This window comes from Ammospiza nelsoni, chromosome 20 (assembly GCF_027579445.1).
Source record: "Ammospiza nelsoni isolate bAmmNel1 chromosome 20, bAmmNel1.pri, whole genome shotgun sequence".
NCBI lineage: Eukaryota > Metazoa > Chordata > Aves > Passeriformes > Passerellidae > Ammospiza > Ammospiza nelsoni.
Genome location: NC_080652.1, coordinates 9452120 through 9730247, shown reverse-complemented (window position 1 = coordinate 9730247; position 278128 = coordinate 9452120). Strand labels below are relative to the sequence as shown.

General features: G+C 50.1%; 12 protein-coding genes across 17 annotated transcripts in view; 2 read left to right on the top strand and 10 right to left on the bottom strand.

Moving 5' to 3' along the window:
• The window catches only part of LHX3 (LIM homeobox 3), a 7120-nt gene extending 387 nt beyond the window's left edge, over positions 1-6733 (bottom strand). The window contains exons 1-6 of the mRNA XM_059486487.1: positions 6629-6733; positions 3950-4121; positions 3573-3775; positions 3283-3434; positions 3022-3193; positions 1-1153 (exon numbers count right to left, since the gene is read on the bottom strand). The exon at positions 1-1153 is cut by the window's left edge and continues 387 nt beyond it. Coding sequence (XP_059342470.1) covers positions 735-1153; positions 3022-3193; positions 3283-3434; positions 3573-3775; positions 3950-4121; positions 6629-6698 — 1188 coding nt within the window. The 5' untranslated portion in view covers positions 6699-6733 and the 3' untranslated portion in view covers positions 1-734. The remainder of the gene's footprint in view (positions 1154-3021; positions 3194-3282; positions 3435-3572; positions 3776-3949; positions 4122-6628) is intronic.
• A 2527-nt stretch (positions 6734-9260) lies between these two features.
• QSOX2 (quiescin sulfhydryl oxidase 2) lies at positions 9261-32628 on the bottom strand. The gene is made up of 12 exons (XM_059486476.1): positions 32295-32628; positions 27787-27887; positions 26570-26618; positions 25399-25507; positions 25121-25211; positions 23665-23810; positions 22988-23131; positions 21100-21229; positions 19123-19245; positions 17940-18090; positions 14335-14523; positions 9261-12268 (listed from the first exon to the last, which is right to left on the bottom strand). Exons 1-12 carry the CDS (start codon positions 32626-32628, stop codon positions 11718-11720), a joined length of 2118 nt encoding a protein of 705 aa, XP_059342459.1. The 3' UTR covers positions 9261-11717.
• Positions 32629-34971: 2343 nt separating this feature from the next.
• On the bottom strand, positions 34972-77938 carry CCDC187 (coiled-coil domain containing 187). Its single transcript, XM_059486677.1, has 18 exons — positions 77556-77938; positions 58908-59036; positions 55641-55858; positions 46781-46878; positions 46323-46433; positions 45934-46046; positions 45317-45450; positions 44729-44844; positions 44422-44609; positions 43599-43686; positions 42624-42838; positions 41299-41479; positions 40961-41123; positions 37905-40240; positions 37201-37542; positions 36721-36861; positions 36183-36308; positions 34972-35905 (listed from the first exon to the last, which is right to left on the bottom strand). The coding sequence occupies exons 1-18, from the start codon at positions 77936-77938 to the stop codon at positions 35720-35722; spliced, it is 5268 nt and encodes a 1755-aa protein (XP_059342660.1). The 3' UTR covers positions 34972-35719.
• GPSM1 (G protein signaling modulator 1) lies at positions 77885-143186 on the top strand. 4 transcript variants are annotated; one of them, XM_059486613.1, is made up of 14 exons: positions 77885-77995; positions 98168-98389; positions 98822-98957; positions 99507-99649; positions 100682-100805; positions 102261-102376; positions 102959-103114; positions 105231-105339; positions 107668-107794; positions 118949-119019; positions 121479-121649; positions 138672-138831; positions 140923-141131; positions 141221-143186. In XM_059486613.1, the coding sequence occupies exons 1-14, from the start codon at positions 77937-77939 to the stop codon at positions 141407-141409; spliced, it is 1992 nt and encodes a 663-aa protein (XP_059342596.1). In that variant the 5' UTR covers positions 77885-77936; the 3' UTR covers positions 141410-143186. The 4 variants fall into 4 exon arrangements, with proteins under 4 accessions (XP_059342596.1, XP_059342599.1, XP_059342598.1 ...); XM_059486616.1 differs by lacking the exons at positions 77885-77995; positions 98168-98389; positions 98822-98957; ... (6 more) ...; positions 118949-119019; positions 121479-121649 and adding an exon at positions 133316-133481; XM_059486615.1 differs by lacking the exons at positions 77885-77995; positions 98168-98389; positions 98822-98957; ... (6 more) ...; positions 118949-119019; positions 121479-121649 and adding an exon at positions 134235-134393.
• A 3059-nt stretch (positions 143187-146245) lies between these two features.
• Positions 146246-147756, bottom strand: DNLZ (DNL-type zinc finger). The gene is given in 4 exon segments (XM_059486553.1): positions 146246-146274; positions 146277-146410; positions 146994-147133; positions 147520-147756. Coding segments are annotated over 4 exon segments (540 nt in total).
• Positions 147757-147879: 123 nt separating this feature from the next.
• On the bottom strand, positions 147880-154223 carry CARD9 (caspase recruitment domain family member 9). Its single transcript, XM_059486489.1, has 13 exons — positions 154091-154223; positions 153592-153814; positions 153120-153257; positions 152457-152782; positions 151891-152070; positions 151574-151723; positions 151175-151300; positions 150897-151088; positions 150340-150381; positions 149738-149783; positions 149056-149126; positions 148469-148557; positions 147880-148220 (listed from the first exon to the last, which is right to left on the bottom strand). Exons 2-13 carry the CDS (start codon positions 153773-153775, stop codon positions 148124-148126), a joined length of 1641 nt encoding a protein of 546 aa, XP_059342472.1. The 5' UTR covers positions 153776-153814; positions 154091-154223; the 3' UTR covers positions 147880-148123.
• Positions 154224-155965: 1742 nt separating this feature from the next.
• Positions 155966-169876, bottom strand: SNAPC4 (small nuclear RNA activating complex polypeptide 4). Its single transcript, XM_059486621.1, has 23 exons — positions 169689-169876; positions 168713-168759; positions 168289-168450; positions 167346-167471; positions 166597-166675; positions 166009-166090; positions 165375-165479; positions 164833-164905; positions 164405-164569; positions 164041-164188; positions 163671-163777; positions 163323-163417; positions 163096-163190; positions 162752-162837; positions 161910-162302; positions 161438-161527; positions 160988-161210; positions 160828-160898; positions 160392-160490; positions 160137-160164; positions 157641-159709; positions 157057-157187; positions 155966-156423 (listed from the first exon to the last, which is right to left on the bottom strand). Exons 1-22 carry the CDS (start codon positions 169852-169854, stop codon positions 157068-157070), a joined length of 4629 nt encoding a protein of 1542 aa, XP_059342604.1. The 5' UTR covers positions 169855-169876; the 3' UTR covers positions 155966-156423; positions 157057-157067.
• A 756-nt stretch (positions 169877-170632) lies between these two features.
• Positions 170633-173482, bottom strand: ENTR1 (endosome associated trafficking regulator 1). The gene is made up of 7 exons (XM_059486527.1): positions 173337-173482; positions 173075-173260; positions 172567-172640; positions 172336-172447; positions 171773-171835; positions 171067-171194; positions 170633-170795 (listed from the first exon to the last, which is right to left on the bottom strand). Exons 1-7 carry the CDS (start codon positions 173463-173465, stop codon positions 170702-170704), a joined length of 786 nt encoding a protein of 261 aa, XP_059342510.1. The 5' UTR covers positions 173466-173482; the 3' UTR covers positions 170633-170701.
• A 119-nt stretch (positions 173483-173601) lies between these two features.
• On the top strand, positions 173602-179485 carry PMPCA (peptidase, mitochondrial processing subunit alpha). The gene is made up of 13 exons (XM_059486268.1): positions 173602-173655; positions 173841-174043; positions 174155-174234; positions 174502-174584; positions 174878-174972; positions 175118-175218; positions 175563-175826; positions 176032-176124; positions 176389-176507; positions 176940-177030; positions 177148-177210; positions 177583-177727; positions 178008-179485. Exons 1-13 carry the CDS (start codon positions 173603-173605, stop codon positions 178175-178177), a joined length of 1560 nt encoding a protein of 519 aa, XP_059342251.1. The 5' UTR covers position 173602; the 3' UTR covers positions 178178-179485.
• A 191-nt stretch (positions 179486-179676) lies between these two features.
• INPP5E (inositol polyphosphate-5-phosphatase E) lies at positions 179677-189366 on the bottom strand. Its single transcript, XM_059486267.1, has 11 exons — positions 189257-189366; positions 187515-188564; positions 185667-185790; positions 185375-185472; positions 184722-184846; positions 184501-184620; positions 184020-184127; positions 183123-183284; positions 182523-182638; positions 182042-182178; positions 179677-181037 (listed from the first exon to the last, which is right to left on the bottom strand). The coding sequence occupies exons 2-11, from the start codon at positions 188351-188353 to the stop codon at positions 180905-180907; spliced, it is 1962 nt and encodes a 653-aa protein (XP_059342250.1). The 5' UTR covers positions 188354-188564; positions 189257-189366; the 3' UTR covers positions 179677-180904.
• Positions 189367-189906: 540 nt separating this feature from the next.
• Positions 189907-217726, bottom strand: SEC16A (SEC16 homolog A, endoplasmic reticulum export factor). Of its 2 annotated transcripts, XM_059486239.1 has the most exons (32): positions 217609-217726; positions 211642-214133; positions 210403-210897; positions 209528-209670; positions 207156-207241; positions 206348-206477; positions 204139-204337; positions 202596-202761; positions 202051-202193; positions 201560-201621; positions 201206-201344; positions 200714-200956; positions 200396-200493; positions 199840-199921; positions 199582-199699; positions 199251-199362; positions 198931-199036; positions 198341-198481; positions 198132-198245; positions 197331-197532; positions 196892-197131; positions 196150-196238; positions 195602-195760; positions 195276-195353; positions 195000-195056; positions 194717-194828; positions 194284-194421; positions 194107-194207; positions 193651-193725; positions 192987-193046; positions 192043-192117; positions 189907-191626 (listed from the first exon to the last, which is right to left on the bottom strand). In XM_059486239.1, the coding sequence occupies exons 2-32, from the start codon at positions 214057-214059 to the stop codon at positions 191558-191560; spliced, it is 6450 nt and encodes a 2149-aa protein (XP_059342222.1). In that variant the 5' UTR covers positions 214060-214133; positions 217609-217726; the 3' UTR covers positions 189907-191557. The 2 variants fall into 2 exon arrangements, with proteins under 2 accessions (XP_059342222.1, XP_059342221.1); XM_059486238.1 differs by lacking the exon at positions 192987-193046 and having other exon boundaries at positions 210403-214133.
• A 5333-nt stretch (positions 217727-223059) lies between these two features.
• Positions 223060-265515, bottom strand: NOTCH1 (notch receptor 1). Of its 2 annotated transcripts, none has more exons than XM_059486233.1 (34): positions 265337-265515; positions 263589-263670; positions 247315-247577; positions 246220-246558; positions 243324-243446; positions 242954-243187; positions 242711-242866; positions 242421-242606; positions 241905-242018; positions 241148-241261; positions 239967-240200; positions 239514-239624; positions 238651-238843; positions 238274-238419; positions 237629-237742; positions 236663-236782; positions 236279-236431; positions 235648-235876; positions 235315-235516; positions 235060-235213; positions 234634-234818; positions 234356-234488; positions 233792-234049; positions 233579-233691; positions 232563-233134; positions 231423-231851; positions 230476-230624; positions 229630-229846; positions 229212-229302; positions 228838-229003; positions 227867-228162; positions 227038-227185; positions 226829-226926; positions 223060-226414 (listed from the first exon to the last, which is right to left on the bottom strand). In XM_059486233.1, exons 1-34 carry the CDS (start codon positions 265392-265394, stop codon positions 224942-224944), a joined length of 7653 nt encoding a protein of 2550 aa, XP_059342216.1. In that variant the 5' UTR covers positions 265395-265515; the 3' UTR covers positions 223060-224941. The 2 variants fall into 2 exon arrangements, with proteins under 2 accessions (XP_059342216.1, XP_059342217.1); XM_059486234.1 differs by having other exon boundaries at positions 233792-233911.
• Positions 265516-278128: the final 12613 nt, after the last annotated feature.

Genomic DNA, 278128 nt, shown 5'->3' with positions numbered 1-278128 from the left:
CACCTCTTGACCTCGTGATGAACGTGGAATTACTTGGTAATAAATACATCTATTCACGGTTTAATGCTTATACGGAAGAGTCAACCTAGCAAGCTACAAATTAAAAAGGGGAGAAGCAGAATTAACATATGATTTTCATTTTACAAAGGAAAAGGGCTGTTGATAAATGATTGGCATATTAAAGAGCATTTTGTTTTAGAAAAGATAATGTAAATTCAAATAAAACAAAACATACCGCATTGGTGCGCTTTTAAAAAATCTGTTGGAAGAACAGAGAAGTTTCCTACCATGGATTTCTGAAGTGATTCACTATGAACATTTCTCCTATAGAAATATAGACATTGTCACACCTTTCACCGTGGATGAGGATTTTATTTTCCCTTAAAAATGTTTTGGTGTGGATGGGTGACGGAGCAAGTCCTCGCTTTGGAGAATGCACCGACAACAAAACGCAAAATACCTCATATCAAATCTGTAAAGCACAAGTCCTGGTGTTTGGTAAAGACACGAGATTCAGTTTGGTTGGGACGCTCTGGGTGCCAATGGCTGCAGTGCCAGGGCCTTTGTCCATCATCATCATCATCATCACCATCATGCCAGGCTCATCTCCGAAATCCCCTCTGCTCCCTCCGTGTCACGGCACTCACGGCCGTCCCTCTGTCCTTTCCAAGAGCAGGTGACATTTCACAGCACCGAGTCCTTTCCCTTCCCACTGCCCGGGGTTGGCCCCTGTATCAAAACTGAGCGTGGTCGACCTCATCGAGCCAGGAGGCCGGGCTGGCCGGGAAATCGGGGTACCCGCCGCTGCTGCCCGTGGAGAGGTCGGAGCTCGGTCCATTCCCGGCCAGGACCCTCATGGGCTGGGGCACCCCTGCTCCGCTCTGTCCCATGATGGCCAGGCCGCTGTCGGGGTACACCAGGCTGGAGATTAAGGGCTGGTGGCCTGGCAGGGCCTGCAGGGCCGCGGGGGACGGGGGGATGCCGTAGGGGCTGCTGGAGCGCAGCTCGTGGAACGGCTCCGGGGCCGGGATGGCGCCGTGCTCCAGGGCAAAGCTCCCGTTGGTGCCCGCCTGCCGCCCCAGCGCCGGCGAGGCTTCGCTCAGCGCGCTGTAAATCCCGTTGGAATGGCTCATTTCCGACATGGAGGGCTCATCTGCAAGGGAAAGGGACTGGATTTACTGGAGGAGCACTGGGCACCCAGGAACTCCTGCAGAACCTGGTATAAATAGATTAAAAGGATGGGAGCTGAGCAGTCACGCTCTTCATCTTGTAAGTCCTTATTATTCCCATCCTTGTTGATAAATCTTCATAGGCAGCCATGGAATTAAATTTTTTTCTGAGTACAAACATCTAATATGTCTAGGATTTTAAAAATATGCATGAAAAGTACATATTAAAATATAAGACTGTGATTTAAAAATAATTCTTTAAAGGCTAAGTGAATGTCTTCCACCTTTTGTTTTGTTTCAATGTCTTTCCACCTTTTGTTTCTATTTGGTTTTGAGATTTTTCTTGAATTTTGTTATCACTTTTAGGAGCTACCTGAACCAGATAAATGCAAGATACATTCCCCATTACTCAGGAAAAAAGATATTAAATTATTTGTCTGCTCAGAAACAGGCTAATGAAACCTGGAACACAGGAACACAGAATGTATTTTTGTGGCTTAAAAACACTCCTGAAAAACGAACAATATTTTTAAAGTTCCCAGCAAAAATTGTTTGTATTTGTTAGGGGCTTTACGGACAGTGAGAGCTGCTCTGTTGCCGGGGATACAAACCTGTTTGTGGCATCGAGCTCTCAATAATTGTTTGACATTTTTTAGTTATTATTTATGGACTATTCATATTTAATGAGCTGATACACAGTGTGCATAAACAGACTGAAAATCAAACAGTTTTTAGGAGCACAGGAGAGGAGCTGAGATGAAAAAGCGTGTGTTTATAAATACACAGTCTGTGTAGATATTTACAGAGGTTTGCATTTCAGTTTCTCTCCCATTCCTAAAAACGATACAAAAATTTGGGATGGAGCTGGGATTGTGTAGAACAGGTTCCTGCAAATGTAACCCAGCCTGGGGCGCTGTCCTGGGCTTGTCACCAGAAATCGCGGCCCCAAAAAAGGGGACACTGCTGCAGAAGCTGCCTAACATGCACCAATTTGCTTTTTGCAGCACAGGAACAGCTCCCACAGGACTGAAGAGTTCTAGTGAGCAACTGCGCAAATAAAAGCATCCCTAAATAAGACTAAAAAAAAAAAAAAAAAAAAAAGACAACAAAAAAACCACCCAAAAAAAAAAACCCCAAAAAACCAAAAAACGCACTAATTTTCCCACAGACACATTCTGTGGTTCTGGGCTTCCCGATTTTCTATTTCAAGAATCCCTTGGAAAACCATGTCTGAGCAGCGGCTCTGACACCACAACGCTGCCCGGGGAGCTCTCCCTGGTCCTGCCGCAGCTTTGGGGCCCGGTCAGAGGAGGAGCGGAGCCTCCGGGCCCGGTCAGAGGCAGAGCGGAGCCTCCGGGCCCGGTCAGAGGAGGAGCGGAGCCTCCGGGCTCGGTCAGAGGCAGAGCGGAGCCCCCGGGCCCGGTCAGAGGCAGAGCGGAGCCCCCGGGCTCGGTCAGAGGCAGAGCGGAGCCCCCGGGCCCGGTCAGAGGCAGAGCGGAGCCCCCGGGCTCGGTCAGAGGCAGAGCGGAGCCCCCGGGCCCGGTCAGAGGCAGAGCGGAGCCCCCGGGCCCGGTCAGAGGAGGAGCGGAGCCCCCGGGCCCGGTCAGAGGAGGAGCGGAACCTCCCCCGCCGCTCTCCGGCCCGGCCGCCCCTCGTTGCCCCGGCTCCGGTTCTGCCCCACGGGGAATCCTCGTCTCTGCCCCTTTCCCCCCTCTCCCGCTGTTTCACCCTCTGTTTTACTGCCGCAAATTCCGACCGCGGCCCCGAGGGGTGGAAGCAGCCGGGGCACGGCAGCAGCTTTGCGGGGAGGGCACAGCCCGGGCAAAGCCCGGCCGGGGCTGCGGGCACCGACCTGTGAAGGAAACCTCGGCGTCGCTGTCGGGCCCCTCCTCCTGGATGCTGTCCTTGTCGGACTTGGATGTCCCCCGGGATCGCTTCATGTTCCTGAAGTACTGCCCCCAGCGCTGCCTCCCCGCGTCCTTCTTTAGCCTTTTCTCCTTGGCCCGGCGGTTCTGGAACCAGACCTGCGAGCGGGGCCCGCGGGGAGCTCCGGGCCTGCGGGGCCGCTCCCCGCCCGCCGCCCCGGCCCGGCCCGCCCGTGCCCCGCTCTCACCTGCACCACCCGCATGTCCAGCCCCGTCTCCGACGAGAGCTGCTCCCGGACGTGCCGCGCCGGCTTGGGAGAGTTGTTATACGCGTTTTTGAGGGTCTCCAGCTGCTTGGCCGTGATGGTGGTGCGGGGCCTCTTGGCCGTAGACTCAGCCTCTGCCGGCACGGGGCGAGTTAGGGGTGAAGTTACACTGGACCCTCCCAGCACCCTCCCGCCCGCTGTGAGAGCCTGTCCCGGAGGGCAGGAGCGCCCCGGGCCGCCCTCGGGGGTGCAAGGGACGGGGCGAGGGGTACCTCTCTGCTTGGCCGTCTCGTAGTCCGCCTTGCAGACCAGCCTGCTGTCCTCCATGAGGTAGAACTCGTCGCCGGTGGCCAGCTGCCGCTTGCAGACGATGCAGGCGAAGCAGTGCAGGTGGTAAACGAAGTCCTGTGCCCGGCGCACCACCTGGGTCGGGGGGATGCCCTGCTGGCAGGCGGCACACTTCGTCCCGAAGCGCCTGAGCATGGGGGACAAGCGGCGCCGCTGAGCCGGGGGAGCCGGGCTCGGTCCCCGCCGGCCCCGGCGCTGTCCGCGGTGCTGCTCCCGGTGCCGCTGTCCCGGTGCTGAACCCCAAACGCGCCCGGCTGTGCCCCCAGCCCGGCCCGGCCGCCCCCCGGCCCTTCCCACGCACTTGAAGAAATCCTCCTTGCAGTAGACGCCGTCCCCGCGGCTGAAGCACTTCTCGGCCAGCTGCGTCTGGCAGTCGGAGCATTTCAGGCACTTGCTGTGCCAGTGCCGGTCCAGGACCTTGAGGATGAACCTGTCCACGATGTGCTGGTTGCAGCCGGCGCACAGCGGGATCTCTGCGGGGAGGGAGCCCCCGTCAGCCCCGATGGCCCCGCTGGTCCCTCCGCCTCCCCGACCGGCCCGGCCCGGCCCGCAGCCCCGGGGGTAGCCCGAGGAACAGCACGAGAAAAACCATTATTCGTTCAAATTCGTTATCGCGGCGTCGTGGAGAGCAGCGAACGCCCGGGCCGAGCACACTCCGGGAGAAGCGCCCGAGAGAACCGGGATAAACAAGAAGGGAAGTGATGGAAACGGAATTAACCCCCCGAGCGAGCCGCCGGCAAATCTGTAATTATCCCAGGCTCTTTTTCTTTTTCCTAAACTTCCAAAATTCACCTGCGGGCAACCCGAATGGAGTGGGGAAAGAATTACCAAAAATTAAAAGAATTGCACTGAAAATAAAAATGCAGCAGTCTTGTCCCGTCCCCCTCTAGATACCAACAGAGATTACACCAAAAAAAGATACAGATATGGAGAAATAGAGATATAAAAATAAACAGATACAGCAGATAGAGAACGAAATGTTCAGATATATAGACATAAATATATAGATTTCAGTATATAGGTATAGATAGAGATAAGTAAGTGGAAATATGGGTATGAGGTACATAAATACAGATATATCGGTGTAAATAGAGGCAGAGAGATGTATGACACCACTGTACAGGAACAGATGGGTACGGACACGAGAGTATTTCTATGTAAAGATAATTCTATGTAGATATAGAAGCTGGATCGCCGTGCACAGGGGTAAGAGGTGGAGGCGATAATCGTTATCCTGAACAATTCACCGCGTCCAAACAAACAACCCCAACAGCGGCAGCGCTGAAGGCAGCGGCCCCGGCCAGGACGGAGCTCCGGCAGCGGGCACGGTAGCACGGCACGGCCCGGCAATGTCCCGGTCCAGCCCGGTCCGCGGCTCTTACGCTGCATGGCGATCCGCGGCAGCTCCGCTCCCTCAGGCGGGCCGCGGGCTCTGGCGCATCTCCCGCGGGGCTCCGCCGGCCCCAGCCCCGTACCCGCCACCGGGAACCGCCGCTCTGCCCCCGCCGGGGCCCCCAAACCCGCGGCTGCCGTGCCCCGCTCCGGGCGCTGCCGCCCCCGCCCCGCCGGGGATTTAACTCGCTAGAGCGGGTTATTTTTAGACGCCGGGCCTCGCCGCCGGTGCCGCTCCGAAGCGCCGGGCAGGGAGGGCATCGCGGCCGGCGCGCTGTATTTAATCCCCCCCGCCCCCGGGGCCGGCCGCGCATCCCCTCCCGCCGCCCCTTCCCGGCTGCGCCCGGCGGGCGGGACGCGGCTCCGGGGCCCCGGTAACGAACCCGACGGGGCCGGCGGCGGGCGGGGGTCGCAGCGCCGGCCGCTGCCCCGAGCTCGTTGTGAGCCGCCAACCCCGGGATGTGCCCCCGGTCCGGGCAAAGCACCCCGCGGTTCGGCCCCCACGGCGGGGCGAATCCCCCGGGACCGGCGCTCGGCCACGGTAAGCGCCGCCGAGCCCTTCCCGCCGCCTCCCGGGCCCCGACGGAGCCCAGGACCGCGGGACCGTGAACGAGCGCCGTGTCCTGTGGGAAAACGGAATTTGCGCGTCCTTCGTTCCCCTGGGGGCTCGATTTCGGCGGCGTCTCTCTATCCCCGGGGAGCTCGAGCAGCTCCCGGTTGCCGGGTCAGAGGCGCAGCTGCCGCGCTGTGCGCACCGCGGAGAGCCCACCGGGACAGCCACGGAAAGCGAACCGGGGTAGGACCGAGGGCACAGAGCCGTTCACAGAGGCTGCCGGGCCGTGCTGTCGGTCCCGCTCACGGTGACACCTCTGTGCCCGCACACCGGCGGGGCCCCCGTCCCGGTTCGTCGTTGATTTGTTGTTTTTTTTTAAGCCACATCGACAGCTTTCGATTTTGGCGAGAACCAGGACAGCCCCGCTCCGCTGCCCCGAACCGAGCTCGGGCTTCCCCGTCGAGCCCCGGAGCCCCGGCCATGCCGGGGGAGCGCAGCCCGGTTCTCCCCGCCCCGCCAGGGCTGCTCCCGTTCGTTCAACGGGACGAAAAAACGTTTAAAAGCAGAATAAACGGAGTTTTTCTAAAAGTGGGGAAAAGCCGCGTGGGAGCCGGGCAGGGGGGCGCGGGGAGTCCCCGCAGCTGGAGGGAACCGTCGGGCAGCGGGGAGTCCCCGTTCCGTCCCTGTCCTCGTTGAGCGGGACCCGGGGCAGGAGCCGCCGCTCCGCCGGGCCGGGCTGGGCTCCCGTGAGCGCCGCTTTTCCCCGGGATCGACGGGGACCTGGAGCAGCGGCGGGGCCGTCAGCGAGGGGGGCTCTGATACCGGGGACGAGGCAGGAGAGAGAGAGCGCGGGACGGACCGGGACGGGCGGGACGGATCCCCCGATGCCGTCGGGCGGCCCTTCCCCGCAGCCAGCCCCGACCCGGCCCCGACGGTGCCCCCGGGACGCAGACGGAGCACGGCCGGGCCCGGGGCTCCCAGAGCAGCCGCCGCTGCCTCCGCGGGGGGACGCGGGGATCTGCGCGCCCCCCTCACCTGGGCTCCGCGGGAAGGGGCAGAGCTCCGCTGCCTTCTCGGAACCGGCGCGGACCCGCTCCAGCAGCATCGCGGCCTCCGTGGGCGCCGTCCGAAGCGCGCGGGTGGCTGCGGAGGAGTGGCGGAGCGGCGCGGAGGGGCGCAGGGAGCGGCGCGGGGCTGGGCGGAGCGGGGGGGGCGCGGGGGGGCGGGCCGGGGGCGGCACCGGGCCGCAGCTGGGCCGCGGTTCAGCGCCGGCCTCTTTAGCATCACAAAAGCGGCCGAGGGAGCGCTGGGCCCGCCGTCCCACGCGTGGCCGCCCCCGACGCGTGGGTTCGGGCTGCAGCCGCCGCCTTCGGGGGCAAAGCGGCCTCAGGACCCCTCACGTAGGGGGTGGGGGAGCCGCCGCCGTCGGGGGGAGCCCCCGCCCGGGCCCCGCTGCCCGCCGGCCGCCCCCGAGCCCTGATTTCGTTTGTCCCCGCCGTGCGGGGCTCCCCCGACGCCGCCCTCGGGCAGCGGGAGGGCTCTTCCCCGCCGCTAATTAATTAACGAACGCCGAGAGGTAGCGGTGCCTGAGCCGCGGGCAGCGGCGTGCGGCGGCCGCAGGAAGTTAATTGCGCTAATTGAGGACGGGGCGGACACGGACGGGGCTGTGTGTGCGGGGTTTCTGTGAGCGCGGCGGCCCCGGGGCTGTGCGGGAGCGCGGGGGGCCGGGCCGGGGTCTGACCGTACCCGCAGGTGTGGGGTGTGAAGTGTGGGGTGCCCGTGCCCGGAGCCTGTGCCTGCGCTCTGCCCCAATTTCTGTTGCCTTCCCGCGCGTGCGGAGCTGCCGGGGCCGTGTTTGTCCGGGCAGAGCCCCGTGCCTGTGTGCACCGCTTGCCGCAGGCAGCCGCAGCTGATAATTGTGGTTGTTACTGTGAGCCCGTTAATCCCCCGAATCCCTTTACCTCCTGCTCGCAGGGGATTACAAATTAATAAAAGCAGCTTAGGGGCGGGAGCCTCCAAACTCACATATGCTCCTGCCGGCGGCGGCACCGGGACTTTCGCCCGCTCCTGGGGGCGGCCGTGGAGCCCCCGGCGAGCCCCGGACCCCGAGGCACCGGCCCGGACCACCCTCATCTCCTCCGGGTCCTGCGGGGCCGGGTCGCGGCTGTCCCCGGGCTGGTTCCTCTGGCAGGGGACCGGATCCACTCTGCGGGACAGCTCAGCCCTGCGAGGCTGGGAAATGCAGGGGGACACTCTGGGGACCAGGACTGGGTCCCCAGATGAAGCACCCAGGAACGCCAGGCGGGGGCTGGGGTCCGGGTCCTGCCCGAGTGGGGTTGGTACCATGAGCAGCGACACCGGGTGGCACCAGCACCAGCACCTGGCCCTCCCCAGGGTTGTGAACATCTTCTGGGGACAGTGATGGCCACACGGTCCCTTTTAAGCCCGGTTTTTAAGTGGATTTTTAGTCTGAGCCTCTAAGGAAGCGCTTATAGCAAACCCACGTGTGGGGTGGTGACAGGGCAGGGATAGGGCAGCCATGGCCAAGCAGGAGGGAGGGCAGGGGCTGTGTCCCACCAGGACAGAGATCAGGGGCTGTGTCCCACCAGGACAGAGATCAGGGGCTGTGTCCCACCCAGGACAGAGATCAGGGGCTGTGTCCCATTCAGAGGGCAGGGGCTGTGACCCACCAGGACCATCAGAAGTTCCTGCCAGCCCCATGGTCTCTCATGCTGTGACATCCAGGACCCCACAAAAGCCCTTGTGCTGCTCTCCCTGCACACCCTCCTGTGCCCTCCTGCCCATGGCCTTCCTCACTTGGGCTTCTGCCATTAATTAAAAAAACAACCATTAATGAAAACCAACCCACTCAAGCATTTATTTATTCCTGGTTTATTTTCTCTTCCCTCCTTCAGATTCCCCAGCAGCTCCTGAGAAGTCTTGGCTTAAAAATACACCTCCCCAAGAGGATGGATCTGGTTTATCATGGACATGTTCGTGAGCTGTCCTGGCAATAGAGTTCAGCTGAAAACAATTTGCAGACACAGATAAAAAGCACAAACGCATCCACTTTGCCCAAACGTTTGCAGTTTATTTTAAACAAGCACATTCATTTACAATTTAGTACAAAACAGTCACTTTTCCTTCCAAGAGAGGAATGAGACAATAAAAATCCAACCCAACCAGAACAGACTTGGAGATGTCAAGTTATTGACTTCAAATAAATAGAACATTTAAATTACTGAAATGGTACTGTCACTATTTTCAACACCTCATGTGCAACACCACACCTGGGACCTTTGTTCTGTGCAGGAACAGCAGGGTGGATGCACTGATGGAAACAGAAAATTAGGAATTCTCACAAATAACTTCATCAGGTTTCTTTAGCACTTGCAGCTTTTGTCTCTCCTGGCACATTCTACTCCTTTTATTTTAATATTTCCTATTTGAAAAACATCCTGAGAGCAAAGAAATTATGAATTACAAAGGGCCAAGGGACTGCCCCAGCACAGCTCAATTCCCACAGGGAAGTGGCACTGCAGGACAACACACCACACAAATAAACACTCCAAGGTTGAGGATGTGAGGCTTGGAGGCAATTTTTAAACCAGAAACACTTTCCTGGCAGCATCACCCACCTCCCAGCACGGACTATTGGTACAGAGACATAAAATGGTAAAATTTGTCATTACAAAAACAGAAAACAAACCCAAGATTTACTCAAGTGAATTCAAAATCAAGAAAACCTTCCCAGATGAGGACACTGAAGTGAAGACTTTTGCTGATTCACTGGCAAGAGCTGGAGCACCAACATGGACAAGCAATACCCTAATTTCATTAATTTCATACTTTCATACTCTGAAAAGACAAAAAAAGCCACTGAAGTTTGAGTCTTGGTTCATTTTGTTGTGTTTGCAGCAGGGTCACAGCAATGTGGAAGTTAAAACTTTATTCCAAACTCTATTCCTCTCAAACTTTATTCCAAACCCACATTTGCTGGTTTTTAATGGCAAAATCATCCCTACAAACCCCCAAGGCCTTTTGCTTTCACGTGCTGACAAAAATGAGCAAAATAAGTCACAACTTATGAAACCAGGTGTGTGTATTGGAATTCTAAACCACCAATGGCTGAATTTCAACTTGAGAACGTGCAACGCTGACAGCAGGAATTATTAATTTGTTCAGTTTTCCAGATCCAACACTGCTGTGCTGGGTTAGGTTTTCCTGGTGTTTGGGTTTTCTTTCAAAGCTCAGGATCCTTGCTGGTGGGCTGAGAACACCCCAAAGTTACCTGATTTTCAAAACTCAGCGTGGAATCTCCAGGTTTTCCTCTGAATGAGCCTCACCCTGGGATCTCTCACTGGGTTCCAGCCCAAACCAAAGGGCCCTGATGAGCCTGGAGCCCCTTCCCCATGGGCTCAGCACCACCCTTGTGCTCACAGGGTGCTTGAGTGTCCAAGCCCAGCTGCTCTAAGGATGGGAGTCATGAATTCCTAAAGAGGAAAGACCCAGGATGGTTCCTCCTGCCAGAACTCTGGAATTCTGAGGGTCCTTAGGGAGACAGAGCCAGCCCCTCTGCAGGACTGACAGGGTCACGGGAGCTGAGATTTCTCCCTCTGACACATTCACAGCAGCCCCAGGTGTTACTGTGATAAACTTCAGCTACAAGGGACAGTGAATCTTTGCAGCTCAGTTCTGTCATTCCAGCTGGATGCTGCAGAGACACATCAGAAATACTCAATTTTGTGAACAGCCAATGTTTGATTATGAGAAAATAACCCTGTGGGGTTTCTGTGCTTTTTTGGTGCCAGGCTTCAAACTTTCTGTGCTGGGGGTTCTGAGGGAAATCAGAGGAGGACACAGCAGTGGTATAAATGCAGGGAATTGGCCAGAGACCCCTTAGTCCTTCTCGTGTAACAGAGGAGCCAGCAAACATTCAATTAAATTAAAAGTTGCAAATGTAGAATTGAAAGGAAAAGCCTTTTTATATAACATAATTAATCTGGAGAACTCACTGCCACGAGAAAACATTGAGGCCAAAACCTATTAGGATTAACTAAAGATTAAGTAATGGATAACTAGAACATGCTCAATTACATTGGATAGGATTATAAACTTCACTAGCCAGGACGTGAATTATCCCCCCCAGCCAGGATCACAGCAACTCCTACTCCCAAGGATGATTTTGTAATGTTTCCATGATTTCCTCTCACTGTTGCTCCAAGCACCCCACACTGAGCTCTAGAGGGAACTGGACATCCCAGAACAGGGCAGCTCTGGGTGGAAATACCAAGGGAAGTGTTAATTGCTCTCTTGTGATGCAGAAATTCAACAGAACAAACTCAGTTGTTGTAGATTTTCCAATCTGTTCTGCCATGGTAACACAAACCTTGCTGTCCTTCACTAAAAACATTGTTTTCCTTTCCTAGAGTTCGTCAGGATTGGTTTCCACCTGGAAAACACCATAATTACTTAGCAATCAGCACCGGGCTGCTAATTGTGCCCCAAAACTCTCATCCTAGTGATGGCACACACATATCCTTGGCTGGAATGCACCAGAGAATGGATGAATGATTTGAACATGAAATGCTTCCTTTAAATATGTAAATAATAGTTCAGAAAGTCACAGAGCTTCAGAATTGATTTAATCAGAGGAGCACTCGCGTTTCCTGAAAAAAATCATCAGAATTCCTGCTTCTCCCAGTGAGGCTCAAGGTACCACTCAGGAACTGCTCAGCACTCGGGAGGTGAAATCAGCTCTGGATGGAATTAAAACAAAACATAACACCTGACTTGAAAATACACAAAACAATATCCAATTTCCTTCTCCAGCAGGCACAGTGGATTGCATAATGCAATGTTTACTCTGGAAATGAGTAAAGGATGTTGGTGGGAAGTCGTGGAAAAACCTTAACTGCCGAATGCAACGCTCCCGTGCGAGGACATGGACGTGGCCCTGGGCAAAGCCTGGGCATCTCAAGGCCAGCTCCACCCGTTCAGCTGAACACCTGGGAAATGCCTCAGGAAGAAAGGGGTGTGACCCAAGGAATACTGCATATAAAATCCCTGATCATAAATATTAAAGCTGTGTCTGGGACCCAAGAGCCACGAACAGCGCGAGCTCCTACACCGAGGAGCGGTGAGACTTCACTTTCCAGCGCTTGGACCTGACCCGGAAAAAGAAGTACATGATCATCAGAAACAAGGATGATGCCACATAGAGGATGACACACAGACTCATGTCTAGGTTGGAAAATCCAATCCCTAGGAAGGACACAGCCTGCCTGGTCCCTTTGAGGCTCACGGAGGCAGCTGCGCCTTTGGCGCTACCTTGGACAGCTCCAGGATTCCCCGCTGCCTTCTCCAAGCCCTTGGAGCCTGGATCTCCTGGGTTCTCCTTCTCCTGGAGCTGCTTTTCTCCATTTCCCCCCGAGTTCTTCTGCAGGGTTTTGTCTTTCAGCTCCCTCGTGTCTCCCTGCTCGTTGTCACTGGGCTCAGCCTGGCTCTGGGTGTATTGATAGAGAAGATTCTCGCTGCTGTAGTGGGACTTGAGGAATTGCAGGACTTGCTCCTCATTCCAGCTGTGCAGCCCTTTGATTTCTTCATGGCATGCAGGACAAATGTCTGGAGTTGGCCACTGAACTTTGGGGAATTTTGGATCTTCAGTCAAGTCACCTAATTGGGAGGAGAAAAATAGAAATGGAGAAAGTCAGGAGGGATGACCAGGGTAAGCTGCACCATCAGCCCAGGGAGTGCTTTCCACTTCCAGTGAGGTTGGCATAAAAAGCCACAGCACAATAACTGAATTAAACAGAGACAATCACAAATTTGCAACTTCTCATCAATTCTGACCCCAAACATTTCAAAATACAAACACTAACTCACAATTATTTCCCTTTTCTCACAGTAAAAGCTGCAGCATTTCAATCCCAACTCCAAATCCTGCAATTGCTGCTTTTAGAAGGCAGGAACACCCAACAGCCTGGGCCCTGCAGGGTTAACCTGAATTATGGTGCAAAACAAACTGCTCTTTTCACTCCTTAATCCCTGTTTTCTGCCTGGTTTGCAAGAGCAGCTCCAAGGCCAGACACTCGGATATTTTCATGTTTCTGTGTTGTGAACCTTTCCATCCCAAGCTTGCTTTTCCACAGCTCTGCATCATTGCCAGAACAAATATCAGTATTTTAAAAGCCATCTTCATGTTTAAGATGGATTTTTCAGCTAAAAACCAAGTCTTTACATATGTAACACTGTATTGAATTAGATCTGATTTTAGCATTTCAGATGCTCACAGCTCTGGCCATATTTCTGAGCTGAACACTGCAGCTGGTCTCACACTTTGCTCTAAAAATCAATATTTTAAAATGGGAATGGAGATAATTTTTAGAAAAAAAATCTCTACCTGGTAAAACCCCTAATTTATTAACCTGATTAGTACACTAGCACTTAGAATATTTAAAAAATAATAATTTTGCATTTTATTCTCATTTTATTATCTTTATTCTTTTTAAAAGCAGGAAACTTCCCCGTGATTTTGGGTAAAATAGGGATTCAAAAGACATTTAAAAATATTTGTCTCCTTGATATCTATGAGCAAAAGAACAAATTGGTTTTTTTATCCTAAAGATCACTCAGCAATCAATTTGTTGCAATAAAAAAAATACAGAAACAAAATGTGCTACAGCAAGGTTACAAACAGAAAGCTCCCTGTACTTTGTGTTTTCCTGCCAAAGAGGGAAATGCTGTAAATCCTGTGCATTCCACAGGAACAGGGAATAATTCAATAGGGCAGAGCCATATCCAGGCACCTCCTGACCCCCACCCCAAGGTGCTTTCATTGACCAAACATCATTTCTCACTCAGCACCACAAATACAGATGCAGCTTTTAAGGGTGAAAATACATCACTGTCCCACAGAGAAATTTTAGCAAACTGAAAAAGCATAATTTAACATTATTATTTATTCCAGTGTGTTTATAGTTCTTACTAAAAGGGTATTTTAGCTGGCTGCTGCATCACCTAAATCAATATCCATGTGAGTTTTCCAATACCTTAATGTTCTAAATAAGTGCATTGCTCCACCACTTGGCAACTCCAAGTCCACAGGAGTTGCCTGTTAAAGGAACCAAAATTAGAGGATGTTTTTATTTAATCTCTTATTATTTACCTTTTTTCTCCTCAGAGAAAGGAGGCAAACTGTTTGTACTCACAGCAGTATTTAATTCTTCATAAATCTTGGGAATGCAGCAGGAGCATAATATGAACACAATGTAGCATATTGAAATTGTAACTAATGCTGCATTACCCAGATCCATAACAGCAGACAGGGATTTAGTGCAAAGAGAAACCAATTTTCTTTAGTGCTTTAGTTACTTGATACCTCCATAACAGAATGGATTAAACACAACCAGTATTTTAACAGCACTTCCAACTGGAAACACAGGGATCTGGAGGGGGCACAGGTTTCCCTTATACAGTAATTTTATTTTATTCAGCTGCTGATCTGCCAAGAATTGAGGCTTGAAGCCTTTTGTTCAATTGCCATCATTTTCCAAACCAAACAAAGGTAGGTTTTAACCCTAAACTGGTACACAAAGAAATGCAATTATTTTTTATCCACTGCTAAGCAGCTGAATTGCTCCTTTGATTTGGAAAAAGTCTGACCAAGCAACAGGTGGAGTATCAGAAGAAACCAGCTCTGAAAATGATGATTTTCATCCTCAGGAGTTTCTCTCCCCTACCTGCCAGCCTGTTGTTGACCACGTTGTGCTTCTCCCAGAGCCACAGAACAGCCTGGTCCAAGCTCTTCACAGAATCCATGGATTCTTTGGCCATCTCCTCAAAGTGCTGAGCACAAGCCTTGCAGCCAAAGAAGTGCTGGATGTATCTCCTCATCACCTGCAGCACAATTTGGGGGTTGTCCTCCAGGCCTGCAAGACAAGGGACAGACACAGCTCCAGCAGCAGGGAAGTGAAGGGGGGAGAAGGAAAGGAAAATTTGCTCCATTCTTGTTCCACAGAACTGATACCTGAGCTGAAATAAATCACTTTTGCAATTTAAAGTGGCTGTTTGTACCACACCTACACACATTCAGTATGTACAACTGTGCTCAAAGCTACCCTGAACACCAAAACCAAATAAAAGTCAAGTACCTCTACAGCAAAATTTCTCTTTTCAGAGTATCTTAAAATTTCAGGGGAAAACCAAACTTAGTTAATCAAAATCAGACATTAGTTTTAACAGAGAACACTGTGAAATTGTTAAAATATACAAAATTCACACTTTCTGTATGCCACAACTCCTGTGGAATTAGAGACTTTCTCCAAGCTCTTGCCCAATATGTAAATTTAATATATAAATGTTTATATTTTGCATTCATCTCTATATTCATGGCCAGGCACTGAAGTTATGGTGACTTTGCTACTGAAAATCAAGAGTCAAACCCTCTCTGTGAGTCCTGCACAAGGTGCCTGTGAGGGCTGTTTGTTACTCCTCAATTCTGAGGAATTAGAGAGCTCCACAATCTCATTAGAATTATTAATTCCATGGCTTTTTTGGCAGGCTCTGAATGCACAGAGCAGCTGCTGAGCAACACTTGGGAGAATAAATCAGGAATTCCTGCTAAAATAAACACAAACACGTGATTCTTTTTAAAACATTCACATTTCCACACTAAAGATAATGCAAAAAATAATGAATTCAGCAGGAAGATGAGGCTGCACACGTTGGGAACTTTGTGGCCTTTCTTGTGTCAGCAGGTAGCTCCTCACTTCTCTAAGTGCCTTGAAAACCTGATATAATTTGTTGAAATCCTAATGGTTTCATCTCTGTCACAAAGAACTTCTGATTCATGCTTAATTGCCCCAGTAAATTATGTCAAAATGTATTTTAAAATGTCCTGTGTGTTACCACGGGCACACACTTGTCAAATTAAACACATTTTATGGTGCAGATTGATCAAATTACAGACTCCTGCTGCTGAACACCATGAGTAATTTACTATTGCTTTGTTTTCTTGGGGAAAAAAATCAACAAAACTGCTCAAACTATCAGAGCACTCATCTGTTATAGATATGGGAAATACATAAAGATTGTCATCAACAGATTTATTTAGAACAACAAGAGGGTATTCTTTAAGACAAAAAGAGATTCTTCTTTAAAGCCCAAAAGAAATCCTAAAAAACCCCTGATTTCTCCTCAGCCATTCAATATCTGTGATTGAACAGACCTGTATAAATAAAAGCTATGAGATTAAAGCAGATTAAATTACTGCATTAAAAGAAAGGCTGGAAAATTATTTTGGAAGTTAAAACGAATTTCAGGCAGAACAGTTTTACCATTTATATTGAAATATGTATTTAGGAAAGACAATAAACACAACCAGAAAATTACCTCTTTGTAGAGAAACAAGAGATTCATACACAAATTTAATTTCATTTGTTCTCCTGTGCAATGGTACACCCTTGAAAATTCATTTTGTGGGGAGATCTGTCAAATTCAGCACTAGATTTAAAAATGCCAGATAATTTATTATAAAATCCACAAGCCTGTTCTATTCACACCAAGACATCCTGTTACCTAAAACCACACTTCTTGCAATGAAGTGAGCTCAGGAAATGATTTCTACAATGATTTTACACACCCTTGGCTGTGAGCAGCTCTGAGTTCCTCTGGATCCCTCCTGCGACTCCCAGGTTCAGATTTCCCCACTCAGCATTAAAATGTCTCAACCAGAACCCAATAAAATCATTTTATCCAGAAAGGCACAGGAGTTCACCCAGAGTGCCAGGCCCTCGAGCAGAGGGGACGATCAGGACAAACCCATCTGCTTCAGAAAGCAAACAATTGCAAAATGGCTCATTTTGGTTGTTTTTCTTTTATCAGCCCCCAGATGAATCTTCTATTAACATCTGCCATGTATCATTGTGTAATCCTCCTTTTCTCTTTCCTCCCAAACTACTGCAATTCAGGGTAACCCTAATCTTTAAAGTGGACAAGAAGCATAAAACCCTACCTGTGGTGGGAAGGATTAGGGAGTACATCATGCTTTTTAGTAGATGGGATTTAAACAAGCAATAAGGAGAGGAAAACCTCCCAAGACATAATCCCACAGTCTCAGACTGACCCAATTCTTTCACCATAAGAAGTGATCATCACATATCTGGCCCGATTTACAGCCAGGGTTAACTGTGCCAAAGAGTTCTCAGGTCCTACAATGTATTTTTAACTTCAGGCTCATGCCTGAAACACACAATTTGAGGGGCAATTTTGTGTTGTTAAATATTAAGAATTAATAGATTTAATCAGAACACTTTGGGACTAAAAAGGGGAAATTTAAGATATGCAGGATCCTGCTGAACAGCTCAGAATCATCCAGCACAAACCCCCCAAACTCACTGCACTAAACTGAAGAAATTAAATCTACTGCCCCATGAAAAACAAACAAAAACAGAAACAAAAATCAACAACAGAATGATGTGCTATCAAAAAAAGCCTGTTCTGCAGGAGCATTATTCAGATTTGAAGGATTTTCACTCTGATGCAAACAATGCTGGACAAATGTATGGATCTAAAATGTGAAATAGTAAAATCCTTTTAAACATACAATCAACAACTGGTAAATGGAAAATTTCTGAGTTTTATGATGTCCATGTAGAATTCCTATATTCCTTAGAAAAGACATTTAAAAGGCTTTAAATGAAAAATAAATACGACTGTAAACAAACAAAGCACTGTCCTGGCAAAAATAAAACCCCAATTTTAGCATTAGTGATTCTATTTTCATTGGGTGAGGAGAATAGATTTTATAACCAGCATGTTTCTTAAACAGGAATCATCACCAGAATATTAACACTCAGCTTCACAAGATGCTGCAAGTCTAAAAATGAGCAATTTTACAGAGTGCTGGCAAAGCAGTAAATCACTGCAGGGATTAATGACAGGTACATTCAACTGAAAAAAAAATAAACTAAAGTTGTAACATGCAGTATTTAATAAATAACATTACAGAAAGATCAGCTAATGGCTGTACATCTTTTATAGCTACTTAACTGGATGGTAAAACCTCATTTTCCTCAAATTTCATTCTCAGTGCAACCTTAGTTAACCTGAATCGTTTTCATCACTTTTCAGGGAGCTCAACATTTCTTTGCTTGAAATTCTCTTTTTGTTTTTTCTTTTTTCTGTGTTATTATTCCCAGCTTTAGACCCACACACTTGATTTAGCACATTCCAAACCTTCCTGCTGCAGCCAAGCTCTGACCCCTGCTGGTGCAGCCCTGCAGCCACTCTGCTCCACAAACTGATTCCTTCAGGATTTACACACCAAAAAATATTTGCTGCTCACCTGTGTTCAGCAAAGCTTTTGGCCTCAGTGCAGCCTGGACAGTGAGGGTGTGGAACAGCTTCCAGAGGGAGCAGCTGTAGCCTCTCAGCTCTGGTCTGCTGCCCTGGCAGCCAACCCACTGCACTTTCCTAGGCAGAAATATCCCAGAAATCTGCAAAAAAAAAGAGATTTATTTAAGGTGTGTGCTGCTCTGGGGCCTAAATGTACTGAGTGTGGTACCATTGAGGTGATCCAGAGTAAAGAACAATAAATTACTTTCTGCACTTCTTAATTCATGCTTCAGGCACACAAAAACCCTCATGTCTCAGATACTCTGAAGCATCATCATGAAACTCATCTCTTTTGGACAAGACACAAATTGTTAACCATTGACATCACACCTACTGAAATCAGTCTGACAGAGCACACAAAGAAGTTTAACCTGTGAAGATTTTTTTTGTTTAAACACAACACATGAAAACATTCCTGTACACTGCCAGAGCTCCCCTGGGCACATCCAAAATTCCCTATTACTGCACAAGGTTTACATTATTTACAGTATAAAGCCTTCACTGGCTGTAAAATTCCATATTATTTCTTCTTGGGACAAACCCACTCCTTATTCATTGCACCTGAAACTCAGTGCAAGATTTCAATTTCTGAGACTTTTCTCTTCCTAAAATGCACAGGAGGCTTTCAAATTTCAGACAGAAAAAGGGAAGAAATGGTGAAGTTCTGTGCAAAGACAACCATGTGACAGGGCTTTGCCAAAGTGGGATGGGATTCCAGCAGGGAAATTGGAGAGAATTTGGGGGAACTCTTCAGGAATAATGCACATTTCAGTGGGAAAATTTCCCATCACTTAAACTCTGACCTTCAAGAGAATCGTGCTGACAGCAGGCATAGTGAATCAGAAATATCCTCTGGGAATCTTGCATCCCTGGGGATGACATTAGGGAACAAGTATTGCTTGTTCGTTACAAAACCACCCAGGATTGGATGTTTCAATTCTCTCATTTCAATTTCTTTGCGTGGATGTGGGTTGGTTGTTTTTTTTCTGCTAATGATTTCACTTTATTTTCATTTTAACCTTCTTATAACTCCATTATGAGTGGGGGAGCAGCAGTAAGTGATGTCTTAGATTGATATAGAATCTTATCCTGTCCTAATGCCCTGTTTGATGCTGGCACTGGCAACAGCTTACCCGCATTTTGTTGTTGACCAGATCCAGGATAGCATCATAAGGGATTTTGTCTAATGGAAGGCTCACCAGCCACTCCTGCAAGGTCTCTAGCAACTTCACCACAGGCTGACGGCCAGGAAAAAGCTGAGAAAAATAAAAAAAACAAAGAAGAAAACATTTTCAAGCACAAATCTCATTAGCAATGAGCTTTTGGTTTTATCCAAGTGTTTTTGTTGTCTGTGAAATGCTTTATTTTGTTCTCTGATGAGCAAATTAATTACTTGTTCTGCTTGCAGTAAAAAGCCATCTCACACCAGTCTTTGCTTACAAAATTCAACAAGTTTTTTGCGCAAAATGTTAAAAATTTTTAAAATTTTAGAATTCTTAGCAGGCAGGAATGCTACAGAACAACTTGACATTATCTAGGATTTCACATTAAGGTAATTCAGTTCAGAATGTTGCTCAAAACAGAACAAAACACCTCAGTGCAACAGAGAGGCTGAAATCCCTCTCATTTCTGAAGGATCAATCACAAAAATTAGTTCTTTTTAGTCAGATTTCTGTCAGTTTAGGAGCTGTTACCCGGAAGAACATTTTCCTTTCATGTGTAGCAGTGATTTCCAAAGTGATCTGGAATGAGGAGTTCCTTAACTCACAACTTACAGAGCCACAGCCTGGCAGATGAGTGTGAGGAACTGAAAATCAGTGGTAAGGCCATTATTTTACAGCAGAAAGGCTATTTTGCTTTAATGAGGGTTGGAATTATTACAGAATTAAGTCAAGTATCTGCCATTCTTTAGGACCCTTCCAGAGGGAGCAGAATTTCAGTCATGAAAACTCCCCAGGCAGAGAATCAGAGATTTTTATGCCTTTGGATTAACCATCACCATGAACAGGAGAAGAATATAAAAAACTTTCTAACACCTGAAAATATGAATGAGAGAAGTGAGAAAAGTGTTACATGACTGAAAAAAAATGCAAATAAAGGATAGTAACTCCTGGTGGGACAGGGCAGGGGAGATGAGCAGGCACCTAAAAGAGAATATTCCCCATTTATCACAACAGCCAGGGAATCAAATGACATCAGCTGGCCATGGGGAAGAGCAGAGGATGCTCTGGGGATAATATGATGGAAAGATTACCACACACTTTCTTAAAGAAATGAGGCCAGCTGCAGATTTCTGACCTCTGATGGCTGCAGGGGGGAGCTGGCTGGGTAAGGAACTGTCTGTCTGATTCTCAGATAAACCCAGATATTTGGAAATGGTTCATATAGGCCTTATTATTCCCTTAAGAGTTATTGATTCACTTGTTAAAAATAAAACATAGTGTGAGCTACACGGGGAGTAAAAATAAAGATATATTGGTCATTTCAGGAAGCTGGCATTATAAAGCAAAATGATTTTAAATTTTTTCAAGTCATATCACATTATATTTTAGGTATTTTCTTTTTATGCAAATGTAACACATAAGCATTTTAAATTTTTAAATAATTATATTCAATAGCTCAGTTATTTTTGAATACCTACTTAATCAAAATCAGCACCTCAATTATATTCAAAATTCAGTCAGAAGCTACTAACATCTCTAAATAGAACAGCATTTGCCAAGTATGCATTAATGAAATTCAAAAGTCAAGAATGAAAAACAAAGGTTGGTTTAATCCCACTGAGCAACAATAGCCACTTATCCTGAAAATCTGATAAATGGACTATATTTACAGTGTTTGTTCAATATGCTGCAGACTATTTAAGCTTTATTTAATTTTGAGCCCCCTAAGGTGAAATTAAATTGCATTTTAACCCTGTAAGTATGTCAGAACAGCAAACAATACCTCAAAAACAGCCTTTAAATAAACCCACCAGACTGTGTTTGAAGCTACTGAGGATGCACACACTCAAACACTGTGCAGACACTCTGAGAGACTTATGCCCCACAATAAATTTTCTGCTGCAGCCACTTCATCTCCACAAACAATCAGAGCCCAGCAGTGCCTACCTTGGCAGAGATGGTGACAAAGTCCTTGAAGGTTTTCAGCTCAGCTCCCTCGAGCGCCTTGTGCGTGGCCAGCTCCACGCGGAGCAGGAAATGCAATCCTGACTCAAGGTCAGCCACGTACAGCCTGGACCTGGAACACATCAATCAATAACCCTGCAGGCTCTGGCAGCCTCCTGCAGCCCTTCCCTCACCCTCACCGGGTAAAATAATGGCAGAAATGTCATTAAAGTCCCCCCTGAGCGACTGCAGTCCTGCCCACCCTCAGTGGCACAAGCAGAGTTTGGAAAATTGAGGCACAGCCACACATGAGAAAGTTTTTTGATACCTGACAGAACTTTTTGCTTCCCAGCCAGCTTTACCTTGTAATGAAATTACAGCCCTGGTGTAAGGAAATTACAGCTTCTCTGCTGGGCTGACCACAGACAGAAACAGGACATGCCCTGAACAACAGGGGATCCCACACAGGGCAGGGGTGCAAACAAGACTGGAAATGGAAATGGCAGTGTTGGGAAGGACTGAATTAGAAATCCTCTCCCAAATGCAGCAGTTTTACTGCAGGTCCTTCACCTCCCAGTTAAAACACAGCAGCTCTAAAGACAAGAGTTCTGACAGGCACAAGTAAACCATATAAACCAAATAAAACATTTTCCAAGTTCCTTCTCACAGCCAAATATCTTCATAACTAAACCTGCTTTACAAAGTACAATTACAGCAGGCACACAGCCCCAGCTTTCAATGCTTTTCAGGCAGTGTGAGACAGAGCAAAGGAACTGAACAAACAGAAGTTCAGCAAATTCACACTTCTTGTAAAAGTTCAGCAGCACTGCTGTTGCTAAAAAATCAGAATTAAACAACAAACATTGAAAAAACTGGCTGCTCCCACCTTCTAAATAGTATGCAGGAAAGAACATATTAAAAGACAGAATCATCTATAATCATATATATTACAATTATAATTTAATTTAAGCCACAGACTTATTCTGAATTTATCTCCTTAATTAATAAAGTACTCACTGAAGTTATAAAAACCAGCAAAATTCTGCTTCAAGTTTCTTAAATAAAGAGACATCCACATGAATGCAGGAGGTTCTCCAAAAGGATCCTATTTAGAAGATACTTGGAGTGGAGATTCATGTCAACAAGATTTTGCCTTGCTGGAAAGCAGCTCAATTTAACTAAGTTGTTTTGCTAACTGAATGTTCCACATAAAGTATTTTCTAATAGTCACTGAAAGAAGATGACACTAATAGTGTCCATGAAAGGAAAATAAGTATTATATTAAAGCACTCAGCCCCACATCTTTTCCATCTAAAGATGCTGAGGGATTATCTCTCTGCACAGGCTTTGCATCCTTCTCTCAAAGAGGGAAAGAGGGTGAAGATAAACCTCAGGGGATTTGGGGTGATAAACATCTTTTACAGTGACTTTAGTATTTTCTATTATACTTGCATTTGACAAGCCCTTTCCAGTGGGCACTGTTTCACTACTGCACACACAGAGAATCTCCTACAGAAATGTTACAGCTTGGTATTTTAACTCATAATTTATTTAATTTATTTTTTCAGGGACACTGTTCACTTCTTTCAGGTAGTGGGTGATAAGTCCTTGGTATTTTCAAGGCAATTGAATATTTCACAACACTTCTGGTAAAAACATTCCTTCCAGAGCAGTGCAGACATTTGCTGCTAAAACCAAAATACCTCACTAATTTCACCTGTGTATTGTTTGAAAAGCTGCTCACAACTGAACTGAATGGAGTGAAATGAAGTAAAATATGGAACTGCTCTAGGATTTTATAATAAATTACAGCTCAGCTTCCCACGTGACAGGAAAAAGCTGCAGGTGATTTTTAATAACTAAATTTATAAAAATCAAGGGAATCACTTACTTATCAAACTCTTTCCACACCTTGATTTCTGTGCTCTCCTCTTTGTTTTCTGGAGCAGGCAGCTGCAGAGGCAGAAGGAGTTTTTTCCTTACACCTGGCAGTGACTTTAAATATGAAGAAAAGAAAGATCGTAGAGGCTTCAAACTGCAAATGGACAAAGAGAGAGATAATTGTAATCTCAGACTAAGTGAATGCCCAAAGCAAATAACTGTATTTATAAAATAAAATATTCACTTTGGTTTATGTTTTACAGTCCTAGTGCAGCATGGCCTGTTTTGATACAAAGTGAAAACAAATAATGTTCAATTTATGAATAACAAATCACTTGGATTATGGGTGTGAAATTCTGTTCAAAATAAGAACAAAAAATGTTAATCTAAATGTCAATTCATGTTACACAAGAAATGGGTTTTCTTAAGAATTTTAATGCTTCATTTATTTTTTCCACTTTTATTCCAAAGATATTTTTTTAATTTCAGAACTATCATAGTAATAAATTGAAGCTATAAATAGACAACAGTAATAAGTAAAAGCAGTATTAGGTATTTTATTGATAATATAGGGAACACACAAGTTCAGGGAGTACAATGTATTGATGAGGTGTCAGGACATCAAATCCTGACACTTTTATCAGTTAAGTGAACATCCCCACAACCCAGTGACAGATAATTACTTACTTGTTAATTAATCCATGGCTGCCATTGGGCTGTATCAGGTAGCATGAGGGGACTGAGGTGATCCCCAGTTTCTCCAGGAAAGGTTTATCAAAATTCAGGGCTCTCCTCACCACGATGTTTTCATACTGGATCAGATCTAAGATAACCTGGGAATGAGAGGATGCCATGCATTATACATTGTTCAGGGAACAGCCAATCTTGCAGGACAAGACACATAAACAGGTGAAGTGCATCATCCTTTAAGGGCATCATTAAGCTGTTTGCAGGAAGTGCAGCTGTGGCTGCTCCGTGCACACAAACAATTTCACTTAAAGAAGATTTACTCTTCTCTAGAAATTATTACTCCTATTTTCCTTTTTTAATTTTAGTTTTTCTTGGTCTGTTCTGGTCTTTTCCTCCTTCCTTCCATCAGTGATGACACATGGCCTCCTTTTCTTCAGCAGTATGGGAAAGTTTGTCCATTTTGTCTTGTGTTGTAAACATGAAAACAATGCTATTTTCTGTTTCACTAAACTGTTCTATAAAGCTCAAATACTACATAACACTAACAAACATTTTTTATCCTGAAAGCAGACTCCACTTTGTGCTAACCAAATGACTCTGTCTTCCCCTCTAACTGTAGATAATAAAAACAGTGTGATAAAAAGCTGAGAACTTTATAACCTTCACATTTCTTCAGTAATGCCCACTTGCACCACCACAGCAGCTCCCAGAGAACAAATGGCTGGAATGAGCCTGACCCCAGAGTGATTCCCACTCCTGGCAGCACAACCTCCTCCACTCATGACACTGGGCCACCTCAGCATCAAATCCAATTAGAAACATTTGCAGACACTGGATGTTTCCACACAGATTATACTTGGGTAATTATGCATTTTTTTTTCTTCACTTATCCTTAGCAGGAAGAGAAAAGTAACAGTTGTCTAAGCTAACAAGAGGCTCATTAGGTGGGGAAGTGATACCAAATCAAATATTTTATTGGGAAGCAAAACCTAAAGACTTCCTCTGTGTTTCTGAACTGCTTTATGCTACCATCTTAATTTCTACAAATTTATATGTGAAGAAAGGGAACTGGAGAGTTTAGATTATTACAAACAGTTGTCCAGAAAAATGAGTACTAAAAATGGTTCTCTAGTAGTAACAAAACAATAATGTAATCTTTTTGATGTGATATTTCAAATTCTTGAAAGAAAATTGTGCTGAGAATGAAATTGATAAATTAACCTACTACTAAAATAAGAATGGAAGAAGTTAACATGACATCACATTATTTTGTACGAGTGTGAGTGAACACCACAGCCCAATAAAATCCCTGGGTTTAATGATCCCCCAAACACGTGTGACCTGCTCCAGTGCTGCATTCAGGGAGCTGTTGTTTAGCTAAATAAGCTCAAATCCAGCTGGTTTCTGGTGACATCCATCCACAGCCACTCTGTCCCTCAAGGTCCCACGTTACCTCTCGGCCCACGTAGGAGCTGTTGCTCTCAAACACAATGGCTGTGTAGTGGTGGCTGCTCTTGTCAAAAAGAGATGGGAGATCACTGGACCTTTGAGGAAAAGAAAAGCAATTTAGCACAGAATGCAATACACCCACTGTTACCATGGAATTTTCTTTTACAATCTCATAGCACAACCGGTATGAAAAAACTTTTAAAAAAGGTTTTTAATTTTCTACAGTTTATTTAATTAACTGAGTGAACAGAGAGCAGCTACATTTGAAACCAAGGAACTTACAACACTGGATCCAGTGGTGGGCAAGCAGGAGGCCTCAGCTCCTGGGAATGGTTCTGCAGGAAGTCAATCATCATCTGACGAAGGGTCTGCAGCTCTCGATCTCCTCCTGCTGAGAACAGTTCCAAAAAAACCACACAAAACCCTTCAGAAAACTGGGGGAAAATGACTCACATGAAGGTTTGTTGTGCATGCTTTTCTGGGTCAGGTTTTTGCTTTAAATTCAGACTTACAACTCAGCATATTATCTGGCTGGAGAAAAGGATTTGGTTGTAGGATTTCATTTTAATGTTGCTGTGAGATCATATTTGAAAGCTGTCATCCCATCCTAAAATTAATAAAACCTCAAGACTTTTCCAAATGTATCCATCTGCCTGCCTTGCTGATTTTCTCTTCAAACAATGCTTGATTCTCAATGTGAACATTTTCACAGTAGTTGCTGTGGGCAACTTCAGCAGGATAATAACCACAAATTAAAACCTGCCAAGATATATTATTCCTACCAAATGGAGAGGCCACAAAGCCATGGAACAAGAGGAGGAAATAACTGAAGTGTGATAATATTTTATTTGCTTTAAAAGAAGAGGAAAAAAGCAGAAAATAAATGCCCAAGAGGTAAAAGTAAGGTTCCCTTGTACAGGAAGGGTTAATGGTGCAGGTGGTCTCTCCTCTGACCTCTGGCCTTTTAAATGTTCATCCATGGAAAAGGACAACATCACTTTTGTCCCAGACAAACCACCTCAAGCTGTGATCCTGACAAACCCTGGGCTAAGCCTATTTTCAGGGAGTCACCATGTGAATAGGGGCTCTCCCAGTGCAACTCAGGATGCCTGGAAAATGGCTGAGGGATCAAAAGGCAGCATTGAGCAAACTGGATCTCATGCTGATGAGGAGGGAGGTGGGAAAAAAAGGGATTAAAAAAATTAACAAGCCATTTGTGGAAATTAAGAGCTTCATTAAAAAAAAAAAAAAAAGGAAATGTTATTCCCAAGTTTCTTGAAGAAATGTTCTGATTAACACTTCCTGGAATACTTGAAATATTCTGTTTAAAGAGCTATTTAGTGTCCACCCCATCCCTGCCTAAAGGAACTGACAGGATTTTGCTTGTTGTGTGACACAGCCCTAGCTGACAGGAAAACTGCTCTGGGAATTTCTCACAGTAAAATGTTCTTACCTTGGTAATTTTCTCCAGTTGTGAATTGCTTTGTAAATGCTTTGAAGTACTGTGTGTGAGAAAAGAAAAGTCACTCTATCAGACAAAAAAGCCCAGTTTAGGAACAAAAAAAGCTTTAAAGAGTTTTTACTTTTACAGCTGTAACTACAAAACATTTTTATTTTTCTGCTCAGGAGACAGTTTCCCTCTTAGCCTATGAGTTCCAAAAAGCTGCTTCCCACCTACCTGAGGGCAGTAGGAAAAATCCCTTAATGCATAATTCAATGGTGTGTATTGATCCTGCACTGCAAACTTTAACCCAAACACAAATGAACTGATCACCAAATCTGTGCTACCAACTGTGTGTGCATGTGGAACACTATTCACATTTTCCAACTCCCTCCAGTGGTTAAACAGGAGATCTAAGGGAGCTTGGCTGCCTTCTGCTACAAAAAAATAACATGGAAAAATTCAGTGTTTAATAAAGAGGATATCACAATTTACACCTAAAACTTTGGAGAGTAAAAGAAAATAAAAGTATTGGTTTTACTATCAAGGTAAAAGATCACAGATCCTATATTGGAATGTCTCCTGTTATCACAAACAGTTTATTCAACCCTCTCCATCCATCACATTCTGCTCATACTTAATAATGTGATTAATACAGACTGACTAGAAGGTAAAAATTGTATAAAAATGAACAATGGCAGATGTTGGCTAATGTGGCATCCTCTTTAAAAGGCAGTTTAAGCATTTTATTATGAAAAATATTATGAAACTAATCACAAAAATAGTGAAGGATCTATCAAGGGTAAATTTTTAATTGGTCATGCAATCAGCTGTTTTCACAAGGCAATTTCAATGTGTCCCCTTTACTTCCACACACCAAAACTAAAAACATTATTAATAATCCTGTAACAGCTGAATTTGGAAAATATTTATACAAATGTTTATTATCTAATAAATCTATTGAAATTAGGGGTTATATAGATGTGATAGCATGATACTTTACAGAATGATACCTTCTTTCAATAAGAATTTTTCAGATTCAGAACTGAATTGCTGCTCAAAACAGCTGCATCAGCTCTTGCCTTCAGCAAAACCCCCTCAAATTAATCTTTTATCAACTCTGCAGTTTTCTCAGCAAAGCAAAACTCCAGCTACAGAACAATGAGTTACCCAGTTTAATTACCAGAAAACATGCACCATTTGCCCAAGGCAGGATGTTCTGCACTTACCCTGAGGGTTGGGTAGTAGTGAATCCCATATTCCTTGCACGTCTCATAGTTCCCTTCTTCCCCACAGTCCAGCACTCCAACTCTAATTGCAGATTCCCAGTCTGCAAACAAAGATATCTTTCAATTTTCAGCAGGAGTGACCATGGATCCCAGCTGATGAATTACCTTGCTTCCCATGGAAACCAGCAGCAGGACTCAGAGATTCCAGTGGCACAAAAATCCAGCCCTGGGTCGATTCTCATTTGCCATTCATTCCCATCCCCCAGTGTAACACAATTTACTGATTTTTAAAATAACTAAAACCTCCCTGTTTTTCTTGGCTGCATCAGTGTTTTCCATGCACCTGAACCAGAGGAATCCCAGCACACAACGCAGCAGTTCCAGGGGTGAGGAAATCAGGGCCAATCCAACACTTGCAAGGAGCTGGATTGAATTCCTCAGCTTTTTCCCATTAGCTGTGCTCATAAAATAGAGCATGCAGAATGCATATAACTGAATAAAATTCACCCAACAGTTACTCATCCACATGGCTGTCAATTACAAACCCATAAATCTGATACACCTTGTATTAGAGCTTTTTTAACAAGCTGCTTTTTCTCCAACTTAAGAGTTTTCTGAGAGGCCTCAGAATTACACACACCCCCAGCTCATGTAGTGTCTGCTGAAAGCTGCATTTATCTGGCAATATTGTTCACAAATACATTAGTTATACCCCCAAAATACCTGAGTTTTAAGCAGTGTTCAATAGTTGAGTTTGAGCATCACTCTGACTTTCCTTTATAGCAATAACCATGAGAGTTCAAGGATTTCCATAAATATGCTTATATAACTTCAATAAAAGCTTTCAACTAACTTACAGCTTTTTCCTTCTCTTTTTGCTGGGAATTTATCTTTTTGAGCCAGCCTCTGCTGCAGCAATCACTTCAAGGAAGAACCACTCCAAGAGAATCCTTGGACAGCTGCTTTTTGAAGCAAAGTTAAATCAAACCAGCCGTGGGCAGAATTTGAAGGTCCCTCACAATTCCCAATAAAATTTAAAAAGCACTAAAATTAAACATGCTTTTATAGGAAAGAGCATGAAAGCTTCATCAAGTTCAAGAGCTGATGGACAGTTCTGGTCTGTGAAATTTATCTTGACCTTTCCTTGTGTTTGGAGGAGGCCAGGGCAGCTGATGGAGAGGTTTGTGCTGAACATGCCAAGAGCTGAGCGGGCACCAGGAGAGCAGATGGGCACCCATTCACAGCAGCACAAAGCACACAACAGCCCATTTCATCAAATAAAATGCAAAACACAAAAGAAAAGTTTGGCTTCTGGTTATCTCCTCCATTCAACTTTCACCACTCCTCCTCTTTTTTCCACCTGTCTGGATCCTCCTCCTGGCCATGAATGGGAGCTCTCTGAGCTCAATGCAAATAACCCCACACAACAAAGCAGCGCCACCCCAGCTAAACACCAGGGTTAAAGAGCACCAGCTGGGATGTGCTGCTTAACATTCCTGCTGCTGGAAACGGAGCTTCTGCTTTCCAAGGGGCGCCAGAGCTGCTGGAGTGCACAGCTGATACCCTGGAGTTACTGCAGCGCTGTGGCCTGGGCTGGCTTTTTACAAAATGCTGATTAATTTGAAATTAGCATTAGTGGGTTTGAAATACTGACTCACAAGCGAAGGGAAAGAGGCAGATGAGGGGTGCATTAACCATGAGAATCTCTGTTTATGCTAAACAAGCTCAAGGGAATGTCAGGGCTGTGTCGGACAAACTGGAATCCTGCAGGTGGGTCAAACCTCCCACGTGAGGAATGGCACAAAGAATTAAAAGGAATTCACTTCCTTCCCATAAACCTGGCTGTTTTCCATCAGGAAGTTTCAGTCAGGGGGGTAAAATGCTGATCACAGGCACCTCTCTCTCACAGCTCCTTGAGACTTGCCTGTTTTGACACTTGGCTGCTTCCTGAACAAGGTGACTGCAGCTCCCCACCAAATGTGTTCAAAGAAAAGTTTCTAGAAGGAAATCTTTATTATGGATTTGAAACAAAACCTGCTAAATTTGTACAGTTACTCCAAATCCTGAGGAGTGAACTAATTCTGTGTATGATTCTGTGTATAATTCACAGGTTGTCCTATGTGTGAATTCCAAGGGTTTGTCACTACACATAATTCCAGCCTGTATGTATTTTGCTGATTAAACTTAATCATCTTTTAGACAGAAAAAGGATAATTAACTCTAATGGCCACTTTGGCTAGTGCTGCAATAAAATGAAATGTGAGATTAGGAAAGCAGCAGCACTGACTGAGCTTAAAGCCTTTTCTGAGAGGGAGTATCAAAATAAAAACATAAATTACACAAAAGCAAGCATTGATCCTATTTTTCAGGAGGATTATGTTCTGCTGTGAAGTCTGCAATGGTACTATTGGCAAGATTTAACAAATGAGAAACAAAACTGAAATTAGGTCTATTAGCACAGGCCTTTTTTGGACAAAGCTATTGCACCAATTTAACTGGATTTTGTTTGGACATCAAATCAGCAAACATAACCCCAGTGATCTAGGAGTTCTGCATCCTCAAGGAAATCCTTTAATATCCTAGCAGATGAGTAAATATCTTTGAAAAAGAAATGTTGAGACAGATTAAGTGGGCAAAATGTTTTGGGTTTGGTTTCTTTGATGAAGCTATGAATGAAAAGTGTGACTGTTCTCAGTCTCCTAAAATCCATTCACCCAACTTGAAAATGGAAATATTTGGCTGACAAATAACACCAAAAGCCAACAGCATTTGCTGGTTGTGCCAATGTCCACAAGCATTCAAAATCTACTTTGTAAATGAAAGTTTTCATAAAAGCTCAATGGATTAAAGGAGAGAGGCCTTTAACTGATTGCAGTGATACAAGTGTATAACAGCATCTGCAGTTACCATGTCTGCTGGTGAGGAAGAAAATGTGTATTTTAGGAAGTCTTTACAAGTTACAAAGGCATCACACTGCTGTAATCCTACCTAAATCCCTGTCTTATTTTGACCAAAGCTCTGGCCAGTTTGGGCTCTTCCTGCTCTCCACTGCTGTGCTCAAAGACCTCCTTGTTACTTCAAAGAAGATCTAATATTATTTTGGCCATGAGCAGATTAAAGCAGGAGAGAAAATGTTACATAAACTTATGCAAATTAAACAGAAGAAAGTTACTGGTTTATAAACAAACCCCTCATGCAAGTAAGGAGTATTTGAAGCGCTCTGAAAACCATGACAGTTCTGTGTTTCTCTGCTTTTGAGTCTTTGCTCACCAATCATAATTCCTCAGTGTGTGATACGCCTATTTTAGGGTGGGTTTCCATTTCCAGAGATCTAAATGCACACCTAGTACTTCACCTACATTTCATGTGAGCTGTTAATGCTTTTCAGAGTGTCACAGAATGGCCAGAGCTCTTCAGTTCCTCTCAAAGTTAAACCACGAGCGCATTAAAAACTGCTGAATCCATCCTGGAAACATCTCCTGGGTGAAATCTGAATTAAGAATAGTTTAAAAGCCTTTTACACTGCTATATTAAGCATAACATTTCCTACAAATCTGATCTCAGCAGAAGTACTGAACTTTAATTGATACCTCAGGGGCCTGTTTGTTTCCTTACATCTACAAATAGAGTAAAACTCTTCAGCACCTGCCAAAAAAACTGAGCAGGCTAAGAGACAGCAAGGCAGGTCCCTGAGCATAAACTGTAGATGCCACCATTACTTTTAAAGTCACTAATTGATAAATATGAAACCTTGTTCTCACTTTGCTTGATTTTTGTATTATTTTCTGGTGGCACTTTTCCCCCTTTGTGCCCATCCACACTGAATTTGCAAGATATAAATTAATATGTGCACAGCCTCTCCAGTACCACAGTATTTTTTGCTTATCCTCTGAAACAAGCTGTTCTCTTGATAAAACATTTAAAAGACAAACATCATGCCTTCAAGAGTTCAGTGTAAACAAACCTCGGCTTCACAGGGACACTTACATGCAAACCACACTGCTGTGTGCATGCAAGGTAAAGTTTTATGCCTGGATTCTTTTAAAACCTTTAATTTGGAGGTGTGCTTCCACCATGCACCCCTTGCTCTGTCCCATGCGCTATTTTGGCTGTGTGGCAGCACCTGAGCAGGGAATGAGGTGATGCTCACACAGCAGAGCAGATGAGGGTGATGCTCACACACCAGGGCAGGGAATGAGGGTGATGCTCACACACCAGAGCAGGGAATGAGGGTGATGCTCACACACCAGGACTGGGGATGAAGATGATGCTCACACACCAGGGCAGGGAATGAGGTGATGCTCACACAGCCCCGGGCACACGTGCCGTGGCCCGCCGGTGACACAGCGACCGAGGCCCCGCGGTCCCCCAGCCCAGCGCCCCCCGGGGCACCGCCAGGCACCGCCGCGGCCCTGCACCGGCTCCGGGCACGGCGGGAGGCCGCGAAGGGCCGCGGGCCAGCGGCCGGGCCGGCGGGGCCGTGGGCGGTGACCCGCTCCGAGCCTCACCTTTGACGTCCCCCGCCAGCGCTCGCCAGGTGGGCGCGAAGGCGATGCAGTGGCCGCAGGACGAGCTGTAGAACTGCACCACCCAGGCGGCGGAGGAGTTGAGCAGCGCCGGCCGCACGGAGCCGGCCGTCAGCACGGTCAGCGGGTCGTGCCCGGGCCGGTACAGGCGCGCCGTGGCGGCGGCCGCCAGCAGCACCAGGAGCAGCACCGGGAGCGGCACGGGGAGCGGGACCGGGAGCGGGAACAGCGCCCGCCGGCCCCCGCCCGCCGCCGCCATGTTGGGACGCACGGAGAGGGGCGGGGCGGGGCCGCGCCATAGCAACGCGCCGGCCATGGCGGCACGGCCTGAGGGCAGCGCGGTCTGAGGGCAGCGCGCTCTGACTCGCGTCCCTGAGGGGAGCAGCGAGCGTCCCGTGTTCCTTGGAGGAGCCAGGATTGTCCGTGTTCCTGAGGGGACCCTCCGTGTCCCCTGAGAGGAGCGGGGATTGTCCATGCCCCTGACGGGACTGTCCGTGTCCCTCTGGGAAGCAGGGACCACCGCCCGGTGTCCCAGAGGGGAACAAGGACTCTCCGCGTCCCCCGAGTGCTGCAAAATACGGATTATATAAAATTTTATTTAAAAATAATGTTCTTTGATGTTTGATTCAGAGAAACAGAGAGCAACCGACAAGCTCCAAGTATTAGAGAAGCGCTCGTCACCGGTGCCACGCACAGGAGCAGGTTGCCCAGGAGGGTTTGGAGCCTCCCTGACCGGAGATGTTCCAGAGCCGTCGGGACAAGATCCTGACTCTGGGATAACCCTGCTGGCCCAGGAGCTCGCACTGCCGGACTCAGTGTGGTCCTCTCCTGTCTTACCCATTCTGTGAGATCACTCGGTGGCCGAATTTATGTGATAATTTATATAGAAAGAGAAGTTTGAACTTCATGAGTTTTCTCGCTGAGCAGAGATGAAAGCAGAGCAGCCTTTGGGTCGAGAGCTCTTTTATCCCTAATCACCTCTCTCGGCAGGGAAGAGCCTCTCTCCTCCGACTGAAGCTCTGATAAAAGGCTGAGTGTAGGTGGTTTGAGAGAAGCTCTGTCCTTTCCATAAATTCAGGATGAGCACTAGTCATGGATTTTAGCACCTTTTCACTCTGGCCCAGTACGGAAGTCTCCTTTCATTTCTAAATACAGGCTCAAGAATTTTGATTACCTTAATGAGAAGCAGAAACCCAACAACATCCCCAGAGAAGGGTTTCAGAGGATTTAAAAACTCAGATGATGAAAGACTGAGGTCTCTGAAAAGTTAATTCTTGCTTCTGTTGCTCACAAACACTTCTTTTAATCCTTGAAGAACAAGCAGGGAACAAAGGCGTTTAAATTCTTACTTCAGGTCCATCAGGGGAGTTCAGGGTTAGAACTTAATTCATCATTGTTTGTGGCCAACAACCCACAAACAGTACAAGAATAAAATTCTGCTACTTTTGCTTTTCCCTGACCCTTTATTTTATTTGACCATTACATCTAAAATGGTTCAAACACATATCTTTTGGTCCATATCCACAGCTTCAACCTAAATGGTTTCTCATATCACAGCCCAGCTTTAGGGTATTCTCTATTTTTTCTGGGTACAACAAGCAACAAAATAGATGGTTACAGTAGCAGAGCTACAACAGCTTCCAAGAATTGAAAAACCTTGTAGCAGCTGCTAATTAGGATTTTAAAAATCTGCAGTGCCTAAGATATTTTAGGGCACATGTTATTTAGAAGAGTTGTTAAATGTATGAAGATGAAAGAGATGGATTACAGGAGAATTAAATGTAGGGTTTAACTGAGAAATAATCATTTTCTATGAAAGATAATGACTCCTCTTGAGGCTAGTATCAAGATTTATTGACCCAGGAGGTTAATATTGATCAAACCCAAGGCAAACAAAATATTAGACCTTGAAGGAGAGTAATCTTGGTATTGAAGCCTTGCCACTGAGTGAACAGGTCAATATATCTGGGTGCCAGAATCTCAGCTTTTGAACACAGAATGGGGGGGATATTAAATATGTCTGACATGTTCTGTGTACACACTTTTTATTCTTTATAGCTGTGCCCTTCCCTGCAGAGCACTGTGTGAGGGTTCAGGCTTCACTCACAGCCCTCACTGCAAATCTGATGGGTCTCTGCCTCAGCTGTAACATAATGCTAAAATCCAACAAGTCCTTCAGCTATTTATTCATATCTAAGTGATATTTTTAATAGATTTCATTCCAAACACAGAGATCCTGCTGCTGCAAAACAAGAGTGAGAATAAACTGAAAAGCCAGAGTGCTGCAATTTATAGATTTGTCATTGTATCCAACCCTCTAAGTCCAGGAGGAAAAAAATGGAGTTAAATTCTGCTATAAACTGACAACAAGAAAACAAGTAACTTCTGTGGATTAACTAATCAATGAGGATAAAGTCAGAGACCAGGAAATGTACCACAAGAGACATGAAAATAGTTTATAGGATAAGATCACCAGTTAAAGTGCTGGGGGCAGAAGTTGCCTTTTTATTTCTGTTCATATGGCAACAAGCAGGGGAGGGTTTAATGTGCCCAGCAAAACAAAACAAAAATGCACCCATTCACTGCTGAGAAAAACAGTGTGCACAAGATAATCTGTAATTCTAACTGATTTCAGTGACAATAAATAAACAAAATAAGCTATGTGTGTTATATTTTATTCAGAAAACAAGTACAAAAAACAATTAAGCCAACAGTATTTAAAAATACAAATACAAAATGTCTTTCTATTCCCCAAGCAGATTTTAAAGTATTGTATTTTTAAATCTTAAGTTTATCTATAATTTATCTTTATTGATCCTGATTTTAATTTTATTGAAAGACACTCTGAATGGATAGGATTGGAAAAAATCTGATCTCTTTACAATCAATTATTCAATAATAAACAGTTTCTGAATTCCAGTATGAAATATTTGCACAGCATTTATTTTAAAAAGAACTAACAAAAATTTGATTTTCTCAGTACAAAATAGGTGGGACCACAGCAATTAACATTGTGAACAATTACCATGCTGAGGAAATGCTTCTATTTCCTTGTCAAAAATCTTGATTTTTTTTCCCCAGTTTTGCCAATACAAAAAGAGTATTGATTGCCTCTCTTTTGTCTGTTAAAGTACATTCTCAGCACCCCACATTTAGATATTGTACAAATTTAATGGGCTCCTGTGAATTGCATGATAAATAACCCAATTACAGGCACACATCTAATTGTTAGGAATTGAAGGTGCTGATAGAAAAATCTCCAATTTAAAGTGCACCACATCGGTATTTTCCTCATTTGCACAAAATTATAGACATTTAACCTGATTGTCTGGCTCCAGGTCCTGCCATTCCCTGTGCCAGCTCTCTGAAGCCATCTCCAAGCTCCTTTTAACCAGTTCCACAGTGGATTAAAAGAGAAAAGATGGTGCACAGTCACCTGTCAAAGAGGCTTTTTTCAGATAAATCTGATTAAGAACTCTGATTGTATCAAGGATCAAGCTATCAAATATGGCTTCAGTCATCCTCATCTTCACTCTTAATTCATCATCACCATAGAAAGTCCACTGAGATTCTTCTTTGCAAAGCTCTTGGATCTAAAATATAACATGGAAACAATTTTTTACTTCAAAAAGAAGAGTTTCTCAAAAGTACTGAGACACTGCACCTAATCCAACAACTTTACATCTGTATCATTAATTTATTTAATTTAAGCCACTCACAAGAGCTGGAAATACTGGATTATTAATTCAAATTTTAAAAGGCAGTAATTTCTGAAGTTAATTTAAGTAAAAGTGATTCTCACAGAAGGATGAGAATTTCTAGTTTAAATCTAAAGGAAATACACAAATCCCCATTGGAAATTCTGCTTACCAGAATAAGGTCCACTCTGTCTCTCTTACAGTTTCCATACTTGGTCATATTCAGGAATTTTCTTTTCATTTCTAAGTCATTCCTTTCCAGGTTCATTATTTTAATAATTTCACCCTGAACAAACGTCTACAAAATAAAGAAGGCTGAAAAGAACTCTCCTCATAAGAATTCTGGTGCTGTGAAGGTGCCAGTGAGAAGATCCAGCTTTAAGTCCAGAAACATCCCAAAGTTTAGGGGGCTGATCTAGAGGTAGCTGATCAATCAATACTGGCCCACCAACACATTTTAATCATGATATTACACACAAAATAGTCATAATTAGGAGAGTTTAAAGGCCCATTCCCATTCTTAACTCCACACATATGGAATATTTTGAGTCATCAGCTCAGTCTGTATTTATCCAGGCACTTCAGGGTAATACTGTTTCTTCTCCCATCACCTCAGTTACATTGTCATAATCCTCCCATATTTCACATTTCTTTTTGCAGTCTCTGCTCTTTCCACTCTTGTTCCTGTTCTTTCCATTGCCAGAACATACCTTGACATCACTGACATCTGTCCTGCTGCAGAGATGCCTGCAACAGGGAGATCCCACTTTTTCCATCCATGGGAAGATATTTGGCTTTGCAGTCACTTGATATTCTGCACACAGCAACTCATGGCTCAAATCAAATATAACCTGTAACAAACTCAGCAGGATACTGGAGTCAGGAAAACTGGATTGCAGTCCCCAGCTTACCATGGAACTTGGCTTTCCCTGAACAGACCCAAACAGACACTGGGGCAGGTGTCCAAGGGCTTATGGTGGAACTCTGGAAAAACTCTGGATTCTCTACAAGGACACTTATTCTACTGGAATTATTCAGCAGCAAATTGCAGAATACTCCTGGTAGTACCTTTCAGTGTTGCTTTAGTTATATTTAGTGTTAGCAACTGGAATAACGTTAAATATTAGCTAATATGATTCAGCCTCCAGAACACTACAAAAGTTAATTAACAGCTAGTGCTTTAAAAATACCTGATTATACATCCTCTTGCTCTCTGCTTCCAAATCATTCCCTGGGAGATCACTACATTCCAAGTACTTTGGCATGTTGATGTTCCTGAAATTTGATTTTATGTTCTCTGGGGTCCATAATTCTTCCACAGCATATGCAGACAAATTTTTAACATAAGAACTGTTATGTGGAATCACAAGAGGAACTTCCACAGTTTTCTTCCAAGGAGCTGAGTGCCACTGGTCTAATTTGTACAAGTGTTGCTTTTGTGTCTGTCTCATCAGCAGGTTTTGGTCAGAATTAGGCTGATCAAAATCTTCAGAGCTTCCAAAAATACCAGCATCAAGGATTTTTAAAAGGAGCTTCAAGAGAGAAAAAGAAAAGACAGATATATTCCATCTTTTCAGAGGTATTTGGATTATTAGCAACTGATCAAGGTTACACTTAAAACCATTTCATTCATGGGCTCAAAGAAAGGCTTACTGATGTATTATTCAAAATTCCAATCAAGAACTCCCATTTTTCTTTGGACCATACATGTACTATCCAATGGATACAGAATAATTCCTTAAATAATGAATGGGTCACATGAAGTAAGCAATCTGGTTCCTAACATAGATATAATTTCTGTGGATGATGAAAAACTGGGCCACACAAATTCTTGCTTTTATAGATCCAGCTTCAGGGCCAGCACTTGAAATAAAAACTTTCTCACTATACTTACAGGCAAAGTGGTTGGAGAAGTCTCTGGAGATAAATGAAGTATCATGTCTGCTTTTGATCTGTGTTTTCTTTTAATCTTCTTATATTCTTTAACTGCATCATCTATAAATTTAGTTACAATTCTGTCTGTTACTGTGTGACAACCATGAATGCAAAGCATATCAAAACCACCCAATGAAACATCAGAAACCTTTGCTGATGGCTCAAATAAGGCAGCAACTGAATTTTCTTTGAGGGGAAATGGTTTCTGATTGTCTTCTTGCCTCAGGCCTTTGCCATAATTCATCATGTCTTTTTCAAAGGCACTTTTATATTTGTGTTGAGCTGTTTCAGAAAATGCAATTAAAATGTCAAACAGAAGTTTTTTACTGAGTTCACTTGCAATATCATCAGCAAGTTTAATTCTTTTCTGATCCTCTACCAAGCAGCAAATATTTTTGCTTGTGTTTACCTCATCTGTCTTGCTTTTCTTTGGAAGAGCATCTGCAAATATAGTTTGTTTTATTTGTGCCAGTTCTGGTTTTTCTTTATCTGATCCCAAGCACATTAAGTTCTTTTGACAGAGGAATTCATTACAGTTACACTGGTTGGAATGGGGAAGCTTTTGCCCTGTTCCACACAGCAAGGCTCTGTGTAACCCAGACTGGTTTTCTTTCACTTCTGAACCTCCTGCACTGTTTGTGTCTTCTGCTTTCTCCTCTACAAACCCCACTCTCTGCTCATCATCTCCAGAGTATTTGCAGTCTCCTTTGAGGGAGTCATCATCATGGAAGGAGTCAGAGTCTTCATTCCCCATGTAACTGGAGCTATTTTTGTTAACCCCAAAGAGGTGTGAAATCTCATCAGCTCTGACAAAGACCCCACAGTGCTGGGCACACTCAAAATACTTCACCCCTTCATAAGTTCCAGCATTGTCACCTTCAGCTTTGTCCAGTGCAACTCCAGCCCAGTGGCCACTGCCAAAATGAGTCTGGCCTTTGAACATCAGAGTTCCAGGCTGGCTCTGCTTCACCAACACTCTGTCCCCAACTTCAAATGATGATAATGGGTCGTCACTGTCCTCCTTAGCACTGGGTAGCTTTTCACACACTTTGCATTGTTTCATTGGGAATTCAGGACTCTTACTTCCACCAAAAGAATCTGTATTTGACACAGGCAGAAACTCCAAATGCTGCAAAGGCATCTCCTGCTCTCCATGCTGGTTTTCTGATAAACAGCTGGAAAGAGCTGTAATAGATTGTTGTGAGAGACAACCATCATTGGTTGAAAAAGCACCACTTGTCTCTGTACTGAGCAGGGGAGATTCCTCAGGCACAGTGTTATCAGGTAATGGGGGTAATGCATCCATTTCCAGTGACAGATCTTCATCCATGCCCTGACCAGACTCTGAGCCTGTCATTTGCAGTGGAGATGTGAAATCATCCGTGCTGGAGGCAGGATCACAATTTTTCATTGCATCTGCACCTAAAGGGGGAGGAGGAAGATCTTCACTTGGAAATGACAAATCCTTTTTGTTATAGGGTGGCAAGTCAGCACTTCCAGAGGACAATACTTCACCCACAGGACACAGCATTTCTGACAAGGTATCCTCATCAGCTGGAGGGAGCCCCTTATCACTGCTGGAGTTTGCATCAGTGCACGAAGGGCTGGCAGCTACATCATTTCCCAGTGCTGGGATCTCCTGAGAACAGGGCTTGTTTCTGCTGAAGCTTTGTGAGGCACCCAGGTGTGGCTCATCCACTCCCTCAGAAGGGTTTTCAGACTGGGAGCAATGTGCTGACTCGGTTCTGGAGACATTTGCTTTGTTTGCTGGGATGAAGGAAAGCAGGAGCTCAGTGCAGCCATGACCCAACACATCTCCAGGGTATTTCTGGGACAGAGATGAAGTCTCAGCTCTGTCATCTTCAGGCAGCTCACGTTCATTGTGTTTGTCACTAGGTGATGTTTCCTTTCCATTGCTTATTGCTATTGGCATCTCTTTTGAGATATTAAACACATCACCACTGTCACAGACAAACTCTTCTGGGACGCTGACATCTGTGTCCTCTCCATGCTCCAGCTCAAATTCTGGGTCTGAAATGGAACTTTTTGAGAAGCTGATCCAAACTGCAGACACTTTCTGAAATTCTGAGTGAGAAGAGTCTGACTTGGCACTTTGACATTGCAAAAAGGAGTTATTTGACCTGGACAATGATTCGGTGGAAGTTAATCCCTCAGAAAATCCTTCTAAATTTCGTTCATCAGAAGCTTCAGGAGAAATATGGTCCAAATGCTTCAAACACTGACTGGCATCCACCTGATGGATCTCAGAAGGGACAGGCACTTCCACTTCTTTAACTGGAACATTTAAAAGAATTTTTTTTAAATCATCACTTAAAAGAAAAATATTTTATAGAAGAGCTTGCTGATAGGACACTCAAATCTATCATGCTCCTCACTATTATATCTAGGAGTAAATTAGGAGCTGGACTTTATGATCCTTGTGGGTCCCTTCCAAATCAGGATATTCTATGAAACACAGAAAGATGGTTCATTAGAAAAGTGACAGAAATAGGAAATACTGCCACAATATGTAAATGTTTATATTACAGAAATCATGCATATCCAGAACTATGTAAATGATATAACTGACTCATATATAAACAGACAGTTTTATTTTTCACCTGTCCTACTGAAAGTAAGAAATATGAGCTGAGGATAAAACCTGGAAACAAAAATAACTCCAGCATGTCCTGTCCAAGTCTATCTTCAACTGATCTATGTTCTTTTTAAAAGAACGGCCTTAAATTCTTGAAAAACTGTATCAAAAGAGAGCAAATTGTTAATGACACAATCAGAGTAAATTATGATTTCGTTCTGGGGAAGCAGTATAATCAGATCTCTTAATAAACCTCTGAGAGATCCCCACCATCTTGCCCAGCAGTGATTTATACATTGGCTATAGTGAGCAAGACACCTTGGTAATAAATGAGAAGATTGTCTCTCTTTCTGTCTGGATTAAAATTTGATTGAAGTAGTTGAAACAGATTGGACATAATAGCATTAAATATGATTGACCTGTTCCTTCAAGAGTGTTTTCCTCCTGAACCAGGCATAAGTTACACCAAGTAGGAAGCATCCCCAAGCCTTTCACTGGGTTTTTTCTGCCACATGGATTAAGATCTTCATTATCTTTAGGATCAGGGTTTGAAAGAAGTGCCTTTTCCTCCAGCGCAGATTCCTAAAAAGTAAACATTTAGTAGACAGAGTTAATGTTTTAAGGAAAATAACCAACACACCTATTTTGGCTTCCTGTTCTTAAGTGCCAAATGAGTCCTGTGTTGGTCCTATATTAAGGGAAATACAATCTGGGGCACCCTTTCTTTAGGCATGAATGGAATTCCAGAGATCCTTACCAGAAATACACACTTCTGGCCTTTTCTTGTAAAAAGTGTGGCAATAGGTTCCATTCCAGCTGAATTTGTAGGTTCCAGAGGTAGGAAAACATCCTGAGCATTAAGGGACTGCTCCAAACCTGGCAACTCCTCCACCTGTTTCTGGTGTTGTACCAGTGATTCCTTGTTCTCAGTAGAAAAGCTGTAAAGAGTTAGACATGGAATGCTTTGTTCCTGATCAGTATAAAACATGAACACACCCATGCAGGTGGATAAATAGCATAATCACCACTCTGCACTCCTGCACAGGACAGAGATCTATGGACAAGCAGCCAGAATTTGGGTGCATTTGATTCCACAGCCTCTGGCTGCTCCAGACTGACACCAATATTCACTGTTCTCCTACGAGCAGCCTTGTCAGTAATAAGAAGTGAAAGCACAGCCAAGAAACCTTTTAAAGATTTCTCTGACTTGTAATCAATAACACCATGAATTATAGATCAGTTCCATGCTGGGATTTATTTGAAAGCCTTCCCCTGTGGGGACTTAAGTAAATGCACAAACCTGACTCACCACCCTGCTAAAGCTCTGGGTAACACTGAATGAAAGGGGGTTTTAATTCACATTGATAAATATATGTCTTTAACTGCTTTTTCTCTTCCTGAAGCAAAGTAGATTTTTGTTCTGAGCAGCGTGGATGCTGTGGGGTTCTCATTCACAGTGCTCAGCTCCTGCAGCCCAGCAGGAAGCAGACAGGGATGCTCCTGGGGAACAGCAGGATGGGGATTTCTCAGTCTGACTAAACTCCTGAATGAGAGCTCACTGTAGGATTTTACATGACACCTCTGTGCTTCAGTTTAAGCCTAAAATTTAGCCCTGTGTATTCCAAAATCCTTCTCTGGTTAAATCCTCAGTGAAGCACAGACCAGCTCTGAGGGGCTGAGTGATCCAGAGGCTCAGAGCCAGAGAGTGACAAAGGAGTGAACTCCCCCAATTAAATCAATACATTTCTACTCATTCCATATGGGTATTGTGAAGCCTAATTAATATATAGTTGCAAAGTGTTTGGGTTTGTAGTTAAAAGCCACCATGAAAGCATGAACTATCATTAGCAGTTGTGTGGCATCATTGAAGGTGCCCTGAGGAATTCACCATTTGAGACAGAATGATAAGCAGTGATCTTGATTTATCAACTGCTTGAACACAGAAGTTGGAAAAATTTATCATTATACACTCCCTCTTTGGAGTATCTAAAGCTCACACCATTATCTAGGACATGCCTGTCTCCATCTTCTCCACTGGATTTGCTCTCACCTTCAGCAATCACTGAGAAAGTTTTTACTTACCCCTCATATTTCTTGCTCCTTTTATGCTTTAGCTGGACACAATTGTCTTTACTCCCTGACTTCACAACCTCCTGCTCTCCAGCCAAACTGTGCAGCTTTTCCTGGAGTTGTGCTGTTGAATGCTGCATCATTAAGATTTCTCTCTGCTGCTTTAATAAAAGCTTCCTTTCCTGATGGGCTGCCCTGTGGATGTTTTTCAGGTGCTGGATTTCTGCCTACACAAAGCAGAGAAAGAAAGGTGCATAACATAGTGAAAATAATGAAGAGCTATACTTAGTATGTATAATGTTTTTTCACATAGGGCCCTATTAATCCCAAAATACCCTGAAAATACGATAGTTTCCTTTTTTATAAAAAATTTGCAGTTTTATTTTTCAACAGGGCTTTCACGTGTGAAAACTGATGACAGGTAAAGGGATGTTTTTATGGGGTCCCAAGTGGCAAGGCCTTTAGAAATCAATTGTCTTCAGATCATTCAAAACTACAGGGTACTTTGGTTTGCAGTAGGAATTCTTTTACTCAAATGAGAGGCTCAACTACATAAGGAGCAGGACAGAAATTTTCTGACTACTAAGTGTAATTATGAACCTATCATAGTGGAATAACCAAGACTATAAAATTAGCTGTCAGATTAATTTAATATATTTCAACATCACAAGCATAAATCAGTGGAAACCTACATTATATGACCTGTTTGTTATGGCATAAATAGAAAAATCCACAATAACAGTGAGGTAGCAGAAGAGAAAAAAAAAAAGATGTTTTCTTTTATCCAAGATTTACAGACTGCTGACTTTGGCACAAAAGCCACCTCACTGTGGGTATGTAGGAAACATGCAGAATAATGGATGCAAAGTGGTTTGTTTTTTTTTTAAACACAACCCCCACTTGTTCCAGCAACTCCAGACACCTCCCTGTGCTGCATCCTCCCTATGGATATGAGATGAATGCCAGCTCCTCTCACTGCAGCATTACCTGCTCCCATTTCAGCTCCATCAGGACTCTGTGCTGTTTTGCTGCCATGGCAGAGGCTCCTGTATTATCCTGCAGGTTTTCCAGAACACTGGAGATCACAAGGATAAGAATCAGAGTCAGATCATTAAATGCCTTGACTTAATGCATGGGATTGGAGCAAAGCTCCTCTCGAAGCAGCTATAGGTATGGAAGACTCTGCAGAAAGTTACAGTGGACTCAGAAGACATCTCACCACCCTGGGGCTGTGGTGGCTGGACCTCTCCTGAGGCAAATGGAGTATCCTGAGCACTGGGCGTTCCTTATAGTGTCTCAGCTGGTTAGTGCTGAGGGACACCCCTCACTACCCATCCCTGAGGGCTCGTTATCCTCATTAGCGCTGAGGGACACCCCGCGCTGTCCATCCCTGAGGGCTCCTCAGCCTGGTCAGCACTGGGGGACATCCCTCACTGTCCCTGAGGGCTCATTATACTCATTAGCACTGAGGGATGCCCCTCACCATCCATCCCTGAGGGCTCCTCAGCTGGTCTATGCCAAGGGATGTCCCTCACTGTCCCTGAGGGCTCGTTATCCTCATTACGCTGAGGGACGCCCCTCACCGTCCATCCCTGAGGGCTCCTCATCAAGTTGGTGCGTCATACCACCACAGAGGCGGCTCCAATAGAAGCTAAACTCTGCTCTGGAGACACTAAAACCATGCAGACTCCTTTCCTCTCAATTTTTTACTTGCTCCTTGCTTTCTAAGAAGATTTTACATTTACTGTGTTCCCATGAAAGGAGGGAAAGCAGTCCTGGCCTAGCAGGCCTCCAGCGGCAGTGCCCTCACCGTCTGTGGTGGCCCAGCCAGGCCAGCTCGGCCCTGGCCCTCTCCCTCAGAGCCTTCCTCCGGAGCTGCAGCAGCACTGCCTGGTGCCGAGCCCGCAGCTCCTCTGCCCTCAGGCACTGCTCCACCACGGCCAGGCTGGAGCCATGGAAGGTGCTGGAACATCCAAAGCGTGGAATGGTTGCGCTCCACTGGGGACAGAGCAGAGTATCGGCATCATCAGGTGAACAGTTTGATGGAGGGAATAAAACCAAAAAAACCAACCCATAGAGAGGAACACCCCTCAGACTGTTTCAAGAGCTGGTGTTACCTGGCTGTTGGAGCTGGCCTGGTCACTGCTGTCCCCAGAGCTGTCCCAGGTCTCCCCATGGGGCAGATTCATCCAAGGTGACAACAGATTCGAGGTGTGATGGCTGTGCCTGTGATCTGCTGGCAGAGACCCCAAGGCAAAGAGTTAATGTCACCAAAAATAAAGTATCTGAAAGGAAAAGACACAAAAAACAACTCTCCCAGTACAAGTTAACACCCATTTCTGAACTCAAGGTGCCTTTGGCAAATATTTGTCAGCCAAGCCCATGCACTGCCCTCAGCAGGAGCTGGAGGAGTCATCCCTCAGCTGTTCACTTCCAGGAGCAAGGTGTGGACATCAACTTCCCTTAGAAGTGAAATAATGGAAATTTAGAAAAGAACCCATCAATAGGGTAAATAACTCTCAGCTCCCAACAAGACTGTCTTAGAAGGGCCAGGAGTACAAAGGAAGATAGCCATAGCTCAAATATGCATAATGAACATAAATATTGAGGTCAAAATTTTCAAAATTAGCTAGAAAACTGTGTTCCAGGCCAGGTTGAATGGGGCATTTCCCCAATACCACTAAATCCTTTAATGTCATGTTCACCTCCTTGAAGCACTGGGCAACATGAACCTCCTCCTCCTAAAGGTTTTCTTTCTCCCAATATTTTGGGATCCACTGGATTGGGATCTCTTTCTATCTTCAATGCAGAGTGTCTCAGTGAACCCATCTCTTGATCACTGAAGGTAAGAAAAGGGAAATATTTTCTTACTGCAGTCAGAAACATTATTTCAATTCCTTACTTTCACAGCCAAGTCCTCCACAGAGATTGAATCTTTTCAAACCAGAATGCTGCTCATTTTCATGTGGTACTGAAAGTTTTACCTGTGCAAAGGTGCCTTTGTAGTAATTGCATCCATAAGACTCTGGAAGCAATTCAAGTTTTTATGCCACTTTAAATGAACTTTAAAAATGCACATACAATATTCTAATTTATATCAATGGTATGATAGTACAGCAAAATGAAGAAAATTATACTTTTCACACAAGTTTCAGAGGGGTTTCTACTTTTTTAAAAGTGCAAGCACTCTCACAACATTGGAAAGCTGTAGTTTGGGCATAAATAGAGTTAAAAACACTATATAGCAATTACTTTAGTGTCCCAAAATATTAATATAATCAAACCACAGACCAAATCCTTGGAGTGCCTCACTGTAGCCTACCTCCTGTAGCTGCCAGCAGCAAGGTCACCTTCCAGCCAGTGTCCTCTGTGTGTCTGCTCTGTGTGGTCAGGTCTTGTCACAGGAGGATCACTGCCTTTGGAGTTCCTGCTGTCCTGCACACACACAAATTGCCACATGCCTCAGTGATCTATTTGAAAACCAAAACATTTAAACCTTTTTTCCTCATCTTTTTTGGAGAGCTTCTGGTTGTAGATAATGCTTTTCCTATGCCAACAATTCCTGAAGAGCTGATTAATTAATGGGCTGGGAGAAAACTCTGTGGATATGTGGTAAGGTGCTACAGCAGCTCACAAATTGCTGTGCTTAGAACTGCTCTCACGAGAGCTGGGGCCTGGAGGTGTAACCCAGGGTCTGAGATCATAACTTACCTCAGAACTGAGCTGCAGCAGGCCCCTCAGAAACCTGTGGCTTTCCTCAACCTCTTGCTTTGCCTTCTCCCTCAGCACCAGAAGCCGATGTTTGCGCTGCTGCTGCTGGAGCTGCGTTAGGAAGTGACACATTACAAATGGTATCTTCAATCAGGTGACACAACACCTGAGAGCTGGGGGGCAAAGGGCAGGACAGGAGCTGCACAGCCAGGTCCTGCTGCCCTGGGCAAGTACAGCAACCTCCTCTTACCCACAAGAGCTACACTGAGGTCTCCAAACAGCAAACAGGCCTGGCACCTCACCTTTATAGTCCATAGGGTTTATAAACCTGACTCAGGGCAGCTGATGCCAACTGATTATGGCCCAAGCACACCTGACTCTGGGGATAGGGAGCACCTTTTCCCCTGGGACAGCAGAACTGGAATTCCCTATGCTCATTACACAGGTTTCCCACTGACCTTCAGTTTGTGAGCCAGTAGTAAGGAGGTTTGACTCAAAATGTCCAGGTGTCTCCTGTGTTTGTCCTCCACCTCTATGTCACCAAAATCTCCCTCACCTGCAGAAATTTAGGGGATCATCACAAGGGGAATGTGTACATTGTTCCAACTGCATTTTCCTTTTGAATCCTCCCTGGGCCTATTTTTGGAAGCCTCCCAAATCTGACATCTGCCTTTATTACTGAAATAACTTCTTTGCATACATTTACCTCTTCCACCATAACTGTAGAAAGAAAATGTCAGTACATACATCCTGTCAAGAAATGTGTGAGCATAAAGTTCTGCAAGTATTGAGAACTGTCAGGACTTAAGGAGAGAGGAATGAGGAACAATTCCTGTTCTAAGCCTGAATTTCAGTGTGGGTTTTTGTCCCTCTTGGTCCTGCTGCTCCCTTGCTGCACCAACAGGATCAGAGTCACTGGGTACAAAAGAAAAACTTCCCAACCTTGTGACAAGGTTTCCCTGGTGAAAAAAGGTCACTTTGGGAACTCAAGCAGCATCCTGCATGTCCCCTCCATCTGCATTGGGATGGGCAGGCTGCTTCCTCTCTCTTTTGTCACAGGGAGACACAAACCCCTGGAAAAAATCTTTCATTTTAAAGTGGGGAAGTTTCCCCTCTTGCTTCACGTGCACCTTTTTCACTGCCACTTCCTCACTGCACCTCCCCTGCCTGTGTGTGACAGTGCAGCTGATATTTTGTTTACCAGTGAAATGTTCTTGGCTGCTTGAGCTTCTCAGATGAATTGCTCAGCTTATGCAAACAGGTTGTGTGTTTATTCTGTGCTGTGCCACTGCCACAGCAACCAGAGCCATAAAAGAATGGAAGTGTGGGTCATAAATAGAAATAGGTTTGATTTGGAAACTTGAGATAAAATCTCTGTCTCTATCCAGGTCACCTGAATCCAAATTTCCCCATGGTGCAGGATAAGCCCATGACATGCAGAGTTTGTTTTTGCTTTACAGACTGAAGGTCTGTAACACACAAGGAGCAGAGATGTGGGCTTGTTTGCATGCCAGGATGGGCTTTGTGTTTATGTGGGTGTGAGTGAAATAAAATATTAAATCTTTGAGCCTGTGCAGATTTTCTATTAGAATGCTGCTCTGTTTTTATAAACAGCTTGATTGCAGATTTCACTTTCCTCCTACAGTGGAGGAGGAGGCTTCTCCTATGAAGCTTCTCTTAACACCCTCCTTTTCAGTGTCGACACACTGGATGGAAATCTCATCCTTTCCTCTGGTAATGGGCCTTTCCTGGTTTTGGAGGGTGGTTTGGAAAGGCAAAATCATGCTAAATAATCTAGACATGCCAAATTAAGAGTTCATCTTTTTAGAAAGAATGTTCATTTTAGCCAGTCTTTCTAATTTTGGGGACTGAGTCAGACTCCTTAATGCTGATAGTTAACTAGAGATGATTTTGTGCAATCACCTATTTAGGAAAATGAAGTGGATGAAAAAGCTGAATTTTGTAGGGAAGTTTTATTCATGGTTTTAAGCAATGCAATAGAAAAAAACACAAGTGAACAATTCTTCCGTGGGTCTGCAGACAGCACTTTCAAAAGCTCCTTCAATACTAACAACTAAGGTCATTCTAGAAAAAAAGTTACAAGCTATGTTTATTGATGCTGTGTTGTCTGAGTAACTTTTAGTACTAATATCTGGGCCAGTCAGAAATATGATCATCTATTAGGATATAATTTAAAATCTGACAAATATTTTCAATTTGTGCCTCAAACTGAACAGTTCTCTTGTTATTCTGACCAAAGCCCAACCATGGTATTGACCTCAAAGTGATTAAAAAGTTTGTTTTGATCTCTTTTCCTTTCTTTTGAATGTAATTTTCCTAATTGTGGCTATTTCCAGATGCATTTCTTGTGTTGCAACATCCTGCATTAAAGAAAATACCATCTGGCTAAACTTCACGTCCTTTTAGGTGATGATGAATGGCATTTACTGCCTACCCAGATAGCTTCAATGTGCATACACTCAGCCTTGTGAAAAAAATGCTATTTATTAAATCACTTTCCGCTGCACCTGCAGAATCTCAGCACAGCCCTGTAGAATCTCCCTGACATATAATTAAAAAAGCCAGGCTAAAAGTCTCATTTTTCTAATCACTTGAAGCAAGGCAGAAGCATTTACTGCTGCTGTACTCAAGGACAGCTTTTTCTCTTTCTGCACATGTCAGCAATCAGAGCAACCCAGTTATTATAAAAAGACATAGCTGCAACTTTACTGTAAGCACGACTTTGTCTGCATTACTGCCTGGAGGTGTAGGAATATGGGGTGTAAAGTGTCCAGCTGTGGAGTGGAGCAGCAGATCCAGAAGGAATTTCTCCTTATCCCCCACTTGGGTAGTCCTTCCCCTCTCCAAATGACCATGTTAGCTCAGTTGCTTTATTATTACAGGGCAGGGGAAATAGCACCCAGACTTCAGCACTCTCTGTGCAGGAAAGCACCTGCAGTGATGACAGGTAAAAGGGGAGGAAGAAAAGAGGTTTGGTAAAATCTGATCACAGAGGGCAGTTTGGCCCTTCACAAGACCACAAGCAATCCCCAAGCAAAAGGCTCTCAATGTGAAGGCTCTGCCTGCTGCCTCAGGAAATCCACGGGCTGAGCTGCACTCTGGAGTACCTTGGAGAATCTGTATCTCCACAGCTGCTGGGTCAGGTCCTTCTCTCCTCTCTGAACATGTCTGGTATTCCACTTGGCACTGGAGAGTGGCTGCTTACCAAACAAGGGGATTAATGTGGCCTGTGCTGCTCCTGTGCTCTGCATATTTTGTATTTATGTCTAAATCCTCTGGTGTGGAGGGCTGGCCTGGGTTCAGCTCCCAGCCAGATGTTGCAGCACATGGCAGGGCCTCTCCCTGCTGTTGCCCCTTGTCACAAGGAGCTGCAGGGCAGCTCTTGGCTCAGGATAGCAACAGAGCTGAGCCTGAACCCAGACCTAACCAGAATCCTGAATTTCTGTGGAATGCTCCTTGTGCTCCTCATCAGTTATTGTAAACTCTCTCAGTCAGTGACAACATCATTGCAGACAGCTCCAGAGATGCTGAAGGCAGGGCTGGAGCTCCCTGGAGCTGAGGGAATTACAAAACACAGCCAGGATTTGGGAGGGAACACAAAGAGCTGCCTCAGCTCAACACTCTCCATCAAAACACAGTTAGCTGAAGCCAGGCTGATAACATTTCTGTGCTTATTCCGCTTATTTCATAATTTCTCCCTCTTCTAGAAGCAAGAAGGCAGCTCCCTCTAGTGATACAAGAAAATAAGTCAATCAGCAGTTTAGGGGAAAGATGATACATATAAATACATTTTCCTTGTAGTTCAGGTTAAAATTCTGCATTTCCAGAACAATGGAAAACATTCCATTTGCTTTCCTGGTGCAAACTACTTTAAAGCACCAGCCTTGATTAATCTTCAACATTTAGAAAATACTTTATAAACAATTAGTTTCAGCTTAAATGTTGATATCTCTCAGATACAAAAGAAAAGGAAACAAAAAGTCTGATCTGATGAAATGAGATTTCTGGCTCATTCAGTCCAATCCAGCTCAAAAGCTCTTCCCTAGACTGTAGGAAGGGGCATGGGCAAAATGTTGGGATTTTTAAAAATCATATAGTTCTCTTATTTAATAGAAATACAGAAATATGGGTACTATGAGCGGTATTCAGAGGACATGCTGGAGTAGCAAGGAAAGTACAGCTCATCTCCTCAGCTCCCTGTGGGACAGCCCTGGTGGCTGGGCAGGAATGACAGAAAGATTTTACATAGTAGTGCAAAATGCAAAGCCCTTCCTTATCAGCTCATTGCTTATACCAAATTTTGTGCCTAAACTGATGAGAAATTCATGTAAGCGCAATGTGAAATACTTCCCAACATTACCTGTGGAGACAGTTTTTGCTCACCACAGCATGAGCTTATAGGATTTGCAATTCTGGGTTTTATACTGGCTGTATTTAAAAAGAAATTTCAACAATTCAGGACAAGTTCACTGTCTTACCCCAGGCAGTAAGCAAATATCTTGTGAATATCATCTTCTCTCTGTTTTAAGGTGTTTGAAATGGAATTTGTTATTTTGCCAAGTGTGTTTACTACAGAAAATCTTTCTTTGGCACACCAGTGGGTGGCCAGGCGATGTGTGTGTCCCTCTGAAAGGTAAATATTGCATTTGGCAGCAGCTGTACAATTACACCTCATTGTGTTGCGTGTGCACGGTGACTCCTGTGTCCCATGAAAGGACAGAGCCACTGCTGGGTGATGCCTTGAGCAGACAATGCAGCCTCGAGTCTGAACGCCCCATCCCTGCTCTGGGGGGTGACAGAGCCACTTGTGACCCATATTTCAAACCCACTTTGTGCTGAGCACGACAGCTCTGTGCCTCCTGTGGCCATGGTGGCAGTGCTGCTCCCAGTCCAGCCGTGGGCTGGCAGCTCCTGCAAATGCTCAGGGAAGGGAAGGTTTCTCCTGGCACAGACACGAGGCAGCAGCTCCCATTGTTCCTGTGGTGAATAGTGGGTGGCTGGGCCTTGCAGAATTGGGGCCCTCAGTTATTAATAGTAAATAAATAGGTTGTCTTTCGCTTAGGAAAAAACACTTCAGACAACAGCCTTGCTGCCCAATCTCTAAGATGCCCTCCTGGTGCCTGGGGGGAGGAGAAGCACAGTAAACAATGCTGGCTTCTCCACCACCCCAGAATCCAATATGATGTATAAAATGTTGTGAGGAAAACAATGAAGAATCCTTAATAAAAGCAAAGGCTTTTTGTAAGTACCCTCTTTGAGGAAAGGTTATCTGATCTTGTTCTTTTGTCTCGAAAAAGCCCTTAAAACAATGCACCATCTGCTCCTGTTTGGTGGGAGCAGGCAGAGATCTCCTCAGACAGAGCGGTCTGCACGCTACTGGTCGGCTTTTAACCCTTTCAGCCACAAACTTTCCCCGTTTCTGTGCAAACCTCTGCTCCATGGCCCGGGCACCCTGCAGCACATCCCTCCATTCCCCTGCACCCTGCCCATGTCCTGTGCCTGTCCCTTGCTGTCCAAGCAGGACAATATCCCACACTGCTCGGACAGGGTAATTATTAAGAGTTAATTGTAAGGCTCCCAGAGACCTTCAGATGAAGCTGGAAATGTCTCTGAGCTAAATGGGGTTTGTTCCACCTGTAGCTGTGACTGTGAGCTGAATTCACACCTGTGGCAGCACAGCATGGAAAAAGCAAGGAGCTTCTATGCATTTTATGCAATTTTAATAACATTCCAATATAATCTCTTTGATTGTGCATGAATGTTGAGAGGACAACTTTTCATGCACCCCTTTTTCACCTTCAAAATCTGGAAGAGAACCATCTATTTGAAATTCCCCCTCACCCCAGAAGATTTTTCAGCCCTAGCCAGAACGATCATCAAGAATTCTGTTGCAATGAGGAACTGTTCATTCTATTGCCACAGCACAAGAAATACTCTGGGAGGGCACTGAGTGACCCTGTGGGAGATGCCACCTTACCCAAGTGCTGCTCAGTGCTCAGAGTGGCAGAGGGCTGGAAGCTCAGGCTGTCCCAGATGCTCAGGCTCTCTCCAGGAGATGGGCTGGCCATTTCCTCTTGGTTCTGAACTTTCAAAACAGTCTCACATCCACACTGATCCCTCCGTGCCGTGAGCTCTCCCTGCGGGCTGCATCAAGGTAACAACAACAATTACTATGGTTTTGAGATGTGTATAAAGCAATCTTTTGAACTTAACAAAAAAAGGTTATTTCGTTTTAACAGAACTATTACATTTTGTCAAATGGAAACAAAAGGTTCCCTGAGAACTCATACCTGGCAACGAACAAAATCTCCTGTCTCGTACCTGGATGCTGTCAGGAAAGCTAACACACTCATTTTTACCTACTCTAATTGCTGCTCTGAAAGAGCTGATATTTTTCAACCTGGTGGCAAATACAAACAACAACCTTGCAGTGTGGAAGCTTAATTTATGAGGGCTGCATTGTACAATCCGTGCCATTGTTGAGACTTGGTTGCACAATCCAGCTCTGAACCTTGGCAAAGAAATCTGTTTAGAAACACAAAGTCCTGAACTCTGTTCTAGTGTGTCTGGGACTTGTGCTGAGCATGGCTGTGGCCCAGCTAAAATCTGGGAGTGATACATTTACTTTAATATTTCAAAACATTGTCAGCACCAAGTCCTGCAGATGAAGACCTCAGCTAACTGATTTTACTTTGTTTTGGTCTGCAACTATCTGAGCTTAGCTAAAAAGATTAAGAAAGAAGGTGTGAAAATAGGCATTTATTGATCAAACCTCAGTTGAACCACATGCAGGGACACTGAGACACTGAAATGGTGACAGATGTTTTCTTTTTTATACAGAAAAATGAACGTGGAATTTTTTTTATCAGCAATCAGCTTAGGGAAATCTTATTTCATTTTTCTTGTTAATAAGCTTTTCTTTGTTTTTCATGACCCAGAAACTGCTAAAACGATTAGTACAGCTTCCACTAACGCGTCTTGGATGTAGTCTTCAGAAAGTGGGAGAAAAGGTACATGAGAGAGAAAGAACAGAGGAAACAGGGATTTCTTACAAAGCAGTTCTAATATTCATTGGTTAAATGTGCTGAGTTTTGTCTCTGCAATTGTGTTGGGATGGTTTTTTAGGCACTGTTCTCTTTGGCTCTTGGGAAAGGTCTCTTGTGTTTGGGGAAACTGATGCCAAGGTTTGTGTCCTGGGAAGGGCATCAGTGGAAATCAATGCAGATTCTACACAAAACACTGGGTTTCCACAGGAGGGGCCAGCATTGCCTGCCCTCCAGACACAGCCAGCTCTGCATAAACCACCACAACTCCCAGATGGGGCTCTTTGGGTTTGCACTGAACAGAAAGCACTGCTGAATCCACAGGAGGAGGCAGAGCTGTGATCCTACAGGTGACTCTCCAGCCACCACCCTCTGTCCCAGCCCCTGAATCCACCCAGAGCACTTTCAAATCCGAACTTACAACAAAAACAGGATGATTTTTTTGACTCTAGAGAGTGTAGCCACTTACAGAGGTAACAGAAACAAAATAAGATGGAATTGCCCACACATTTTCTGGCAGTTTGGAGAATTCCCATCAGTGATTCATTTGCATCAGCAACAAACCTCCACCAGCCTCCCCTGTGGACGGGGGAGCAGCCGGGCATGAAATGGGAACATTGCTTATGGAAACAGGCACCTGCAGGATTTCCTGCATGAGCACGAGCTGCTGTTTTCAGAGCTATAATTAAACATGTAAACAGCAAACTGTGCTCTTGAAACTGGCTGTGGAGAAGGTCATGCTCAACAGCACTGGGTTTGGAGCGCTGCATGTTTTGTATTTGTGAATGAGGCCAGCACACAGTCAGTTTTAACAGGTGGCTTTGTTCAGATGCGATATTGGAGAGAGAGGACTTGGGCTGCTGCAGCCAAGTGTGCACTCCTAACTCCTTAGCAGTGGAAGTCAGAGCACAGACCCAACTCAGCTGCTTTTACCAGCACATTTTCTAACCCAGCTCTGGCCACATCAATGAGAGCTCTGTAGAAACAGGTTTACAAGGCCAAGAACACAGCATGGACCCCTCCTGTTAGCACAGCCTGTGAAGTTTGTGTGCAAGTTAAGAGACAGGCTCCCTTCACTGCCTGCTGACACTCCCCACAGAGAGTTCATGCACTCAAAGTGCAAATGTTTCTGGAGAAAGAGAAATTACGGCCATGAAAAGTTCCTTAGTCACCTCCTTAGAGCACACTGGTGCTCCTTTATCTGGAGACTTTCTGTCTGATTTGATCTGTAGTGAATCAGTTGACACCAGACCAACTTCAGGAATAACTTGATCATGAGAGCCTCACTCTGTGTGCCAAAGGACTCATCCACTTCTGCTTCCTGTGAGTGTGCAGACTTCAGGAGAGGTGCAAAATCGGACTCTAGATTATATACAAATAAAAGCTGAGGGCAAAAGACCGGCTTTTACTCTGAGCCTTTGTATTAATTATGTACTTTACCAGTAGCTAAGGAAGGGTTAAGCATGGAGTGCTCTTTCCTTTAGATTGTTCCCTCACTGTCACTGCTGCTGCATCACAGGGAGCCCTCAGCCCAGGAGATGAGTCTGGAGTCCTTCACAATACAGCCACACTTTCCACTTCTAATCTCTAAACACAGTGATATTTTATCTGCAAGTAGCTCTCCTCATCTTTTGAAGCAGCACTTGCAAGAGGGGTGTGATTTATTGTCTGAGAGGTTTTATCGGTGGTTTTTTTTGGTGATGCTCCGAGGACTTTTTGATTCTGGCTGCTTTGCTTTCTCAGTAATTGCATTGTTCAGCAGATCACCACAATCTGTCTTATTTCTCCTTGGTTTGATGTGTGTCCCTCCAGCTGGGGGCTGTTCCCAGTGGGCCATGGGGGTCCTGCACCCACCATCATTCCTGCGAGTTTGGGTGGTGTCAGGGCAAGAGTGATGGAGCCCACGGCTGCTGGGCTGTGCTCCCCAAGGTGCAGCGCAGACACAGCTCTGAGCGTCTCCACTGCACACTCGGAGTGCCTGCTGCTTATGTTTTATACATTTGCCATCTTCTGTGACAGAACAGCTCCATAATCCTTGCAACCGATCTCTCGGAGCAGAGATCAGCCCAGCCTTTGCGAGTGTGCCGGTGAGAAGGGGCTGTGTGTGAGCAGGTGCTGCTCCGCATGCACACAACCTACAGAGCTGCACTGTTGGGGATCTTTCATTCGCTTTTTTAGCAAAACGAGTGAAAACAATCACTAGAAATTAATTTTTTAATTAATCCCCGCCCGAAGGGGGCCGGGGCAGCTTTACCAGGGACTCGCTCCGTCCCGCTCTGCGCCCGCGGCTGCGGCGCCCTCCGGTGGCGAGAGAGCGTCATGGCAGCGCGGCCGGGATCCACCGGGCCCGGGATCCACCGGAGCCATTTGGGATCTACCGGAGCCACCCGGGGTCCACCGACCGGAGCCACCCGGGATCCACCAACCAGGGCCACCCGGGATTCATGGACCAGACCCAGGGATCCACGGCTCCTGGGAGATCGAGCAAGCCCGGGGATCCACCAGCCCCGGGAACTCACCATTCCCACTATTTATTTTAAGTCTGTGTAGCCCATTCAGCAGAGGATAATACACCCAGCTTTGTTATCCTCAGATTTCCAGCTACATAGGGTCGGGTTTATATTTTCTTTCCTACTTCTGGAAAAGCCCGGGCAACAGAAGGGGAAGTGATGTGTCCAAAATCAGTGAAGCCACAGATAAAATTATGAAATGTCATTTCACAGATACAATAAGAGGAAAGTGAAGTCTAGAAGACCACTGCCCTGAGTCTGGCTCCATGCTGAATTGGTGCTCCTTATTTTATATACATGCAAGGCACATTAAGCAGAGAATAAAATATCCGGCTTTGTTTACCTTCTAGTGAGGAATCTGTGAGCTGGAGAGGTTGGGCTGGTTATTGGCTTTTCATGCCATAGACTTATGTCCACCTTGGAGCCCTTATTCACAGGGAAACCTTTTAAAAAGACAAATGAAGACATTTAATAAATATGCTCTTCATAGAAATGAAATGGCCCAAGCTTTGGCATCTATTCACTGCCTACTTACGTGTGAGCACTTCACTCAATACAGCTCTTCTTATCCACAAGTTTTAACTACATGGGCTTAGGTTTATAATTCTTTTACTTCTGGGAAAGCCTAGGCACCAGAAAGTGACATGCCCAAAATTGGTGGCAAAGGCACAGATAAAATTATGAGATGTAATTTTACAGGTGCAAGGAGAGGGGAGAAAAGTAAAACCTAGCAGAGCCACTGCTCAGGGATTTTCCAAGGCACAACATTTCCAATAAATAGCCAAGGGGAGATGAAGTTTAACCCCTGCTTGTACCTTTGAAAGACCTGGGCAGTGGCACCTGAGCATCCCTGCTGATTCATGTGGAAAGGATTTACCTTGCAAGGTGTTGCTCAGCTCTCCTGCAGAGCTGAGGTGACTCTGTCCTGCACTGGGAGTGATCCAGGGCAATTCCTCCCTCTCAGCATTCCCACCAGGCAGAGGAGCTGGCATTTCCCCCCGTGTGCCCAGCAGGCCAGTCCTGCCCAGCCCATGGCATTCCCTGTGGGATGTCACACAAAGCACTTCAGGATCTCTGTCCAGAGGCATTGGTGCAGTCATTGTCCTCTCTTGCCTGTCCCTGGAAGCCTCAGGTTCTGGGGCAGAGGGAGGATCACTGTGCAGGCCCAGAGCTGTCTCTGCTGATTGTTTGTCCGCAGAGGCTTTAGCCCAGCTGGCTGCACTCAGCCTCTTCCTTGCCACGTCAATCCTTTCTGCAAGTTCCCTGGACAGACTGTGAATGGCCCTCACTTGATCCTGTTTGCTTCTCTGTGGAGAAAGCCCAAAAGATGAGTCTTTGGAGGAAGGTTTTGCATCTTTCTGAGGAACAGAAAAGCTCAGAGGAGGTGAATGCAGAGCTGGGGGAGAGCAGTCCCTCAAGCCTTCACATTTCAGAGGACTGAGAAACCAGCATTCAGATTCCAGTGGTGCTGCAGGACCTGATGCTTCTCCTTTTTTAGGTGATTGAGCTGTTTCTAGGAGTTGATTCCTGTTAAAAAAGCAAGAGAGAGATGTCTGCAGTGTGAGCTGAGAAAGTGGCTTTCTAGGATGCCTTTTATGTCTGAGTACCTGCCTCTGTGATCTTCTGGTGATAGAGGAGAGGATGTTTCATCCACCCAGGCCATGAAACTCCTTTCCAGTTCTCCCCCACTGCTTTGCCTCTGAAAGAGAAGAGCCCAGCAGTGTAAGCACTCAATAGTTGGCAACAGAAGGGCAATGTTTGGCTTTTATTCCACCTAATAATTTGCTCATGTAACACAGCAAACCTGTTCTTTTAGCTCAGGCACTGGAGATTTCCAGGTTTTTGGCCTGAAGTCAAGGGTTCCAGCCCTACCCATGAGCCCAGCAGTTTATGCCATAATTACAAGATAATTGCTCTGCTTTTCTAGATAAAACTTCTTCTCTCAAAGCATTTGCATGAAGTGTTTCATGTCCTACACATGCTGCACTGAGATTGGAAGGGTTTCAATCTGCCACTCCTCAGGACTTACTTGCTCCAGTTCACTCTGAGGATTTCCTTTGGCAGAGCCTGTTTTCCCAAGGGGTTTGTGCATCTCATCAGGACACAATTTCCTCCCAATAGCTTCTTTTTGTCTCCTGTACAGTTCTTGCAACCTCTTCTTTTTCATCTCCTCAGCCTGTGCCCGAGCCTTTTTCTCTTTGAGGAGTTTTCTCTTTCTCTCTGCCTTTTTCCGATACATAAATTCCCGAACGCTTTCAGGGCTGTAAGGGTGAGGTTTTTTAAGGTTTGCCCTCGTCTTTGAAGGTTGCTCAAGGTTTTCTTTCTCAGACTCTTTCTGTCTCTGAGGAGATGCACTGTTTCCTCTGCTGCAGCTTCCTGAGGCGCTGGGCTTGGCTCCATCTTTCCTTAATGAAAGTCCAGGGGGAGGAGAATGGATCCCTTGGGGTTGGTGTTTCAGAGCCTCTCTGGGAACTCTGATGTGTCTGCGCTCCTCACAGGACTGCCATTGCAAGGGCAGGTTCCTGAGGGCTTGGTTTGTGCCCTCTGTGGGGGCATTGCTGCCCCTTCCAGCCTTGCTGGGAGCCACCACAGCACTTTGGGCCCCAGGGCTCCTCCCCACACGTTCATTTCCCTCCACTCTGGAGCTGTTTTCCATCACTGGCATTGCCCCAAATCCTCCACCTCCTTCCAAAGGTTCTGTGGGAAAGATTTGGAAACAACAGTGATGTAATTATTTCACAGAGTAACAATTCCTGTATCTATAGAGTGCATCTCCCAGCCTGCTTCCACAACAGCTCTGAGGATTATTTGCATTGTCTGTTGTAAAATCTGTGATATTCAAGGGAGAAGATAAACCTGTAAAGGTGAAATTTGAAGTTTTGTTATTGCAAGAGCCATTAATGAAAGGTGCTCAGAAGGGCCTGGAAAGCTTTTGTTTAGATTAGGTTTGATAAGCCTTTTTTAGGAGGGGGTGTGCCAAAACAGCCAGTGCTGTAGAAGGACAGCTGTACCAAAGGTCTTTGCTGTGCTCTGCCCTCCAGTTCTGCTCCTCAGATGTGGAAGGGGAGGGGCTGGACCCAGCAGCCTTCTGGCCAACTTCTGACCTTCTCTCCATGCTGTAACTCCAGGTAGATTCACACCTGAAACAGAGAGTTTGCATTTAGTTATTAAAGCCCCACATGTTCTTTGAAAGACTATTTTAACTCTCTTATTCAAATCTAGTTAATGGTGATTTCCAGGAATCACACTCAAGGTGTGAGGAGATAAAAAAAGTTTCAGTCAGAGCAGGTTTAAAATAAAAAACTTGGTGCTACTTTGATAACAAAAAGTTTTTAAAGCACCCAAACTTTGGAGGCTGCCAGGGTCATGAATCAGATGAGTTCAGGATGGTAAAATGTGAAGGTTCAGTGCTTTTCTAAAGCTTTACCATCAGCAAATATATCATTTAACACTTGAAATGTATTCACACAGTTCTTACAAGTTTTGCTCAGAAACCACTGACACCCAGAGGCCTCCAGAACACTGAGAAAAGGTCAGCACTTCCTGGGCACCAGCACATTTGAGAACTGAAGGGAAGGGGATAGCAAAATTGTTATTTTCCTTCCTTTGAAGTGATTACTTCAAACTCACCAGAGGAAACTAATTCATTTTTAAACTGGTGAGAATCAGCAGGATGTGGTGTGGAAGAATCAATGGAGGATACAGGATGAGGGACAATGTCTAATGCAGAAATAAACTGTGCAGAATGCAGCACAAACAAATTACTCTTGCTTAATAGGTGGTGTCACATAATAGACAACATTTATCACTGTTTTACTTCATAATTTCAGATTGCATTCACAGCATGCCAATACTGGCACAATTATGTATTTATTGCAGACACTTCTCCAGCACAAGGTGGCTGAACAGGTATTAGTTGGGTTTTGCATGGAAATTCTACCCTCCCAAAATCTCTCCCAATTAAAATACACAAGTTTTGTGGATCTAACAATCTTTGCCTCACCATGTTGTTTATTTCAATTAAATCTTCTTTTTATCTGTATTATGTTCATTAACTACAGCAACTATGATGCTAAAGTTCATGAGCAGCCTGCATTCCTGATGAGAACAGTTGATAGAAGAAACTCTTTTGATTTAAATATTCTCCTGGGTCTTTTCCCTACCTATGAACAGATGAATATTTTATAGCTGTGGTGACTTAATTTTTTGTTAACTACAGCAAATTTATAATTCATCAAATTCCTGAGTACTCTGGCTCTGACCCCTGCCCCTCATTCATCTCTTTGTAGCCCTGCCTTGGCTCTTTCAGTGACAGAAACTAATAGCCAATAAAGACACCATGACACTGGCAGTTACAATGATGAATGCTTCACGTGGCATGCTCTTATTATGACCCACTCTCAGAGGAAGAGCAAGCCATTTTTCAAACAATCCATTAAAACAAAAAAAAAAAAAGGAGGGAGAAGGAAATTATTACATATTTCATGCATTTTAAATCATGCTTAGGAACTACAGCACACTATGCTGATAATTCTATCTGGTTTAGAGAGTTTGGATTTTTTTATTTCTGCTTCACACAAGTGACTTGGGAACTTGGCTGGTGTCAAGTACAACCCACAGCACTTCCACTTCTTCCCCACAACATTTGAATGCAGCCATTTCTATGCAAAGCTATAGCATTAAATGGGTAAAATGACACCAGGAGCTCCAACCTGCCCTTGGAAATACCTGTCAATAAAAGTGAGAGCCAGCAATTGAGACTTGGATAATTCATCTGACTTTTCACTGCCTGCATTCAGTCCCTGCTTGGCAGGCCAGGAAATCCCTGCCTTTGGTGGCATCCTTAATTCCTTAGGGAAACAGAACTGAATAGGTGACAGCACTTCCCACTGAGGATGTGTGACTTATTTTTCATTTCTGATGAATTTTAATCCTGGCAGGTGTGGAATTCAACTGCTGCAGGCAGTTCTGTCCATCAGTCCTTGTGATTTCTCATGGTTTTCAGCCTTACCTTTCCCTGCCACTGCTCTCTCCAGAACACAGGACCTGGCTGAAAGCTGCCTCTGGTGTTCTCTTTGAATTCTCCATGCTGAGCTTCTCTCTCTTTGGTCTTTAATAGGAGATGAAAATAAAACACAGAAAAGAATTAGTGTAGCTAAAATCAAACTTGCTGAACCCAACAATCTAATCCCAGCCCCATTTCCTTGGAATGCAAAACCAGGAGTCTTTTTATTTAAATTGGTCACCAAACATGCAGCACTCCTCAGTGTGTGTGTGTCCCACAAGTGGAACAGTTTGTCTGGCAGTTCAAAACATAAAATGGTCTGGGTTAGAAACAAACTGAACAATCCTTCCCTTGGGGATGTCCCAGGAAGGCTCAGCCTGCACTGTGGCTCTGCTCCTGGCTTTAGGAGGGGTAACATCAGGCACTGGTGACAGAAAGGGCTCCTGATGCAGCTGGGGAGGGGCAGGGGCAGCCACAGACCTGAGGGCAGCACCACAGCATCCCTGCAAAAGGGGGCAGGGAGCAAATCCAAGGGAAACAGCCCTGGAAGCTGGCAGGGCGTGCCAGGGATGCCCAGTGAATTAACACTAATGCTCTTACAGCAATGAGATTTATGAGGGGCAGCTTTGCCCAGCTCCTCCCGTGCTGTGTTCCTCTGTAATCCCCCTTGGCTGGGGCTGCCCCAGGCACTCCTGACCCCAACCTTGCTCCCAGCAGTCCCAGATTCTGAACCACACTAAACTGAACTGACAGCTCTACATGGATGGTTCTTCAGCCCCAAATTTAGCAGCAAAGCAGGATAAGAAGGTCTAATAATATTTGCTTTCAGATCCACACTAGTTCCACTGAATGAACTGTTAAATCCCCTGTAATGCCTCTGAACTACACAATTCCTGATTTAAATACCTGTGTGCCTCTCCTCACTACTGTGCTGCCTCCTGTTCCATGTTTTATATGTGGCAAAAGGAAGGATGTGGGAGGAAAGGGAGATCTGCAGCAAATTCTTTACTACTTTGAGGAAATTTATGAATTTGTGTGTGCTGAGGAGCAAATCCAGTGGACTCCGTGAGCAGGGTGGGATGTACAGCACAGGGAGGTTTGGACCTGCAGAAATGAATGGATTTATCACAAGAACATGGGTGATGTCCTCCAGAGATCACAGGAAGGGGTGGAATCTCTGCTAAGTTATTCAGCTGTGCCAATGCCCTGCTAGGGAATACCCAGTTCCTGCCTTTCTCCAGAGATTCCAGACCACCACTGACCTCTGTGAGCTGGAGCAGGAGGAGCAGAGGCCACTCTGCAAACCTTTCTTTTCAGGGCTCTCTTTGGCAGGGGGTCTTTAGCAAAAATCAGGTGCTCCTCCTCCCAGGGTGCTGCTTGCTGCTTTCTCTTCTGCTCCCGGATCCTCTTCTTGAGTTGCTCTAACTTATTTTGGGGTGATTTCCCCCACAGCCCTTCCAGTCTCTGATCTCTGGCCTTGCTGGCTGCTGCCAGGAGGGATGTGGGAAGCAGGAGAGCCATGGGCACAGGAGTGCTGCTGCCACATGGGACAGAGCAGGGTCTGCTCCCTGCAGGGCAGCAAGGTGGGCTGTGCAAGCAGCGGGGAGATTCATCCTTCTGTGCTGGGAATCCTCTTGAACCTCCCAGCTCCCTGGAATTGTCCCTTCTTGGGCTGTCCAGGCTCTTTGCAGGTGCCCATGTCCCAGCTGAGCCTTTTCCACGTGCTGCCCAATTCCTGCAGCGTCCTGAGGCTGCCCTGGGGGACAGAGGGGACATTCTGGATGGACCAGAGGTCACAGCAGGGCTACCAGGCAAGCAGGTCTGTGAGTGAGCACGGGAGAGAACAGCAGAGCTTTTCTCTCTTTGGAAAAAGGGAAACAAGGGTCAGTATGTAGGGTTAAAAATTATTACATTGGTCAACACACTGACATGAGTGCCTGCTGAGTTTGTTCATGTTCTGGTGTGACCTCAGCATCTCCACAGAATCAGCACTTTGCCAGGCACCAGCAGTCTGGCAAATGAAGATAATGCTAGGGAGGTACAGTGCCAATTGTGACCTGATATGAGAAATTATGAGCAGAGAACTGATACCAGGCTCTGCCTTCATCCACTGCCCTGTTGGTCACAGCTGGGGGAGCAATTGTTTGGTGACTCTTTTGTTCCTTTTTTTCCATAATAAACAGTAAGGTGCTAAACTTTTTCTGGAGTTCTGTATCCCAAATTTTAAATCCCTTTATGTGTGCCTTCACCAGCTCACCTCTAGGTGCTGTACACTCAGGTTATTATTTACCTTTGGGCTGGAGCAATCTCATTGCTCTTTCTCTCACTCAAAGCTGTTTCATCTTTCTTCCTCTCACCATCTACAGCACATCAAAACTATGTCAATGTCAAAAAGTCAAAAATATTCCTTAACCATTAAATTCAAAGAGCAACTTTGACTGGGGACTATCCCCCCAAAAAACCCATAAATATTAAATAAATATTAAAGGCTGGCAGCTGAAATTGCTCCCAGCCAATAAACCACCTCAGAAACAAATATTTAACAGATGAAAAATAGCAAGTGAAGTCTGTTCTTGTCATTAATTTATAAGAACATTCTGGAACTGGGTGAAATTTCCTGCTTTTCCCTTCTCCCACTTCATCTTTTAGAAACGATTTTAAACACATTATGTATTTCCTGCCAAAGTTAGCAAACAAAATGTTGCATTTACATCAGTTTATCCCTAGGGAAGGAACCCTCAGAGGAGAAGCACAGGGAGCTTTTGTAGCTGTGGGTGTTGATGCTGCAGCTTTTGCCTGAGCTCTCCCCAGCAAGGTGTCACTTCCTGTGCATTGTGATATTTTGCTGGGAACACACAGAAAGCTGATGAAAATACACACTTGCCTCAATAAAGAGGATTTTTCACTATCTCCTGTCACCTTCCCTTCCCTCCAGCACCAAAGCAGCCCCATCGCAGCAGTTCCCCAGTAACTCAGAACTCACCAATGCTCTTTCCGTGCCAAAGCTTTCTTCTGGCTGCCTGTGATTTGGCACAGCTCCACATTTGATGACAAAATTTGTTTTCAATCCTTTGTAGCTGTGAAAAAGCAGATTTTTCTTTTGAAGGGAGACATATGTTTTGGGTTTTTTCTGGAGACGCTTTCTGCTGGCATCCGCTGCTTCTCTGATTAGTTTTGCAGCTCCTAGTTACTGTGTAAATACTGGCTTGTCTGAGCTTGTTCCATGTGCTATTTCCTACAGTTGGAAAGAATGCTATTCACTGGGAAGATAAGAGGTGAAATCACCTCTCTCCTTTATTTACTCTTTATGTGTTTGCCTGAGGTTTTTACTGATGTTTTTAAAAACAGCTTAAGCTGGAGGTGACCCCAGCCAAGAGCAACTTGAGGTGAAGCTTTTCCCCCTTTGTGGGCATCGCTTATTTTAAGCATCACAAATTTTTAAGTGTAAGCATTTGAAATCTGGGCTGTGATCATTCAGGTTCTCCAGGTTTTGGGTTATCCGGAGGGAACAGTCTGATAAGCCAACAGCAGAGGGCAAACGCAGCCTGCACACACACTGGAGGCTGCAGCATTTAGCGTTTGGAGCCTCCTGGCCGCAGTTTCTGCCGGGACAGCCCAGGGGAGGGGCAGGTGCCACCCTGGGCAAAGACAGCCTGGCCTGGGAAGCAGCAGCAAAACTCTCACAACAGCAACAATTCACTTTCCTTCTCGTTTTCATTCTTTTTATGGAGCATCTGATGGACTTCAGTAGGCTGTGATGTCCTGGAATGAGTCCTGACAGTGCATTTCTTATAACTCCTCAAAATTACCTCTGCAAAGCCATAAAACACATTTCTTCTTGCCCCACTTACTGCTGTTGTGGGTTGAATTTCAGTGAGTACCCCAAGAAAAGGCTCTGTATCCTCTTCTCCCACCCCACTGCAGGGCAGAGCCAACTGTGTGCTGTTCCATCAGCATTTTTGTTTCTATTGAATCTGACCCCTTTCTCTGGTTTATATCTCCAATTATTCATTCATTCTTTATAACTCTTTATAACTCTAGAAGGTAGATTTGCTTTAGCAGCAATGTCAGGATTGTGAGTGTTGGTTATTCCTGGGAAGCACTCAGAGGGTGAGCTGAGACACTGGCACCACCTCCTTCCATGCCCACGGATCCCTGTGCTCTCTGAGAATTCCTCCTGAAGAAACAGACCCAGCCTAATCTAATAAATGTCCCTGCTCAGAGCCTCTGCTCAGACATCCCAAAATTTCAGCTTTTCAAGCCTAACCAAACAAGGAATTCCAGGCTGGAGTCACAAAGTTCCCTTTTCAAGCTGTTCCAAGCCAGAGTTCTGGGCTGATTAGAGGTTTCAGTGCTGGGAATGCAGAGCCTGCCCAGGAGGAGCCACAGCTATTCTGGGTGCACGAGTGATAAGAGCCCTAATTGCAGGCTCAGGGCTCAGGGGTGGAACCTCCAGGAGGGGACAGAACACAATGTGCAGCCTCAGCAGTGGGAGGACAACGCTCAGGGAAGATTTGGGAAGATGGGGAGCTGTGAGAGCTGCCAGGAAAGCCCAGGGCTGGTCGCAGGCTGCTGGGATGGTGGGAGAGCCAAGTGGAGCAGGAATGTGTGTGCTGTGACAGGCAGAGCTCTCTGCAGGCAGTGATTCTGGGTCCCTCAGGTCGGACTGGTGCCTATTTTGGCTCTGTATTTTCTCAGCAAGCTGTTGGAGCTGACAAGAGCCAGGAGAGTGACAGATTGCCACGCTGTTATGCTGCACATCTTGGAGTGTTAGACCACAAATCTGCTGAGAGATGAAGTGAAACCTATCACTGGGCCAAATCCCACTTCTGCAGAGTGTGAAACTCCCAAGTGAGGGAGCTGAGGGTGAGCTGAGGCAAAGAGCAGCAAATCCATTAGGATTTGTATTTTAGATCTGCAGGAGCAACATGAGCCAGGCATGCACAGTTCCGTCCTGCTGACTCCACAGCTCCTCTCTCGTGGAAACAAGGAAGGAAGAGGCCCTGGGTTTTAACTTCTAAAGCATTTTAGAGGCACTAGCCCCCAAAACACTGAATTTCCCCAACTGAGATATTCCAAATGCCACCTACTGATTTTAGCAAATCAGACAATGGGCTAAGGCCCATTCAGAGCAGGTTTTACAAAGGAATTTTAGGGTTTTTTTCTGGCAAGGATATTGCAGAGTTTCTCATCTAAGAACCTGCTGAGGGAGGTGCTGCTGACCCCCCACATGGGCTTATCCCATAAGGAGCACATGCTCTGGATTTGAGTCTTCTTTCTCCCACCCAGCACTTTCCCCTTGCACACAGATGCTGAATGGGGCAAGAAGTGCCCAGCTCTGCCACGCTGTGGCACTCAGAGCTCCAGTGTGGATTTCTGGTGGTTTTGCAAGGCAAAGGCAAGTGGGTTTGGTGTCTGCTCAACCCTGTACGAGGCTGTTTGGACTCTGAAGGTTTGTTTGATACAGACTCACCTCCCAGAGGCTTCAGTTTCTGCTGCTCTGCACTGACACTGTTTAGGAAATATTTCACCCAGCAACCGACAAGGTCTAGCAAAATTCAGGAAGTGCAGATGTATGTGAACCAAAACCAGAAATTCCTCCCCAGTCTCAGTGTCTTGAAATTTTTGCACTCTCCAGGCGTGCTCCAAGAATCTTACTAACAGCCCACAGCTCTGGCAGCCACACTCCTTTATTCTCCTGCTGGTTTGCTCCTCATGCCTGGCTTTGTGGGAGTATTGTGAGTTCCACTTTTGGGAAACACGTCTAGCTAAAGGAAAGAAAATGGTATTTCTTTGTTGATTTTTTACAGTGCCTGACTAAGCAATTTTCATGGTAAACCATCTTCACAGCAATTCTCAGTTAGCAAACAATCGAAGCCCAAATGCAGACTGGATGTGACATGAATTTTGGAGTGAGCACATGGAGGGAAGAGGCAGCTGATAAAAACACCAAGTGCACTGCTCTGAAGTCTGACAGTCCTGCACCCCCTGGAATCTGTAACAAAACACTCTCTGAAGTTAAAAAGGACAAGGATAAAGACACTTAATAAATTGGGATTTGATTTGAACCCTCAAGGAGCTTAGGGGACCCTAAGCTTTGAAGTCATTCTTAGCAGTACTTATCATCTCTCAAATCAGCTGCATTATGAGACTGAGACAAATGGGCTGCCCCATTAATGGTGCCATGTCACATTGCTGAGATAAGACACAAATTTCTTCCTCCACAGGTAATGTTGTGAGATATCAGTGCTCATGTAAAACACCCAGAGACAGGGGAGGAGTCTGATTTTTTGCTGGTACCACTGATAACATTTCCTCTTTTTGTATTTTCAGTCCTAGCAGACAAAATTCCTAATTCCCTCCCACGTTGCTGGGAAGCAGCAGATCCTTTTCCCATGGGCTGTGCCGTCCCCTCAGTGGCTGAGCTGCACTGAGTGCTGAGAACAGCTTGGATGCAGGTGGGAGGCTGCCACGAGGCTGCCCAAGCTCAGGGAAGGATTTGCTGCAACACAGACACGCTGCCTTGGCTTGGCTGGCAGCCAGAAACACAAGGGAATATCAAGCTCGTATTTTCCTACTGATGTCCTAAAATAACAGGAGTAATGTGTGTCAGGATAGAACTAGACCTTCAGAATATCTGGATTTTATGCTGCCTGCCAAGTGGTGTCTGGCAAAGGGCAAGTGTTCTCTTGATGTGCTAAAATACAGATCCATCATCCAGTTATTGGGGGAAAGTGTGTTAAGATAGCAAATAGCTATCCATGGCCCATTTGGGTTTTTTTCCTATCAATAGGAGACTGTGTGAATGGAATCTGAAATGGGGGGGGGGGGGGGGGGGCTGCCTGCACGGTGCAGTGGAATGTGAGAGAGCACAGCATTGCCATGGAAACCTGCTGTAGTAAACGGGGCTCTCCAGCTGCAGGAGAGGATTTATAGTGCCAGGCCGGGAGTGGGCAATTTAAATCACCAATCTACAGGTAAAATGGCACATTTCCTTCCACCTTGTCTCCCTGCACTGCCAAGTGAGAAAGGAAGGGGATGGGCGTGGTGAGAATTACAGTACAGAGTGATGAGGTGTCTTAAAGCCTGACCTAAAACACTCAGGAGATGCTGCAGAGATTCCTGTGGATCTTGGTGGGGGCAGGAGCAGCTCTGTGTTCCCTGTGCCCCAAACCAGAGCAGCAGGCACAATTCCTGTGTCCAACAGCCTCACAGGGATGAGAAGCAGAGTCCATTCCCTGCTTGTATAACCCCCAGATTGGAGACCCCACAGCTCAGGGATGCTCCCAATTTTTTCTTTTGGTTTGGAGCTGGGGAAGACTCCATCTGGTAAAGCCTGTTACACCTAAAAGTGAGACAAAATGTACTGTGAGCCTCAAGCCCTGCTCTCTAAGGGATCAGATAAATGGGAATGATTTACTGTGATCAGATGCCCCAATTTATTGGCACTCAAGCACAGTGATCTATGCAGTGCTGTGAGACAGTAACAACATTATTTTTGCAGGGCTGCCTTCATTACCACGTACTGCCAGGTCCTGAGTCCATAATTCCCTGGACCAGACACCACACACCTGTGTGCTCCCATTCCCAGCTAAGGGCAGTGGTTAAATCTGACTTATGTGGAACCACCATGGGGCCAGGGTGGGCTTTAGCTCCTCTAAGTTTAACCAGTTTGCCTTTTCATCCTATCCTGTAAACCTCTAAGTCTCCTGATTTACCATGGCTTAGTGAGGTTACTGCACACCTGGCTATATTTGTGTCACTAAATATAAGAAGGAAAATTCCTTTTGAGCTGGAAATTCAGACTCCTTGGTGGCAAAGTCTCAAAGCTCTGCGCACTCTGTGAGGGTGTTTTAATGTGCTCCACTGCTTTTTCTTCACATGTTACTTTGTTCTGCTTCAACCTTTCAACAAGGCATCAAACAGCTCCCAAGAATGGCAAGATTTAGCCAGTTCCTTCAACAGGAATGATGTGTTCAAAATCCAAACAGTCCAATCAGAATTTGGGAATTGGGTCCTCCGGTAACCTCTGCTGCTGCCTGTTTTGAGCCCTGCCCACACAGCAGATGCTGCCAGCAAGAGTTCCCCTTCCCTGCTGCATTTATTCCTCTCTGGAGTGCTCTCCTTGGGCCTTCAGCCTTCAAAATCCCTCCTTCCACCTTTCAGCTCTATCTCCTCAGCAATTTTCAGGCCATCAATCTCAGCCCTGGCATCAGAGCTGCTCTGCCCAGTCCCAGCTGGGACATGAGCACAGCTAGCAGAGGTTATGAGAGCAGAGGAGCTTTACAAACCCCCCTTGCTAAGAACAGCCCCTGGGGTTGCTGACCCTCTGCTCATAAATTCACCTGATTCCCATGGATTGTATTTGTTTCACCACTAAATGCCAATCCAAAGCAGTGTCAGTGGAGAAGCAGCAGGTTAAGCTAACACAACAGGCCCTCTCCTGCCTTGTTATGCTCTGTCAAGTCAGGTTGCCCTCAGATTTGCTGGGGTTTCATTCCTGCTGTCCCCTGGGATGCCAGGCAGCACAGTCATTGAACCCAAGATCATTTCTGACTGACTGGAATTTGTTTGTCTGGCATAATTTTTATTTTTTTTTCCTCTCTGTCTCTTCAGATAATCATGCAAACCAACAAAAACATTACCTTAATATTGACAAAATGAATCTATATGGAGATAAGTGCAAAGGAAAACAGATACCAGTGCCTGCCCATCTCCAATGGAAAATAAGCCCTGCTTATGTTGAAGGCTCAATTCCCTGCTGATGCAAAGTGCTGCAGCAACCAGAGCTCTCCCAGTTTATGTAAGCAGGGAAGCTGACCCTGAGGAGTTTCTGTTTGCTTGCAGCAAAGGGTGGGTGTGTAGAAACAGCAGATCCTGGGCACCTGGAAATGATGGTTATTTAGGGACGAGGAGTGCAGCACTGTGCAAGAATCTGGTAAGAAAACGTGAGCTTGATGAATTTTTCTGCTAGGAAGACATTGAGTTTGTAGAGACCAAGATGAGGAGAGGGAAATGTCCTGTCCTGTCACAGCCTGGACTGGAAGGGTTCCCAAATGCCCCTTTTTGGTTCCTATGCCAACATCACTGAGTGAAAGTCACCAGCAGCAGCCAGGAGGGACAGACAGACGGACACTGCTCTGAGGGGCTGCTGTGTGGTATTTGCTGGGTCCCTGGATGAAATGATGAATCTGACTCCATGTTCTTAGAAGGATAATTTATTATTTTAAGATCTCATGTCATATCACAGAATACTATACTAAAACTATACTAAAGAATAGAAAAAGGATACAGACAGAAGGCTACAAAAAATAATAATGAAAACTTGTGACTCCTTCCAGAGTCCTGACACAGCTGATGGTGATTGGTCATTAAGTTAAAACAATTCACATGAAACCATCAATCAAACAAGCACCTGTTGGATAAACAGTCTCCAAACCACATTCCAAAGCAGCAAAACACAGCAGAAGCAAACAGATAATATTGTTTTCATTTTTCTCTGAGGCTTCTCAGCTTCCCAAGAGAAAAAATCCTGGCGAAGGAATTTTTCAGAAAATCTGACTGTGCTGCTTTTGCATTTCCAAGGAAAAGGGGATGGAGATGGACAGACAAATGCTGCTTTGCCAGCCCAAACCTCTCCCTCAGAAGCAGGGCTGTTCTTTCCTGCAGCGGGCACCAATGTTTGATCAGTGGGCACTTGGAGCAAACGCTGCCATCCATCCCCCGGGGCCGTGCGGGCTGTTCATCACCCGCGGGATCGATGCACCACAAACAGGCCAGGGAAAATCTCAAATATCCGTGGAGAACCTGATCAATGGGTAAAACGAGAGGAGTGTTTTCACAGCTAACAGGGCAGATTATCTAATTAAAGATCTGGGTTAACACAAGCACTGGGTGAACGCTGCAGCAGCCCCAGAATTTGTGTTTGAATGCAGCATTTTTGGGCATGGTTCTTCTAGACCCCATCTAATGCAGGCTGCACTCTGAACCTTGAACCTTGTTCTTAATTTGTTGTTTTATCTAAAGGAATAGCTGAAAAGTTAATCGTGCCACTGTTTAATTACGTACATTAAAAATCACCACTTATTTCCAGGTTGAGTTTGCCTCACTATAAGTTCTGGGTGTGCCACTTTCTCCTGGACCAAAACACTTTTTATTCCCAGAAAATTTCTTGTTGATAAAGTTAACTCTCACCTAAGATTAAGTCAGACTTTAAATGTCACTTAAGCAAACAGAACCAATTCGCCTGCAAATTCTGCATCACTCCTGAAGGTGATATTCACAGTTTTTGCTGCAATGGTGCTTTGATAAAATGTTGGATTGATAAAAGTGTTGGATAACACTGTAGCAAGAGTAAATCCTTTTGGACACACTAGAAATTCCTTCATCAGATAATTACTTTTTGATGCATGTTACTAATTTTTCCATCCATTTAAAATAAGCTACATTGATTTTTTTTTCTTTTTTTGAGTACTATTTTTAACAGAATGTCATGCAAGATCAAGTCAATTGCTTTGCAGAAGTCTAAATATATTATGTCAGCAAAATTATCTTTATTAACTGAAATGATATGAAAGATTGCTTCTTTGATGAACGGTTTTCTGGAGCAAGGGATTGACATTCCTCAGCCTTTTCACTGCCTCCCATATTAGCATTGCACCAGTATTGGATTAATGAGGTACTTGGGTAATCCCACCTACTTTTATTGTAAGATATTTAATAAAATCCCAGAATCACAGATGGGTTTGGGTTGGAAGGGGCCTTAAAGCTCATCCAGAGACACCTTCCACTATCCCAGGGTGCTCCAAGCCCTGTCCAGCCTGGCCTTGGACACTTCCAGGAATGGGGCAGTCACAGCTTGTCTGAGCACCCTATGCCAGAACCTCCTCACTCTCACTTGGAAGGATTTTTTTGGGCCTTTGAAACTTTCCTTGTGTTCTATTATTTGCTCAAAAATCAGAATTAATGGTGCTTGCCAGTTACCAGTCCTAAAATGAGAATTATTACTTTTATAACTGATAAATATAAATGAGAATTATTACTTTTATGCTGCTTAATGTTGCTAAAATATTATCCTAATATTTGACTAGAATGCTAAGAACAGCCTTACCTTCAAATGCAGGAAATGTAGAAAAATGTGGATGAACTGAGCAGAGCTGAGCTGTACATGGTGGTATTTTTGCAGTGCCTTTCACTGCTGATTAGAAACTCGGTGGGTTCAGACCTGAGCCTGTGGTTTGATGCAGTTTTGGTGATAACCAGAATGTGCTTCCCGCCACCACGGGCTGGTTTGGGGACTGGAGGGGCTCTGCTGCAGGGGCCTTGGTGACCTTGTGGTTGTGACAGAGTCACTTCAGCAGCAGCTTCTGCTCCGCCTGCCTCTGCTTCACTGAATTGTCGGGAGCCACACAGGAACCAGTCCCGCCCCGAGTGTTTGGAAAGCACTTGCAGAAGCTTGACTAAATAATGCAATTACACTGCAAATATTGACAGTCTGTTTAAAAACAAATCCAAACATGCTTGTAATTAATGTCAGTACCAACAGTTACAACTTAAAAGGAAATAAAGCCCCCTTCAAAGGAAATGGAAATGTTTATTTCCCCCTCTGGGCTTTCAATTCTTAGCAGAATATTGCTCTTCATTTCAGGCAGTGCCAACAGGAGGTTTTCCCAGACTTCCAGCAGAAGAAATTGGGGTTTTGTCTGTTGACTCTTGGAAATTGAAGTTGGTTAAACAAATCCACTGCCAATATTGTAAATAGAAACTGATCGTGACTGAGCTCTGGCATATTTGTCTGAGCAATAGAGCTTTGATAAGGTGCCTCCAAGAAGAGCTCCCTGGTACTGCCATCAAGGCTTGCAAGGTCAGAAAAATCCAGAATATTTCTGGTGAGCCCCACGAGAGCCTCCCACCACCCCGCTGGGTTCTTGGTTGAAGCTCTCTTGGAACAGACACCACCAGGCTGTTGAATTCTGCTGCAGGAACAGAAGAGCTGCTCCCAGGCAGTGAGAAGGGGTGGGGATTCACCAAGGGATGAGAAAGAATCAGAAATGTTCCTCGAGCACGTCCAACTTGCTGCAGCCATCACTGGGTGCCAGGGTGAGCTGCCCCAGTGGCCCTTAGGAAACTGCACCAGAGAGGAGATGCCAGAGGGGCACAGAGGCAAACTGCCCAACATCAGCTCCTGTGCTTGAACCTTGTTCAAAAGCCTTTCCAGGCACTCTGCAGAGTCTTTCTGCTCCGAGGCAAAGAGCAGGATTTCAGTGGTGGATCCAAGGGATACATGGCATTAACACAAAGGCATCAGGACAGTCCCTTCTGGCTCTGCCTCAAACATCCCCATCTCCCCAGCAGGCCAGTGGCAGCCCATAGGGCTCCATCTCATCAAACTCTCCTCAAGGCTGGGAGCAAGGGCATTTTGAGGGTCTCTTGCTATTTATTTAATGAAGCATTTGCAGCCAGGCTTGAAGGCTGGAGGAAGCGGATGAGCTCTGTTGCTTTGTTTGTCTCCTCTGAGGCCCAGAGGAGCATTAATGAAAAGGAAATTCAGGGACATCAGAGACACAGGATGTATAAATATCCACAAAGCAAAGGCCAGATCCTCAGGTGCACCCAAACACGAGGGGATGGGACTGGTGAGAATCACTGAGGTCCTGATGTGTGTTTGCAATGCTGGACCAGCAGAGAGGGGTGGGGAAAGAAAGGTGAGAGCCCACAGGCTGTGTCCCTGCCCAGATTCTGGGAAGGGCTTGGATCCAGCTCACCCACCCCAAACTGGGCACCCGAGCTCTCCTGAGCCCCTCTGTGCTCAGCACTTGGGGCTGGTTCAGGAGTGCCTGCACACAGCTAAATTATTCAGAGTAGCTCGTTACTCAGAGCTTTTGCTGAATGTCTGTGCTCCAAGAGGTTTTTAAAAGAGACAATCACAGTCAGCAAAACAACTCTTCACTCTCAGATGATCCTCTTTATTTCAGGTATGAATAATATTCCTGGCTGTGAGTCTCTATTACAGGTTATCTGCAGATTGTAATAACCTTTTGTGCTTTGACTTTGGAGATAAAATAATGGTTCCTCACTGAGTCCTTCCCTCTGATCAGAGGAGTTTTGTTGCCTTAGGATCAGACTCAGTGCAAGGAAGGATTGTAAAAGCCCTTGAAAACTGTAATTTCTTTCCAGCTCCTGAAAAAGCAGCTGTGTGGCACAGCAGTTTTATTTAGACCTGTTCAATCTTTCAGCAGCATGGAGGCTTCTGGTCCCCAAGCACAGACATTGAACCTTGTTCTTAATTTGTTGTTTTAACTAAAGGAGTAGCTAAGCACTCCTGCTGAAACCCATCCCTCCTGCTCCCTCCCCACTCTGGGCTGTTCTGGGGAGGATGTTGTTGCAACTCCTGTAATTATGCTTTATGAAAAGCCCAAAGCCAAGGCAAATGTTCCTGTGTGTGGCCCCGATTTGCACACCAGCCCTCAGACCCTCCAGGGGCATTTTTATTATTCCTTTTTTCTTTCACAAAGCCAACTCCTCTCTCACCCATCTTCACACTGCTGTCAGGCTGATTCAGGCTCCTGTGCTCACAGCTCAGTGACACATTAGAGATCTCCAGCCATTGCTCTTTCCCCAGGAGGGATGGGTAGAAGTTATTTTGTTATCTCCACTTTACAAACTGGCATGAGGCAGCACCAACAGTGATGTTCCACAGGAAAGCAGCCCTGGCCAAGGCTGCACATCATCCCCTCCCCTCCAGCTGTGTGTGCTGGGGAAGAGCTGGATCCAGCTGAAAAATACCCACTATGAGCTCTCATCTCCTGCACACAAAGGGAGCTGCATCCACTGGGATAAATTGTTTTTAAAAAAGGTGCAAACTTCCTCCGAGATAAGTTTATCCCCATGTAAATTCACAGTGAAACTGATATAAGCCAAGACAAAGTTTCATCAGTTTTGCTGTGTGGTTCTTTTGTAGGCTGGTTCAAACCCAGAACTTCTTGCAGGCTGTGTTTAGAGGGATTTAGAAAATTGAATGCAGGACAATAGCAAGGTGGTTTTGGAACCTGCCAGCTTGGAAAAAAAAGACAGTGCAAAGTCTGGTGATTAATTACAGCTGTTGCCAGAAAGAGAAGACAATTACAGTGCCAGCTCTGTAGTGATTTCAGCTGGGGTCTGTCAGCCTTGGAGCTTGAATTGCAGAGCTCTTTTTGCACACAAACCCCAGCAGAGGCCCCCAGCAATCCATTCCATGAGTTGCAGGAGAGCTGCCATGCTAATTAAGATAAATCTTTGTGTTTTGGAGGGAGTGCCTGGCTCTGGTGTGTCTGGATGATGAAGACATGGAGGCAGTGGAGGGATGTTCCTGTGTCCTGGCAATCCTTAACTGATGGGCAAAATTTACTGCTGTCTTCTGTCTCTCTGTCTTCCCTTGAGCTTTCTGTGCCTTCCTGCTCTCAAGGCTGTCTCTTCCAAGTGGAAGGAAATATGGCAATTCTTGGAGCTCTTTCATCTTGTGTTGTGATAGCTTTGGGTATCAGTTTATAAAAGAAATGTTAAAAATTGCCCAAGAAGCCTTAAGGATCCTGCAATCCTATTGCTTAGAGCTGGGATTCTGCCTGTTGGTAAGTGAAGGTGTAGAGACATTCAGGAACTGGGAGGAACAAGATTTGGAGCTTTGAGACTGAAGAAACTGAAGATGTTGGAGGTGCAGGGGTGTGTAAGGTCAAAGGAAAGTGAACCCTGCATTGCCTTTGCTGGACTCTGGCCCAGCTGTGTTGTACCCTGCCCTGTTCTTCAGGATCCACTCCTCCTTTTTTCCATTCTGCATCAGCCCTTTTAACAGCTAAAGATTCCAGCTCCATTCTTGATCTTATCTGCACCGAACAAATCAATTCTCATGCCTTTCTCTGGTAGGTCACACTTGTCACATTCATCTGGAGCCTCTCTGATTGCTCTGGGTCCTTCCCAGCACATGTGCACACAGCTCACCAGAGGAATTAGTGGCATTTCTGAAGTTCTGGGGTTTCTTTCTCTCTGTACTCTGATCATTTTCCTGTTCCATTGCAGCTGAGCAATGGATCTGAGCTGTGGCTGAGGTCCAAGTGCTTGCAGGGAGCTTCTTGGCATGAACATGTAGGGTTAACCAAACCCAACCCACAGCAAAGTAATTGAATTATTTCATCTAATGAATTCAAATCTATTGTGACCTATTTGCCACTTGTAGGAGAAGAAAGAGAAGCTGAGTTTGTCAGATGATAAATGATCCATTGCAAATTCATGAGTTTGAAGGCCAGAGGGGACCATTACACTCATCTCAGCCTGACCTCCTGCACACCCCAGGCCTGGAATGTGCCCCAGCCATTCCTGTGTCATTACTGTGGGGGTGACCCTGCTTGCCCAGAGCTCTGTGGAACACCAGAGAACTGGCTGGAGCCCAGAATGGAAGCTGGCCTCCTCCCTCCTTTCCCCTGCTCTCCTTTCCAGCATTGTTTCTCCAAAGGGCAATTCCTCTGTCTTCGCACACTCGCTGAATGCCAGCCCAGCTTGGCATCCTCAGTGCCTGGGGCTGAGCAAGGGCAGCAGCAGCACCACAGGCTGGGTTTCATCTTTTGCACTCATGTCCTTGCCTGGAAGAGGGAGAGGCAAGGGCAAACACCCCTTCTGAAATGCCAAAATCTCCTAGGCTGAGCAGTCCCTTGTTTCCATGGCTTGTGAAAAGCTGCTTTGCACCAGGATGTTTGCTGCTGTCAGTGAAACCACAAACCTGGGTAGAAACTGGCTGGTGTGAGGCACATTGTCCCAGCCTGCTCCTTCCAGTGGGGGTTCTGGGGCTGGTTACTCAGGGGGTTCCTTTTTTGGCATAATGAGGCACCCAGAACAGCATCTCCATGGATGAGGAGACAGCTCTCAGCACAATGCTTTCAGCTTTCTCTACAGAATTGAGACTATTCCTAAGCTGAGACACAGACACAGGTTTGTTTTATGAGGTTTCAAATTTAAATGCCCAATCAATTAGCTCTTGGGAAAGAGGCTTTTGTGGTTTGCTAGTGGGGTGTTATTGATGATGTTCTTTCCTGAGCAGGATCTGGGTTTACTCCTGAGAGGGGTTTTGAGCAGGTCCCCAGGGTGAAAGAAGCAGTAAACAGACATGGCTCTGGATTCCCACCACAGAGAGTTCAGTGTGTGCAGAGCAAGCTGCTGGAATCCAGGGAAAGTCACAGTTCATAGCTGTCTTTATTTAGGGGTGGGTCTGTGATGACAATGATGTTTAATTTGCTGTTGCTGGGTAAGTGGCTCTGACTTTCAGCCAGGTTTCTGCTGAATCACCAACTCCCTAACTTTTCCAGGAGCATCTCAAGCCTTGGAGAACACAATGAGCTGGATGCAGTGTTTGAAGATGACCTGCATCCTTCTCCAGGTGTCTGGGTGAAATAAACACTTAAGGCCCCAAGTTCCAACAGGACATAGTTAACTGAAAGAAACTGCTGTGGGCTGGAGGGGAAATCCCTTTTCCTGGGGGATTCCTCACTACCAAAGAGAGCAGCCAGACTTTGCTGTGTGGCTGTAGCACAGCCCTGCCAGGTCCTGCCTGGTCCCAGCTGCTCATCCTGCCTGCCTGCCTCCAGGTGCAGACACTTTCGAAGGCAAAAGGGCTGTGGCCGAGCCAAACCCGAGACTCATTAGGGCTTTGCAGAGCTCCAGCTGGGCAGGAACCAGCGATGCTGCTCCCGGTGATAACGCGCAGGTGAGGTGCCCGGGGCCGCTCCCAGGTGAATGCTGAGGCACTGCCGGGGATGTCCCCATCGGGGTGTCCCCAGGGGGTGTCCCGGGGGCATAGGGGGGCTCGGCCAGCCCGGGGGATGCCGTGCCCGGGGCCGCGCTCCCCGTCCCGCGGCGGGACCCGGCGCGCCGGGCGGGCGGCAGAGGGAGGGAGGCAGGCCGGGTGACATCAGCCGGAGGAGGGGCCTGCCCGCGAGTTTCTTTGCTCGGTGCATCACTTCCCGGCGCTGCCATACTCCGCTGCCCGCTCCCCGCCGCGGGGCCGGCGCCCATGGCGAGCCCGCCCGGCGGGGACAGCCCCGGCTCCGCCGCACGGCGCTTCCACTGCAGGTGAGCGGGGCCGGGACAGCCTGAGCGGGGACAGCCCGCTCCCCTTGGGGACACACAGCTCCGTGGGGACAGCCCGGCCCCGAGCTGCGAGCCCACCCAGCCCCGGGGACAGCCCGCTCCTTGGGGACAGCATGGCACCACAGCCGTGCCCACCCCGAGCCCCGGGGACAGCCCGCTCCTTGGGGACAGCATGGCACTACAGCCGTGCCCACCCAGCCCCGGGGACAGCCCGCTCCTTGGGGACACACAGCTCCTTGGGGACAGCCCAGCCCCGGAGCGCGGCGGAGGGACGGGAGGAAGAGGAGGAGGAGGAGGGAGCAGCGGAGCCCGGAGCTGTTGCACGGGCGGGGATGGAGCCGGGAAGGACGCGGCGCTCCCTCCCTCCCTCCCTCCCTCCCTCGGTGGGGCAGCCCCGGGGGATCCGTGGCACTGCCCTGCCAAGGGGGAGAGCGGCTCCTCGGCTGGGCAGGGAGATGCTCGGAGCTCCCCGGTGCTGGGCATTGGCATGGGAGGCTCCCGATGGCGCTGCAGAGACTTGGAGTCTCAGCTTTAGAACTGGGCGCTACAGAAATTTACACAGGGCTGGGGAAGGAAAATAGCTCCAGGCTGTTTGGCGTTCGTGGCAAGGCTTATTCTCTTCATTGAGATCAAAACTGGAAAACGCTAAACCCAAAGAAGACTAAATGAGTGACTTTGAGGCCTTACAGCGTTGTTCACGCTGTTCACCATGGTATTTTATTTCTCCTCTAGCAGTCTGAAGTGGAGGTGATGCAGTGCCTGGACTAGAGAGCTAAAAAAGCCCAGAAATGCTTCTAGTGTATGGGATACAGCAGCTTTTCACCAATTCTCTTTGCAGGCTCTGCAGTAATTAGCACAGCAGCTAGTGGGTTGTGTGCTTTAATGAGTGTTGGTTCATTAAGGTGGGCAGCAGGTGTTTCTTGGTTATGTTGTGTTGTAGAGCAACTCCAGGGAAAAGGAGGCAGCAGAGTTAATATCATTGCTGTGCCTGCTCTGGGCGAGCTAGAGCTGGGGAGAAACCTGCTGGATTTTAACCAGACTTGGGCTTCTTCTTTCTTTCTTTCTCTTTGTTTTTCATGGAAACTTTTTGGGGAGTGGATTTTGGTCACTTTTGCAAAGGGAATTTTAGTGGGAGACTGCTTATCACAAATGTGTGCCAGCACACAAGCTCTGCTCCCAGCTGCTGGGAAAGAGAAATGGGAAGCGTTTTCCTGTGGCTTATCTGGGTGGCTCTGGCAGGGCATGTGGTTTTACAAGTCTCTGCTGTGCCTTTTAGGCCTTGAAAGCAAGCACTGGTGGAGCCTCTGTTCCTACTGCTCTGCAAAATAAGTGGTAACTTAGTTTCTTCCTTAATTTCACTTTTCTTGTGGGGCAGAAACTTGAGGGTGAATTCAGTGGCTCTGTCTGGTGTGATGGGTGGAACCTCAGGTGACTGGGACTAAAAATCCAGTAATTTGTATTATAATCTTAATTATAGTATGTGGGGTTTTCTTTTTTCTGGGAGCATTGAGGTGTAAGAACTGCAGAAGGTACCTGTGCAGGCAGGAGAGCTGGGGAAGGCATTTTCCTTCTAGGAAACAGGGTGAGGTGGGGTGAAACATGCCAAAAATGAAAGTGTTTATTCATTTTATGACATCCTTTAGTGGTTCCCTAAATTCAACCAATCCTAAACAAAGCCATGTTCTCTGTTGTGCTGACAGCAAATAATCCAAGTGCTGACTGGGCCAGACATCTCTCTTTACAGAGACTGCAGTCAAAACTTTTGCTACAGCAGTCACACACCACAACCCAGAGTGTTTCTGCCCCTCTGTCTGCATTTGCTCGCCTTTCTGATGCCATTTGTTTCACAGAGCTGTGGAGTTTCAGGCAGGACTTGTTGGAAGTCCAGGGCTGTGGAGGTTGTGACTCTGCAGGGCTGGTGGATCTGTGGGGTCACTGCTGGAGCTTGTTGGAATTGTCCAGTTCTGTGATTGTGCTCCTCCAATTTGAGCTGCCCAAGTTCTGTGTGAGCCTGAGTTGGTGCTTTACCTACCATGGGGGTTTGGGCTGGTATTAATTGAAGTGCAGTAATTCAGCTGTGTGTAACCTCTGAGGACTGGTTGGGCAGAATAGGGTTTGTGGGAGCTGTGAATACCTGCTGGCAGCAGGTGTACTGCTCTTCTCCTCTGCTGCAGGTGCTTCAACCTGCCCTCTGTGCTGGCTGGCTGATTTGGAAGGTGTAGGAAGCACCAAATCCATCCGATGGTTCCTCTGGACTGTGGACAGTGACAAGCCCATGCTGGGGACACGTCCACCATTGCCCAGAGAGCTCCCCTGGATTTTTAAAAGGCCACTCTGGAGATTTCTGGGTGTGGGAGGGAGACATGGACATGTCCTGGGGAAACCCTCCCTGTCCTGCACTGACATCATGGAGATGTTATTGATCCCACACAGAAGGAACATTGATAGAGCTGCAGTCAGTCCAGAAATGCATTAATCTGCCCTGAGAACTCAGATACAAGCACACTTTCCCCTTCCCTTGCTCTCTGCTCTCCTGCAGTCTCTGTTTTCCAAAGCACTCCTGGCTTTTGTGATGTTTACAAACTTTCCTTGATTGTGTCACAAACAGTCCCCATCTCACTCATTAGTGTCACCAGGGTGAGGACCTGACCTGAATGTGCATCGGGCAATTAGAGAGTGCTCTGAGCGCCACAGAGCTCGGGGAGAGGAGGCTCCTTCCTCCTCTTCTGATGGCAAAAATGGGATGCAGAAATTGGTGGCCTTCTGACATGGGAGGCAGGGAGAGAGGGCACAACTCAGCCTGGTGGTTGAGGCAGAGAAAGCTGAGGTTTGCAAAGCAAACTGGGGAGAAAATCCACTTCTGGGGTGGATTTGTTCTTTGTTTTGTGTGTAAGGGATAACAATGCCATGAAATACTTGGTATTTTCCCCAGTTCCTGTATAATAAACTCACACAGTGTTTGAATCTGGACTTTATACAAGGCTAACAGCTATTTTCTTTCCAAGAGGTGGTATTTAATTGTGTCTACCTGAGGTGAAAATTAGCATCAGCAGCAGTGCTGGGTTTGGCAAAGTGCAATCGGCTTCCTCTGTGGGATTGGGGAAGGGCTCAGGTGCACTACCAGAAAACTGGGAATGGCCATTTGGTCTCTGTTTACTCTGTAGATTAAACTTGAAATTGCTTATTACATTTCTGAGGTTCGGAAAGATTCTGATTTTTCTTCTGTTGGCAGTCCCCACCAGGCAGAAGGATGTGTAAAACAGGACAAACATCTCTAAAATAGCTGTGCTACATAATAGCTGGCCTGGGCAAAAATTACATGATAGCTTAGCAGGCAGTGTTGGCCTTGTTGACATCTGTCTTGGGATGTTCTGAACCTCTCAGTTGTACTTTGAGCACTGGTGAGTCTGTGGGCATCCCAGAGTGGAGCAGGCAGGACATGGAGTGTGCACTCAGCAGGGAGAGGGATCCTGCTGGGCACACCTGGGACTGGGTGTTTGCAGGTTTCCCCAGAGTTTTGGGTGTTCTTTTTGGATTTTCTGTGTTTCAGCTGGTGGGGTGTGGGGAGAGCAGCTGCTCTCCCGTGGGGCAGGGCTGCGCTTTGTGCCTGGCACAGAGTGATTGATCCTGCTTTGCCTCTGCCCTGTAGGTGCTGCTGCCACACAAACACTTCTTGTCCTCAGGGTGTTGGTTGGACACATTAAATGGAGCTGAGCTGATGCTCTGCCCTCTCCTGTGCTGCCTTGCCTTTCAGTGATCCAGGTGCTGCTTGTTGTGCCTCTCCTGGGTGGCAGCAGTCCCTCTGGATGCTCTGTTCCCCAAATCCTGTGCCCTGTTTGTGCCAGGCAGACCAGAAAGAGAACGTTGTGCCTTGGCCACGTGTTTGTGCTTATTCCAAGTTTGCCTCTGAGTCAGCTGAAGTCAGATCAGTTTGTGACTGGGCTGTGGCCTGAGGACACCCCTCACAGCCAGTTTTCTGTGAGATAAATGTTAATAATCACACCAGAGCTGGCTCTGAAGCAGCTGTGACCCTTCCCACCTGGAGTGTTGGCTGTGGGGCAGGAGAGAGCTGTGCTGCCCAGAGCTCCATGCCCTTTGCTGCCTGTTGCATTGGTCACTGGCTGCTTCTCTCCTGGGAAGGAGCTCATGGCCAGCAGGAGAGGAGGGACACTGCAAAGAGTTCCTGTCAGCAGGAGGTTGGTGTTTGGATTGTGGTGACTGATGCAGCAGTTTTGTTCGTTCCATGAGAGCTGGGTCCTGTTCTGGCTCCAGGTCCTGTCAGAGCTCTGATTCCACAGCATGAGCTGCTTATGGCACAGGAAAATCCTGTGTGTGATTAATTCCTGTTTTCCTGGAGGATGTGGCCAATTAGGGATCTGCAGCCCCTTATTTTCAAAGTTAGGGGAAGCAGTGCCTGTTACACCAAGGGATGAAAATGTGTTATGAAAGCTGAGAAATTGATTTGTTATAGAAGAGTGATTTTTAAAATCCTTTTTGGCTCTTCCTCTTGATCCAAATGCAGCTGGACCATGGTGATTGAGGACAGGAGCAGGCTGCACAGCTCCCTTGGCATTCCCCTCCTCCAGCTCAGGGATGAGTGTCCCAGACATTGAGTTTTTCCTGATCCATTACATAAATCACAGAGGAAAGCCTTGCTTTGGTGGTGCCTTGAGGATGAGCAAAGCCATAGCCAGAAGCAGAAAGGCTTAAAATTGGAAATGCTGGTAAAAGTCTGGGGAATGAACTTCTCACTGATCCAGGCCTCAGGCTTGGAAGGAGCCTCTGTGGGAGGCAGATAGGAGGGGATGTTTTAGAGGCTGGCAGTGATAGAATGGCTTGGTTTGTTAAAGGGAGTTCATTGGGGTGGAAGGGGTTCACACCTGTGGAGTGTCTGTGTGATCCTGTTGAAGCAGGAGGGCTCAGTGTGCCCTGAGGGTGACATTCCCACCTTTGCTTCTCTGTGCTTGTGTGCCCTGAGGGTGACATTCCCACCTTTGCTTCTCTGTGCTTGGAGCTGGGGTGGGACAGGGTCCCTGCAGGACCACCCTGCTGCCACCTGCCCTGAGCCTGCCCTGTGTCCTGATGCAGGCACTTCAGATGTGGCTCCCTTCACCTGTGCTGCTTTAGCACATCCCCAGGACACAGCTCTGTCACTGCTCTCTGCTCTGAGCTCCCCACAGAGCAGATGGTGCTGTCTCAGCCCCATCTCCCCAGCTCTCATGCTCCTGTTTTCCCCTCTGTCTCTCCTGCCTCCTCTCCAGCCGATCAGACTTTGGTGCTGGAGAGCACAAGCTGTATTTCTGTTGTGGTATGTGGATTTCTTGCTGTCTCATGATTTTGAACTCGAGGTGGTGTCCAGACTTGCTTGAAGAACAGGTTTGAACTCTGTCAGGTCTTACACACTGCAAGAAGCCACAAGCAGCAAGTTTCTGAAAGTGGAGAGAGGGATTTTACTTAACTCCTGATGCTCTTCTGCTTGAAGAACAATTTTATCTCCAAATTGCTCTCAGGTGTGTCTGGTGCTGTGTCCCATTCTCCCATCCCAGTCCTGCTCTCTGTGCCCCTTTGATCAGCCAGCCCAGCTTCCAGAATTCCACTTCCCTCTTATAAAATCCTTTGCCAATCAAAGCCATGAAACCCAAATTCCTGCTGGTCTGGGCACACAGGCTGAGTATCCCAACCACAAAGTGAATTCTGGGGCTGGGCTATTTATATTGTCAGTGGGAAAGCTTTTCATTGACTGGGCTGCTCCCTCCCTAAAGATACTTTTAATTAAATGTTATTTGACAGATCTGACTTTCTAATTGGCTTAGATTTAACTGGTATAAATGGAATTTTTTTCCCACTGAAAGCTGAAGAAAGCAGGAAGCATTTTGTTGGAAGGCTCTTTGCATTCAGAGTCACGTCCATCTGTTGTTTAATGTAATAAGCTAATAGAATGGAAAAAAAAATCCAAAAATTCCCCCACAACCAGAAAGTCAACATCCCTGCCAGTGCCTGGTGAGGAGAGGGTGAAAGGGACACGGCTGCCTCAGCTTTGGAGCTCTCTAAACAATGCCCAGCAATGTTATGCAACTGCCTAGGGAAGGAAGTGAAAAATTATCATTACAGTGCAGTTTCAAGGGCAATATTAAATGAGCAGTTTGCAGCACAGCTCTGTACTTAAGTCACTTAACTCACTTCTCCTGAGATAAAATTAACAGGGCTGGTTGAGGACAATAGCCATGACCTCTGTTCTCTTAGGAGAAGAGCAGAGACAGGATCTGTTTAGAACTGAATCTGTTTAGAACTGAGGCGTGGGGCTGAGAGCCTTCAGAGTGGGCAGCCAAACCCAAACCAATGTCATGGCCTGACCCTGGAGGGGCCTGAGGGATCCCTGTCCCACTGGAGCCTGGGAAAGGGGGGACAAGCATCTGCTGAAGCACCTCACTGATAGCTGCTCTTATTTCAGTGGAAGGGATAAGAACACCTTCTGCAAGGCCCTGGACACTGGAGCAGCAATAAACCCCTGAATTGATGATTTGGCAAGCAGTGCTGCTGTCTGTTCAGTACCTTCAGGGCAGGAGTAAATAGCTTAAAAATCTATTCCCAGTTTGCTTTCAGCGAGAGGATTTTGTCTGAGGATGGCAGGCACTGGAACCACAGGTGTTTCCTTTCTGACTCTGAGATTAAACAGGATCCATCCAAAGAAGCTTCACCTTCTGCTCTGAACCATAGCTCTGTGCAGCTGCTACCCCTGGAGGGATTTTTGGAAGAGGAATATTGGATTGTCTTGGCTCCCCTCAAGCTTTTCTGTTACCCTTTGCTCTTCCACCCCCTGGAGCAGCCAGAGGGGCTCCTCGCTGCGAGTTGGGGGCTAATGCAAGAGAAAGGCCAAGAAAAAGGACTTAAATGGGGAAAACACTAATAACACAGCTCTCTGTAAGAGCTGTTTCATGCTCCACCTGGGAGCAGATGTTTTGTCTTGGAAGCTGCTTTTAAAAATGCATGGGCAGGGCTGGGAGCTGTCAGCTCTGTCTGCAGCGGGCTCTGAGCTGCACAGGGTGGCTGCTGGGGGCTGCTCTGAGCACCCAGGGGCTCACAGGGCTCCCCTCCTGCCCTGGGCACCCTGCTCTGCTCCCCTCACACCTCCTGCCTGCCAGGGAGCAGAGCTGGCTCCTGAGAAAGGGAGCAGAGCTGGCTCCTGAGAAAGGGAGCCCTTCCCTGTGTGCTGTGGCTGCAGGTCCAGCTGCTGATCTGTGATGGGATTTGGGACAGATTTCCTGATCTGCAGCCTCTCCCTGGGAGGATTGGCTTCTCTTATAGGATTGCAGCAGAGGAGATCAGCTTTGCCATAGGGCAGCACAAATAATCAATAGTTGAGCTGAGTTCCTCAGGGGTGGCCCCACCTCACTGCTGGGACGGGGTCCCTGTGTGTGGTGGAGTTTCTGCATTCCTTGATGAGCAGAACTGCACAAATGTACATTTCCAGGTAGAACAGAGGGGTTTGCTGCCTTCCCAGCTGTTTCCAAGACTTTGCTGACACTCCTGTGGTTTTGCAGAGCCCTGGGCTGTGTTTGCTCTGGGGGTGTCACAGCAGGTGCCATTGAGTGTTCACCTGTACCTGCTGGTACCTCCTTGGGCACTTTGGTGTGAATTGCTGCAATTTCCTGTGCTCTGGAGCAGCTTCAGCCCAAATTAGTTGTGGGAGAAGTTTTTTCTGTGATGCACACTGCAGAGTTGAGGTGGCTCTTTGTGCACTCCATCTGCGGAGTATCCGTTCATGCCTGAGGAGAGCTGGGAAGTGCTGATGAATACTCATCTCTCTGGGGCTATTTGTTAATTACTGTTATTCATGGTTTGTGTGATGGTGCTGAGTGGACCCTGGCAGGGTTGCATCCGTTCCAGGGCTCCAGAGTGCATGGTAAACGCCAGTGTTGTACTGCAGCTTTTCTGGGAAATAATTGTTCCTGTTTTCAAGGGTGGGAGATTGTATAGCCATCAGGGTGAAAGGGAACAGAGGTGGTAAAACTGGGATCTGAACGTCCTCACTCCCACTCCTTCAGCACTTCCTTGCCCACGTCAGAGTGAGGGTAATTGTGCTAATTGTGAGTTGGAGACCTTGGCTTTGTCCTTCACTGAGCCCTGCTGGGCACTGCAGCGCTGGTGTCACACGGAATCACAGTGGCTCTGCTGTTCTAGCAGGAGCAGAAAGTTGTTTAGGAGGAAGTTACCAGCTGGTGAATTCAATGCCTGTTTACAAGGTGTCCCTAGCAAAGGGAACCCTGCAGACCACAGGAGAAGGAGCAGCCTGGGTGGCCCTGGGCTCTCTGGTCACTGAGAAGAGCCCAGAGCCGGGGCTGGAAGAAGGCACAGCAGCCCTGAGTGCTCAGGCACCTCCACGAGTTCTCTGTCTCAGGCTTTGAGAAGACAGCAGTTAATTTAAAAAGGAGAGAGGGACACAGAGCAATGTTCCCTGTCAGAAAATCCTGCAAGTTCAATTGTGGGAGAGATTGGAGCTGCCCTGCCTTGGGGGTGGCTGTCTTTTGGGGTATGGTGAGAGATGGAGGGGAAAAGCACACATCTGCAGTTCCAGTTGTGCAGGAGGGATTTGGGATGGGCAGGAGCTGCAGGGTTTTGAGGAGGGTCCTGTCCTTGCTGTCCTTGTGCACTCACCATATCCCAGCTGGTGCTGCAGCAGCAACAGCCCATTTTTTTAGCAGCTGTCTGCAGAGATTTGTATGGAGGAAATGCTCTGGGGATTGGATCTTGCTGCAAAAACACAGAGGCCATCAGATTGAGCTTGTTTATCAGCCAAGCCTGCTGCAGCATGAAGGCAGGAATACAAACCACCAGCAACCAGCACATGGAAATACTGAGCTTCCTAAGGCACTGGTGCTTCTCTTTTTCCCCTGACAAACAAGCCCTTGTGATTTCCAGCTTGGGGAGCCCATGGGCCAACATCTCATAGTGCTTGAGTGGAGACTTACACCCATAAAAGCAGCTGAATGTCCTGGAACCGTGATCCTCCACGTGCACCTCCAGGCATTTCCTGGCCTCCGAGTTCAGCTGAGTCTCTGAGCTCCTGCATGGGTCTAAATAATAAAACATATGAGTTCACTGCCATGTGCCCAGAATTTTAAGGCTGCAGCCCTTGGCCAGCTCTGGTATGAATTGCTTCCATCAGGGCAGTAATCCAGGAAACCCCGAGCACGAACTGCTTGGCTGATGGAAGTCTGTGGTTTGGTGCCTTCCTGCGTAAAGCAGGGGAGAAAGGAAAGCTGCTGTTTTCTGTCTGTTCATCCCTCTGGTGTGTGTGCCCGGCTGGGAGGGCAGGCAGGGGCAGCTCCAGCAGGTCCCACAGGCTCTGAGGAGATGCTGGTCCACAGGGAGCTCCTGCAGCGTGCTCAGGTGTCTGGGGAGTTAATAATGAAATGACTGAAAATACCCACGTTTTCTTCTGCTGTTCTGAAGAAAAGAAAAACTCACTCTGCTAGGTGATCTCTTCAATCAAACCATCCTTTGGCAGCAGTGGCTTTGGCAGAAGGCTGTCACCAGCTGTGCCAGTGAGTGACCGCTCTGCAGAGGGGACCAGCAGCACATCTGTCACGTAAGGATGAGGAGTGAGCAGAGACAAATGTTGTGTTGTGTTCCCTCTGTGAGCAAAGTGATTCTCCCGTGGTGGTGGCAATCCCTTCCTGAATGGCCCTGGGTGACTCAGGAATTCCCCTCAGGTTTTCTGGGGGCTCTGTGGAGCTCCAAGCCCTGAGGGCAGAGCTGAGGTGCCCAGGGCAGCTGTGTGAGCAGCAGCTCAGGAGGGGAAGGCAAGGGAAGCAGGAGATGCTGTGCAGCCCTGGCTGCAGACAGAACTGAGTCATTTGTCGAGGCTGACACTCTCAGAGCTGCTTGCCTGAGGCTGGCATGGCTCAGGCAGGAGAGTGAGGATGCAGCCATCCAGATACACACAGAGGAGAGAAAAGTAACAGCTCCCAACATGTGACTGCAATGGAAGTGGAAAAAAAAAACCATCCCCAATTAAAGCCATGTGTGTTGGTGGATGGAGCTGCTCCTGGAGGCTTGGTGGAGGCTGTTTGTGCAGCGCAAATGCAGCAGCTCTGGGATGCCCTGGATCAGAACAGGCAGAATCCTCCAGCACATGAAATCCCTGTGGAAGCAGAGCAGCTCCCCCAGCCCACCACCCTCAGGGGTTAAGGTAAGAGCTGTCTTGTCAGCTGTCTCCTCCTCCCTGTCCCTGCTCCTGAGGCACATTTTCCATGCAGCCTGGTGCTGTGCCATGTGTTTTTTTCACTGCTGGATGATGATGATGTCTCTGTGCTGGAGCAGAGATTTTCTTTTTCTGCAGACATGCATAATTCAGTTGTCAGGATAAATGGGCTCCCTGGATTTGGGCATGTGTGTGAGGCTGATGCTGGATCCTCCCTTCTCTCACCAGTGTGAGGCAGGAGGGGAGCAGGGAATTCTCCCAGAGCTCCAGAGCAGCAGCCTGTGGTCTGTAAACTCAGTGCAGTACCTGTGAGATTGCAAGAAGGATCTAAATTAAACCCAAAATAGGCCTGTGGAGAGAGGAGCATTCTGACTGAATTTGGGAAGACTTTACAAGAAACATGATGGTACAAACCTCTGCTGTGGAAGAACAGGACCAGAGCCCACTTCACACATAAAGGATGTGATCTACATGGCAAGCTCTTCTCAAAATATGTGTTTGCTGCTGTTTACACCTGTGATTGAGCTGTGGCACAGTGTCAGAGCCAGGCTGATGTGGTGTGTGGGGAGCAGCAGGAGCTGCCTCCCTGTGCTTGATCTGCACAGAAGCATTTCCAGGGTAGATGTTTTCCATGCTGGGCCAGAAGGGCTGAAAATCTGGGGGGATGTGGTGGAGAACTCGGTGCCAGGGTGCTGTGGGAGCAGCTGGCAGGGTGCTGGAGGTTCCCTGAGAGGCAGCAGACACCCAGCACAGTGCCAGACAGACCTCTGAAGAGAGAGGCTGAGTGGCATTCTCACCTTGTGTGGGACCATGTGCCTTTCTGGGACTCCTGCCATGCTTGGATTTGGGGGCTCCCCACCTGGTGGGATACATAGATTTTTCTGCAGTGTGCTCTGAAGTACTTTGGTGCTGGTCTGCTGGGTTTGGGTTTGCACTGAGGAGCTGCAGGAGCAGTTTCAGAGATGCTGGCACAGGTCGCAGTGGACACCTGGCTGATATTTGAGCTCCTGGGGAGCCTCTTCCCTTGTTTTATAGACAGATGTGGAATTATCTGTACAAAATCTGGAGGGATGCCCTGTGTAACAGCCAGGGGGAAGGGCAGTGTCCAGTGTGAGCTCCTGTTCTCCTGGCCTTCTAACCCCATGAGTGTCTCTGGGCTGATGCCTGATTTTTGGCACCCCTGGAATTTTCAGGGAGAGCACAACAATGCTTTGAACAGCCCTCTGAGCAGGAGACAGCTGCAGAAAAACAATGTGAAATTGGTGCAATCTGCTGTGCTGCAGCTCTGCCAGCAGCAATCTGTCCTGGTGGCTGGCAGTGCTTCAGCCCTGGCAGGAGCTGTGCCCACGTGCCCTGTGTGACCTGGCAGTGCCACCTTTGTCAATCCCTCTGCTCTGGGCACTCGGGGCTCTCATCACTGAGGGAGGGATAGCACAGCCTCTCCCTGGCTGGATTTCACCCTCCACACAGGCTTTACCAGATGGTCATCTGAAAAAGATGTAAAAGAAGTTGCTGCACGTTTGGATTCACTGGATTTGTCTGGTTCCTGCTGTTTGCTCTTCAGAGAGCTCTGCAGGAAAAGCAAGGGCCGGGTTTGTGCTGGCTCTGTCACTGAGGTCCCATCCAAGCCCCTTTCAGGTGCTGCAGAGCATCCTCAGCATTCTCTGGTGAGCTGGGAAGGCTCAGCCGCTCGCTGGCTCCCAGCCCAGGCTCAGGGTGTGAATTCTCTGCTGGATCCTCTCTCTGTCTTGGCCTGGAACCCTTGGCTTGGGGCTGGCGGGAGCAGATGAGACAGGAAGGGAGCAGAACCAGATTGGCTGCTGTGGAGTCAGTGGAAAAAGCTGTGGTGTGAACTTTGCCATGGTTTCCTTTTCTGCTGCATCACTGTGAGGATCCCATGGCCGTGCCCCAGCCTGGCTGTGGGCAGCAAGGAGGCACCACGTGGGCACTGTGGGCAGCCTGCAGCTGCTGCTGGAGCTTTGGGATGGGGTGGGACATGGCACAGGCAGAGGTGCCTCCTTTGGCTGTCTGGGTTTGGCTCTAAGGCAGCCCCTGCTGTTTGTGGGGCTTGGCAGCACCTTTTCCATGCACAGTTGTTTTCCTGCTGCAGGCAGCAGCAAGTGGCAGGCTGGGAGAGGAAGGAGAAGTGGGGGCTGCAGCTGGAGGGGTTTCCAGGCAGCTTGAATGGAGAATAGACTGGGGCCTGTGAGCAAACAAGCCTTGCTTTCACTCAAGGTTGTGCAGGAGAGGAAACCTCACACAGCCTGTGCAGCTGCCCAGAACAACTGGGACCATTGTGCTGGTGGCACTGGTGGGGCTGAGCCTGACCCTGCAGGCAGCTGGGGGAGGCTGGCATGGGCTCAGTCTCTGGTGCTGAGCTGCTCCCCTGCCCTGCTGGATCCTCTGGGATCCATGGGGACCCATCCCTGGCTCAGGAGCCCCTTCTCCCATCCCAGGACACTGAGCCTCCTGGGTGTCTGGGGCAGTTTTAGAGAGGAGATATCTGTAAATCTCTCATTTATGGTTCTGAATTTGGAAAGAACCCCCCAAACTTGCCCATTTTCAGTATTAAGTTTGACCTGAATGAGCTCCTCTATACTGGTGGGTAATAGAAGCTGAATGACATAAATAAAATAGGTAACAAATAAATTGATTATTTTCATTGTTTAGATGTGGATAAGGCAATAACTTATTTTTTTCTAATGGTAATTGTAACCTGCTGGATTCTGCAGTATGTTTGTTTAAATCACAGCATATATTTATATATTTTAGAGAGAGATGTGTTGACCCCATTGCCAAAGTAAGTTTGTCCTGAAAAGCCTCTCAGCCTGCATGTCCTCTGCTGCACTCTGGCTTTTGGGAGTGAAGGAAACAGCATTTCACTGCTGGTGAAACCATCCCAGAGTGCTGTTTAATGGCACTGTGATGGATCGACCTCATTAAAGGTGTTAGTGCTGTTCAAGAAAGTAAAATACTCTTGGAAAACTCAGGAAGCTCCCTTTATTTGCTGAGCTCATTCCTCTGTGACCAAATAGAAATGTCTAAAACCCCATCCTGTGGCAGGTGCTGGTTTGCTGGTGCTCTGCAGAGCCCATTTCATGGGTCAGGAACAGCCCAAAGTGCTGCGTTTGTGTTTCTGGGGAGGAAAGAGCATCCTCAGGCATCAGCATCGTGACTCCACTTGTGTTTGGCAGGCTGGTGCTCCTGGCCTCTGCATTTATTTCTGTGTTTCTCACATGGCTGCTGGTGGTTGGGTTTATGCCCTGCTGATGAGCTGTGCAAAGAAATTGTGTTCCAAGCTCATTTCATTCTCACTCTTATTGAAAGTGAGTTCTCCTGCACAGTTCTCCTTCAGAGAATTTGATCCGTTTATACACTTGGTGGATACATAATAATTTTTTTTTCCCATTTGGGAATCAGAACATGTTTTAATGAATTAATTTTCAAATTGCTATCTCCTTAATCATCACTTCCTCAGACCCTGCAAAGTATTTGCATCTTATAATTTAAGTGCTTTGAAACTGGCTATCAAGTGAAACTGTTAACCAGGCTGAGATGAAATTCACATTTGCACCTTAATCTCGTCTGAGCATTTTCAAGTGCGGGAAGTTAATTACATCCATGGTAGTCCTTTGATACTTGACTAATTTTGGAGCACAATGACTTAAATTTCTGCTCATTGCCTGTTAGAAATTTCACTCCTCAGCTGACACAGAAAAATTCCCTTTTTGCTCTCTGTTCTTCCTGTGGGTCCAGCTGGGTTTGTGGGCAGCATTTGGGTCGTGGATTCAGGATAATTGCTGCCAGTGTATCATTCACTGAGAGCCCAAACCTCCCAGGTGTGGGGCAGGTTTCTGCAGGTCAGGGATCTCTTCAGCTCCTGGAGTTGGGGGCTTTTCTTTGGTTTTTTGGTGTGTGCTGAGCTGGGAGCATCCCTGGATGGATGGATGGATGGATGGATGGATGGATGGATGGATGGATGGATGGGAGGTGCTGCACCTCATTCACCTCATTCCCCTTGGGAAGAGGGAGGGAGGGCTCCTTTCCCTTCCCTACAGCTGACTCACAACAAGGCATCATTTTCCCCCAGAGCCTCAGCTGCCTTTTTGAGAAATGGGGTAATTGCTGCCCTCGCACCTCTGCAAAACATTTTGGAGTCCTTAGGTTGAAGTTTCTGCACCTACCGACTCAGAGACATAAAAAAACCAAGCAAATAACTGTGAAAACAGCAAATAGCTCCCATCTGTCCCCTGCTCCCCCATACCCAGGGATCAAAGCCACAGAGGTTGTGTAAGCAGGGGAATGCTGGATGACTTTTGCTTTCCAGCAGGCAGTGGGGAGTTTGGATTTGGATTTCTGACAATGATGCAGCTTTTTGGAGCCATTCCCCATTGAAATGGGGTCTCATTCAGCACTGCTAATGAGAGGGTAAAGGCAGCTAAATACAGCTGTCTTCCTCAGTGGCATTTGGGATTTATTAGCAAATATGCAGTGGAATTGAATCCCTTGTAAGTACTCTGCAGCTAATGGTAGATAGCAATTAGCTGAAATGACTACTGTGGAGCACTGATGCTGCATCAGTGAGGGGACAGGAAATCTGCAGCCAGCACAGACCCAGCAGCTTCCAGAGCTCCCTGGAGTTTTTCCCCTCTGGATTTTCTGTTCTGTGCCTTCAGCAAAAGCCTGCAGTGAAAATCGCTGGGTCTGGGTAATCCCCAGAGCTCCAGCTTGAAGCAAACACTTCCCCAGCAGCAGGGAGAGTGTGGGTATTGTTATTTCCAGCTCAGGGGTCACTGAAAGGACTCTCTGCAGTGTTCCCAGCAGCAGTGGGAACCAGATGTGCAGGCTCTGCCCCAGATGTTTGGAACCAGCTCAGAAGTTGAGGAGGACTGGGTGCAGCGTTCCTGGTTCCATCTCTGAGCTTTTCCTCTCCCAGCTCAACAGGAGGTTTTGTTTCCTTCCCCTCACTGCTGGGGTGAGGGGCAGGTCAGGCTGTCCCTGGGGCTCTGCCCTTTGGCTGCAGGGGAAGCAGCTCCTGTGTGCTGTTTCCAGCTTCCCGAAGTGCTTTGAACCAGGCTCATTTCATGTCAATCTTGGTTTGTTTGTCACCCTCCGTGCCAGAAACAGGGGGTTTGAGACAGAAACCTGCTTGTCAGGAGGGGATCAGTGCTGGGGATGTGATGTGGGTGGCGAGTGAGGGGCTGTGCTGGCCGGAGCTGCATTTGGGAGAGAGATAATTGAGGATTTCCATTATTCTCCTGCCAGGTTGCTGCTGTTGGTGATGGAGAGGAGGGACTGAATGATGGATGAGTGCAGTGCTGTGGCCAGGAGATGGTATTTGAGGGGAGGAGGCTGAAATCACCTGGATTTAGGAGAAAGGAATGGGATTTTCTTAAAGATTGGAGCTCACTGGGAGCAGGTGAGAGAGAGAGAGGCAGGTGTGGATGTGCTGGACCCTGCCTGGGGCACAATAAACAGGGCAAGGTGCCCCAAACCCTTGGGAGAATGCTCCAGGCAGAGAAGAGCAGTGCCTGAGGCTGAATGGGTTAAAATTCATGTGAATAACCCAGCCTGTGCCTCAGGAGGGTCTGGAACAGCTTTCCTCAGGTAGGGAAGCAAAGGAAAATATTCAAAGCACTCCCCATGAGTGGAGGGGACACATCCCAAGGGTCTGAGGCCACCTGGCCCTGGTGGTTCAGAGCCATCAGCTCCCTCTCAGCCACAGGAGCCATGCAGGGCTGCCAGAGGAAATTGCTGAAGGGGAATAATTCCCAGCTTGATTGACTGGCAGCACACCCTTAAAGAAAGTCATTATTTCAATGCATATTTAGTTTGTTAAGGCAGTGAATATGCATTTACACTGAGCACCTGGTAAATGTGATCCTTTTTTGGTTCAGAAGAAATGTTTAATTGCCCGTCAGCAGCGCTCTGGAATTAGATTTATTTTTGTACAAAACCTAATCAGATTGCAAGTAAGATGCTAAGATCTGTTGCTTCACTAACTCAAATCAATAGAAATACTAAGGGGGATTTTTTTTTTTTTTACTACTCTTGATGGTTTTGATGGGTTTTTTTCTGCCTTACCTTCTGTCTAAAAGCCTGGAGTTCTGAACTACACGAGGTCTGATTGGGAATGAGCTCTGCAGTCGCCCCCACTAACATGAATCAAATATCTATAAATACCTTTCCTTTTCCCTTCTCTCCTTTTTTGAAAGGCAGTTTCACCTTGCAGGCAGGCAGGGTTTCTCCTGCCCTGTGATATTTGCAATGTTTAAGGCAGCAGACGGGTGACCCCAGGCTGTGTCTGGTGCCATGATCATTTTCTGTGTGCCCTGATGGAGTTGTTGTCAGCAGTGACAGGTTGCTGTGAGCAGGGCAGCCCTGAGCAGGCTGTTGGGAGGTCTGGCTGTGTGGTGTTCCCACTCTGGGGACCTCTATGATCACCCAATTACAATATCCTAATTATGGTGTTTGCCAGCAGTCGTGGTGATCACTGAGAATGGCACTGGTGGCACCTTGTGCTGTTCCCTTTATTCCTCACAGTGTCCTTGGCTTCCCCAGCACTCCTGGCACTGCCTCTGCCTTCTCCAAATTGCTGGAAACATTTGATATGTGAGAATCTTTCTATTTTACCTTTTCCAGAGGCACATTTTTGCAGGGGAGCCCTTTGAACAAGCTTGCAGCAGGCAAAAGGCAATCTGTGCTCCAGCTCCTCATTAGCTGCTGCCTGACAGTGATGGGTGACCCTGGGCATTCCTGTTCGAGGCTGCTCCTCCCGTTTTCCTCAGCTCTTTCTGCCTTCACATCAGTTATCCTCTAAAGAAAGACTTAAGGAGGAGGGAGGGAGGCCCTGCCCAGGCTGGATTGGGCAGAGGTTTCCTCCTGTCACTGCACAGGGGATGGAGGGAATGAGTGTGAGCAGTGCCATCCCTTCCTGGGCTGATGGGACCAGCATTGTGCCACCCTCTCATCCCCCTGGCAGAATTCTGGGCAGATTGCTGAGGGCATTAATGGCCAAACACTGCATTTATGTGTGGCTCAGCCCCACTGCTTCCTCCTGCCAGTGCCTTTGGAGCTGTGGGTGTGCAGAAAATGCGCAGAGAGCAGCAGAGGTAGGGCAGGGCTTGCACCTTGCTGTCACTGACTGTTTGCCCTTCACTGCCTGGTTCAGGGTTGTCCTTTCAGCTCTGTTTTATGGCTGGTTGAGCTGTGTGGGCTTTGGAAGCTTTTTAAAGTGGAATTTTAGTGTGCTCGAGTTTGTTCCTTGACCTGTAGTTGATCCCTCTGCCCTTGGCATTATTTTCCTGCGTGCTTTTGAGGCTGGAGTGATTGAGCTGCAGCAAAGATGCTTCCCAAAAGCAGCTCTGGAGGGCAGGTGGGTTTTACAAGTGGGTTGTGTTCCTGTTAACAATTGCAATCCCTGTTTGTTGTCCAAGGCAGTGAAGGTTTGGCAGAGCAGGAGGCAGGGAAAAGCCTCCTGTGCCTTCCCCTTGTTTGCTCAGGTCCCAGGCTGAGCAGTGATGTTAATTAGATAAGTCAGATACTCTGCAGAGCAGCCTGTTCAAGGACAAACAGATTTTAATTAAGGGCTGTGTGCACTGGAAGGTCGTGTCACTGCCTTGTGCCTGGACAGTTACTATGGGAACACCAGGACAGCACCCACGGGGTGTGACAGTGTCCCACAGTGGGCACAAAATTCACTTCGGTCCCACCCCTGCAATGTATACCTGGGTTTTGTTGCTGTGGGAATGGGAACCTTCAGTTCAAGTTCTTAAAATCACCTCAGAAATTCCCCACAAGCTGTACAGCAATGCCGTGGATTTGGGAAATTGGTCTCCACCCCTCTTGTTTGGACTGTTTACAGCTGGTGAACTCCATTTCTCACAGACAGCCTGGATATTGGAAGGAGTTGTGTTTGGGTTGAAATTCAAGCTCAGTTTGGGTTGAAATTCAAGTTCAAATTAGTTTGATTCTGTCTCTGCCACCTTCTAACTGGAATCCAGCATTAACTCCAGTGGTAGTGGCTCATTGCTGCATTTCAGGTCCTCTCCAGCCTCATCCCCACTAAACTGCCTGAAGTTAATCCTGCTGGTTTGAGCACAAGCTGTTTCTTGTCTGCCTTCAGTCCCAAAGCTCCTTTTGTTTGGGGTGTATCAGCAGGGACTTGTCAATACCTGGAGATGATGTAGGATCTGCAAACCATGGATGTACCTTGGGACTGATGAAATTTTGGTGGGATCTGCAGGCAGAAACTCATTCTTACTAATATTTGTGTGGTCTAGCAAGAGGATCAGCAGAGACAAGTTAAATGTTTTTAATCCTAATATTTTTATTCCTGCTATTGAACAGAAGCTGAGGCAAGGACAAATGCTGTGCTGGCAGCACAAGCAGCTTTCTTTTGTAAATAAAATAGCCACTGAAATGTGGGAATTGCTTTGGAATGAAATGTTTGTGTGGGAGTTGGAGGTGGGAGCTCACAGGAGCTGCTTCACAACCCTTTCTCCCTTTGTGGCTTTGGGGACAGATGAGCAGCGAGCCAGAAGAGGCCACAGGTGTGTTTGGAGGGAGAGTTTCAAACCAAGTCTTGTTCTATTTTTCTTTTGTTTGGCCAGTCCTTGTGGTTGTCCTGGTTGGAGGATGCCAGTGTTGTGTGTTTGGAGGCGCAGGGAGATGAGCAGGGAGATTGCCAGGGAAATGGGTTTGCATTTCAGGCCGCTCCTGGAGGGGCTGCCTTTGTTTGCTGCCCTGGAGCAGCAGGAGCTGTGTCCTGGAGCTGCTGTGTGCAGGGTGGGTTGTCCTTGCTGTGCAGAGCCCCTCATTGCTGGGCTGGGCTCCTGGCTGGCTCTGGGGAGCATCTCCCAGGGCTCAGCAGGAAACTGCTCCAGGAGGAGTCAGCTGGGCAAGCTGTGCTCTTGGGCTGGGCACCACAAACTCCTCCAAGTGCTCAGAACAGACTGGAAACCACCTGTGGGCATTCATTATCTTCTGACATTTATTATCTTCTAAAACCACCTGTGGCCATTATTATCTTCTGACAGAGCCTTGCTGTTCTGCCTCTGGACAAGGGAGCTCTGTGTTTTTCTCAGCAGATGTCCACCTTTGACCTAGATAGTTTTGACTTTTCAGGATGAATTGAGCAGAAGGAGAGCAAAGAGAAGCATCAGGATGGAGGAGCAGGAACATGCTGTGTCCATCCCCCTTGGGAAGGGGCTGGCTTTGCAGCAGGCAGGACATTTCCAGTGAAAGCTTGGACAGGCATGGTCTAACAGGGACAGCTGTGGCTTAGGGAGGCTTGGGGCACTCAGAGGGGATGTTTTCTCTCTCTGGAGCAGTGTCACTGCTCACAGAGCTCTCTCTGACAGCATGGAGTGTGCCAGTGCCAGAGGTGTCAGAAAATGAAGGGAGGACAGCGTGCCTTTTCTGCCCTGCAGGGAAATGTGCTGAGTGCCTGTGGAAAACCTGACAGCTGCAGAGTTAATGGAAAGCAGACACTGAGCTGGGAGCTGCTCAGCCAAGAAAATCTGCACAGTCCAGGCTTTTCTCTGGTATCCAGGAAAAACCTGTTACCATTTGGCTTCCCTCTCTGTTACCCAAGGGAAAATGGGCCAGGTATAAATTCCTGGGTATATAATTCTGCAGCACCTGGAGGAGAGCAGGTGTTAGTGCTGAGATGGTTCCATGTCCTGGAGCCAGGAGCCCTGAGCTTTTTGTCCAGATTCCTGCTTTGGCTGCTTGCAGGTGTGGTCTGTAAATCAGAGAATCTTAGAATGGTTTGGGTTGGAAAGGACCTTAAAGACCCTCTCATCCCAAACCCCTGCCTTGGGCTGGGACACTTCCACTGGAAGGTGGAGTCTGGATGCTCCAGGGGATAAATTAAAGGTGTGCAATGAACAAACTCTGTAAGCACTGCAGCCACACTCCTCTAGAAACAATTCCCTTGTTTTTGGCAGGATGGAGGCATCCTGCCTGGAGCTGGCCCTGGAAGGAGAGCGCTTGTGCAAGGCTGGGGACTTCAAAGCTGGGGCAGCCTTCTTTGAAGCAGCAGTGCAGGTGGGGACAGAGGACCTGAAGACTCTCAGTGCCATCTACAGCCAGCTGGGCAATGCCTATTTCTACCTGAAGGAGTATTCCAAGGCCCTGCTGTACCACAAGCACGACCTCACCCTGGCCAGGTGAGTGTGTCAGCTCTGCTTCATCCTCATCACGCACAGCCCTGAGGGAGGGCAGGGTGTGTGGGGTGTAAGCCCAGAAATGCACATCCCAAACTGACTGGGATTGTCCTGTGGAGAACCTGGGACTCACCAGGGATGGGACAGCTGCCTTCAGAGCAGGGAGGTGGAGAAAGGGATGTGGGTGTGGGGAGGGTGCCTGGAGCAAGAGCAGGGTCCCCTCTGTCCCCAGCACTCCCTGTGGTGACCTGCAGTCATTAGAGCAGCTCTGAAACAGCAAACTGGGAACAAGGATCTGCCTTCAGAATTGTGGGAGCCTGTGGGAAGCTCTCCAGCCAGGTGTCTATGCTAAGCTGCAGTTAAATCTGCCTCCAGCAGATATTTTTTATTTTATGAATTAAAATCTCTGAGCTCTTTAACATCTTCATCTTGTAGAACCATTGGGGACCGAATTGGAGAGGCCAAGGCAAGTGGCAACCTTGGGAACACCCTGAAAATCCTGGGGCAGTTTGATGAAGCTGTGGTTTGCTGCCAGAGACACCTGGACATTTCTCGGGAGCAGGGGGACAAGGTAATGCTTCCAGCAGGAAATCTCTCCTGCCTTTAAAAATTACCTGTCTGCAGGTCAGTAAATGTGATCTGGTCAAGGTGGGCTTGGGAGGAGCTGCAGGGGGAAGCTCTCCCTGCTGGCTGCCATCACACATCTGCTGCTGTGAGGGTGAACATGGGGAAGGACAATGTGGGGTCGTGGATCTGAAAAATGGGAAAGGAAAATGTGGGATTGTGGATCTGAAAGATGGGAAGGACAATGTGGGCTCATGGTTCTGAAAATTGGGAAAGGAAAATGTGGACTTGTGGTTCTGAAAGATGCTCATGGTTCTGAGAGATGGGTAAGGACAATGTTGGCTCATGGCTTTGAAAATTGGGGAAGGACAATGTGGGCTTGTGGATCTGAAAGATGCTCATGGTTCTGAGAGATGGGGAAGGACAATGTGGGCTCGTGGTTCTGAAAGACGGGAAGGACAATGTAGACTCCTGGTTCTGGCCATCTCTGCCCAGCAGAGGAGAGGTCCATGCTGGGATGTGAAGTGTGACGCTTTGCTGTTCTTCCTCCCTGTAGGTAGGTGAGGCCAGAGCTCTCTATAATATAGGGAATGTTTACCATGCAAAGGGAAAGCATTTATCCTGGAACACAGCCCAGGACCCGGGCTACCTGCCTCAGGAAGTCAAGGACACACTACAGAAAGCTTCAGAATATTATGAGTGAGTATCCAAGCTTGGCCAGCCCCTTATCCTGCAGGGAACAGGGCCACTGGCTGAGAATTTGCAGGTTGTAATAGATTAAGAATATTTCCCTGAGATGCCAAGCTGTGTTGGCAAATTAATCTCAAGGAAGGTGAGGAGAGGTCTTTTATAAGATCTGAGCTGAAATTCATGCTGGCATTGCCTCTGTGGGTTGAATTGTGACCATGCAATGAAGTGCAGCAGTGCTGCTGGCCAGGGCTGGGGTGGGAAGCTGAGCTCCCAGCTCCTGAGGCCCCTGCTGCTCTCTGCTGGCCTCTGTGAGGATGGAGCCCTGTGTGTCTGCATCCCCCTCACCCCAGGGAGGAGGCACCTTGGAGACCTGGTTCTGCTCAAGGATCTGCACTTTGTCTCACTTGTCACAACCTTGCTTTTCCCAAATCATTGCAAAGATCAGTCATGTGCCACACAGAGAGGTCAGCACCAGAATCTGGGGCTTGTGTTTTCTCCTTGTGCTTCAGAGTTCTGCTTTTGCCATGCAGTTTTTAAATAGGCTTTTTAAGTGCAGAGAGTGATAAGATCTTTTATCCTTTCCCTGATATCTGAGGATGTGATAGGGTGGTGAGCTGTTCATAGGCACTTTCTCCAAGGAATGGTGCATGTAGCATAGCCAGGGGGTGAATTTGTGCCGGTGGTGAGTGCTCCACCATTCTCTGTGCTGTGTAAAGGGTGAAAACAAGATAGAGAAATGCCAGTAGAATGGCACTGTGGATCTGGCCTCTCTCCCTGCAGCAGGACAGGGAAATCTTCCTGTGGCCCTGGTGCTGCAGTGAGGCCATTTCTGGTTTGATGTGAGCACAGGTGTGATCCTGCACAGAGGGGACAGAGCAGCAGGACCTGCACCCCTGGCTTGGCTTGAGCTGCCAGGGCTGTCCAGCACAGGTCACCAGCCTGTCACCTGTGCTTGGGGGGGAAATGCCTTCTCCAGGGCTGCCTCTCCTTCCTCTCTGTGCAGGGCTGTGCCTCATGGATGCTCTGCCTGCTTTCTTTCAGGAGGAACCTGTCCCTGGTGAAGGAGCTGGGGGACAGAGCTGCACAGGGCCGTGCTTATGGCAACCTTGGCAACACCCAGTACCTGCTGGGCAACTTCACTGAGGCCATTGCCTTCCACAAGGAGGTAGGAGACACCTCTGCTCCTTCCTGGCAGCAGCTTTGCTTCTCACCCCAGCCCAGCAAGCACAGGGAGATGTTTCCCCCAGCTGTTCTCCTCCTCCTGTGGGACCCCAGGGTCTGCCCTGTTGTACCACCTCACTCTGAGCAAACTCTGCCCTGTTGTACCACCTCACTCTGAGCAAACTCTGCCCTGTTGTACCAACTCACTCTGAGCAAATCTTACTCCAGTCCCATCAGCCCATCTGAGCAGCTTGAGGGAAGGGTGCTGTTGGCTTGGAAACCAAAGGAGGGATCCAAGGGCAAATTGCAGCTGGGTCTAGCAAGGAGGTTTTTTTTTTCTGCTCTTAATTTGTCTCAGTCTAGATTTTAATAAATGCAAGCCATGAATTTAATTAAGCTGCTGAAAGAGCTGTTGATCAAGAATAAATGCTGCTTGTAGAACATAATAACTTTCTGCAAAGCTTTACAGGGAGGTGAGGTGACAAAGTCCCTGCCCCAATTCAAATGCAATTTAGCTTCTGTTGCAGAGTGTGTATCAGTTCCCATGCAGGGAAGATGGAGATTGACTTCTCCTCTGGGTTTTAAATGCTGGGGCCACAGCACTGGGGTTTTGTATTTGCTGGGTGCCTCGTGGCAGGAAGGAATGATGAATTTGACTCCTTCTTAAAAGGCTGATTTAGTATTTTATGATACTATATTGCATTAAAAGTACTATACAAAACTACACTAAAAAACAGAAAAGATATTTACAGAAGGTTAAAGAGATAATAATGAAAACTTTTGACTCTTTCCATGGCCTTGACACAGCTTGGCTGTAACTGACCAATGAGTGAAAACACACCAAAAACCAATGAAACAATCTCCAACCACATTCCACATGAGCGAAACAGAAGAGAAGAAAATGAAACAAGAATTTGTTTTCCTTTTTCTCTGAAATTTCTCAGCTTCACAGAAGCAAAATCCTGGGCAAAAACATTTTTCTGAATATATAACTGTGACACTGGGGTGCAGCCTCACTCCCACTTTTCCAAGAGCCTTTCCTGCTGCAACCACCCTGCCAGACATGTTCAGCACTGGCTGGGTGGGAGCTTTGCAGCCCTGGGAGCTGATCCCCAGGGCAGATGGTCACTGTCACATTTTCTGAAAAATCCCTTCACCAGGATTTTATTTCTCCTGGGAAGTTGAGAGGCCTCAGTGAAAAATGTAAATAATAATTATCTGATTGGCTTCTCCTGTGTTTGGCTGCTTTGGAATGTGGTCTGGAGATTGTTTACCAACAGGTGCATGTTTGGTTTCATGTGGATTGTTTTAATTTAATGACCAACCACCATCAGCTGTGTCGGACTCTGAGGAGTCAGATTCTCAGTTCCTCCTGGGGACCTCACAAATGTCACACAAGATCAGCTGCTGTTCCAGAGGGGTCAGTGCTGACAGGGCTGGGTGTGCTGTGTCTCTGCAGCGCCTGGCCATCGCCAAGGAGTTTGGGGACAAGGCTGCAGAGCGCCGTGCCTACAGCAACCTGGGCAATGCCCACATCTTCCTGGGCAGGTTTGACATCTCTGCTGACTACTACAGGTGAGTGCCAAGGGCTGCTCCTTCCTGGGCGTCCTGAGCTGCCGCAGCCATCCCTCAGCCCCAGGGGCTGTTCCTGCAAATCCTGGGCTGCCACAGCCACCCCTCAGCCCTAAGGGCTGCTCCCCTGAATCCTGAGCTGTCACAGCCACCCCTCACCTCCAGGAGCTGTGACAAGGGACCTGAGGAAGCAGGGCTGTCACTCTAGGACATGAAATAAAATTACATGCACACTGGAGCTTTCAAGGTAAAAGAAGGGGAGTTTAATTTCTGACTCAAACATTTATAGATTTTCAAAAGTCACAGTGGATTGGAGGGTGGAAGTGCCACCTCTCCAATGGCACTGGAGAAACCAACAGTCTATGAAGTTTCTCCTCAAGAAAGGAATGTAAAGCAAGTAATTATTTACATAAAATGTGTGAGAAAGTTCACTACAAGGATGTAAACATCAGAAGGCTTGGAAGCATTTAGAAGAACAGGGTGGCACAGGGCTGCTGTGGTGGTGATGCAGGGTGTTGCTCCAAGGGGTGACCTCCCTGTGGCCTGGCACTGACCAGGGTTCTTGGTTCCCACTGTTCCCTGCAGGAAAACGCTCCAGCTCTCCAGACAGCTCAAGGATCAAGCAGTGGAAGCCCAGGCTTGCTACAGCCTGGGGAACACATGCACGCTGCTTCAGGACTATGAGAAAGCCATTGAGTACCACCTGAGGCACCTGGTGATAGCACAGGAGCTGGGGGACAGGTAAGGGAGAGCCCCAGGTGAGGGTGGAGAGCCCTGACCCCTCTCTGACTTCTGCTCTCCGTGCTGGGGTTAAGCACCAGTGATGTGTGTGCTTGGGAGGCATTAGAAATCTCTGGGCAGCCAGTTGTTAGTCCAATCATCTGTCAAAAACTTGACCCGATTCACCTTTCTCGTGTCACTCAAACCTGAGATTGTGCCCCCAGTGCAGTGTCTGTGTGGGCTGAGTGAGATTTCTAATGAGAGGTGCATTGTGCTCAGTGCCTTGCCAGTGCTGCTGCTGTGTTGTCCCAGGAGGGCCTCTAGAGAGCTCCCAAAAGTTACATTTCCCTTAAAAGCTGTGTGTTTAGGGCACACAAGTGTGCCGCTTTGCCATGTTGCTCTGGGCTGGTGCTGGAAACCTCCATGTACAGATGATGTTGCATAGAGAGGCTGCAGATGGTGTGTCTTGGTCTTGCCCCTCGTTATTTAGGAGGCTTGCCTTTTAATTTTTCTTAAATTTAAATTTTTTTTTGAGACGTTGGTTCCTTTTTCCTGGATATTCTGCTCCTGAGCCCTCGTGCAGCTGCAGTGCCTTTGCAGCGTGGTGCTGAATTCCCTGGGAGCCCGGGTGTCCTCCACTAGATGGAGCAGGGACATCGGGATGGGAGAGCTGTGCCAGCAGCCGGGCAGGCTCTGCTCGGGGCAGGCACAATCCCACCAGGGGTGAATCATGCTGTGGGGGTGCAGGCCTGTGGGCTCCTGCGTTTCTGGGAACACACCCTGTGAGCAGAAGGTATTGAGCAGGGTGACAAGAAAAACGGTGAAATGCTGATCAACCCGCCCAAACCTCTGAAAAGGGAGTTGCAGTCATGCTGAACCTCCCCCTGCGCCCCCAGGTGCTTTTTTTATCCTTTCTCCCCCCACATCTGCTCGTTTGCAGAGCTCAGGAGGCTCTGCCTGCTCCTGCAAACAGCTGCAAACAGCCAGGCTGGGGGTCTGGGCTGCCCAGGGCAGCTCCACATTCCCCTGGCTCCTGGAATCCAGCAGTGCCCTGTGGAAGGCTGTGCCTGTGCTCTGCTGGGTGCAGTTTGAGCTCACCCTGGTGATGCAGTGCTGGGGCTCAGCTGCCTGCAGTGTTCTCTCCCTGCTGGCTCAGCTCTGGGCTGCTGCTGAACCAGAGCTGGGTGTTGCATTCTGTCCTGGTTTAGGGCAAATTTGGGAGAGAATCTCCAAAGGGGTCCCCTCCAGAAAGCAAACCCACATGGCCCCATCCCACAACTGGTTCGGGAAGGATTCCTTGTAGAGAAGTGGAAAGAACCTGTTTATTGAACAGGCACAGCACCCCCAGCACACAAAATGAACAGTACCAGATGACACCACTCTGACAAAGATGACAAATTCAGAAAGTCTCTCTTGGGGGTGGTCGCTCTGTTCTCAGTCCCTCCAGTGCTGGGGCAGCTGCTGCAGCCACAAGGTGCAAACTCTCGGTGTTCCCAGGTCCCAGTCCGGAGCAGGTTTGAGTGGTTCCAAAAAAAGGAAAGGAGAAACAGTCCAGGAAGGAATTTGGACTGTTTAGCTAAACTAACTAATGAGCAGAAGCAAAGCAGAAGCGAGAGCAAAGCAAAAGCAGCGCCGTGTACTGTCCTGTGTGTCCTGCCAGCTGTGGGGGAGTGGCTGATAGCAAAACCAAATCAAAACTTTCACCCTTCAGAGCCAGTCTTGAAGGCACAGAACATGATATCCAGCATAAACAGAACACACAAATGGGGATACAAGCATCACAACATCACCCTAGGACACATTCTCTCTGTGCAGCTCTGAGAGGAGCCCTGCTTGTGTGAGGTGGGAGCTGGGCAGGAGCTTTGGCTTCTCCTCTCAGGCTGGGGCTCACCAGTGAAGCCAAAGCACGCTCCCCTTCCTGCAGTGCAGGCACTTTGTCCCTGTGGGTGCTGTCCTGCCTCCCCTGTTGTCCATCCCCCGTGTAAGCAGAGTTGGAGATGCCCAGCTTGCTTCATTTTCAGTGTAGAACCTCTGTAGAGGTGGAAGCTGAGCAGGGAGCCTGGCTGTCAGGGCTCTCCAAGAAGCCCTGCAGGCTTTGCCCAGCATTTCTGTGCTTTGACAGTTTGCTGTCCTGCAGGGTGGGAGAAGGAAGAGCCTGCTGGAGCCTGGGAAATGCCTACGTGTCCCTGGGGAGCCACGAGCAGGCTTTGCACTTTGCAAGGAAACACCTTGAGATCTCCCAAGAGGTAAGAGAGGCTGGTGCAAACCAGAGGGAGCCTGTGACAAATGGTGAGAGCAAGGCTGTTCTATGCCAATAAGTTAAATTGATGCTCTCCCTGCTCTGGAAAGCCCTTCTTTCTATGCTGGTTTAGTTCTTAGGAACTGCAGAGCTTGGCTGGAAAACACTTTTTGATGGGAGGCTCCCAGCCTTGCCCGTGATTACAGCAAGTGTGTGAGCTGTGCTTTGCCCTTAACCAAAGTTCTGTGTGAGACAGGACCTGGGGGCTCCTCCCCTGGCTGGCCAAGGTGTTGTGCAGTGTCCAGGGTGTAAAATCCCACTTTGCTGAGCCCAGGGAGGTTCCAGCTGAGCTGGAGCTGCACTGTGGGTGCTGTCCCTGGGTTCACACAGCCTGCAGCCAGCCCTGTGCCACTGCCACCCCTCTGCGTGTGCAGCTGCTCTGGTTTACCTTGCCCAGCTCTCTGCAGCTTTCCTGGTGCCTCAGAAGTGCAGAAAGCCAGAATTCCACTGTTTGCTCTTTTCGGTGTGTTGAGGAAATCGGCTGTGGCCTCTTTAGTCTTCCCCAGATGAAGAAATTGCCCTCTTGAAGCACTAATTGAAATCACCATCTGTAAGTGTGCTGGGTGTTCTCCTGCCTGTCTTTTAGGTTGGCTAAATCTCTGAGTAGGGCTGACACAGCAGCCTAATTACAGATTTAATTATACTTATCAGGCACACAGAAATACTGTTCTTTGGCCCTGCACATTTTAGGACTTTCCCAGCTCTGCTGAGGCTGGGGCTGAGTCCTCAGATAGCTGGGGGGGCCTGGGAGGATCAGCCCTGGTGGTCCTGGGGCTTTGGGGGTGGAGGGGGGACCCAGCAGGGTGGGGGTCCCAGTGTTGTCACTGCAGGGTGCTGGCTGTGGCTCCAGCTGTGCCAGCTGTGGGTTCCTCGTGGCAGGTGGCTGATGAAATTCCCCCATCATGAATTATGAGAGACTGTCCATTTGACAAGCACCAGGATTTTGGCCAGGAGAAACCTTGTGGAATTCAGTCTTTTCAGGCTGATGTTCATAACTCACTTCCCATCACCTTCTTCCCAACAAAAACCTAATGGTGGCATTTGAATCCAAATGAAACCAGCTCAGGGTAACCACATGGAAACTGCTGCAGGTTGATCAGAGGTTACTCACAAAATCCCACTGGAATAAAGGATATTTACCTAAAAATCCTGGCAGCTGCCACTGCTCTGGAGTACTTTTGTCATCTCAGAGTGCAGCTCTGGGAGGCTGGGGACAGGAACCAGGGCTCTGCTGTGTGTGTGGCCGCTCCTGCCCGGGGTCATTGTCCTGCCTGTCTGTTCCTGGTTGTTAATGGGGCTTTGGAGATGATCTGAACTGAGTGGAAGTCAGGGAAGCACTTAATAAATGAGCATCAAGGACTGTAAGACCTAACATGGACATAGTCATTTCTCTGGAGATGATGTCAACAGCAAATCTCCTGTAATTGGCAGGGGGATTTATGCCTGGTGATAAGCCCTTTGATCTGCCTCCCTTTACTGGAGCTTGGGGCTTTGTCATAAATAATGTGGGGATTTATGGGTTTGTTCCATGCTGCAGACCATGGCAGGGGACACAGAGGAGCTGTTGCCAGGCATTTCACAGGAGCTGGCCTCTCCAGGGGAACAGCCAAGGTCTTCCTCTGAAGATCAGAGGCTGTTTGTGGGTGACCTCTGTGGTGTGCAGCACAGCCATTCCCTGCTTGGCTTAAACTTTGAGAGGATCCAGTGCTGTGTCCCACAACTCCTCATTTTAACATCTCTGTCCAAACGTGTAACATCAGCTTCCTTGGCCTCAGGCCAGCAAGAGGTGGGAATTGGGGAGAATGTGGACTTGTGAAGGAATTTTTGGAGCATTGTGTGGGTGGATCACTAGGAACAACTCGAAGTTGTATGGCTGTGAGCCAGGAGAGAAGGGCTCCCAGGGCCCTGGTGTGCCCACGTGGCTGATGGTGTCTGTGCTCAGTAACTATGGAAATCCTTGAGGAACGGGGCTGGGAGCTCCAGGGCTCTGTGCCAAGCTCTGTGTGCCCGCAGGACAGCCCAGATGAGCCCATTTAGGCTCAGTCCTGTGGCACTGGGCGAGCTGAGCCCTCTCAGTCCTTGCTCTGAGCTGTTTGAGCTGCAGCACGGCGAGCACAGACCCTCTCCCAAATTACCCCTGGGGAACAGAGCTGTGTGCTCTCTCAGGTGTCTCTGTGTTGGATTTTGGGGTGTCCCTGGCAAACCCTGGGCTGGGGGCTGTGTGTTTGGAGCAGCCCTTGCCTTTAACCAGTGCCTGTTGGTTTTCCTGCTGCAGATCGGGGACAGGAGCGGGGAGATGACAGCGCAGCTGAACATGGCCCAGCTCAGGACAGCCCTGGGCCTGGCCCCTGGTGAGGAGCACCTGGCTGCAGCTCATCCCTACCCTGGCTACGAGGCACAAGGTGAGTTCCTGGTGTTTTGGTGGCTTTGGGAAGTCAGGAATTTGGTGGTGTGGGGAGGGACCATTCCTTGCCCCATTTGCAAGTGGGCAGGAAATGGAAATGCTGGAGCAGAATAAGTTGTGAGTGCCTTCACCACAAAGGATGTTTGCTCTGTGCTTTACACATGCTGCAAAAGCAGGAAATGGTCCCCCAAAAAGGGCACAGAAGGAGTTAATGGAATTAATCTGCATTGGGAATGAAATTCCACATGCCATGCAGCAAACCAGCTTTTGTGTCTTTTAAAGCTCTGGTTCTTTTCTCTGATTTGACTGATACCTGAGGCTTTCAGAAGTGACTGGCAGGGATTTTGGCTGCTCTTGTTCTGATTAGCACCCAGTAACAAGCCCAGGGCAGGGGCTGGAGGCAGGCTGGGACCATCAGCAAGCACTGGGTGACAGGAACACCAGCAGTGCTGAATGTGGAAAGACGATGTGACCACACTTGGTCACAGCAGCCAGAGTGGATTTCCTGGGCTCTGGGTCACTGCCTGTGCTGCCAGGGAGCAGGGTGGCACAGACAGGTCCCCACAGAGCTGCCAGGACTGTCCTGGACTACCCACTGCCCACGGGTGGGTGCCTGGCACTGCCAGCTGGCAGCTCCGTGCTGGGGCAGAGTTATTAATGCACTCCCTGCACCCCAGGAGGTGTCACTGATTAAATGTGACCTTGTGGCACGGGCACAGTGCCCTGTGGGCAGCACTGACGTGGAGGGGATGATGCTGGGCTGAGGCACTGTGCCCTGGAGGGGAGGGAGAGGCTGGCTGTGTGTGTCTGTATTGATCTCACATTGATAACCTGCTGCCTCACTGCTGCAGCTGCTCCTGGCAAGGGGAGCTGTGGGGAGGGAGCCAGAGTGTCCTGCTGTGCCCCACTGGAGCTGAGCTCAAATGCTGTGGGGGCCACAGCAGCTCCCCCAGCTCCCTGTGCCCCTCATCTCCTCTTGTAACTCCTGCAGGGCTCGTGCCTGGCATCTCCTCAGGGGATTCCTTCTGTGTGACCGTGTTCACAGGGGTTCTTGGGTTGGGAAAGAGACGAGGATCTGACTCCATGTTTCAGAAGGCTTGATTTATTATTTTATTATACATATTACATTAAAACTATACTAAAAGAATAGAAGAAAAGGTTTCATCAGAAGGCTGGCTAAGAATAGAATAGGAAAGAATGATAACAAAGGTTTGTGTTTCAGAGAGTCTGAGCCAGCTGTGATTGGCCATTAATTAGAGACAACTCCATGACACCAATCCCAGATGCACCTGTTGCATTTCACAGCAGCAGATAACCATTGTTTACATTTTGTTCCTGAGGCCTCTCAGCTTCTCAAGAGGAAAAATCTTAAGGAAAGGATTTTTCATAAAAGTTGTCTGCAACACTTCTGGTCGGTTACTCTGTTGTGAAAGGAGGAGAGGAAATAAATCTCAGTATTGGTGCTTGAGTGCATGTGGTCCATGGGTTGCTCAGTGCCCTCTGCAGATCCAGATGTGCTGTGTTAACATCTGGAGGCAGCAGTGGGATCTGTGCAGGTCTGTGGGGTCCCTGGAGGATGGGAAGGGCTGAGCAGCTGCAGGCAGAGCTCTGGAGGTTGCAGTGACCCCGTTAATCCGCGGTGCTCCCGCTCACATTCCCAGGGCTGGGGCTGTTTGTGGAGAGAAGGACAAAGTGTTCTTGGGAGGAGGAACACAGCAAACAAGTGGGATTAGCAGTGCAGGGACAGAAGGATCTGGAGAGCTGATTCCCCCTCTCCCGCTCCTGGGAATGTGCTGGGGAGGTAAAATCAGCTCTGTGGTGTTGGGCTGCAGGGAGGGAGTGTGAGGCCACCCCTGGCTGAGCTCTCAGTGCTCTGCAGGTGGGGAAGGGTCCCTGTCACAGGAGGCACAGCCTGCAGAGAGGAGCCTGGCTCCTTGATTTCTCCTTAGCTTTTATCCTTTTCAGCTCTCTTATCCCAAACCTCACTGGAGGATGAGAGGCCACCAATGTGTCTCTGAGCCCTTGAGGGGAGGGAGATTTATTTTATGGCTGCCAGAAACTTTGGTACCCTCCTGTGCACCTATTAAATGATTAGAAGAGCATAATTATTTATATTATTAATAGCAGCAGTTTCCAGCCAGAGCAACATCTGTTTCTGTAATAGGAAGCAGGTGAGGGAGTTGAGGTTGGAGCTGGCTCCTGAACCAGCAGTGCCTTTTGATGTTGACAAATCTCATGGTGAGGAGAACTTTTCACTTTTTTATTCCATTCAGATTCTTTTTCCTGCTTAAGGTTACAAAATGGCTGCACATTCCTAAGGATGATAAACCCCTCTGATGAGGCAAATGTGATTAAACACATCAGTTCCATCAGGCAGGTACAGTAAAGCTTCCTAGCAAAGGCTGGGCTAGGTTTTCACTGTGGTGTCCTTCACAGGCTCCTCCTTGGTCACTGCCCTTCCCTGGGCTCTGGGGGTGGAAGGAGTGCCTGATGTTTCTCTCTGCTCTTCTGGCTCCCCTTGCTGAGCTCTTGATGATTTTAATTAATATTCTGAGAGTATTTGGATGTCAGAAGACAAAGCTGGAGGCTGGGGAAGTGGGGCAGGACTGCAGGAGTCTTGTGAAAGCAGCGACCTTGTTGGGAAAGGCAAACACAGGGAGCTTAAAGCAACAAACTGAGGGAGGCTGGAGAGGAGCTGGAGCACCAAGTAAATAAACAGGGGCTGGGTTTGCTTCTCCAAACAACCAAAAATGTGGCCCTGAATAAATCTCCTTCTCTTTCACACACTGCAGGCTGGGAGTTGAGCACTGGTAGGCTTTGCCTTTGGAGAGGATGAAGGACTTTCTGTGGCTCCATGGGGTTGCTTTTAGGGGTGAAGGCAACCAGGGTGAGAACCAGCACTGGGGTGCAGACAGACAGACAGACTGCACTGGTGCCCTTTTGCAGAAGAGTTGAAGCTGCAGATCTGCTCTGTGAGGAGCTGCCTGTGCCCAGCATGGACTGGGAGTGCTGAGCTGCCCTTTCCTGGGGGAAATAAGGGATTATTTACAGGTAAATCTTGTCAGTTTGGCTATGAGAATGAGCCTGACTCCCCTCTCTCCTGAGAAGGGGCAGGGATGAGGCTGCCCTGCATGTCTGGTGCTCCAGGGCTCCATGCTGGGATTGCTCATCCCTGTGTGTTCTGCAGTGGGCACAGCACCCCAATCACTCCTGAGCACTGCTCAGCTCTGTGGGGTTTGACTGTGGGGCTCTGCATCCTCAGTGCAGTTTGGAGCTCATCTCTTCACAGGAATCTTTGAACCCTTGGATCAATCAGACTGAAATAGAAAAAAATTCCTCTTTTATGTTTCCCAGCCTGTTTGTTTTTGTTTGTTTGCTCGCTTTAAATATCTTTGAAGTACCTAGAAAGTGTTTAGGGCTGATAAAGCAGGCAGCATTGACCATCCCTGTGCTGATGCAAGCAGGGAGGAGGTGATGCTGCCCAGCCTCAGGGATGTTCCTCCCCTGTCGTTTGCTCAATGCTCCTGCAGAAAGCTGTCAGCTGGGGGCTGTGGCAGTGTGGGAGCAGCATCTTGCTGACAGTGGGCCAGCCCTGCTCCCTCAGGCTGTGATTTCACTGTCTGGGAAGCATTTCCCTTCCCTGGGGCAGGGTTGGGGTCACATCCCCAGCACAGAACCTGCCCAGTGCCCTGCAGCCACTCTGAGCAAGGGCAGCAATTCAAAATGCTCAATGTTAAATCTCCTCAGCTGGATTTGATGTTTCCCAGGAGCTGCTGGGCTGCAGCTCAGCCTTTTCTTCATGGTGAAAAGCAAAGCCTGAGGCTGTGCTGGGTAATTGTACCTGCTGAGGCAGGGGTGATGGATGCATGAAATGCTGCAGGAGCAGAGTGGATTTTGGCCAAGGGAAGGGAGGGTTGGTGGGCTGGTGGCTTTGCTGTGCTCCAGAAGGGGCTCTCAGGGAGAAAATGCCATCCATCCATCCATCCATCCATCCATCCATCCATCCATCCATCCATCCATCCATCCAATCTTCCATCCTTCCCCTCCTACAGTATCTGGAAACAGGAGTGTTTCTGAACACTTTTGGGGTGCCCAAAAGAGCTGTCAGTGTGGCCCTTCAGGAGAGCTGCTTCCACAGGGGTTCTGCAGTGAAGATTCAGGTTTCTCAAGGTTGCCTCCTCTTTGTAATGAGTTTTTTTCTAAATCCTCTGCTGTTAGAGCTGTGAAGTCATTCCAGCAGCACTGGTGGGGGGATGAACCTCTGAGTCATTTGGATTTTAAACTCAGTAATTTAGCACTCACTTCAGACTGCCCCAGTATTGGCTGTAGGAAGTTTTGAAATGCTCTTTCTGAGTATTTAAGGTTCCTCTCTGATCCTGCTGTGTGCATGAGCCTCCCTCCCAGCACTAGTGTCAAATACAGCAGGAGTTCTTGGCTCACAGCAGAGGAAATGCTCCAGGACTGGAGAAGATGATGTTGTGCTACTGAAATTTGTTTTATCTTGATGCCAGGGGAGATGGCAAGTGCTGGAAAAGAGGGTGAGGAGCAGGCCAGTTCTTGAAGCCTGTGGCAGAGAAGGCACAACGTGGCTTGTGGCAAAGCCATGCATCCAATCCAGATTAAATCTCTTGTTGTGGGGAGGGAGAACTTGTTGGAAATCCTTGGTTCTGGGAGGGCTGAAGTTCCCTTTGGCTGCAGTTTCCGGCTCCAGCCGCACTCCCAGCCCTGCTGAGCTGTCTGGTTCCTTCCCAGACAGTTTTCCCTGGAAGCTGCTGGGTAGGAAATGCCCTGGCTGTGGTGCTGCTCTGGCCATGAGCACAGCACTGCCCTGAGGAACAGGATTCCTCTGCTTGCTGGGCCCTTTACACAGCACAGAACAGAGAAGAAGGAATTTCTCTTTCTTGCCCAGCTAGAATTTCTTTTTCTCTTTTAAAACTTTCTGTGTGAATGGCCACAGAAATGGATGGTATGCATGGATGTGCCTCAGCATTGCTCTGAGCAGGGCAAGGCCAGAGCTCAGCAGAGCCCCTGTCATCCCTGGGGTGACCTCAGGACCATTCCCTGGCAGGGACAAGCCCTGGGACAGCCAACCTTGGCTTAGCAGAAGCCCTGGCAGAGCTCAGAGCCCAGTCCAGCGTGGGCAGTGTGTTCTGCTGGCTGATCACAGGGGGAAGGATCAGGTCCATGCCCCTCTATTTTACAGGATTTTCCTGTGGGTGTTTGATGGCTGCTGAGCTGACACGTGGCTGCTCCTTCCCTGCCCTCCCTGAGTCAGTCTGGAGGACAGAATCGTGTCCTTGGGCTTGTCTGGCTGCTGGAGATGCTGCCCCCGTTAATTATTGTGTGTCACTTTTAGCTGAACCCTGCTTTTGATCTCTGCTTGCTCAACACCAGCTGATAATGGCTGGTGGGAGGTCATGAGGCTCTGCTGCATCCTGGAGGGGAAATCCTGCCCTCAGAAGGAGCCAGGTGCTGCTGCCAAGCCCATCTCACCTCTGCTGGGTGATCCCTGGGGCTCTGAGCCTGCTCCAGCTGCTCCACCCAGCTCAGCTGATCTCCCAGAACATCCCTCTGTCCCCACAAGGGTTCCTGTCTGCAGCAGGGATGGCCTGGGGGCTTTGGTTACAGGAGACTGCCTGACACGGCCCAGCCTTCCACAGCCTCCAGGCTTGACTTTCTCAAGTGTTTTCTGCAAATATTCCTCCTAAATATTTCATTCTTTGACCCAAATTGCCAATGTTTTATTTGCAAATCATCCTTGGTTAGAGAAAAGCTGGTGCCTGTTGCACATTTGGGGGAAAACTGGAATCAAAGATGTGCCCAGCACCACAGCAGTTACTCAAGAGTTGTAAGGCTGCAAATAAGATCCCCTTGTATTCCAAGACTGCAGCTTTCCTACCTTCAGTTTGCTCCTCCTGGGGGAAATAAATAGCAAATAAGAAAGAAACTCCCTTGTGCCATTTCCACCTGCAAGGAGGATTCTTTTTCCAGGTTTTAGCTCTTCTGTCTGAATGTGAGGGCTCTTGGCCAGTGATCCAGAGCATCTCCTCATTCCCTGTCCCCATCCAAGGAGCTCTGTGCCAGCTGCTCACCCTGAGTGCAGCCAGGAGATGCCCCAGGGCTCTGGGTGCTGTGTGGCTGTGCAGCACTGCTGTTATTTCTGTTATTGCTGTTCTTTTCAGCCCATTGCTCAGCTGTCAGACTGGATTGTGGAGATGCAGAACTGGGGTGACACAAACACAGAGCATCTTCTCCCAGATCAGCCAGACAAGCATCTCGATGCGAAGGGAATTTCTCTGTACCGCCACAATACTGTGTGCAGCTTTTGTAAGGGAACAGTTTTGCCACAGAGGAGAAAACTGCAGGATTCTTGTTCTGGAGCAGGGCTTTGTTGTGCTCAGGGCCTGTTGGGAGGCTGAGATTTGTTGTGCTCTGGGTAGAGCTCATCAATCAGTGCCTCCCAGCAAAGGGAGGGATGATCCTCCCAAGGATCAGTCCTGTCCCTGTGGTTCTGTGTCCTCAGCCACAGGAGCAGCCAGAGCTGCTGGGATTCCCTGGTCCTTCCCTGCCTGCAGGAGCACAGTGAGCAGATGGCCCTTCCATGGATGGGCACACAGCAGCTTGGCACCAGCATTTTATGGCCCAGCCATTGTAAATAACTGATATTATTTGCTTTCTCTATTTGGAGAAAAGTATTGTTCTAGCCCAGTAGCAACTGGGAAAACAAATGCCACCATTTATCAGGCGAGTGCTGACAATAATAGAGGTCAAGTGGATTTATAGTGCCAGAACCCATTATGTGTTTGAAGACTAATTAAAGCCTTAAATGAGATGCTTGTCCTACTGGAGGATGCTTTTTTTTTTTTTTTTTCCTTCTTTCTTTTCCTGCTGCTGTTCTTGTTCTCCCCCTCCCCCTTGCCTCTGTCAGAGCTTTGCTGTAATAAAGGAGCACGAGGCTGCCAGAGCTCCCCTGATGAGATGGCAGCAGAGGATGATTGGAGATGCTCTGGAAGCACTGGACCCTGTCCCCACTGTCACTGGGGGCTGGGGAGGGTTTCCAGAGCAGCATTCCACCCCAAACAGCAGGCTTGGCTGCTCTGATGTAATTATCCTGGACAATATTTAGAGTTATCTGCTAGGTTTGGGTCTGTGCAGAGGGGGGAGGTGCTGTCCACCCAAAAGCCAAGTCACTCTCTTGGTCAGTGCAGGTACAGGGGGAAATGACCTTTTCATGAGAATACAGCATGTCCTGATGTGGGGTTTGTTGTGTTTGGGGTGCCCAGCCCATGCTGGCAGGCAGTGGAGGCCGATTCTGGCTCCATGACCTTTCCCTGCTGCTTTTCCTTGGAGTCTTCTGTCAGGTTGAATTCTGCCAGCTCTGGCACAGCCCCCCTGAGGGATCCAGCTTGTTCCAATACAGAACTGGGGCTGGGGGGGGAACTGCTCTGCTGCTCCTGTGGGAGAGGGGGCAGAGCTGGGGCTCATCAAAGCTCTTGTCAGCCTGATGAGAGCTCCTGCAGGGCTCCCCGAGTCCCTGCCACACATGTTCAACCTGATCTTATCAACTACAACCTCTACACATGTTCAGCCTGATTTATCAGCTGCAATCTCTACACATGTTCAGTCTCATCTTATCAACTACAACCTCTACACATGTTCAGCCTGATCTTATCAACTGCAATCTCTACACATGTTCAGCTTGATTTTATCAACTGCAGTCCCTACACATGTTCAGCCTGATCTTATCAACTACAACCTCTACACATGTTCAGCCTGATCTTATCAGCTGCAATCTCTACACATGTTCAGCCTGATCTTATCAACTGCACTCTCTACACATGTTCAGCGTGATCTTGGCAGTCTCTTGGAGATGGAGCCTGTCCATGCAGCAACAAAGCTCTGTCTGCCCAGCTTGCCCTAGTGCTCCTTTCCATGAGATGATCCCATCACCATCCTTGATAAACTTTCCTTGTGTTCTCTGTGGCTGCAGATTAAAGACAAGAATGTGAAAACCGTTAAAGTCGCCTCAGCAGCCAAATTGCAAAAGCAAAAAGCTGAAAAAAAAAAATTTTAAATCCCCTTGGTTCATGGTGCTGTTGAGATCATAGATGGGGAGGAGGAAGAGATTTTGAAAAAAAATATTTAAAAAAGGAACAACACCCCTGAAAAGAGCAACATCCCAGGAGCTGCAGGAAAACAGGGCATGAATGCAGGCAGTCAGGAGCGCTGCTCAGCTGATGTTCACAAGAAGGTTTCAACTTGCTCTCTTTGAGACCTCAGCAAACCTCCAAGACAGAGAGAGCATTTAGAAAGGCCCCTGAGGTTTTCCATTTCTCTGCAGCAGGCTTGGTAAACATGCCAATAAATGCTGGAGAGAGAGAGAGAGGGGAATAAAACCTTTGCAGAGGAGCAGACCTGGATTTTGAGCTGCTCAATCCTTCACATCCCCACTGCTGCTGTGGAGCAGCCCTGGGGAGGAGGAGGCAAAGCTCAGCTTTGGCTGAGCATTAAGTGGTGCTGCAGTTATTTCTGGGCTAAATAACTTGGGAGAGGCTGAAAGTTACATCTGGAGCCATCTGAGGGAATGGAGACAGAAAGTTAGAGGGACTCCTCCTGCCGTGGGATGCTTGTGAGTATGGAAAGCTCTGCTCTCCTGGAAGGTGCATGAGGATGTGTGGGATGAGGAGGGGAAAGCTCCCACGTGTCTGGTGGGATTTGCTGCTGGTGTGGATGCAGTTTCTTGTAGCCCTGGGTGATAGGGACCCTCCTAATGCTGCTGGTTTTAGTGGTGGTGAGTGGAGACAGTGCCCCCAGCACTGGCTGGGATTGCTGAGCTGGATGAAGTTTTTTTATAATTCTGAATTTCTTCCTGCCTCACCTCCAGTGTGTGCAAACCCCACACAGTCACAGACAGCCACCAGCATCAGAGAAAGAGAAAAAGAAGAGTTGTTGTGCTGGGGTAGGCTCAGCTGCCTGTGTCTATTAAATTAACAGCAGGCAGGTTTTCTCTGCTTGGAGATTAATGGCTGCTGGCCAGCAGTTCAGTGCTCTGGGAGCACACAAAAGCACCTGGGGATGGAGGTGTGTAATTAATGACTCTTTAGACAGCTGGAAATGATGTCTGTTTATCTAACTGGGCACACTTTGCTGCTTTCTTGCTTTCCTGGAAGTGGCTGTTAAAGGAGCACACTCACTTCCAGGGCTGGGCTCACCTCTGGAGCCCAGATGTGGTGTTTGGAACCCAGATCAGGTGTTTGGAGGTGACTTTTCCTCCAGATGCACCTTGCTGCTGTGGGTTGTTCTTTGGGAAGCCACGAGCATCTGTGGCAGTGCCCAGAGGGTGAAACTGGGAATAACTGGGAGCAGCCCAGCCCTGCTGTCCCCTCCTGCCCGAGCCACGTGGCAGCAGCCAGAGCTCCTTCAGCCAGGACTGGCAGCACCCAAAGATCCTTCAGCCATCTCCTCCGTGCTGAGGGTGGTGGAACAAATGGAGTTTTCTCCAGGGATGGAGTTGTTGGGCTGCCCAGGCAGTCACCACCCCTGGAGGTGTTCAGGGAGTGATGGACGTGGCACTCAGTGCTCAGATCTGGGTGACATGGTGGGAATTGGTTGGATTTGAGGTCTTTGAGGCTTTTCCCACCACAAATGTTCTGAGCTGCTGACAGGTGGGCCCCTGGCTTTGTGTGCTGGGATGAGTTTGGTGGGAGCACTGCCTGCTCCTCGTGACGTGTGTTCAGAGCCTGTTCTCCACCTCCAGCCCTGATGTCAGTCCCCTGAACTCAAAGCCTGCTAATGAATCACCTTAAAACAAAGCTGGAGCTGCTGTGCTTTTTGGAGGAGAGGCAGAAATGTGCAGAAATGTTTTTGCTTATTGGAATCATTATGGCTGCCAGCAGCAAATCCCTTCAGGGTGGTGAGGGCACAGGCATCAACTTCAGGTCACTTTTGGCCGAGCTGTGATGTGAGTTTGTGACCCTTTAGTGATTATTTAAATAATAAATAAATTTGTTATTTATTTCCCCCAATAGGAGCAAACTCAGGGTAGGAAAGCTGCAGTCTTGGAATACAAGGGGATCTTATTTGCAGCCTTACAACTCTTGAGTAACTGCTGTGGTGTTGGGCACATCTTTGATTTCGGTTTTCCCACAAATGTGCATCAGCTTTTCTCTAACCAAGGGTGATTTGCAAATAAAAGACCCCAGTATTCTGAGCTTGTGCCTTGTGAGCTGAGCCTCTCAAAGCAGAGCTGTCCTTGGGGTTGGTGCAGTTTGGATCCAGCTGTGGTGGCAGCTGGAGCCCTGGCTGAGCTGGGTGTGCTGGTGGAGGAATCCCTGGAGCCTTTTTCCATTTAATTCCCATGCTGTGCTTTCAGCCAGCCTTGATTGGTGAATTTTGTGCTTTTTCTCTGTTATGTTTGCCCAGTGAGCAGCTCTGGGGCCATTTGGTGCATCCTGGCTGTTTGTCAGCAGGGCAGGAGCAGCTGGAAGGAGCTTGAAGGGAAACTGGAGGTAAAGAGGGTTTGGAAACCAGGAGTAGTGAACTGTGTTTCACCCACTCTGTTGTTGTTGGAATCAAACATCAAAATCTTATGAAATCTCAAATAAGTACCATAAATCCTGCCAAGTTTTGATTTCTCTTTCAGGTTCAAGGCAAGATTTTGTTGCCCTCAAGGCTGGGCCTATGATAGAACACATTTGCTCCTTCACTTAGTTTTGCAGCCTCTGTGACTGCAGAGAAAAGCTCAAAGTTGAGTCCCAGAAACATTCTTTCAGCTATAAACATGATGATAAAGCAGAAAATCCACAGATGTATTAAATTGCCTCTTTGTTATGATTTTTCTCAGTGCCAGTCCCATGGCTGTTGTGGTTTAGGGTGAGGTTTGTAACTCCTGAATCGCAGAGACCTTGTCTGAGATCAGGGTCCTGGTGTGACCTGCCTGCAGCTCAGTGGCCAAAGCCTCACACAGCCCTGTGACAGAGCTTTAAAACACCCAAAACAAAAGGGAAAAAAACCCAAATTTTACTCTCAAGGCCAGCACAGCTGCATCATCCCACCCCTTTGACTTTTAGCTAACCAGAGCTGGTTTGGGTTCCTTCTGTGTGACATTTGTGTGTTGGTGACACCGCCCTGATGTGAGAGCGTTGTTTTGCAGGAGCCAGGCCAAAGAGACTCCAGAGGAACAGCATGGACAGCCTAGACTTCCTCAAGTTCCCTTCTGAAAAGGTAAGCAGAGATGTCTGGCCTCAGAGATTGTCACTGGGAATCTGTGCACAGATTCCAATTGGTTTGTTGTTGCCTGGCTTCATTTGCAGGGAAATATGCAATTAGCAGATATCACTGGAGTCAATGGGATTAACCAAAGAGGGTTTCTGGAGAGCTTGGAGGGGAGGAACAGCTGGTCTGACTCAAAAGGCACTTAACACTCAAAGCTGGAAAGTCACTTCTGGGGTTTTTTTGCAAAAGCAGCCCTTGATTGGAAGGATCATGGTGAGCAGCTTAGCCCTGAGTGGCTGCCAGTGCCTGTCACCCCATGGAGGGACACAGGGGGCACACAGAGGACATGGAGCACTGCAGGAGCACAGGGTTTGTCCCAGGGTTTGTCTCAGGGGTTGCTCTGCTCCTGGGAATGTCAGATCTGAGCAGATCAGAGTTTCCTCTGTGTCCCAGGGCTGCTCCTGCAGCAGCTGGAGGCTCTGAGCCCTTCCAGCCCCAGGGATCATTTCAGCCTCTCAGGAGATGCTGCTGCTGCTGCCCAGGGCTCAGCCTGTCCCTTCCAGAGGGATGGCCAGGCCTGCAGCCACGCTGCTTTTTTGGGATGTTTCTGGCACAAATCATCCCCATTCACCCAGTGCTTTCCAGGCACAGCATTTTCAGAGCTGTCACAGAGAGGAAAAGCTCACCCAAGCCGCAGGTGGGTGCAGACAGTCAATGGGATAAAACCTCAGGCTTTATCATTTAGGTACCTAAACCTAATGGTACCTAAACCATTTAGGTACCTAAAAATCCCAGCAAACACTGGGAAGGCCAGGCAAAAGCTCCTCCCTGAATTAACTCTCTTTGGAAAATAGATTCCAAATGTCCTGATGTGTTTTGATCAATTCTCCCCTTGGCCATTTTGGCTTTTGCTGCTCTCACCAGCGTGACTCCATCTCTGGGTGCTGATGGCAGGGACAGCAGTGCCCAAGGTCAGGGACATTGGCTGGTGTCCCCATGGAGCAGCAGAGCCCTGAGGGCTGCCCAGGGGCTGGGCTGTGTGTGACAGGCTGTAAATGCTGGATATCACTCAATAGCTCAGGCAGGGGCAGGGGTTTCAGGGTTCTGTGGGAGGATGGAGCAAGCAGGAGCCGTGGGGTCAGTGTGAGCTCTCCTGCTCCCTGCAGTGTCCTGGGCAGGCTGTGAGGTCACCTCTCCCTCAGAGGGCTCTGGGTGCAGTTCCTGTGCTCTGTGCCCCTGGGTACAGCCCTGGGAGAGCTCCTGGGCTTTGTGCTGTGCTGTGCTGGGAGTGAGGAGGAGCAAGGAGTGAACCCATGGACTGAACCCTGCGCTCTCCAGCATTCTCTGGGGGTTGTCTCTGCAGAAATGCCTTCTCTTTCTCCTCTGCCAGAGCCTTCAAAGCCAGCAGAGCCCCCTGGTACCCCACTGCCAGGAGCCCTTGCCCAGTGCCTCTCTCAGGGCTGGGGCACAGGAACCTGCCCTGGTTCTGAGCTCCAGCACGGTGCAGGACACTGCTCACCCTGCTCCCTCCAGTGTGTCTCTCACTCCTGCATTTCATCTCCTCTGGTTTTGTCTCCCAGCCTCTTGTTTATTCCTTTGTGTACCAGACTAAAATCTCTTTCTCACCCTCTGGGTTTCACCCTGGAGGTGCCCACGTGCTGCAATTGAGTCATCTCTCCTGCTGTCATGCACTGAGCACTGTGAGGGCTCCAGCCAAGGCACTGCAAGGCACTCTCCAGCTCTGATTTCTATTCCTGTGGCTGCTTTTTAAGTTATGGACACTGGCCTGGCTGTGCTGGTGCCATCAACATGGCAGTGAATCTCTCCTTCCTTCTCACTGTTCCTGTTTGGGATCTGTGTCACCTGTGTTTCCCCACACCTGGGGTGTCAGTCCTGTGTTCCAATCCTGTGTTTCAGTCCTGTGTTTCCATCCTGTACTTCAATCCTGTGTTTCCATCCTGTATTTCAATACTGTGTTCCAATCCTGTACTTCTGTACTTCGTCCTGTACTTCATTCCTGTGTTTTCATCCTGTGTTTCAATCCTATGTTTCCATCCTGTGTCCCAATTCTGTATTTCCATCCTGTGTTTCGATCTTCTATTCCAATCCTGTATTTCCATCCTGTGTTTCGATCTTCTATTCCAATCCTGTATTTCAATCCTGTGTTTCCATCCTGTGTTTCCATCCTGTATTTCAATCCTGTGTTCCAGTCCTGTGTCCCAATCCTGTATTTCCATCCTGTGTTTCAATCTTCTATTCCAATCCTGTGTTTCCATTCTGTATTTCAATCCTGTATTTCAGTCCTGTATTTCCATGCTGTGTTTCCATGCTGTGTTTCAGTGTCAGTGGGAACCCTGAGCCCCAGCCCCACGTTACCTGTGCTCCTGTTCCTCTCCTGCTCTGTGGGTAGATCTCCCCCAAACCCTGAGGCAGGCCTTGCAGCAGTGACTGTCTCTTGCTTTCCCAAGGAGCAGAATGGGGACAGCCACCACGTGGGAGAGCTGAAGATCTCAGGGCAGGAGTTCCTGTCGCTGCCTGCCAGGACCAGGAGGCACCGGGAGCACCAGGCCAGCTCGGAGAGGAGACCCCAGGGACCCCCCCTGGATGCTGGGGAGCTCAGGGGCCAGGTGCCACAGTCGGTAGGAAGATGATTTTAATCTCCAGTGGGATGGTTTTAATCTCCAGTGCTGATCTGGGAGTTCCTCATCTTTGTTTTACCTCATTTCCAGCCGGGTGTGGGGGTGGCAGGGGGGATTTCTGGCTGGAAAGGAGATTCTGTAGCTGTGCTCTGTTTGTTGGCTCTGGGGGCACCTATGGGCAAATCCTTTTGTGTTTTTGAGCCTCAGCATCACTGTCCCTTTAGCAGAGCAGTGGAACCAGGCTCCATCACAAGCTGAGTCTCTGTGGTGACATTTAAACCTTCTCTGGAGGGACAGGAGCCTGGAGCTTGGCTTAGTTCAGGATTATCAGGATGTGATGCCTTGAATTCCAGAACAGCACAGCAGTTTGGGTGCTTGGTGGAGCATGAATTGATCAGCTCCTGGGGCTCATGCTTTCAAAAAGCAAAACCCTTCCCAGATCTCTGGCACACAACCACAAGTGCTGCTTTGCTGGTTGCCTCTGCCAAATGTTGGACTGTAGAAGTTGTACCTCATGTTCTGATCACGCTGATGATCAATGTGCAGAGTGGTCTCTTGGGATTCATCAGAAATGGTAGAAATCATCATCCAGGAGTTTTTCCTTGGGAGCAGCTCAGATGGAGCTCATTTCCTCAGGAGCTGCCCTGGTGATTTCCATGTTCTGCTCCTGTGTTGGGAGCTCTGATCAGTCTGTGCTTGTCTCCCATGGGGAGGATCCATGTCCTGGGCAGCTCCCCAGATGCCTTTGTGCTGTTTTAACCTGACAGTTCTGCTGGCTTTGGTTGATGTTTGTGGTGACACATGGCAAACACAAATACCAGGGAGCTTCCCTGCAGCTGTGCTGGGTTTGTCCCAGCCCTGGAGGCACAGCTCACTCCCACAGTGAGAGGTGGCACCTTCCTTGGGGCTTGGAGGGGTTTGAACTCAGGGATCTCAGGTGGGAAAGCCCCACACCCTCAGCTTGTTGCCAGGAGAGATGAATGATGAATGATCAGTGATCTCATGGGTGCTGGGAATATTCAGGTTTTTGCTTTACCCTGGGTCTCTAACACACTGTCACAGTTCTGTAATCGTGCAGAGATTCCAGATGGAGGAAATCCAAGCCAGAAAAGATAGGCCTAGTTTTGTTGGTTTTTTTTTTTTTTCCTTGGCATTTAAGAAAAAGATAAATTAAATATTTTAATGCTGGCTAAGAAAGAGTCAGAGCTGCAGAGCTTGGGGATGCTTGAAGGAAATTCTGGCTCTGAGTCCTTTGTTCCTCAGCTGTGGATCATGGGGAGAACACATCCTGCTGCACTGTGTGCATGAGTGCATCCTTTTTTTACCACAGACATTCCTGACTTTCAGTTCTCTGGCCACTGGAGACCCAATTTTTACACTAACCGGGGTGTTTAAAATTTTTTTAGACTTCTCTGAGCTCATTCTTGGTTCCCAACAGTGCTCATGGAAATGGTCTGCTGGGATAAACATTTCCTGCAGCTCACAGGTGCAAACATGATCAGTGAGAAGGAAAACAAAGCTCATCTGAGCCAGAGAGGAGCCAGCAGCATGGGGGCACACAAGGCAACACAAAGAGAGAGAAAAACCACTTCTGCCAGAAATAGCCCTGTATTTTTAACTCAGACATTCAGGCAGAGCCCAAACAGGAGCCACACTCCATCAGGAGCTGGGGAGGGCATTCCTGAGGAGTGGGGCTGGGGCTCCATGGGCTGGGGCTGGAAATGGCCCTGTGGGGCTCTGCCAGCCTCTGGGGACCCCTTGGCAGCACTTGTGGGGTTTGAGAGAGGCCAGAGGGCTCTGGGGTCACTTCAGGGCAGCTTTGCTGTGCTGGAGCTCCCAGCTTGGCCGGGCTGACTCTGCAGCACGGGCCAGACCTCAGGGTGTTCAAAGCCAGCGTTGTCCTGTGGGTTTGCCATGAGCAAAGCAACCCCTCTGTGCTCTGTCACTGTTGGAAAGCTGCACTTCCATCCATGGGAGCCTTTGCAGTCAGAGGGAGCAAACCCTACCCCAGAGGCAGAGAAGCTTTTCCTGGTCAGACAACAAGTCCCTCAAATTCCTCATTTTGCAAGGAAAACAGCAAAAATTCTCTTTAATCCATTGGTAAACTGTGGTAAACTGTTAGAGGTGATCTCTGCAGCTTGATCTGAGGCTTTTTGGGGTGCCACAATCCCTGCTGTCCATGGCAGAGGAAAAGCTGTGAGCAGGGAAAAAAATTAACCCAGGTCCAGCAGTGTGACCTCTGGGTCAGCCCTGAGCTCCATCCAAGGGGCAGATCCAGCCCTGAGCTCCATCCCAAGGCACATCCAGCCCTGCCCTGAGCTCCAGCCCAGCCCTGAGCTCCATCCCAGGGCAGATCCAAGGGCACATCCAGCTCTGAGCTCCATCCAAGGGCAGATCCAGCTCCATCCCAGGGGCAGATCCAGCCCTGAGCTCCATCCCAGGGGCAGATACAGCCCTGAGCTCCATCCCAGGGCACATCCAGCCCTGAGCTCCATCCCAGGGCACATCCAGCCCTGCCCTGAGCTCCAACCCAGCCCTGAGCTCCATCCAAGGGCAGATCCAGCCCTGAGCTCCATCCCAGGGCAGATCCAAGGGCACATCCAGCTCTGAGCTCTATCCAAGGGCAGATCCAGCTCCATCCCAGGGGCAGATCCAGCCCTGAGCTCCATCCCAGGGCAGATCCAGCCTGGGGAGGTGCTGGGGATGAGGTGCCTCACTCAGAGCCCCTGCACTCACCCCCATCCATCCCCTGCCTGAGGTTTGCCTCCCTCTCCTCCCCCTGGTGTGCTGGGGCGGTGCTGCTCTCCTGCCTCCCCCGGGGAGGCTCCAGGCCGTGCTGATGGCTGTGCAGTCGTTGGAGTTGGCATGGCAGGAGCCCTGGTGGCTGTCATTAGCGCTGGTGATGATGCTGCTGCTAATTACCGAGTGCTGGGAAACTCCCCTTGGGAGGAGGCGGAGGGGAGGCAGAACAGGGCATGGAGAGGAGCCTGTCCCTGCTGGCAGCTCCGTGGGGCCTGAGGAGGGCTCAGCCTGCAGGAGAGGCCGTGGGGATGCTGGCATGGATGGGAGCAGCCATGGCCCAGCTGCTGGGGAAGGTAGGAGAGCGAGCAGGGCCCCTGTGTGACCGTGTTCATGGGGCTCTGGGGACTGGGGAAGAGACGAGGATCTGACTCCATGTTTCACAAGGCTTGATTTATTATTTTATGATATATATTATATTAAAACTATACTAAAAGAATAGAAGAAAGGATTTCATCAGAATGCTAGCTAAGAATAGAATAGGAAGGAATGATAACAAAGGTTTGTGGCTCGGCTCTCTGTCTGAGCCAGCTGACTGTGATTGGCCATTAATTAGAAACAACCAACATGGGCCAATCACAGATGCACCTGTTGCATTCCACAGCAGCAGATAACCATTGTTTACATTTTGTTCCTGAGGCCTCTCAGCTTCTCAGGAGGAAAGGATTTTCCATAAAAGATGTCTGTGACATCCCTGTGCCTCACACCTGCCTGCCACCCTCTGCAGGAGCTGCTGGTGAATGTGCTGCCCGTGCAGGAGGCTCCTCACCCTGCTGGGGCAGGCAGGGCCTTTCTTACCCTGCCCAGAGTGGAGATTTCCCAGCCATGGCTGGTGGCACTTGCAGGAGAAGGACCAGCCCTGCAGGGTGTGGGGATGAGCAAGGACAGGTCCTGTTCACCAGGAGGTGTGCAGCTCTCCTGGAGATGCTCTGAGTGCCCTGAGGAGGATTTGCTGTGGGAGAGGATGATGAGGGTGAGGTGCTTTTGGTCACATTTCTGCTCTGGTGCAGCAGAAGTGGCTGCATTAAAGCTCTGTCCCTGCAGCTGTGGGCAGCCAGATCCAAATCCCTCCCTGGCACTCGTGCAGTGCACACCTTTCTGAGCTTCCTCTCTTTTAAAAGGAACATCAAAGCAGGGGTTTTGTACTACATGAAACTTGCAGACATCAAAGGCTTGCTCATAAATTTAACCCCTCTCTCCACTGTGCTGAAGGTCAGGATGCTCCAGCTTGGCTTTGACTCGGTAGCAGATGTGTTTTGGGGGGTTATTAGAAGGTTGCTGGAAGGATGGGATTTTTCTAACGCTTCAGAAATATCAGAGATTGTGTCCCTCACCCTCCTCTGTGCAGAATGAGAGGGCCCATGGAGGGAAGGGGCTGTGTGTGTTCTGGAAAAGACTTCCTGGGACCTGCCCCAGTTCTGGGCCTGTGTTTGAGGTCAATGGGACGAGTCAATGGGACTAAACCAATTTATTGTGCCAAGGTCCAACAGCTGCAGCAAAAGCCATGGAGCAAGGTAAGGATCAAACCCACCCCTGCCTGTATCTGTGCTCTGGAAATCCCTGATCCTCAGGACATTGCAGGGAGTGACTCCTCACCCTGCAGAGCTGTCCCCAGCCTGTCCTCAGCCAGGCCCATTTATAGGCAGGGGAAGAGGAGCTGTGTGTGCCTGCAGTGATGACTTGCAGGGATGGCTGCTGATGTGTTTAGACACTGAACGATTTTCAAGCTCTCTGCATCTCCAAACATTCCCTGGGACAAATGTTTTTATAAGGCCTTTTTTATGATGACAGTGAGAGGCAGCCATAAAAGAAAGGAATTTTTTGTAGGTCATGCATCCCCACCCCAGAGGCAGGCTGCCAGAGTTGTTTTGGTGGTTTTCTGCCTCAGGATTTATTGGGGGATTGTTGGTTGCAGGGTGCTCATGGTTGATGTGCTGAGGATCAGCCTTGGTGGTTTTCTGTCCCAGGATTTATTGGGGGGATGTTGGTTGCAGGATGCTCCTGGTTGACCCTCTGAGGGTCAGTGGCAGGGAGCAGATCTGGAGGGTTCTGCCTGTCCCTGCTGAATCAGGGCCTGTCCAGGCAGCTCTTGGCTGTCAGGTGTCCCCATCCCTCCCTGTGACTTCACTGGGAGCTGCAGAATGGGCTGGGTGTGTGCAGGGATGTGTCAGCCTTGGGGGCTGCTCATTTCCCTCCTTTCCCTGGTTGCCTTGTGCTGTTTGAGGGGAGATTGGCACTTCCCCAATTCCCTCTGGAGCAGGGATGTGGGGTTTGCAGCTTCCACTGCATCCTCCCTGTTTGCACACCAGCCTGGTCCTGCTCCATCTCTGTGTGTGAATGCCAGAGCACAGGGGCAGTGCAGATCACACCCTCCCTCACCCACACCTCACTCTGCTCAGCTGCAGGGCTGTAATTACACCATCAGTGCTGGTCAGGCTCTGTGCTGTGAACGTGCTCTGAGAGGAAGGGAGAAGCCAGAGCCAGGCAGAGAGGAGAGGCAGCTGCTGCTGAATTTAAGGCTGTTCCTATGACACCTGGAGGCTGCTGTGCTGGTGTCAGTCCTCTTGGAAGTGAGCAGGTAAACACAGAGCCTTGTTCTCAGAGGGCTTTATCTGCCTGCTCAGTGCTGGGACCTTCCAAAGCGCTCGGGGCAGGGAGGCTGTGCTGGTTCCTGGATGTGCAGGAAAACCTGGAGAGCTCCAGCCTGACAGGTATGGGGAGGCTCTGCCAGGGATTTGGGCTCCTGGAGAAGCAGTCAGGGCCGTCTCCCCAGAGTCAGCTCAGATTGTCTGAGCTGTCCTTCTCTCTGAGTCTCTCTGTTGAGCTGTGGGGTTCTCTCATCTCCTGTTCTCTGCCTCAGGTGGGCTCCTTGCACAAGCCAGGAGAGGTGTGAGAGCTGCTCCTCCAAAGCTGGAGCTGCAGCACAGCCAAGGCTCTCAGGAGCTCTGCAGAGCCCTGACAGTCATTCTTCTGTGGGACTTTGGTCATGGGAGGCAGGGAAATAAATGGAAAAGCTCTGCAAAAAGTGGCTGCAGGAGAAGGTGGGGGGAGGCAGCAGCGTTTTCTGGCTTCTGCTGCATTCGTTGCCTCAGAGGCAAATTATCAGTTTCTTCCTTGAATATGAACAGCTGCCAGGTAATGAATTCCCCCTCTCTGTTTTATAATGGCATTAAAATTGGGATTTGCCTTAGTTTTCTCTGTAATTATCCAATGAGCCTGTGTGAGTGAGAGGGAGGCAGGGCAGAGCTGGCTCTGCTGCAGGCGAGTGTCGTGCCTGGGGGATGGAGCTGGGGAATGGCCCTTCCTGAGGGGCAGATCCAGGGTTTGAATTGAGGAATGGCCCTTCCTGAGGGGCAGATCCAGGGTTTGAATTGAGGAATGACCCTTCCTGAGGGGCAGATCCAGGGTTTGAATTGAGGAATGACCCTTCCTGAGGGGCAGATCCAGGCTTTGAATTGAGGAATGACCCTTCCTGAGGGGCAGATCCAAGGTTTGAATTCCAGGGATTGAATTTGGGAATGGCGCTTCCTGAGGGGCAGATCCAGGGTTTGAATTGAGGAATGACCCTTCCTGAGGGTCTGGGTATTTCTCTGGTTGAGCATCAGGGACTTCATATTCCATCCTTAACTGGCTCCATGTGAGGCCAGCTCTGGGGCTAGAAAAATGGGGGGAAAAGCATCTTACAAAAGGAATCTGTACTAGGAAGGAGGTGAAAGCTGAGCTGGCTGTCCAGGGCCACCCAGCAGACTCGTGTTGGAGGTCTGAAGGTCGATGAGCCAGGCTGGAGGTGACAAGCCAACCTCCCCAAAGCCATCCTTGACTCACTGTAACTGAGTTTGCAGTTATTGGCACTTTGAAACCCTAATTGAGGTCTGCTTTCCTCCTTGCACAGCCTTTTCTCCCGGCAAACTGTCAGCCATCAGGTGGGATGAGACAGTAACAGAGATGTTACACTCACCATTTCCTAGAAACTGTCACTTTAAAGGGAACAGCACAGGGAAAAAAGGATGAATTGAAGCCAAACCCAGAGAGATAAGCCTCCAAATGTTTGATTTCCCTCAAAATTGGGAACCTTTCATTCCTTTCTTGGGTCTCTGCTGTGCCTGGGGCACCTTGTACCTTCACACTTCTGGCCTCTGGCATTTATTGAACTTCACGTGGCAGACGAGCTTAAAAAATATCATAGCCCAGGTTCTCTTTGGATGCAAATCAGCCTAATTGGGCTTAAATCCCTGGAGCTGGGGTGACAGCAGATGACAAGGGGGGCTCTGGCGGCTCGGGGCTGTGTTTGATTTCCTTGCACAGCCATCCCTGAGCTCCCAGCTGTGCCTGGGGGGTCTGGCATGGATGGATCCAGCAGGTCCCTGTGCTGGAAGGGCTCCTGGTCTGGCTGTGCTTGCTGGGGCTGCCTAAAGAATCCTTTTTGTACCAACAACTTGTGTTTCTCTTTCTGTAAATTCGGTTGAAACCCAGGAAATGCTGCTGCTGTTACATTTCTGGGTTTCACTGGAGGACAGAGCTGCACAACCAGACCAGCTCTGTCTGAGCCTTATCTTTGACTGTGGCTGTTTCAGCTGCTGAGCAGTGGAGGCTCCCCCAGAGGACACAAGCACAGCACAGCCTTGGGGCAGGTTTGGGTTTTTTCTGTTATTGCCCAGTTTTGGGGAGGGCAGATCAGCCCCAGGGAGCAGCCAGTGGGGCATCCTGCCCAGAGCCACCCTGCTGCCTTCCCTGGCACAGGCAGCTCCATCCCTGCAGCCTGTGGGCAGGCAGGAGGGCTCCAGGAGGCAGTGACCCCCTCAGGGGACAGGCTGTTCCTTAAATCAATGTTTTAGGAAGGATCCTGTCCCATCCATGCAATGCTCTCCTCTGGATTTAGGGTGGTTTTGGGGTGAGCAGAGGCTTTGGGGTCTCTCTGAGCTGTCCTTGCCTCTGTACTTGGGCAGGGTGCAGGAAACTGAGGCTGAGGGTCCTGCATGGCTGCAGGAGAAGGATGGGAATCCATAAATCACAGGAGGGTTATGGGGCTGTTTCTTGGAGCTCTCCTGATAAAACCTGCAGTGACAGCAGGGAGGTTCCCCTGCCCCCAGGTGAGGGGGGCAGAATTAGAGGTGCGGGCAGCAATTCCCAGCTGGACAGAAGCAGTCCCTGGACAGAAGGTGTCCCTGCACAGCAGGACAGAAGCTGTCCCTGGTTTGGGCTCTGGCTGCAGGCTGGGCTCAGCCTGTGTGAGGTTAACGTGGCCTCTGCTCACACCTCACCTTCAGCATCCACATGTTCCATTAGCTGTGCTATTTTTAAGCCTCCCTAGGCAGTTAACACCAATTAATCTAAAAAAGCCCAAAGAATGGTTTTTCAGAGCCCCTGGCTCCTTCCCCTTCCCCAGGAGCCCAGAGAGGGCTCTGAGTGCAGGGCTGGCTGGAGAGGCTCCCTGGGGAGATGTGCCATGAGAGCAGGGCCCCAAACCATCCCTTGGATCCAACTTTTCCAGCCTGGACGGTGCTGTTTGTGCCCCGGGGAAGTTCCAGCTCCCTGCAGCGCTCAGTGCAGGGCAGTCAGTGCAGCCCTGTCTGGGAGCCAGCAGAGCCAGGCTCTGTGCTGGCTGCAGGAGGTGCCACTCCCTGGGACCTGCAGGAAAGTCCCAGCAGGATTTCTTGCCTGTGTCTAAAGCTTGAATCCCAGTGTTCCCTGGAGCAAACCCCAAGCAGGGTGCAGCTCCATCCTGCCCTTCGCAGCAGCAGGTCCCAGAGCAGGAGATGCTTTTGCCTGATAGGAGAAGCTGCTCCTGCCTTTGCATGTGATTTTGCCTTGCCTGTTTCAACTCTCCTGAGCGGGTCAGACAGAGCGTGGCTGCAGTGGCAAACCCACAGGCAGCAGCCCCAGCAGGGCCAGGATTTCGTGTTTTGTGGGGTGCCTTGCACAACAAAGCCTTGATCTGGAACGCGGCCTGCAGGCGTTTCAGGGCTGGGAGTAAATAATAATTAACATCTGGGCGTGTGCTGAGCAGGGCTGTTTATGTGCAGGCTGGATGTGTTATGGGTGTGCACAGCTCCACTTCCCCCATCCCCACCAGCCCAAGGAAGGTGCTGCATCTGCTCAGCTCCCTCTGAAAACCTCGCTGTGCTCAGAGCAAGTAGGTGTCTGAATAAAAGTCTGATTCAAGGAAGCAGCACGGTTTTGGCAATCCAGAGACGAGCAGGCTTTTAGTGCAGAGCGTTTTCAAAGCAAACTGTCAGAGGTTCCAATGTGAGGTGCAGGGAGAGCAGCTGGAGCATGAATTGTCTCCATCACCAAAGAGGAGCTCACCTGCCCTGCTCCGTGGGGCTTGGAGTGGGGAGCTGGATAGAGAAAGTGCTCTATATATTAACCTTGTGCTAATTAACCAGCAATATGGGTTATACCCTTTCAAGCAATGGAGTTATTTCAGTTTCGTAAATTAGTGCTGCTCAGCTGAGACTGCCTGGCTGAGCATGGTCCTGGTTCCCCCCTCTCCAGTGCAGGGTCAGTCACTGCAGTGAGCTGTAGCCCAGACCCTGTGTTTTACTGCTTTGGGTGTATGCTGGTGTGCACAGCCAGGTACCACAGCCCTGGTGAGAGCTACACCCCAAAAACTTTCTGCTTGTTGTCATCCACCTCCAGCCTGAGCTGTTCCAAGCAGTAGCTCAGGTTCACTCCCAGTTTGGGTGTTTAAGGGATCCCCCAGGTTTCTGATGGGCCATTCTGATCTCTCTGGCCACTCATCTTCTCCAGGGACTGACCTGGAGTGAGAATGCTCCTACCTGGTGTCCCTGGTTAGTAAAACAAGCTCCAGATGGTAAATCCAGGCTGGTGTGTTGGTGTTAAATAGTGCCAGGGAAACCCAGCCTGGTATAAATGCTGTCAAAATCCATGTGGAAAAGTTGCTACATTAACTGCAGAGGGTTGTGTGAATAGACAGAAGAGAAACCAGGAGTAATTCCCCCTGGTCTCAGCAGTGAGGGCTGGACTGACCTGTGATCTCAGAACAGGTTGTTGTGTAGCTGAGGAAAAAGAGTAAATCCCATTTGAGTGTGGCTGTGGCACAAAGTGGCCCAATCTGGTCCCGGTGGCTCCCAGACAGAGCAGAGGTGTCAGTAACACCCGAGGCAGACAGCCCGGGGCTCCCTGCAAACGCAATCAGCAGTGGCATTGTCACTGCAGGGAGGCACAGCCCTGTGCTCCAGCCGGGTGGCAGCAGGGCACGGTCCCCACAGGTCAGCCCTGACTGCATTTCGGAAGGAGGCAGCGTGGGTGAGTTATTTTGATTTTGTTTGGAACAATAAAACCCGAGTTATTTGAAATCCTCTAACAACAGAACCGGCTTTTAGCACCGGCGTTTATAGGGATGAGTGGGCGAGTTGTTTAAAGGGAAAAAAATCTTTGAAAAGTGTCCAAGTGAGGGTGATAATTTCATGCTCCGAGGGAAGCATGTGCAGGTCCTGGGGCTGGGCAGGGTGTGGATGGGCTGTGCCAGGGCTGGGCACAGCTCGGTGCAGGGCACACGTGTGCCCAGGGCACGCTCGGCCCCTGAGCCGCAGCCTGCCGTGGTAGGTGGTGTCTCTGCAGATGTCTCGCTCGTTATTCTTTGCTGCATCCTAAACTCACAGGGAAAATGTCATTTCCTCATGTTGTTCCAAGCACCTCTCCCCCTCTGTTATCCCTATTTTCTGCCTTTCCCCCTGTTCCAGCTGCAGATTCCTCTTTCAGAGCTCTCCAAAGGCGGCTCAGCTCTTCAGATCAGGGGCAGGATCCCCATCCTGGTTCATTCTCCTGTTGCCCTCTCTGTCCATGGATCCCTGATCTCAGTCCCAGTGGGAACAGGGCTGCAGCACCAGCTCTGAGCTCACAGGAGCTGTGGCTGTGCCCTGCCCTCCTTCACCTTTCTCTTCCTCTTCATTCAGGGCCAGGTACCAAGCTGGGCATCCTGATCTCAGGTCCTGCACAGTTTCCATCTTTCTCTGGAAAATACTGGGTGGCTCCTGGAAATGAATTTACTGCTGTGGAACAGCATGGGCAGTTCCCCAAAGCTGTTCAGGTTAAAGTGATTTCCTACTTTTGTAGTGAAAAATGAGAATTGAAGGACAAGAGTTGACAGAGAGGCATGTGTGCCAGTAGGGCTCTGTCCCCATTTTGCCCCTTTGGAAATGTGATTTTCTTCCCAGTGCCCCATTTCACTGTCAGTAATTGTCTTCTCACAAACGTGAGAGCAGCTCTTTGGCTGCTGCGTGGCATTTCCATCTTCCCCTGTTTAAAACCCTGTTGCAATTAGAAATTTCCCTCTGTCGAGCAGTGTTACATTTAAATCAAGAGCTGCTTATGGCTGAGCAGCCTAGGCTCTTGCAATAAGACAAAAAAACCACACATATCTAATAATATGAAGAGCAGGAGGACTATCAGGAGCTAAAAATGATCCTTCAGTATTTTGGTGCTTTAAATCCAAGCGATCAGAGTGTGTCTGTGTGTGCACAGAGCGTGTGCTGCCTGTGCCCGCAGCCGAGCGTGTTTGCAGATGTAGTTTGGGAGAATCGATCGCGATCTATTTTTAAGGTGAAGTGAGTGTGGCGGGTGGGAGGTGAGGAGGTGGAAGGGAAGCTAAATATTCACGTAGCTGCACTGTGTGTTTAAGAGCATCATCTAATAACGGGAGGATCGTGGCAGCGAGGTGAGGGAGCCGGCAGCGATCTCTGGAGCCTCCCCAGTCGTGCCAGGGCTCCGGGGGGAGGTGGCAGCGGGGCTGGCGCTTTAAACCTCGGCTCGCACCCTGCGGGTCCCGGCAGCCGGCGACGCTCTTCATTCACATCGCTGGGCACAGAAACCCGCTGGGCACAGAAACCCGCTGGGCACAGAAACCCGGCTGGGCTCACAAACCCGGCTGGGCTCAATCCCCGCTCAGCTCAAACCCCGCTGGGCACAGAAAGCCCGCTCAGCTCGAACCCCGCTCAGCTCGAACCCCGCAGAGCCCGGAGCATCCAGCGCTGCTGCCCGCGGACATGTGAGAGCCGGAGCCCTGCTGAGGTCAGTGAGGGAAACGCGGGTTGGTTTGTCTGTCCGTGTGTCCGTCTTCCTCTGGAATGAGAGCCCCGCGAGGAGGAGGTGGGTGCGGAGACACGGAGGGCTCGCTCGGGATGTGCCGTGGGTGCGCTCGGGGGTTTGAAGTTTTTCAGGTAGCTCCGGTGTGAACTTTTCTGTTGTTAATATTGCTGCTCAGGCTGCTCGGTGCGCTCTGTGTCACAGCACAGGGGGGCGGAGGGTCCCTGAGCCCGGCCGTGCTCGGGGGACACACGGGATGTCTATCTGTCCGTCTGTCTGTCCGTCTGTCACCCGCGGGGGGATTGGCACGGAAAGGGAAGCGCTGTCCTGAGCAAAGACCGGGGAGTTTCACAGCTCTGCTGCCTGTCCTGAGCAAAGACCGGGGAGTTTCACAGCTCTGCTGCCTGTCCTGAGCAGACTGAGAGCATTTTCAGCTCTGCTGCCTCTGAAGCTGAGAGAAGTGGGGACTCCAGCCCAGGACAGGGACAGCCCCGCTCCCCTCGGAGCACAGGGACGCTTCTCCAGGCATTTCAGCTCCTGGTTTTTAAAACAGGCTGTGGATTCCAGCCAGGGATTTCCTTCCACTCCTCTCCTCCAGCCCCCGCTTGCCTCTCTGCAAGCCTCCCCCTCAGAGCCTTTCTGCAGGTGAGGCTGGGAAGTTCAGTGCCTGGTGGTTTTGGGGTTTGAGGCTGTGGCTGTGCCAGAGGTGCAGCCCCCACGGTGAGTTCTGCGGGGTGAGGTGTGGGGTGGTGCAGGATAAAGCAAAGCTGCGTGCAGGGGACGGACAGACTGACAGACAGCCCTGGATGAGCTGCTCCTGGCGCTGGTGGTCACCAGGAGCTCCAGCCCTGCTCCTGCCTGGAGATTTTGAGGTCGGCTGCCTTGCAAAGAGCAGAGGTAAGGAGCGGTGACATGTGTGGCTCACAGGGGAGAGGCAGATAGGGCAGGGCATGTGGGCATGGAGAACTGCCAGGGCAGGTGAGCGCCTGCTTGGGCAAGGGCACGGATCTCCAAGGGCTGTCCATGGGGGAGATCTTGGTCCTGGGACTGTTTGCTGGCTCTGTTACTGTGGAACAGGGTCAGGTCACTTCATCTCCAGGCTGTGTCCTTTCTGAGATAAGGTGGAATTGTGGTGGATGTGTTTGAATGCCGAGGCAGTGCTCTGAGGGGTGACAGTGACAAATGCTGAACCCTCCTCACTCGTCCCTGACCTGGGCACTCACCAGGCACCTTCAGGCAGCAGCTCCTGAGCTGGCTCTGCTGTACCAGACCCACCAGGGTCCATCCACCCCTGGGATCTGCAAATCCCAACCAGCTGTCCTGGGAGGGCTGGACAAAGCCGGAGTGAGCAGCCCTGGAACCTGACAGCTCCGTCCTGCACTGGGTCAGGGCTGCGAGGAGCTGAGCCTGGAGGAGAGGAGGGGAACCAAGGCAGGTCAGTGCCCTGGGGACAGCAGCTGTGAGAGAAGCTGCTCTGACAGAGGGACAAGGTTTGGCCCTTGGGGTGGCTCTTGGGTGTCTGTGGTTTGGTTTGGTGGGCGAAACTCCCTTCAAAGGGGATCCCACATGTCCGTGTGACCATGGAATCACTGAGGGATGTGCCATGACTTGGCCAGCACAGAAATACTTTTGTGGTGCTTGGGGACCTCTGGGGCGCTGTCCCAGAGCGGATCTGACAGGCTTTGGTGGGGCTGAGCAGCGCTGTGGGAAGAGCTGCATCCCGAGCTGCTGTGGGGGCAGCAGGAAGCTGTGGGAGAAGCTGCCACCACCAGAGCGTTGGGGTGAGGGATCTCTGCAGCAGATGTTGGTGTGGTTGGGCACAGCTGGGGCTGGCTGGGGGGCTCAGATGCCACAGAGAGATTGGGACAGGGTGCTGGTCCCAGGATTGGCAGTGGGAATTGTTCTCTGCGGGGTCCTGGGTGGGCAGCGGGTCCAAGGTGGGAGCCCTGCAGGGCATTTGTGGGCTGTGCCTTCAGGTGTTGGGAGCTGGGAGGTGGTTTAGTTCTTGCAATGAGGCTTTCTGCCTCTGTTTGATGGCTTTCCTGAATCCCAGTGAAAATGGCCAAGGGGGGTGAGGCTCAGGAGTCAGATCTGACTTTGTTTTGCCTCGCCTGGGATCGCTCCAGCCTTGGAGCTGCACATGTGGAGTGGTCAGACTGAGGGATGTCCACAGGAGATGCTGCTCCATGTCCTGCACCTCTGGGGCAGAGCTGGGCAGCCCAGGACCCTCTCATCCCAAAACTGTGACTGGTGTTATGTGGTGTGAGAGTTTATCAGAAAGGAAAATGTGTGTGTTTGTGCTTCTCCACGGGGTGTAATGAGCTTGGCTTGGGGCTCCTGAGGGAGCTGGTGGTCGGTCCCAGCCTGCAGGGAGAGGGGACAGTGGCAGAGCAGGCTCCCGTCACACTCTGCAGCTGCTTTTTGCTGCCTTTCCAACACCTCGGCTGTGGTTTTACACATCCTGAATCCACCCAGGCAGGTTAAACAGCCTGCTCCTCCAGCAAGGGAATGTGTGCAAAAGCCTGGATGCCTTCCAGAGACCTGTGTGAGGAGAGGGAGCCCTGCTCCCCTCCACTCTCAGAAAATGTGAACAAAGCTCTGACCCCCATGAGTGGGACCCCAACCTGCCTGGGATGGTGCCATCCCTGTCCTGCCCGAGGTCAGGGAGCAGGAGCAGGGGTTCCACACTTGTCCTTGTCCCTGTGTGGGCAGAGCTGGGAGTGTCTCTGTGCCCGTGCCAAGGACAAGCGTGTTTGCAGCCAGATCTGCCCTGGGGTGATCTCTGCAGAGCCAGCAGCCCCGGGTCCCTCTGTCACTCCTTGTGACAGTGTCTGGCTGCCACAGGAAGGTGACAGCTGGCAGAATTTGGGCAGTTGCAGCGCTGGAGGCAGAGGATGGGGGATGAGGCCAGACAGGGACACCGGCCATGAGGTGAGAAGTGATTTTGGGGCTGGACACTGAGGCTGGTGCCCAGGAGCATTTGGGGATGTGGCTGTGTGTCTGTTGTGGCAGGGCATTGCTCAGCCCCACGAGGGCTTCCTGACCCTGGCTGTGCCCAGCCCTGGGCTCGGAGCAGATGGAGAGCCCCAGGGTGGGATCACAGCTCCATCTGCCCTCCCAGCTCCTGCCTCGGGGCTGGGAGCAGCCTGGCAGGGAGGGACCTCAGAGCTCCCTGCCGTGTCACATTTGGGCATTTTAATTAGAGAGGTTCAGGCCTGGGGCAGGGTTTGGCTGCAGGGAGCCTGGTGCCCCGGGGCTGCCCATGGGCTGGCACAGCCCTGCCAGCACTAACGTGGCCCATGGGCACTGACCTGCTGCCCCTCGGGTGCCACTGGAGGTGCCAGGCACACAGCCAGCCCTGCCCCACACCTCCATGCCCTGCCTGCTCTTGCTGCTCATTCAGAGCATCCTTTGCTCTGCAGGGGCATTGGGAGCAGGATCCCCAAACTGCAGGGTCTCTGCAGGAGGGGCTGTGGGGGATCTGTGGGGGGCAGCTCTGAGCTGGGGGCTCTGCCATGCCCTGCCATGCTCTGCCATGCCCTGCCAGGCTGCTCCTGCAAGCTGGAGCTCCCCCTGGCTCAGGGCTGTTCTGCTTTACTCCATGCAGCCGCGGAACAGCGGGAGGGAGGCTCGGTGTGAATGAACCGGTTTCCTCCTCTACCCTGAAATTTGGGTCACACAACCCAGCACAGCAGAGCTGTGAGAGATGAAGTTCACCCTCGGTTCAAGCCCCAGCCAGCTTTGATTTCTGAGGTGCAGCTGTTGGTGGCTCAGAGGGTCCATGGGGCTGCATTAGTGGATCAGCACGTGGCAGGCAGGAGGTGAGAGGGGTTTTTCCCCTCCCTGATCAGCTCCCACATTGCCAATGTTCCTCTCTGGCCTGCTGCTAATTTTGACGCTGCCCTAAATAGAAGCTGAGTGCATCTCATCTGCTTCGCTTAGCATACAGGAAAATTGTTTTCCTTCATCTACCCAATCCAACTTGTGGCTTTAACCCTGTCAGCACAAGCCTCTCCCCAGTGCAGAGCTCCCCTGAAGGGCTTTTCCTGCCCCTGCCATGGGGAGGAGCTCTGGTGGGAGCAGCATTGTTTGTGGTGGGATTGGGAGGCTCCCAGGCCACCAGCAGAGCTGGGAGAGGGACTTTGCTTCAGCAGCAGCCCAGGGAATCCCCTGCTCTGATGGAAAGCCTGGCTGTGCCCTCTGCATCTCTCTGGTGGAATGTGCAGCCCCTCAGGAGGGACCCAGTGCCTCTGATTGACCTCTGGCTAGAAAACAGCTCAGATAGACCCATCCTAAGAGGTTTTGGTTGCTTTCTGTTGTGGCTTTTTTCCCAGCAACTGGTGGGACCGGCTCGGTGTGTAGGGAATATCCCCAAGCCTGGCAGATGCCCCTCTTATCACTGGCTAGTTTTATTTCCCATTCCAAGTGACTCCTTGGAAGGATCTGTGGTTCCTGCTGCTCTGTCTGCTCCAGATCAGGACACACAGCCCCTCTCCCTGCTGGAAGTGGCTTGGAGAGGCTCCCTCCAACGCCAGCCTCCTGCAGCACAACTTAAATATATCCCTGTCTAGTGCAAGGTGCTCATTTGGGGCTCTTGTGCAAGAGCTGTTGTCCTGAAAATCTGTAATTTTGTGGCATTTTCAGCTGGGTGACTGCTACAAGTGCTGTGCTGAGGAAACAGGCACCGAGGGAAGTGTTGGGGTGTGAGGGGCAGTGGCCTGGAAAGGTTGGATTTAGCTGGTGGAAAAAGCAATCCCTGAGCTTGGGCTGAGCCCTGGGCACAGGGCAGCATTTCAGCCGGGGTGGCTGCTGAAATGGTTCTGCTCTGAGAATCCTGCTCTGAACCCAGCCCAGGAGCTCCCCTGGAGCAGTGCCAGGGTAAATTCTGTCTCCTTTCCCCTTTGCCATTCAGCCCCCAGGTTCCTGTGGCTGCTCTGCAGTGACAGCGGCTGCACGAGGCTCATCCATGCACGGGTTTGGGCTGTGGCAGTGCCTGGAGCCTCTGGGATCAGAGGGACCAAGGAGCAGAGACCCCAGCAGGCTCCAGACTGTGGGGCCTGGCACAGGGCACGGCCAGGAGCCAGCCTGGCACGGAGCAGGAGAGGGCACGGCTGTTCCTGAGACTCAGGGATTTGTTCAGCGTGCTCTGACTCTGACTCTCCTCTCTCTTCCCAGAAAATCAACCGGACCCCTTCGGACGAGGAATGCTTCTTTGACCTGTTGAGCAAGTTCCAGAGCAACCGGATGGATGATCAGCGCTGCCCGCTGGAGGAGTGCCCGGCCGAGGCTGCGGAGGGAGCGGCCACGCGGGTCCCTGCGCTGGGGGAGCGGCTGTGTGAGCACCCAAACCCCAAATCCCAAAAATCCCTGCTCCTGTGGCAGCGGCGCTGCTCCCGCGGCGTGCCCAGCTGCTGTGGTTTGCCCTGCATCCCGTGATGTTTTCACTCAGCTCTCTGAACTTTTAGCAGTTCCTTGGCAATCTCAGTCATTATTTAAGGAAGGAAAAAACATTCTTATGTAAATGGTTGCCGAGGGAAAGGCTGGAGAATGTGAGCTAAGGTTTGGGGAGTAAATTAGCGAGAGAAATGCAGAATGCGCTTGGATTTTTTTCGGTGTGGGTCTTTAGATCTTGGATTCTGAACAAGGAGGTTGGCACAGGACTTGTGCCACGTCTAGTATCTGCAGGAGGAAGATGATGATGGTCATTGCTGAGGGAGCTTTGTGACAAACTGGGGTCTGGGAGGAGCAGGGCCCAGGTCAGGCTTTCTCAGGCAAGTTAAAATATTGCCAGTTTTTGTAATAGCGTTGCCATGGAGGAAAAACTTCTGGATTTTGTACTGTTCTTGGATACGGTGGTGATAGGTGCTGTGTGAGGACAGAGGAGCCAGGAGGATGGATAAACAGTGGGAACTGCTCAGGCAAACAGCCCTAGGAAGGACAGGGATAAATTGAGGAAGGCGCCTGACAAATAGGGCAGGAAAGGCAGGGCTGTGTTTGCACTTGGGTTCCGTGGCTTTTTCAGTGTTCAGGGCCTTTGTTTAACCCAAGCTCTAAAATGCACAGATCACCCTCACATGCTTAATCACCAGCACAGAGGGCTCAAACCAGTTATTTAACCTGATGGATTTGTTCATCATCAGTTGCCAAATGAATATGAAGTGCAAATAGGAGAGGAGGCCCCTGACACTGCAGCACAAGCAGCGAGTGCCAGGGCAGGGGCTGAAGCTGAGGTCAGGCTGTGGTAGGAAGGCAGGTTGGCTCTGAGGTGAGAGGGTATTTATTGTCTAAAAAAAGGTGGAAATGAGCATTGTTTTGTCAAGAGATGCATTTCTGACACACAAGTGCATTTGGCTGTAACAGCTGTGTAATTTAGGAGATGGGGTTGAAAATGTGGAGCTTTATAAAGAATGCACGAGCGGCCCCACATTCTGTTCGGCTCTTTTGGGCTCTGAGCCTTTTGGACGTGTTATTTTTGAGGATTCTTTGTGAGCTGAAGGGGAGGAAACTCATCCCTGCGTCAGCACTGAGATTTTCTTGTGTTTCTGCAGCTCCATGAGCTGGGGCTCTAAGGACTTCGTGTCGGGAGGCTCAGAGCTCTGCTCCAGTGCTTTGTGCTCAGGGAGTGTAACCCCACTTGGGCTGGATTTCTGAGTTTTTTCTGAGTTTTGCCCTGCTGGTTTGTTGTTTGGGAGCCTCTCCCTACCCAGCAGCTGCAGGAGCCAACGGGCTCTTTCCAAAGGGTCAGTGGTGGATAGATGAATGGACTGGTTCTGGACTGGGACCCCCAGCACCAGCACAGCCCAGGCTCTGCTCCGTGGGATGAGAAGCAGCGGAGCCCAGGAGTTTTTGCTGGTGCTGAGGCAGGTCCTGCAGCCCGTGACAGCCAGACTCACCTCGGCAGTGCCTCTCCTTGGGCAAACAGCTCAGATTTCTGGGGGTCTGGGAAGGTGCTGCCAGGTGAGAGGCTCAGCCAGGCAGCTTTGCTGATGGCCTGTTTGCAATTATTCCCAGCTGTTGGGACTGTGTGGGTGCCTGTCACAGCCACAGGGGCCACCAGGAACTCTGTGCTCCCCTGCCATTGCCAGCTCTGCGTGTGCCTCGTGGTCCAGGTGGAAGCCAGAGTGGAAGTGGCAGTGCAGGGATCACATGCAGGCTGTGGGTCAGCCTGGGGGCACTGGATCTCCTGGGCTGAGGTGGCACCTTTGGTGGCCTCCAGGAGCTGGCCAAGCACAGGCAGGGAGCCCCACAAGGGACCCAGCCGTGCAAGGTGGGGGTGTGAGGTTCTGCTTTATCAAGGCCCTGATTGCCCCGCTGCTGCCTGCTGGGTTTGTGTGGGTTGGAGAGGAGTTTGGGGAGGGGATTTGGGCTCTGCAGCTCAGGCAGGGCAGGCAGAGCGGTGACCCTGCCCTGTGCTCCTCTCCCCCAGCACAGTCCACCCTGATGGCATCCCCACAGACAGAGGAGTTCTTCGACCTCATTGCCAGCTCGCAGAGCAGGCGCCTGGATGACCAACGTGCCAACGTGGGCAACCTGCCCGGCCTGAGGATCACCCACAACAACCTGGGCCACCTGCGCGTGGAGGGGGACGCCCAGGAGCCCGGGGACGAGTTCTTCAACATGCTCATGAAGTGTCAGGTACGGGCACAGGGCTGGGGGGCTCTGGCACCCCTGCTCCAGCCCCTTCTCCCTGCCCTGTGCTAACGTGAGCCCCTGTGTCCCTGCAGTCCTCCCGGATCGATGACCAGCGCTGTGCCCCCCCAGACTCCATCCCCCGGGGCCCCACCATGCCTGATGAAGACTTTTTCAGCCTCATCCAGCGTGTGCAGGCCAAGCGCATGGACGAGCAGCGTGTGGATTTGGCCTCAGCCCAGGAGGAGGCCGAGGAGGAGCAGCAGAGGCCTGGTTCCAGCTAAGAACTGGGCTTTGGGCTGGGGGGGTTGTTTCAGCTTTGTTTTGTTTTTTAAAAAGGAAGAACAGAGTAGGTGGTTTGAAGCCCGAGTGCTCCTGTGCTCCCAGTCTTGCACCTCCATCGTGTTCCTATGGGAGAGCCCAATGGATGGGGACAGTTTTTAAATAAGGGGGGTTTTTTTAGGACACTCGGCCACCGTAACTCTGGGCACAGTCCCTGGAAGACTTTAGCAGCCCCTTGCTGATCACCTAAAACCCCAGGAACTTGGAGGAGCCCACAAGGGGTAGCTAACTCCATCCTTGATTTCTTTTATTTCCACAACACTTTTATTTAAACAGGGAAAGGGAAGAACACCTTTTCCATTTTGAAGTCGTCCTGTCTTCCCTGACACAAATGGTTCTGGATTCTTCTCTGGAACATCTTGTTCAGCTTTGTTCCTTCTACAGGAGAAAAAGAGCCCAAGTCCTTTAAACCTTATCCACCCCAGCTGCATTGTGGTCCCACACACCTGAGTGTATTTTAGGTTTGCTGAGGACTCTCTGGAGAGCCCTGGACCTTCTCTGCTTCCAGCTGCAGCCCTGCAGGACCTCCTGAGCTGGGGAAAAGCCTCTCTGACTGTAAGCTTTAGTGGGATTTGTTACCTCTGGAGCCCTCTGCAGCCCCATGGCAGGGGCTATTCCTGGGCAGAGGGAAGGAGGAAAGAAAGAGGTCTCTGCCCAAGTGTTCAGCCCACAGCAATCAGGGAGAGCTCCTGGTGCCACTGAGCCAATGTGAGGGCACCCAAGACAGAACCTGTGTGTGACAGGGCCCTGCTTCAACAGCCAGCAAAGCTTTCATGGCTCACCCCTCCTTTTTTCTGTGTCCAACAGCAGCTCAGGCCAATGGCCCTTCCCTCCTCGTGTTTCTCCCAAACCAGCACTGAGGTGCTCCCAGTGAGGCTCTCTTGTTCTGCCCACCTGTCTGCAGCCCCTGGAGCCTCAGGAGAGCCCCAGTCTGGGGGGGCTGGCTGGGAACTCACATTTACTGCCATTCCTTCCCCTTTTGGACCAGCTGGAAATGCTGGAGGAGGGGAGCAGGGCCGTGACTCGAGGAGCTGCAGTATTTTCCCTGTGCTTGACCAGAGACTGTGCTGGACTTGAGCAGCTCCAGCGTTGAGCCGAAGCAGCGCCGCTCCTGCAGAGACCAAATCAGCACTTTGGACTGGAAATGCATTTGATGGAAACATTCCCAGCCAGCAGGGAGGTATTTTTAGACCAGTGATGCTGCTCATGGGGCATTTACCCTGCCTGCACTGACCATGTGGAGTGGTAGCTGCATTCACCTGCTACCTGGGAGCACTCACCTGCTGCTGGGCCAAGGCTGGGCCTCCTTCCTGGGGCTGGCAGAGCTCTGGAGAGGGGAGAGGAGGAGCTGCCCATCCCTACCTACCAGCCAGGCTGGCATTTGTAAAAGAGAAAAACATTGATGATGACCTGACCAGCTGCAGGCTCAGGCCTGTGCAGCTCTCAGCCAGGTGGTGAACTGGAACCTGACCATTAAGCTTTCAGAGGTATTATTGAGGTATTATTTGCCATATACTTGAATGTATGAGCTTATTTATTTTTTACATGTGCATTTGCTAATGTCATTTTAATGGGGAATTTCCAACCCACAGGTACTTGTTTTTTTTCTAAAAAATAATCTGCCAAATGGATTAATATATTAGAAATGAATACAGCTCAAGGGGAAGGGGTGGGGGGAATTGTGCTTAATAAATATTTGTGTCTAAGCTTCAGTGCAAATACTCATTTCCATTATTTCCTGGCTCAGAGCAGGGCTAATCCTGGCCCTTTGGAATAAGGGTGGGGGTGAATGGAGCGGGGGGGGTCTCTGGTAACAGACACCAGCACATGTGCTAAGGAAAGTGTTGTGCACCTACCTCCTTATCACTTTACTCTGTGAGCACATGGGGCTCATGGCAGCACCACCATCTCAGTTCTGCCAGCATGGATGTGGCTGTGGAGGGAAGGCACAAAGCCCTGAGAATTCCCTGCCCAGAAGTTTCCAGGACGACAGGGCAGACAGAGCAGCCCTGCATGGCAGAGAAAAGGCCACTGGAAAAGGCTGAGGAGAGGCTGAGCTGCTCCTTTCAGGCCCTGCCCGGTCTGGGTGCCACCCCGGCGCCTGTCCCAAAGCTGGGCTGTCCCCCAGAGCCAGGGGACAGGGGCAGGGAGTGCTGGGCACAGCCCTGGAGTAGACACAAAGCAGCAGCACCAGCCCATTGCAGCACAGCAGGCTGGAAGGCAGCCTGGGAGCAGCAGTTTGGATCCTGGGCCCTGTGAGGATAAAGCCAAGTCACAGCTGGGCTTCCCGTGCCTGGCTCATGTGTGCTGGCCACTGCCAGCCCTGAGCAAAGATTAATAAAGAGCCACCAGCTTGTTCCCATCAGGTGTTCTCACACCTCTGGGTGCCTGGCCACAGCAGCTCTGAGTGTGTGCAGAGGCTCAGGCTGCCAGGAGCAGGTGATCCCTGGGACAGAGTGATGGTGTCACCTCCTGTCTGTCCATCCTGAGCAGCACAGGCTCGTTCTGAGCTCCTGCTGTGTGAACCCTCCTCTCTCCCACGCTGCCAGGCTCGCTCCCACATCGGGAAGAGCTCTCTGATGGTGACATCCGCTGGAGAGCCGCGGGACTGCCGGCCCTGAGCGCTGCTGCTGCTGCAGCTGTGCAGTGTGAGCGTCCTCTTCATGAAGAACCCTAAAAATGCAGCAGAAACACGAGATCCTGCCCTCTCCTACCCAGCTGTACACAAGAACCAGAGGGACTCGCAGGACAGGGCTGATGGAGAAAGGCACTGAGGAGAAAAGCTGCTTCTCCTCACTCCCTGCTTTGGCTACAGCAAGCCCATGTGCTTACCTGTGTCCTCTTTCCAGAGCAAACCCACTGCCCTATGACACAACATTTTTCAGAAAAAACATCTTCAAAAGGGAGCAAAAAATTCTGGTTTTTAGCTGCAATCTCTTAGCAGCAAATCTTTTTGTATTATGTGCAAATTCCCTCCCCTTATGTTAACCTGAATGTTCAGAGAAGCAGCAAGAACTGCCACCCACCATGCTCAGAGGGCTTCTGTCTCTGTCCTACCCCAAAGAGCACCAGGTGACAAAGGGCACTGGCACAAGGAAACACGAAAATCTAGGAGCAGCCAACACAAGTTTTGCTACATTTTACTACATTTTTTACTAAAACATAGCAAAAATTTGCACCACCTTCCTGGGACCTAGTAACAGGTAAGAAAGGTAAGGAAAACAGTATTAAAAAGGCAGATTGTAAATGAGTTGTTTCCAAGGCAACACGGATCCTGCAACAGCTGCTCTGTTCCACCCCATCAAAGGCATCAGCACCATGGAAGCAGAATGCTGATTTTCAGATTAAAGGTAATAAAACAAACACTTTTCCAGCAGTGCTAATAGGTGCCAGCAGCCCAGCTCAGGGGGAGAACACAGCAGTGCTCAGAATGCAAATTCCTGTTTGCCAGTCCTGGGTCACTCCAGCAGCTGTGTCAGGGAGAGCTGCAGCTCACAGACCTGAGCACACACGAGCTGCCTGATGAAGTTCCTGCCCCTGTTTCATCACTCTGCACTGACACTCCCACAGGACACGACAACTTTCCTGGTGCTCTGACCCAACACTTACAATGCAACACAAATAAAATTGTTATGAACACTCCAAATGAAGGGAACTTATTAATGCCTGCAATGCCCTCAGTGAATCTGTGGCTGATGAAGCGTCACAAGCAGCTGGGGATGCCTGGCTGAGAGAACTGGGCTTGCTCAGCCTAAGACACAAAGGTGAGAGAGGTTTTACTGCTTTCTGTGCCTCAGTGATGAGGGGGATCCACAGAGGTTGTGATTCAAGATCCTGAATATCCTCCTCTGACAAGCAGATTGAACTGGAATCCTCCAGAAGGCTCTTCCAAACTGAATTAGTTTTTGATTGCAAGCTCAAAACATTAAGAAAGCAGGTGGGAACTGTGCAGAGGGAACAAACCCTAACAAAGCACAGCATCATCATCTCAGTGCCTGATCCACCAGTACCCCAGAGCTGCATGCTGACAAACTCCCACATCTGTCATTTATTTCTTTTTAAATTTCTAACTAATCTTAACCTACTGCAGCAGCACTAATAAGCCCCTCAATATCTGCCAAGACAACTTTCTGGGTCCTCTTCTTCTCTCCACCACGCTCCACCACTAGTAATTTTGCCTTCACACCCACACTCCCCCTCACCAACAAGGAGTGGTAAAACCCCCGTGCTGCAGCTCGAGTGGGATCAAAATACAAAACTTTCAGTCCTGACATGAGTGGCACAGAAACAAAACTCTGGAAGGGGTCAAAAGAACAGATAAAAACAGTGTTTGACTGCATTAAGAGCAGGTGGTCTGACCCTCCTGCAGGGTTATTTTGGCTTTAGAAGTCTGGGACCCATCTCCTCAGGTGGTGTCAATTGTCCCCTCTCCTGATTTGCCACACCTGAGCATCCCTAAAACCTCCAGCTCCAGCTGCACCTCGCTAGGTCAAACACATATAGAGAATTTCTGAGCAGGGAACAAAGCCAGGCAAGGGACATTGGTGGGGTACTGAAAATTGCCTGAAATCAGCAAAACAAGCACCAGGAAAGACACCAACACACCTCTAAAGACATCAAAGGTGAAACTACACAAGGCAAAGACACAACACAGAGAAAACCCAACACCCGAGTTTATTTTAGAAACAGCTGAAATCAGGGAATGAAGGTGAAGAGTCCAAGCAGAATGTCCCAAATCCCACGTGGCAGGTCTGTCCAACAGGCCACCATCTCACGTGTCAGGTGTGTCCCTTGCTGCCAGGATCGGGGGGGATTCCTCCTTGTCCCCCTGTGCCAGCTGCCCCTGGGGCTCTGCAGGGCTCTCCAGCAGCAGCTCCAGCACCTCCTCCCCAGCCACACGTCTCACCTGCTCCCCTCTGGCTGCCAGGATCTCCTCGACATTCCTGCACGGGGAGTTGAGAACCAGCAGTGACACCACGGCAAAGGCAGACTGCACTCTGCCCTCAGCACTGACACCGGGCAGGGAATCACATCACCGGGAAAACCACCCAAAATTATCCACAGAAAACCACCCAAAATTAACCACAGAAAACCACCCAAACCTTCTGGGACTGCTCTCATCCACTGGGATCAATGATTTAGCAATTACAGCTAAACAGAAGCTTTTAAAGTTATCTTGGGAATTTAGAAATCACTGGAACTCCACAGACCAATCTACACACTTGAAACATCCAAGGAAAGGCAGCAGTGAAGTGATAAAGCCTGAGGGGAACAGCAAATCACCCGCTGGCACCACTAAGGATCCCTGTGAAGTTTCTACTGCAGCTTCACACCAATTTATTTGGATCCTAGACAGCAACAGTCAAATTATAATGACTGAAAACAGAGTCTTTGTGTTTTAATGAATTGGATGAAACTTTGTTTTTAGTATGAACCACATTGGATAAAAATCACCAAAACAAGGCATCATTTCAGGAAGCTGCAGGTGGGAGCAGGGTGAGAGGAGGATGCTGGTGGCACACTCACCTCTTTCCCTCCAGATCAGAGAACCAGCCCAGGTTGTCGGCGATGATGTGGTGGTTCCCACAGCCAGGACAGGTCACGATCACCACTCCTTGGTGGTAGGCAGCCTTAGAGATGCATTTGGCTGAACGGGTCTGGCACACCTGAAAAACAAAGTGGGTTTTATGAGCACGGTAACTGCAGCTCCTAGGGCTTTTAAGACAAAAATAGTTTTGACATTAAAAGAGTCTTCCCTCCCTCATCTCTAACTATCCCAAGTCGGCTCCATCATGTTAGGATGTTGTGAGTTCAGCCCGGGACACAAAGGCTGAGAGAGGTTTCACTGCTTTCTGTGGCTAATGAGGAGGATCCATGGAGGCTGTGCGATCTCCACCTTCAGAGACACTCACAAGACCCCAAACACAATGAGCATGAACTTGAAACCTCCAGAGGGCTCTTCCACTCTGAATTAGTCTTTGCAAGTTTAAAACTAAGAAAACAGCTACACCATGAACCCCAGCGACGATGCCCTCAGAGCGCGCACGCCCACCTTGCAGGTGTACACCAGGCGATAGTGCGTGGATGGCGGCGGCCCCTGGCCGGTGCAGAGCGGGCGGGCCGGGCCCCAGCGCTGTCCCTGGCCGGTGCAGAGCGGGCGGGCAGGCCCGCAGAGAAGCCCCGGGGCGGAGCGGGCCGGGCCCCTCAGGCCGGGCGGGGGGCGGCGGGGCCGCCATAGCGGCGGCTCCCGGAGCAGCGCCCTCAGCGCACGCTGCATAGCACCGCGCATGCGCCCTTAGCGCTCCCTGAGGCAGCGGCGGCCATGTTGGGTGCGGGCAATGCCGCCATGGCGGTGTCGGGCAATGCCCTTCATTAATTAACCTGTAATTAACCAGCTCAGCCCGGCCCTGTGTCACACGCTGGCATTTAAACCTGTTTATTGACCGAGAGGCCGTCAGAGCCATACAATAGTGTCACTGCAGCGCTTTTCATAAAAGGGTGTGTGGATAGTTTTAGAATCCAAACAGTCCGTTGTGAGTGAAATGGAGAGGCACAGGCACCCTGTAGAAGTTGGTGTTTCCCTCAGAGATTGGCTCCTGAGGAGCCTCTGGTGTCCCTGGTGTCCCTTTCCAAGGAATTTTGGTGTTGTCCCTCTCTCAGGAGCCCTCGGTGTCGGTGTTGTCGCTGCCAGAGGTGTTCTCCCAGTCCGCCTCATGGTGCCGGTCCTTGGGCGCCCTTCTCATTGCTCTTTTTCTGCAAGCAACACCAGATGTACAACTTTCAGAAGGTGTTTTCCGCAAACAACACCAGACATACAGCTTTCAGAAGGTGTTTTCTGCAAACAAGCCGTATTTCATGCTGTTACTATGTATCAGTCCCCTTTGTGGCTCATTTTAAGCGCTTCATGGATCAAGCTTGGGGGCAGGAAAGGGGAAATACAAATACAAATACATGGATATACAAATACAAATCATGGATATTTCCAGGTCAGCCCTGCTTACTGCAGCCCAGACCTTCGGTAACGCTCAAAGCAGTCCTTCATCCTCCTCCTCTCCTTTTCTGCCAGTTCCTCGTTGACCAAGCCACACTCCTTGAAAAGGAAAAAAAAAAAAAAAAAACTAAAAACATACGAATTTATTTTTGATCAGATCAGTGTTAACACCAGGTTGCTTCCTGCATCTGCAGAGTCAAGTACCAGCAGGTTCTTTACTGTGTGTGCAGGGTGGTAATGCTGCTGTTTCACACAGTTTTACTACATTTACTCCTCCAATATGTGTAATTCTGGGAGTCTGTTTTCTACAGCAACAGTAATTCTACAGTAATTACACTGGAAAACATCCCCACCCAGAGATGAAGGGCAGAAACTAATTATAAGTTTTTATACACAGATGGAGAAATGTCCACTGTAAATGTTTTGCTGTTCAGAGCTCGCCCTTTTTGGAGGGTGGATCTGCACAAAGTGCTCAGAGTTTGGAAAAGCAGGAGCTGCTAACATGCTTCTCCAAGCTGGTAAATCCATCATTAAGGAGAATATTAAAGATCACAAACCCCAGTCATAGAAAAGAAGAGCCCACAAAGATTCTCTTACACTTGGTGATTTGGGGGGGAGATGGCTCTCTTGAGGGCTGAGTTCCTGGTTTTGTACTTCCAGGCAATCTTCTGAAAGATAAAAAAATCACAGATTTAGTCAGAGTTGCCATTGCAAAGTAACTTCTCCCTCCAGTAGTTCTTCCAACTGAAGAGCTGTGATGTAACTGCACAGAGTCCCCAGCAGAACTGAAACCAAGCCCAAAGCACTCAGAGCTCCATCCTGTCATCAATCACAAGTCACTTCTCATTTTAACTGAGCCCTGAATCTTCCCCAGGATGGTGGGGTTCCCCACCTCCCTCAGAAAGAGACAGAGCTTTCCACTTCCAGCTTCAGCAGGAGCAAAACAAACCTTTGCCAAGCAGCTCCTCTGAGGCCACCACGAGAAATGTGTTAATCATTATTTTATCCATCATTTGTCCCTGCTCCCCAAGTTGTGAATATCATGGCACTTCACACCAGACCCTATTTTGGTGAAACTCCTGTAGTGACCAGGTGTTACAATAGATATTTTTGAACTGAGCAAGGTAGAATAATAATAAAAGCCTTTTTGGATCAGTGCTGTTTAGTTTTAGTGAAAATTCTCCCATCTCAATGAATGAAAAGATCATTTAGATCTTCCAGGAGAGCAAAACAGAATGGACCATCCTCTCCAGAGCTCTACTCAATGTTTTCGCCTTACTTTTATCTGTCTGTGTATCTTCATCCAGATGACTGTGAAGAACAAGCTGTGGGGCAGAAAACAGAGCAAGAACATCAGAACTGTTCCTAGATAAAGGAATATAAAACCCAGGACATGCTAGAACCAACCTCTCTCTCCCTGTTGGTGCCAGAAAACAGCAGACAGCCAGGAGTTACAGATTTGCTCATGGATTTCTCCTCCATGAATAGATCCAGCTCCCTTTGGCCTTATTTATACTTTTGGCCTCCAGACAATGTGACATTCACTCCCTCACTGAAGTTATGAACTAAGTGAAACTCTTTACTACAGGTGGCTCCAGGGTAAGACTTATTTTTGCCTGTTCTCACACAAGAGAGCCAATTAAAAAATAATTAAATTCCCTTGATTTGCTTAGACTCAACAAATCTTGCTGACTAATGCCATAACTGTGTCCTACACTTAGAACTTCAGGACACAGGGAGGTTCTGTCACTGTCTTGCTGCCTATGGACTGAAATGAGCCTGAGCCATTGAAAACTGCTGATACTTGGGGAGCTGAGCACAGGTGAGGAAAATGAAACCATCCCAGAGGAAAGGGAAAGGTAAACAAGGACCCCTACTCACTTCCTGGGAATCTCTGGAGGAGAAGTCATCCAGGTCAGAGGTCTGAAACAAAACCAGTATAGATTGATCATTCCTCATGAGCAAGGAGGAGACTTAGAGCTCCACAAAACACACAACTCCTACACTCCTGTCTGGACACTCAAGAAAGTACACACAATGACATATTAATTAAAATATATCTAATTTAGCTCCAGAAAACTTAGCTCCCCATTTCATCCAAATGGCTCACAGCTAGTCTCTAAATAGAGCTACTCTTTGGTGGTTGAGGAACCCCTCACCACCTCTGGAAATGCTCCAAACACAAACACAGGTGGCCTGGGCTTGCATCTGTCCAGCTTTTCCATGCCTAAAACCAGGGTGGGGTGATAGAGACCATCACATCTTTCATTTCCTAAGCTCAGCATTTGCATGGCAATGGTTTTAACTAATTTTGGTGGTGGCTCAGGGAAGTGTTCACTGCCTGATGAGCTGGAGCTGCTCAGGCACAAGGCCTGGGAACAGCCACAGCCTGACCCCATCCTCAGCTTCCCAATGCATCCAGGGGAGGAGAGCTATACCAGAGTGGGCAGCTCCAGCTGCAGCCTTTTCAGCTTGGCCTCCGTGGCCAGGAGCTGGCTCTCCTTCTGGAAGAGCTGCAGCTGCATCTCGTCACACCTCTCGCCCAGCTCGCGGATCTGCTTGCGGTAGGCGTCTCTCTCCACCAGGTTCTTGCAGTACTGCATGTGGAACTGCTCCCGGGTCAGGAGAGCCTGTGCAGGGGGACATGGGGCAGTCACACAACAGCACACACAGGCTGGCATTTCTGCCCAAAAAGCAGTGAGGGATATTTTATCACCTGGTCTCTCTCCGAAGCCACTTCCTCCATCTGCTGCAGGACAGCATCAATCCGCTTTTTGTACATCTGGGAGTCCTTCCTCAGAGATGTGCACTGTAGCTCCAGCACCTCTTTTTCCTCTGCAAACTGCTGAGACAAGGTCAAAAGCACCTGCCTGTGGGGAGAGCCTGAGCCAGACTGTCCCCACTCCTGCTCTGTGCCACAGATTGCTCTGGCCAGAGCTCCATGGGTGTCTGAGCTGTCAGCTGCCCCACACGGAGTGCTGAACTAACGGTACTATAGCAGGAGCAGCAGGGATTGCTCCTGAGCAGCTGCTCTGCTCCACAGGCAGGACACTGCAGGGGCTTCACCTGCCTGTGTGATCCAGAGCCCAGCAGGGACGGGAACAGCAGCACCTACTTTTTCCTGGAGCACCTTGGCCCGGCGCAGCTCCTTGCGCAGGCTGTAAATGGTGTTCACCAGCTCCCGGCGCTCTTCCACGGTCTGGCTGCAGTCATTCTCCAGAGTTTCCTTGGAGAGGCTCTTCTCCAAGTTCTGCTCCCTGGCAACCTGCAGGACAAAGGCAGAAGTGAGACAGGGCCACCATCTAACTCCATATCAATTCTCTCCTCTCAGGGCTCTTGGGCAACAGCTGATCCCCACAATCTTCACGGCAGCATTGCTGCCCTGGCTGCTACAAATAATCCCTTGAGTCGATACTCAACCACCCCACCAACCTGGAGAGTGTTTTCCAGCTCCTGGTTCTTGGCCAAGAGCAGCTCCTTCTCCTGCTGGATCTCCCACACCACCTCGTGGCTGGGGCGCTGCTCTATGGCGTGTTTCAGCTTCATGGTGTGCTTCCTCTCCAGCTTGCAGTCATCCTCAGCCTTCATGAGGCTGTGCTTCAGCTGATCGATCTACGAGAAGGTTCAGAGCTCAGCAGGAGAAAGGAGAGAGCTCTGGCCTGCAAAACCAGTTCTCTGTTCCCCAGCTGAATACAGAGCAAGTTTCTCCACAGCTGTTTTCCTCAAAGTTTTGTGCCCTGGGGCCAGAGTCCCGTGTGCTAACAGGTACATGTTTCTGTGCTGCCTTTGTGAGAGCAGCCTTGAGTGAGGGCAAGACTGGTCATCATTCACAGAACTTGTAAAAATTGTAAAATTCACGCCTACAGGGCTGAGCTGGGGACCACAAAGACACATTCTAGAAAAGATGCTCAGTGCTTCGTGCTGGACTGGAGCATCCTTGGCAAAGACGAGGTGCTCAGCCCAGGTGAGAGAGGGAAGCTGGAGGAGCTGTGCCTGACCTCTAGCAGCAGGTCCCTGTTCTTCATGAGGGCCGCGCTCTTCTCCTCGCTCTGCTTGGCGTAGCTCAGGGCCAGGCTGTAGTTCTCATCCTTGCACTTGCGCAGCTCCTTGCTCAGGCTGTCCCTCTCCTCCTTCATCCTCTGGGCGCGCTCCTGGTGCTTGCGGAGCAGGCTGTCCCTGACCCACATCTCCCTGAGCGTGTCCTCCTTGGAGTGCAGCCACCCCGCCAGCTCCTGCGCCTTGCGCCGCTCCTCCTGCACCGCGCTCTGCAGCTTCACGATCTCGTTCATCAGCACCTGGCTCAGGCCAGACTCGCCAGCCGTGTCTGTGTGGGGGACAGGGTCACTCTCTGCTCTCCTGGCTGCTGCCAAGGCACACACAGAGCTCGGCTTCCCCTGCACGTCACTGCAGCCAACCCTGACGGTGTGTGAGCAAATTATCCCCGCTGTGCCTCTCTGCTCTGTGCCTTCCTGCACCACACAACAGGCAGAGGGAAGAATTCATCCTCCTGCTTCCTCCTCCCCCTCCCCAGTCCAGCCCATGACACCAGGGCTGTTCTTCCCAGAACCCTTCCAAAGCACACATGGAGCAAGGCAAGGAATGCTCTTGACTCTGCTCAGCAGCACCAAAGGAAAAGCTGTTGTTGGGAACACAAACATTACCTATAATCATGGAGAAAACCCTGCTGGGCTCTTTGCCAGTTATTTTTTTATACAGCTGGGGATAATAAAGCTCAAGACTCTCCATAAATGCCTCAAAGCCCTTGTGTCCTGTTCGCTGAAGAATGTCCAGGAGAACACCTAAAATCAACAGGATATTCTATTCAGTTATTTCTCTCTTCACCTGTCTTTAACATAAGAAAAAATGGCTTCACTTCCTCCACATACCAAAGTCCCTGGGATCCACTCACAGAATAAATTAGGTTGGAAAAGACCTCTGGGAACATGAAGTCTATGACTGAACCCCCTTGGCAACCAGACCATGGCACCAAGTGCCACATACAGGCTTTGTTTAAACACCTCCAGGGTGGGTGACACCAGCACCTCCCTGGGCAGCCCTTCCAGTGTCCGAGTCCCCAGACAATCCCAAACCAATGGCCTGGAAACTCCCCAGGAGGATTGGAAGTGCTCCCACCTGCCTTCCGCTTGCGCATGACCAGGCTGGGGTCGTTGAGCACCTGCTCCTCATCGTCAGGGCTGAGCACTTTGCACTGCCGCAGGTACGGCGTGATCCGCGACGGCTCGATCACCGAGATCAGCTTCACACGGAAGTTCTCCAGGTTATTCCAGCAGATCTCATCATTATCCTCTTCCAGCATGTCAGCAGTGAGGGGAATCGGTGAGCAGCGTTGTCCTGTCTGGAAAAAACCACCAAAACCCAACCAAGCAGCCCCTGAGGCTCTCGGAGCAGTGTGGCAGTGGTGCTGAAACCAAGGACTTCAACACTGAGAATGCAGAAGTGTCCTCATGAGCTGTTGCCTCTGCTTTACGAGCAGCTCACTCTTCCTTCTCCACCTCCCAGCATGTGACATCCCGGTGTTCTGTCTGACCACACAGACACCAAATCTAACACCCACAGAGCTGTGAAATAAACTTTAATTCCCTGTTAATATCAGCCATTCTGTATCACCAACCTTCACCTCTGCAGTCACAAAAGCTTCCTTGATTCTCCTCCTGTGTCCTGGCTCTGAGGAAACCTGTCTGGGATGCAGCCTCCCTCTGTACTCTGACTAGAGAAAAGATAACTCCAGGAACAAAACTGGGTTGAGAAAAAAAGGGGAAACTACTCAGCTATACCCTGAGACAGGAAAGGGAAGGAAAAGAAAAAGAGAGATAAATAAGAAAAGCAGAAGCCAGAATGGGTGAGGGGGGAGGAGAAAGATGGTAGTGGCATTGTGAATCAGCAGCAACACATAAGCAGTGATTTTAGATTAATTCTGGTTTTGTTTTCTAATATGTCCCACTGAAGGACCTGCTGGGCTCCAGAAAGTTTCCTTGTGCAGTGGTCAGAAAGGCTAAAAAGAATGAAAGCCACAGCCATAGGTGTGTGCAGCTGATTGCAGGGGACAAAACAAGCCACAAAATAAGAAGGAAGAGGCTCTTGAAAGGCTTTCCAGCTGTTAACATCTTCTCCAGGAAAACAGGTGGCAGCAAGAACTCACCCTTCATTTAGACAGAAGTCTCTTCAGTTGAAAAGGGTGATTTCTATATTGCTGCCTCTAATTTTGGATAGCTTCCAGCATAATTATAACAAGAAAGGGGAAGGGAATCAAGTCCTGGCAGAACAAGGAGCATCACCCCTGATTCCCAAATGACAGCCTGTGGCCATGGCAGCAGTAAAGGAGCAGCCCAGCAAGCAGCTGGGTTATGTGATAATGCTGATAATTCCACTGTGATGATGCTGAGCATCACCAGAAGACCTGAGCCTGCCTCCCCCCTTCCCTCAGCCCTGGAGCTGAACTCAGAACTCACTCAGTGTTTTTTAAAAAAAGCCTGGAGAGCACACAGGCTCTGATGCCATGGCAGCATGACACATGTTCCCGTTAGCTTCCCACTCCCCTCTTTGTTCTGCTTTCTAAGTTTATGGAGAGTTTTTCCATCTTATCATCAGGAGTAGGGCAGAGATGCTCAGATTCTTCCAGCCTGTGTTTCTTATCATTAAATTAGCTTTACACTAAAAAAGATGCAGTACACCTGTGTCAGCTGTGCCCTTGCTGGAGGTAATCAGTGTGTCTGTTAATTGACCAGTTTAGCCTGGGGATGAGTTATTCCAGTGACAAATCAATTTAATCCTGAAAAGGACAAAGCCAGCTGCTGCTTACGCATTTCCCCCACAAATAAATGACAAGGGCATCTTTTCAGCAGCATTTGCAAAGGCCAGCAATCATTTAGAGCACAGCTCACCTTTCCCACCAGTGCCTCACTGTAACAGCCTGGGCACAGCACCCACAACTCTGCCACAGCTGAATTTCCTGGAAAACTGCTATCTAGAGTGGCTTATGGAAAACAGAGCACACTGCAAGAGGAAAGCCTTCCACAATCATTCCTTGTGCTCCATAAAGTCTTGGCACCAAATTACAGCAACACTGGCACCCAGTGCCCCTCTGCCCCTCGTGGAAAAGCTCAAATCCCAACTCCCCACCAGACTCAGGGGAGTTCAGTCAGTGCACTGCAATGAAGCTTTCACAGCACTTTCCCTCTAGACTTTATCAGCTTTGCCTCAGCTAACCTTGCACCTCTCTGTGAGACAGAAATTGCTGGGTTATAAATGAAGAAACAAGTTTTTTTAAAGTGATTTGTGATGTCTGTACAGGGCAGGCTGTGGAAGAATCAAGGAAGAATCCTAATTCAATCCTGCAGTTTTAGGCACATGAATATTCATCTCCCCTATTTTCCCTGGTTTTCATGCAGCCTGAAAACTTCATTTTCTCATTAGCAATCACTCTCATACACACATTATTAAAAGCACTATTTACCAGGAAAAAAAAACAGACAGAATACATCAGTAATTTTTAAGTGCGAAAAATAAAACATCTGTATTTCAACAAATACTTAAGAGTCATTTTGATACAAAATTAATCTGCTGCTTATTCCACAGTATTCAGTCAGTTACCAAGCAAAGCCACTGTCACAGCACTAAAAACCACCCAATTAACATATTCTGAACATGGATAAGCATTCACATAAACAACACAAGAAGGAAATAAATAACCACCACTGCTTGTTTCCCCACATTTCCTGCAATATTCCCCTTCAGAATCTATGGCAGGTGGGAGTTTGAAAGAGCAGGAGTCTGTGCCTGAAAGATTTCCCTCCAGCCAGTTTCCATCATTTTTAAACCTTGCCTACAGATGCAGATTTTGTTGAGGGATGGGAAAATCAATCCAGCATTTTCCTCTTCCCCAGGTCCATCCAGTCATCACTGGAAGTGGAAAAGGTGAACAGTGCAAAGATTATTCCATGACCCCTGTAACAAAGCACAAACAGCTCCTATCAGTCACACATTTTTACAGGGAACTTGCCCTTTTGCAGTTCCTAAAATGAATTTTCAAGAAAAAAAAAAATCTCCAACCAGTCTCATCTGACACCCATGTGAATCAAACACTGCTCATGTTCATTCCATCCAGTGCACCAAAAGCCTCAGCAGGTATCAGGACATCACCCATTTGTACCCTGCAGAAGGTAATCTGTTATAACTGCACAGAAATGAAGCCAAATGGGGGAAATAAACCCCAAACCCCACCAGGCTGCTCAAAAATGAAGTATAAAGGAAAAACTCCACTGTCAAGCCTGTAGAGTGCTACCAACTAGGTGCATACTAAGTAGGGTTCAGGGCATGAACTAAAAGGCTGCCAAATATTTGAATTTCATGAGTTTATATATAATTTTATTGTAGAGACATCAACTTTCCCTCTCCCCAAAATATTATCAGCCTTAGGCTGTGCTTGGTGGTGACTGCAGACCTCTGTGTCCTTGGGGAACAAGAGCAGAGATCATTTCAGTCCTTTCCTGGGGTCATGAGTCACTGTCTGAGCTGAACCACAGACAAACGTGGTTCAGCTTCTCAGCAAGATGTACAAACCACTGAGGAGCTACTGACACATCTCCTTCTCATGTCCTCCTCCTCTTCTTGAAGCGAGCACTTCTCCTGCTCTGGGGAGCTCTGGCATCAGCCCCAGCAGTGCAGGAACCCAAGGCAGACTGAGCAGGGCTCTCCTCAGCCCCCATGTCCTGCAAGAGAAGCAGGAGATGATCAACACCACGAGAATTACAAACACCTTCCTGATTTAGGGAGCTCAGCAACATTTCTAAAACAATCTTTCATGATGCATGGGACAACATTCCATTGCCAGTGTCAGAGAAGGCACAAAACATCAGTTCACAGAGTGAAAACAAAGGCCTGACTTCAAAAAGGCAAGAGCAGATTATAAACAGAAAGGGGAAGGGAGCTTTGATACTTTTCTGGGAACTGTCATGGCAAGTGCAAGGTGCTACATAAACCATGGGATTTCACCCTCTCAGCTGAGCTGCCGAGCTTTTCCTTTCAGCAGCTGCAGAACTGTGTTTATTCAAAAAGACCAAATTTCTGCTACACTTAATAACAGTGGGGGCTTCCCCCTGGATTCCAGTGCAATGTTCATCTGGCAGTAATTTTCTGTTTTTTGCCCCTGGAATCTGTTTTACCTGATTTAGTAAATCAGCATCTTCATCTCCAGGCTCATCCCCAAGTCTCCAGTCCTCCTGTACTCCTGTTAATTCCTTCCCACAGCTCTCTTCCTTCAACACTTGGTTCTCACTCTCCAACTCCTCCTCATCACTCTCCTCAAGCTGATTCCCAGCTGACACAGTCGTTGTCACTCTGGGAGGAGACAGAGTTGCCAGGACAGCCGGGAGGGTGAAGGCTGCCAGGAATCTGGCTTTCAGCAGGAGGTAAGCAGGGTTATCACCCAGTTTCTGCTGCACCAGTTCTCCAATAGCATGGAAGAGATCCCCAGTGCCCCCATCCCCACTGGCCTCAGAGGCCAGCAGAGAGGCTGCCTGCACCTCCAGAGCTGCTTTCTGCAGCAGGAGCCTTGAGAGGGTTTTTATGCTGCAGAGGAAAGGGGGCAGATAAGGCAGCCTGGTCTGCAGTGGTGGCACCTGAACCCCTTGCTTCCCACTCAGCCACTCCTTCACCAGCCCCTGGTCCTCCAGGGAGATCAGGCTGAAGTCAAGGAGATTCTTCTGTGCATGGGAGGTGCTTGGCTGTGGGGGGACGTCAGTGCTTGGTGGTTTGGAGGCAATGGGTCTGTTCCTCAGGGCCTGGGCACCAGAGCAGGCAGAGCTCCCTGGGACACTGCTGTGAGGAGCTGCAGCTCCTGGCCAGTGCACAGCCCTTCTCCTGCTGCTGCCTGCCTTGGAGAATGATCTGTTTGGTGTGATGGAGCCACTGCTCCTTCCCAAGCTGGTGAGACTGGGCACGGGCTGGCAGTCAGAGCCCTGAGTGCTGGCAGGGGGCTGTGGCTGGGGCAGCAGCATGGCCCACAGGGCTGGGCTGGCAGCTGGAGCTGCACAGGAGTCTGGAGCCATGGAGGAGCCATCTGGACACGCAGGGGTTACAGCAGAAACGCTGCCTGTGGTGCATCCAGCACTCACTGGGGCCACAGGTAAGAGATGTGTGCACTGGCCAGCTGCCTTTCCCAAAGGAACTCCTGCCAGCTGGGAACTTGGTCCTTTTGTCTCTGCACTGCTGGGGTGAGGTGGATTTGCTTCAGCTGGTACAGGAGTCCCTCCCAAAGCAGAGACACTGCCATTGGAAGTCACAGCTGTCTGAGCCTGGCTTCCCCCAGGAGCAGCTGGCATTCCCTGGGGAACACCCAGCACAGTCTGCACAGTGCTGGGGAGCAGACCCTGGGGGGTCACAACCCACTTGAAGGGCAGGATGCTGCTGGGAATCACAGGAGAAGCAGCTTGTGGAGTGACCAGAGCAGGCAGCAGGCTGACTGGCCTCTGCTGTGGCCTGTTCCTCTCCAGCTCACTGGTGACTGGTGTGGAAAGGGACAATTTACTGGTGCCAGACTCCAGGCCAAGAGCCACCACTGTGATCTGGTGAGGCACAAAAGCCTGGTTGTGCAGCACTGCTGAAGCTGAGCTGCTGGCTGTGCCCTGACCATTGCACCCTCCCTGGTCTGGGGCCTTCTCTGCTGCAGCTGGGCTCACAGCTGGAGAAACCCTTCCCTCAGGGCTGCTTCCCAGAGCTTCCTTTTTGTGAAGTTCCTTACTTGACTGTAGATCTGTGCCCTGTGAGCAGCCAGGGCTCTCCCCAGTTTCTGGCACTGCAGAGGAATGGTTTTGAGGCACAGGAGCAGAACCTGCAGCAGAAGTCCTTGTGGGCACTGCTGAACCCTGTACTTGGCTGTCTGTCCCAGCAGCAGCTGCAGGTGAGCTCCCTGCAGGTGCACAGGGAATGATTTGCTGTGCTGGGTGCTGGATGATCAAAGGCCCTGAAACCAGCACCTGTGGGGCAACCAGCACTGTCCTCTGCAGGGCTGCCGTGGCCTGGAGCCTCCTCCAACGCTTCTCTTGCAGCAGTTCTGAGACAGTTTTCACCCTGTGCCTTTGGCCCAGGGCTGGGGGAGCTCCCAGCACAGCCGGGGCCCAGCTCTCCAAGGCTCCAGTGGGGCTGGCCCGTGCTCTCAAGGCAGATCTCCTGACAGCACTCTTGGGGATGCCCTGTTGGGAATTCCTCTGAGAACAAGCCTGGGATGAGTTGCCTGCAGAGGATAAAATGACAATGAATGAACAGCATTTCTAAAAGCCATTTCTCATTAAACATCAAGGAATGTGGCAGAATTCCTGTTTGTGAGAATTCCTACAACATTACAGTCCTGATTTAATCAAGCCACATCCCAACAACTGAACAAGGGGTAACTGCCCCCCAGAAATCAGAGATGGGCCAGGAATGCACCCTAACACCCCACTGAACTGGTCCAGAGCCAATGGTTCCCCAGCCCTCCAGGGTTTTTTCCAGTCCTTACCAAAGGGGAACATGCTTAAAGATCCAAGATCTAGCAAAAATGAGCATGACAATGCAGGCTTGTCCCCCAAAGCTCTCCTTCAGTTAAACTTGTTATTAATGTAACAGTGATGAATTATGGGAAAGTTCTTGCACATCACAAAAATAAATGTTCTGGTAGATACCTGAAGAAGTCTCTGTATTTTGGGAAGCCTGTAAAAAAAAGTATATTAAATTATACTTCTGATAGATTTAAAGATGATTAAAACAGCACAGATGTGAATCAAACCCACATCTGCCACCTCCTGAACAAATAGAGCCAGCATTTGATTCTGCCTCTGAACCAAAACTGCTAACACACATACAAACTGTGTGGCCACACAATTAAAGTGCTTGTTTTAGTCAAGATTTCATTGGGGAAAGCTTAAAAACCACAATACCTGCTGAGGGCTCTTTGCATTAGCCTTAAGCAGCTCCAAGTGCCTCAGGTTCCTCTCCTGAATAATCCTCATACAGCCCTTGGTATCAATCTGGAGGAGCTGCAAGGTGAGAGCTTCATTAACATTCAAATGAGAACAAAAATGTACTGCTGGGGTCAGTGACAAAGCAAGACAGATGGGACATGCTCCACATGCAAGATTCTGGGGATATTTTACACTTGCAGAAAAAGCCCTGGCAGGACCAGACTTTGGATGCAGGACTTATTTAAGAAACTTCATGTGCAAACCATGAGGGCAGATTAGTCCAAAAATTAGATTATTTGTTTAAGAAGCAAAGATAAACCTCAAAGATAAACCTATTTAAGCTTCAAATACTGAAAAATAAAGACTCCCTCTGTTTGAAAGCAGGTAAAGCTATTAAGACAGTAAAACTTACCTGAATGAGCAGTGCAAACAGGGGAGTGCTGCTAAGACTCACTGACTTAACCTTGTCATGAATAGCAGCAGCTGGGAAGAAATCCAACAACAAAATCAGCTGGGAAATCACTCAGAAGACATCAGAAAATAGGGACAGAGGTAGGATGGGCCCCCAGTACCTTTTGTGTGGTAGAAACCCATCGTGCCAGCCCTCAGGCTGCGGGGCAGCAGCACATTGCCCATCCACGGGGTCACTGCCATCAGCAGCTTCCTGTCCAGGTTCAGCCTCCTCCAGTGCTCCCTGTTCCAGCGCCAGGCTCTCCTGGGCAGCTCCTGGGCATCCTGGCCCGCAGCTGCACCCACTCCAGGGGGCATGGCCAAAAGCCTGGCAGGTCTCAGCATCTTCAATTGCCATGCATGAAAAATACACAATTAAGAGTTCCCGTTAGGAAGGTTCTGCCATTAGTCCCAGGGCAAACAATTCACAGGGCAGTCAGGACAAAAAACTGTGAGCTTTTCCTCTTGGAATTACAGTGCAATATCTGTGATTATATAAAAATTATTTCCTACTAAGCACAGCCTGGAAGTGCTCAGGTCACAAGAGCAGACAAGACACAAGAGGCACTCACCAGTTTCCTCTGGAAGCTCGTGTTGTTCCTCAGTATTGTCCTCACCTCCTCCAGGCTAACCCGCAGCACGTGTTTCCCACACTGGGAAGCCTAAAGATGAAAGAACACAAGAAAGTACAGAAGGGAAAGTCAAAGGAAATTATTGGCACTGCACAGCAGGTACAAGTTCTCAACATTGCTGCTGTTGAAGGTATCTTACTAAATGAAATCAACTCTGGAGACCTTCCCTTTTAATCCGTGTGCATCATCACAACATCATTTCTGTGAAATGCCTATTTCACAGAAGCTTTTGTGTGAGGGATCTACCAAAAACCCAAAAACCAGAATTTACTGGGTAATTATCTTCACGTTTTTTGACTTTACACCACAAGGGAATGAACAGCAAGATGTTATCTGCTCATCACATCCTGCCCTTACTGCAGCAGCTGCACGTCCCTTCCAACTTCTGATCCAAGCCCCCATCCCAGCTCACCTTGGCCATCACTTCTGCTGGATTCCTCACCAGCACATCTGTGGAGCAGGCATTTGCAATGCCCATGAGCACAGTGTTCAGCTCAGATGATTTATCAGCAGCTCTGTCTCCATCACACCCTGCCCTTGGAACGTCACTGCAGCTGCTCCCTGTGCCAGCCCTGGCAGCAGAGAGGAGGGATTGGATCTGGTTTCTCTCTCTGCTTGTCTCCTGTTTGTCTGTCCCTGTTGGTATCCACAGGTCAATGCTGGGCACTGCAAACTTCTCCTTTCTTGTGGTCACGTTCTCCTCCTCTGAGCTGTGCTCCAGCTCCAGCTCCTCCTCACTGCTGCTCTCTGAGGGGCTGGAGCTCTCCTCAGCGTGGCGCCGTTTGGTTGCCCCAGATCTTTTCCTCTTGATCAAAACAAGCACACACAAGTTTTAGTCAGTGTTCACCCCTGGCTTGCAACTCTCTCAAATCAGGAAATTTCCTTTTCCAAAGGAAACAAAACCATCTTTAATATGGTTTTAAGCAGCCAGAATTTCTTGAGTGCCTGGGATCAAAACTGGCAAGTTATGAGGTACAGACATGAAAACCTACATATATCCCATTCTTACAGGCATTTCAAGGCAGGGAGGAATTCTGGATAATACATAAATATACAGCAAATTAACTTCAGCCCTTCAGAACAAACACTGCTTTACCCACCAAAAAGTTAAACTGTGAAATCCACAAAAAAACCCCCTTGATTGTGTGAAATCAATGTCAATTTTTTTATTGATTTCACTTTTAGGATTCCACTTTTAGTTTAGAGAAACTTAATTGAAGAGATGGGGCTGTGACAGCAGGACTCCCACAATACCTTAGAGCCAATCATGACTGTCCACTTGCTCTGGCACTGGGCACCAGTCCGATGGGGCAGCTCTGAGGCTATTTTACTCCAGCGACCTGAAAAGGAGGCAGAGGATGCAGAACATTTTATTTGTGCCACAAACTGAGCAACAGGCCTTTCAATGCAGCCATTACACACTTTTATACATTTCTCTGGATAAGAGACAGAGCTACTGCATGAGTGGATCTCATACCCACAGCACACAATAGAGAGAAGTTGCAATCATCAGTACAAAGCAGAGCCTGCAGGGCTTACAATGAAAGAAGAGAAAACCTCAATGACACCTCTAAAGATTAAGCCACACAAACACCTACCCAGGCCATGCTTTTGAACCAGTTCAATCAGCTGCTCCTCTTCCTCCAAGCTCCACTTGCCTTTCTTTACATCCCAGTGCAATGCTTTTAAATACCTTGCAAATGAAAACATTACAGTCAGGATCATTCAATCCTGCTTGCAAAAATCAGACCTTCCCTGCCCTCCAAGGCTGAACAAACCCAGCATTTCCCTTGTTTAGGGAAAATGTTCCCTGGCCTGAACTCACCGGTCCCGGCACTGGGCGTCGCTCCTGCCCGGCACTTCCCTCCGGATTTTGTACCAGTCCTTCTCCTTGTACTTCTTAACTGCAGCCATCAGCATCTGTGTGCAGGCAGAGCAAGAGCTGAAATCCTCACCAGGATCAACCCTAACAGGCCTGAGACAGCAGCAGCTCTGTTTGTTTCCTGTGCAAATCTCTGGACAAAACTGTTTAGGAGCTTCTAAGCGCTCCTGAGCTGTGGAGTGCCCACCTTGGTCTGGTTCACACTCCTCAAACTCAGATTTACAGCCATGCCACACCTCAGCACTCCAGCATTCCCACCCTGCAATTCCAGGCCCAGAGAATGTTGCTTACAGCATCTTCCTCTGGTGTCCAGGGTCCCTTCTTCAAGCTGGGGTCCACACTCTTTGTCCAGCGGTAAATCAGCTGAGCAGAATCTCTTCCTTCCATGTAATATGCAACTGGAAATTAAAAGGTTTATTTAAATCTGTTGTAATTAATGCTTCTTCCTTTATCTGGACAACAGTTGCAAGTAGTGATTGCCATAAGCAGCACTTTAATCTCTTAAGAAATGGTGCTCTGCCAGTTTCAGCCAAATTTCCAGTATGGATAAAGGTTCCAAGAGATATGAAGTTCTTGCTGATATAATGAAACGGGAAAGGCAGAGATCACCAAGGAAAAGAGAATGGGGGAATGAAGGGTTTGTCACTTGTGGGCCACTTACTTTTCTTGTATGGGATATGGCTTCCCACTCTCATCTCCTGAACAAGCTCTAAAAGCATCTGATCCTCCTCCTTGGTCCATTCTTTCCTTTTTAAATCTTTGTTATAGAGTTGGTATTTCTGCAAGCACTGGAAAGGTGTCCTGTTTGTCTTAACACAGGGAAAACAGAGAGAAACAAGCAATTAGTTATTTATGAGAACAAAAAGCAAGAGGGAAAAGCTAAAGCACCAATCCTTTTTGGTACTGTTCTTGGACACTCATCACAAAGCATTAATTAACACTGAATTAGTATTAACATTGTTTTTTAAATCTGACAAGAGGCTAAGTAAAGCCAGAGTGAACCCAGTAGCCAGCTCAGACCTTACCCCCAGCTCCTGGGCAATGCTCTGCCAGTCCAGGCAGTTGTGCTCAGCAGCAATCTGCTTCAGCCTGTCCAGCTCCTCCTCAGTCCATTCCTCTTTGTTGATGCTTGGATGTTCCCAGTTTTGCCAAAACTTCCTCAGTTCCTCTGAGCTGCGTTGTCCATCAAACTAAAAAACCAACAAAAATATGTTTAGTCTCATAGCTGGGATTAAGACACCTGGACAAAAGGAAAATCAGTATTTTGCATTCCAAGTATGTCTTACTGCCAAGTTTTCCAGAATTAAATCACCAAATTTAACAAGTTGAGATCATTTAACAGTCAGCTTGGAGAAATGCAAGATGGAAACACTGGATGCAAACCAGATCAGGGATTCTCAAGAGGAAGGACCCAGATATCAGAAGCAATAAAGCAGCTGAGCCCCCAACTCACATGGATGTTTGAAATCTTGTCCCAGTCATGCTCATCGAATCTGTTTCCTATTAAGTCACTTTCTGGGAGTTGGCTACAGGAGAAGGTACAAAAAGGAAGAAAAAATCTTATTAAATGGTGAATGAAACACTTTGTCTTCTTGATCCTGCCTCATCGCTCTCCTCCCACCTGTTCCTGACTTCCACAAAAACAGAATACTCAGGTTAGCAGGAGAAACAATTAATGCCATATCCAAACATGTTGCTTGATACTAGTTCATGAGAAAAAGTTCAAAACTATGGAAAAATCAGAGCTCTGCTCCTTTGTTGCTGAACAACAATTTAAAGCAGCACCTCTACACTGGGTGCAGGCACTTTGTGTATCAAGACCCAAACACATTTCTTAGTAAAGAACAGTGGAGATGAGAGAGCTGCAGAGCCACAACAGCACCTGATTTTTTACAACCCAACACCAATGAGCATCCAGAAGTAGAAGGAGGGAACTTTGAGAGCTAAACTCTAAGACATTTCATTTTTCACCAAGAACATAAAAAGACTTCTTACTTAATTGCCTCTATTTCTTGCTCCAAGTCTTTGATTTGCTTTTCCAAGGTCTCTTTTTCCGTTTCAGTCTTGATTTTCTCCAGTTTCTGATTCCAATAACTCAACCTGTTCAAAGACATTTTTATCACTACTTAAGAGGACAGATGGGAATGGGGTCAATGGCATCAGAAGATGTACAGCAGAGACACCTTCCCCATCAGTTCCATTCCTCCCTTCAGGTTTATTTCCACACCAAACTGTTCTCCCAGGGTTTCCCACAAGGCACACTCATTGCCATATTTCTGCCCCTTCAATGCAAACCTTGACCCACAGCAGATTTCAGATAAATCATTTTGGTGTTTACACAGAGAACTAATGGTTGCTGCAACAGCCACACAGACTGTGCCAGTTCCAGCACAGAAATCCACATCTTTATGTCTCATATCACAATTTCAGCTTCAAGCCCTACAAAGTATTTTAAGTTACACCACAGTGCCAATAGGAAGAATAGATGGTAAAATCCCACAAAAAATCCCACAAACACAAGCAATTAACACAGGAAATTGCTGGAGGAAGGGGAAATCTGCACATGTCCCTTCTCCTTTGCCCTGCAGTGTTCTGAGCAGGAGCAGAGGGGATTTGGGGCAGAACTCACTTGAGCAGCTTTGGCTGGAGCAGGTGCTGCAGGCGGTCGCTCACCACGGATTTCTGCAGCAGAGTCTTCTCTACAGCTTTCCCTAAAGCAGACAGAGAGCAGCCAGAATCAGTGCAGAACACTGCCAGGAGACACCCAGTGCTCCAGGGAATTCCTGCAGCTCTGCAGTGAGAGCTCCCTGCACAAATCACCCACGTGGTGCCAGACCTGGGCCAGGCACAGCCTCTGGCTCGGTGTTACTGGGACCCCCAAAGGGACCCCAAGAAAGGAATCACTCTGTGAGCATCAGGAGCTGCAGGTGTCCCCTGAACTGCCCTCATCTGGGCACCCTGCAGCACCTTACTTGCTTTAGGAGTGCTCACAGGAGCTGATCAGCACAACAAATGGAAAAGGAGTCATTAATGACTCACTGAAATAATTTACAGAGTACCCCACTCCCTTCTAACAACTTTTTGTGAGTCAGGCAGAGGTGTTGATGTTTAACTGCAAACAGGAACACACAAACAATATGAATATATACATTTGTTACATAAATATAAACATATTACAGCTCTTCTAGAGCACTGAACAGCAGCCAGACTTACTTACACTTGGATGAATGCAGCTGTTCAAAGGATTTGATGCCCTGAGCTGCCTTCTCCTTGGCCTCTTCATTGGGAGGAGGGCCCTGAGGAGGATTAGAAGGGTTAGATACACTCAGAGTCAGACAAAATGACTGTTTCTTCTTAAAACTCCAGCATGAACTGCTACAACAATAACTGGAAACTCAGACTTGTGCAAACTGTCACACTCACACTGCTTAGTTACCTTTGCAGAGGTTTCATTTAATTAAACAGAAATATTACCAGTAATTGCTTGAATATCTTAACATATGGATGATGATAGCTGACACCTTGGCTACCATAAAAAGCCAAGATCTCCTTTTGCTGATGGCCTTTTAAAAACACATGAAAATGTACTACTGATTGTTCCAGGAAATATAAAAAAATACAGAAAATCTCAGGAACTGAGCAGTTTCACAGACAAACAGATCAGATTTCAGTGAGGGTTTTAAAGAGCAGCATGGAATTGGGTCATGGAAATGAAGACAATAAAGTTAAGTTAAACCCAAGAACATTCAAGATTCAAGCCCCTGGGGGCTGCAATTCCACTCCTCAGACCTCACAGGGCTGAACAAACATTTCCAGAGGAGGGAGAGTGACAAGTGAGAGGGGAAAGGTTTCAGGCTGAGGAGTGACAGTCAGTCACACACCTGAAATGAGAACAGCTCAAACACATTCCAGTGCACAACCATCACTGAACACACACCAGTCTGCAAGCTGCTTTTATTTACTTACAATTCCTGTTGTTTTATCCTTAAAGTATGGCTTCATAAAATGACCCAAAAACACATTTGCTGGGAGATTTCTGCCATCTCCTGCCTTGGTTGTTTTTGAACCATCACGTTCATCCATGATTTCCTTCTGCAACACAAGAATGAATTGAACAGCATCAGTGTCTCCCCCAAAGTGCTGATTTCAGAGAGCTGAGCCCTCACAAACACCCCAGGGCTCAAACCAGCAGCACCAGATTCAAAATCACTGCAGGAGTCAAAGGCAGCATTTGGAACTTCCTCAGTTTGCACTGTGCAGATGATTGCAAGCTTAATAAAATACTAACTTGCCCCAGCATGCTAAAATATAACATGTAAAATGCCCATTTTTTAATTGTAAGAAAGCATGGAATCATCAGTTAAATAAACCACCTCAGCCCTGGGCTTGAGGGGAAGGAAGGAAGGAAGGAAGGAAGGAAGGAAGGAAGGAAGGAAGGAAGGAAGGAAGGAAGGAAGGAAGGAAGGAAGGAAGGAAGGAAGGAAGGAAGGAAGGAAGGAAGGAAGGAAGGAAGGAAGGAAGGAAGGAAGGAAGGAAGGAAGGAAGGAAGGAAGGAAGGAAGGAAGGAAGGAAGGAAGGAAGGAAGGAAGGAAGGAAGGAAGGAAGGAAGGAAGGAAGGAAGGAAGGAAGGAAGGAAGGAAGGAAGGAAGGAAGGAAGGAAGGAAGGAAGGAAGGAAGGAAGGAAGGAAGGAAGGAAGGAAGGAAGGAAGGAAGGAAGGAAGGAAGGAAGGAAGGAAGGAAGGAAGGAAGGAAGGAAGGAAGGAAGGAAGGAAGGAAGGAAGGAAGGAAGGAAGGAAGGAAGGAAGGAAGGAAGGAAGGAAGGAAGGAAGGAAGGAAGGAAGGAAGGAAGGAAGGCAAATGGGAACCCAGAAAAGCACAGGAATGAGCATTTCCCTGCTGCTGTGCTCACCTGCTGTGCTCTGTTCTGTGCAATGAGCAGCTCCACCTCCTCAATCTTTTCCTTGATAACATCCTGGTACACATGGTTCATCTGCAGGCAGGTTTCTGGATCCTGGGGCAGGCTTTCAATATCATCATCATCATCACTGCTGTCTTCTTCCACTTCCACTTCCTGGAGGCAGAGAAGGCATTTAGGGAGAGAAGACACAAAAGCAGGTCTGTAACAAGCAGTGCTGTAACTCAGCCCTTCCTCAGTGCTGTGTGCCCACACCTGAGGGGTTTGCAGGGAGGCCTCTGAGCCTGGATAACAAATCCTGGGCAGGAATACCCAAATCCAGGTTTTACTGAGCACAAGGCACTGCCTGGATTTCCGCGGAGCAGGGTGAGGTTTCCCTTCAAAACTGGAAATACATACTTAAAGAAAAAACAATTACCATTTCAGCACAAGAATCTTCATCATCATCATCTTCATCATCACCATCTGTTAGACAAACAAAACACAAAAATGCTGACTGCAGTGGGATAAAAGAAAAGTTTTAAACCCAAATCTTTGCAATTAAAACACAGAGGAAAAAACAGCAGAGAGAGCTCAGACATGACCATCAGTGGGTTTGGCTACTGACAACGCTGTGGTGTAAAAAGTGTATTGTTATCACAGAATCACAGAAGTTCAAGACTGGAAGAGACCTATAAGATCATCAAGTCCAGTCGATGTTCTAACTGTTCAACTAGATCATGGCAGCAAGTGCCACAAGTTATAGTCTATTTATGGGGTTTTTTTGTTTGTTGTTGTTCTGGAGAAGGTAAAAACACAGCTCGGTAAGCACAGCAAAGCTGAACGGTGGCGCTGCACATGAGAGGCACCGGGTGAGAGCCCAGGGACAGCTCCGAGGCAAGACAGCGCAGCCTTAGTACCGGCAGCGCTCGGCAGGACCGGGGGTGGCACAGGAGTCCCGGAGCCGCAGCACCGGGGGTGGTACAGGAGTCCCGGAGCCGCAGCACCGGGGTTGGTACAGGAGTCCCGGAGCCGCAGCACCGGGGGTGGTACAGGAGTCCCGGAGCCGCAGCACCGGGGTTGGCACAGAGGTCCCGGAGCCGCAGCACCGGGGTTGGTACAGGAGTCCCGGAGCCGCAGCACCGGGGTTGGTACAGGAGTCCCGGAGCCGCAGCACCGGGGTTGGTACAGGCTGCGGGCGGGGTCCCGGAGCCGCAGGAGCCGCAGGACCGGGGGTGCAGCCGCTCGGGCACCGACCGCTCGGGCTCTGCACAGCGAGCTGGGCACGCCGGGCACGCCGCGGCTCACAACGTTATGTGAGGCCGCCTGGGCCCCGCCGTTTCACCGCCGCCGGTTCTGGCTGCAGAGGGAACGCGCAAAGCGGCGGGGAGCGCCCCGAACCCCCGGAGCCGTACCGGAGCTGAGGGCGGTGTCGCACAGGGCCAGCTGGATGCCGGTCCCGCCGGGCTGCAGGCTGCGCTCCAGCTGCTCGATCTCGCGGCGGATCCTCTCCCGCTCCGCATCCAGCTCCAGGCCCTGAGGGGAGCGCAGGGGCCCGGCCGGGCCCGGCCCGCGGGACATGGCGGCAGCGCCGCTCCCGGCCCGCCCCCCGCTCCGCCAATCGCTACTGCGAGCGCGGGTCAGCTGACCCGGCACGTGACGGGGCGCAGCCAATCGGGGCGGGGATTGGCGCACGTGCACGGCCGGGGGGCGGTCCCGGGACCCGCAGAGATCGGCCCGGGACGGGACCGGGACACGGCCTTCAAATGGTACCGGGACATGGCCATCAATGGCACCGGGACACCGCGGCACGGCCTTTAATAACACCGGGACACGGCCTTCAAATGGTACCGGGACACGGCCTTCAAATGGTACCGGGACGTGGCCATCAATGGCACCGGGACACCGCGGCACGGCCTTTAATAACACCGGGACACGGCCTTTAATGGTACCGGGACATGGCCATCAATGGCACGGCCTTTAATGGTACCGGGACATGGCCTTTAATGACACCGGGACACCGCGGCACGGCCTTCAATGGCACCGAGACACGGCCTTTAATGACACCGGGACACTGCGGCACGGCCTTCAATGGTACCGGGACACGGCCTTCAGCGGTACCGGGACATGGTCTTCAATAGCACAGGGACACCGCTACACAGCCTTCAATAGCACCGGGACACGGCCATCAATGGCACCGGACACCGGGCTTTCGCCCTCCGAGCACCGAAGGGCAGCGAGAGCCGCAGCCAAAGCCGCCCGAGGATTTGCGGGAGCTGCTCCCTTCCCGGTTCAGGGATCTCTTAAGAGGGGATGGAGATGCCAGGTCTGCAGTTTGACACATCAAAATGAGGCCAAGTATTAAAAAAATCATTTTTTAGTAATGGTTTCCGTATGAAAACAAAGTTCTCCGTGCTGTGTGAGTCACTCAGTGTCCATCCTCTGACACCTCCGAGATTCTGTCTATGGATTTCAGGAGATCAGCCACGAGCTGCAGGGATTCTGCTCCAGACAGCAGCTGCCTGAGGGGGAGAGATGCAGGGTTACATGTGGGGGACAGGCAGCCAGGCAGCTTTGGGGGAGTTTCCCCACATTCTGTGATTTATCAGGCAGCATTTTATCAGGACTGGAAACTCCCACTTCCCACTTAAGTTTACACTTGGAGGAAACACATCGTGGGTAAGAACACAGAGCAGCTCCTGCGGCACAGAACACAAACCCCTGAATTTGAACCCAAAAAACCCCTGAGGAGGCTTATCTGTGTGTCGGTGGGGCTGTCCCAGCGCAGCTGACCTGATGGATGCCCTGGAGCTGGCTGTCACCCGCAGCAGCTGCTGCAGCGCCGCCTCCGCGTTCTGCTTGGCCGCGGCCAACCCTGCCCGCAGCTCCTCCTGCTCCAGCCGGGAATTGCTCAGCTCCGCCTGCGTGAGGCAGAATCCGTGAGGAACAAGCCCGGAACCGCGGCAGATACTCTGCAGCTAATGGTGCATTCCCACAGCAGCTGATGGGCTGGGATGTAATCATTGACTGACATGAGGGAATACAATAAATAATGCAATAAACAATGCAATAAACAATGCAATAAACAGGGCTGGAGTCCAGCGCCAGCTGCCTGCAGGGAGTGTCTGCCCAGAATCATCAGGGTTGGAAAGAGCTCTGGATGTGTCCAGCTCTAGCCCTGCCAAGGCAGTGTCACCTGGAGCAGGTGGCAGGAACATTTCCAGGTGGGTTTGGATGTCTCCAGAGAAGGAGACTCCCCAAATTCCCTGGGCAGTTTGCTCTAGGGCTCTGCCACCCTCCATGGAAGGAAATTCTTCCTCATTTCAGTTTCTGGCCATTGCTCCTCACCACTGCACCATCCAGGCCCTCCCAGCCCCTGCCAGGACACAACTCCCAAGCCTAAAAACACACCCAGCATTTTCCTCAGAGCCTGCAAAATCCTTTGCACTGGCTCAGCTCTGAGAGGTGTCCCTGCAGCCCCAGCAGTGCTGCTGTGTACCTGCAGCTGTGCATTCTCCTGCCTCAGTTTGGCAGCACTGTTCTCAGCCTTGGCAGCCCTTTTCTGCAACAGAACAGAGATTATTGAAATAACAACAACAACAACAACAACAACAATAATAATAGTAATAATAATAATAATGCCCTAATACTATTGTATATTATTATATATAATAAAATATAATGCTGTTATATATAATAAATTATTATATGATTATGCTAATAATAATAATAATAATGATCAAATTTATTATTAAAATTAATATTAAATAACAGTAAAGATATATCATTAATAATAATAATAATAATAATAATAATAATAATAATAATAATAATAATAATAATAATAGTAACCCTGGCAGCTTGAGCCACAGGGGAATGAGTGATTCCAGCACAGAACTTGGCGGGATAGGTTTGTGTTACACCACACTGTGTTCTGAATGTTTTAGGATGTAGGAACAGCTCCCTCCTCACTGCTCCTTTCTGGGATCTGCAGAACCTCCCCACCCTCACAGGGCAGAATTTCTTCCTGACTTCTGAGCTCAGCCTGAAGCCAACACTTACAGTCATCAGCTGCAGATTCTGCTCCACGTGCTGCACCATTGCTTCCAAATCCTGTGCTTCCTTCTCTTCTTTGATTTTGTTTTCCTCTAGCTTCTTCTCAAGCTTCCTCATCCTTAAAAAAATAAGAGGTGGCACAGTAAGCACTTGTATCATTAAATACTTGAGGAGGGAAATTCTGGGAAGGGATCAAGAATCTCATGGTTTTGTGGAAAATTATTTCTTCTCACATACTTGTCTGCTTGAGTTTCAGACAGAATCTGAAGCTTCTTGATCTTGCTTCTCAAGAAAGCATTCTCTTCTTTTAGCTAAAAAAAAAAAAAAATCTTATTAGGACTGAGGTGCATTTTCACAACAAAACAATCCAAGATCAATAGCAGAATGTTCAGCTTTAATACTGGAAATCCCTGTGCTTTCTAATACATTCAAGCTGAATTTTACCTTCAGTTTACCCATCAGGAAACCACTGCGGGGCACAGGAACGTGGCACTGAACCACAGTGTAAATGTGACTAATTAATGTCCCGATCCTAAATGACCACGGCCCCGAGGGGCAGGAGCACGAGGAAATCCCCCGGGTCATGTGCGGGGCAGCAGGACAGGGAAAGAGCCGGCCCTGGCCCTGCTGAGCGCGCATTTGCAGAGCTCATTCCGTTCCCCAGCGGCTCTCGGTGGGGCAGGCGGTGCCAGGCCGGGCTCGGGGCCGCTCTCCCGGAGCGGTACCGGGGTCGGGCGGCGCTCACCTGTTCGTAGCTCGGCTGCCCGGGGGGAACCCGGCCCGGCCCCGGCGCGGCTCCGGCGCTGCCCAGGTGTTCCTGCTCCACGGCCAGCGGGCGGTAGCTCTCGCTCCATTCCTCCTCCTCCTCGTCCTCCTGCTCGTCCCCCGACTCTGCGGGCACTGCGGGCAGCGGGGGCACAGCCCAAGCCGCCTGCGGAGGGGACAGCGGGCTGAGGTGGGCGGCGTGACCGGGCGGATCCCGGCCGCGCTGCCGCGCACGGCCTTACCTGCGTGTCAGCGCCCGCGCCGTCCCCGCCGCGGGCCTTGGAGCGGACGAACTCGCGGAAGGAGAAGGGGTTGGGCTCGGCCGGGGTCCCCGGCAGCGGCTCCGCCACCGGCAGCGCCGGCGCCGCCATGGCCGCCTGAGGGCGGGGCGGGGCCTCCCACTGGGAGCGGACCAATGAGCGCGCGGGCTCCGCCGCCGCGCCCACCCTCGGCCCCGCCCCCTTGCCGCGGTCCCGCCCCCTGACCCCACGCTCCCGGTGGCGGCAAGATGGCGGCGGCCATGGCGTGGCTGCGGCGCGGCGCCTGCGGCCCGGCCCGGCGGTGAGCGGGGCCCGGCACCGCGCGGGGAGGGCACGGAGCCGGGGACAGCGCGGGGACAGCGCGGGGACAGTGCTGGGACAGCGGGGGGACGGGCGGCAGCCGCTCTGGGAGGGGATCAGCGCTCGGTACCGGCCTCGGCGGAGCGGCGCGCCCGCAGCCCTGACGGTGTGCCCGGTGTGCCGCAGGTGCGGGCTGGCGGCCGGCCGGAGCTACAGCGGCGGCGGCGCCTACCCCAGCGTGTCGCTGACGTGCCCGCTGCCCGGCGTGCCCAAGGCCGTGTTCGCGGCGGCCGAGAGCCGGGAGCGCTTCGAGACGCGGGTGACGGTGCTGGAGAACGGGCTCCGCGTCGCCTCCCAGAACAAGTTCGGGCAGTTCTGCACCGTGGGCGGTGAGTACCGGGGGCCGTGAGTACCGGCGGGGCTGGGGGCAGCCGGGGTCACCCGGTTGTGAGGAGTGCGGGTGTCAAAGTCACTCTGGTTTGTTCTTCTCTTTGCTGCAGTTCTGGTGAACTCGGGATCCAGACACGAAGCGAAATATCTCAGTGGTATCTCGCACTTCTTGGAGAAGCTGGCGTTCTCTGTGAGTGCTGCCCTGGCTCCCCAAATCTGCACAGAGCTTCTAGCTCCTAGTGGTGACAGCATCGATAAAGTCACAGAATCCTAATTGCTTATTAATTAGCATGACTGTAATTACATTTTAATAGTCTTTGTGGTTTCACCTCCAAGGCTGACATATAGTGATCAAACTCTAGGACTGAAAGAATGTCAGAGATGCTCTGGGTTACTCTGAAGGGTTATAAACAGTTATTGCTTTACTAATTAATAACACTGGTATCTTCTTCCTTAGTCCACTGCTCAGTTTGGCAGCAAAGATGAAATTCTCCTCACCTTGGAGAAGCATGGAGGCATTTGTGACTGCCAGGCATCGAGGTGGGCTGCTCCTTCTGCTCTTACCTGGTGTTGTAGCACTGACAGCACTTTGAATCTCTTTTCCTGGTGTGGGCCAAGAAAAGCCACTTTTTGTTCCCAGGCAGCAGAAATCCATTTGTTTGGGCTGCTGGGAAGCTACAAAAGTGAGCCTGAAAGGATGATAAAACTCAGATCTCTTTCATTTAAGAAGCATTTAATGATTAGAACAGCTTCATCTGTGATTTCCTGATGCTGAGATGACACTGATAGCCCCAGAGGTGATGTCTCAGTGCAGAACCTGTTGTGTGTTGCAGGGACACCATAATGTATGCAGTGTCTGCTGATGCCAGGGGCCTGGACACCGTGGTCAACTTGCTGGCTGATGTAACCCTGCAGCCCAGGTTATCAGGTCTGGCAGCACAATCCTCTATCTCAAAATACCCATTTCCACCTCATGGCTTGCTCCTGAGAGCTCAGAATTCTCTCTGAAGTGAACTTGCAGCAGCTGGGGGTTTCCTGTAGGGGTTGCCATGCCTTGCTTTGTCTCCTTGCAGATGAAGAAATTGAGATGACCCGAATGGCCATCAGGTTTGAGCTGGAGGATCTGAACATGAGACCTGACCCAGAGCCTCTGCTGACAGAAATGATCCACGCGGTAACACACTGGCAATTCCACCCTGCTGCATTCCTCATGGATTTTAGCAGCTTCAGGGTTTATTTTAGACTGTTCTAAAACCAGATTTTCTGTTATTTGATTTCTGTGATAGGAGAATTTGGCCGTCCTTCACTTTGAAATCCAGCATTCTCCACATGTGGAAGATTCTAACCCAAACTGAAAAATAATTCTATTTGTAACTTCCCTTTGTTGGTGTGGGTGACAAAATATTACTGAGTTGAAATACTCTCAGCTTTTCCTCTCTCAGATGTGGGCTTAATTCCAAAGCAAAAAGAGGTTTAGAGAAAAGTGTTTGTGACTTTAATGTGTGTGCTTCCTTTTAGGCAGCCTTCAGAGACAACACAGTGGGGCTGAACAGGTTCTGCCCCGTGGAGAACACGGACAAAATCGACCGTGCCGTGCTGCACTCCTACCTGAGCAGCTACTACACCCCAGACAGGATGGTGCTGGCTGGGGTGGGCATTGAGCACGAGCACCTGGTGGAGTGTGCCAGGAAACACCTGCTGGGCGTGGAGCCCGTGTGGGGCCCGGGGCAGGGCAGGGCTGTGGACAGGTCTGTGGCTCAGTACACCGGAGGCATCATCAAGGTACGTGCTGCAGGTGGCAGCTTGCTGGGCTTTGCTGATTTCTCTGCAGGCTTTTGCTTTTTTAAAGTTACATTTCATGAGTATGAGCCCCAAGCTGGCCATGACAGCTGTAAATTGGGTCGGTGTGGTGATTATTGGGAATGTATCAAACTGGGTACAAGAGCTGTGAAAATTGGTGTTAATGATCTGTCTGCCCTTGCCACAGGTTGAAAAAGACATGTCAGATGTGAGCCTGGGCCCTACTCCCATCCCAGAGCTCACCCACATCATGATTGGCTTAGAAAGCTGCTCGTTTTTAGTAAGTATTAACCTAAAATCCCTTTTTGCATGCCCTATACTTGCAGTACATAAACCTGTTCCTTGGAAAATCCCAGGAACACTGACTCACCCCACAAATACTGACATTTTTGCTGCTGCACATGAAAACAAGCAGCATTTCCCACAACACTTTGCTGAAGGTTTTACCCCTCCCACTGCTCTTGTGCTGTGTTTTTCCCTCCCCTTTACTCACTCCAGACCCTCGAGAGCTCTGCCATGACCTGGGTTTGTTGTTGCAATGCAGGAGGACGATTTCATTCCTTTTGCTGTGCTGAACATGATGATGGGAGGTGGTGGCTCTTTTTCAGCTGGAGGGCCTGGCAAGGGCATGTTCACCCGGCTCTACCTCAACGTGCTCAACAGGTGGGTTTGTCTTGCTGCTTAAGGGGTGCCAGGAACAGTCCTGTAGCAGTTTTACATGGAAAAAAGCAAATCCCACCAAGATTTTTTATATCAGTTCATTCTGCTTGGAACATGGGACTGGCGTGTCAGTTGGCATTTTGAGAGGGTTAAAGTAAAGGGCAGAAATGACCAGGAGTTGTGTTTTCTTCTGCTAGCCCTATCCGTGCTTTAATCATGGAATATTAACAGGATTGGCTCTGTATTTTCCTGGATTCAAGTGGAGAGAAGGGAGTAGATGCCACATGCATAAATCGTCAGAGGCAGGGATTGACAATTCTCACTGCACTGCTGAGAATCCTGAGAATGCACTGGGAGGGTGCTCACCGTCCATGTTTAATTTTTACATTGAAAATTGTGGGTTTTAAATTTTAAAATAGCGTTTTATACTCACAGGCACCACTGGATGTACAATGCCACCTCTTATCACCACAGCTATGAGGACACGGGTCTGCTGTGCATCCACGCCAGTGCAGATCCAAAACAGGTACAGAGTCCTGTGCTCAGAGACAGGAGTCCTTAACCAGTACCCACATCAGTCCCAGGGTTCTGTGGACACAAGGAGCATTGTTCTGATCTTCTCTCCATCATCTGCTTTCCCCAGGTTCGGGAGATGGTGGAAATCATCACCAGGGAATTCATCCTCATGGCAGGAGCAGTGGGAGAGGTCAGCAGCACATTTGAGTTTGCAGATGGTCTTTGAGCTGAAATAATCCCTGGAAGTGCCCAAGGCCAGGCTGGACAGGGCTTGGAGCACCCTGGGACAGTGGAAGGTGTCCCTGCCCATGGCAGGGGGTGGCACTGGATGGGCTTTAAGGTCCCTTCCAACCCAAACCAGTCTGGGATTCTGTGAATGCATAGCATTGACTGTGCTAGAATGGATTTTTATAGATAATTTTGTTATATATTTCTGTAAAATACAGCAACTTTAGCAATGCATTCACAAAGAGAGAGGTTTCTGCAGAACTCCTCTATGTTACCTTGTACTACAGAGCAGCAATTAATTATTATTTTTTTTTAATTTCCTGCTCATTCACAGGTAGAACTTGAAAGAGCAAAGACACAGCTCAAGTCCATGCTCATGATGAACCTGGAGTCTCGGCCAGTGATCTTTGAAGATGTGGGGAGGCAGGTTTTGGCAACAAACACAAGGAAGCTACCTCATGAGCTCTGTGACCTCATCAGTGAGTAGCCAATGCTTTGCCTTGCCTCAAGGGAACTGTGGGTACAGTTAAAATACTCTTGTAGCACTGATGAATTACCTCTGAAAGTACTACAGAAATACATTTCAAACTGAGCTTAACTGCTTTCACAATTACAGCACAGGGCTTATTTTGGTCAGAAGGAAGGGAAAACAAATCATGGTAGAGAAGATACAGAGTTGGTTTTCTGAGCGTGGGCCCAAAGCTGCTTTGTGCTGTTCACAATGGAAGTGTCACAGCTCTGCCTTTCTTCTGCTTGCAGGTCAGGTGAAACCCAACGATATCAAGAGGGTGGTGACTAAGATGCTGCACAAGAAGCCAGCAGTGGCTGCCCTGGGTGACCTGACAGACCTGCCCACGTACGAGCACATCCAGGCCGCGCTCTCCAGCAAGGACGGGCGGCTCCCGCGGCTCTACCGCCTCTTCCGATAGAGCAGCACCTCCTGCCCGCCCTCAAATCCCTCCTTTTTTAATGTTTTTTTTTTTTCATTCTCATGTTGCTGTACCACCCTCCCTGCCCCCAATGCTCCCAGGCATTCTGTGCAAGCGTGGAGCTGAGCAAAGCTGCTTTGGAGCACTGGAGTGTGAAGAGCTCGAGTAAGGAGCCAGCGCTGCCCCTGGAGGAGGAGTCTGACCCTCTGAGTAGGTTACAAGGGAAGATGGGTGTTGACACCCTTCTCTTGGCTTTGGGGAGAACAGAGCAAGCCAAAATGTTCATCACTACAGTGAAAGCACATCTCTGAGCAGTCACTGCCTCTTCATCACCCAGCAGTGGAAGTGGGGCTGTCACATGAGGCCCCACTGTGCCCTTCCTGAGGAATGTGTGGCACCTTAAACAGCTTGGCTTCCATGTCTCAATTCAGAGAATATTTATAACTGTTACCAAGGTGAACTAAGACTTGGTCAAACTGAATTAGGAAAATAATAGTTACTGTCCCTGTGAAGTTAGCCAGAAAGTTTCCTGCAATCCAGATTTTGTTACAAATCACAGATCCATTCACCATCTGACAAGGAATCGCCCACCTGGGAATAACTTCATCATCTTGCCAGAGTTCCAAGGAAAGCAGCCCCATGACAGAACCAATTTTCTGTGGAGTTCCTCTGCAGAGGTACTCTACATAATGGACACTTACTTGAGAGTGAGGTTGATCCTATTCTTTAGGTTTTTCACTTGAACATGAACTGTGCTAAAGAATAAAAGTTCTTTTCCTCCAGAGTTGCTTTACAAACAGTTATTAAAGGAGTTGCTGCTGCTGCACCTTAAACTCGTGCCTCATTTCCTCAGTGTCACCCAGATGGACTTAAGGCCTTGCAAAAAGAAGACACAATCAGTCTCACAGCAGAGATGTGGCTCAGCTGCAAGTCAAGATAACAAAATCACAACATTTAGGAACACAGTCTTGACTGACACCACATCACAGAAACCAAGTGCCACATGTGTGACATGCTAAAGAAATGGAGACTCAAAAGGGGAAAAAACACTGGATTTATATAACCCCTTAATACATGGGTTCAAAAACACAAGACAGCTGCCCTGCAGCTCTTCAGTGCTAGATGTGTTTGCTAAGGAGCAATGCAGCTGGGAGCAGAGCACTGTGAGGCTGCTGGTACCTGCTTTACCCCATCCTTTCCTCATGCAACTCCAACGTTGCATTGCTTCCTGCAGAGCCCACAGTGTGCAAGTCCTGTTCAGTTGTTGTGTATGTTTGTGAGGAAATAAAGAGACCTCTGAACAACTGAGCAAGTAGTAAGAGTTCTGAAATTCATCTGCCAAGGGTTTCCTGAGCTGGCCAGTGGTTCATGCTCTGTTCAATGCAAACAATTACAGAGAAATCTGTCCCACCCCTCCAGCTGGAGACATGGCCCAGGTCACCCAAACACACACCACACAAAGAACTCTGGTTCTGACAACAATAAAAGCTGGTTCTCACTTAAGGTATTGCATTAATTTATTTTTATTCCTTTAAAAAGAAAGGAAATCCAAATACCTGATGGCTACAGACAGGTCAGTGCCATAAATGTACCGCAGAACAGGAGCCTGTCTTGGACAGGTTGCATAGTCAGCAGCACTTCCTCCAAGGTGTTTGCATGATGTTTTAGGTCCCAAAGTGATTAATGATCCCATCTGTGCCCATGAGTTCTTAATTATTAGCTGTACTTAACATTTTACCAGTGCCATACTGGTCCTTGTAGTATATATAGCCTTAAGACAACACTACCTCAGAAATAGCAAGTTATTCACAGTTTACTGATCTGGAAAAATAAAGCCAAAAGGAATTGACTGTGATTGGAGGTAATGGAGCTGTGTGGAGCTGAGTGGCTGCAGTTGCTCTGCAAACCTCCCTGGTGCACTCACTTGCATCACTTTGGTGAAGCATCACACAGTGCCTGTTCTCAGATAAATTCCAGCTCCTGCTGCTGAAGGCAGGTAGTGCTTTATCAGCCCTGGGCAGGACAAGTGAGTTCAGGAAGGGATGGCTTCAAGCAGTCTCAGCAGACAAATATATGGCCTGAGAGTTTGGTATTTACCCCCTTAGTAACAGAAGGCCTATAGAACAATTATTGAAAGGCAATGTTTCTACACTTCAATGTACAGGAGTACATTCACAAACAATTTGCTGTAGAGGACCCAAAAAGCCCAACACAGGAGCACCATCCACACACACAACTGCCATGAACTGGTCCCTGTTACTGCCTGCACACAATACCAACACTTGGCTACAGAGAAGGAGCAAACCCAACCCCACACTGGATGGAAGTTAACCTGACCAAACCAAAGAGACAAACGAAGAATTCACTCTTCTGCAGGCTTCTCTTAGGGCCCCTCTGGGTGATGCAGTTCCAGCAGCTGTGCCCCTGCATGGAGGGGAACCAAGGGGCTGCACCCAGTGGCTTCCTAAGATAGTCTGGTTAAAAATAAACCAATTACACCAGTTGGGATGGATGTCTTAAAGAACTGACTCCTCCTTTTCTTAGGCAGAAGCACTTGAGCTACATGGATTAGCTCATGCAAATGAATCCAGGATGAGGTTTAAGACATTCTTCACAAGCCACAGCAACTGCCAGAGGTGCTTATGCAGACAATTCCCTACAGAGTTTGCCATGGTCTGAAATCCTCTTTTGGGGCACCTCTACCACAAGCACTGCAGAGCTTTCAGCTCAAGAAATGCTACATATGCTGCTGGATCTTTGGTCCTTTTGCTCCCGGAGTCTCAGAAGCTCCCTTGTGGCCCGCCTCCTTATTCCAATTAAATACAGATCTCTGTCAAACAGCCCTGCAGCCAGGGGGATGCTGCAACAGGAACACAAGCCAGCAGGTCAGGGCAGAAATACGTTCTTGTTTGCCCAGCATTTCCCTACTACTTCATACAACAAAGGCCACAAATCTGATTTTTACTTTCTTAAGGCATTCAGCAACTGCTGTGGGAGAAACAAGTGTTGTTCTTCCACAGCAACAAGTTAAGGTTTTTCACAATACTTTAAATGCTGGTTGTAAAAGGGAAATGTACTTTAAATTTTAGCATGAACTCACCTGCTTTTATATATAGAGAACTTTATTAATGATTCTGAATTAAAACCCACTCATTTGAAAAGCTACACCAGGTTACAGCTAACTTGGTGTACTCACTGGTGTGGTTCATCTCAACAATTCTTACCTTGGTATCTTTTAGAAAGGAAACTTGAGCAGCCCATCACACACTGCTATTTAATGGGTATTTAATACCCAGAAACAAAAATTCCCATTGTAATTGCACTGCTGATCAAATACTTTGTGAAATCACTTTTTTAGATATTCAGGTCTTGAAATCCCTGACCGTGTTATTCACAAAAAAAAGAACCATTCCAAATGAAATTTCCTAAGGAGTTCTACTCATACAACAGCCTACAACAGCCTATATAGGACATTAGGAAGTTGGAGGATCTCAAAATACTCCACTGACATCCAGCTGTGCTGAACTGCAGATACCACTGGGGAAGGAAAACAGAACTGAGCCTAAACAGGGAAAGAGGAAGAGAAGAGGAAAGCTGCCCATGCTGATAGGGAAAACAAAGAGCTGCATCTCAGATAAAACACAGATTTACATTCAATTGCAGTGGGCTCTGTTTATCCCCCTCAGAAGGATTAAGAGACCTGGCAGCAGGGATTTCAGCTGTCAGGGCAAGGTTTAAGCTCTTACTGCTCTGGCCACCAGCATGTACTGGCTAAAACCCAACCAGGCTGCAGGGATAGACACAGGAGGATCTCCTCAGGGTCACTGGAGCAATCAGGCATGGGGAGCTGCAGGAGGTACTCACTTGTCTCTGCCAGGCCTCACTTTGACACGAAACAAAGCAAACACAGGTCGGTGGTCTGAGGTTTTGATGACAGGACAAGAGGAGTATTTGACAGCCTGGATGTCGTCCTTGTAGCGGCTGCGGAACACGACCCGGTCCTGGAGGCGGGCAGAGGGGACAGGGAGGGTGACTGCACATCACCCACCCTGGAGAGCAGCACTGCTGCACAAGAGACAAATCCATTCACTCATCACCCTCCACTTGGTTAAATTAACGTGGCCTTGGATGGGGATCCATTCATTGCCTGATCCCAACAGTTCTGTGCCAGCTCTGAGCACAGGGGAGAACCCACTCAGACAGGGAAAATAAGGTTAACAGCCTGTGCCAAAATCTCCCTGTGCTCGTAGATTCTACAATCCTTTCTTCCACAAGTCCCAGCTGCCCTTAAGCAACAAATCTCAGCACAATTGGATCCCCTTTGACTCCTGAAATAATCCCTTACCGTGTAAGAGGGAGTCCTTTGCTTGGAGGTGGTGTCATAGCTGTCCTTTCCTATGTCAAACTTGTAGGAAGGACGGAAATGGATATCAGCCTCTTGGAATCCTTTGAAAATAGACCCTGTAAGGGAAGAGGAGAATGGCATGAACAAATTCCTCCCTCCTTAGAACTGTGTCTACTAATGCTGGCTAGAAACAACAACCAGATACATCCCAGAAAAACCTGGGCTTGGGCTCAAGGGAGCAAGCTCCAGTCCTGACATGGAGAGGATAAAAAATAGCCAGTGGCTGTTTAGTCAGTGGTCAATTGAACAAAGAATTCCCCTTCCACTGAAAGCTCGTGCTGCTTTGCAAATGCTGTTCAAATCTAAATTCCCTGGACACTGGGACAAAAAGATGCCCAGGTTATGGAGGAGTCAGATGAAACAGCAGCAAATGGCTTGGGAGGTTACATTAAACAGAACAAACTGCTACAGCAACAGGTCCCTTGACACACTGCCACTGCAAAAAAAGTCTCCAGGAATTGGGGACTGGGCTGCCATTACTCCTGTGTGCAGATATCTTTGTTTCTGGAGAGGAGGGAGATAACAGCTGCTGTCCCTTACCCCGACTCATCTCGCTGGTCAGCTGATCATACACCAGGAGCTTGGACACGTCTGTGTTGGGGTTCTGGTTCAGGATGGAATCCACCGTCTCCCGATCCTTGTTGAGTCGGAAGTTGAAGTCCCCAAACCAGAAAACTTCATCGAACCGAGTTGTGACATCACCTGCAAATTCACAGCACAGGGTTCAAGGGATGCTGCTGAATGTGTTTGAGGAAGAAATTATTTCTTTTCACTACCTGGAGATGTGATAGTGAGTATGTTTTCTACCTGTGATCACCACTGAATATGGGAATTAACAACTCAAGAGAAAACAGAACAGAAATGTTAAAAAACATAGAAAAAGCTGAAAAGGGACCAAACTATCTATAGAACCTAACACCAGAGGGAACACAAAAAGCTAATGCTACACTGCAGATAAAGAGCATATTAAATTTCCTAGTAGAAGGACCTAATTATCTATCTAGGTATCAAGTTGTCAGCACAGTACTAGGAAACAATAATGGACTTTGGCAGACAATGCTCTGACCTGTGTACATGCAAAGTGACATAAGCTTTATTCTCTTAAATTTGAAATAAAATAATTCCTAATTGTTCTGGAAAGTGAAAACATATCCGTAATATTAATAATAATTAAACCAAAAGAATTGCTAAAAAAATACATTATGTAAAAATTCCCTTTTGAATTTTCTCTCTTCAATTTCAATGTTTTTCTCAAATTCCCAATTTCAAGAAAAAAAATAATGGGAGTAATAACCATCCTCAGACAAAAAGACCTGTAGTTTCTTTTCACACAGTCTCAAATGATCACTCTTCTTTTCTCTTTCCCAGTGCAGACTGAGAGACAATGCCCAGACTCTGCTGAGCTGGGCTCCCCCCTGCTCATGGTTTCACACTTACTGGAGCTGGATCGATATGGATTTGTGTCTGGAACATTCTTGGGAAGTGTAAGGGCTTGAATGGTTTTATTGTAGTCCAGTTTCCTCTCATTCACTTTACTGTCCCCAGCTGCAAGACAGAAACCCCATTACTGCCAACAGTGAATAATTTTCATTCAATGATAATTTCTGGTTATACCAGGAGCTTCCAAAGGGCATCAGACATTTTCCACATATAACATATGTGACACTCTGGGAGTGTCTGCACTGAATAATGATGGCAGAAATTGTGGGAAAGGGGACACAATGGTGCAGAGTTCATTTCTGTTTCCATAAACACAGTTCTTTTGTAAGTTTGTTACCAAACAAACCTCCTCCCTTATCCTTCTCAGCTTAGCAATCCTGAGCTTTGGCTCCAGCCTGAGCTGCTTTTTCACCTCTGTACAGCTCCCTCCCCTCCTCCCTCAACCAGGACACTTGTAGCAAGATTGCAAATGTCTCACATGTGAAGTGGGAGGTGATGAAGAGAAAGGAGGTCCCAAAAAAGGTGAAGCTGATTCCCAGAGCCCCCTTGGTTTTGATCTGAGACACGATTCGAGTTGTCACCGTGGCATACTCCACTTCTGCAAGGAGGAAAAGAAGATGGTGTTACTGAAACACTTCTGACAGTGAGCAGGGAGGTTAGGAGAGGGAGAAAGGGCAGGGCACAGGCTGGCACACACACCCGAGCAGAACCAGATGAGGTCCCTGCGGATGAAGACGGACATGTAGAGCACGCCGTGCGCGGCCGAGTGCAGCAGGACGTAGTGCGGGCCCAGCGTCTCCTGCAGCCGGATCTCCCACTCCCTCCTGCAGGACAGAACTACAGCTGCACCACACAGCCAGCACAGGACACAACAGCCAGGAGAGCAGGTCAGCCTGGTGATCACACAGCAACCCCTCTCACACACAGCATCAAGGCACGAGCTAAACCTCCCTGCACTCAACTGAGGTGCCACAGAAAGCGGCACCGCTCTGCCATCAGGATGAAATTCTGTATGCACAGAGAAGTTACTCCATCCCTGGGTGTGTCCAGGACCAGGCTGGACAGGGCTTGGAGCACCCTGGTCTAGTGGAAAGTGTCCCTGCCCATGGCAGGGGCTGGCACTGGATGGGCTTTAATGTCCCTTCCAACCCAAACCCTTCTGGGATTTTATGATTTACAGATCTCCTCCAAATCCCATTTCCACTGGTGCTCATGCAATAGAATTCAGTCTTGTTAAATAAATTGATTACTGAAAATATTAGGAATACAACAGAGACTATTTCTAGTCATTATCAAAGCAAAATGATTAGTTAACAATAAAAGAAGATGGTTCATTACATTGTTTTTGCTACCTGTCTGGACAGCCTTCTTGAACCCCAATGACATACATGTCCTGGGCAAAGTCTGGATCTGTTGGCAATAAGAAGTCATCCAGATTCACTGGAAGTTCCTATTACACAAGAAATTTAAAATAAAAAGAAAGAAAAGAAAATCAGTATTAGTTATGCAAAGATTTACTAGAAAAGTACCTTGTAATTTGACAAAGATGATTGACAAGGAACATATTCCTGAACAGAAAAACATCACCCCAGTCCTCTCAGTAGAGCTGGAGTAACTTTACTGCTAAAGGACCTGTTCATTTACCTTCTGGCCCTGCATGTTCCAGGTGGCCACAAAGATTCCCATACTCCGGTTAGGGAAATATCTGCTGAGTTCTTCTGCTCCCATTAAGGCACCACTTGCCAGAAGGCTGCCTTCCAAATAGCTCCTGTGGACAGAAGACCCAAAAATGAGCATCTAAGGAAAGGGCAGGGCAGCTGGGATATTGATGTGGAATGTTTGAATCTTGATGTTATCAAGAATATAACTTTAAGAAGAATGAATTTAATATTTATAAAATGTTCTACTTGTGTGAAGTTCCTTCCAAAGCCAGGACATGAGGGTGATGGTGAGGCTGATGCTGCTCATGGTGTGTGATGAGAAGGCTGAAGCCATCCAAAGTCTTCAGCCCCACTAAACTCATCCAGACACAGAACAAAGAAATTGGTTTGACAACCTCAGGGTGCCCAGAGCAGCTGTGGCTGCCCCTGGACCCCTGGAAATGTCCAAGGCCAGGCTGGACAGGGCTTGGAGCACCCTGGGACAGTGGAAGGTGTCCCTGCCATGGCAGGGGTGGCACTGGATGAGCTTTGAGGTCCCTTCCACCCAAACCATTCTGTGATTCCATTAAATTAGAGTACCCTGAAGCAGCTCAGTTTACTTCAAACATAAAAACAGCTCCACCATTCCCAGTGTTCTGGCATCAAGTTTCTCTTAACCAAAACCTCAAACTCACATCCTTCAATTCAGCTCATCAAATCAGCTTCCAGAAAATAATTTATTGAGCCTGAGGTCCCAAAATATCCCCTTTGGGAAGGACAGATGCATCCACAGCACCTGCCTCTCTGAAGGACAGAGGTGAGGGATGCTGGCACAGGGACTGCATGTTGAATAAGCATTTTTAACCTTGCTTAAGCTCTGCAAATAATGGTGAGAGAATAATGTCAGGGAGTTCTGGGCAACCCAGCTGGCTCCAGGTGCTTTAAGGAGGAATGGGAAAGAAAACCCTCATGGCAAACAAGTAACAATCTATCTTTGGGCCTTTTTTACCAGCTAGTAACACTTTAATTTATCTCAGAATTTTTTCCCCTCTACTACAGACTCCCACGCTCTGATCAATGATTGGGTTTTTCCCTCCTGCAGAGGAGCTCCTGTGGGATACTGGAGTAGTTCCCAGCACATAAATTTGTTCCTGCCAGAAACCAAACAAGTGCAACCTCTGCTCAGCATCTCACAGGACTGTGATAATACTGCATGACAATCTCAGTTTAAAATATCTTGTGCTATTTTTTTCTGTTATTTATCATTTTGGTCCAAGCCAATGTACTTTTAGATTTTTCTGAAAAACAGTTTTCCTGACTGCTGGAATGCACAGCCACCACTTCTTAATTCTCAAACCAGATTATGTTAATATTACAAGCAAACTGACAGCAAACCAGATCCATATACATTTAGGAGAATAAATATACAAACATATAATAAGTATATATTTATCTATAATATTAAATATATGTTTATATAAAATAAATTATTTAAAATATATTTTATATAATATAAATATATATTATATTTATATATTTATTAGAATATTATATTATATATATATGATAATGATATATAAATATTTATAGTTTTATTTTTATATATTTAAGTATATTTATATATTCACATATATTTATATAAAATCTATGAAAATACTCATATGTATTTATGAAAATACTCAGCTAAAAGCAGCAAACAAAAGAGCATTTTTACTGATCTCTTCATTTTCCAGCTCTCTCCACAGCAGGTTAAATAACACAGAGTGGCTTTTGAGCTCACAAGCTCCCTGTCCAGAGGGATTCTCCTCCCTGCTGCCACCCCAAAAGCAGGAGGAACGTGGGGGAGCCCTACCTGCTGCGCACATCCTTGGCTCGGATGGGGGCGAGCACGCTGAAGGTGGATTTCATGGAGTCCGTGGAGCAGCTGTCACAGAGAGTCCCATTGCCCTGCAGCCGGGAGTCGCTGAGGCTGCTGCTCACCCTGCCGAACTTGTGCTGAGAATAATGCCGGTAATCCAGGCAATCCGAGTCGATCCTATTAGCCGTCCTCAGCGAGTGCGAGGCCACGTTGAGCTCCATGGGGGGCAGGGGGCGGGCCGGCATGATTTGGGAGAGCCGGGGTTTGCCCGCCGCGAACCCCTTGCCCCGCAGGAGCCCCCCAAAGGCACTGGAGATCTCGGAGGCGCGTTTGCCCAGGTCCGAGGCGCCTCCCCTGCTCTTGCCCCCGGGGCTGGCTTCCAAGGCGTCTGGTGAGCTGTGCAAGGATTCCTGCTGGCCGCAGGGATTGCAGGGGCTGGCCCTGCCCCTGCTGGGAGGGCTGGGCGACGCTTCCTGCAGGGAGCCGTTCGAGGAGCTCGTCTCGTTGGGATCGGTCAGACTTTCCTGGCTTGTCCTAAAGCGTCTCCACTTCCTCCAGCTCTTCTCATCCAGGGATGCAGCACGTTCCAGCCGGGGCTTCCGAGGGGGCCTTGGAGTGATCGATTTAATTTTGATATTAGCTTTGAGGTCTTCTGGCAGTTTAAAGGTCTCACTTATGGGCGTGCCTAGTTTCGGAGGTGCCCCATCACCCCCAGCCTCCTTTCTGGCCGCTTTTCCAGCTTTTTTTGCCTGCAGGTCTTGTACCGCTCCACCCTCCATGCTCCGGGTAAGACACACCCTTGAGTGCTGCGGAAACCCATTTGGGGTACTCATTGTGCCCCAGGTACCAGCTGTGGATGCTGCTCCAGATGGAAAGTTCCTCAAAGCATAGTTTCCTTCCCTTTATCACCCTGTGGGTTTCACAGGGCTTTACTCAGCCAGCAAGGCATGGGAATGGCAGATAGCTCAGCCTTTAGCTGGGAATGAAGGGCAGGTGAATGTGCAGGCAGAGGCATTGTCTGCAAAATTCCAAGACGTGGGGTACCTGGATTCCCCCAGGAGAAAGATGAAAGAATGAAAAGTTATTGAGCTGCAAATTACTCCCCGATCAGAAAGCATCTCCTTACAGCACCTCCCTCTAGCACAACTCGCACCTTAACGTGACCTTGTTAGAAAATCACTGTTCTTTCCCGGTTTTTACCCCAAAAGCAGAGTAGAGACCTCCTGTACGGCTGTGTACATCCTACTTTAAGGAAAGGCAGCGTGCTCTGTTAGCACGGGAGGGAATTTAAGCTGCACAGAAACCACAGCTCGTTGTCCTTGCTGTACACAGGCGTCACCAGCACGACCAGCCCGCAGCCCGAGGCCAGGAAATTTCCAGCGATCCCACAGGCACGGGGAAATCGCCGCCGCCTTTCCCTGCCTTGCACCAACCCCGCTCTACAAGAAAATGCCCCGGGGGTGACTTTGGGGTACGGGACTGGGCTCTGAGCACATTTCTCCACGGGGGAAGCCCCTCGTCATTCTGCGGCTCCCGCTGACCAGCCTCCCCCGGCCCCGGGAGGGCAACACGCGGTGACCGCAGCCCCGAGCTGCGGTTTGGCACCGAGGGGCCGCCGCCCGCATCCCCCGGCCGGCCGGGCGGGAGGGCCACGGCCCCGGCCCTCACCCTCACAACGGCCGCGCCCCCCGCCCGCCGGGGCCGCCCCTTCCCCGCCGCTGCAGGCCGGGCCTTACCGGTTCCTCAGGCTCCCCGCCGGTATGCGTGGTCGCAGCGTCGCTGCCGGTGCCCGTTTCGGCGCCGGTGTCGGTGTCGGTCCCGCGGCGGCCGCCCCGGCCCGGCCGTGGCAACGCGGGTAGCGCCGGGCCCGCCCCGCCCGCAGCGCCCCCCGGCGGCCGGAGGAGCGCCCGGCAGCGCCCGCGGGGAGTCGAGGCTGTCGCGACACGGGAGGGAGGAGGCGTTTAAAAAGCAGCTTAAAAATAAATGTGGTACACTGGAAGAAATTTCAAAGCTGCCTAAAGCTTCAATTTTGCACGTTTCAGTACAAACACTGATCACCGGGGGTGGTAAGGGACATTGAGGATCACTCAGTTTGCAGCCTCTGCCATGGATACAGACACCTTCCATAGGCTCCGAGCCCTGTTCAGCCTGACCCTCCTGGACACTTCCAGGGATGGGACAGCCACAGCTTCCCTCAGCAACTGTGCCACAGCCTCTTCACCTTCATGGGGAAGGATTTCTTCCTAATATTGCACCTAAACCTGCTCTGATTAAGCTGTTTCAAACACCAAAAACTTCACTTTCCTCACACAGATCATGCCCAGAAAAACAGGAAAGGTTCCTTCACCCACCTCATTAAAGCAATAACCACAAGAAGAAAGTGAAATGTGAAAGTGCTCCAGAGCGCAAAATATTTTATTTAAGAATTTACAGTGTCAAATCTTACACTTGGGAAAGACAGCTGCTCCCAGCTCAGGGGGAGCCTCCTTGAATGAAGTTGTTTGGCAGTCTCTACTGAAAGGAGAAAATAATCAGCAGCCTGGCTGGACTAGAGGAAAGCCAAGTGTCTGATTAGGTTTCAATTATAGAAAAGTAAACCACACTGACTGCTGCTGTCCATGGTGGGAATTGAGAATGGACCAGCACACAAAGGTTTCTAATCCCCCAAATAGTGTTTTACTTGGGCTGCATACAAACTTTTTGGGACATAGATAAGGCTAGCACAATCTTAGAAAAGTGGTGTTATTCAGGAAAAGAAAAAAAAAAAAAACCCAAAAACAAACAAACAAAAAACCCCCCCCAAAACAACAACAACAACAAAAAAAAAAAAAAAAAAAAAAACCAACCAAAAAACAACTGGGGACAAATACTGGCAATTTCACATTTGTATTACTTCTACTCCGGGCAGAAATTCAAGTAAAATCAAATAGTTTGGTGGCAAGTTCTAAATAAAATATGGCCTAATGATTTAATAAATATTTAAAGTTTATTTCTCTCTTTGCAGATAATTCAGATTCTTCAGTGAATATAAATGCTGCATACCATGGTTTTCAAGATTTCCTATATTAAACCTAAAGATTTTGAAGTCCATCTGTAGAGGTCTAATCCATCTACTTTTAGTATGAAATTTAGCAGTTAGCTATTTAAGACCTTGGTTATTTTAGTAAGGGAGATTCAAGAACGGATTATTACACTGATTCTGGCACTCCCAAAAGGAAAAAATAAACAACTTTCAAGCTGTTACCCCCCAGCTGCAGAGTGCCAGCAGTTTGAGAGAAAGCAAAGTAACCGTATTGCACTTAAACAAACACTCACTCGTCAAGAGAACAGCGTTGGCTATGATACAGAGCTCCTTCCCACTATACACTTGGCTTTACAGGTAGTCTAAACCACAAACTACATACAGACTAGGAAAGATCCAAATCAAATCAGGATTAGATTACAGTCACAGTTTTCATTCAATAGAAGTCGATTTATTTGGATGAGCTGTGGCCCCCTCCCTCCTCCCAAAAGCCAAAGCAGCAGGAGGCAGCTCCTGGGTGAGCCTCTCCCAGGGGAACACCTCTGGTTCCACACTCTGGCTGATTGTGCATGGTCCTCTTAAGGCCACAGTGTTATCTTACAATGTGGACATGTTTGTTTTTTACCCCTGCTGGGAGGGAAGCATCCTTCAGAAATTAAGGAATCCCTGAAACTATGTCTCGGAAGGTCACGCTAGTAAGGTTTAAAATAAATTTAAGGAATAAATTGCCTATGCAATTTACAAACAGGTTTTGTAACAGACAGCAACTATTTCCTCTCTTGTGCCTATTCTTTATCACAGCAAAGCTATTTCTAGCCAGGTTTTGAAAAGGAAAAGTTACATATATTTCATGTTTGGTAATGGTTTGCGTAGATGAGGTGCAAGCATGAAAAAGATCACCCATCATTATATTTCTGTCCTGTCAACTGCAGCTGATAGCATGTGCCATAAGGCTGAAGAGTTCTGTGCATACTCAGAATGTGAGTAAAGACTCCAAATACAAAGCCATTGTATTCTACTTCAATGTTGGATACTTCCTCTGTCCAATTCTTCCCAGTCTTGAACTTCCAGTGGCTGCAGGAGACTGAAAAAAGAACAGGGATAAACAAAGTGCTCTGTAAAAGGGTCATGCTGGAGACAAAAATTCAAGAAATCTGGAATAAAGTTTGGAATGGGAACTTGTTAAATTGAACTGGTGCCAGACTGATCTTTGTGCACATTTAACACTCTGTGTGCAACAACCCAGATTAAGCTGATAAAGCACAAAATCATGTTTTGTTCAAAGCATAGAATCAGACTGGTCTGGGTCAGAAGGGCCTTTAAAGCCCATCACATTCCACACCCTGCCATGGGCAGGGACAACTTCTGCTGTCCTAGACTGTTCCAAACCCTGCCCAGCCTGGCCTTGGACCCTTCCAGGGATCCAGGGGCAGCCACAGCTGCTCTGGGAAATGTTGGATAAGAAGGATAAGGAAAAGGAAAGATGGGGCCTTCACTCACTTGTGCAAATTGAGAGGGGTTGTAGAACGGTACCGCCCCTGCTGAAGGTGCCCCCGAGGGTGGAACAGCAGCAGGCTGGGAAAAGAAAGCACTGAAATTAGACAAGGGCTGAGAGGAACTCCAGTGCCTCTCAAATGTGGTCTGCTAAGTTATACAGAGCAAATATTCACAGGAATAATGCCAACAACATGGAGAGCACAGCCTATTGAACAACTCCAGAGTGCTGGTACAGTTTGCATCCAGATCTACAACAGGGCTGGCTTAATGTAGGAATTGGCCAAACAGTGGCACATGCATCAACTGCAAATAGCTCTGCAGGTCCAAAGCATGCAAAACCAACACAAGACACCAGTGCAACTCCACTCAATTAGTACCTTCTGCCTTTGTTAGTACACACCTCAGGACTTGCCCCAAAATAAACACTCTACGTCAGGTTGTGCTTTATTAAGAAATACCAGAAAGGTTTGTGTTTGCTCTGGAACTTCCAGCAGAGATGAAGCATTCCTTTAATTCCTACAGGGACTTTTGCAAGTGGGTTTATACCAATTTGAGACTGGCAGCAGCAGAATGACCAAGTTTTGCTTGTATTGAGACTTTTTAGGAGGTTGGTTTGGTTTTGTTGGAGGATGTTTTGGTTTTTTTTGTTTAAAATCAACTGATTTCTTTAGTATCCCAGAAATAAGATGATGAAATTATGTGACTCTCTTAGGAACATAAATAAAAAGCATGCCTGGATTACATGCACTCCCATAAATACACAAAACTGAAGACCCTGTTTGAGTGTGAAAAGGAACACTACATCATGATCTACTTTTAATGACAACTCTGTGAAATGAGGGGGAAATGACTAAAAGTAGCATTAGTATTTGAGCAAATGCAAAATAAAGAAGGGAGAGGGGAAAGTAAATAAGTTAACATAAATGAGAATGGCCAGCCACATGTACCTGATTAAAATGCTGGCTTACTTCACGTGATAATGAACTCATTGAACTAGAGCGCGAAAGCTACAAAACAGCAAGAACACACAAATACAAAAAAACACAAATAAAAAAAGTCGTCATGCATGTCACTGCCCCAAGCTTTCAGTTGTTTTATTTCATTTCATTGTCAAAGTCTCACTGCCAAAGGTTAAACCAACTTCAAGTTAAAAAAACAAAAAACAAACGTAAAGCCAGAAGTTAGTTTAAATCAAAAGGACTTCTTAAAGCACAAAATTATGTAGGTATAGAAAACATTTAGTAGGAACAAAGGTCATGTTACTCTGCCTGGCACACAGCACTTGCTCTCCTTGTCTTGCATTTAATATTAGTGACATTATATGCATGCATGGAGGCAAGAAGAGACCCTTCAACTGCTACTGACATTTTACTCTGAAAAAGGCTTTTAAAAGTACTTCTATAGGAAAAGGAGATCACAGAATGCAGGGCATGGAGGCTGAACTTCTCAAATGGGCTTAGAGGTCTTTTCTGTACAATTCTGGAGGCAGTCATATCACATCTTGCCTACTTATCACCAACTGAATCAGTTACTGGTTGTTTTAAATGGCCCCTTGTAAGACCATTACAATTAACTGTAAAAAGTCATTAATTAAATTGCATCAAGCCTTACCTCGCCTGACTGGGAGCCATCAGGGTTAGGAACAGGAAGTCCAGATCCAGGAGGAAGGGCTGCAGGGTTTAAGTACTGAAGGAAAACAAAGCACTTCTGTTTATCATCATTACTGTGAGGCTATTCCACATTTCCCTTAGAGATCCCACAGGGGCAGAACAATGTTACAGCACATCAGGGATTTGTAACCTGCAATGTAGGTACTCATGTTCTTCCCATGTCCTCAGTCCCTTTGCTGCACCCACGGAAGCTGCAGCCCTGACAAATTAGGAAATGCAACCTCCCACCTCCATTTTCACTTGTATTTCTCTTCTGCTCTTTAAGTAAAACGTTAAACCACAAACCCCACAAACATCATGCTTTATGGACTGTGGCTGTCAAACTGCTGCTCAGAATCCTGAGGGGTTTGAATCAGAAAATTTGGGTTCTGCCCATAAGACATTCCTTGGAACCCACCTCTGGTTCCACAGCTGCAGCAGGGTCTGTGTTGGTTTGGTTTGCAGCTGCTGTGTGCTCTGCTGCTCCACTCCCCTCCATGGGCTGGGATTCCCCTGGAACTACAGAGAAAATGGGATTTAGCCAAACACACCCCACAAACAGCCATAAAACCTCCCCACAACTGTATGCACACACCTGAGTTTGGAACAAACACGTTGGCAGGAATGGGCATGGGTGCCAGGGGGGCAAACAGGTCTGATGGTGCAGGAACAGCCCCACTTGCCTTGGTTCCTCCTGGATTCAGGACATCCACATAACGGGCTCTGCTTCCAGCTAAAAACAGAAAAACAGAAAAGAACCCTTGTGTTTATCATGCCTGTGTCTACTTTGAACAGCTGGCTGGTTAAAGCATCCTTTAGGATCAGGAAATAACACCCCAGGGATACAAACAGTAACACCCAAGCCATGGTACTGTGACAGCAGAGCAGGGGCTGGGCACGAGCAAAGCCAGCAAGAGCCACAGCTCCAGTGAGCTGCCAATGTTCCCAAACAAGGCAGGGAAAGTCAGAACTTCTGCCTTCATGTTTTATGCAGGAGGAAGTCCTCAAATATCAGTGCTGGCTGTTACCTGCTCTCCTGGAGAACACGTTGACAGAGGCACCAGGTGGGCCTCCAGGCCCAGGGGGAGCAGCCTGAGCAGCTTTAGGAAATCCTGTTGGAGGGGGTGGAGGAGGTTTACTCTGCAAGGAGACAAAAAAAATCCAATCACATCATTGTCTGATGTAGCACATTTTAATCCAAATTCAGTAAAATGCAGCTCTTAAGAGACAGTCATAGACTAAAAAAAATTGTGTGCCAAGTACAGATTTTTCTTTTCCACTTGGAGAAATAATGAAAACTCAGATTTTTACCTCCTCTTCTGGTTCATCCAGATTAACCCAACGTTGTTTTTGCTCATCCCAAACAATCTAAAAGAAAATCACAGTCAAAAACACAGAGCTCAAAGAAAGCTGCTAAAAAAGTCTAAAATAACCATAACTTTTTTTTTAACTAGTCTTAGAATAAGAATCATCTTCAAAGTTTTACAATCATCTGTTACTCATCAAAACAATGTTCATCTGTCATCCAGGAGAACATTAGGAACAAATTCAAGTATATAAAGGTTTTTGTGATTCTTAGGGGCTTACTGATTTATTCTTGTCATCTGGCAGGTGAGCCTCATTCTTTCCTTTTCCCATCAGCCAGCGAAACCAGGTTCCACCAGTCTAAAAACAAATCAAATCTCAGTTAATTCTCTCCCTCTCAGTTAATTCTTGTCTCACTTTACAGGCAACTTAAAACAAACTTTCATGCAACAACACATTTTCTGTCAGGGACTTCAACTCTGAGCCCAGAGTTGCAACTATTAAGTAGTTACAGTTTAGTCAGGATTTCTTAACTACAGTGAACCAGCAGTTACCACATTTACTGACAAGTCTCCTCCAGCTGCAGGGACCTTTCTAAGAAAGTTTACCTTCCTGGGTGCTGCCTCCTTTTTTGTTTCTTTTTTAGTGTCTTTCCCTGCAGGAGCAGAGGGAGGAGGAGAGGGTTGCTTGGCTGCAGAGCTGGATCTCTCTCGTCCCACAGAATGAGCAGAGGACTCTGAGGTTGTGCGGGACCTTCTCCCATAGCCCTGGGTGACAAAAACACAGGAAAGCAAAAGTTGTCACTGCTGCAGTGATGGATCACATCCCACCCTGCTAAAAACAACCCTTCTCTGAAAAATCCATAAATAGAACAGATCTAAAAGTTCATACAAAATAAACCTTAAGATGGATCTTGGTCCTGCTGCCTGGTTAGATATAAAGCCAGGACATCAATGCATAATAAACAAGCAGATAAATATCTGACACAGCATTAATTTTTTATCAAGATTTTCTACACAAAGACATTTAATCTGGTTCTTTGGGGACTTCTGAAAACCAAGCTTCAGGTCTTGCTGAAGAGCAATACAGAACCCCCAAATCCTCATGTTTGCATTGTGCTGCAATGCATCTGAAGAAATGTGTGAAATAACAATACCATGTTGGCCATCCTGCCATAGAAATCATCCTCTCTCTGCTCAGGGAAGGAGTTTTGTGAAGGAGACTCTGGGGCAATTCTCTGCATTCCTTAAAAAAAAAATAGATTATGTTAGCAGGGACACACCAACAAAAAATCCAACAATAAACACCAAAGCCCCTAAGCCCCACAATAGTTTTAAGGCAAGAGTTTTCTTCTAGAGAGAACCTGGTCTTTTAAAGAATGAGAGCTGCAATTGCTGTGATTTTTTTCTTCTGCTGTCTGGGTTTGTGTTTGCTCTAAACACAGGCCAGAGCAGGCTGATCCAACTCAACCATCAGGATGGAGGAGTTAAAGGTTCCTCACATCTCAAACTCTAACCAAACTTGAGTTTCCTTCTCTCCACATGTCAGGCTCTGCTGTCACAGAGTTAAAACTTATCAGGGTCCTAGAAACTCATGTCCAGAGGCAGAAATCCCTGACATCCCTTGGAACCAGAACTGCCAATCTCACTGCACTCAGGGATTACCTATCAAGGTCTAAATCATGACCTGCTGAGCCTGACCTCTCTTTTAAAGTAAGCCAAAAAAGCAGGATGAATACTACAACTTTCTACAGATGTTTCTGTGCCATTACATGGTGTTTTTAAATTTCATTACCCAAAACATCACTATTTTTTTAAATACTGAGATATTTTGAATTATTCCCTGAAACACTTCATTCCCTTTCTAAGGAAGGAAAGCTGTTTATTAAGATCCCAGACCTGTTTCCAAGTTTGTCTGCTCTTCTGGCTGTGGTTCTATTTCTTGTGGTGGCCCTCCTGGGGGTAGTGCTGTCCCTACATACAGTGGGGATGGTTCAGTTCCATATGGATTTGAAAATCCTTGAGGTGCAAAGCCAGGTCCTGGGCCAAGAGGCTGAGGAGCCACTGGGTAGAAGGGGACACTTCCCTGGTCACCAGGAGGAATCATGGCAGCTGAGCCATCAAGGACAGCCTGAGGTACTGCAGCATGAAGAAAGAAAAAAAAAAAAAAAACCAGAATTAAAATGAAGCAGAAATTCCAGTGTGAACCTTTCACCCTATGAATGATACAATGCAGAAGTGAAATCTCCCTGTTCCAACCAGCCCCTTAAGTGGTTTCTTGTATCAGAAACCCAAACCCTTTGTGTTCTCTCTGTCATAAAGGACATGAAACACCAACCTGAAGGCATCAGCTGCACGCTCTGCATCTGTTGAGCCATATTGGGTAACAAGGATGCCAGCAAGGGATTTTCAGCACCTGGCCCCACATCACGGCCTCCTCCCCCCTCACACTGACTGGCACGGTCCAGCTCAGAGCTGGGAGTGCTGCACTCATAGGGAGGGGGGGTGGATCTGTCTGTGTTATAGGCTATTGCACCCTCCTGCAGGGAAAAACAAGAAATTATTAACTCATCTCTACCAGACATTCTTCATAACCAAGGGAACACAGAGCAAAGGAAATCTTAGGTGTGAAAAGGTTTTTTAGTGTTCAGTCAAAGAAAAACGGGTTGTCAGCCATTTATAAGCCAAGATCAACCAATAATTTGAAGGGTTTATTTGTTTTTAAATTGAGACACAGTTAATTAGCTCAGGGTTCCAATTTCTAACACATCTCTTTAAATAGACAATCATTATTTCCACTGTTATAATCCAGCAACAGCAATCCATGCACGAGATATTTTTATGGCAAGCAGATCCCCTGACTACTGCAACCTAATGAGTCCTGCAGTTCTCCTTGCATTATGGTATTAAAAAAAGCCTGTCTCTCATAATTTTAATTATTCTGTATTGAATCTCAGGGCACTGAAGTGTGGTAAATTCACTTGGTTTACACCATAACATTTGCCATTTAGGATATGAATATATAAGGTCACTTCCCGTGTTTCTGTGTGATTAGCAGTGTAAACAAAGCCATTTTAAAAACTGGATTTACACTAATCCTTTCCAGGGAATAATTCATGCTGAAAAGCACACGCCATACCTTGATCTGTCCATCCACATGTCGAAGTGTCACTAACCAGGGGGGTTCAATAAAAGATTCCTGTTCTGGTTTTTCTTTGATCTGAGGGTCAAACAGGCGCAGCTGGGAGGACATCTGTGGAAAGGAACCATTGCAAAGTGTGAGTTCATCAGCCACAGCTTCCCAGCTACAACTTCCAGCCACAAACACTTCATTCTTCCTCATGTTACCTGGATTAGCTGGCCAATCAGCACAGGGGAATAGTAATGTGGATCTTTGAGGACAGTTCTGGAAATGACTTCACAGTAGTGGAAAGCCTGGGCAGCAAGGCCCATCTCAGCCAGCCGACAGGCATAGATGAACTTGAAAACCTGGGGAGGCAAAGGACAAATAAAATCAGTGATCACAACACTCTGGGTGGCAACAAATAAAAGGCAGTCTGACATTTCAGCTGAAAGCTCAGATATTTCATTATCACATCCAAAATTAAGGGAAAAAGCATTCAATTAATTTCCTCCACCTAATGCATCCAGCAGAAGTTGTCTATTTACCTACAGCTAGTGCCAGCAAATTCTGCTGGATTTTTCTTCTTGAATACAGAATTACAATTTATAAAGTTAAAATTCAGAAGTTCAGGATGTAGAGATGAAAAAATGAAAATGAAATGACTACAGGAAAACAGCTATATGGCATTACTATCCATTAACATTTCATGTTATAACAGAGAAAATATTTGCCCCACTGACTACAGCACTTGAGAGATCAAAAGCATGACATCTGCCAAAACAGAAACCAAACTAAAACAGGAACAGCTCCTCACCTGGAAATTGGGCAAGCAGCCAGGCTGACTTCCCAGTGACTGTGCATACTCATAGGCTTCTGTTCTTTGAATGGCTTCATTGGTGGCAAACTTCAAAAATGGCAAACTGTTTCAAACAGGAGAAGAAAAGTATTGTTTGAGCTGAGAAACACAGAACTGTCACTGTCAGACACAAAATATCAAACACATTCTACAAGACAGGATACCAATAAGTTATCTCAAAACCAGCTAGTGAGGATAAGGGGAACAGTGCAATTCAGTCTTTCAAACTTTCATTTTTGCATTGAGAAAGTTGGGTTTAAAAAAAAAGAAAGTCAAACCTGTGATTTGATCCAATTAGGACAAGCTTTGTTGTCTTCCTTGTGTAAACTCCAAACCCAACTTGGGCCATAAGGTAACAAAAATGAGCAGCATCCAGCAGGCCTTTAGAGGCTGTAGAGAAACAAAGGACAGAGCTCAGGATATTCCAGTGGCACATTCAGTGTCCTGTTTTGTTTGGCTCTGCATTCAAATGCCTTCACAATAGAGACAAGCCCATACAGAACTGCTCCACTTTATATTTTATGAAGAAATTGCCTGTTTTCAAAAAAAATAAGCTGAGCAATCAAAGCTTTTCCCTCAGTCACCACCCTTCATTTCCCCAAGTGTTACCAAGAGTGTCTCCCATGGTTGCAATGGTCCTGGATTCCAAGTCCACGTTATTGGTCAAGTTGGATAACACCATTGCTAGATGAGGCCTCCAGTCTCCCCATTTCTCATCTCCACAGCACTAAAATGAGAAGAATTACTAGGTCAAATCAGTGACTGGAGCTCTGCATGGTTAAAAGGATCAGAACAACTTCTCTGACATTCTGGGAAGGATTTCTGTCGGGAACTCCACTCCTCCCTGCAGCTCCCAGTGAATCTTACCGTGGATGCAGCTGGCATCCTCCCAGACATGAGCTGGTAAACAGTCTGCAGAGGGTCATTAATTGGGAGACTGTTGGCAAACCTACAGAGACATTGCAGAGAAAAACAAAACACAGACGTGGGGTAAGCAGTTAAAATGTACTTCAGCTCTCAGTGGCAATTAATCTAACCTAGCTCAAGAGAAGGAAGTGCTGTGTGAAAATACTACACTGAACAGGAAATTACCCAGTGGGTGATGTTCAAAAGTAAAATATTACCAGTAAAATATTAAGACAATTGACAGTTAAGTTTTTGCAGTTTTTTTCCAAGCAAGGTCACAGATGACATTGTTCAAATACTCCTTAAATGGATCAGGTGGCAGAGAACAACTTCTCAGGTCTAAATTTATACCCAGAAGACCCCAGAATAAAAAGTAATAATTAACAAAAAAATACACAGGTAAAATTAAAGCATAAATCTTGCACGAACTACTACAGATAACCCATGATTTTGACATTCTCCACCTCATTAGCAGAACAGGCAGCCAAATTCCACTAATCAAAAAGCAACCCAGTACCTGGTCATCACTCTTGCATGTGTCCTGCTGTCCATTTTGCTGGCAAGGAGCAAAGCATGACCCCACAAGCCATGCTTCATGGCAGACTCCAAAGCATCCTAACAAACACACAAATTAGTTTCCTGGGAATAGCTTCACATATTACACACAAAAACCAGTTTTACTGTAGTGATTTGTGATCAAATCAAAAAATGTTTAGATAAAAGCTAACACACTGTAATTTTGTTTTAGATTATGAGCTGTAGGGTATAAATTTCTGTATCAGAGTCACAATATATTGCATGCACTACAAAAATAAGTAGCAGCACAGGCACTCACTTTCTTACGTCCATAAAGCAGCAGCTCCCTGAATCTCTCAGTCTCCTTCTCAAAACTGTCAACCATGGTTACAAGATTATCAGTGAGAAATGAGAGCTGGGCTTCACCAGATTCCTCTTCCACTTGTTCCAAAGCCTCATTATTGAAATCAATCAAATTTGCCTCATTAGGGGACTTCCCAGGAAGCCACACTGTTTTGTGATCTCGGAGCAGAAGTTCAGCCAGGTCTGTTCCCACAACAGTCTGTGTGTGTGGAGAGGAAACAAAAATTGAAAATTTTCTTATTTCAACACTGCCTGCATTTTATTTGGCATTTCAACAGCAATATGTGAATATCAGCACCTCTGAGGGTGAATGCCCAGTTTACACATTCCTTCAGTCTGTGCCATATTCCAAGATCAGTGACTAGAACACAAATTCCAGATCTTTGCACAAAAACTATTTGTGTACAAAACACTCAAGGATAAATAAAAACTCAGCAGTGAGACATACCCCATTCTGCCTGCACAACAGTACAATGAAGTCCCAAAGAAGACTTGCAGATTCTTTGTCAATTAAATTTTCATTCTTAAAGCACTGTGCAGCTTTACTTTGTGCAAAATTAATAACATCCACTTTATGGGTCTCATCCCTGAGAAAAAAAAAAAAGAAAAGTTTTTAATGAGACAAATGTAAACATTCAGGTCATTATCTGTAATTACTCTGAGGAATAAATTTAAAGCTCATGTATTATTTAAGCAGGTGAAAAGCCACAAATATTTTAAGTCAGTTTAAATCCTGTAATTTGCAATGAAGAAGTAATTTCTGAAAGTATGAAAATTATTTCTGAAAACTGTAGGAACGTACTTAGCAAGAGGACCAGGAAAGGCTCTCATCTCTTCTTGCTCTGGAGAATGTTGTAACATTGTCTGAAACACAAATATAATCCATAAGAAATTCTTGTAACTCTAAATTTTGCTTTTTACTGATAAAACCCCCAGAGCTGAACATGACCCGTCATGTAATCAAGCCTCTTAAGCAAAATTTAAAGGGTGATTTTGTCACAACCTGCATAAGGATGATAAATTATGAAAGCTACTTTACATGCAATTACTCTGTATATCTTCCTGAACAAAATTATAAGGAGCTGGATGATCTCATCATGACTAAGTCATCTCTCAGAGGAAAGGAACTTTTAAATTTACTGTTTTACTCATGATTACAGCCCAAACAGAAAAAAATACATGCACTGACATAAAAAAAGAGAAATCAGGAAGTTACAGATTCAAGTTCCCCATTTCCCTTCCAAAAGAAAGACCTTTATTCCATTACTTCCCATTTTTCCTTCTAAACTTTACCTCCATGCTGTGGATTTCAACCAGAGCTGGCTGACCCTCAGAAGGCAGGTTTGGCAGTGCTTTTATGAGAAAGCCCCCAGGCCCAAACCTGGCACAGATATGAGGCACTGAAAATTTCTCAGGTGTTGAGGGCCTTAAAGGTGCTGAAATGGGGAGAAAAGATAAAATAAGAACAGATAACCTGCTGTGCAGCTAAGCAAACTTGCTGATGCATTTACCCAATTCAATAATGCTGTGGGTTTTAGTGAAAAACACCCTGTTACTGAATTTGGCTGAACTTGGTAAGAAACAATCAGTTCCTTTATAATCCCAAAGTCCCAAACCTGAAGATCTGCAATAACTAAACTCCAGAACTTTAAAATCCAGTTATTTTTTTCAATGCAGGGGTTTTGATAGTATCAGACACATTCCTGCCATCTCTGTACAAACATATAACACATCTTCAAAGAGCTAAACTGACATCACCACCTTGGCAAAGCTTTTCCAGAGAAAACGTTTTGTATCTACAGCACAATGTTTTCCCTCATTCCCCAGCGTGTCCATACCTTGTTCCACAGCTGACCAGGCTGTTTCAGCAGGGTAGCCATAGTCTGGGAAGGGCTGCTGTCCATCAAAGCTGGGCTCATAGCCTCCGTAGGGATAATCTGCGTGCACTGCCTGTGCAGGGGGGTCGTAGGCAGTGAGATCGTGATTGCTCCTGTACAGCTGGCTCTAGGCAGGGCACAGCAGCCAGGTTAGCTGGGGTTACACTCAGCAAGCAGCACTGCACTCACAGCCTTGCAGAAAGCCCCCCCTGTGAGACCCTTCTGTGGTAATTAATCATTTTGTCTTCTCCCCCAGTGTTTTTACCATCGTTTGATCTGTTCACATCCAAGCATATTCAGTTTTCTCACAACAGGATTTCTATGTGCTTGTGTGAAAAGTTAAGATTATAGCACCAGTTCTGTTACCAACAACTGTGGGTCAGAATGAATGTTCACCTCTGCTGTAACAGACGGAAAATCCCAACTGAAAAAGTCCAACAAATGTCAAATGACAGCAGGTGCCTAAAGATTAATGCCTAAATGATTTCCAATACTGCTTCAAACATTACTGAATTGGACTTTGGACTGGAAAAGTACCTAAACTTCCAAGAAACACAATGAAGCAACTATAGGTAAAATGACCCATTACATGAGCAAATATTGTACCTCAAAATTAGCCAAATATTCTCTGAGCTTTTCATGTATCTGTATTTGTGGTGTAAGTGGATGAGCAATCAGTTAGCTTTGGTTTTTGCTTTTAAAGTCACAATAACATCATACAAATACAGAGTTAGTCCTTTAACTAAGTTCAGTAACACAGCCAAGCTTGTGATGAGAAAAATGACGTGATTCAAAGCCAGGCACACTACAGCCAAGCACAGGGAAGGCAATGTTCTCACAAACAGCAAATGGATTCAAGTAGAGGAAATTTTCCATTTCTGTGTGTATAGCAAGTTGCACAGCTGAGTGCTGATTTTGCTTAAAGTTCTCCTTACAAGAGCATTAAGTTCAAAAGTATATCACAAACAGCCTTAGCTTATGAAAGTTAAAAAAAAAAATTCATTCCCCGTGCTAAGCCCTGTGTGTTCACTGGTAGCAGCAGGCAACCAAGGAGACTCCACATGGAATCTGGGGGTGCTGATTAGATGAGGGTTTATTGGGGGTGCTCATCATCCTCATATCCATATACAGAAACAACCAATGGCCCTCAACCTCTGTGAAAACCACCAAATCCTGAAAATCATCAACAACGCCCTAATCGATCTCCCAGCACCATCAAGTATCTCAATATTATGAAATTTTGGAGTTTTGAAACTCTATTAGGTGTTTGGTTTCTGAGGGAGAAGGGGGAGAGAGGGAGAGCCTAGGGAGAGAAGGACCAAGAGAGGTTTGGTCTCCCCAGCACAGCTTAACAAGAGACTCAAACTGGATGCGGAATGAGACTTGGGCCAGTGGGATTACAGATCCACGACCCTTCCCTGCAGCATCACAGGCTTGGAATAAACCCTGCCTTTTCGAGGGCCAGCAGAGCAGGAGGCAGGCTGTGCGTGCAGCTCGGGCTCACCTGCTGGGAGCGGGAGCTGAAGCTGCTGTGGTGGCTGTGCACGCTGCGGGAGCTGCGCAGGCTGTGGCCCGAGTGCTCGCTGTGCACGCTGCGCCGCTCAAACTCGTCCCCGTAGGGATCCCGCGCCGGCTCCGCCTCGTCGTCAAAGCTCCCGGTGAAACGGGGGTCGTACCTCCAGTTATCATCGTATCGCTCGTTCCTGAGGGGCACACACACACAGGAGTGAGCTCAGGGGGGCACACACACACAGGAGTGAGCTCAAGGGGGCACACACACAGCAGGAGTGAGCTCAGGGGGGCACACACACAGCAGGAGTGAGCTCAGGGGGGCACACACACAGCAGGAGTGAGCTCAGGGGGGCACACACACACAGGAGTGAGCTCAGGGGGGCACACACACAGCAGGAGTGAGCTCAGGGGGGCACACACACAGGAGTGAGCTCAGGGGGGCACACACACAGCAGTGAGCTCAGGGGGGCACACACACACAGGAGTGAGCTCAGGGGGGCACACACACACAGGAGTGAGCTCAGGGGGGCACACACACAGCAGGAGTGAGCTCAGGGGGGCACACACACAGCAGGAGTGAGCTCAAGGGGGCACACACACACAGGAGTGAGCTCAAGGGGGCACACACACAGCAGGAGTGAGCTCAGGGGGGCACACACACAGCAGGAGTGAGCTCAAGGGGGCACACACACAGCAGGAGTGAGCTCAGGGGGGCACACACACAGCAGGAGTGAGCTCAGGGGGGCACACACACACAGGAGTGAGCTCAGGGGGGCACACACACACAGGAGTGAGCTCAGGGGGGCACACACACACAGGAGTGAGCTCAGGGGGGCACACACACAGCAGGAGTGAGCTCAGGCACCCACGGGGCTCAGGGAGGAGAGCTGGGCTGTCACAGGCATCTTTCATGAAAATCCATTCCTTAGGATTTTTCCTCCTGAGAAGCTGAAAGGCCTCAGGAACAAAATGTAAACAATGGTTATCTGCTGCTGTGGAATGCAACAGGTGCATCTGGGATTGGCCCATGTTGGTTGTTTCTAATTAATGGCCAATCACAGTCAGCTGGCTTGGACAGAGAGCCCAAGCCACAAACCTTTGTTATCATTCTTTGCTATTCTATTCTTAGCCAGCCTTCTGATGAAATCCTTTCTTCCATTTTTTTAGTATAGTTTTCATCTAGTATATATCATAAAATAATAAATCAAGCCTTCTGAAACATGGAGTCAGATCCTCATCCTTGGACCCCTGTAAGCACAGTCACACTGGACCTTGGTGCAGTTTGTTTGGGGGACCCCTGGGGAGACCCCTAAGCTGTGTGCTCACTGGCAGCAGCAGGCAGGCAAGGAGACTCCACACGGATTCTGGGGGTGCTGATTAGGTGAAGGTTTACTGGGGCTCCCACCCCCAGTGGGACCATCCTCATCACCCTCATATCCACATACAGAAACAACCAATGGCCCTCAACCTTCGTAAAAACCACCAAATCCTGAAAATCATCACGACGCCCTAATTGATCTCCCAGCACCATCCAATATCACAACATGATGAAATTTCAGATCTCTATTAGGTGTTTGCTTAGTTTCTGAGGGAGAAGGGGGAGAGAGGGAGAGCCTAGGGAGAGAAGGACCAAGAGAGGTTTGGGATCCCCGGCACAGCTTAACAGGGAGATTCAAAGTGGGCGCAGAGTAAGACTTGGGCCAATGGGATTACAGATCCACGATCCTCCCCTGCAGTATCACAGGCCTGGAATAAATCCTACATTTTCGAGGGGTGAGACAGAGAATACCATTTAATTAAAATGTAACACCACAGGACCTCACTCCAGAAGGGCTCTTAAATCTGCCTACACCGAGGCTGCTGTTACAGTAAACAGACATTCCTTCACGGAGTTCCTCCAGATTTTTCAAGATCAAGACCAACATTATACTCAGAGTGTGTTCTAAAAACCCACAGAATGTTAAACTGGTTTAAAAACAAATGCTGCTACCTTCAATCCCTCTCTCAGAGTGATGTGACAGCTCATCTGGTTTGCCTCAATGACCTATGTTAAAGCTACAGAAAGAACTAGCAACACACACACACACTAGCAACTACACTGTGAAATATGTGTAACACTGCATTTTAACAGCCTGCTCCAGAGAATCTGCTGCCCCAGCTCTGGAAAGAGCACTGGGAGAACATGGATTGACTGGACAAACCTGCTGCCATAAGGATATGCTTCTCTCTTCTGGTAAGGGTTGTGCTCAGCATCATACCAGTACCTCTGGTCATAACTCCTCGGGTCTCTGTACCTGGGGTCGTATGGGTATCGCTCCCAGCGACTTGGATCTTTGGAAAACAAAAAGAAATGGTTCAGATATTGGTAGATTTTAACTATAATATTTTTCTGCTCCTTTCTCTTTAATTACAAGTTGGTTTGGTCCTGAAGCACAGAGCAAACCCAAAGAAATGTACTTAAAGCTACATAAATATGTCCACTCCTTTTTACTTTAAAAAATCAATTTTACACCTTTCAGAGAAACATAGCCATTAGAGTTAGTTACTCCTGAGGGGTCAGTGTTTGCCATCAGATCCTTTCTAACATCTTTAAATCTCAATCCTACTATTTGTTTATGAGATTCACAGAATCTCTGTGATCAATCTGCAGAGTGCCAAGCAAAACATCTCAGGATGTGGACAGATGTTGCTCAAACCCCTCCCAGGCACTACACAAACAATTACCTCCAGACTCCCAATGCCAGCATGTCTCAGGGAGCACTTAGATAATGATGGACAAAACCAAAATCCAGTCATGAGTCAACTTTACACCCACCTAAAATTCACTTTACAGGTTTGCCTTCAGGTCACACACCAAGGACACACCCCAGTGAAAGGCAGCCTTGCAACATGTGGAGTAAAACTGTTCTGTACCCTTACAATGGAGGGTTTGCACAAAGGAAAGGAAAACTGAAGGGTCAAGTGAGGAAAATCTGTGGAAAAAAATCAGAGTGTTTTTGGACACCTTACCTCCATAATCATAGGAGTTTGGGTAATAGCCTGAATAATAATCACTCCATCCACCTTTTCCATAATAATCTTCTGTATACCCTTGCCTGCAAGAAAGCAAACAAGTATGAAAAAAGTTGTTATTCCTCCTTAATCTCTTCTAAATTCATCATGAGGTAGGAAAAACTCTGTGCCCCAATTGATTAGACAGAGTTGCATAGTTAAAATAATGCATTTCCAAGAAACCAAGGAGTCACAAAATTAAGACTTTACAGCCCAATATACCACTAAGTTGTTGTGTGCCATTGAAAGCTGACAGCCCTTAGCATACAATAATTTAGTGGCTTTATAAACTGCTTTGGTGATAAGTTTATTTACTTACAGACAATTGTTCACAAAAACTACTGCTATAATTAGCATCCTTTGAACTGTCTCAACAGAGAAGTCAACAATTTAACAATTCATTAAGAAATAATAGCTGCCCCAAATTTAACAGTGTTTTATTATACAGCTCATAATGAAGAAAATACCCATTTACAGAGCTGATTGTCCAAACTAGCACAAAAACCTGGCTAAAACCAGCATGGCAAAGTAAGAGTCAGTGCATAGAAAAAGATGATTTCTTCTGATGAAAAGAAGAAAGATGTGGCCATTATTTGGAATATCATGAGCCTTTATTATACAACATTTTCAGATCATCCTAGAATTTCTGAAAAAAGCCAGAGGATGGATGTTAGATGAAAAATGCAGTGTCTGCATGTATGTGAACACATAAATGTGTATATATGTATACATTCATGTATGTCTGTACCTACACAGTTGCACGAATCTCACAAACACACCCGGGCACACACACGCAGCAGGTGAAGGTATTTAATGCCAGTTTGGAGTGATGGAAACTTCCACCCTTCCCTACAACTGGTCCTACAACTCAGAGAGCAAACTCCAAAGTGGCCCAGCGAGTGCAGGAGTGTGGGAAGCCTGCTAACACAGCACTCACCCTGCAGAGGAGCTCTGATCTTATCACACCAGCCTTGGCCACCCAACCAGTCTCCCCAGTCTCCCCAGTGAGATCTTACTCCTTTCTCCAAGCAGAGTTTCCAAAGCTGCTGTGCCATCACTGCACATTCAGGGCAGTTTCACACACACACAGCTCTGCTGCCCTGCAGCTGCACACCACAGTCCCTGTCTGTCTGCACTGGCACAGCCACTTCTAGCAGGCTTTGATCTGCCCACTGCCACGAGAGAAACTTCAACCCCTTCTAAAAATAGCACCTCAGGAAGTGCTACAGGAGGTTATCATCTCATTTCAAGAGCTCACAGCACACTTAAATTCACTTAAGAAAATGGTAAAAGTTATCACATGGAGCTACAGCCATTGTTTTGCTCTCCTCAAGATCAAAATACATCTATAATCTTCTGGAGATGGTAAATAAAATGTGATATTTGTAACTTGATCACTGCTCCATGAGTGAACTATCAACAACAGACAAACATTACAAAGGGTTTAATCATTTCCAGACAGGAGTTTCTCTGTTAGAAACTGCAAAGCAGGTGACAACAATAACATTTTGTCATTAATTTGAATTCATACAAATAACTTACACAATTATCATCAGAAAGCAGCAATCTCTTCAAGGTAATTTGCTGCTTCTTGCTTGAGTTAGAGATTTAATCCTGCTTTTATTTAATATTTTCAAGTAGCATCTGAACACATTGTTCCTCCTCTCTCAAATGTCTTTATTTTGTATTAATCAGACAGATCAAGGCTTCTAAGTTTTCCTAATCAAAATCTGCACTGAAATGAGTGGGTGGGACATGCCCACACAGCACCTCTGCCACCCAGACCACATTCTGGGAGCTTTGTGAGGAAAGCTTATCCACAGCTGAGGGAATAGTACACAAATGGACCTGACACAGCACCAGGATGCTGGCACCTGACTCACCACTCCCTTCTGAGCACCTGAACCACTGTGTATCCACGGTGCTTGCAAGGCAAATCTCACCCAATGTGCAAAACTGCCATTCATTAACAGACCAAGGGGCCCCTGCTTAAGTGCAAGGCAGAAAATAAATGAGTATTGATTAATAACCCCATGACCTGCACTGCTCTTTCACAGCAAACATCAGCACTGAGGCTATCACAGTGACTTCCTGCCTGGCAGAAACACCAACAACCCCCAAAGAACTGAATGAAAGGAACAACAAGCAAGAGGAAAGGCTGGGGAATTGCATCCTTCCCAGACATGGCATTTGACACCGTCCACCCCTGAGGCAGCACACAAAGAGGTTTTGAATTCCTCCCAGTGGTTTATGCTGTAAAACTTCAACAGGCAGCACCACCCTCCCTGCTTTGGGGTACCCAAATCTTGTCTCAGCCGAGGATCACCCACCTGGAGGCAGGTCTGTCAGAGCAGTGGCTGGCCCTGGAGCTGGGCCGCTCGGGCTCGGGGTAGCGGTAACTGCCGGGCTCCATGTAGGCAGCGCTGCCCTCGTAGTGCCGGTACCGGGGGTCGTACTGCCCGTAGCTGTCCTCCTGCAAGAGCACGGGCAAGGGGAAAGGCTGAGCACCCCCAAAATGAACAGCTCAAACCAAAAAGCATCACCATTCACACCACTGCAGTGAGCCACAGCTGTCCTCCTGCAAGAGCACGGGCAAGGGGAAAGGCTGAGCACCCCCAAAATGAACAGCTGAAATCAAAAAGCATCACCATTCACACCACTGCAGTGAGCCACAGCTGTCCTGCAAAAGCACAGGCAAGGGAAGAGGCTTCACATCTCCAAAATTAACAGTTCAAACCAAAAAACATCACCATTCACACCACTGTAGCGACACCTGAAGAGATGGAGGTTAATAAACAGCTTAACTTTTATTACTTTTTGTGGCAGGAGTTCTAGTCAAGTTATTAATATCCTAAACTTAAGGAAAAAAAACCATTATGTCTGGGCTAAAGGCATTTCAACCTTTCTACTAAACCATCAATAATTCAGGAACCAAGTTTGAGCACCTGGACTGCCAACTTTTTCCAAACAAATTGCTATGAGCTGACATCTGTGCCAACTGGAATTGGTATCAGCAACCACTTAAGTTTCCATAATCTTTGCAGTGTCAGTTTTGTTACTGTTGTCTGGATTTTCTCTACACTTAAACACTTAACGTGAATGCTCTGCTGAATGTTGATCATGACACAACTGCTTAAATTCATAAGTCAAAAATGAAAATGAATAATACATATTAAGAGGGAAAAAGGGAAAAATAGAAACTTACCATGTAATAAAGGTGAGCTGCTGTCCTGGGGTCTGCAGGAGGGTAAGGTGGTGGATATGGAGCCTGGTAAGCATCGTAAGGATGTCTGTAGTAGTAGTAAGGGTTCTGGGGTGGACCAAAGGCTTCCTGAGGAGTCTGAGGAGGGGGTGGACGCTGCAGGTCTTGCTGCCCATTGGGTGGCACTGCCTGAGCAGTGCTGGCAGGAGGGGCAGTGGCAGCTGGAGCACCTGGAGGCTGTTCTGACACCGGCTGCTTCCCAGGACTCGTCTGGTCGTACCTTGGCTGGGCTGAACCTCCCTCTTGGGGTCCCCCAGGCTGGGGACGGTTACCCAGCACCTGGCTGTCCCCCTGCTGCATGGCCTTGGCCCCTGTGGAGACCTGGGAGTCTGCAGGAACTGAGGACTGCCCAGATGTTGGTGGCTGCATTTGAGCTGCTTGCATCTGTGGCTGTGCAGCTCGGTCTGCTGCAGCCTGGTGCTGCACATCTTTTGTCACCTGTTGGTAGAAATGTTGTTTGTCAGGCACCTCGGGACGCACCTGAGCAGCACCACCTGCCTGTTGGGCTGGAGCACCAGAGGGTGACTGATTGTGCACCTGGACAGAATTACTTGTGCTGCTTTTCTCCAACGTCCGTGGCACTGTGAAGTCCAGCACTCCAGCAGCTTCTTTGCTACTTGATTGATTTGCAGAATTATTAGCCTGGGCTATGGAATTAACAGGGGGGACCAGGCCACTTGCACTTCCACTGGGAAGATTTGTCCCAGGAGAAACAGATGAGTTAGACCCTGGCTTGCTAGCAAATTCAGGAACAAGGCCTTCCACATTAACATTCTTTTGCCCTTCTGGACTCAAATTAAGAGGAGTTTTCATAAGCAAGTTTGCAGGCTGATTAGAAGCAGCATCAGAGGAATTAACAGGACTTTGCAATAAATTATGTTTTAACAGATTAGTATTTGGAAGTGCATTAACTAGGAGAGATCCAACTTGCATCACAGGTAGTGGCATGTTTTCCCCACCAGCATGTGAACTTTGGGGACCCATCGCAGGCTTGTCCCCAACTCCAGAGTCCTTCATTGGCTGATTGTTTTCATTGCTGCTTAGCTGATTAGATAGAGAAATAGAAAAATTAATTGGCTGAGCCAAGTTATAGCTTTGATTAGGCTGAGCAATCAGGATAGGCTGATTTTGCAAAGACTCTGTAGGTGGAGAAGACAATAAACTTGCATAACCAGAACTTGCCTGAGACTGAAGTGCTTCCTCCTCTCCCATTTTGGGAGGATTCTCAAGATTTTCAAAAGCTACATTTCCATCCTGGGAGTGCTGCACAGCAATAGTCCCTGGTTTACATGGCTGCTGATTAGACAGGCCTTCTTCTGGTGGCTGAATGACTTCCACAGTCTGTTTGGCAGGTACATACACTGCAGGAGCAGCAGGAGCTAGGAGAACATTTCCCCCAAAATTTGGTAACTCATTGTGAGCCCATAAAGTTGTTGCTGGGCTATCACACTTCTTAACTGCTCCCTGAGCTCTGGTGGAGGAGCGTCTCTCAGACACTGATTGTATATTTTCCACAACAGGTCCAGAGTGCAGCGTGTTTCCAGCCTCCCCAGTGCCTGGGTGTACCTGAGGCATGTAAATTGTTTCCAGATTATCTGGTGGCTGTTCAAGATTGCCAGGAGATGCAGCAGGCACTGCTGTGTTCTTCTTGATATTCTTTTGGTTTGAGTGGTTCTCTCTTAATTCAACCACCATCTTTGCTTGGTCAATCTCTGCAGGTTTTATACCAACTCCATGGGACCTCACAGGTTCAAAAGAACTATTTGCACTTGTCTGAAACACTCCTGTAGGCTTAGGAGGACTTGGAGTGGGAGGCTGGGATAGATTGCCGTGGTAGTTCTTGCTGAGGTTTAGCTCACCTGAATCTCCTCCCAGAGGAGAGGAGTCAATCTGTTTGAAGAAGCTGGCAGAGGATTCCTCATCAGGCTTCCCAATTTCCTGCTGGATAAATGTACCGACGTGCTCCGGGGGCCGTGCAGAGCTGGAGCTGCTCCTGTGGCTGATGCTGCTGTAGTTGGAAGAGACGCTGTCTGGCCGGCCAGGGTGAGGTAAGGAGTCAGGAGCCTCCAGGTTTGGTCCTCCTTCAGCATGGCTCACAGCATTCTTGGGAAGCACCTGACCCGGGAAGGATCCGTACCTGTACGGATCGGGACCAGCAGCGGGGGAGGAAGCGTTGATGTTCTGGGGTTCACTTGGCAGCACCTCCTGATTCTGAATGCACTCCAGGTTCTCCACATTCTCATACTGGGACCCAGCAGCTGGGTCACCTATCTGTGCCTTGTCATCACCAGCAAACAGAGAGTGCTTAGCAGCCTGTGCCTCCTGATGGCTGACAAGTTTAGGGAAGTACTGGGCATCCATTCCTTTCTGTACCATGTCACCAGCTGAACCCAGCTGAGCCTGAGAGAGAATACTGGTTGCCACCTGCTGAGGATGCACAGACTGGTGATACAGGGAGGCTGAATTTTGCTGACAGGCATCAAACTCTGTTTTCTCCATTACGTATTTTTTCTCAGATGAAAGTATTTCTTCATTTTCTGCCTCATCCCCTTTGAAGAACATGGAGAGAGTTCCTGGATCTCTATCTGTGGGAATAGATCTATTTGACGTTTCTGACATAGCTGGAGACTGGTTTTTGGGGTTGTTTTCCTGAGCTGTGGGAAGGACAAAACCCGAGTCTTGCAAAGGTGGCTGTGGGTAAAACTGTTCCTGGTAAGGTTGGTTTGACCAAGGGTTAGTCATGTCTGTGTTCTGCCTAAACACATTTCCAGGCTGGATGCTGTTCATGTGATGGCTGCTGTTTGCAGGGCCATTTTTGCCATTCCTCTCACAGCCAGCGGGTAAAGGCGCTTGCACGATGTTTTGTGGAACTCCTTGGTGCCCAGGGCCCTGTGGGACGTTTGTGTGTGGAGGAGGGTGAGAAGCGCTGACGGAAGGCTGAGAAATGTTGTGAACGTCAGTCTGAGGAGACGGCTCAGGATAGGGCACAAAATTGCGAACTGGAGACTGCAGATTCCCTGGGACAGGCCTCCACTGGGGCCCAGGCTGCTGGGGAGGTGGTGGGAAGAGCGCTGCCGTGGTGGGTGCTGAAGCTGCATCATTTGCATCTCTGCCAACATCCTGCCTAGCCCCAGGTTTGCCCGCTGCAGACACCACCCCAGGATGCACACTGAAAGAATTTTCCACTGCTGCTCCTGGGTTATAATGCAAGGGCGCCGCAGGCCCACGGAGTCCAACATCAGCGTTGGGATGCCCTTCTGCAGCACTATTTATAACATACCCCGGGGACGGAGAGGGAACTGGAGCACCGGGAAAGCTACTGGTGCCTCCCCCTGCCTGAGGCACAGGAGCCGGCAGGGAGCTGTGTGGTCCGTGCGGTGGGAACGCGGCCGGAGCGCTGCCCTTGGGCGGGTGATCCAGGGGGGAGCCCTGCGGGGTTTGGCGGCCGAAGGCGAACGGGTCTGTCACGGGCGGCCCCGGCGCGGCCGCGGCGTTGGCCCGCCTGCCCAGGGGGCTGTTCCTCCAGTACATGTTGCGAGCCACACCGGCAGGAGGAGGAGGAGCCGCCCCCGGGGGGACAGGCTGCGCTGGCTGCTGCATGGTGGCCTCCTGGCACGGTCACACGGTGACAAACCACCTGCGGAGGCAGCGCAGAGATCTCTTCTTCTGGCCTGCTGGGACAACACAGGTACAAGTCAGTTCCCTTCCTCACAATATGTGCAGTACTTAAGCAGCTTTTATTTTAGAAACAAAATCACTCAAAGAATTTGAAGTGGAAAATATCTCCCTTTTCTTCAGAGTGCATAAGGAACTGACGGACTCCATTGTACTTCTAAATCCAGTCCAGCATTAATGAAGTGTAAGGCTGTGTGCTGTCAATGCACATAATTTAACAATTCTATTAAATAGATCCAAGTAAGACTAATGAAACAGTTCAGACCCATACTGGTGTCAAACCCTCCAGTGGTATCCCACTGCTACATTTCCCAATAATCTGCACAGACAGGACAGCAACCAGGCTGGAACAGAGCCTGCAGCACCATGCCCTGCTCAATTTACTTATGAAGAGTTGAGAAGTCATTATCTAACTCTAATTCTGTTAGAGATGATCTTCAGCCCTGCTGCACTGGCACTCCATGTGACTGGACCTTTACACAGGTAAGATGAGAAGCATCCCTAGAAGGAATTCATCAGATGTTATCACCCTTAAACTTTTGGTTTAACCAGGAAAAACATGGCGTGGCACAGTATTGTTATTTATTGTGAGAAAGGCAATTGCATCTTCATCACAAATATTCTCTCTTCTAGATGAATGCTGCATAGCAAAAGTGCATTTAAGGATAGAAAACCAATCAAGTACCCCCTCCTATCAATGAACATTCTCACTGTAACACCAGCGGGCTCTGGCACAGTATCAGGGTTCCAGCTGCACCTCAGGGCGGAAAGGACACGCTCAGAAGTAATCCAACCCCAGCTCCAAACAATACAGGCAGGAATCTGGTACACAGGGGTTCAGTAAATTCATCAGGGTGTCTTTTTTAATTTTATCACCTCTCAACAATCTGGGGAGGATGGAGGCTGACAAACCAGAGGAATTCATCAGTTTCCAGTGGAGCTCAGGGAAGCCTTAGCAGCATATGATGATCTTGTTTTCTCATAGTACACAACAAAGATTGTTTACAACATGCAGAGTGAAGTGCCCACAGCAATTGCTCCACAGCAGTTGCATTTCTGCTTATAAAAGAAAAAAGCTGTGCAATTCTTATTTGGAGGTCTCCTAAGATTCAGCATCTTGTTACTAAGAGTAATAAAACTGGAAGCCAGAAATGTCAGATGTTTGTAATCAGGACAAAACTGTAATAGTTCCAGAGAAGTTCAAATGCAAAACACTTCTGGTTTCTTGTTATCAAAAATACTATATGAATTTCATAGAGATTTATACCTAAAAAATTCCAATAAAAAGCACACTGGAGTACAACAGCCTTTACTGGACAGCAGGACAACTTCTCCTGAAGAAAAATGCCTCCAACACCTTGTGTATTATCCAAGTTCCTCTTCCAGAGTTAACAGAACCTCTCAATTTCTCCCCCATATCCACATATTCCACAGCCATACCTAGAGTTAAGACTCCATAAATTTGTGTTTTATTAAGGTGGGAAGGACAACACCAAACAGATTTCCACAGAGGCATTAGAGCTCCATCAGTTTCAGGCATTACTTGCATTGTGCCTCCACCATTCTTTCCAAAGCACAGCTGCTGAATTCCATCAAGGAATGCTTACAAAGAGGTTTCAGGACTTGCAGTGTCTTATTTAAAAAAAATAATAATACTTTACCATATTTTTGTAACAGCCAGCACCAGTAATTAGCTAAAAAAGATATTAAGTGTAAAGTCCTACTTTAAGTCAGAACTTGCCATTCCTCTGGCAGGATCTTTGATGGTGCATGACAGGTTCAATATGAGGGATCAGCTTCCACAGAAGCAAAGTTAATATTAACAGACTGCACACAGTAGTAAAAGCAAGCAAGATCTGAGGAACTGGGTCCAAATAAAATGAACGTGTCCATGTCAGGTAATTTAAACAGAAGATAACTCAGTGCTACTGACCCTCCCTTGTGCCTTATCCAGCACTAACAGAAATGCCGATTTTAAGGAATTTAGAAATAACTACACAAGTTAAGAGCAATCCGCCTCTGCTTTGTATAGTTTGGAAATTCTCATATTTCAGCTGGTTTATTAATTGATAAAGCAGAGCTGCCTGCTAAACATGAGTCACCAGAGTAACAATTGCAGAAGGTGTTTCCAGGTGTACCAAAAAAAACATTGCCAAAGAGGAAAAAAATATTAAAATCCTCTAGACAAGGCCATAAAATTAAATTCATCTGATGAGCTCTATAGCTTCATCTATAAAGAAATAATTCCTTTGGGGGCAATTAATTTAAACCTATCTAAATAAATTACTCTTAAACAGAATAACTATGCCCATAAAGCAGGTTACAGAGGGCTAATATTAACTGTCATCCTCATGCATGAATAAAACAATAAATAACATATTCACATACAGATTCCTAGTAAAAACAAAGTGACCAAAAAAGCAAAAAAAAGCAAAAAAGAAACTGCAATCTCAAATACAGAACAGCTGGAAAAATGAGATTTGCAGCTTTAAAATCAGCTAGTGCTTTTTCACTTTTATCTCATGTAGACAGCTGCACATCTGCACACATGTGGGTGACAGATTGAACACATTCTGCATCATTCACTCTCCTGACAGATTCCTACCGGGCTTTTCCTCAACAGCAACCAGAGCTACAAATGTTATCCTGTTAAAGTGTAGCAACAGGAGAACTTCAAACAGGCACAGGGTAAGTTTAAAGAGATCCAGGGAAAAAATCCTTCCCGGTGAGGGTGGGGATGCCCAGAGCAGCTGCGGCTGCCCTGGATCCCTGCAAGTGTCCCTGGACAGGGCTTGGAGCACCCTGGGCCAGTGGAAGGTGTCCCTGCCATGGCAGGGGGTGGAATTTTATGATTTTTAAGGTCCCTTCCAATCCAAACCAGCCCATCACTCCATCAAAACAGCTCTTTGGGAACCGCAAGCCCAGCAGCAGCACGAAGCGTTCCCGTTTATTCCGACAGGAGCCTGGCTGCCGGTTCTCCAGCTCCGGGAGCCGCACTCCTGAGTCAGCACCGGTTGCACCGACCTGGGGCACCTGAGAGCCGCAAACACAGCCCTGCCCCGGGCCCGGCGCTGTCGGAGGGGACACACGATAGCCGGCATCGGTCTGAACCTTCTCCCCGCCGCACCCCACGGAAAAACCCTCGGAGGCCCGCGGAGCGTCCCAGTCCCGCCGCCCCACTGGAAACCGCCCGGAGCTCCCCAAATCCTGCGGGGAAACACCGGGCAGCGCGGCCCGGACTGCGGCAGCGCCTCCGCCCCTCCTTGCGGCACCACAGCCCGCCCCAGCCGGGCCGCGGGCCGAGCCCGGGGCTGCGGGACCCGCCGGCTCCCGGCGCTGCGACAGCCCCGAGGCCCTCGCTGAGGCACGGCGGGGTGGGCACCGGGCACACCGGGGCCCGCGCCTCCAGCCCGGCGCTGCTCGCGCAGCCCACCCGGGACCCGCGGCCCTCCCTCCGGGCGCGCCCCGCGGTACCTGGCAGCCCCCGCCGGCCGCGGCCCCTCAGCAGCGGGCGCGGGCGCCGCCGCCCCGCACGGCCCCAGCGCCGGCCGCCGCCATCTTGGCACATCCGGCTCGGGCTTCCGCCGCCGCCGCCGTCGACGTGTCACGGCGCGGCGCGCGATGACGTCACGGCGGCGCGCGCAGCCGGCGGTGTTGCTGTCCGGCGGCGGGAGGGGCCGCGGGTTCGAATCCCGACTGGGGCGGTCGCGGGATGGAAGATCACAGGTTCGAATCCCGGTCGGAGCGCCTCGTCCCGGTGTCGCCCCTGTGCCACCGGGATCTCGCCCCTGTGCCGGGGAGTGGCGGAGCGCGGTGCCGTGAGGGCTCCGTGCAGGTCCCGGTGCCTCCGGTTGGCCGGTGCGGGTGCAGTGGCGCGGGTGGCCGCCAGGGCGGGACAGAGCTCCGCCGCTCCGGGGCCGCCGCTGCCCATCGCGGGCCGGGGGCTGCCGGAGCTGAGAAATCCGAGTTGTAGACACGGAAAATGAGATTCTGCCTCACAGAGCGAAGCTGCACAGCGAGGTCCCGTCCTGCACGTCCGTGGGGGCCTAATTAGGCAAGGCTCATTAATTGGGGAAGGCTGGGGTGCACGTGTCCAACAGCAGCAGAATCAGAAACGAATCCCAGAATCCTTAAGGCTGAAAAATCCCTCCAAGATTACCGAGCATCACATTCACCACTAAACCCTGTCCCCAAGTGCCACATCCGTGTGCCCTTTGGAACACTTTGGGGATGATGGTTCCAACACTGCTCCAAGGCTTAGCCACCCTTTCTGTGATGAAATTTTCCCAAATATCCAAGCTAACCCTCCCATGGCACAACTGGAGGCCATTTCCTCTCACCCTGTCCCTTGTCCATCCTCCTGTTGGGGAGCTGTGCACAGGGAGAATGAGATAATGGACAGGGACAACGAGATGATCTTGAAGGTCCCTTCCAACCCACACCAGTCTGTGACTCCATGAAAACAGCTTTTTGGGAATCAAAAGCCCAGAAGCAGCACAAAACATTCCCTCCTGAGCCTCCTTTTCTCCAGGCTGAGCCCCCCAGCCACCCCTGGTGCTCCAGACCCTTCATCAGCTTCGCTCCGTGAATTGCAGCTTTATTTTACACAAAGACAAATTTTTAGGGGGGTGAACCCCCATTCCAACCATCAGAATATCTGCCATTCCCTGTGCTGACACTGTCCCACCCTGCACCCGACAAGCCTTGGAGAGGAAAACACAAGGAGCTAAACAAACATCTTAATCAGGGGTCGTTATCAGTGCAGAGCTGTTCCTGCACTCCCATCATTAAAGCAGGGGAATATCCTCAAAGCCCCGGCCAGGCAGGGGAAGCAGCACTTTGATGCTGGTGTGGGAACCAGAGGCAGCTCTGTGATTTTTAAGTGCCTTTCATCTCCCTCTTTTGTAGGAACATTCGTCTAAACCAGCTTGTCTAATACAATTTCCCTGCGCAGGCATGAGTAGCAGATTAAGCCCTGGTTCTCCCTTGATACCTCCCCCAACAGGTGTAATCTGAGGAAACATGGTTTTAATTAGCCTGATTGGCTTTTTTGTGTGCTAAACAGCATCAATAGCTCACATCTGTGTCTATAGTTAGATATCTATGTTACATATTTAACCCCCTTATACAGGGGTACACAATGGAAACATCAACAATGGGATCTCACCTTTGCTGTTCTCTTTATATGTATGTGATCGTAAAGAATTTCCACATTAAAGCATGCAATCCCTTTTTAACCTGAAGTTTTCTAGCTGGTTTGCTGTACTCAGCAATAGTTCTGGGCTTGACTGACCTATTATAAATTGAAACCTTTGCCAGTGAGGACAGCATGTGTCCTTCTCTCCTGCTTCACAGAATCACAGAATGGTTTGGGAAGGACACTAAAAATCATCCAATTCCACCCTCTGCCATGGGCAGGGACACCTTTCTCTATCCCAGGTTGCTCCAAGCCCTGTCCTGGGACAGTTCCAGGGATCCAGGGGCAGCTGCAGCTGCTCTGCTCCTCTGCTCACCTGGGATACAACACAAACAACTCACTCTGGCCTTTTCCTGGTAATTTATTCAGTCTTCAGGTTGCACACAACCAGAAACACAACCTTGCCCCACGGGCTTGCTGTGAAAAGGATCATTCTTTGAGTTTAGAAACATGGAAAATGCTAGAGGAGGGTATCTCTATCCCTCACCAGTATTCTGCACCGTGTTGGCCAACTGGACAACCTGAGTTTTATTTATTTACTCATTCAGTTGCTGTGATTATTCAGACTACCCCAGCCACATTAACCCCTGTGTGATTTGAGCACCCGAGATGAATTTGGCTCCTTTTGCACATTCTCCAGGGGCTGATTTCAGCCGCAGCAAAAATTCCTCAATCGGGGCTGGAGCAGCTGTGAGCAACTTTCTGAGCAAACACCAACACAGCCTGGAGGGAGAGGCAATACAGAGTAGCAGTTTCTAAATGTCTGAATCTCCCATCTAATTGAGCAGGAATAATGAAAACAAAAAGTGGAAAAAAAAAAAAAAAAACAAACCAAGCCCTCCAGCATGTAAACAAATAGTTCAGGTGCAGGGATTCCATACCTGCCATGGCAATAGCCAGGGCTAATCTTGTTTTCAGCACTCCTGAACCCTTCCCTCGGGTATGAGAGGGATGTGTGCGATGTGATTTTGGTGCTTCTCGGCTTTTTTCACCTGGAATGCTGAGACAGCCCTGCTCGCCATGATCCATCACTCCTCGGCATCTCCTGGTGCTGGGGGGGCTTGAAGTTCAGCTCCCAAAAATCTTCATCCACACCAGGTGGAGATGAGCTTGTGGTGGGTTGGTTGGTGTGGGAAGAAGCCTTAATTGTGAGAGTTTGAAACTGTGGGCATTTCTCTCATTTCTCCTTTAACTAAGCCTCTGTCCCAGCTGGATCTGTGACACCACATTTACCCACAGGTTGTTTGGTGACCAGATGCCTTCATAAATCAAAGCAATTTGGGGCTAAACACCTAAAACCTAAATTTTTGCACCCTTTCCCCTCTACTCCTTAAAAACCTCAAGTGACTTCTAGTTTGAATTACCTAGTGGACAATTAATTAATATCTATCCCTTTGCTTCTTTCCATGGTATTTAGCCCCCTCTTTCCTCATCCCGTCCCTCTGACCATTCCTCATGGAAAATCCCCTGCTTTGCAGCCCCTCTTGTTAAACCAGCCCACACGTGCTGCCTCTTGCAATGTCACATTATTTTCCACATCCTCATAAACCCCTTTTTTTCATCTATTCCAGGCCAAATTCCTGCCTTGCCCGTGAGTGACTCAGTTTTACAGGGGACCAGGCAGGAGAGGATCCTTCTAATGCCTCCTCCCTTTGGGATGAGCCTGTCCCAGCCCCATGGCAGCACTGGGGCTGTGCTGGGATGGGATTTGGGATGGGAATTTGGGATGGGATTTTCGGATGAGCCTGTCCCAGTGCTGGGATGGGATGGGTTTTGGGATGGGATTTTGGGATGAGCCTGTCCCAGCCCCATGGCAGCACTGGGGCCATGCTGGGATGGTTCTAGGATGGGAATTTGGGATGGGATTTTGAGATGAGCCTGTCCCAGCCCCATGGCAGCACTGGGGACATGCAGGATGGGATTTGGGATGGGAATTTGGGATGGGATTTTGGGATGAGACTGTCCCAGTGCTGTGCTGGGATGGTTCTGAGATGGGAATTTGGGATGAGCCTGTCCCAGCCCCATGGCAGCACTGGGCCATGGGGTTGGGACAGGCTGGGCTGGTTCTAGGATGGGTTTTGGGATGGGACTTTGGGATGAGGCTGTCCCAACCACATGGCAGAACTGGGGCTGTGCTGGGATGGGATTTTGGGATGGGATTTGGGATGGGATTTTGGGATGAGCCTGTCCCAGTGCTGGGATGGGATGGGAATTTGGGATGGGATTTTGGGATGGGATTTTGGGATGAGGCTGTCCCATCCCCGTGGCAGCACTGGGGCTGTGCTGGGATGGGATTTGGGATGGGATTTGGGATGGGATTTTGGGATGAGCCTGTCCCAGTGCTGGGATGGGATGGGTTTTGGGATGGGATTTTGGGATGAGCCTGTCCCAGCCCCGTGGCAGCACTGGGGCCATGCTGGGATGGTTCTAGGATGGGAATTTGGGATGGGATTTTGGGATGAGCCTGTCCCAGCCCCATGGCAGCACTGGGGCTGTGCTGGGATGGTTCTGGGATGGGTTTTGGGATGGGAATTTGGGATGAGCCTGCCCAGCCCCATGGCAGCACTGGGGCCATGCTGGGATGGGATTTTGGGATGGGATTTTGGGATGAGCCTGTCCCAGTGCTGTGCTGGGCTGGGTTCTAGGATGGGATTTTGGGATGGGATTTTGGGATGAGCCTGTCCCAGCCCCGTGGCAGCACTGGGGCTGTGCTGGGCTGGTTCTGGGATGTGGGAGAAGCCTGGGCTGGCTGGGATTCCTGAGCAGCTCCTGTGTGAGTCACTCTGCAGGCAGACACACCCCGTTTTGAGCATTCCAGATGGGATGCAGCCACAGGCAGGGGGTGACACATCCTGGGAAGCCCAGCTCCCTCCAGGATGTCCCTCTGGCTGCTGAGATCCTCACTGGTGACATTTCTGCAGAGAAAAGAGGGTTTGTTCTCCCTTTCCATGGAGTTTGGGGCTCCCTTTCCTGGAACGTCACGCCCCCCTGAGCTCTGAAGGTGCATTTCAGTGCTGAGGGTGGCACATGAATGCCACTGTCCCAGCAGCAGGAGCTGACCAGCTGGACAGCAGGTGTGTGGTGGCCCTGGATGCGTCTGGGGCTGGACACCAGGCCCCTGCACACACAAACCCTCTCCCTGCCCAGCCACGGAGTGGAAAATACCAGCATTCCAGGCTTATGGGATTTGGGAGGAGGTCAGTGGCCCTGCTATTTATATCCAGTTATTTGGGGACTTTGCCGCTGCATTTGCACTGCAGAGCCCCTGTGGGGTAGAGAAAGAATGAAATGAAATGAAATTAAATTACCTTAAAAATCTTGAGCACAGCAAGGACAGCAAACATTTCTGGGTGGCACAAGTAAAACTCCCTCTTGGTGCTGCTGTTCCTGGCTTTTTTTTGAAGATGCATGAGGGACATTCTTTACAACAATTTTTCCATGTTTCCTCTTTTAGATCTTGACCTGATGGCCTGAGGATATCAGAGCACCCACAGCAGGTAAAAAGGCACCTGGGCAAAGCCCCTCCTGCCTTGCTCAGGTGTCTCAGGTCAGTGAGAGCTTAGCAGAAGTTAAAGAGAAATCTTCATTGTCCAAAGCTCTTCCCTAAGTTTTCACACAGAGAAGAAAATGTTGAGGAAGTTCCAGCCCTCTGTGCAAGGGAACATCTCTGAAAGAAAGGTGTCAAATGCAGAATTCAACTGACCCATAACAAAAACACCAAGTTCCAGTTTTAGTAAAATCTAGATGCCCAGAAGCATCATTTATTGCAAATCAGTTAACCAAAAAAAATACATCATTTTTGCAAACTACAACTTTGCATGTAGATAACTTTATTACAGAAGATATCTTTTCTTAAACTACACTCTAGTTTATAAAACATAGGAAGATTCAACACCACGTGATGTTTTTATCACTCATATTAGGCGTGTCACAATAACAATGGTCTGAAATGTTAACTAAGATGAGTGCTCCGCAAGGCACTGTGCCTTGAGAAATATCCATTTTATTTGGTGTTCTAATAGAAAGGAATGAGGAAAAGGAACCCTTTTCTCAGGTTTTCTTGATTAACTGCTCTCTATCTGCCTGTCCCATACACATTATCTAGTCTGAGGGTGTCTGCTTGCTTTTGCACCCGAGTGAGTGATATTTCAACACCTCTATAAGGTGATATATTTATGATATATTTAAGACTTGCTCATTTAGATTTTTGAAACAAAATCCACCTTTTCTTAAAAAAAAAAAAACAACCAAAAAAACCCCCAAAACCAAAAAAACCCCCATATTTACAAACATTAAATCTGCCACAGGCTTATACTATATTTTACATGATACACAGAAAGAGTGCACATCAATATAAAAAAAGATGCATCACTCCAGGCTAACGTCACAGAACAAAATGTCAACGTCTCACAGCACAGCTGTGCTGGCCCCTTGCCCTCCAGTTTGGCCAGTCCAGCCTCCCACCAAAAACCAGCAGCACATCCCACTGGGCACCCAGTGAGGGCTCTGCCAGAGGGGCACGTGGGGGTGGCAGTGTGATAATGCTTTGTAATCTCACTCTGGGTGTCTGCACTGCCAGACACGCCCTCCTCTAAAAAATAGGCAGGCCATCCTTAAAATAAGGATGTGGTTTACAAAGTTTATATTGGCATTTATTTCTCAAAACAGTTACTCAAACGCGAAAACAAAACGAAAAATCAGTAAAGATATTCAAAGTAAAATTAAGTCTCTTTTGTGTATATACTCCATAGTTATGGGCTTGCTCTCTTGGAAGTTTGGTAAATACATTTGTTTTTGATGAGGGACAGTATTCATGTTTTGTAGGGTTTTTTTTTTAGCTTAGAAACTGTTCTTACAAGTCTATAATCCTGATTTTCTTTTTCTTTTTTTTTTTTTAGATCATAAAAATCATTTAAATATATATATTTTTATATATATAAAAACAAGAGAGAACAAAAATTTCTATTATCAAGGCAAATGTACAACTATATAATACTGAAATTTAAACAAAGATTCATGACTGGTACCATAAAATGTCCTCTCATATAATTGCAAAGGAAACATTTTAAAGTACATTTAAAAAATTTGTCCATACTTAATTTTTTTCCCTTTAAGGAGTGGTACTTAGTCAATTTTTCCCTCCCCTCTTCTTTCTCACCTTTCATTCTGAGTTGAAAGAGAAAAAAAAATAAATTAATGGCATTTCAGAATCACAAATCGTTGCTTATAGCTTTACATAAACATTTCCTCTCAAATCAAACACAATGAACCCCCCCAAACAAAAGAGAACATCCTATAAAAACCTAATTTGTTGATTTCTCGAAACACAACTGGTGTCCCACACTGAGTTCTTAACAATAGAACATATAAATAAAAAGGCAGTGTTCTCGTGTAAAATAAAAAGTACATAAATAAATACTAAAAAAAAAAAAAAAAGGAATTAATTTGTCTTTTTCTTGTCTTTTTTTTTTCCTTTTTTATAAAAACATATTTAAAAAGGATCCTTTAATAAAAGCATCCGATGCGTCCTTTTAAAAAAAAGAGAAAAATCTCCCTTGAGCTTCTGGCTCGCAGCGAGCGTCTCTAAAACACCTTTTTTTGTTTTTGTTTTCACTTGAAGGCCTCGGGGATGTGTCCCATCTGTGACTGCATACTCGTGGGAGGGCTGGAGATGCCCTCGGACCAGTCGGACACGTTGGAGTGCGGAGAGGAGCTGGACCACTGGTCCGGAGACTCCGGCGACGGCGTCAGGAAAGGGTGGTCGGGCACCTGCAGCTGGTGGCTGGGGGTGTTGTCCAAGGGGGAGGAATAACTGTGCTGGGAAGGAGGGGTCAGGAACTGCGTGCTGGTCATGGGCTGGGCCAGGGAGGAGGGCAGCGAGGTGGGCAGCAGCTGGGAATCCTGCGGCAGGATGGTGTGCACGGCCATGGCGCCGCCGCTCACCGGCTGCAGCTCGGGCTGGCTCAGCTCCGTACCGAGGAAATTCTGGCCCAGGTTGGAGCCGCTGGGGTTGTGGTGCTGCTGCGGCTGCTGCGGCGCCTGCTGGGGCTGCTGGGGCTGCTGCTGCTGCTGCTGTGGGGGCTGCAGGTTGGGCTGCTGGAGCTGCTGCTGCTGCTGCTGCATCTGCTGGAGCTGCTGGCTCTGCATCAGGTGGGGCTGGGACGCCAGGCGGGTGTTGGGCATGGCCTGGTAGCTCATCATCTGCGACAAGCTGGTGGTGGGCAGCCCGTTGTGCAGCGAGGTCATCATGCCGTGCTGCAGGTTTTGGGGCTGCTGGTGAGCCCCGGGCTGCAGGTTGCCTCTCAGGGGGTTGTACTGGCTCTGCACCATGCCGTTCTGCAGCCGGGTGAGCCAGTCACACTGCCCGTTCAGGCTGGCCCCGCTGCCCACCGAGAAGCTCATGGGGGCACTGCTCATGGCCGTGCTGGGGCTGGACACCGGCAGGTGGGACAGACGCGGTGGCACCGAGTCGAAGCCCATCCTGCTGGAGCTGCCCATGGCCATATCCTGCTTGCCCGCCATGTTGAGGTGGTTGATGCTCAGGTGGGCGTCGGGCATGCCCGGCAGGTGGTTCAGAGGCATGGAAGGGGACTGCTGGAACGGAGAGGTCATCAATGGGGGAGAGGCCACGTCCGAGAGGTACCCGTGCGGCGACTCCAGGGAATCCACGGGCGACAGCACCCCAGAGTTGTCGAGCAGACACCCTTTCCCATCCTGCGACTTTTTCCTCCGCGCTTTGAGGTCTTTGGCGTCCTTGCTGTTGCAGCTCAGCCCCTTGGTGCTCGGCTTCCTGGCCTTCTTGCCCTGCACGGCGGGTTTGAGGTTGCCGATGTAGCTGCTGGGGGAGCAGAGCGGGGGGGACAGGGTGGGAGCCCCCAGGGGCCCGTTGTGCAGCGTGGGGCTCCGCACCAGGTTGTACTCGTCCAGCAGGCGCACGATGTCGTGGTGCATGCGCTCCTGCGCGATGTCCCGCGGCAGCCGGTCCATGTGGTCCGTGATGTCCCGGTTGGCAAAATGGTCCAGCAGGACCTTGGCGGTCTCGTAGCTGCCTTCTCTGGCTGCCAGGAACAGTGGGGTCTCCTCCTGCAAAGCCAGAAGGGTTTGGTTAGGGTTGAGTTCACAGATTCTCCTGGCTAGCACTGCCCTGAGCTCCACACCCGTGTCATTGGGTGGCCACCATCTCTCCTCTGGTGAGGGTTTGCTCCTTCTTTTTCCTACCCTCCTGAGCCATGTCCTTGTACTGGTATCAAACCAGGAACCCAGAACATCCTGGATGTGGCCACAAAGACACTGCTCACCAGGCACTGCATGGCCCCTCAACATCACCCCTACAACCAAATCCCACACTGCTCCTTTGTGCTGAATCCAACTTCATTCACAGCAGAACAATCAAATCAGAGTCTCAGTGCCAGACATTTGTATTTTAGCCAGAAATTACTCTTTAACAGACTCCCCAAATGGTTCTTCACTCTCATATATCAGCCTAGTAGATCCTACCTTATTATTCTGCATGTCCTTATTGGCACCATTCTTCAGGAGCACCATTGCAGCTTCCACATTATTCACAGCAGCTGCCCAGTGCAGGGCTGACTTGCCTGGAGAGGGAAACCACGAAATACAACCAAGATTAGAGAGTACTGAGATGAACAGCAAGCATCCCTTTTGTCCCATGGCTGGGTGAACTGGTGTTCTAGCTGCCTCAGTACCTAAATCATCCACGGCGTTGACGTCAGCGTGGCAGTTGATGAGGTCATCCAGCATCCCCTCCACAGCCAAACGAGCAGCCAGGATCAGGGGAGTGGTCCCGTCATGCATCCGGGCATCCAGGTCTGTCGCCCTGTTCCGAATCAGGATCTGCCACAAAGCAGAGGGAACACAAACGTTAGGAGGGGCAGACAGCAGGGCACCCCAGGTATCTCAGGACCTGCAATGCCCTTTCCAAAGGTTCATCTCTCCAATTCTGCTCCCAATCCAGGGCTGCTGCTGTGGTGCTGTTCCCCAGTATAGCAGTGCTGAGAAGGCCCCAACGAAGGAGGAACGATGAGGAGGACTCCATCTTATCAGAAGGTTAATTAATTACTTTATTATACTATTTATTCTGTACTATATTACATCTATATTACATTACATCTAAACTGAATCTGCCAAGCACTCAACCCTGCACACACTGCACAGAATCTCAGGGCAGTCAGCCCACAGTCCTGACACACACACACACACCTGGCCCTGATAGGCCGAGGAGACAAAACACCGTCACTTTGGGCAAACAATCTCCATATTGCATTCTACTTCTGCACAAACACAGCCACAGCAAATGAGATAAGAATATTCTTGGGAAGAACTGCGCCTTGCTTTTCTCTGTGAAGAGAAATGTGCGGCTACACTCCGAGACAACAGGGACTTCAATTTTTAATACTGTCACCCCACACCTTGCCCAGGTGAGCAGGACACCCTGTGATAAAACCCTTCACGTAGCACCACGATTCCCCCAAAAACCCCCAAAACCAGCAGGGCTTTTTTTGAATCACAGCTCACCTGGAAGACTCCCTGTGCATCAGCAGAGACGGCAGCGTGCAGCGGCGTGCGGCCCATGTTGTCCTGGATGTTGGCGTCGGCACTGGCCTCCAGCAGGCGCTTGGCAGCGTCCGAGCGCGAGTACCTGGCGGCCAGGTGCAGCGCGGTCTCGCCCGTGCGGTCGGTCTGGTTGTGCAGGCTGGCCCCCTGGTAGATGAAGTCGGAGATGACGGCGGGAGCGTCGTCCTCCTCCTCGCTGTTGCCGGTCTCCAGCCCTCCGCCGCTGCACGAGGCGATCATCAGCGGGGTGAAGCCATCTGAAAGCACAGAGGGGCTCAGGATGAAAAAGGATTTTTGCCCTTGTAATGCAATAGGGCTCTGGCAGATGCTCTGCCTGCGATAGATGCTTATTCTCCTAGGTGCACCGAGACTGAGTTCCTGACTAGTTCTGAACATCAAACAGGAATGTGCTTCCTCTGATATGGATCTGAAATTCCTTAGTGGTATCTCACTGCTTTTCCTATTTCATCTGCACCATGTAAGGTGCAGTTTGTAAGGAAGGCTACTCAAAGCAAACAGAATATGGAAAATACCTTCATTATTTCAGAGGACAGTTTCACAGACATGGGGAAGACCAAGTGTTAGCAGGAATTTTAAAAGCTTTTAACCATTGTGAAAAACCTTAAAGGAAGGCTGTGAAACATACAAGTTGGGTGGGAGGAGAAGAATATAGGAGCAGCACAGAGATAACCTGGGTGATTTATTAGGTACTTCTGTAATTTCCACCTCAGTTACTGAACAAAAGAGCTCTCATGGAAAGCAAAATGTGACAGAATCTCACACAACAGCAACCCTGTGGTGCAGAGCTTGTAGCAGTGACTCTGCACCAGCAAGGGACAGGGACGGCTGAGGGGCTGCTCCTCTCTCTGCAGGAGCTCAGGGAGGGTTCCACATGAGCTGCCAGCCAGTGCAGAAGTGCAAGGGGTCCTTACCTGGCCCTCTGACGTTGACATCCATGCAGTCAGCATCGATTTCCCCCTGTGGAGGCGTGGGGGCCATGGAGGAGATGCGCAGGTCAGCGGCGTCCAGGTGCTGCTGTGTCCACTGCCGGTGATCCGTCTGGTCATCCGTGTCCGGCAGCATCGCCTGCTCCTCGTACTGAGGGAAAAAACAGCAGGGAGTGAGCCCCCAGGAAAGCACCTGGGCTGAGCTCCAGCCTGGGAAGCTCTGCGAGGCTCCAAGGTGTGTGTTTGTCACAGGCAGGTTTGCAAAGGAGCTGAGAGCAGCAAGGAGGGGCCCTGAGAGTCCCTCTGCTCCTTTTGTGACAAACCCTGCAGCACAGGCAGGGAACAGGCAGAGGGCTTACCCTGAACTTCTTGGTGTCCAAGGTCTCCTCATCACCCCACTCATTCTGGTTGTCATCCATCAGCGTGCCGTCCGAGGCATTTTTGAGGGGTCTTTAAAAATAAAACCACAGCAAAAGTTATCTCCTCTGCAGCAACTGTTTGTGATGTTTGTCCACGTACAGGCACAAACTGAAAGAAGAATCAACCAATTTCCAGGAGGCTCCCCTCAGGCTGCATTTCATTTTTTACCAAGTGCAAAAAGATTACAAAGCACGAACCAGACAGAACATTGCTTTTTTCCTCCACACAGAACTTTAAGCCCCCTGATTCTTCTCCTCCCTGCCACACCGCCACAACACACAGAACTCCAGCAGGCTCTCCCAGCAGAACCCTGAGCAGCCCTGCAGTGTCCATCGGCTTAACAAGCAAATTACTCACTTGAGCCCAACAGAATCCTCCCCGAGAGGCTCCCGCCGCTTCTTCTTGCTGGACTCTGTCACTTTGAAGCCCTCTGGGAACCAGAGCTGCCCATGCTCCCTGCGGCGCTTGCGGTTCACCAGCACGCCCAGCCCGATGAAGGCCAGCAGGACCAGCGCGGCCACCACCACGTACATGGGATACAGCTGCGAGTTCTTCGTGGGCTCCGCCGTCTCACCTGCACAACACGGGGGCACACAGAGATGCTGAGACATTAAGCTGCATAGCAAACCGGGGACGGAGTGGAAATGAAGGAAAATTTGTTAATAGAGGTACCTAAGTCTGATCTAAATCAGCGGGCCCCCCCCCCCCCCTCAAAATAAGGTCATTTTATACGCTATTAATCAGAATTGCAAACTATCGGCAAATTCTCGGCTGCACAAGGCAGCCTGCACCAGGAGACAGCTTCACTTTTTTCTCCTTTAAGGAAAAGGATTAGCAAACTTCAAATCATTGCGCTTGCATTGAGCTGTTAAGACAAAAGGATTTAGGGGGGATTTTCAAGATACAAACTTCAACTCCTTGCATGTCACTGATTGATTGGAGCTGCTTGGGTTTTCTTTTTCTTTTCTTTTTTTTTAATAACTTTTAGAGTGATAATGATTTTGAAATAAAACCTGGAATAAGCAAAAATAATAAAGTGGGCTTGCAATTTTTTTAAAGAAAAGACTTAAAGGAAAAAAAAATATATGTGAGTTTATTAAAACCAGACTGTGCTCAAGTGCAGCAAATTGACAGATAACTAAACTCAGGGAAGGCTGGAAAGTTTTGGCTGTCTCTCCTCCTCTAGTGACCAGCTGTACTTACTTTTGACAGCTTCTATTTTGTAGGGGATGTTCAGGTTGCCAAGGGAGGCCAAGGCTCCCAGGAAGGCTGCCACATCAGTGGCACTCTGGAAGCACTGGGAAGATGACTGGATGCACTGGCGGTTATCAATTTCCAAGTAGACAATGGATCTGTGAGAGAGAAGAGTCAATAAGGAACAGGGAGAGATGACCACACTGAGGACACGGCCAAGCCCTGTCTCCCTTCCCTCTTTAACCCCTATCAGTGGGAATTAGAAGGTGGGAACCCATCTCCTTGCTCCCCTGTGGCCCAAAGCATGCAGCTCACACTCGTGGTCTGTTGGATTTGCCTCAGTGAATGTTCACCAAAAATCCAGCTCTTTATCTACAGGAATGGAAGGGAGTCTCTGCTTCACAATGTTTTATAATTACCCAGACACTACAGTATCTTAAATAATGCTGTTTGGGAGCCTTCAGATGTTCTCATATCAGTTTCCCTGCTCTAACTCCTTTGCTTTCAGGGGCTTTTGATTGAGTCCACAGAGAGGGAGCAGGTTAGATGTGTATGTTTACACCAAAGATCTCCAAACACAGATTGCAGTAATTGAGTTTTACAACAAAGCTCTAGAAAGCATTTCCCAGGGAGAAAATGAGGCTTAACTTAATGACTTCCTGAAGTCAGACAGTCGGTCAGGCCAACCTCTGCTTCCAGGTCCCACCCAGCCCAGCCCTGGCTCCCAACAATGCCCAGGACTCCTTCAATCGTGAGAGTCAGGCAGCCTTGTATCAGGGACTCCTGAATGATCTCTCCATTTTCCCACATGAGAGCAAAATCCGGTTTCTGTTCACACAGAAAGCAACATCTAAATACAATTATCTGGCCTACATCCTTCCCTTCCTAGCGTGTTACTATTACCAACACAGAGAGCACACTCAGAGTGCTGCTCAGAGAAAATGGACCCCTCTTACCCTCTGATGTCCATCTGATCGAGCTCCCTCTTCTGCCTCCTGCCAGCCCTGGAGTAGAGGCTGCTCTTCACTTTGTTGATGACAGCACTGGACATATCTGACCAGTCCTCTGTGGACCTCTTGATGTAATGTTTTTTCAGCTCCTCCTCGTTGCCATAGTATGGGAAGATCATGTACTCCCCCTTGGCGTTCTTCTTGAAGACCACGTTGGTGTGCAGCACGCGGCTCAGCTCCCGCAGGAAGTTGAAGGAGTTGTTCTTCAGGTTCTCGGGGGTGATGAGGACCACCACCACCAGCGTGCCATCTGCCAGCTTCTCTGGCATGTTGTTTGCACAGTCCAGACCATCCCACTCGCACTCAAAATTGTTGCAGCCCTGGTCGCAGTGCCCATCGGAGAAGTGATCTTTGCAGTACTGGTCATACAGAGGGCTGGGTGGAGGAAGGAGCAAGGCAGAAGAAAGAATTAGACCAAGCAGTGCAAATCACACCTGTCTGCTGAGAAAAGCAGTGGTGGTCTCTCTTTTGTATAAATGTTCTTCACCCTGACAGACACCAAACCAGTTTACATAGAAAGCAGCTGTGTCATGCAGCACTGTGAAGCACTCACTGCTGCAGGTGAGAGAGAGCAGCTGTTAAATTATAAAAGAAAAAGGGAAAAATTGCTGTGACCCAGAGAAGGCATGGGGACACAGAATAGTTACTAAGACCACAGTTGGTCCAGGAATCTGGGACTAAGTTCCTGCTGTTGCCAAAGACAATGTTTGGGAAATGCTTGGATGTTAACATCATCATGTTTCCTGGCTGCTTTTCCATCTGGGGTCTCCCTGCCTTGAAACTGACTGTGTTACTGCTGTGAGTTGGAGAAAATCACTTTTGTGGAGTGATACAAGAAAGGACAGGGAAGCCATCTACAATGAGTCAAACCCAGAGAGCTTCCAAGTAGATGTAAACTCAGAAGGACCACAGGGAGATGTGATTGCTTGAGCTGCAGCCACACAGGCAGCAGAACAGAATGTTGGGAATGAACAGCAGCCCCGAGTCTAGGAGTTTTACCAGATACAATCAGAACAACCAAAGTGTCACCAGAGATGCTGACCCTGATGGGCTTCAAAACAAGAAGGTTCTAAAGAAGCCACTTACTTGCACTGCCCCTCGTACTTCTGGCAGTCAAACCCATCGTAGAGGCAGCCAGCATTATTGCACTGAGAGTCACACTTGCCATCGTTGAAGTACTTCCAGCACTGCAGGGACTGGGAGCAGTTCTTCCAGGGGTCGTTGAAGTTGAGGGAGCAGTCGCCCCCGTCCCAGCCGCACGCGTGGTTGTTGCATTTCCCGTCGCAGATCTTGTTGCCGGCGTAGCCCGCGCACACGGCGATCTCGCACTTCTCCTCGATCTTGGGGGGGATGATGTCCTGCCCGATGCCCCCCTGGAAGTCGAAGTCCAGGATGTGGCAGTTGAGGCCGTTGAAGTTGGCGGGGCAGTTGCAGCGGTAGTAGGGGGAGGCGTCGCTGGAGAACTCGCAGGTGCCGCCGTTGTAGCAGGGGTTGGAGGTGCAGGGGCTGCTGGCCGGGTACTGGCACTCGGGGCCCGTGAAGGCCGGCGTGCACATGCACTTGGAGCTCTTGTGGATGGAGATGCAGGTGCCCCCGTTCAGGCAGTGCAGGTTCCCGCAGGTGCGGGAGTCGTTCTCGCAGGTGGCGCCCACAAATCCCTGGGGAGGGCACAGCAAGGAGGGAGTCAGAGGCAGTGATGCTGGGCTATGAGCAGCATTAACACACATGTGTTCTGGGAAATTAAAACCCACCCTCTAAAACTGGTGATGGGCAAGAATAATCTTGTATGTAGAGCTTGTTAGAGCATCCCCTCAAAATAAAGGGAGCTCTTCTCCATAGCTGCCTGTCCCACTTTGTGTGGTGCAAATAAGACAAATCACACTCCAACCTGTTCTACCTTCAGGCCTGAGCCATCTCCTCCTTAACTCAATTCCAGCATCCTTGCAAGCATGGAGGGTGCACATTTATGGATGCACCAACAGCAACGCATCCTCCCATTCGTGCCTATCCCAGCTGGGGAAGCCTCAAGGACTAAACTGGCCTCTTGACCACCGCTCATGCCCACACTCATTCCCTCCTCCTGGAGAGGAGCAGGCACCTACCGGGGGGCACTTGCAGATGAAGCCACGGCCAGTGTTGCTGGCAACAGCACAGGTTCCCCCATTCCTGCAGGGTTTGCCCTTGCAGCCGTCCACCACGGTGTCACAGCGACGGCCTGCGAGGGAGAGGAGCGTGTGAGGAGCAGAGGAATACATGCCTGGGGGGGCTGGGGGCTGCAGGCTGGGCCCTGGGAGCACAGGGGATGCAGGGCTCACCTGCATAGCCAGGTCTGCACTCGCATTTGTAGTCGTTGACCCGCTGCACGCAGTTCTGGGTGCCGCGGGCGTCGCAGGGGTTGGACAGGCACTCGTTGACATCTCCCTCGCAGCGCTCCCCTACAAAGCCAGGGGGGCAGATGCAGCTGTAGCCACCTACCCGATCCTTGCACTTGCCATTGTTAAAGCACTTGGGCCCCAGGGTGACAGGATCAAAGAAAGGGCTGCAGTCATCCACATTGATCTCACAGTGCACCCCTAGAGAGAGGGGGGAACAACCCACACAGCTCATCAAACAGTATCGGGGGGCCTGCTGCTCCCTTGTGTCAGCCTGCCCTGCCCAGGGGCTGAGCCTGACCACGTCAGTGGCAGCCTGAGCCACCTCTGGGGCAGAAGGGACATGGCACGGCGTGGCCAAGGCCCGTGGCCTTGATGGCTAAGCCCACGAGCAAACACAAACCTCGCCCGCTGCGTTTGCTGCCGCCAGCCCGAGCAGCTAATGAGCAGAATCCAAGGATATCTGCACTCAACCCACTAATGCCCCAGCCTGGGGAATTAATTTACCTTGAGTTCCTCGGGGGCAGGAGCATTTGTAGGTATTGATGAGATCGATGCAAGTTCCTCCATTCTGGCATGGGTGAGACAAGCATTCATTGATCTCCTCTGAGCAGTTAATTCCATGATAACCAGCCACACACTGCAAGGAGGAAAGAGAGGAACTATCAGAGAGGAGCATAGCCAGCACCCAAATCTCCAACTTGGTAAAGGGGCATCACGCAAGGGCAGCAGAAAAATAGTAACTGAGGCTTTTCTCCTGGGAATTCCTGCCCCCAGGCACCCACCTCGCAGGAGTAGCCTCCCAGGTAATCTGTGCAGGTGGCTCCATTCTGGCAGGGGTTGGGGGAGCATTCATCCACCTGCTCCTCGCAGTAGCTGCCGGTGTAGCCGGCTTGGCAGCGGCAGAAATGAGTGTTGCCAGTGTCAACACAGAGCCCCGAGTTCCTGCAGAGGTGTGCCACATCGATACCTGCCAGGGAGAGCAGAGTGAGATGCAGGGACCTTGGTGACACCCACACACCACAGGGCCATGTCCTGGCCACACACATCCCACAGGAAATCACAGCCTTGGGGGTGCATTGCTAAAGCAACCCTCGAGATTGCTGTCCCAAAGATCCTCACCATGAGAACTGGGCACATCCCTGCTCAGTGCCCAGCACAGGGGACACCTGGCACCCCAGCCTGGCCCTGTACACAGGGAAGGGCCTTACCTTGCTGCTTAGCAGCCACCTCGCAGGACACGCTGGGGACGTCGCAGTAGAGGCCTGTCCAGCCACTGTTGCACTCACAGTGGTACAGGTTGCTGGTCTGCCAGCACTTGCCTCCGTTTTTGCAGGGCGAGGAGTCACACCAACGCACCAGGTTCTGGGGGAGCAGAGCAAGGGAGGAGGGTGAGGACCCAGCAGGGAGTGGAGACCGCAGTGACCCCCAGATCCCCACAGCAGCGCCCACCCCAGGTTCTGTACCTGGCAGTTGAGGCCGGTGTAGCCCTGGGGACAGGTGCACTTGTACGTGCCGTAGCTGTCCTGGCACGTGCCCCCGTTCAGGCACGGTTTGGAGTCACACTCGTTGATGTTGTGCTCGCAGTAGCTGCCCGTGAAGCCGGGCAGGCAGACACAGGTGAAGGTGTTGATGCCATCCACACATGTGCCACCGTTGAAGCAGGAGCTGGGGACACAGACGCCGCACCCCAGTGAGCCACAGCTGGTCGTGCCCCATGCAAAGGGTCCCCACACCAACCCCAGGGCTGTGGGGCAGCACAGGCACCTCAGCCCCGTGTCCCAGCTCCAGGGCTGTACCTCTCTGTGCAGTCAGGGGTGTTGTTCTCGCAGTGGATGCCGCTGAAGCCGGAGGGGCAGGTGCAGGTGTAGCTGTTGACGCAGTCGGTGCAGTTGGCCCCGTTCTTGCAGGGGTTGCTGGCACACTCATTGATGTCCTCCTCGCACTTGGGCCCACGGAAACCAGCCAGGCACTCACAGAAGAAGGTGCCAATGCCATCGGAGCAGGAGCCACCATTGTGGCATGGATCTGGAGAGGAGGGATGTGCACGCGAAGATGTGATGGGTCCAGCAGTAGTGCTGCAGCCCAGCCTGGGAACTGCCCCACAGCACTGTCCCCACACACATTCCCTGGCCATGTGGAGATATGGGATGGGAATGAGCCCCTGGACTGGGCAGAAGCCACACCAACCCCTCCAGGAGACTGGGCACAAGGAGAACCTATGGGACACACTGTCCCCCAGCCTCCTTCCTCCTGCTTTGGACTGACACAGCTCAACAGGGACATGCCTGAAGTGGCCCAAAAGCCAAGCAGGGCTCGCAGCACAGCCCAGGCCACAGTGGCAGCCAGAGCTGGTCCATACATGGAGAATCCCAGCCCCGGGAAGGGTGATGAGGCCCAGGCTGGGCTGGGGGCAGCCCCTGCTCTTACTGGGCTTGCAGTCGTCGATGTCGGTGTCGCAGTTGCGGCCGGAGAAGCCGGTGCGGCAGGCGCAGCGATAGCTGCCGTTGGTGTTCTGGCACGTGGCCCCATTCCTGCAGGGGCTCTTCACACATTCATTGATGTCAATCTCACAGGTCTGACCTGGGGACACAGCAGGACAGGGATTGTGTGGGCTGGGGGTGCTGGTGAAAGCCCCAGGGGTGACAATGACATCCTGGGCAACGCTCACACCAAGGCAGAAGCCAAGGGATGCAGGCAATGGTTGTGTCCCATCCACCCAGCTGAGCCATGGGGCAGGTCAGGACCCTCCCCAGGGCCGGGGTCCCTGAGAGAAGGGGGGAATTCTAACCCCCAAAAGGGCCATGTCCATACCTTGCCAGCCAGGGGGGCAGCTGCAGGAGAAGCTCTTGTAGTCCTCTGACTCCTGGCACTCGCCACCGTTCTTGCAGGGGCTGCCAGCACAGGGGGCCAGCACATTCTCACAGGTGGCTCCTGCACAGGCACAAGCACCTGCTGACACCCTCCAAAAGGACAGGTGGCCCAAGACCCTGCTCTCCCTGTCCCCTGCCCTGCTGCCAGTCTGGGCAAGGTTCTGCACTTCCCCAGCACCCCAGGGCAGCCCAGATAGGGCTGTCTCCTCCATTTTGGTCACCCATGACCCTGAACCCCCACAAACTTTTATGCCCTGGCTATCTGGGCTGCATGACAGCACTGCACACTTCCTTTGGCAGGGAAGTGCTGCTCAGGGTGTCTTTTCCCCCTTGCTCTCCCTCCCCCCTTCCCTCTCCGCTGCTTTTCCTGTTTACGTCCAGCCAAGGGACACGTTCCCTCCGAACCCTTATCTTCCCTGTCAGCCAATATCTCCTGAACTGGCCTTTGCTATTTTCCAGAGCCTTCCCCTCCCTGCCTGCCCAGTCCTGTCCCCCCGCCAGGGGTTTCTATGGCCACTGCAGAGGGCAGGAAACAGCTCACGGCTTCCTGCCATTGTGCAGGGCTGGCGGGCGGAAGCGCGGGGCCGGCAAACAGGAATCGGCTCAGCAGAATCCCCCCGGCCCCTCAGCCTCGCATCGCCCCTTCCAGCACGGGCACCATGGCTGGGGAGTGTCACTGGGGCAGCCCCTGGGTGCTGCTGCCACCCTCCAGCAGGAGGAGGAGGAAGAGGAGGAAGGGAGGAAGCTCCTGCAAATTTCCTCTGGCTATGCGGTGGAGAGGCTGCGGTCAGGGCAGAGTGAGGGAAGCCTTCATGCCCAGTCCCAGCTCACTGCATGTGCTGGGGACCAGTTTGGTGTCACACGTGAAGCAGAAGCTCCACAGGGCTGTGGTGGGTGCTCCCCTCACCTGTGTAGGGCAGGAGGCAGTTGCAGGTGTAGCCAGCAACGTCATCAATGCACGTGCCCTGGTTCAGGCACGGGTTGGAGGCACATTCGTTGATATTGGTCTGGCAGTTGGGGCCTGTGTTGAGAAAAACAGACACACGTGGCTGTGATGGAGGTGTGCTGGTGGCAGGGGGCTGAGGGCACAGTGGGGACACGGTGGCAATGACAACAGCACACCCACTGCCCTGGGAAAGCCTGCTGTGCTCAGCTCCAGCCCTGAGCTCTGCTGAAGGTCTCCAGGAGGGCTGCACTGCCGCAGCTCCCAGCCACACCTGGGGCTCCACTGTTCCCAAAATGAAGCCTCCAGTCCACCTGACACCATGGAACACCCACCCACAGCTTCCACCAGGCCTCAGTGTGGGGAAAACATGGCAGCATCCCTAGCTGCACCCTTAGATGGAATCACAGACTTGTTAATGCTGAAAAAGCCCTCTAGGATCACCAAGTCCAACCATTAACCAGCATCACTATGTTCCACATCCACACCCCTTTTCAACACTTCCAACCATGATGACTGCACCACTTCTCTGGCCAGCCTGCTCCAGTGCCTGATCACCATTTCCAGGAAGAAATTTTTCAGAATATCCAATCTAACCCCCCCACTTACCGCTGAAGCCCTCCCTGCAGGTGCAGATGTAGCCACTGGTCATGTCCTTGCAGGTGCCACCGTTCATGCAGGGGTTGGATTCACACTCATTGTTGTTAATGTCACAGTTTGTCCCACTCCAGCCAGGGTCACAGTCACACTTGTAGCTTTGGGAAAAAATTGGGGCATAAAGAGCTGGTCCATCCCAGCCCTCTAGGCTGCACCAGTCATCATTTATCCAGCAAATCCTGTCCCTCCAGGGAAATAGCCCATGGCACTGGCTCAGAGCATGGACAAGCACCAACTAGGGACAGATGCTGACCCTCCTCTAACCCTGATTTTGTGGGATCCCTTTGGTCCCTGCAGCCCCCCAGCAGCCCCTGCAGTCTCCAGCCTACCCATTCAGCCCGTCATGGCATTTCCCGTGGATGCAGGGGTTGCTGTTGCACTCATTCACTTCAGACAGGCACTTGGGGTCGTGGAAGCCCTCGGGGCAGAGGCAGGTGAAGCCATTGATGCCATCCTTGCAGGTGCCCCCGTTGTGGCAGGGGTTGCTGGCACACTCATCGATGTTGATGTTGCACATGCGCCCTGGCAAAGGGGGAGCAAGGAGCAGTTACCCCATGAGCATGAACAGCACGGCCTGGGGAGTGCACCCACCAGGCATTCCCCCCTCCAGCCACCCAGGGAGTGTCTGCTGGAGGCTGGGATCTCAGGACACACTCTGCTGGCTGCCCTGCACAAAGGGTGACTTCACACCCTGCATCTCCTGCCTTCATTAAATGGGACTGGGAAGAGGCTGCTCTGGCCCAGGAGGGAACAGCAAAGGGAGGAGGTTTCAGCCTGTAACCCGGGGAGGAGGTTTCAGCCTGTAACCCTACCTGCCATGGCTGACAAAGCCAGGCTTTATTTCAGCTCCCGGCGGGCCCGAGGACAAGGGGCCGCGCGAGCGGGGAGCGGCGGGGGCTGCTCCCATCAAAGCCCTCCACCATTTCCAGCAGCCATCAAACAAACCAGTTGGACAAGGCAGCAACCTGATACCCATGGGAGTGGGCGCAGCAGGAGTCGAATTCGCAGCACCAGACACCCCTTTGATTTCGGACTGAGCCGGGGTCACCCTCCTGAACAAGCAGGAGCGCCGGAGGGTGTAAAACCTCCTACAAGCAGGATGGCAGCATCCCCCCTCCTTATTCCACCCTTGTCCTGGTTTTGTGAGGCACCAGCAGCTGCAGGTCCCCAGGGAGTGAGGCCCTGCTCTCACCTGTGTACCCCGGCTCACAGGTGCACTCATAGCCATTGATCTTGTCGATGCACTTGCCGTAGTCACAGGGGTTGCTGGCACAATCATCCAGGTTGATCTCACAGTTGGGGCCTGGGGAGGGGAGGGGAGTTGTTAGGGGGTCCCCAAGAGGAGAGGAGTGTCATTAGGAGGTCCCCAGACCCATCAAAGCAGTGAAATGAACCCAGCTGGCACCAGCTGCCACCGCCGCCCCACAACAAAGCGCCTCCGCCATGGGCAGCTCCCGGCTGGGGCGCGGTTCCTGCCTGAGCCGGCCACCAAACTGGGAGAACTCGCCCTCACCTGGGATGCCCCAGGCTGGCCCTGGCACCAGGGTGGCTGCTGGTGGTGGCCCAGGGCCAACCTGCCCGAGGAAGAGGACGGGAGTGGGATGCTGCACCAGCACTGCCGATCCAGGGGTTCCCTCCTGCTCACCTGTGGTCCCTTTGAGGCAGATGCAGTTGTAGGCGTTGTTCCTGTCCTGGCAAGTGCCCCCATTTTTGCAGGGCTGGCTCTGGCACTCGTTGATGTTGATGTCGCAGCGGTGGCCGGTGTAGCCGGGCTGGCAGAGGCAGGTGAAGGAGGCGATGCCGTCCTTGCAGGTGCCGTAGTGGCACGGGTCAGGGTCACACTCATCGATGTCGATCTCGCAGTGAGCACCTGTGAAACCTGCCAGCAGCAGGAGAGACACGGGGTGAGGGTGGGGGACACGGGGTGCGGATGGGGGACACTCCTTCCCATGCTCTCCAGGTGTGAGTTAGCACACTGGGGTCCCTTTACCTGCCCCACTGTGATTGCTGGGAGTGGGGTGCAGGCAGGGAGCACCCCGATGCGCTGCTGGGGGTCTGCTCAGCCCCCAGCCCTGGGGCTTTGTCCTGGGGTGCACAATGCCCTGCATTAAAGCAGCCTGGGCTGCAAGCAGGGCCCCGCGCTCGTCCCAGCACGCACGGGGGGGCTGGCTGCAAGCACCCCCCAATAATAACCCCCCCGGCAGCTCCTATTCTCCTGGCCAGCTCCCTCCCCGCCGGGTTTGGGGGTGGAGAGCCGAGGACAAAGTACAGCTTTGACTAGACCCCGCCAAGCCCACATAGCAGCTTTTCATCGGGGCTTGGCATTAGCAAGACACTAATTAGAGGCCATTCAGCTGGAAGATTTCTGGCGGGAGCTGCTCCACAAAAGAGCCACTGTTTGCCACCAGGGCTCAAGTCATCATTTTGTGCAACTGCTCCTTGGGTTTCGGTCGGCCAGCCCCCAACGGCCCTGCACCTTGCATGCCCATAGAGGCAGCTTTATTCCTTCCTTCCTGCCTTCCCCCTCGCTGCGGGCGGGAGCACGGTGGGATGGCTGCTGCGGGGCCACACCTAAGGAGTGCCAGGCTCCACACACCTGGCTCCAGAGCCAGCAGGCTCCAGAGCTCGACTTGTTCTGCCAACAGCAGGGAAAGGGACATCCTGCCCTGCTGTCACATCAGCAGGGACCAGCCTCACTGATGGATGGCTTGGGGACACCTGCCACAGCAGGTGCTTGCAGAGGTGGGCACTAAATGATTTGTGCATGTGGTTTTATAGCACATCACGGAGCAGGTGATCCCCACAGCCCCCCCAGCATCCCCTCACCTTCAGTGCACTCGCAGCTGTAGGTGTTGGGGCCATCCACGCACTTGGCACCATTCTTGCAGGGGGTGCTGGCACACTCGTCGATGTCAAACTGGCACAGGTGCCCGTTGAAGCCTGGAACGGAGGGAGAAATCACATCCCTGCATACGGCTGGACCCGCCAGGCTCCCCTCCCCACCAGGATCCCCTCCTGTCAGCCTCCCCTCCCTGCCGGGCTCCCCTCCCTGCTCCCGCCGGCCCCGCATCCCGGCCGGGGCGCAGGGTTTCCATGGGGACGGCTGCTGGGGGCCCTGAATGCGGGGCTGCGACCCACCATTGAGAGCATCTTATTTACATCTCTAGAGGAGCAAAGTCTCTGAACTTCAAAACCTCCTTTCACAGATTAACCGTCTCCCCATTCTCTGCTCCACCCCGTGACTTTGACACCGCATTCAAAGCCGATGGCGCGGCCCCCCCCCAGCCCCCCAGCCCTCCTTCCCAAAGAGGGGCCTTTTCAAGTGCAAAGCCGTGGGGTTTAATCCTCCTTCCCCTCTCCCATGGGCGGGAGCTGGAGCCGCATGGCCTGCACGGGGCTGAGCCCCTCATCCCAATTGGAGAAGCTCCCTCCGAACACCAAGAGGTGCTCGCTACGCTCTCCCCATTTCGGAGAGCTATGAAATTTAAGGAGCCCGTTCTTGGCTTGATCCAGGATGCATCCTGGCTTTGTTCCCACCACGGGAGCAGTGGGATGGCAGCTGGCAGTGGGAGGGTGCCCGTACCAGTGGGGCACTCGCAGTGGAACTCGTTGATCTTGTCCAGGCAGTTGCCGTTGTGCAGGCAGGGGCTGCTGGCGCACTCGTCCGTGTTGATCTCGCAGTAAACCCCCTCGTACCCTGCCGAGAGACCCAGCACTGTCAGCACCCTGGCACGGGGCTGGCAGAGCCCCACTATGGGTGAGTTACACCTGGGCACATCTAGTCCTCCCATCTTTAAAAGGCAGCTCAGGAGCATGGTGGGATTTGATGCGCAAGCTGTTCCTTGGATCAACAGGTTTTGGCTCAATCCAAGCCAAGGCTGGCAAGAGGAGGAGTTCAGTCTAGGGCTGGTGGTGCCCAAATCTCACTTCTTGTGCCCCCACCACACAACCTTTACTGAGCTCTTTGTTTTCAGTGCTATCCCCAGGCACACAGGAGATGTTGACCCAACCCTGCCCCAAGCTGAAGCTCAGGGCACTCAAAGCCCACCCACTGCCCACCCCCAGCACCAAGGCTGATTGCACAGGGCTGCCCACACACCGGGCATGCAGATGCACTGGAACTCCCCAATCTGGTCCAGGCAGGTGGCATCATTCTGGCAGGGGTTGGAGAGGCACTCATTGACATCGATCTCACAGCGAGGGCCTGAGTAGCCCTGCAGACACTGGCACTGGAAGGACCCTTGAGTGTTGATGCACTTTCCTGCGTGCTCACACGGGTTGGCTCCTGTAAAACACAAGCACAGCTCTCAGGACTGCTCCTGGCTGTCCCCCTCTGGGGACACTCCTTCCCACCCTCACCCCACGCTGCTGTCCCCCATGTGAGCTCACCCAGCGAGCACTCGTCCACGTCCTGGTTGCAGGCTGGCCCCATGTACCCCGAAGGACACGTGCAGATGGCTTTGCCATTGACGGGGTTGGTGTCGCAGTTGGAGCCCTCGTTGCAGGGGTTGCTGATGCAGGCATCATCCAGGTGGCACAGCAAACCTGGGCACCCAAAGGCACGTCAAGGACGACGGGCACCGAGGAGCCAGGGGACATGCGGGGCAGGGGACAAGGGGGGACAGGGCTGACCTGTGCGGCCGTGGGGGCACTCGCAGTAGAAGGAGGCCACGCGGTCGTGGCAGGTGGCGCCGTGGAAGCAGGCGGCCATGGCGCAGTCGTCGATGTTCTCGCTGCAGTCCTCGCCCGTCCAGCCGTTGACACAGACGCAGTTGTAGCCGCCGTGGTTGTTGTGGCAGGTGCCGCCGTTCTGGCAGGCGTTGGGCATCAGCTGGCACTCGTCCACGTCCTCAGTGCAGTACTGACCTGCCAGGGGACAGGGAACCTGCTTGGGGCTGGCACTGACCACTCCCGATGTGAAGCAGGACGGCTCTGCCCACACTGTGCCCATCATCCCCGTCCTCCCAGCCCAGCCCTGTGCCAGCCCCGTTCCTGGCATTACCTGTCCACTCAGGTGGGCACTGGCAGTTGTAGGTGTTGACGCCATCCACGCAGGTGCCCCCATTCTTGCAGTTGTTGCCTGGGCAGTCGTTGATGTTCTCCTCACAGTTCTGACCCGTGAACCCTGCGCAGAGGAGACACCTGCCATGATGCCAACTCACCCACTGGCTGTGTCACCACTGTGCCCCTCACTACCCCCTCTCCAGCAGGTTCATTATCAGGTGCTGAGCGTGTGCCAGGTGGCTCTGAGCACCTGCCTGGTTTGATCTTCATCCCCATTCTGCCTCTGCTGCCAGAGCCTCCAGCCCCGGAGACTGCCCCGAGCAGCGGAGGATCTGACTCCACACAAGCCAGAACGAAGCAGGGCTGCTCCCACGAAGGCTTGTGGCACCCAGTGCTGAATCACCAGTGTTTAATTTCACTTGTAAAGAGCCTCAGCAGCGCTTGCCCCTGAGGGGGATCCAATCCCTGCCAGGGCGAGCCAACGTCCCACACGGCGCTGGGTTCATCCCAGCCCACCTCCTGCTTGGGTTTGTTATCCCCTCCAGCTGATAGCATGGAAACCCTGCCACCCCCAGCCTCTGCAGCAGGAGCACAGCAGCCAGGCCCTCCTCAGGACATCTGCCAAGCCACCTCCAACTGACATTTGTGTTAAAAGCTTCATTTACTGTACAACCCTCAAAGCTCTTGACCCAGCGGCTTGTGGTTTGGGGTGGCAATGCCAGCCCACAGTGTCAGTGTCCATCTGCAGCTCCTTCAGACTCCTCAGGGTGTTCTGCAGGTCCAGACCAGGCTGCTCCCCACCCAGGTCACCTGCACAGGTAAGGACCAGGTGCCCAGGCTCATCCTCTGTGGGACCCCAGACCCTGGCCCACTTGGGAGCTTTCCCCTCACTCTCTCCACATTTTCCTCTCCCCATCTCCATCACATGGGGTGCAGCCACAGCTTTTTACGGTTGCAGATAACATTGATCTGCACCTCATTTTTAAGCAGTGGGGCCGAGCCTGAGCAGCCATAGCTCCCAATGTCCCAGATACCAGGATTAACTCATTTTGAACCATCCAAATGAGTAATTAGCACGGCAATTACTTTAAACTCAGGGTTACATTCTGCAGCGATGGCGCGATAAAACAGCCAAGATTAGTTTTACTTGCAGAAACCCGGTACAGCCAGGCCTCTCCAGGAATGAAAAGGGGACATTGTTCCATGTTTGCTGTGCCACATACCAGCATATCAATCACCCCCTTATCACGGGCAGCAGCCCCCTGTCCCTCTGCTGCCTGCAGCTCCTGCATTGTGTGTGATGGAGGAGCTGCTGAGGGACCTGAGCAGGGGCTGTGCCAGCCCACGGGAGGTGAAGCAGCTCCTGCAGGATGCAAATCTCCCCTGGGAGCACCCACGGAGCCGCAGCTGGGTGTGACAGTGCTGGGCTATGCCCCGGGCTGTGCCTCACCCCACCGTGCTCAGGGAAAGTGCCTCGTCAGCAGAAGGGCAGGGCAGGGCAGCACAGCTCCTCCTGCACCTCCTCTGGCAGCTCCACCTGCCCATCCCTGCGGGACAGGGCTCCCAGCTGCCCCAAAGGAGAAGGAGCATCGCTCGTCCTGGAAGGAAAGGTTTCCCTCCTGAAACTGCTGGCTCATCAGCCCCACACCTCCCTGTCCCCAAGGACAGGAGCTCTGCTCCAGCCTGGGTGAGCTCTGGTGGGGTGAGGCAGGAGACCCTGCAGGGCCCTGTCTGTGCTGGATGGTTGATGAGATTGCTGAGGTACTGCACACAAAAGCTTTGGGAAGGGGGTGGAACCTCTGAACCTGTGTCAGACATCAGCACAAGATCCCCCAGAGAGCTCACAGGGATCACTCATCTGCCCCAACCCAGGCTGGGTGTGGGTGTCTGTGCCATCTGGGAGACCCCATGCCCACCCTGATGCCACGTCCCCAGCAGGGATGGGGCAGGAGCTCAGGGAGGGAGGCTGGAGCTCCCCATGGCAATGCCCAGCAATGCAGAGCAGAGAAACCACCCAAGCCTCACCCTGCTCTGGCCACTGCAGGGCTATGGGTGACCAGAGGATCAAACCAACCCCACAATAGGCTCCTCAGGCACCACAGTGCTGCCCACAGCTTCCTCCCCAGGGACAGGGCGGTGCATCCCCTCCACATCTGCACAGCTGGCCAGTGTGGCTGGCTGGGGTGAGGACAGCCCTTATCCCAGGAAACACAACCTGGTCTGAGCGTGGCTCTGGGCTGAAACTCCACTTTCATTTCTCCAACCGACCCATGGAGCTGCTCAGTCCCTTCTGCTCCCTGCCCTTACTGCACTGCAGGCCCACTGTGTGAGGGCAGAAGTGAAAGGGCTTGCTGGGGTCAGGCAGCCCTTTCACAGCTGCTGCTCTTCTCTGGGGTTTGCAGGGTGCCAAGCTCCTTTCCAGGGTGCCAAGATCCCTTCCAGGGCACTGAGCTCCCAGGACAGTCCCCACAGGTCCCTCCACAGGAGCTCTCCATGCCAGAGGCTGCAATCCTGCTCCAGAGCTTGCCAGAGGGAGCAGCAGCGAGCACAGAGAGGGTCTTCCTTCCCCAGCTCTGTTAGCACTCGGAAACTTTCCAAAATAGCCATTCCGGGCTAATTATTCCAGTCTGGAAGTGGATTGAGCTAAAGCGGAAAAAGGCACTCTTATTCTGGAATATGAGCATCCGCACAGGGGCCTCTGCTCAAACAGTTGCTTTGGAAGAGCTATTTTGGTGAAGCACAAAGTATATAAAGCCCCCAGATGAACTCTCCTCCTCGGGCATCGCTGCCCAACGTCTTCCCTAAAGCACAACCAGAGGGTTCTGCCTCTCCCAGATGGGAAATCCAGGCACCACTCATTTAGGGTGGACTGCCCCATGCCCTCCCCTCCGTACCTGGCAGGCAGGTGCAGTCGTAGGTGGTGTCCCCGATCTGGCGGCAGGTGCCCCCGTTCTGGCAGGGCGAGGGGTTGCAGGGCACGTAGAGGTGCTCGCAGTTCTGCCCCGTGTAGGCTGGCTTGCAGGAGCACTGGTAGGTGCCCACCTCGTTGGTGCAGCTGCCCCCGTTCTTGCAGACGGGCGGCGAGATGTTGCACTCGTTGACGTCCTGCTTGCAGTTGGCGCCGTGGAAGCCGGCGGTGCAGCGGCAGATGTAGTGCGCCTCGAAGGGCACGCACTGGCCCCCGTTGGCACACGGGTTGGAGGCGCAGGGGTCGGCCTGCTGGCAGGTTTTGCCTGGGGAGGGCAGGGAGGGAGGGTGAGGATGCAAACAGCAGCTCAGCTTTGGTGGCAGCTACCTACACTGAGGTGCAGACCTGCATCTGGGACTGGTTGTGCCTGATCGATCGCGCCACCTCGAACCACCACTGTGCAGTAGGGTTGCAGTTCCCTCAGCTGCCATCCACCCACCCTAAAAAGCTCTGCAGTCTGCCCACCCTCAACCAGTTTTGCAGACTACCCTGCCCACCTCTCAAAGCCAAAATCACAGGCAGCTCTCCATCCCTGTGGCATCTCTTGGTGCCAGTGATCTACACTAAGGTGCAGACCTGGATCTGGGATTGGCTGTACCTGATCCCCCCCACTTCAAACTGCCACCCCCTAGACCTAGGACTGGTTGTACCTGATCCCCCTACCTCAAACCCCCATCCTCCAGATTTGGAATTGGTTGTACCTGATCTCCCCACTGTGCAGTAGGGTCGCAGTTCCCTCAACTGCCACCCCCAACCAGCTCTGCAGACCACCCTGCCCACCTCCCCAAAGCCAAAATCACAGGTAGCTCTGCATCCCTGTGGCAGCTCCTGGTGCCAGTGATCCACACCGGGGTGCAGACCTGGCTGCCATCTACTCACCCAAACCATCTTTGCAGTCCATCCACTCCTAACCAGCTTCACCCACCTCCCCTAACCCAAACTCAGGGGCAGCTCTCCGCCCTTCCCCTGGGGTGGCAGCCCACCCCTCCCTGCCCAGCCGTGCCCCCAGGTGCCCCCTGACCTGACCATCCGGGCGGGCAGCGGCACTTGTACTCGCTGAGGGTGAGCAGGTCGCAGGTGCCGCCGTTGCGGCAGGGGCTGCTGAGGCAGGCGTTGTCGCGGGGCGTCAGGCACAGCTCGTCGGTGAAGCCCAGGCGGCAGGCGCAGCTGTAATCCACCGTGCTGCCGCGCACCAGCGCCGTGCAGGTGCCCGCGTTCTTGCAGGGGGAGCTCAGGCACGGGTTGGGCAGCTGGCACCGCTCGCCCACGTAGGCACCGCTGCACCTGGCAGGGGTGAGGTGAGACATCAGCGGGACGGCTCGGAACGCCCCAAGGGCACCGTGAGCCCCAGGGACCGGCCCAGCCACATCCAGGCTCTGCCCTGGCTGCTCCAGGCTGGGAAGGGGAGGATGAAAGGTGCAGGGAACAAAGGCGGCCCCCATGGAGGGGCCTGTGCTGACTTGCAGAACCGCAGCCATCCGGCGCCTCATCTCCCTCCCCTCCCTGCTCAACGGGGAAACTGAGGCACAAGGGACGAGAGGAGCATCCCCATACCCACACCAAATCCACAGGGACAGCCCTGCTCCCTGCCCACGCTGGAGTCTCTGCTGCACCAGGGTTATTTTTATCCTCCCTCCCTCCTAAATCACTCAAACACAATTAAGCAGGGGCTCAGCACTGGCTGGCAACAGGTGGGATGCGTTCCTGCTCCTCCAAGTCAGCTGAGAGCTTCCCCAAAGGCAAACCCTGCACGAGGAGGGTGAGAGGCTCTGGCTGCTGCATCCCTCTGCGTGGGGGCCCTGAGAGAAGAACCGCTGATGCCACCACCAGCTTCACCATCTGTCACCACTGGCCCCCTGGGCTGGAGCTGGCACCAGAGATGTGCCCTGATGGCAAACCCCACCAGCCATCCTGGTGGACCTGGGCAGGATGTGTGGCTGGCAGGACCCTGCAGAGTGGGCAGGATGAGGATGAGGAGCAAAGCTGTGCACCTGACACAAAAAAAGGCACAAATGGCCCCGCTTGGGGGTAAGGCAACCCCAGCTGCAGGTGAGGCAACCCCAGGTGGGGAAGGTGACACCACCGGGGGGATCCCGGGCGCTGTGGCAGGTCAGGCTCAGGGCACCACGAGCTCACACCTGTTGCCATCAGACCTGGTGGGACATCACATTCCTGAGCCTCCTGCACGCCTCCAAGGCTCCTGTGGCACGGGGGTGGGCAGGGGGGTCCCAGAGGATGCTGCAGAGCACAGCAGTCACCTGCAACCCCCAAAACCAGCCCGTGGGGCTCCTCTGGTGAGGCACAACCAGCAATCCCCACCCTCAGCCACCCCAGCCCGGAGCCACAGCGCTCTGCCGGCGGCACGACCACGTTCCAGCCCTGCTCTCCCTCTCCTCCTACTTTTTTTTTTTTTTTTTTTTTTTTTTTTTAACCCAATTCTGATTTCATTGTCGGGGGATTGTGTGAGAATTTGTCAGGATTCGGAGACATTTTGAGTTAATGAGACGGCATTATCCAGGCCAAATGAAAAAGAAAATGTGTATAATAATAAATCAGGGCATCTGCTCGGCACACAAAGGGCGGCGGGGAGCAGGTGTGCATCCTAATGAGGCTCAGCAGCTGCCGGCGCCCGCGGACGGACGGACGGACGGACGGACGGGCGGACGGTGCCCGGCCCGCCGGCGGCTCCGAGGCCGCTTCTGGGTGGCTGCGCGGGGAATGCGGAGCTCTGGGCCCGCCTGAGAAGGGCCCTTTGTGCGGGACAGGGACAGGAACGGGAGCAGGCAGAGGCAGAGGCACAGACACGCCGCCGGGCTGTGCAGCCATCTGGGAAAAGCGCCCCTGTGCCGCCCCGCACACGCTGCATTTCTTAAATCAATCCCCCCGCGATGTGCGGGGCTGGAGGAGAGAGGAGCGGCACGGGAGGGTGCGGTGGGAGGGAAAGGAGGGGGAAAAAGGGGATAAGGAGAGTGGGGGGGAAAAAAGAGGGAATGAGGAGAGGGGGAAGAAAAGGGGGGGGGAAAGGGGGGAATGAGGAGAGGGGAAAGAAAAGGGCAATAAGGAGAGTGGGGGGGAAAAAAGGGGAATGAGGAGAGGGGGGGAAAAAAAAGGGGAACGAGGAGAGGGGGAAGAAAAGAGGGGGAAGAGGGGAATGAGGAGAGGGGAAAAAAAAGGGGAATGAGGAGAGGGGGAAGAAAAGGGGAATGAGGATGGGGGAAGAAAAGAGGGAATGAGGATAGGGGGAAAAAAAGTTGATGCTGGACAAAGAGGTGCAGTGGCAGCGCGGGAAGCGCTGGGCGCGGCGGTGCCACCACGGGACAGGGACACGGAGATGCTGCAGGACCAGAGGGGATGCTCAGGGACCCGAGGGGATGCTCGGCATCCCAGGACAAGGCAGGAGGCCAGGGGGGCTCTCTGGAATTGGGGTTCCTGCGCTGTGAGGTCGGGGACAAGGGCACACAGCCCAATGCCCTCCCGCTGAATTAATTTTCAGACTGATTCCAATTCCAGCGCAGGCAAGGAGGGCCTGAACACATGGATGGGAAACCAAAGTAAATCCCAGCCTGAACCTGGGCGTGGTTATTAGCCAGAAGGTTAATTGGTGATGGGAAGAACCCTGAGGGACAGGGATGCCCCTGCCTGAAGGCACAGGGTGGGTAGGGGACAGTGGCACTGCCTGGGCTGCCAACAGTGGCAGTGCTCAGGATGGGGACAGTGGCACTGCCTGGGTTGGGGACAGTGGCAGTGCCTGGGCTGGGGACAGTGGCATTGCTCAGGATGGGGACAGTGGCAGTGCCAGGGTTGGGGACAGTGGCAGTGCCAGGGTTGGGGACAGTGGCATTGCTCAGGATGGGGACAGTGGCACTGCCCGGGTTGGGGACAGTGGCAGTGCCAGGGTTGGGGACAGTGGCAGTGCCCGGGCTGGGGACAGTGGCATTGCTCAGGATGGGGACAGTGGCACTGCCCGGGTTGGGGACAGTGGCAGTGCCCGGGCTGGGGGCTGCCCCACACCTGGCAAGGCTGCTCAGGGGCTTTCCAGGCTTGTGCTTCAGGAAACCCCTCAAGTTTCATGGAGTTCATAGATTATTTTAAAATTAACTTCTATTTGTTTAAGAGCTGATTCATGGTCACAATCAGCTCCAGGAGTGAGGAGGGTGCAGCAGATGGCAGGGAAGAGTTCAGCCTGGAAGGGCTGAGATGGGCACAGGTGGGCCATCAAGTCCAGGCTACACTCACACTCCGTATCTCTCCTCCCAAAAGGGGCATTCCCAGCAAATCTTCAGGAAAAATCACCACAGCAGAGGCACCTTCCAATCCAGCAGTCACTGCTCTAACCCAGGGAGGATTTCTGCCATTCCACATGGGGCTGTGCAGCACAGACCCTCTGATGTGCCCAGCAACTCCCAGCCTCACACACCCACTGCACACACAGGAGCACAGGAACCTCCCAAATCTCTCCATGGTTTCTGAATCATCTTGGCTTCTTTGTGCCCAGGACATCCTCCTCCCTCTCCACACCACTCCTGCAACAGCAGCTCTGGGACAAGCAGGGGAGAGCACATTCCCAGCCGTGGATGGAGCCACCACAGGATGAATTTCACTGTTCCCTCCTCTCATGGGTCCCAGAGCTCACACAGACAGACTGGAGCTGCATTTCAAAGCCCAGCGACCTCAGCAGATTCAGAGAGTCCTGGCTGCAGAGCAGAGCCTGGAGACAAGTCTCACATGCAAAGCAAGAGATCAAACACCAGGTGAAGAACCAGGGCAACCCAAGCTGTAGTTAGTTATTCTCCAACTTCTCCAGCTCTGGAAAGGCTGGATTCAGCAGAGCTAAGTTCAACTCCCAGCTATGCTACAACCACCCATTTCTCCAGGGACTAAAAACCTCTCCTAAAGCTCAGCCCGAGGAGCTGAGCTTTATTTTCTGTAAAAGACACGAGGTGGTGTCAGGTGAGCGGACGTGGAGGATGCGACGTCCCCGCGGGCTCAGCCAGGTGAAGATCACCCTGTGGTTTTTTCCTTTGGCATTTCCCAAGCCAGGGCTATCCAAAGCCAACCCTGAGCAGCTCATGGAAATTAGCATGGGAGACATTAAAGCTCAGCTTTAATTACAGCTGTACCTGCTGGCAGAGGACAGGGCGGGTGCTGCAGGATCAAAACAGCTCAGGAAGGCCATTAGGAAGCAGCTTGGAGGCACTGAAATGTGGCCAAGCTGCCCGGGGTCCTGAGGAGCCTCTGTGAAAGCCTCAGCCAGGCTGCTGTGGTCACAGTCCCAGCTCCAGGCATGACAAGCACCCCGTTCCCAAACCAGGCAGGAATGGCTAAAAATACCCCAGTGTCTCCCTCATTGTTTCCATTGACTCATTAACGTGCTGAGGAGGCATCAAAGGCTCCATTTTAGCCACTGATGGAAGTTAACTGCATCTCCATCCCCATCCCCATCCCAATCCCCATCCCTGTGATGGCCAATCTCTGCTCCAACACACAATCCCCCCTCTCCCAGCACCATTCCAGCAGAAAATCTCACACCTCTGCACTTCTGGGGTGTTTTCCACCACGGGAGCAGCAGCCAGCCCCCAGCGCCGTGCATGAGGGTGCTCCCTGCAGGGTGAGCACACTGATTTACACTGCCCTGGGTGTCTGGGGCTGGCCATCCCAGTGGTGTTTTTTGTTTCTGGGGGTCAGGCAGAGGCTGGGAGCTGGATTCCCACAGCACCAGGCTGGGATGTGTCTTCCCCCTCGGAATGAGCATCCGAGTGCAAACTGTGGCGAGGGGGGACAAGATTAATAATGCGCCGAGCTGCCGGCCATAAATCTGCATGATTCACGGCCAGAGTGAAGGGTGATGGAGAAGGCCTTGTCCAAGGTCAGACAGCAGTCCCTGGGGACAGCCTGGGAACAGCAGCAGCAGCCCTGAATTCCCACTCTGCTCCCAGCACCAAGCCTGGGCCAAATCTGGATCTGCTCAGCACGGGCACGTGCATTTGTTGTGTCTGCTGCACATCCTTGAGTTACAACCAGAGGCCCAACGCTGCAGCTATTCCAGCAAGGCTCCAGGAGAGCTCAGCGGATCAGAAAATCCAAAGAGTGAGCTTGAATGAATGAGCTGCAGGAGTATCAGAGCCAGCTGCTGCCTCAGCTCTGCTCCACACCTCTGCTCACTAACACAGCTCCCAGCATCTCTGCCGGAGCTGGGGTGCCCATCCCAGCCCCCCAACCTGTGTTTTCTGCTCTGGGTGCTCCCTGTGAGTGGCTCTGGTGCTGCCAGCCCTCTGTTGGCTCTCTGTTGCTCAAGGCTTTTGCTCCAAACCACCAGCAACAGGTTTTGTCCGTGCGCAGCAATGCGGGCACTGAAAGCATCCCGAGGCAGATGTTTCTGTGACCCCTGACCCAAGACTAATGTTTTCCTCTGTGACTGAGCTGCCATCTGCCACAGGCAGCACAGATGACACCCAGCCAGCACAGCTCCTGCACGGCAGCACGGGGGCTTTGTTCAAATCGGGATGCACAGCCCTGCACAAGCACAGCCCAGGCCGTGTCCCAGGGGTGTCCGGGATGTGGCATCACCCCCCAGCTCCCACCATCACTGCCCTCCTGCCAGGACACAGCCTGTTCTCCCAAGGGACACTGAGACAGGGGCAGGGCTGGAGGCAAAACCCACTCTGGGCTTACAATGTACAAAAAATCCCAACAAACAAAGTGGAAACCAGGTGTAAACAGGAGATGCACGGGCTGTCCCCCATGCCCATCCTTTGGAGGGGGAGGTTCAAGGGACAGCCCCACACTGCAGGAAGGGACAGGGGGCTGGTGGGGACCCCCATCCTGGCCCCACATCCAGGCTGCCTCTTATCTGCTCTGCTATCACCCAACCTCTTCCTCACCCTCAGCTGCTGGAAGCACCAACGGCCGTGGTTGTTCTCCCCAAGGTCTGAGCAGCGTGGGAAAGCTGAGCAGGGCAGGCTCAGGTCTTTACTCGAGCACCATTTTGGGGGCACTCGAGACTGACGGGACCAGGACAATCCCTGGTGCTGGGTGCAGGGTCTCCCATCATGGGGAGAAGCCCTCTCCCCAACAGGCTGGGCTGGGGGATGCCATTCTCTGCTCCCAGAGACTCAGGCAGAGCCACCCCAGCACAGAGAAGGTTCAGGAGCACAACTGTGACCTTGAGTGGTGCAGAGGGTCCCCCTGTGGGACCTTCACACCCCCAGAGCCCTGCGCAGCAGCAAATGTGCTGCGTGACCCGGGGGTGGCTGTGCCAGCGTGCTCGGGACCCCGTGGAGTGGAAGACACTCAGATTTCACACGTTTGCAGGCAACAGCTGAGGGAAGGAGAATCAACCCTCAGAAGAGCCTCCCTGGGCTGCACAGGAGCCCAGAGGCAGCGCAGGCTGCCCCAGGTGCAGAGCAGGGACACAGCCCTGCAGCTCTCGGGGTAACCGTCACCCCCGGGCTGGCACGGGCAACCACAGCCCCACAGCCTCCCCTGAGCCCCACAGCTGCACAGCCCAGGCAGCCACACACAGCAGCCACCTTTCCAGTTGTGCCAGTGGCTCCCTGCCTGGCACAGCCTGGCAGCAGCACCCAGCTGAAGTCACACCCTTTCCCCTAAGACACGTCTGCTCGCTGCCAGCCCAGGGAGCCCTGAGCTCCCCTGGCTGCAGCCTGACCAGAGAAAAGGCCAGTGCTTGGGGATATGAGAGAAGAAACCTGCTTCTCACCCCAGCTTATTCCATTCGTTCTCGTTCCACCGCCTCCCCAAGGATGCCTCCCGTGATGCATGGAGCAGCAGGTGCATTCTGTGGTCCCCAGGATGGCTTCCTGCCCTGGAAACAGCCTGCTGGCACAGGAGCACACTCTGGAGCCAGGGGAAGGCAGGAAAACAATCCTGCTGGGGAATCAGAGCTCAGCACCCTGCCCTCTGCCCCATCCTCCTCGCCTGGCATCACCAGGGGCACACGGATAGAAATTGGTGCAGGGAGATGAGGAACGCTTTGGGTGCTGCCCTGACCTCCCTGGAGCACGTGGGGCTGTGGATGCTCCCTGTTCCCAGGGGCTGTGGGGCTGCTTGAGGCCCTGTGGCTCCATAGCTCACCTGCAGCTTTGCTTGGTGGTTCCTGGCACCAAAGGCTTCACCAGAGCTGCCAGGAGAGCCAGGGCATGAAGGCAGAGCTGCCCTCACCCATGTGGGGCACCCTAAATGGCTGATGCACCCCAAAGCTGCCCTGGCACCAGCACAGCCCCACAGAAACCTCCACAGCAGCCACGACGGAGCTCCCAGTACCAAAACCCAGCTCAACACATAAGTGGTGGTTTTTTAAGAAGTTTCATCCAGGTCCTGCTTTATTAAACACTCTGGGACACCAGCCTGGGAAAAAAGCAGAGTTTCACATAGGGAGGTGGTTGGCAAAGCAGCAGGTTACTCCAAGTGACATCAGGTTAATAAAGCAAGAGCAGATCTCCATTCTTGTTTAATTAAAAAAGCAAACTGCAATCCCAAGTCTTTGATGTGTTTTTTTTTTCTTTCTCTTGTTTCATTTCATTTTTGACCTAGCCCAAGTCATCTAATTGAGATTTTAAGATCCAGACTTTCATCTGGAGAGAAACTAAAGGAATTCCCAAAGCTGGATATACTCGTGGACAGGAGTGGGGAAGAAACATGCTAGAGCCCTGTTCCTCCTCTGAAGGAAAAAAATGCCTTTGTTTCTTAAGCAGACATTAGTCAGGACAGTTTGGGAATCAAAGTTCCCATTGTAATGAAAAACAATATAATCCCATTACTAAGCAGAGTGGTCAGGCCATTCAGGGGTGGTAACTGGCTACCTGGGAAGGAGCTGCCTTTCAATGCAGCTTCATTCACAACAAACATGAAAGATGTCGAAGGAAGAGCCCAAGACAAAACTCGCCCCATTCCCACCCTCAACAATGGCTGCTGTGAAATATTTGTTTTCCCCAGTGGATGTGTTTTATATCCTCTGCCGGCGCAAGGCTGCACAGCCCCATTGTTTGTGGGAGCCCAGCTCGCTCTGCTCACCCTGCTCCTGCATTTATGGGGTGGCCATGGAGGATGGATCCCCAGGGAACACAGCCTGGGCTGGGGCTGGCACACGGTCCCAGGACCCACCTGTGTGACATTCCTGGGGCTGGACCCCCAAGGAGCACCCACGGTGCCCACCAGACACTGGAATGGCACCCAGCCCCTGTGGCACCTGACAGCACCCCCTGAAACTGCTCCCTGCTTCTGCCCTCTGAAAATGTGATATTCTTTAAGCCAGCAGAAGAAAAGTCAGAATTTGGGGGAGATAAGGAGTTGCTCAGCATTGCCTGAAGTCACTCTTCCCTCACCACCTTTTTGGGGTAACTGCTGGTTTTACCCCACTCTGGACCAGCACTTGCTGCCCATTCAGGTTGAATTCACTCTGCAGTGCTCTCTGAGCTCTGGCACACACACAGCCCAGTGTTAGAATCTCACTCAGTGATGATGGACTCCCTCTTTTCTCCCCTTTCCCCCTCAAACCAAGTTTTGGCTAAACACCACACTGCCCCAGAGCCAAATATGGAAAACTCCCACTCGTGACCCCACCATCCCACTCGTCTGATCCTGAACTTCAAACCCACGATTAGGATCTGAACAGCCACCAAAAGTTTAAACAAGCTAAATTTAGCCCTGATATTTATAAACAGGGAGGAGAGGGGGGTTCTGCAGAGCACACGGGTGCCCCGTGGCACAAAGCCAACACAAAGCCAAAGAAATTCCTGCTGGGGATGGGATGGGGAGTGGCAAGAGGTGGCAATGGCCAGACAGGGATGGTTTCAGCTCCCCTCAACCAGCCATGGAGTTGCTGGTCTCCCTTTGCAAGAAAAACCCCAGAAATAGTTATTAACAACAAAACTCTTGCCCACTTGGGAACCATGCGTGTAAGGAGCGGAGAGCGGACGGGTTCTGGGATCTGGGACCCCGGGATTTCTGTTGCTGCTGAGTCTAACCAAGGAAACAGCAGCGAGGGAGGGAGGGAAGCCTGTGCCTCCTCTGCCACCTTTTGCCGGCAGAAATCCCTGTGTCAACATGACGCCCTCGCCGAGGGAGCGGGACAATGGTGGCGGCTCTGCCCTCCGGCCGCAGCCCGCATTCCTGCCCCCCTCCCCTGGAAACCCCCCTTTTGTGGGGAGCGGCAGGCCCTGTGAAAGGGCCGTCTGTCGCCCTGCCTTTTGACTCGCAGGTCTGTGTCTAACATTTTAATAGGGGCTGGGGGCCGGGGACAGCCCCTCCTCTGTCCCTGCTGCTCCCCCGGGGGGTCACTCTCCCAGCCCGCCCCAAAGCGTCCCAGAGGACAGGCACATTCCTCCACCTGCTCCAGAGGAGCCAGCCCATGGCTTCACCAGCCAGGAGAGCCCTTGGGAGGGTCTCATCCTGCTCCCCTCAAGCAGGGATGCTCCAGCAGGGTAGGGACATGCTCTCCTCCACGGCTGCAGAAAATTCCCTAAAATAAACCACGGGACACTCACAAATGCTCCATCCCCGGGCAGCGATGCCAGCAGGGAGTATGTGGCCCTTGGTGTCCCCTTCACCCTGCTGACAAAGCCAAAAGCCATCCCTCCAAGCAGGGATGTTCCAGCAGGGCGGGAGTGCTGGGGACATGCTCTCCTCCATGGCTGCAGAAAATTCCTTAAAATAAACCACGGGTCACTCACAAATGCTCCATCCCCAGGCAGTGATGCCAGCAGGGAGTGTGTGGCCCTTGAGGTCTCCCATCATTCTGCTAACAAAGCCAAAACCCACAGTGCCAAGGGCTCTTTGCCCTGCTCCTCGTGGGGACAGGTGTGGCAGCATCACACCACACCACAGAGGATGAGGAGGCACTGGCACCAGAATGCCAAACTCAGTCCCGACAACAGATCCTGCACAGCCCAGAGGATAAAGCAAAGCTGGCACTGCCACTCTCAGCCATGGTGAGTTTAAACCAAGCCCAAAGGCTGGCACAGGTTGCCCACCCCTGGGTGCCCCTGTGGCCCCCAGCCCTCCCAGCCCACCTGCCTGCAGGGTGCCCCTTCTATTAAATAAGGGCAGCGTTATAGCATCATTAAAACTTAATAAATCCATTTCCCATATAAATAGCATTAAATCCAGGTTTTGGGGAAGGGAATTAGGGTGAAAACTTGTTAAAAGAAAATTACTTCGGCGCAAATAAATTTTTGCAACTTGACTGAGCATGAAAGTTTCCCATTAAAATGCGACTCGGCTCCCTTTGCTGGAAATGTGCAAGAGCCTAATAACCATGGCCTAAACATTAACTGTTTAACTGGCTTTTCCAATATTAACTCCAGGCTGCCATGGGGGAAGGGGAGGACGTGACGGGTGAGAGCTTAAAGCAGACATTAATTACTGCAGTGTGAGGGAGGCACACCCTGAGCTCACCAGCATCCTGCTCCCATGGCACACACTGGGGTTTTGGGTTTGCTCTGTGCAGGGCCAAAAGCTGGACTCAGTGATGCCTGTGGGTCCTTTCCAGCTCTGGGATTCCCAACAGAACTGGGAATCCAGAAGCACAGCACGAATTCTGCTGCATGCAAGCTGGTAGGCATGGGTTGGACTCAGTGATCATGGTAAGTTCCTTCCAACTGAAAATATTCTTTTTGGGGGCAGAGCTCCCCATATAGCCCAGCCAAAGATCTCTCCCCCACCCCCAGCACCTCACAGAGGTTTTATTCCCGCATCTCTCACACCCAGCACTGCATTTACCAATGGGAACCTCCAGCACCAGAGCAGATGTGGATGCCCCTGGATCCCTGTAGGTGTCCCAGGCCAGCTTGGACAGGGTTTGGAGCAGCCTGGGCCAGTGGAAGCTGTCCCTGCCCATGATAGGGGGTGGAACAAGATCTTTAAGGTCCCTTCCAACCCAAACTATTCCACAGTTCCATGGTCACCCTTTTAACCACCAGCAAATTGCTTGAGCTATCTGGAACCCCAACACCATCCTGTACCACAGATCTGCCCATGGGGAGGTGACAGGAGAGGACCTGACCCACCAGATGTGCATGAGAGGAAGGCAGAGTCCAGATGTGGGTGTCCAGGAGTGAACAGGCACCATCACACCTGGCCAGATGCACAAGGTGTTAAACCCTGGGGAGTTCCCAGGTGGGCATCTCTAACTGTCCTGGGGAGCTGCCATGGTCTGGAGTTGCTGGCACCAGCAAAGACCTCCCAGCATCACCCACAGGAGCTCTGCTATAAAATCCAGCCAGCAGGGCCTGACCCTCACACCTCTCTGCTCCTGGGTGCCTCCGCACTCAGACACCCAAGAAATCAAAAATGCAGCATTTCCCCTTGACACCAGAGCAGCATTTCTGTCCTTATTCCAGAACTCTGGAATAAGGAAATCTGGGCTCATGAGGGCACCTGCAGCAAGGCAGCATCAGGGACCGAAGGGATTTGGGCACAGCTGCAGGGATGGGGGATGCAGCACCACCCTTCAGGCTCAGCACTACGTGCCAGGGCCATGTAATGAGATGAAAACACCATTGGGAAGAAACTGGAACCATCCCAAACCATCACTTCTCCAGACTGCGGATCTTTCTAACTCTGAACACAAAGCAGAGCAGCAGGGTAGCCCAGCTTGGGGAGTGGTGAGTGAGCAGCCCAAGTGCCCCATCCCAGGCAGCAGAAGGAGCCTGGCAGCTCCTCAAGGATGCTGCACACAGCCCTGAGTGCAGCAGGGGACCCTGACCACCTTCTTGACCAGCAGGACTCAGCCAAGACCCCACAGCAGGTCTGCTTTCCCAGGGGGGTTTGAGTTCCATCCCAGAGGCTCTTCCCCTCTGCAGCCCCCAACAGATGGTGCAAAACCTTCACCTGGCAGCACATCAACCACAGAGAAGTCTCCATCCAGATCCAGAGCTCACCAGCTCTCCCTAAGTGCACCCTGGGGCTACTCCCTCGTTAAACAGGCTGATGCTCTATAAAATTCACATTCCACTCATGTACACACGCTGCCACCACTTGGGACACCAACCAACACGAGCAAAACAAGGGTCACCACACCTCCAGGCCTGGAAAAAGCAGGTTAATTTCCAAACAATGTTATTTTAAAACTTGCTAACTGCCTCCTGATGATGTTGTCCGGGCCCTTAATTGGTGAATAGCCTGGTCTAGCAGTGACTTATACGTGTCACCCTCGTGCTACATACAATAAACCATAGCAGCCTGGGAGGTGAGGTATCAGCTGGAACAAATGGACGTGTTGTGGCTGCCAGCAGGAAGGAGGACAGCGAGTCAAGTGTTGAGATGGAAGAGATTTTGGTGGAATAAAACATACCCACACCATGGAGTGAGTGACCTCCAGCCCCAGGGAGCAGAGACCCATGCACTGCTTCACACCATGAGACCATGGAGACTGGAGATGCCCCTGCTCACTGCAGAGGACCTTTAAAGGTCCTTTCTGACCCAAACCTTGAGTGCCTGGTGGGGAACAGCCCCACTCATGAAAGGTGAAGAGCACCACTGTGAGTTCCTGACCCCCTCTGCATCACCCCATCTCTCCTGCTCCTCTCTGGGCTGTGGGACCTGCTGAGATATCTCCTCTCAAACACTTCCCATGCAGAACAACCCTCTGGCCACCACAGAGACAAACCAAGCAAAAAACCTCAGCCCAAGCAATAAAACCCCAAGGACACTGAACAGAAGTGAGTGGGACCACCTGAGACAACTGATAACCATGGAGACACCTTGCAGGGACCAGAGACACAAACAGATTCTCTCAGACAAGAGCTAAAACCCCCACTGCTGCCCCAATGACCTCAGCAGCTGGGCTTCAGTTTCTATTCCACTGGAATCCACAACAGGTGACACTCTGGTATTTTTAACCTCCCCTCTTACCCATTTCCACCTTGTTCTTTCCGAGAATGAGGTCAGACTCCAAAGAGCCAGCAAGAGTTCTCAACATGGCTGAATCACTGCTCCTCTACTTCTTTAAGAGCTTCCTCTGGTTGATTGTTCAACACTCCACCCTCTTCCTCCCCAGCACCGAGACTGCATTTTTTCTTTGTTATTATTTCATGGAAATAACGTTGGGTTAAAGCACATGAGAAAAACCAAACCAGAAGGAAACTTCCGCCCTTTACAATGAGATAACAATGACTGAGCAGTTGAATAACTTGAAGGGCACAGAAACTCACGGGGCTCACATCACTCCTCTGCCTTCCTGGTTGTCTCCTCAAAGAGTTTTGAGCTAAAATAATCACCTCTTCCCGCCATGGCCCCCTTCAGAATGTTTCTTCCCATGTTTCTGGCCTGCTGCCCATGGAAGCTGGTGGTGGCAACGGGCACCAGCTCAGGAGCCACTGCCCTGGCTGAACGACAACGCTGTGCTGATTCATAAACAGAGGAAGTACTTTAGCAAACTGACTTTTCCCCCTTTTCAGCACAAGCCCAGTGATTAATTTAACTTATTCTCTCCCTCCACCATCTCCTTTGCTTCTCTGAGCAAGAGGAGGGCCCAGGCACGGCTCCTCTGGCTTTAATGGTGAGAGGCTGGTGGGGCAGGGCTGGAAGCTCAGCCCTCTTTCAATGCCATCTGCTTTTAACTAGCAGAGCAAGGGAGGTCCTGGGAATAAATGTCACATGGCACAGGGAGCTAAAATCAGCCCGGCCCATTTGCAGGGATGCCAGTCAAAACTGGGGTTATCCAACAGTCTAATTAGGAGCTATCACTAGAAGTCAAAAACGACCTCTTGGAAAAACCTTCTCATTTAGTCTGGGAAAGTGCCTTAGTCCAAGGCAAGGGCCTTTTCTGGAATGCCACAGCTCCCCAGCACCACAGAACCTCCCACCAAGCCCTGCAGCAGCCACCAACTCCAGCCTGGACCTTTTAAAGCTCCAGCTCTGGGACAAAAACACCCAGAGCCTTCAGCTGGGGTCTGTGCAAGACCCACAAACCTGCTGCTGCTGCTCTGCCTGCACTGAAAGACCCGGACAGCCCTGCCAAGATGGAGAGCAGCTCCAAAGGAGCCTAATTAGGGTGCTTCTGTCTCAAGCCCTCCAATCCAACACTTGGTGCCTCCATTCAATTAAAGCCCTGCGTGCCCTGCACCGCCTGGCAAAGGGACAACCAAGATAAGGCACCTGGAGCTTTACAAACTATCTCTGTAAAATAATAAAAAGCAGAGAGAGCTCCTGGTCTTGCACCGGCAGTTTCCTTTCCGTAGCAGGGCTGATAACCCGGGGTTGGAGTTATCAGAGCTGGCTCCACGTAACCCAACGAGCTCTGTCCCGCCACAAGTGCTGGGACACTCGTCCTCTGGAGCAGCATCCCCCTCGCACACTATTTATTTCACTCCACTTTCTAATTGGATTTGTGGGGGCAGCACAAAGGGGCTTTATGGCCAAACTTTGTTAAGTGCCAGGCCGAGCGGAGATGTGGCCAGCAGCCAAAATGGTGCATTTCACGCAGGCGCCAAGGGGCAGTGCCAAGCTTTTCTGTGTCTGCTATCTTGTGCTCTTGGCTCTGCTTTGTTTAAGAAGCTTGCAAGCAAAGCTCCTCGTCAAGAGATATTCAAACAAAGTGAAAAAAAACGAGATTTTTGTGAGTTGCTATCAGGTAACTTGGGAAGTTGCACCTCCTTCAGTCTGGCTGTAACTCCAGTATCTGCCCCCATCACCCTGCACGGGACAAGAGCTTTCACACAGCCAGTGCACACACCTTGTGCTCCTGCAAAAATAACTCACACACGCTCACAAGGCATCTGCAGCCAAGAGAGAAGTGGTTATTCACAGCCAGCAACCAAGAACTTCTTTAAAGTTAACTTTTTCTCTTAAAAAAAAAAAAACCCAACCCACCCTAAGCCTACTTTGGAGGCTTCTCCAAATAGAGCTCGCACACATCAGATCTAATTAGATTCCATCACCATCTGCACATGAAATGTAAATCAGGAGTGCAGAGACTTAAGAAAAAAAGGAAAGAATGACCACAAGGAAAAGGAGGGGTGTAAGGTTGGGGAGGGGGTGGAGGGTTGGGCATTCTGGGAAGCCATACATGATTAGTCACACAGCATTAATCTGCCTCCCTTAACAATAGCTGCCGAATTTCGACCGAATCCCAGCTGTCGCTCTTTGAATGAAAGAAAACAAGATTTAGAGCGTCAAGCGTTGGTAAGGGCTTCTGTGCAAAAAAAAGTGGCGTGCATTCATTAGTGCCTCACAAAGGGACCCAGCCTTTGTCCATTAAATTGCTCATGTGCCTGATTGATTTGCTGATTTATTTGCACCAAAGGGTTGGGGGGCTCAGCTTGGAGAAGGGGGCGGGAGGTGCCCGGCTACTGGGCAGAGTAACGGCACCCAGGCGGATTTGCAAAAAAGCAACACACATTGTCAAGGGAAACTGCCATTCAACAGGTTGGGATTGGAAATGCCTTCAGGTTCCTCCGCCGAGGACTTCCTCTTTGGAAATTTGGGGTGGGTGGGAACGTCTCCCCGCCTGCTCGCAGCTCAGGCCGCGTTCAACAGGCAGAGGGGAAATCTGGCCGGAAAACAGAGCCTTGCCCATTCACATTTCTTTTATGGAATAGTTTTAAAAAGGGAGCTGGAGTCTTATTCATTTCTCTTGGTTATTGTTCCCTGGGAGCCTGGAGTGAATCGGCCATCGCTGCGGTGGGTCGGTTGGTCCTTCAAAGAGTCCCAACGCTTTACACATCCGTTCCCCCACAATCAGCTTGGAGAAAGAGGCAGTCTGGGTGCCAGGTCCCACCAGGAACGCCAGCCTAGACCACAGCTTGGCACCAGCACTGGCAGGGCTGCAGGAGGAGCTGCCCTGCTCCCCTGGCGATGCCTCATTGGCCCACGGACACCACTGGGGCAGCTCCAGCAGCCAGAGCCAGGCCATGGAACCTCTCCTGAGTGTTTATTGGAGGTGCACCGGTCACCCTAGTGTGCAAGGGACTGAAAGGCAACGCTTCAGGGCCAGGAGGGAATAGCTGGAAAACAGACAGACAGACAGCCTCCCTCCCCGCCCGACGGTCCAAGGAGCGCCGCAGGCTGGCCCTACCTCCTGCTCCATCAGCAGGGCAGTCTGCATAGGCTAACACCAGCAAAACATGGCCCTTTGCCCATGTTTTTCCACCCAGCCAGGAACAAAGCCCGATCCTGCCAAACTCGCGGTGACTCCTACACAAGCAGGTTATTCTTGCCACTCAAGGAAAGAAAACGCATCTTGCCCTATTAAATCCAGAGCCTTCAAAGCAAAGTCAACATGAATGTCAATAACTTTGGTCGGGGGAGATGAAAATCCTCTGGCTGTTCCATACTTACTGGCACACCTCCGTCCCGTTGGGAAAAGTTTCACACTTGCCCCCGTTGAGGCAGGATTCGGCAAGCTGCGAGCACCGTAAACCTGCAAACAGAGGGACAGCATTAGTCACAGCTCAGGGCCCTGGTGGCAGCAGGGGGGCTGCATCCCCTGGTGTCACCTGGGCAGGGGACAGGCTCGCTGAGACCCCCAGACCCCCTGCACAGCCTGGTGAGGTGGGGTCCAGCACACAGCAGCCCTCATCTGCAGGGTGATGGACGGGGCAGGGACTGTGCAGCCCCTGCGCTGAGAGGCTCACCTAAAAATAAACCCAGGGTGGGTTTGAGGGTAGGCTGTGCCTGCTCCTCCAGCAGGAGGACTGACAGAGAGAAAGCCCAGATCAGGCCCTTGACTGACAAATGCCATTTGGGAAAAAAAATCCAGCTCGGGGCCCATTAGTTACCACGAGCTCGGTAACGAAATGAGTCGCCCGTCATAACTTGCTATGAGTAAAGGTTTCATTGTCTGGCCCTCAGAGCCAAATTCTGCAGAGTTACCACAGCAACTCGCTGAAAGTACCAGAATCGCTTCCGATTTCCACCCCGGCTCGCTCTTCCCCTTCTCTGCCCGCTCGCTCTTCACGGTAACTGCTTCTGCGACACGCGTGTGCAGCCGGGCCGGTTTCACATTGAGCGACTGCAGCTCCGCACCGCCACCGCCACAAGCCAGATCCTGCCCTGGATGGGTGCCGAGCCCACCGGGTCACTCTGCTGGGGCTCCGTGTCCCACGGCACACGGGCCGGGCTGCTGGGGACCGCTCCGGCCGGGCACAACTTTCTGCAAACTTCACCCTCCCACGGCTCCCAGCCCTGCTCTGGGAGCAGCACCGCTGCCTTCGCTCCCCCAAATCCTCTCAGGGCTCTCCAGAGGGGGATGCTAGCCCAGTCCCGGGGCAGGGGGGCACTGCAGGTCCGGACCCCCCGGGATGGGCTCGTCCCCGCTCCGTCCCGCACCCCCGGCCGCTTTCGGGGCTCTTTTCCCGTGCCCCGACCCGCTGCCCCCGACGGTCGCGCAGCGCTTTGCGGCGAAGCACCCGGACCCGCCCCGGAGGGGGGGCCCCGGGGGGCCCCGACTTTCAAGAAACAGGAAACCGAGAAAAATTTGCAAAACGGCCAAAAGCTCTCGCAGAACAGCAGCAGGAGCGCGGCCGCCCTGCGCGCCCCTCCGCCGGGCCGAGCCCCGGTTCCCCCGGCGGCCCCGGTACCGAGCTCCGCTCCGCCCGACGGCAGCGAGCGCCGCTCCCCCGGCAGCCCCGGGCACCGAGCTCCGGCTCCCGGTGGCCCCGAGCGCCTCCTTCGGGGCACCGAGCCCCGGCCCCGCCGAGCTCCCCCGCGCCGTCCCGGCCCCGGCTCCCCGAGCTCCGGCCACCCCCGCGGGGCTCAGCCCCGCTCTCCCAACCCGGTTCCGGTCCGGTTGTCCCGCTGGCAACACGCTCCGGTTCTCCCTCAAGAGCCGAACGCAGTCCCGGCGCATCCCGCGGCACCGAGCCCCGGTTCCCACGCGGACCCCCCGAGGGCGCCACGCTCCGGTCCCGCCGCAAAGCCGAGTCCCGGTTCCCACGGGAACCTCCCGGCCCGGACCCCCCGACGGCGCCGGGCTCCGGTGCCCGCCGTGCCCCGCTGGGCTCCGGTGCCCGCCGCTCCCGGCCCCGCTCCCGGCAAACTTCCTGCGGGGCGGCCGGTGCGGGGCCCGCGGCGGCGGCGGCCCTCACCTCGCGTCAGGGCGGGCAGCAGGAGCACCAGGAGGCCGGGCGCCAGGAGCCGCTCCATCCCGCTCTGCTCCCGCCGCTCACAGCCGCATAGATCCGCGGGGCCTCGGCCGAGCCGAGCCGAGCCGGTGCCGGTGCGTGTGCGGGTCCGCGCCGCCCCGCCGGGAGCCCCAAACACAGCGCGCCCGAGAGCAGCGACTCCAAACGCGGCGCCTCCCGCGGCTGCTCAGCCCCGGCGGGCCGGGCCGGGCGGCGGGGGGCGGGACGGGACGGTGCGGGGCGGGCCGGGCGCCGCGGGACGGGAGGGGATGGGACGGGACGGGCGAGACGCTCCTCCCTGCCCAGCCCGGGGGGCCACCGCTGGGAACCCCCTGCCCGCCGCCGAGGGTCCCCGAGTGGGGCTGAGGGGTCCGGGCAGACCCTACGGGCAGCCCCGGGACAGCCGCGTCCCTCTGTGCAGCCACCGGACACCCCCGGTGCAGCCCCTCGCATGCAGACACGGATGCACCGGGTGCAGCTCCTTCTCTCCGTGCAGCCTCCCCCTGCAGTCCCCCAAACCCCGCAGGGCAGCCCCCCATTCCCAGGGCAGCTCCAGCACAGCTCTCACGTGCAGCCGCTGCAGAGCCCCAGCGCAGCTCTGCACACCTGCATGCAGCCCCCCAAAGCAGCCCCGCATTTCCCCAGTGCAGCTCCGGACACCCCCAGTTCAGCCCCCACCCCAGTATTGATGCAGCCCTCGCCATGCACACCCTACATAATCCCAATGTAGCTCCTCCATGGTCCCGGTGCAGCTCCTGCGCAGCTTCCCCAGTGCAGACTCCCAGTCCCTTCTGCTGCAACAGCCACCACCAGAGACCCCAAGACCACCCTGACCCGCGGTGCGTCCGTGCAAGGACATGGGGCACACAAACCACAGCAATGGAGTGGCTGTACTGGGGGACCAGGACACGGACTGACCACCCCTGGGTGCTGGGAATGCAGGGTGGGGTTCCCCTTCTGACCCCACCGGGACTCAGGTGTGTGCAGGTACGCGGAGCCGTTTCCCACCCGGCTGCCCCGCAGGTGCCGGCAGCTGGGTCGGATGTTGTTTGTTTTGTGCTGTGAACTCATGAACTCCCACAGGCAGAGCCTGGCCAGCCCCGTGCGCTGCCGCATCCACAAATAAACAAACACTCTGGGAGAAATGGGGAAGCCAAACCCAGGGGCAGCCCCACAACCCCCACATGTCTGCAGGTTGCTGTTAGAACAGTGGTGACAGAGGGTCCCCGTGCCCTCATCCTCAGAGCCCCACTCCTCCCCCAGCTGCCACTGGGCCACAGTCAAGCTTGCAAAAAACCAAAAAAGCCAAGCTGGAATGCCCCACCCGAAATCCATCCAGGCCTTTGGCCCAGGACAGGTTGAAGCCCTTAACCCAGGGTTTGTGGGTGTCTCCTGCAAGCAGTGGCTGCAGGGGGTGCTCAGGGCTGTACCCACAGAGCACCCCTGATGGGAACAGCCTGCGTGAGGGTGCTTAAAAACGATGGTTCCTCATGAGCCCTGCTCAGCGAGGCTGCAGTGCCTGCAAAAGTGGGGAGCAAAAACTCAGTGTGGAGAGTTTGGGGTACCAGCTCTTCCAGGGATGTGGGTACCTAAATCCCATTGGACTCTTGTGTCTATCTCAAGGCTGTTGGAGGCTGTGGATGGTTCTTTTACAGCTCCCAAACATGAGGACATGGAGGGAAGGCTGCCAGCCTCTGGCTGAAAGCTTGGGAAAGAGGAAGGGGGAGGAGGATCAGCAATGGGTTAATGGGAGGGAGGTGACACTGTGGTCATCTGTGTCTCTCATCTCAGGGTACCTCTCCAGCAGCCCCCGGGCTCATCCCATCCCATCCCATCCCATGCCAGCCCTGCTGTTATCCCACTGCTTCCTGTTGTAAACTATTTCCAGAGCAAGTGTGAAACAATTAAACAAACCGAAGGGCAGAGTCTGCTCACCAGATCAAAGGCGTGAGCCCTGCAGCGGTACCTCGCTGCCGAGGCTCCCTCCTTCCCTGCTCCTCCTGCCTTCCCCGCTCTGGGCTCTAAAGCTGTGCCCTGGCTGGGGCTGGGGAGCCAGGGCCCTGTGTGGAGCATGGTGCCACTCAGGGTCCAGGTGCCACTGGTAGCTCGAGCCCTGAACGATTCCAGAATGTGGGTGCTGCCCGTTCTATCCTCCCTGCAGGCACAAATATGGTGACAAATGGGCAGTGGGATGTGACCTCAGCTGTACCACCACAACCGTGCCACCATCCTCAGCCTCATCTGGAGGTGTGAGGACAGCCTGAGGTTCCTCCACTTGGCCGTCCTTGGAGATGGAGACTCTGTGCTCCTTCTCCATCTCCCCCTTTCCCCCTCTCTGTCAGAGCCCCCGGAGCAGGGAGCACCTCAGCTCCACTGCCTGGAAATACCGGCCGAAGCTTTGCCCGGGCTTGTTCTCCATGTGCAGAAAGCACCGTGCACTCAGCTCAGCTGTGCTCTGGGACTTGATCCCTGACACTTGGGAGAGACCCCTCTGCCCCTCTGAGCCACCATGGGGATGCCAGGGGACAGGGGGCTGTCAGGGTGCCACATGCCTGGGGACACGGGGCTGTCAGGGTGCCACACCTGGGGATGCAGAGGGGGTGATGCTGAGGGATGTGCAGGGTGCTGGGGACACTGCACAACCCTGTGTCCCAGGCTGCTCCTGGAGGTGCTGGGCTGGAAGGGCACATGAGAAGCCAGCAAACCCTGGCCCTGGGTTTGCTCCGTGCCTGGGAGGGTCTGTGTGGTGTCCACAGCGCAAACACAGCCAGACCGGGCGTGCGGCCGCGCAGCCGCGGCGCCTCGTCCCCCGAGCACAGCAGGTCAAATGCATCTATTTATTGCCATCACCCCGGGGCTCTGTGACCCTGCGGCTCTGGGGCTCTGCCTGGGGACAAGGCTCTGCTGGGAGGGAGCTAAAAGGGTGCTCTGTGGTTTCCCATGGAAGCCTGAACACGAGGATGGCTCTTCCAGCCCGGCGCTGCTGCGAGATGTCCCGACTTAATCTGGTTCCATCCTTCCCCTGGTACTGAGGGATCTGCTGCAAGATCCTCGTGGGGAACCTCCTCAGGTTTCCTTCTCCCAGATGCCTCCTCCAGAGACTCCTACCAGCAAAAGTAAAAAAAGGGAGGAAGGCAGAAGTCAGCACCCAGCATAAATCTTTTTGCAATAAGAGGTGAATAAGACATAAATCCAAAGAAATTTTTTCTTTTGAGTGGTCTTCAGGGGTTAAAAATAATGGGATTTTAGGTCCTTTTAAAAATAGTGTTTGTAAAAGGCTTTAATAGAAACCTTGGCAACTGTCCATGTGATTAGTGATTTAAAAACATGAAACCTCCACACATGTTTAAAAGTTTTAATAAGTTAAAATTAAATGAGTGAAACTCTGGGAATATTTTTTTGTTACTGCAAGCTAAGAAAATCATGTCCGTTAAGCAAAACTTAATACAAATATAAACAGGTAATGCACATCTGTAAATTATTTTCATGTCTCCAGGGGCTGGAAAAAAACCTAAGTGAGACCAGCATTCTTATATATATTTTGCCTTGACAGCTCAGGAAAAAATTTGCCAAAAACCAGAGTTAGAGCACTGGGCTGGCGTGGGAAAGTTGGTTTAGTGAGAAATTTGCCCGAGGCTATTTAAATAAAAACAGGCGTTTTTCTTTAATGGCAAATGCCTGTTAAATACAACCAAGGCGGCTTCCAATCGCCTGAGTAACTTGTGTGCCTATTCCTTCTTGACACTTTCATCTCTTTATCATCACAATCAATATTTTGCTCTTATACCTTCAGTGCAATAAAAATAAGACTGATAAGGCAGACATCAAACTGGATCTCTCCTGCTTTCCCCACCGTGCTTGGCTTGGCATTGCTCTGCCTCCTGGATTTTGGAGCAGCACGGAAGGTTAGCCCTCCTCATGCTGGTACATGCACCCCCACCCTCCCTCACGTTCTGAAAAAAACCTAATTTTTAGTAATTAAGTGTGAATCAAAGCAGGTAGAGCATCCTGGAAATTCTGAGCAGATCAAAATGCACTGGTCATGGAGTCTGTGAGGTAAAACTACCCCCAAACTTCTCCATAATGGGATTAAGGCATGATTCTCTGGGGCACCAGAGGAAAGAGGCTGGATTTGCAAGACTTGCCTAAATCCTGATTTGCTTTTATCTTATCTTTCTTAAAGAGCTGAGTGGAGGATTGTGCCTGAACAGTCACAGGTTAAATCACACCGAGTGCCATCCCTCTGCCACAGCGCTCTGGCATCACATGCTCATGAAGGACGACTTTCCTACCTTCCTCCCGCCAGTGCAGTGGGGTTTGGTCCCATCAGGATGTCCAGGGCTGGGTTGGGACAAAGGACAATCAGTCCTTGCTGCCACGGGCAGGGATTGGTGCCATGTGTGTCCCTGCTCTGGCACGGCTCCTGTGCCAGGCTTGGCACCCGCTGAGTTTCCCTCCTCACGGGCTGCTGAAACTGGTTTTAATTGCAGGGTTGCTCCTGGCCATCATTTCTCAGTGTGTAAAGTCAGCTCAGGAACTCTCACCCAGGGATTAGTGACAGGCTGGAGGACGTCCCCGAGGAGCAGCTTTGCCCGCACCGTTTGTACCTGGGTGAAAGGTGCTGCTGGGGAATTGCGCTATAAAATCTGTGCCATGTTTAAAATAAAATGTCTTTATGGGCTGTGAGGGGAGAGCAGGTGCTGGGCAGGCATTGCTCAGCCCGGCCCTGGCCCCTTGGTCCCTGTGCTGTTCCTATCCACCTCCATAAAACAACTGAAACATTCTGTGTTGTGTAAACAGAGCCTGCTGGGGTTTATGGAGCTGCCAGTGACAATATGCTTGTCCCCAGGCCCGTCCCAGCCACATGGGCTGCTGGAAATGCAGCTCTCCCTGTCCTTTGATGCGTGTCCCTGTTCCCTCCATGCTTGTTCAAGCCTCTGTCTGCACCCTGGTGCTGCAGACCCTGCGTGTCCCTCTGCTGTCCCTCGATTCCTCAGGGTGTCACAGACACCAGCTCGGGGATGGGACAGCTCTGCACACCACAGAGGAGATGCAGGGGGTGACCCCGACTCTTTGGAGTGCAGTCCCCAGTCCAGCTTTGTCCTGGTCCTGGGAACATGTGGGACAAATACAAATGTGGGACACGTTTGTATTTCATGTGCATCTTCCTTCAAGGCCATCCCTTCTTTGCTTTTTCTTCCATTCCCCCTTTTCCTGCCGAGGCAGTTTTCATCACCTCAGCAAGTAAATTGCTCACCAGAGTGTGTGGAAAGGCCAGGATCAAACCTCCTCTGATATCTCCATTAAATAATCAAAAACCATCGCTCACAGCAGTGAAAACCAAGTGTGATTCTCTGAGCACAAGCCTGGGCATGAACCTGATACTGGATTTCTGGACCGTGGTGCAACGCCAAGCTCATCCAAGTCATGCTGGCATCCCCACAGTTTCACCCTCTCTGTGCTGCTGGGATCTGCCTCTCCCAGGGCTCATGCTCAAGAAAAACGTCATGCCATGTGGACACTCGCCCTGCAGAGGTTTCGGGCAGGTTTTTTGGGAGACATCACTCACAGGGATCTGGGCGTGCTCCTTCTCGCTGTGCTGCCCCAGGGGGCTGCATTGCAGGGTCCTGGGGTGCCACTGATACCAGCAGGGAGTTTCAGGGGTGGTTCAGTGCCAGCTCTGTTCTCACAGCTCTGGGATTTGGGACTCCTGTGCTGGGATGAAGACAGCTGAAATTCTTGAGCGGTTACAAAATGAGAGTAAAAAAGGATTTTCTGCACGGCAGCCTTTGCTGATGCTCCATCCACGGGCACTCCCACCCGCCGCCCCCTCTTTCCTTCCTCATGGAAACGGGAAGGCTGGGAGATGTTTCACTTTCCAGAACGGCTGCAAAGCAGTCCTTTGCCCCCTGAAACACACACAGGGAGGACCACACGTCCTCTGCACCGATGCAGATTGTGCTGGGCTGCTGCACTGGCAATGGCAGCCCCGTGCTGGGGTGCTGGGGGTGCTCCTTTGTCCCCCCCTGCCATGGCTGGGCACACGTGTGAGGGCTGCTCTCGGGGAACGCTTCCCACCCAGCTCTGACCTTGGTGCCTCCCAGCAAAAACACCTCCTGGAGAGGGGCCAAACACAATAGCCAGTTCCTTCTACTCCCTTCCTTCCCAGGCAGCCACATTATCACAGGGCTCGGCCGCGAATCAAAGCCAGGCACAAGAAGAAGATGGGAATCAGGAGAAATCAGCCCAAAGATGCCATTTCCTCTCAGAGAGCAGTGGCTGCGGGGCACAGGGTGTCCCACCACAGCCTGGCAGGGAGGGAGCACCCCTGCAAGCCATTCTTGGGGTACCCAGGAGCTGCAGGAATGCCCTGTCATGCCCAAGGGCTGGGGCACTGGGGATCCCTGCCCTGTGCTGGCTGTGGGGTTTGATGGTGCCACAGCCAGTTCCAAAGGGTTTGGAGGAGCCCAGAGCCCATTCCCAGACCTCTGCTCATGGGCAGCTCTACGTGAGTGATTTCTTTCCCAGAAAATCATGGGTTTTCACAGGATCATGGATATTCAGAGTTGGAAGGAACCCATCAGGATCATGGAGCTCATTCCGGAGCCCGTACACGACTCTGTGAGAGATGGTATCAAAAGCTTTGCTGAAGTTCACAACAATTACATCTACTGGCTTTCCTAGATAACCATTGTTTCTCTTTAGCTTTAGGCTGAAAAATAAATCTAACTACAAGTCCTTGCAATGCCAGAATCCTTTGTCTCTCCTTCACGGGGAGAGGTCACTCCTCTTCAGCAGGGCTGCTGCCTCTCAGGGGATGGGGGCTCGGGGTTCTCTCTCAGGGAAGGGGGATCGGGGTTCCCAGGCTGTTCCCCCTCTCAGGGATGGGGTCTCGGGGTTCCCTGGCTGTTCTCCCTCTCAGGGATGGGGGCTCGGGGTTCTCTCTCTCAGGGAAGGGGGCTCGGGGTTCTCTCTCTCAGGGAAGGGGGATCGGGGTTCCCAGGCTGTTCCCCCTCTCAGGGATGGGGGCTCGGGGTTCCCTGGCTGTTCTCCCTCTCAGGGATGGGGGCTCGGGGTTCTCTCTCTCAGGGAAGGGGGATCGGGGTTCCCAGGCTGTTCCCCCTCTCAGGGATGGGGGCTCGGGGCTCCCTGGCTGTTCTCCCACACCCAAGGACGGGGTGTTTGCTGCGGGCACAGCCCGGTGGCACGGGCCGGCCGTGTGCCGTTCCACCCCCGGCAGCAGCTCGGCGTGCGGGTGGCGGGCTGGGAACCGGCCGGCCGGGAGATGCCAGCAAGGTGTGATCCCTCCTCTGCCGCCCCGAGCCGCCGACTTCAAAGCCCGGGGACCTTTCAAATGCAGCAGCTCCCGCACAGGGCGGGGAGATTCCCAGCCGGGGAGGAAGCGGGGATTGCAAGAGGGAAAGAAACCACACACACCTGGAGCCCAGGATGGATGGGACCGACCCCCTGTTCCAACACATGGGGACAAAGTGATGCTGCCTGGTCGGACCCACGTGCCACCACCAGCTCCCCGCTCCTGGCAGGATTTTACGCCTTTGGAGTGTGCTCCTGGCACAGCTGGGCTGGGCTGGCGCTGTCACCTGGACTTTGGAGTGCAGAGGCTGCCGAGGGTGGTGGTGTCCTGCTGTGGCACCTGGCTGAGCCGTGCCCCTGTGGCACCTGGGTTCTGCCAAGGCCTGGATGGAGCCACGGCCCTGCCCCACGGAGCAGGGAGCTGCAGCAGCCCACAGGACCGTGCTCCCACGGATGTCCAGCAGCATAAACACATCAAAGCGTGTCCTGATGGCAGCCAGTAAACAGGAAGGGACAGAAACACAAACACAGCTCCTCGCAACTGGCGGGGGAGAAAAACAACTCTCTCTCCAGGCGGGAGAAGCTTTGCTGCCCGCTCAGCTGTGACCCCGTGGAGAAATGAGCCAAATGAGCCAAATGAGCCAAATGGGCCAAAAGGGCCAAAAGGGCTTGGGGCCACCTGCTCCAAAAATGCTGTTCGGTGGGTGGCTGTGGGGGCTAAGCCCTGCCAGGGGGGCCGCAGGGGTTGTGGATGCCCGTGTGCCCCTTGCTGCCCATGCGCACCAGGGCATTGTGCTCAGTGCTCTGAGCAAAGTGGATTTGGGTGAGCTGGAGGGCACGGGGCTGAGTGGGATGGTGGCAGCACAGGGTGTTACAGGCTGCTGCTGCCTCACCCGCTGCTTCCCGGAGCCCGGGCCGGTTCCCAGGGCTGCCCCACAGGGCTGCGCCGGGATCCCTAATGGGATTAAGGGCCTCCTTGCCGGTCATCCCATCCTAATCCCGCTGGGAGGCGAAAAGTCAGGCTGGGACAAAAGGCATTAGCTGTCTGTGCCTGGCCGTGGCCGCTGACTGCTGCACAGTCCTGGGGCCGGGGCAGCAGCCACAGACCCCTCACTGCTGCCATGTGGGTGGTCACAGCCACTGACCCACTCCCTGGACATGCTGGGGACATGCTGGGGACACTGCTGGGGACACTGCTGGGGACACACGGCGACCCCAGCCATGCCAGCCCTGGGCGTGGGAGCGCGGCGCTGGCACGGCTCCGCTGGGCGTCAGTGGGATGAGCTGATTCACTGCCCAGGAGCAGCTGCTGTCCAGCAAAGTTCCTGTTTTCCAGTGAAATCCCTAACTCCATGCCTGGAACAAACAAATGAGAGCGGAGCAGGTGCCTGGCCCTGTGCAGGGTGGATGCAAGGGCACAGCCTTGGCTGGCTGTTGAAAACACAAACTCCCGAGCTGGACTGGTCCACAGTCAGAAACTGAGGAAACAACTCCAAAAAAATCCCCTCTCCAAAGAAACCCCAGACTCAGGGGTTTGGGAGGGAGTCAAACCCTCCTGCTCTGGGGTATAAGACAAAGTGAAAAGGTAAGAAAATAAAAACTAAATTTTCCATGGATGGGGATTGTCCCTCCCCTCTACCTCATCCCTGCTGTCGCCCAGGCAGCCCAGCAGAGTCCTGGGCAGTCTGACCAAAACCACCTCTGCACCCATGGGAGATGACTCTAAGGATCAGACCCAGGCTGTGCTAACTGTTCAGTGAGTTTAAATTAAACCATTATTTAAATGAAAACATTAATGTGCTTCCCTTCTCAAGCACAGCAATGCAGGAGCAACTTGCAGTGCTCAGTCAAAGGGAGCTCATCCCACCCCACAGCACTCCCTGGGGAGATCACAAGGTGCCTCCAGCACAGGGAACAGAGGGTGAGGGGCCCCTCCAGGCTATCCCTGCCCCCCAAACCCCAACCTTGCTGGGGTGACACCCAGCACAGCCCCAGGGGCAGCGGGCAGACAGGGGGGCAGCACTGCCCCCTGAGAGCAGCCTGGCTTGGCTTTGCTGAGCGGGATGTTTTCAAACCTGCTCTTGAGGGAGGAGGTTTGCCAACGGAAATATGTAACTGACTGTAAATAATGGCTTTTATCTGCACTGAAATGAATAAGCTCCCAGCAGCAGCAGCAGCAGCAGGGCAGAGCCAGCGGGGCTGTGCAGGTGACAGCGCAGGGTGTTGGGTTACGGGCTCCCCATCACCACCAGAGCCCCCCGATGGCTTGTGACAGGTTCATAAGCTGAGAAATGTGATGCTTTGCAAGGTTCAGTAAATATTAGGACTACTCCTCCCTCTTTCTGGTGCAGGTTTAATTGTGAGGATAATTCATGAGAGCACAAGGAAGGAGAAAAAAAAAAAACCCAACAAGTGGGAAAATCGGACCTGTTAAATAGAATCCATTAATAACGAAATGATTGTTCCTCTGCATGTGATTCAGACAGCTGCCTAATTGTTAATTACCTCGATATGAGACTAACAGGTAATTACGGGGCTGCATCACGAGGAGCTGAGGATTTTTCCCTTTTCTCTTTTCTCTGGGTGAATGCCGGAGCTGGAGCGTGCCCCGGCAGGTCACGCCAGGACTCGGAGGAGAGGCACTCCCCAGGCAGGGCTGCTCCTGAGCTGGGAGCTCTGCGTTCCAGCCACGTCCTGCAGCTATTCCTGCTCTTGGACACGATCTCAAGGCACACAGCTTTTCCTCAGGGTGCTGGGGACCAGACACCCCCTCAGCCATGGGGCCCTGCCCAGGCAGAGCCCAGCCCTGGCTCCACACTGAGCAAACAAGAGCCAAAAGTCATTGGTGACCTTGGCTGTCAAATTCCCCAAGATTACTTGATTTAAGAGACATTCTTGAAATATTTCATTCCCATTTGTCTGTTGCAAAATGTGCTTTCTACACACACACAAACACACTCAAACCCAGAGGCACACACACAGGTCACAGGCAGGTACTGAGCAAGCATCTGGCAAAGACAGAACTCTGCTTTAAGTTTTTCTGCACCAAGAAGCATTTCGGGGTCCCAGTTTCCAGAGGTGAGAGGATGCACAGACAGACAGGCACTGCTGGGGGGCTGATAACATCTGTGCAATTAGTGACGCTGCTGCTGGGGATTTGCCATCGACGGTTCCTGGTTCCCTGCAAGTTTTGCCTTTGGCTTCTTCCAGGGAAGTGATGCCAGCCAAGACACAGCTGAGCAAGGAGGCAGTCAGGACAGGGAGAGCTGATGAGGAGGAGGCAGCCCCAGTGGTGCCTCCCACACTGGCTGGGCTTTCTTCATCCATCGCTGGTGTTTCCCATGCAAGAGGAGCAGGACATCACTGAGATCTCCGTGGGGTGTGGAGTTGATTTCAGTCCTGCAGAAGGCAACACATCTATTCCATTATCTACCCAACCAGAAGATGTTGGGGTCCAGTGGCTCTGGGGTCACCCACCACAGGCTCTATCCCCTATTCCCATCACCTGGAAGCAGCGTGGAGCCCTGCACCCTCTGCCAGGGGCAGTCCTGGCCCTGGGCACGTCCCACTGCCAGCAACGTGCTGGGGAGGGAGGGATGCTCTCCTTCTCATCCCAGCTTCCTGCAGGCAAAAATAGCCCTGGGTTCCTGTGCATGTGGTGTATTTATAGTGTGAGAGGCTCGGGAGTGCTGCCCTTCTGGCTCTCACCTGTGCTTCAGGGAGGAAACTCCATCTCCCTGCCATGTGTTCATGCATGGTTTCCACACCAGAGAGGCCCCAGAGCTTCCCATGGGCACAGCACAAAGCAGGTCCCACCAGTGGGACCTTTGTGACCGTGTCCCTGCTGTGGGGACAGGGCTGGGCCCAGCTGGGATGCCAGGTGGGATAACCCCTGGCACAGGGTGCCCTCAGCACCTGCACAGCGAGGGCACAGTGGGATGGGTGGCAAGATCCTCCTGAGGAGCAGAAGAGAAGGAAGCCTGGAATCCAGCTCCCAATTGTGCTGCCCAAGAGATCCAGGGCTCAGGGCTCCAGCTGTGAGGTGGGTGATGCCTCCCAGCCCTGGCAAGGGCAGGGCTGGCACAAATCACCACCCACAACAGTGACAGCAGCTTATTTTTCTAAGCATATCACCAAAGAAGCTAAATATACATTTTCCATTCAATTACCCAAAGCAGCGATAGCCCAGAGCCTAAAAATAAATCCCTTTGGATTGTGCCTGGGCCAGAATTAGCCTGCCTTCAGACCAAACCCTATTCAGCCTCATCTCAGCCTGAGCCTCTTCTCTGCCTCTGGGCTCCCAGTGGCACAGGACAGGGTGGCTCTGAGTGCCCCCACCTCCTCCAGCTCCAGCCCAGAGGCTCTGTGGTGGCACATCCCAAGGAGTGGTGGTGGGGAGAAGATTCCCAGAGGCTGCTGCCTGTTGCAAGACTGATCTGCTGGAAAAACTCATGTTTTGCAAGGCTTTTCCCAGCCCAGGGTATGCCAAGTGTTGGCCCAAACCCCAGTGTGTTCCCCATCCTGGCTGCTGCCTCAGCATCAGTTACCCATGGCTCACATCCCCACTTCCAACCCCTCTCCAACCCTGATTTTTGCCCCTTTCCACCCCTACAGTTTTTTCCTGCACCCAAATATACAAGTGGGGTCACACTGCTGCTCCTGCATGTGATGCTGCCCGTTTTGGAGAGCTCTGGGGACACAAGGGGACAGGCACTGATCCCTTGGCCACCCCAGCCAGACCCATCTCGTCCTTCCCTTCACTGTGTAACTCACAACCACTGCTCCAACTCAGTGAAATAACACATTTGAAAGAAACAGGGAGGAAAAAAAAATACCCCAAACCCTGTAAAACTGAAATTGTAGTTCTCCCGGGATGCAGAGTCTGAAATATTCCCACAACCTTTGCATAATGCATTGCTCATGTCAGACCTCGGGAGACAGAAATTAATAGCTAACAGCAAGCAGGCATGGCACACACGTGGGCTTCCCTTCGTTCCCTGCTCCCAGGGGCTCCCTGCTCGGGGGATGCTTTTCCTTTACATTCAACTCAAATCATTCTCATTTAAAGACCCGAGAAGAAAAAGGCTGTAGAGGACTCGCAGGGAATTTGTGCCAAACAGGAAATATTCAATAAATGTTTATCCTCTCGCACAATGGTGGGGTTTCAAAAGTTTTCTGTGGATGAGATTTAAGGCTGGAGGGGTGGAAGGGCTTTTCCTCCCCCTCTGGGCTCTGGATGAGCGACAGATGAGTTTGGATTCTGCCTGGGGCACCAAATTCCTTGTTTGGGCAGCTGCTTGTGCTGATGGAAGTGGGATCTGGACTGTGCTGTCCCACTAATTGCACTGAGGGCAGGAGTTAAAGGATTTAACTCCTGGGGCAGGACTCAGAGTTCACTGTCAGCCAGGACAGCACCCTGGTGGGATGCTCCGTGCCTCAGTT

Bases quoted from the DNA above. Each gene is read 5' to 3' on its own strand.
- NOTCH1 (XM_059486233.1), bottom strand. From the start codon at position 265,394: ATGGAGCGGCTCCTGGCGCCCGGCCTCCTGGTGCTCCTGCTGCCCGCC. The intron at 235,877-236,278 runs GTAAGAGCAGGG...CCTCCTCTCCAG, and splicing joins CATCGACGACTGCAAGCCCA to ATCCATGCCACAATGGTGGC. The intron at 233,135-233,578 runs GTAGGTGCCTGC...TGCCCTCCCCAG, and splicing joins TCATCTGCAAGTGCCCCCCG to GGATTTGTGGGCGCCACCTG.
- SEC16A (XM_059486238.1), bottom strand. From the start codon at position 214,059: ATGCAGCAGCCAGCGCAGCCTGTCCCCCCGGGGGCGGCTCCTCCTCCT. The intron at 202,194-202,595 runs GTATGGACACGC...TCCCCATTTCAG, and splicing joins CTGGTCAGCTGTGGAACAAG to CACCTTTAAGGCCCTCAACA. The intron at 195,057-195,275 runs GTAAGCCCCTAA...ATTTTCTTTTAG, and splicing joins CAGATGACAAGAATAAATCA to ATTGTTTGGGATGAGCAAAA.
- PMPCA (XM_059486268.1), top strand. From the start codon at position 173,603: ATGGCGGCGGCCATGGCGTGGCTGCGGCGCGGCGCCTGCGGCCCGGCC. The intron at 174,044-174,154 runs GTGAGTACCGGG...TCTTTGCTGCAG, and splicing joins GCAGTTCTGCACCGTGGGCG to TTCTGGTGAACTCGGGATCC. The intron at 177,728-178,007 runs GTGAGTAGCCAA...TTCTGCTTGCAG, and splicing joins TGAGCTCTGTGACCTCATCA to GTCAGGTGAAACCCAACGAT.
- CCDC187 (XM_059486677.1), bottom strand. From the start codon at position 77,938: ATGGGCGCCGGCCCCGCGGCGGGGAGCGGGCAGCGGAGTATGGCAGCG. The intron at 59,037-77,555 runs GTTTGGCTCGGC...TCTCTGTTTCAG, and splicing joins AAAGCCCTAATGAGTCTCGG to GTGTGAATCTACCTGGAGTT. The intron at 46,047-46,322 runs GTAAGTTATGAT...GTGTGTGTGCAG, and splicing joins TGCTGCAGCTCAGTTCTGAG to GACAGCAGGAACTCCAAAGG.
- INPP5E (XM_059486267.1), bottom strand. From the start codon at position 188,353: ATGAGTACCCCAAATGGGTTTCCGCAGCACTCAAGGGTGTGTCTTACC. The intron at 184,621-184,721 runs GTGTGTGTGCCA...TCCTCCTTGCAG, and splicing joins CCTCATCTGGTTCTGCTCGG to AAGTGGAGTATGCCACGGTG. The intron at 184,128-184,500 runs GTGAGACATTTG...TCTGTCTTGCAG, and splicing joins CATCACCTCCCACTTCACAT to CTGGGGACAGTAAAGTGAAT.
- QSOX2 (XM_059486476.1), bottom strand. From the start codon at position 32,628: ATGGCCGGCGCGTTGCTATGGCGCGGCCCCGCCCCGCCCCTCTCCGTG. The intron at 23,811-25,120 runs GTAACGTGGGAC...TCTCATTCCCAG, and splicing joins GCTCCTACGTGGGCCGAGAG to GTTATCTTAGATCTGATCCA. The intron at 18,091-19,122 runs GTAAGCTGTTGC...TTTTTTTTGCAG, and splicing joins TGGTCAACAACAAAATGCGG to ATTTCTGGGATATTTCTGCC.
- GPSM1 (XM_059486613.1), top strand. From the start codon at position 77,937: ATGGCGAGCCCGCCCGGCGGGGACAGCCCCGGCTCCGCCGCACGGCGC. The intron at 138,832-140,922 runs GTGAGCACCCAA...CCTCTCCCCCAG, and splicing joins TGCGCTGGGGGAGCGGCTGT to CACAGTCCACCCTGATGGCA. The intron at 141,132-141,220 runs GTACGGGCACAG...GTGTCCCTGCAG, and splicing joins ACATGCTCATGAAGTGTCAG to TCCTCCCGGATCGATGACCA.
- ENTR1 (XM_059486527.1), bottom strand. From the start codon at position 173,465: ATGGCGGCGCCGGCGCTGCCGGTGGCGGAGCCGCTGCCGGGGACCCCG. The intron at 171,195-171,772 runs GTACACAGCAGC...TGCCTCACGCAG, and splicing joins AGGAGAATGCACAGCTGCAG to GCGGAGCTGAGCAATTCCCG. The intron at 170,796-171,066 runs GTCAGCTGCGCT...TCTCCCCCTCAG, and splicing joins AGCTCCAGGGCATCCATCAG to GCAGCTGCTGTCTGGAGCAG.
- CARD9 (XM_059486489.1), bottom strand. From the start codon at position 153,775: ATGCTGGAAGAGGATAATGATGAGATCTGCTGGAATAACCTGGAGAAC. The intron at 152,783-153,119 runs GTAATGTTTGTG...TCCCCCACACAG, and splicing joins GGTTTTCTCCATGATTATAG to ACACGGCTGGCGAGTCTGGC. The intron at 151,724-151,890 runs GTTGGTGGGGTG...TTTGTCCTGCAG, and splicing joins AGCTGGAAAACACTCTCCAG to GTTGCCAGGGAGCAGAACTT.
- SNAPC4 (XM_059486621.1), bottom strand. From the start codon at position 169,854: ATGTCCCGCGGGCCGGGCCCGGCCGGGCCCCTGCGCTCCCCTCAGGGC. The intron at 164,189-164,404 runs GTAAGGTCTGAG...CCCTGTGTTAAG, and splicing joins GCATTGCCCAGGAGCTGGGG to ACAAACAGGACACCTTTCCA. The intron at 159,710-160,136 runs GTATCTACCAGA...TATCCTCTGCAG, and splicing joins AAATACAGAGACTTCTTCAG to GCAACTCATCCCAGGCTTGT.